Source organism: Pseudonaja textilis, chromosome 3 (assembly GCF_049901715.1).
Source record: "Pseudonaja textilis isolate UNSWEBS1 chromosome 3, rPseTex1.2, whole genome shotgun sequence".
Lineage (NCBI taxonomy): Eukaryota > Metazoa > Chordata > Lepidosauria > Squamata > Elapidae > Pseudonaja > Pseudonaja textilis.
The window spans coordinates 23,521,835-23,788,126 of NC_141992.1; the positions used below are offsets into that span (position 1 = coordinate 23,521,835).

The window sequence follows — 266,292 nt, forward strand, 5'->3', positions numbered from 1 at the left end:
TGGGAGCAAAAATAGCGTGGGGGGGGGGGTGTCCAGTGCCACACCCCATGCTTTTGCTCCTAGGAGGCTCCAGGGAGGCTTGCGAGGCTGAAAACGAGGTTTGGGAGTGTCCAGCGCCATTCCCCCCCTCCACGTTTTTGCTTTCAGGAGGCTCCAGGGAGGCTTGCTAGGCCAAAAATGCTGCTCCCCCTGCTTTTGCTCCTAGGAGGCTCCAGGGAGGCTTGCTAGGCTGAAAACGAGGTTTGGGGGTGTCCAGCGCCATTCCCCCCCTCCACGTTTTTGCTTTCAGGAGGCTCCAGGGAGGCTTGCTAGGCCAAAAATGCTGCTCCCCCTGCTTTTGCTCCTAGGAGGCTCCAGGGAGGCTTGCTAGGCCCCGTTTTGGGCCTAGGAGGCTTCCTGGCATCAGCCTGGGAGCATCCAGCCCTCCAGTATGCTTGGATTCAGTGTTTAGCCAAAGAACGTTTGGCGCTAGTACAGTATTGATTACTGCCTTGGGAATGTTCTAGGTAAACAAAACTATGCAGTCTCCTAAAACTGTTGGAGCCAATCTTTCTTTATTCCATATCCTCTTCAAAACTAGTAAGTTGCTCTGCTTTTTCATGCCAGGCTTAGTGTGGTAAGTTCAGAGTGAATTTTGTAGAGAACAGCTTACCTTTAGGTCGCGTTCATTTACTCAGTTTCTGAGCATACATTACACAATTTCCAAAGCATAATTCAGACTATTCAGGCATTTGCCTAGCTGTTCCTTCATTAATTCTATTGCTGTCACAACCTTTATGGAGTCCAATGGCCTTTTAAATTTGACAAGCAAAAAACACAGTAAATATTTCTCACAAATATTTTCCCGCTTCCATTTTGTGGTTCGATATTTAACATACAAAATTATGTGCTGTATTACTTACTATTCAGGCAGTTTGCTTGTGTTTTTTGTTGTTGGAAGACAACTCTTTAATTTGAAGATGGTGGTAAATTCTTGGTAATAAAAAGGCAAGTAAAAAGGCTCACTTCTACTTGCCATTTAGAAAGGGTTAGAAAGAATGAGAAGGTTAACCTTTGTTTCCAATCTCCTTTTCTTGACTTGGTCTTCATAAAAAGTAGCTTTGGAATTGAAGCCATATGTGTTAAAACAAACTTCTTTCTGTTTAAGTACAAGTATGCAAAAAGTTTCAAGATTAATCCAGGGTGTTTAATGGCTTTAAATATCTGGGTGGTGTACTAAGATTTAAGTCAGAGATCTTCAAACTTGGCAACTTTAAGACGTCCACAAGTCTTAAAGTTGCCAAGTTTGGAGACCCCTGGTTTAAATAGAAAGAGGTTTCATCTGAAAATATACCATGAATAGCATAAAGATGCATGGTAGCTCTTTATTTTTCTTTCTTTCTCTTAAAAGGAAGAAGAAAAGGAAAGAGAGAGGGATGGGAGAAAGAAAAAGGGAGGAAAGGGAGAAAGGGAAGGGAAAGGAATGTGAATGAGCTATGGATGGATGGATGAATGGACGGATGGATAGTGGGAGTGAAAGAAAAAGGAGAGGAAGGAAAGTCCACAAACCCTTGCACTAGACAGCTTCATAGGATGCTTTGAAACAGCACAGCAATCCAGGGCTGGAAGGCACCTCAGAGGTCATCTAGTCCAACCCCGCTCCAAGAGCATTATTAAAGTGAGTTTCTATATTTTGACCATCCAATCACATGACCAGCAAGCCACTCCAGCCAGCAAGCCATGCCCACCCAGTCACATGACCACCAAGCCACACCACAAATTACCACCACCACCACAGAACTGATAGTTAAGAAATTTGAATTCCACCCCAGTCATGTTCACCATGTATCATTCATGCAGTGTATATTCTGTGTGGTATTTTTACTTACAAAAACCAGCTGGAGGCAGTACATGACTAGTTTTATCCTATATTGGGACTCATCGAATATTTGCTTCCAGATCTTTACCATGAAATGTATTTGTGGACTCTGCAATTCCTAATTCTCCATACTCTTTAAAGTTGCCTAGTTACAACTGCAATTTTGATGGTCTAGAAGTCAGTTATATTAACGTCATGCTGAGCAACTTGGTTTTATATTTTCTGACCCCATGGCAAAAGCCCTTCCTGTATAATCCCATTAACACAGTGGCACCATTGGTGGAAATTAAATTACTCAATGTTATCAGTATGGAATAAATTTAGATCATGTTGTTTAGAATAATTGACATGGAAGGGAAAATAACCTAAAAGTTATCCAAGGGGAAAAATGAGACAATTTTAGTTTTTCGCTCTTGGTGAATTGATAGTACCTAGCTTCCAAGAAGGAAGAACAGCATGATTTTTGGAGGCTGCCAAGACCATATAGTAATGGTACTGTCACACAACCACAGATTTTCCAGAAGTTGCACGAGAAGGCCACGCTCTATCATGGTCTCTCGAGCCTCTGAAAATTGTATAAAAATATGTTCTTTCACCTGGTTTTTGGAGGCTGAAGATGTTTCAGAAGAGCATTCTTCAAAGCTGCTTCAAGGATGAAGGCTTGTGTGACCTAGAACAGCCTTGTGTAGGCCCCAGGTTGCTGTTAGCAGAAAAAAAAAAACGTCTCAAAGGTAAACAGCATGTGGCAGATCTTGGGCATCGCAAACATGATTGGACTATATTTTTTAAAGAAATAAATGAATATGAAAGAATTGTTTATCTTTTGTTTGTGGGGTACATGCGAGCAGAGACCAGTACGCATTGCCTTCTGTGTGTGCGCGTGCAAGCAGTTATTGGCACAGGAATCGAAAAAGGTTAGCCACCCCTGCTGGAGTCACTAGTGCAAAATGAACAAAGATATTGTAATGTAGACAAAGATGAAGAATCCTGCTGGCTCAGAATGATTGTTAGAATTTGCTGCCCTCATGTGTTCACATTTGGGAAGATTGGAAAATTAGCACTGAGGGCATGTGCAAGATGTGATCATCTGTATCAATGTTATCTAGTCTCTCCCAGAACACATCTGGCTAAATAGATCCCTCCATTTCAAAGTGAATTGTTCTCACTCTATGCAACTAACTTAACTGTATGATTTAACCATTTTCAAGACCACTGAAACTAGAGAGTCATGAACTGCTTTCTCCCAAATTATTCCAAAGTGGATTACCCAATTCTTAATATTGCTCAAGGCAGTTTTCCTCGGTTTGTGCTCTACAGGTGTGATAGGTAACCAGCTCCTTTTGTAATAGTAGCTGGGAATCCTCAGCATTGAAATCCTAAACATCTGAGCTAAGTTGCAGAAGGTAAAGAGACAGCAACAAAATCTCCAAGAGCTTTGGGAGCATGTGGGAGAGATCCAAGGCACTGGAGAAGAGAACTTGGTTTATACAATTGTACTACTTAAGTGTGTAAGTGTAGAATGACCATTATTTTCTTGGGAAAAAATAAAAAAGGACAAACTTGAAAAAGGTGCAAATCTGAAAGAGGTTCCTAAGGATAAAAAAAGTTTAGCTTTTGCTTTATAAAGGAAAATTTAAGAGTGAAAGCAAGAAAATAATAAATTAAATCTCAAGGACAGCTCTCTGAAATAAAGGACTGTTTTATATAGGACATATTGTCACTTTACTGTAATGGTATATGGGAATGACCTGAAGTAAGAACTGAGGTCTACACAATAGTCTGATAAACAAAATGTGAGTCTGCGGAGGGATGGAGATGGAGAAAACATCCCAGAAAGTATCTTCCCTAGTTTTCAGAAGGGTAAAGTAAGGGAAGAGAGTAAGGGAAGATTTGCAAGTTTCTGTTACAGTATTGTAATGTTCAATAAAGGTTCTATTAGGAATCCTGGTTAGTGTTTCTTGCCTAGGCTTTTTCAAGAGGCTGACATACTCTGAAACAAGCATAGTTTATATTTCTTCTAATGAGAATAAAAGTTTGCCTTAAAAAAATCTAAATAGCCAAGGTTTTTTTTTTTAATAGTGCCTCCCTCTCCCAGCTTTTTTCCCTTATAAATTGACTGCCACATTTTTCCTACTACATTAAATTTAAAGATTCTTAACTGAGACAGGGTCACATCCATACTTGCACAAGACATCTGCCTGATTTATGGATTTTGCCTGTATCATTTTTAGCAGAAAGGACAACTGCAGAGGGCACTCCCACGGAGCACAAGTACTTTGGGAAACAAGGGATAAAAGGGCTGGGGCAGCAAAGCACTAGAGGAGCAGAAGTGGGAAAGTGCAGAGAGTCCATTCCCTTGGAAACAGCTTGCCTTGCAGCATTGCAAGATGCATCTTGTCAAGAGCAATTTATTCCTTTATAATTATAGCTTTCTGATTGCAAGTCCCCTTGGCATCTGTGCTGCTAGGAAATGGGGAGAGAAGCAGATAGTCACACCCTTCCAGGAGATCAACATTCACATCTTTCGGCCACCAGCTGAATTACAGCTTTCAGGACAAAACACAAACAAACAAGCCTGGACTAGTTCTTATAATTTTCCCCACGAATCATGGTTTGGGAAATGTGATCACTGCATTTAAAAACAAAGAAAAACAATATTAGGTGCTGCATCATCCCTTAAGACTATCTGGAGAATTGGAATTGCTATCCAGGACAAAGTCACAACAAACCAACAAGAGTTAGTGCAATTTATTTCACTGCCCAGCTTTAATCCAACGGCATCAGTAATGCTTGATATAAGCTTGTTATATGTTTGTATAATATTTTCCCCCCTTCAATGCTACCTTTGTACGCATGACAAACACATATTTTGTGATAGAGCACAAGGCTTTTGGACTAGTTGACTTTATATTGAGGGGCATTGAATAGACCAGGTCTCCAAACTTGGCAACTTTAAGACTTGTGGACTTCAACTCTCAAGAGCTTCTCAGCCAGCATAGCTGGTTGAGGAATTCTGGGCGTTGAAGACCACAAGTCTTAAAGTGGCCAAGTTTGGGGTTCTCTGAATAGACAGAATTTCTCTTTTCTCCCCCGCTCCAATAACTTCTTATATAATTGTTTTAATGTAATGGCAGATAGAATTGATAAAAAATTAGTTCTTTTATCATTCGGCTACCAGGTGTTTTTCAGTTTGCTGCAATGACCCATTATTTCGGATAACTAGTATTTTTAACTTATTAATTGAACACAATGAATCAATAATCTCCCCCAAAGGCTGGCTTCAGTCTTCTATAAAACTATGGGACTAATCCTCAGTGGAAAGACCGAGCAACAAACAGCAGCAAAAAGCAGCCTAATAAAGACCAAGCAGAAGGTCCAGCTGATCTCTTGCCATCCTCTCATTCCTGCATGAATTCCGAACTTTTTCTGAAACCCAAGTTCTTATTTTAACTAATATGAAACTAGTAGAAGGAAGCTGTCTTTACTGATTTTAATTCAACTGTATGCAAGATAGGTAATTTGTCACATAATCTCAAACAATATCATGGGTTCCCCAGGAAGATCTTACAATTCTTAATCATAATACAAAATTCAGGATTTGAGTGAGAAACTGAAGCTCTGTAAATGTTACTAAATATCTGTCCCAAACATTCCTCATGATCAGCCAAGACTGCATAGGATTGGTGGGAACTGTGGCTGAGCATCTTAAAAGTAGGAAATTAAAGGCAGAGCATAACTATATCCTCAAATTATTAAAGATTTGAGTAATTTGAGTACTTCTATAAAACTGATAAGAATTGAAGAAAAGTCTTTGCATCTTAGCCCAGAATATTCTTTCTCATAGTGCTCAGGCACTGATTATGGAGTATTAACAAGCAGAGGATGGAGATGCAACTGTCTCCCATCATTGTTCCCATACAACTGATAGTTGGAAGATGGTTCTTCTCAAACTCCCACCTCCCCACCCTCACAACAACAAAAAAAGACCCAGGAGATATATGGCAAGAGCTATGATGGCACGGTGGTTAAAATGCAGTATTGTAGGCTAACTTACTGCTCACTGTCAGGACTTCAATTCTGACCAGCTCAAGATTGACTCAGCCTTCCATCCTTCCAAGGTTGGTAAAATGAAGACCCAAATTGTTGGGGACAATAGGCTGACTCTGTAAACCACTTAGAGAAGGCTGTAAAGCACTATAAGTAGTATATAAGTCTAAGTGCTATTGCTAATAGAACATGCATTTCTCCATTTATGACTTAGAAGTGTTGGGCTGAATCTAGGCTGATGCTTCATGGACTTCCATAAGATGCTGGTTATTTTAGTACAATTCCAAAACAGAAATGCATGCATGGTCTTCTGTCACAAAGAAGTGATGGTCTCTCAAAGCATGTCTTGCTTGCTTTCTCTTCTCTTGAAGAGAAACCTGATTGGTTAATGAAGAAATAACACTTGGTTAAATAGACTTTGTTTTAATATTTTAGGAAACTAGGTGATGTTCTAGCATTTATTTTCTATCTAATATATAGCTTCCTCTGTCTCCAAAATTTGCATACAAGGGAAATGCTGACACTTTTTTCAGTTATTGCTGTTGTGTAATGTAAAAACTTGCATTAGATCAGAGGTTCCCAACCCCTAGGCCATGAGCCATTCAGAACTGGGCTGCAGAAGCGGTAAGGTGTGCATGTGTGTACATTCCCACTTGTGCGAGCAGTAGGAGAGCATGCCCATGGCTTATGCAAATGGAGCTGTGTGGGCGCATGCACTTGCCGGCCGCTCAGGCAGAACCATCCCCTCTCCTCTCCTCCGCCTGTCTGCAAAACCAGAAAGGTTGGGGAATCTGCACTAGATGATTTTTAAAAAAATAGAATTCTTGAAAGTATGGGAGCCCTCTCAAGATCTAGATGCTAGAAATTCTAAAATCCAAGTAACTCCAGACAAGGTTTGGCTTTAAAAGTTACGTTATTGTTTAAACAATTATCAGAGAACTCCTGGCTGTATTTAAATAGACCTTTACAACAACTTCTCCAGAGAAAAAAACCCTAGAAAGTCAGTAAGTAATCTGTGTCAAAAACTCAACATTTAGCTCTATATTGTAAACATAGTTTTATTGCCATTCACTCACCACAAGGTAATTTCTCCTCTCAACCATGAGAAAATCAAGGTGGTAGCCTATGTAGGCATGTGTGAAGACTACATGCCACTGTTTTCTATAACTAGCTCTACATCTTAGACTGAGAGTCCCAAATGTGCTCATTTCAAATGGACACTGTTATGATTGTCCCCCAAACTTTACCCTGGAGAAAAAAGATATTAAATTAGAAAGGGCTGAGTCCATCCAACCCAGTCGATACAAACACAAGTACTGAGCTTAACATTGGAGTAATAGTATTAGTTCATAAATTAAAAATACAAAAAAACCCACATCTATTTCAATCTTTTTTTTCCCTCTTCAAAAACTGATTCAGATTGATAACAGTCCAGCCTATATGCGTCGAAACTCCATGTCATGTCTTCCCAACTTTTATCCATTTATTAAAGAAAGAAAAAACCACTATCAAATACACCCACACCTGGTCTTCTGCATGCCTGGAAGATATGTACAAGGCAAAAGTTCCATTCAGTTTAAGTATCCAGTTTTTAAGTAATTTCAATGCTTTTTCTCCATTTTTCAAAAAAGGAAATGAATATTCTGAGCTTCTGATACAAGTTCTTTCATTGGAAGGTTCTCCATTCAGGAAATGGAGAACATAAACTGTCAATAAAATCGATGTCCTCTTCAGGGATCAGAATGCTGCTGGAGACCCATCTGGATTTGCTACAAATATTCTAGCTCAAGCGCGTGCCGCAGAGCCTCGAGATCAGCATGGCAGGAGATCCTCCAGAAAGGCATGTTGTGCTAAAACGATGCATTTTAAAAAGAAAAAAAAAGTTCAGAAGATGTTTTTGAACTGGTAGTCAAATTGTTATAATCTTAGAAATACAATAATCAAACTTAAATCATATAGAATTGTAAGGCAATCTGAGAAATAGACAAAAAATAAGAATGTACAGTGGTGTGTGTGGAAGGAAACAAGACCAACGCTCACGACTACTTTAATGATCTATAAAAACATAACGAAACTATTTTCTCAGATCCCTTTCACACAGCATATCCCTGAATGATTTAAAAAATGTTTCCTCTATTGTGGAGCTCCATACGAAACAGGACACGTTGAAAAATGCATCAGGGCTGCATTTTGGTACCTAAGACAAAAAATTAAGAAAATTCTGATACCAAATTGCAAGTGGCTATCTTTTTGGGGAAAAGGTAATATATTGTGTTGTGGCTTTAATTTCTTTTTTTGTAGAGTTTTGAGAAGCGCAGAATGATCAGACTGTTTTTAACTTCAAAGAGAAAACTATCCTAAATCTGTACACCAACATTTAGCAATAGCAATAGCACTTAGACTTATATACCACTTTATAGTGCTTTACAGCCCTCTCTAAGTGGTTTACAGAGTCAGCATATTGCCCCCAACAACCTGGGTTCTCATTTTACTGATCTCGGAAGGATGGAAGGCTGAGTCAACCTTGAGCCTGGTGAGATTCAAACCGCCAAATTGCAGGCAGCAGGCAGACAGCAGAAGTAGCCTGCAGCACTCTAACCACAGCATTACCGTGGCTCTTTGTTCCAATCTACCTGGAAAACACTTGTCCCTCTTCTACTCAATTTGAAAGTAAGGTACAGGAGACCAACTGGAGCCTGTTATCAAAATAGAGAAGACTGGCAATCAACTCATCCATTTTTGTTTTCAACTTTCAGTTTTCCTAAACAAATAATGTACATTGTATTTTGTTTCACCTCTTCTGCTAGGTAGATAAATGACAAACCATTTAAACAAGATTGTATGTGTAAATCTAATTATATTTTAGCTTTGTCCTATTATATGCTTGTTGCATAGGGATAAACACCAGCCTTCCCTAACCTGATATCTTCCAGAGGCACCGGGTTTACAGCATCCAAGATTCCTAACTGAATTTTGGTAGTAACAATCTTAACACATGTGATCAACAGCAAATTGAAAAATACTGGCCTGCAATCTCCAAAGGTTGTTATTCTGCTTGAGATGATTTCTGGCACTTTATTATGCAAGTGTCCTTTGATGCAGACTTATAATTATCCACATTTTAAAAGATGAAGGAATTTATTATCTCAGGATAATTCAAAACTGAATTTTGTATCAATTTCAGCAATGGATGCATCATTTAAAACAAGTCTAAATCCAGCCTACTCATGATTGAATCACAGAATTTTGATGTTAATTAATCATTATTTTGTTCTTGTTCTTTCACCAGAGTTGCTACTGCATAACGACACATTAATTCATTAAAAGTGGGAAACTAATTAGCAAGACGGAAAGCAGAATGTTCAACTTAAACTGAGGAAAATCAAATTTCTGCTCAGGTATGTGGATCTCTGATGTAGGTGGTGGTGAAATGAAATCAAATAATCTGTTGGATGAAATTGATGGGTGATAGCACAAAATAAATTATTAGAAAACAGCTTTTACTTAAAGGACAAAGAGTCAATCTCACCTGTGTATTCATCTGCTGTTTCCATGTGGCTTTGTTTCCTTTTTAAAATATCTATTTTAATTTCTCTAAAAGAGGAGATGTTGGCAGTTCAGCCACACCTGCTACTTAGTTGCTATCAATTTATCATGTGGGCGACAGGTGAAGAGAAATGACTCTCTCAGGCTGAGATACCATCAGCGCTGCTGGGGAGGCAGTGAAAGGTGCCCCCCTTCCCATGGGTTTATAAAGCTCAGGTGTGTAGCCACCCGTGCTAATGATCACTATCAATCAAAAGCCCTGACAGATCCAGGGAAGAATGCTTTCCTGTTAATGGGAAGGAGGCTTAAAGCAGGCAGCACCAGCCAAGGGGCCTCTTGGAACAGACTTACAAAAGGTATTGCTTCACTCTTCTGTTAAGGCCTAGTGGCCTTTGATGCAATCATGTGCACTGACCCAGTAGTTTTTTGAAGTCCACAGAAGCCCAGTCTGAGGCCTCACTCTTATCATCCCTTCACTTTTTGTCTCTCTGTTGTAGACCTTCTTTAACTCTTGGTGAACCACCACATTTGCTTGAGAAATGCCCAGCTTATAAAATACTGTGGTGGAAAAGTGAAGTCTACACCTCTGGTTTTGAAAAAAACAACAACAAGAGAAATGGGAGAAAGGAGTCCCAAGAGATTGGTGCAGTGTTTTGAAGTGCTATCGAGCTGTGGATCATAAGACCATCAAGGCATGAGTTTTCCTCTTGAGCTCTTCGGGTCTCATAACAATATGGAGAAGTGTTGAAATTGGGGGAGGAGTAGGAAAAGTAATTGTTCTTCTCTTTTTCTCTATAACTTCCTTCTTCTATTTACTTCCACTTGAAGTGAACTGAGTGAACTGAAGTCCAACAGTTTCAATTTTCTTCTAGTTTTCTACCCAGTACTTTAGTAGTGATCCAAACTTTCCCTTCTGTACTGTTTGCCCTGTGAAAGTAATTTCACTTTCTAGCATTTAAAAAAGTTAGAAGAACAGATCTTGGACCTCCATCATGTCCTTCCCTGATACTCTGACTCTAACATTATCTGTTTTATTTTTGTGAAAATTGCTGCCAACTATGGTTGAATATTTACATTTTCATTATATAACTTTTTGTGCGTATGTATGTGTGTGTATTGTTACACAAATTCAGTCTCCATTTGTGTTATTTTTCAGTTACTGCATATGTTAAAAAAAAGAAAGAAAATAATACATGCTAGATAAAACTAATGTCTTATGAAATTACTTTGCTAGCTTCCATTTCATGGTGCTCTATTTAATCCTACTTCCCACTTGCTTTTAGAAGTGTAATCATGCAGTAGAAATGAGCAAGGACAGGTTATGATACAGATCTTGCTCCTTATTATGCATTCAACAATGGCGCTGTTAATCAAGAATAATATTGGTAACAAGTAAAAATTTGTTGGAAAGGCTTCAATAACTGCCAAAGGAAGTGAAAGCAGGCTATACAGTAAGAAATTGGTTAGAATGCTTTACTGGATTTTTAAACTTGAAAAATTGAATACTTCCAAATGCCTTAGAAAGGGTAGGGTTTTTTCTCTTATTTCAGTTAAATTATTCATTTTTTATTTAATTGGAATTCTAAATAGGAAACCATACCTTTTTGGCCCCCTGTTCCTCTTCAACACCATCTCCTATTACAATGTACACAGCTTTCCGCCCGAACCTCTGCATTATCCTTTCAAAACAGCTTTCTTTCCCTGTGTAGGAAAGGACCAGCATTAAATATCTTTGCAATAGAACTGTGAGCTAAAGCTAAGCCTTGATTTTATTTCTTTGACTGACTGACTGACTGACTGACTGACTCACTCACTCACTCACTCACTAATTAATTAATGAATTAATTAATTCATTCATTCATTCATTCTATATCTATATGACCAAAAGAGCCAGTTTTATCTAAGTGTTAAGGTACCAGGCTAGAAACCAAAAACCCATGATTCAGGTCCCTCCTAGCCATGAAAGCTAGCTAAGTAATTTTGGGCCAGTCAGTTTCTCTCAGCCCAACTTATTTCAAAATATTGCTGTTGTAGGGAAAGAAGAAGGACACAGGTGTGTTGGATATGTTGGCTGTCTTAAGTTATTTGTAAAAATAATAAAGGCGAGGTACAAATTAAATAAATAAATAAATTTCTAAGGCAGCTATTTGTTCTCTCCATTAGTTTTTAGGGATTGGTTCATCCATATATTTATTTTCATTGCCCCAAGGGATGGAATCCCATATATTTCCATAATAAAATACAAATGGAAATGATCTATCTATCATGTATCTATATGCATTTGAGTTATAGTTCTCCGAGTAGAAGAAAGCTAGAATCTGTCTGTCTGTCTGTCTGTCTGTCTGTCCGTCCATCCATCTACCCACCCACCCACCCATCTATCTGCTATGTTCTGGATCTTCTCCCAAGCCTTGAGTTAGATTGGTTGGACCTGTGATGGAAATTTGGGATTGTAGAGGCTATTAGCAGAATTCACTAGCCATTCTTGTTCTTTATTTCGTTTTATATTCTTCCGTTAACATACTCTTAATTTTTTATTTTATTTGCTTTTATTGTACAGCACCCAGAATCAGTTTGGACAGTGCCTAAATTGAATAAAATAAATTAAATCTTTCAACAATCAGCAGTACTCAAGGCTGAACATATCTAGCTCTCTCATAGATTTTCAGATCCCTAATCATTCTCATTGCCCTTCTTTGAACTTGTAATACCAGAACTGGATATAGTGCTTGATGTGGGATTTGAATTATGCAAAAGAGAATGGAAGTCATTGTTCTTATCATTTTAAAATCAAATTACTATTGACAGTCCAATGTTGAATATTAATAAAACAATCGTTACAAACCTGCAGTTTTTCCAGGCTGCTCTTACCTGTCTTGGTTGCACTATAAATATTTTCAATGGGGAAGACAACACCTAGTCCATACAACAGAACTTTTGCAAGTGCTGGGATAAGCTGAGTTGTAGTCACCAAAACATTTACACAATTAGGCCTACAAGACATAAAGCAAAGAATCAAAAAGTAAGTTATAGTGCGTCTTTTCCTTTCTGGAACAAGGATTTTTGTTTTTCTACCTTATATTAATCTGGAAACAGTATGTAAGTTTTGCCAACAAGTCCCATGAAATCAGTGATTAACACAGCTAGCAGTGACTAGACTTTTCAATGTTTTTCCCTCTGTGTAATTTGTTAGAACTAAAACTATTCTGAAAGAGAAATATGTCATAGTTAATTACACAATAGGGATATAAATGGTGTAAAACTTCAATAGCATTGACCCTGTGTTCCTGTTGGGGTAGCCAGTTTCTTTCATTTCTTTTCCTGCTTTCCATAGAAAAGAGCCAGGAACGGGACCTTTGGAACTCCACCCATGTCCATAAATTTGAATGAAGATGTCATTGAAATTAATATGCCTTTGGAGGACACAGGAGAAAAGTAAAACTTTTGCAGCCTGGAACAACTTGTTAAGCCACTCTTACCGGGAATGTATCAAATCCAATGCTTTCAAAGCATGTGTGAGCCAGAGATCAGTGAGTGCTTCCAGTTCTGCTCTTAACTGCAGCCAGCTTTCCCTCTTAGGAGCTCCTATTAAACCTACAAAGGAAGCAATATATGTAGTTAATTCCATGGGAAGACTCAGTACTTGGAGTCACTTCTACATGGTTTCTACAAAGCCTGGAATCACAAGTTGGAATGAACTGGAAAATTTGCGCTCAAAAGGAAAGGGCTCAGTCATCCAATGTTAATAATGTAAAAATTAAAACAGGCTAAAAATTTAAAAAAATATTTCAAGAGTAATACAGTAATAGAAATAAAAATTGATTAGAGGAAGTATATTCCTGCCTGCAGTCACTCCTTTGGAGGTGATTTGCTGAAGTCCCACCAAGGCACTGACAAAGAGAGGAAGCAAGGATTACATCTATATATGCATACTCATGCTTTGAAGTGACCTTAGTTCAGGATCCATTAGACTAGCTGACAGATGACCATGTAGGAGAGCATGACTCACAATTAAATGTGGCAGTCTGTTTCACTGGATTGCACCTTGTACAGTCAGGAGATTCTTCCTCATGTTTAGGCTGAATCTCCTTTTTTGTTGGTTTAACCCATTGGTTCTGGTCTGCTCTTTGGGGCAACAGATAATAAGACCCTTTCCTTTTCTATGTGACAGGTCTTAAGATATCTGGAGACTGCTATCATATTTTGTCTCAGTTGTCTTTTCTGTAGACTAAACATTACCCAGATGATTTAACCATCTCATAGCACTGGCTTTCCAGATCCTTCAGCCTCCTCTGAAGTTGTTCCACTTTGTAACTTCCCAAGGTGCCAGAACTGGATGCAGTATTGCAAGTGAGATCTCTCCAAGACAGAACAAAGTGGAACAATTACTTCCTGTGATATGCATTCTATGACATTGTTAATGTAACCCAAGATAGTGTTTGCCTAGAATCTGATTGGTGAGAATTATTGCCACCAGAAGTATTAGTATGAAATTTTTAATATAATGTTTAGTTTAATATGCAGGTGGATAACTAAAAAGAGAAAATTTTATTTAACTGTTGTTATAATATTTAACAATTTAATTTTAATATGATTTTATCTGTTCATTGCTCTTATTTTTTTGTGCATTCTTAAATCTTTTAAGATCATCGCAGTTTACATTTTTTACAATTAATATAAATGAAAATAAAAAGATCTTCAAGGTCCTACACAAAGAGCTTTATCCTTTTTTTAAAAAAAATGGGATTGTTAAGAAGTAGTTCACATATTGTATTTAACTACATTCAATGAATTTATCCACTATATTGTGTTAGCCCAAGCAGTTTGCTGGCCAGTCAAAACTTTATATTATTTCTCAAGACACAAAATAGCTCCATTTTCAAATTATAATAAAAGGCAGAATAGACCCAATATTCAAACCATAGAATTGATAAAAAGTCCATTGATTTTTAGATGAATCACAGGAAAAGTAGAAATTCATAAAACATTTTCTCTCCTTTGGTGTTCCCATCTCTCTCTAAATTGCATAGTGTTCTTTGATTTGCTCTAAAGAACAGAAAAGCAAGGTTCTTTGGGAGATGAGAAGCTGACTTCCCTGATGGGTTGGGAAGACACTTACCACCAACATTGTTTTTGTAGGTATTGTAGAGTTCTTTCACTCTCCGGTAGCGGAATGCTAATTTCCTCATCCAATCAACTCCCCCGTGAACTCCGGAGCCCAGACAAAGATTTGCTCCAGTATTTGAACTGTGAAAACCATCTGCTGAGAAATTATATGTGCTGTGGAAAAGGAAGGAAGAGAAGAAGAAGTGAAAAAAATAACCTAATTTTCCATTAGGATTGAGAAACTAGCAAATACAAATTAAGAGAAATTAAGACATGTGGCAGGCCTCTGGGCAAGTGAAAGACTGAGGGGGGAAAAATCTCATGCTGTTTTCCCCTTCCCATCTCTCTCCTAGCTGTTCTGTCTTTGCCAGTGATGTAGCTGTCATCTGATGTACCTTAATTCACTGTTGGTACAGGGAATCAAATCTTCAGTAAGCTTCCCAGACTTCCAGAGTTGACAAAAAGAAAGGTTAAGACCAAGATTCCAATTTATTAGAAAGTTGTTTTGTACTACTGAAATAAGTTGTTTTAAGGCTACTGAAATAAGAGTTTCAAAAACTAGCTCTTGAGTTTCTGAAAAATGAAAGGCTAATTGCACATCAGTCCCTATGCTGCTGACTCTTTGGTCTTATTTTTTTAAGAATACTCCCATTATATGAGTTGCACTGAAAACAAATAGTCATTGTACTCAAATATGATAAAATATAGTTTCCTTCAAGTCATGTTTGACTCCAGCTAATTTTACGGAGATGTTTGTTTACTTTACTGGGGAAACAATGTGTAAGTGGTTTGTCACTGCCTTCTTCCGGGATTCTTTTTTAAATTTTCCAGTCTAGTTTGTAGTGCTGGCATTTCCTGATGGCCTCCTTCCAGAACTAATCTGCTTAGCTTTTCAAAATCTAGAGGATTAATTGAAATATAAGAGATATATATATATAGTTCACTTCTGAAGAAATTCACTTTTGACAGCCACTGGAAAACAATACAACAGTTTTCCTATCACGATACAGAAATTCTAATATTCTAATATTCAAAAGCATAAAATATTTCCCAACATAGACATGAATTTATGCCATGGCTTTTTGTTCCTGATGGCAATATGTATTATTGAGTCTAGTTGTACTGGATTCTTCAAGACAGGGATGTCTTACCTTAAGTCTTGTCCATTGTCATCTGATGATACATCATCTATGTGTATCTGGTCACAATCCTGAAAATCATTTCAGAAACAGTCAGGAAACAAATACGCCATTGTGAAAAACAACTTTGCTGAGAGAAGATTCCACAACAATTTCTGCTCAATTACGGTAATCAGATTTCAAGCAGCAGTTCAGATTAAGCATTTCTGTAATGTTATATGGTTAAACTTGATAACACTCATAGACAATAAGTTCACTCATAGAACTGTTTATTCACCTAAGGTTCCCATGTTTTCTATTCATTCCAGGCAATAAAAATATATAAAGTAATTATAAATTATAGTTCTATATAAATCAGTTTTACAAGCCCAAGTGGGTGAGTTCACACAATATGCTAAAGAACTAGAATAGGAATAGAACAGAAGTTATGATGCCAGAATTCCAAATTACCACTGGCTTCTAACAAGTGGTTAATGGGGAAGTCTTCAAGAAATTGCAAGTCATGGTCAGGTGACATCAGACTTAATGACCCACTTAGCCTCAGCCAGAACTGATGAACTGACATTGTAACTCCCACACGATCTTATGATTTTCAGTTTATAATTGCATTGCTTAACAACAGAGTTGCCAGTTCTAATAGCGGTTGGTAAGTGAGGATTACTTATATATGCATATACACACAAATCAGGGGTAGGATTCTGCCGGATTGGACCGGTTCGAGCAAACCCCTAGCTCCAAAGATTAGCTGGGAGTGGTTAGCTCTGATAATCATGTGGGCCCCTGCGCTACACTGACCTTTATTGGCTCAGCTGATCAGTGCGGAAGAACGTATTGCTGCTCCTCAGCTGTGTTACTCCCCCGAAGTAACATAGCAGGTAAGGATTTTTGCATTGCTGTTCACATGCGGGGTCACTGAACTGGTTGTTATACCGGCAACATCCCACCCTTGATACAAATACAATTTCTGCTTCAGAAAAAACCTTGTACTTTTACAGGTGTGCCTTCTTAGACTTTCTTAGAAACATTTGAAAACTTAGATCAATCTCTGTTAAAAACTCAGCATTTACTTTAGCTCCATTGTAGACTTTAACAGATAAAAACATTTTTGCTATGGGCATAGCAATTCCATATTGATTGTTATATCTATAGTTCCTTCCTCCTCAATCTTTTTCAGGCTGCATATTAAGTCAGGACTGACTGTACAAACATGGCCTGACAAAATGGAATTAAAAGCACTTTTGAGACAATTAAAAGCACATTTCTATAATCGTGCTCCCAGGCTTTCCAAAACGATAAAACCATTCACAACCATGCATGTGAATTATGAAAACCACACTGGAACAATATTGTCGCAGTCCACTCAAGTTCAGTTGCTCTGAGCAGCACAGCTATGTCAGGAGAAAGGTATTTGAGGAAGATCTGCTTTTTTCATTTGTGAATGAACTGTTCTCTACGCTAAAGTTTGACAACAGTAGCGATCACATTTCTGACTCAATAAAGTACCATGACACTTGGTGAGACACTACCTCATAGTCCACTGCTGACTGATACTATCATGTTACTGGGCAAAATGCAGCAAAACTGGACAAGGCTAGAATATAGCTCATAGTATTATTCCATTACTATGTTACCAGACTAATTTTTCATTCTTGCAGGTTTTGCTTTTGAGACTTGTTGAGGAAAGCAGGAAGAAGTGGACATCTGGGTGATTGAATGTAAAGCTCAAGTTTTTCTCAAATATAGAGTGGTAATGAGTTATTTCTAAGTGCATGGTTCACATCTGTTAGCTTTAATTGATATGCTAAGATCTTATACTGTAGGGTTCTTTGATTAGTGGATCTCATGCTGGCCATATGGGCAGTTAAAATAAACATAGGTATGACTTGTGGTCTTCCAAAGCATGTGTTATAATGTCTTCATATTTAGAGCATTTCATTGGGTAATCAAATGTAAACTAATGAAAGTAATTCAACAAGAGACAGTATATACTCAGATTGAACCCTTGGATTTTATCAATAAGGAAAAATCAGAATAATAAAATTCAAACAATCAGGTCCAAACCAACATTTTGAAAAAAAATAAAACCATAAAATTGCAGATTCAACTAAGAAGCATCACAACGATATCGATGGTATCAATTATTGCAAATGGCAAAAAAAATTATTTGCTAGATAAATAATTTATTAGACTTGATAAAACATTACCCATACGTGCAGACATATACAGATATTCCATTTTATAATCTGATAAGATATCTCTACTTATATTTTATTGATTTTATTTACTTAGCATTATTTCTAGGCTATTCCAATCCCAAAGGATTTGAATTCAGGTAAGTTTATTGCAGTCATTAATCAGCAGAAATCCCAAAGTATTAAATTTGCAGAGGAAAAAAAGTAAAAAGCTAAAAACCACACCATCAAAACAGATCAATATGTTGCTGGATTTCTTTTGCAGAATTGTGTGGTACTGGGGGGGAGGCTACAAAGAATTAATGGGACAAGTCTCCAAACCTGATTTAAATTATTGTTTTTAACTAAAATACAGTTTATTCCAATGAGGCAAACTGAATTAATTAAGTTAATATGTCAACTGGGATTTAAAAACCAAGTTGAGACTACACTTGAAGGAACTTCCTATGCAACTGAAACAATAAAAGATTATGTTGCATCTGAGCTGAATTGAAAAAAAAACTAATGTGGTTCCTCATCCCTCATACAATAAAGAACTGTGCTTGTGGGATAAAATCAGTTGCACATCCCTTCCCAAACCACTTGATGGTGGTGTAGCATATTTCATGCTTAGTATTCTCTTCTTTCAAGAATCCTTCCTGTTTTAGGCCAGACTTGATGAGACCTTCTGAGCCTCTAATGCAGGGCTCTCCAACCCTGGCAACTTTAAGACAACTTTAAGCCAGCAAAACTGGCTGAGGAATTCTGGGAGTTGAAGTCCACAAGTCTTAAAGTTGCCAAGGTTGGAGACCCTTGCTCTAATGCACTGTTTTGTTTTTAGATTGTAGTGCAGACACCAGGTCTACCAATCTAACAAACTCTCACCATTTCCTCTGATCAAAAGTTCTGAGAAGCATTTCTTCCTGCAGGCCCTACATTTGTCCTAAAGGAGTAAAAGCAAGCTGATGGGGAAAGCACTTTTGCTCAGAAAAATGATCCCCCCCCCCAAAAAAAAAAAGTCAAGCATGTCCTCTAATACTCTGATCAAATGCTTTGCTCTCCTTCTGTTTTAATCAATGTATTTCTGTCTAGGCTGTCTCCTACATCACATCCAATTTGAACCCTGAGAGAGCCACTCTAGCCAGAATTTGGGCATCGGTTTCCATCAACTGTCACACGGTATTTCTTCCTGTAGAACCACCAAATAGATGAATTGAGACTGTTGACTACTTCCCTGACGAAAATTTGGGAAAGTTCAGTATGAATACAACAAATAGGTATCTGGAATGAAGAGGCCAGTGATAGTTTTAAGAGGTGAAAATTGAGACTTTTTGAGGGGGGAGGGAATTTTACGTTCTTTTGACACAGACAAGAAAAAAAAAATCAGATTCTGACACATTTAAACATATTTTTAATTAATGTTCATGTCTTTTTCTGATAAAACAACCCTACGAGGTGAGAGAGAGATTAGCCCAAAGTCACCCAGCTGGCTTTCATACCTACGGCAAGACTAGAATTCAGAGTCTCCTGGTTTCTAGTGCCTTAGGCCTGGTGCCTTAGTCACTAGATGAAACTGGCTCGTCGTTGAAATGGAAAAAAAGATTGATTTTTTAAAATCTTTTTTAAATTCTTTTGATATTTGCCATTAAAGAAAGCCCTTCATTGATCAAAAAAGTGTATTTGTCCCATTTCTATTGCCCCTGGTGTTTTAGTATCCTAAACCACAAGCTCTGAGTCAAATTATCTTTGATTTAAGCCTCTAATTAACAAAGAAATGAGGGCCAAATTGCATGATACATCTTTTATTAACTATAAATAGCAGTCACTAAGGGGGGCATAATTAGGAATGGAACTATAATTCAAAGAGAGGGGCTCAAATATTCTGTTCTCAATCTTGGCAGATTTAAGATGTATAGACTTCAACTCCCAGAATAACCCCTATATGATGGAAATCTTTCATTTCTTTCTCAGGGGCAGTAAAGTTACATCAGGACCAATTCCTTCCCATGATTTCTCTTATCTCTCTCTCTCTTATCTCTCTCCCTCCCTCTCCCTCTCTCGTTTAGCACAATCCCGATCAAGGGTCTCCATAGTTTCTATTTATAATTTTTAAAAATTAATTAATGAACAAACAACATGTTTTGGGGAAATCTGCACATTCATTTCCATCTTGAAATATCCCAATTCGACTGAATTCACTCTATTATTGTATTGTATATTATTATTATACTCTATTCACTGAAGTGAATACAAATAAAAATCACACACCGGGACTTTTACATGCATTTCACTTTGAAAATAGCCAGAATTTTGACTTAAAGTATTAGTAGGTGGAAATTACTATTAATAACTAGAATCTAATAATAATTATAGGTGCAATCTAAATATTTATGAAAATAAGTTGATGTTATAAAGTTGTTTATTTCCTTTGGTAACCTGTTGAAAGGAATGCTATGTTATCCATGGATATTTCAACCACAACACAACGCAAACTGCTCCATTCAGCTGGGTAAACTAAACTGAGTATAATTTTAGCTCTGTAACTTTATTTTGTGGTTGTGTATAGCACATTCATTTTAGTCAGAGGACCCAGTTTGTCACATGTGTCATTATACTGGAAATGCCCAGATTCTGAATACAAGCTCCCAGATGTTACATTTTGTGCTTAACTCATGAAACGTTAGCTAGTATTTAACCTAGTAAGGCAATATAACAGTCTAAAGTGTTTTAAAGCTGTCTTCAGATTTGTAAATTCCAGGTTGGTAAAAAGAGAAAGAAAAAGAGACCATTTTTAACTGACAATACCTAACCTTTTATCTCCATCCATGGCCTAGCAGGTAAACTGATGGAAGTTCTTACTTGGTGTCTGGTGGTTGTGATGGACTGCATGGGAAGTACTAAACTTAAATTTAATGCCAGAAAGATGGAGTGCTTACTAATCCAGAAACAATCTGAGTTCATGATGGCTGCCAATCCTGAAGGCCTTTTTTTAAGACCTTAAAGACCTGGTTCTGTGCCTGTACCATGAATGAACAGACCTGATGTCCGCTAAATAACCAGATCAACTAAAGTTTACATAAGGGATGCAATTTGCATAATTTACAGAGAAAGTATGCAATCTTGGATGATACCACAAGCCATAATTCTAAATTTCCTATTATGTGGAAATGAATTAAATAGAAGGGAGAAAGATAACCTTTTTCTTTCTAACTATATTAGAATTTGGGAATGTGATAATAATCTTGTTTGCATGGTTGTTACAGTATTCAAAGTAGATATATTATTCTACTAGAAGAGAATATATGTAGCTCAGGGTTGAACTGTGGAGTCCTTGATGCTCTCTGAGCTGGGTGGTTTGCTTGTAAATGTTTCTAGGTAACATCATGTCAGATTTTGCAGCAGAAATTCAAATCCAGAAAATACACAGATGACTGATTCAGCAGGATTCATTAACTTCTTTATATACATAATAATCTTTTGAAGTAAAGTTTACAATATCAGTAGTTTCTTCCAACGTGGAAAGGTTACAAGCAAAAACACAAACAGCAGCTTCGAGTAGAGATCAATTTCAGGTTCACTTTAGAGCTGAAGCACAGAGCTAAGCCCAGACTCCTCTTTAAGTTTCAGCCCCCAATGCAGCTCCCATTGGCTGACCTTGTTAACTATGTCTCTGCCAGTCCATGAATATTCTGACACATCATCAGTGCACTAAGCAATGAACTGATGATGTTATCTAGTTGGGTAATGAAACACCTACAAGAAAACAACCCAGCTCAGAGAGTAGAAAGGACTCCATAGATATGTTGTTCCTTAGATGGTTTTGGTGGTCCAAGATTTATTTAGAAACATCAAATGCCCAGATGTGAAGCAGTACATTTGTTAATATTGCAACGAAATGAAACAAGAAAGCAAACATGTTCAAATAAGAGGAAGCACATTCACTGTGTTCTTACTAAGTTGTGGTAACTATTTCCATTTGATTATTATTAACTAGCTTAGTGACTTCCAGACTTGAAACAGGAAAATTACTGAAGCAAACATCTATGCACATTTGCTTTAGTTTTCTTTTCCTAACTTTGATACATGGGACATGAATCAAGAATCATCTGCAACCTTCAAAGTAGTCCTTGGTGGAGAAGCCTCAGGCCATGAATAAGGTTCAGATTTTTTTGCTTTGCTTGATAAAAGGAAGAAGGGGAAAAGAAGCAAATGATGATTGTTTGAGCCAGCACCTCCAATCTCCAGTTTTCATAATTCCCAGCTAGACGATAGAAGAAATAAAATGAAACAAAATCAGTACCTACCTCCAGGTCATTAAAGAACAGATGTGTATCTGCAAGATTGAAAATCATTTCTTCCATCATAAGGCCTATCCGAACTGATGTAGTAGTGTCCTGTTGGGGAAAAATAAAAGCCATTTATCTTTCTGCCTACCTGTTTTGATTCTCAGAGTGAAAGTTCAGGAAAGTAAATATTATGGCCTTTAATTCTGAAAGGACATTTTCTGCTGTAGAAGTAGGAGGACTATTTTTATGAATAGGCTATAAGCAGGGGTGGGATTCTACCAGTTCGCACCTATTCACTAGAACCAGTTGTTAACATTCTAAGCAGTTTGGAGAACTGGCTGTTAGAAGAAATTACTGGCCTAATCCTGTAAGGAAGGCAGGAAGGAAACATTCTGGTGTTGCTTACAGAAACTGCCTCTCCATTAACCCTTATTACATTCTTGACAGGACTAGACTTCCTGTCTCAGGAACCTCTCTGGAGTTACAATGGCACTGAAAAGTGACTTATGACCATTTTTCACACTTAAAACTGTTGCAGCATCCCCACAGTCATGAGAGGCCAGGCGAAGAGATGCGTGTCTTGATGTGAGTGATATTGAGTTGGCCATGCCCAGCCAATAACATGACCACCAAGCCATGTCCACCCAGTCACGTGACCACCAAGCCCCAAACAACTACACCCACAGAACCGATTGTTAAAAAATTTGAATCCCACCCCTGGCTATAAGTGTAGATGTTCATTCTCATAGGAATCCTAATTCACATTCTTATTTTCCAAAGGAATAATTTTAATGATAGACATTAAAGGCAGAAGAACAGGTTCACAGCACGATAAAATTGAAAAATCACATCGTCTTGGATAGGATTCTGGCTTAACCTTGAAGGTTGTTGTGATATTAAAAATGTGATTTTGAATTTATTAGAGGGTCACCATACAGATGCAAATGAAATGCAATGGAATCCATGGGCAGCTCATGGTTTTTTATCTTAAAAATTTACACTAGCTTTAAAAAAAATGCAACATCCCCGTGAAAATCAAGTAGTACCAATGTCACACTTTGTGACTCAACACTGATCAGAATGGTGGTGGATAGGAGAGATTATTGCCAGAGATTTACACATATGGTCCCACTTAGTTTTACACTCCACAATCTGTGCTTTGCTCTGTAATAAATATTCCAAGTTAAATCTTTGAACTGAATAATCTGTTTGATGCCAGCTTGAATGGGAACATTTATTAAAGCTCCTCTTACTGCAAAAAAGAAAGAAAGAAAAATTGTTCAACTCATTGCAAGACCATTGCAAAGATGAAGGTGAATGTGAACTGAAGAATGTGAATGCATGAAAGGCCTGCTTGCAACACTCCGTTGGAGTTTCTCACTTGTGTTTATTAGCATGACTATGAAACTCATTGTCCCAAAATAAAATTTACTTCACGCTCTGAAACCCTGGCTCTTAGTTTTATTTTGAAAACAGACAACAAACAAACATTTGCTTAGACTTGTTCTAAAATGCATTTAGCAATTTCTCTCTCTACATTTTTTAAAATTGTCTGCCCCTATCTGTATCAATTTGGCTGGACTTTGACAATTTCTGCATTCAATTCTCCCCCAAGTTCCCTTCCTCCATCATCACCAGTACAACCCCTGCTGACATTGCAACAGGAAGTTGGAGGCAAATTTATCTTTGGCAATCTCTCAAACGCAAGTCACTCTTTGTCTTTTCAGTTTGTGCTTCCAAATAATTCTAAGTCAGGCTTAGGTTTTAAGTGGTAAACTGTTAAGACTTGTATGCTGCCGTTCGAGAATGGCCAGGGCTTGAGTGCTCTTCCATCTTACCCAGGTGTCAATTCACCTGATATTCCAAATGTTTGTGTCATGAACTTCTACATCTCTTTTGCTTTTCAAAAAAATAAAATAAAAAACAAGCAATATGCACAAAAAGCTCCAAGCACCAGCTACTCTTGTATTGAAACAATCAGACTTTTCTAGCTTCCTGGCAAGTACTTGCTGATGCCATGAACAAATAATGACTTTTCCACCAGGAAGAAAGCATTAATTAAGCATATTTGTCAGATTTCCATTCTACAAGGAGAAGGGGGGTTATCTCTTGGAGGTGTCAGCCAAAGGTGAAAGGCAGATTACTGCACAATGCAAGGCCTTCCAAGTTAAATCTCATCTTTGTGGTTAGCTTTTAATAATAAAGTTGTCACCAAAGAGTTTAATGGTTTTAATTTGGTTTAATTACTTGGAAATGGAACCAGTTTTGTTTGCTTGTATTAACTAGAAAGAAAGGAGATTGGGAGGGGGAGAAAAGAGAGCGTGCCACATGCCTGAGTGAGGATAGGCTAGCTTTATTCTTTAGTTGTCGAGTGTTATGCCTTGATGAGAATATAAGAAAGCAATTATACCACTTAGTATTTAAGTAACTTTGTTTGAGTTCCAGAACAAATTCTACTTCCCTCTGCCAATGCCGTTTGTTCCATTCTTCTCTAATTATTTATTTTAAAATGTTGCTTAGGGGAAAATGTATGTCAATAAAAGAGTCAGACTGGATCTCTTTTGACAACTGTTTTTTTATAAGCAGTCATGAATCTTTTCATAAAACATATTCATATAATGGCAAATTAACGGTTGCCAGGAGGCACAGGCACAAGCAGGATTAATATAAGAATCTTGTATACAGAAGAAGGGAAAATGCTTTCAAGTGCTTAAAAGAGATTCTTTTTAATCACATCAATCATTTTAGATAAATTATCAAAAATTGAGACAACCACATATATAACAGAATGGCTTAATGAGTCAAGCTATTGCTAGAAGGAATAGTAAAGTCTGTTTTCTGCCTTAAGAATATGTATGGTGTTTTTCTCCCAGTTAAGCCAAACACTATTATGCTTTCCTCTTCCAACCAGACTAAATGGAAGAAAATGCTGAATACAAGAGAATTTGTATCTTCTATTGCATAGAACCCCTTTAAATACCTTTTGTGGCCATAGACCATGGCCATGGACCACTAAGACTTAAGATTTACATCATAACATTTCCTCAAGATTTTGTGGAATCCCTGTGACAACATTGTGGACCACAGGGATCTGTGGACCGCAAGTTGAGAACCATTATTCTATTGTACATCCAGTGCCTTTCCACAGAGTGGATGCCCTTTAATTCCCCTCAATTAAATGTTTTGTGTATCTTTTCTGTAGCAGACCTTGCCCTCTGGGTATGTACGAATCCTGCCTCCCTCAAGATATCCCATTTACAGGCCTGTCCCTGCCGAGTCTGGTTTTGAATGCTGGGAATGCTATCTAGTCCTATCAAGATGTGTTAGTTCTGGTTTTAACTTATGCACTCTAAGCCACCCTGTGACTTTCTGGGGTCAGAAAGCTATTGCAAATGTAATCTAGGGCGTTTCTATTTTTGTAAGGCATTTACCACTCTTAATTTTGAGGTTATCTAATGATCCTTGAGTTGGCAGAAAATTTCCTTGTGACTCTTCTGCCTTACAGAGTAGATTTCCCCTGAGTTCTATGGAGTCCCAACCCTGTTGTGAACTTGCAAAGTCTTTTAACATGCCCTGGGACAGGTGGGTTTATTTATTTATAATTCATACTGTCTTAGTGGATTTCTGTCACGTGATCATGACTGGGCTTCATTTTGTTCTTTTCCTGAATGTCTCATTGGATATTGTTGTTCATGGGTTGCTCATTTAGACTATTCGTATTTCCTTATTTATTTTAGTTTTAATATGTAAATTTCCTAGTATCACCTCCATTTGTTTAAATAAATGTGAACCTAATAAAACTAATTCTGAGAAATGTGCTGTCCCTGTTGCTTATTCCGATTCTGCCTCTATAATGTTGTATTTGATCCATTGCAATCCCCTGGTGTCTTTCCCAGGTAACAGGTGACAAAGTCCAACAGATTTTATACAAGTTGAGGTTGCCCTTAGACAGTGGTAGAATAAAGGAGAAAATATATATATTAATTTTGATGTACAGTAGCTGAGAGTGACTTCAGACTGGTTTACTCAGAATCTGGAAGTGAGATGGAAGCATCTCTTCTTATGGAAACACAGCTGTGACTAAATATTAGCAGGGCATGTCTGTATCCTGGTTAGGTGCAAGGGAGGAAAGACTGTCAGATTTATATGAAGGTGTGTCCTCATTCTACCAGTCTTTTCACTTGTACATAGAGCTCCAAAGAGGAGAAAAAGTGGTCCTTGCGCATCTCTGCACACTGGCTGGAAAACTCATTTCAAAAGGTAATCCCCATGTTATGAATAAGTTTTAATCCATATATTGTTAAAGATAATTCCAATAACTACCCAGTGGATTTTACAACAGATTTTAAAATTAAACGTGGGCCTGGGAGATGGCAAGGAAGAAAAGACTAAGAAGGCAAAAGACTGATGGAGAGATGAGGATTTACAAATGATAAGCTGTGTTTTAATCACTAATGGAGAGAAACAGCAATCGCTCTCATGGTCATGCCTTGCCTTCTCTACTTTCATTTCAATCCATGAGAGTCAAATACAAGTAGTCCTCGACCTATAACAGTTCACTTAGTGACAGTTACAATGGCCCTGAAAAAAGTGACTTATGACTGTTTTTCACACTTATGACTGTTGCAGCATCCCCTTGGTCATATGATTTAAATTCAGCTGCTTAACAACTTGCATTTATGACAGTTGACGTGTCCTGGAGTTATGTGATCACCTTCTGCTACCTTTTGACAAGCAAAATCAACAGCAGAAACCAGATTCACTTAACAACCATGTTACTAATTTAACAACTGCAGTGATTCATTTAATAAATGTATCAAGAAAAGTTGTAAAATGGAGCAAAACTCACTTCATAAATTTCTCACTTAGCAACGTAAATTTTGGTTTCAGTTGTGGTTGTAAATTGAGGAGTAGCTTTTCCTGATTTTTGTATCTCTTGATTTGGAAAGCCAGATTTGAAAAACAAAATATAAATCAGGATGAACATATTTATAGTTTCTGTCAGAAACATAAAACAGTTGCAGCTTTTTCTGGGACCGTGCATTGGCCAAACAATGCTGGAGAGGCATTTGGATTAAAATGGTCATGTGAGATGCTGCATAAGTGGTCATGGACACACCAAATTGTCTTAGATTCCAGATTGCTTTACAGCAGGGGTATCAAACTCAAAGCCCGGATCCAGCCCATGGGGTGCTTAGATCTGGCCTGCAGGGCCGCCCTGGAAACCGCAAAGGACTGGCCCATGGTGCTTCTGCCGATGAAAACGGAGCTCACGAGGGCCCCTCCAAGGTCAAATGCAACCTTCACGCAGCCCTCAATGAAATCAAGTTTGACATTCCTGCTCTACAGTCATAGCACATTCTATTCCAGCTATCTTGTGCTAAATGCGCTACCCTGCCAGCAAATTCAAAACGTGTTGAAGCTGCCTGTATTCATTATATTCTTTTATTATTTAGCATTGAATACATGACTTAGCTTCCATCTGCTTAAAGCAAATATTTCCAACTTCCTACAAAAACTCTTTCCAAATTTTATTCATATTGAGTTAATCCAGCCATTTATGAATTAAAGCATATTTGTTTTTATAATCTATTTGATAGAATTCCAAAGAATTGTGTTTTTCTCCCTTCTAAGTTTCATTTTTCAAGAGGGGTGACTCTTAATAGGCTCCAGTGGCTTTTAATATTCCAAGGTACCCAGTGCACATGAGTAACAAAATGTAAATAAACACAGCTGAACCAGGAAGAAGAGTGAAGGTTTTCTCATTAAAGAAATAAAATAAACTGATGTTCTTAAGAACTTTGTCTTGTGTTTCTTGAAGGAATGGAGGACTCTTTAGATATCTGTACAGCCCTGATGGGGCCTATACTTATTAGGCCAATTCCCAAACAAAGCAAAGAATACACGCCATGCTGAATTGGCTAATAGAGGTCAAGGGAGAAGCAGATAGTTGATTGGAAGTCAAGCACTGAGAACCTTTACAAACCAAACAAGTGGATCTGACCCCCTACAATTAACTTTTTAACTGCCAGTTTTTACTTCTTCCTAGTACAAGAATAGTAAAAGTAAAGGCTTAGCTAATAAAATTTCAAACAACATTTCCAGTTTTTCAGATAAGGTACTAATTTTACGACAAAATTACTTTGGTAACTGCACATTAAATCTCAACTCTACTAATTTTTATGAGAAATTTTCATGAATGATCCAGTGACAAATTATACTCCATCCTGCTTTACATTTTGAGTTAAGTACATTATAGGGAAACAAGTATTTTAAAAGGGTGTTATGAAAGTGATTATTCAGAATATAATTCTATTCTTAACTCATACAGTTAACAAAAAGGCACTACTTTGTAAAATTCGAATACCTGCCTGGTAAGAATGTCATGAAAAAGACTATAAGGTATCTATCCACTATATAGATGGCAGACCTTCTCCGTTACAGCCCCTAGATTTTGGAACTTCTTGCCTGTCTTTCCAATCTACCCTGAAATTTTCTGCTGGGTATCCATCCGTTATTGGAAGCCCAAGATTGCTTAGGTGCAGACAAAGTAAACTAAGTGCTGCCATTGCTGAGGCACTTTCAGCATTTATAAAGAGGGTAGGTACTGGTAGAAAATGTCCATCCCTTCATCTTTCCTTTCCCTTTTTCTTCAAGGGCCCCTACTCTTTCAAATTTAAAAGGTGCTTGATTGTGCATCGTTGAGGGTGAAGACCAAAAAGAGGGAAGAGTTGGAAAAAAGCCAAGATAGAAGAAACTGAGAGCTAAAGTTTCAAAGAAGACAGCAAGGAATTAATAGGCAATTGAAGGGAATGTTGGTGGTAAAATGGAATGTTGGTGACAGTGATATCCAAAGTCAGTGATGGCTAATCTTTTCGGCACTGAGTGCCCAAAGTGCGTGCGCATGTGCACACCCCCAAAATGCAATATACGCGCGTCCCCTGGCCATGCATGTGCATCTCCCATGCCTGTGTGTGCATCTCCGGTGCATGCATATATGTCCCCCGCACATGCGCCCCACATCTCCTGTACATGCACCCCGCATCCCCCATGCATGCACATGCATCCCCTGCACATGTGCCCTACCCCCTATGCATACACCCTGCCCCCTGGCAGGAGGCATGTGCATGTGCGGCAGAGCTGAGCTGGAGTGATGGCTCACGTGCTCACAGAGAGGGCTCTGCATGCCACCTCTGGCACACATGCCATAGGTTCGCCATCATGGTCCTAAGCAAAGCCCAGAGCACTGGCATGGGTGATTCAAGGCCCAGCATGCCTTTCCCATGAAATAAGACAAAGAGTACTAGCAGCAAATGGGCTCAAAAGCTGGCTAATGAAACCAAATGCTGGCAGCACTATACTCTAAGGGTCCCATGGCACTGATGAGAATAGGAGCCCTCAAGCACTGTCAATCCCCTCAAAGGGGCCCAGAATGGCAGAACCAATGTTCAATGTGCATATATGCCATGCCTTAAAGAAACAAGCTAAAATCTATGCTTTGGGACATATCCCATGTATTGCAAGATTTTGGAAAACCCATATATTGCTCATTCTGATTGAAACCATACAATATGCCAGCAAACAATAATGGAGTTATGATTTTAAAACCACTTGTTTATTATCCTGCCTTCCTGCATTCTCGGCAAACCATTGACAAATGTGAAATTGGTGGCTCACCACACCTATGAAATACCTGCCAAATAACATCAGAACTTTCTAGAACTTTTATGTAAAGTAATTCTAGAACAAAAGAGCTCAGAATATGAACGAGAGATGAATTCCAGCAATTAAAATATTTTACGGGCATGAGAAGCTATTTTAAAAATGAGTAGGTGATTTTATTTTCCTCCCATGGAAAATCATTACTTCACTCCGATTGTGTTTCCTTTTCTGCGGCTTAGTACTAAAAAACATTAGCATAATGTACTTTCCCATTTCTAGCCCACCTGTTGAGATCCAAATGCCAGAAAAGAGAAAAGCCGACAACCTTAGAACAATGTCAAAACACACCAGGTGTTCATAAGTCTTGGGCTGACCTCAGTTGTCCAGAGATTTTGTTTTAATATATACTGGTTTTGCAACTGGGGAACTAATGCCTGTCATTGTGTAATTAATGATGGATTATATTGCAGGATTTGCATGGGAAACCTACTGAGTACAAAGAGTATGAGAACCAGCACAACTAATATAAATTCACCGTTGCCACAACTAGCAAAGGGAAGGTGAGTGCATGCAGTCATTTGTATGCGGGGGGGGGAAAAACCCTCTGCATAAGTTTTTCAGTCTTTCGTGTTTTTTTCTCTTTGATTACACTCCAAGATCGATAGCTAATTATCTTCTGCAGAACATAGTACTTGATACATTCATTTCTTATCTTTGTATACTTATTTCTGCCTGAACTCTGTTTTTTCTATCATTATGTAAGTCTTTTACCTTGACTTTATTTTTTATTGGTTTTGTACAGTAGCAACCTGTCTGAAGAAATACTGCTTTTCAACAGTGATTAAAATGGATTGCATAATCTTTACCAAGTAATTTTGTGTGAGAACCATTTCCTAGTACTTAATTGCCTAACAAGTTCTAATGGAAAAGCTGAGCTTGACATGAGATTTCCCTATTGGGTTCCAAAATGAGACTTTTCCTTAGCTCTTTAAAACATGTTACCTAGCAAAACATCCATGTGTCACTTCCATGAAATGAACTTAATGCTTTTATAACTTATAATACCTGTAAATAACTGCTTTGTGATTGTAGCACCAAGCAAATTGATCCAAATTAGGTTGATGCCATGTAAGTAAGTAAGTAAGTAAGTAAGGAGTGGGGTGCCACAAGGTTCCGTCTTAGGCCCAGTACTCTTCAATATCTTCATTAACGACTTAGATGAGGGAATAGAAGGGGAACTTACCAAATTTGCAGATGATACTAAGCTGGCAGGAATAGCTAACACCCAAGAAGATAGGCTCAAGATCCAGATGGATCTTGACAGACTAGTACACTGGGCCATATCTAACTAAATGAAATTCAATGTAGGAAAAGTACACTTAGGCAAGAAAAACCAAAAGTACACATATAGACTGGGTGAAACCAGGCTCAATAGCAGTAACTGTGAGAGGGATCTTGGAGTCTTAGTGGACAACCAGCTAAATATGAGCCAGCAGTGTGTAGCAGCAGCCAAAAAAGCTAATGCAATTCTAAATTGTATTAACAGAGGGATACAGTCAAGATCAAGGGAAGTACTAATACCACTCTATAAAGCTTTAGTAAGACCACACCTAGAGTACTGCATCCAGTTTTGTTCACCACAGATGTTGAGACTCTATAAAAAGTACAGAGAAGAGCAACCAGGATGATTAGGGGACTGGAGGCTAAAACATACAGCGAACGGTTGCAGGAACTGGGCTTGGCTAGTCTAGTAAAGAGAAGGACCAGGGGAGACATGATAGCAGTCTTCCAATATTTGAGGGGCTGCCACAGGGAGGAAGGGGTCAAGCTATTTTCTAAAGAGCCTGTAGGCCAGACAAGGAATAATGGATGGAAACTGAACAAGGAGAGATTTAACCTGGAAATAAGGAGAAACTTTCTGACAGTGAGAACAATCAACCAACGGAACAGCTCGCCCTTGGAAGTTGTGGGAGTGCCATCACTTGAGACTTTCAAGGAGAGATTGGAGTGCCATGTGTCAGAAATGGTGTAGGGTCTCCTGCTTGGGCGGTGGGTTGGACTAGATAACCTACAAGGTCCCTTCCAACTCTGATTATCTGTTATCTGAAATGACAAGGTGGCACTCTTCCTCTGAAGCCTCCTTTGTTTTTCACTAGTGCAATATGTATGGCCAATAGAGACCAAAAGAAGGACATTCCAGGCATGTGTTGTGGTAGCATAATATCCACAGGATTCAAAGCCTCTCTGGCAAGTCTATGAAGTCCCCGAACAATCCTATCCTACCTAAACTTCCTGGTCCTGGTGGGTTGGGTTGCAGGCCCAGGCATTCTGGGTTTAGTGAGGCAGGAATAGGCCTAGGCTGCAAAAGGTTTCCCCATGCCAGTTGGCCCTGTAGCCAGCTGAGGTCATGTGCACCACAGCAGGTTTATGCATGCCAGTGGGCCCAGTGGCTGGCCAAGGTCTTTCAGTATCCAGACTGGCACTGTAGCATGTGATGGGCTTCCAGGGTCTCCCCCACTCTCCTGAAGTATCAACATACTCCTTATCTCAAATTTCATCAGCCTAAAACCTACGAGATCATGTAACCATAGCCAGGTGCCAGGATTGCAGTTATTCAGAGAAGCGGTCATGTGACATCTTGCTTAATAACTGCTTCACTCAATAATTCAGATTTTTGATTGGGTTGCCTAGAATTGGTTAGAACAGTGTCCCCAACATTTCTGGCTTTCCAGAGGACCAGTTTGGTGGTGGTGGGGGGGAGGAACACCAGCTCCACTTGTGCAAGTGGCGGGCATGTGTGCCTGCCACTTGCACAGAGCTGTGCATGTGCATGCTTACTCACTCCTTGCACAAGTGAAGCTGAGCATGCACACAAGCATGCACACACTCACCCACTGCTTGTGCAAGTGGAGCTGCGTGCATGTGCTCACCCACCGCTTGTGTGGCCCGACATAAATGTTGTGTGGCAGCAACATAAATGTTTTAAATAAATAAATTCCAGTCTCAATTGTGGACATAGGTCAACGAGTACCTGTACGGTGTTATGTTAAGCACAATGCATAATATATTTCATTTGTAGCTGCTGCTGGAGCATTTAAGGTTGAAGCAACCAAACTTTTAAACAAATGTGCTCTCTTTTCCAGAGAAGACGGGTAGAGTCCGTAAAAAGTCTTCAGAAGGTTTCTGTATCATCAACATTTTGAATTTTTTTACATGTGTTCAAATTTTATAGGGGGCAATACATCTAAGCTTCGGTTTATTTATCCCAATTGTTGTAGGTATCATAAAGCTACAGCAGCTGGTAGAACCATAAAATGATGTCAAATCTTATTTCTGCAAACACTGCTGCAATAGGCAAGTCTATTTAAATAACTGCCAAGTTAGTAATACCATTCTAATAAATTCCAAACAATATTTTCCATACCAGATGAAAGAAGCAACATGATGTAATATCAAAAGAAAATGAACTATTGTTTATCGGTAAAGAGAAAAAGTCTTGACAAGTTAAGGCCTGATTACAGTTCTGCTACTTTTTCTAGATACTTTGTGAAGCTTGTAGATGTGTAAAAGCTGTGAATTACACACATTATAATATTTGCAGAGAAATCCTCTAGTCGAATGTTGCATGCTGGAAAACTGCAATTATTTTGTGGTGAAGCCAAGTTTGCATCTGATATCTGGGAGCAAAGAATATGCCTGAAGTTACACCATGTTGTCAACATTTGATTTCCAAAAGCAAAAAATTGCAAAACAGGTTTTAGACAGATTTGTAAATCTCTGCAGGAAGATTCTAATCACATCCTTTTGGTAAACAGTGACAAAAGGGTAATAATTTTAAACCTGAGTAATATTTTTAATATGCCCTCTCTGTAATGTTGGATGGGTCTGGAATGTTGTGAGTTTTTCTATAAAATTGACAGGAATCTTGTAGAAACATTTAGAAACATGTCCAACCTCCTTAGTATTACAAAGATCTGAGGCATTTCAGAAAAGCAATGCAGAAGTACATTGCATGCAGGAGTATCTGCAAGGAATGGTCAAATGAGTCAGGATGGCAGCTGTTGACTTCAAAGAAGAAGGAGGGGCTTTGGGAAAGATGGCAGAATCAAATAAAAATTTAACACACAAAATTTATAACCTCAACCTCCATATTAAAACTTGCTTCAAGGACAAGTCAACATAGAGGCAGCAAAGATGGAGCTGATTTGGTCAAATTCTATTGTCCACATGCTCCAATGATCAGCAAGTCCCGCCCCCCATTATTCAGTTGCAATCTGTCTTCTGGCCACTTAAATCTATCATTTTGTATATTTAGTCTAGTACAAGAGTACTCTGTAATCTTATTTTTTTTCTGTGTGACATATGTTTAGATATTTTGAATAGTACTGTCATATTCCTCCTGTGTCTTTTCTTCTGGTGGTTTAGTATTCCTAATTCCTTCAGGCTCTTCTTAAGCTCTTAAAGACCAAGGTAAGCTTATATGAGAGTAGGCTGGCTTTTAAACCAGCAGTGATTGGTGTCTAGCAATGAACTGAAAGACAATCAATGGTAATAATGTAGTTGCAAACCTCTCTAAAACAACTCCCATCAATAATCTGGCATAGTACTGCAATCCAACTTTTCTACAGCAGCCCTCATATTGTGTTAAAGAAGTCTAAACCATCGGTAAATTAATTAAGAAATGCAAACTTTAAACACACTGAAATTTTCTAAGCATGAGCCAGAGCCTCTTCTTGAGGGAAGAAGTGCGAACTATGAATAAATAAATTAATAATTGTTCTGAGCGTAAACTTTGAAACTCAGGCCCTTTGGGTATCTTTGGAATGGTCTCATCCCAATGTGATTAGCCTGTTCCACTCATTCCAGCAGTAAGGGCCTACTCTGGATCCTGTCTGCTGAAGAATTGTGGTTGGCAGAGTTCAGGAGAAGAGCCTTTTCTGCTGTAGCCCTGCTTCTGGAATGTTCTCCCATTGGCACTGAGGTTCGCCCCAACACTTTTGGAAGAGCCTGAAAGTTTGTCTCTTCTGCTTTGCCTGGGACCCCGACAGGGCTTGCTACATTGGGGGCGGCTGACTGGGTAGAAAAGATGCCCTTTCCCAGACTACCCATCATCTTGGGTTTTTTTTAAAAAATTAATCTCTCTATTTTAATTGTTAGACTTATTTTTACTTTTTATCATATTATTATCCGTCCAGAGTCACTGTATCAGTGAGATGGGGGAGGAGCATATAATTAAATAAATAATAAAACAAATGTTCCTGCTCATTGCTGAGAGCTAGCTGTCCTTGTTTAAAGGTGAATCCAGTACTAAGTTCAAAGTATGAACTTGACTTTTCAAATACAACTCTATCCAAGTGCGAGTACATTATTAAAGTAAACCCAGTTGCCATAACTCAACTTTCAGACAACCTGGATGACTGAGAATCTTCACTGATATATCAAATGAGTAACAGTGTTTAGGATTCTGATGCCTTTACCCTTACAGTTTTCATTGGAGAAACAATGTTAGAAAATAACACAAGTGAATTGAACAGTACCTTCCCGTATCTGGAGGCAAACGTTCCCGTGAGTAAGGAGTGAAAAATAATTATCGTCTCATCCAAGTCCCATACAAACACACGCTGTCATAGAAAACAGGGGGGTGGAAAAATAGAGAAAAATACACCAATTACTGGCAAAAATACACTAATTTTGGATTAAATAACTATGTAAAGAAAAGCCTCTTTGCTTCCTCTCCATGATCTTGCTTGTGTGGGGCATTACCTCAGCTATTTGAAGATTTCCTGTTCCTAAAATATCTCACCCTGTTCTTCTTACATCTTCCTCTTGCTGTCAGAGTTCCAGAAGAATGCTTCCTTGAGTTGTCTCCCTTATTTATTTTAAACTGCTCCAAAAGACTAAGCCCAAACAAACAAAAACACCCTTTTCTTTAAAGTAATTAAAACAATTTCCTAGTCCTGATCTACTATTATACAGCCGTGGTGGTGCAGTGGTTAGAATGCAGGAGTACTGCAGGGCTAACTCATTGCTCACTCCAAGAGTTCAATTCTGGCCAGCTCAAGGTTAACTCAGACTTCCATTCTTCCAAGGTCAGTAAAATGAGGGCCCAAATTGTTGGGGGTAGTATGCTGACTCTGTGAACTGCTTAGAGAAGGCTGTAAAAGCACTGTGAAGCAGTATATAAGTCTAAGTGCTATTGCTATTATAACTGCAATAATGCTTCTGAAATTTTCAATATTTTCCTTGCCTATATTTTTCCTTCACCTTCAAATAGTCACGTTTTTACTGTGACTATTTCAAAGCATTAGCCCCTTTGAATATTGAGTGTTACATCAATAAATAATGTAATGCTTTTTAAAAAAAATCACTTGAAGCTTAGATTAGATGCATTCCTTTCTCTTTCATTTAAAACAGAAAGGTGAAGACAAGGCTGCTATCAAATATGTTTGGGATCCCAGTGCAGCCTCCACCAAGTTAATAAGCATCTCATTTGATGTTTGCCTATACTTCCCATAAATTTTAATAAATTCCTTCTCAATTGCAATATTAGCATGATATAAAGCAAAGCATGGCTTTCTAGTGCCAAGTCATCCTTAGAAATAAAAATACTACATTGAGAAAAGCTGTCCAGAAAAAGAAAAATTGGCCTTTATTCTTATGAAGTTGTTCACATTTACTTGAGGTGTTTAAAGGCTGAAAATGTTATAGACATTTGGGCAATGCAGAATAATCTGCCTCTCCTTCTCCCTGACAGCCCTTCAGATATGTGAAGACAACTATCATGTGTCTTAGCGTCCTTTGAAGATGTCCAATTCAGTGTATTCAAAGGTTCCTTACAAACTAGGCATTCACTGTCCTGTTCTCAGCATACAACACTCACATTGCTATGTTTATTTCAGGCAAAATCCCCAACTTTTTAAGCTGGTGGGCAAATATAAATCTTAATAGTATGGTAGTGGGTGTTCTTCCAAAAGAGGAAAGGCCCATTCACAAAATAGCTGCCATAGGGATATAAGCAATTATGAAGCATTGCTTTCCCAAAATGCTACCTGTCCTACCTTTCCCACCCACTGCCCTCAAAGACAATTCTACCTCTGGTTCTCTCTAACATTTTTTTCCTGGGCAGTTCTAAAGAAAGCATTGGACTCTAGCATTGTTTAAGCATGGTCCCTCAGGCATTCTTGGAAGTGAAGCTGATGCTGGAGAAGGCCGCTTTGCTTTGCAATATACTGGTTTTTCATTTTTGGGGTTAAAGGAAGGTTTTAGAAAAATTAAAATTCAGGTGGGCTAGGGAACTAGTGGGCATAATGAAGAATTCTGACATTAGTGATGACATTAGTGCTTCATAATACCATCTTGAAGATGCCAGATTTAAGCACCAAAGAAAGGGGGTACGAACCCCTTATTACTCTTACCTCAATATCAGTGTCTCCTGCCGGGGATGGATCACTGCTTCTTTTTGATCGTCCTCGTAGTTTTCCATCAGTTCCCCTGTGCTGTCTGTCAGATTCTATGCCTTTAGGTGTTGTATATTCACCTATAACAGGAATCTGACTTAAAGTAACATCCTAAATTATTATTCTTAGGCTGTTTCAACAAAGTACCCAAAATATCAAAGCAACATTCATTCCAACAGAAATTACAGACATAAGTTCATAAAATATTTCTGATTTTTTTCTCTGTTAGAAAGGGATGAAAAAGTTTTATTTTTCTGCCAGTTCTTTAGCTTTTCTTATTATTTCTCAGTATATACAGTACATAGCATATTTTTCGCACTGTAAGACGCACCTGACCATAAGACACACCTAGGCTTAGGGGAAGAAAACAAGAAAAAATATCAGGCAGAGCCTGAGAGGGCCACAGATAGGTGTCCTCTCATTTGCCTGCTCTGCCTATTGACTCCTGCACTGCGGAAGAGACAGAAGAGGTGGGCAATGACAAAGACAAAGAGATGGGGTTCAGCACTCTAAAAGAACCCCACAGCGGTGGCCCAACTGCTATTCACCAAAGGACCAACACTGGTGCACAGACATTTCTACTCACATTTTTTTTTTTTTTTTTTGGGGGGGGGGGGTCTTATGGAGCGAAAAATACAGTGAATGACCAAGCCTTTGTTTATACTTTGTGATGTTATCTGGTATCATCATTACCATAATACTGAGGTTGTGTAGTCTTCAAATAATATCATTATATATTTATAGGTACAGAAATTGATTTTTAAAAGAAATGCAATAATTATTATTTTAGGGAAAATCACAAAGTAAACTAAATGTAAAATTTCTTCTGTTTTTTTTTTTTTAAATCACAGAAAACTGTTAGAAACAAAAATATTTTGCATATGCAGTAGTTATTCTTAATAGCAAAATTAAGTCCCACTTGGCACTAAAAATAGGATCTGCACCTAGTTCCTGATTTCAATTAAGGTTTAAGAGATTAATCTACAATATCAATAATGAAAAATACATCTCTAGTTCGAAGCCCTTACCAGGAAGTGATTCAGTGCTCTGACCGCTAACGTGTGATGACTCTTGGAGAGAATAAGGTGACGTTGGGATGGTTGATGGGCTAATGTTATTTGCAGACATATATGATGAATTGTAGGAGGAGTTGTAATACTGTGAATACTGGCTTTGTGTGAAGGTGGGATATGAAGAATACTCCTTCAAAAGAAGAGACATAATTCTAATTATTCTTTTCTATTATTTCTATATACATTTGCACTAGTCATTTTAAAACATTTTATTAGATTATAGAATAAAATACAAAATTACAAAAGCAAATAGGGAGACGTGGTGTGGTGGTGGGGAAAGGGGAAAGAGAAGTAAAGGGGGGAGGGAGAAAAAAACCTCTGACTTCCGACTCCCTCCGTTGCAGTAAAATAAAGCATTAATATCAAACCTCAACTTTTTACTTTTCCATAATAATATAAACTAGCCATTTCTATAAAAAAACAATTCAATCTAATCAATAAAACTCAAAATCAAAGTTTCATTTTTTTCCCCACCTCAAGCACAAAGCCCAGGAAGCAGTGTCCATTGTAGCAACTAAAATACTTATATTCTTTTCCTTTTAATTTCCTTATAATCCCTTCCTTTTCTGCTATGTCCTCCTCTTCCAATTCCCCACTTTCTTCCCTCCATCTGTCCTGGTCCGGGGATTCCTCTATCTCCCTCCATAAATGTTGGTACATAACAGAAGTATTTTCTATATGGCTGCATTACTAACAAATACCAGAAGAAAAACACAGAGAAACTTAAATGTGCAATATCACATGAGTATTTCCCCCCGCCCCCCCCAAGAAGTCTCTATGTTGTACTTGTTTATTCAGCAGCACAGCTGCCATTGTTTTAAAGAACAGGGAATTGAATATAATAAAAAATAAATAAAATGGGGGGGAGGGGAAAGTACTTATATTCTTTTTTTTGATCGAACTGTCAATTTAGCCATTTCTGCCAACTCCAAAAGCTTCTGTAATTCTAATTATTCCATGCAAGCAAAACATCCTGTATGCATCCAATATATAAAAGTTGTGCATTTATGGAATACATTTTCGGAATTTTTATTCTGGTCATCTGTCATAGTTGAACTACAAATTTACAGATCTGCAGGTACTCTGTGTGTGGGGTGTGTGCTCAAAAAATGTGTCTAGGGGGTTTTATTCAGCCCATGGGCTGATGATTCCTCATTCAGGTCTAGAGGCTGAGGCAGAGGTCTTCTTCTTGAAATCCTTTTTAATTAGTCTGCCATGGACTAAATCTCACCGCCCTCCATCCCAGAGGAAGCTGCTGTCAAGGCTTATGGAAAAAGAATTAAAGAGTGTAATTCTTAAACATTTTATGTCCCATAGAACTTGAATTTAGCCTTGAATACTCATTTCAACATTTGTGTGAAGAAAAAGAGAGAGGAGTGATTTCATACTTGGATTACATCAACTTAGCCAGCAGTCTTCCTTATACAGCCTTTCTAAATATAATGTATTTATACCATTTATTTATAGATATGATTTACACATACAAGAGTGAACATACACAAAACATAGTTTGTAAAAGGAAAACAAAATCAGGAAGGTCATCTTCCCTCCCCACTTCATACTCACAAAAGTTGCCATGTGATACATTAAAGCTTAAAAAAACAAAGCAAAACGAAGGAAACAACCAATGACTACCTAAAGCCAAGCATGGCAAAGAAACAACTTTACACAATGATAGAAACTGCTAGTTTTTCTTTTTTTTAAGCTGTTCATACAAGTACTGTATGAAATGCTTTCATATTGCAACTGAAGTGTTGACCAAGGACCAAGAGCAGGAAGACAAAGGTAAGGGAAAGATGGAGATGAAGGAAGGGGAAAGATAAGGAAATAATTTTGAGAGTAGTTGTTGCTAGGTTTCCTGTCAAGCTATTGAGCTCTGTCCATATTCATGCTTTGTTTTGGTCTCCAAATATCAAGATATGATAAATTACTATCTGAATAACAAAATCTTAAGGTTGTATGGTAATGTCAATTCCTGAACAATGAATTCTAGAAGGTGATGCTAGATGAGTTGTCCCAGTGTTTGATTTACAGAACTCTTAAGAGCTGTTTGTCACTCATATTATTTAACAACTATTACACAGAGCTAGTGGGAAGGAGAATAGAATCAGCAAGAGATTCTGATTATAGTTTAATTAACACATATATAAGCAACTACACATTTCTATCTTCTGTTCATAGGTCAAAACCCTTTGAATTGATATAATGTATGCATAAGGCTAGAAAAGAGATGTTTATTAAGTCAAACAGAATTACTATACTGTAGACCAGTGTCCCCCAACATTTTGGGCACCATGGGCTGGTTCTGTGGAGAGGTTTTTCTGCATACCAGAAGGGGCATGCTGCCTGCATCCCATGGATAGGGCTTCACTTGTGCCACCCAGTTTCTGGCATGCTGTGGCCCAGTGCCAGTCCATGGATTGAAGGTTGGGGACCCCTGCTATAGACTACTTCAGACAGAGATCTCTAATATCGTAATACTGTTAAATGTGCCTGCTAAAGTGCTAAGTGTACAGTTTGATCACTTAGATCTGATACTAATTTGAAACTGATACTGATCTGAAAATTCAGATAGAAATGATGATATTTGTTCTGGCTGATCTTTTGCTCCTACTCAGAGTAGAAGAAGCTTTATCTTAGTTACAACTGCTTTATTGATAGAAGGACAATTTATTACATTTTATCAGGGAGTTCAACTGGTGCAAACCAGAATATGATGGGAGTAAAGTGATCAGAAACTGCAATTGTTTTATTACATCAATTCTATTATTGCACAGATCGGTAGTGTGTTTCTAGGATCACATTCAAGTGCTGGTAAATTCTTATTGGCTTAGGACCAAGTTGTCATCTCTTTCAATCTGTCAGTCTCTTAAATGAAAGTCTGGAGCCTGTTGTTGAACCAACAATGTATATGTAAGTTTTAATGTGTTGCCTTTTTGTTTTTCTGCTGTTTTCACCATTTAATTTTGCTTGATTTTGCTTAGTTGAATACTCTGTTATCAATCTTGATTCTAAGATATTTTATCATTCATTTTCATAGTGACTAGTTGATGGCAACTGAAGAGGCTGGAAAGGAAAGGCAGTCCATAAATATTGTCAAGGTAAAAGAACAATCTTTTCATACTTTAAAAAACTGAATTTGTACCTGGTGCAACCCTGTGCTGAACCCTGCAGAACTCGTCAGGCCATTAGGTCCCTGGTAAATCCCTGAGGTACCTATGCCAAAAAGAGAGGACAAGAAAACAAAAGAGAAGATAAATGACAGGTTATTAGGCTCAATTTAAATAGATTTGATGGACCATCTGACAAACATAAAGGAAAATTTTAGATCAGGATTTGTGGCCAGGGGTTGAAGTTAAACCTGACATTGTAATGTCCATGTATCATCTATCTCAAAAGTATAAAAAACTGTACATATAATTTTTGCAATAGTGACCAGAAGGCAATTCCAATTTCCCAGAAAGGAGATTGAGAGATCCCTTTTAGTCCTAGGGTTATATGTCACTCACCTATTTCTGATTTTAAGAATCTGCTGCTATGAACCTCATCACAAAAACAGTAGATTGAGCCCAGGATTGTCCACTCTAGCTAGCATTATTTTAGAATACAGGTCTTTCCCACTATCTACTATCTTTAAAAAAACAAGTGGAGAAGCTAAGGTTTTCAGGATATAATAAACATTTATCTGTCTCTTAGCTATGGATAACTCAATTACCTGCAGATACAGTATGAGGCAAGGTGATCTCAAGACCCATCCAGAACTTCAGTCATTTGGATCTCAATTATTTGAAACTCATATGGGGATTTCCTGAATGTCTCCTAAATATCTTCAAAACTTTTAATGAAAACAGTCTGCTAATCCCAGAAATAGGCAATCATTTTTCAGAGGGTGGCAAATTTAAGGGGATATTCTCAGAGGCCCTGCCTCTGTTGCTACCTACAATATAAAGAATTTGATTTGATTTGTACATAAGTAATAAAGGGGATCCCTGTGGCAGGTTTATTTTTGTGCATGGGTGCCTCTTATTAAAATGTTATAGGAGTGTACAAAATTAGAACTCATAATTGTAACGTGTACAAGAAACACATTGGAAGTCTCTGATGACTTTTATACTTTAGACGTTATTACTAAGGCAAGGCTTCCTACTGTTCCTGAATTTTGTTCTGGATCCCTGGCTATGCGCTGAGCATGAATTAGCTTGTTTCTGTTTTTATTTTGGGCAACTAGAACTCAAACAATCAATCCCCTGATGCAGTTCTCTTTTAATTCCAGAGACAGCCAGCTCTTTTAACCATAGGATAGAATCAATGCATGGGACCAGTGAAATATTCTCTTAGCTAAAGTGCAGGAACAAATAGTCTCCATGCTGTGTCCTTTTTTTGAATATCCGTTTGTTTTGTTTTTAGTTTAAGATCCCAGATTAAGTAGAACAGACAGCTGAACAAACTACAGCTTGCCAAATACGGACAGTCACAAAAGCACATGCAGGGAGAAATAAATCTCAGCACCCCTCCCCCAAATCAAACCACTCAAGGAAGAGAATCTGCTTCCAGAACTAATTTGCCATCACATCTGGCTTTTAAAAACTTTTTTTTTTACAAGGAGTTGGGGTGGATTAAAAGCAGAGGCTGGGTCAAGAGCTAATATGGTTCAACAAGGAATCTGCCTTAGGGTGAAAGCCTAAGCCATTATCTCCTCCAAAACTTCTTGAAATTCTTATTGGACAATTCATGTCCTGGAGATAAATCATAGATTGTTATGTATCCTTGAACAACTTTGTGTTTCCAAACCCTTCTGAAAACAAATAAACAAGCAAACAAACAAATAAAATATTGTCTAAGCATGCTCAACGCCTGAAATAAAATTCTTGCATATTCAGAGAGTTGGACTAGAATGAACTGAAGACAACACAGTTGAAGCAAAATAGTACTTTATTTGGTTCCACCAGACTAAAAAAAATCAAGTAAAATTTTTCCTTAACAATGAAAAGGGAGATTTGTTTTTTTACAGCAGCTATCCTAGTTTTAGTTGAAGAACAAAGAACCCCTTTATCCAATGCAGAACTAAATAACTTACAACAGCAAGTTTAAGTATAGTGGGCAATGGTTTCCAATGGAATGGGAATGAAACAGGAGGTGAGGGCCTATGGTGGATTAAATGTCCCTGCAAGTGTCTCCATAAGAGGGGAAAGCACCACAGCAAGGATCAGTGACCTGGTGGCAGGTTCTTGCTAACAAAATTATTTCCAGAAAAGGAGAGTTAGGAAATTGCACACTTGTGCTTTGGATAGTTACTTCTTATGAGGAAACCACAAGAATTGATTTTTTGTCTCTAGTTGCTTGGGGCCAAGATTATATCACACTTAAAACCTCTGTCTAGCCTTATAGATATATAATAAATAAAAGCCTCACTTCCTTAGACACTTTTGGACACAATGAATTTACAAATTATGAGAGATCTTCCAAACAGCAGGAAAGAACAAAGACACTTGATGAGTGCCTCAAGAGAACTTGCATAATCATTGAACTATCAGGGCCAGAATTGAGGTGGCTCCTGAAATGCCTACAAAGCTTGCCTTGACTAAATAGACATCCCTTGGACTTAAACCAATGGTTTTCATACTAAAATACAGGAAATGTGCTAATACAAAGTCAGTACTGTCTGTATTCAAAATGTTTCCTCTGTCTTTTAAAACCTACACCAGGCTTTATTTCTTGTGGGAATTTTCCAAACTAATACAAATGATAAACAGGCAAAACAGACCAGCTGGAGAAAAGTAAAACTTATTGTTTTCTGTTGTTTTTATTATGGGTTGATCTAATATTGTTCTGATATTCTTATTTATCATATTACATCTATTCAGACCACCAGGGTGGAAAGGCAGAACATGTTATGGGTCCCATGGATTAGGGATTGTCATCTGGTGGAACCACAAAAAATGGCCACTTGGTAGTGGCCTCTCCATTATGGAACATGATTCCCCCCCTGAGGTCCCCCCTCCCCATCCCAGTGCGTGAAAAGCCCTAAAAATGTGGCTTTGTCAGCAGGCTTGGGGACCACAAATGGAAATGGGACTCAATCAAATGGCTAGTCTAATCTAATCTAAAATAGGATAACCTTTATTGTTACTTTCTTGTTACTTTTTTCTTTTAATATACTGTCACACATTAAAAAATGAAATTCTGATGCCTGATCTCAAAAATATATACATATACATACATCAGAGGTGGTATTCAGCAGGTTCTGACCAATTCTGGAGAACCAGTAGAAGAAATTTTGAATAGTTCGGAGAACCGGCCAATACCACCTCTGACTGGCCCTGCCCCCATCTCTTCTCTGCCTCCCGCATCCCAGCTGATCGGCTGGGTCTTCTTTGGTAGCCCTGTACAGCTGGAAAGCAGGTTAGTGGGGTGGAGAGGGAATGGGGATTTTACACTTTCCTTCCCTTGCCACGCCCACCAAGTCGCGCCCACAGAACCGGTAGTAAACGTTTTTTTGAATCCCACCACTGACATACATATTCTTTTGAGATTAGGCATCAGAATTTTGTGTGTTTTTGTACACAAATACACACTACCCATACATATACATATGATAGATAGATAGATAGATAGATAGATAGATAGATAGATAGATAGATAGATAGATAGATAGATAGATAGATAGATGATAGATAGATAGATAGATAGATAATTATATGATGAATTTTAAAACTTTTAAAATGTTGTAAGCTGCACAGAATCACTTGTCTGTGAGTTACACAGCTATATAAATTTGTTTAATGAATAAATAATGAATAAAGAGAATCACAGGAAGTAGTATTTCCATTCTCTTTTGCATTCATTAGACTGCATTTTCACCCTTGTGCCTATATTCAGGCAAATTGCAAAAGAAAGAACAATGATGGAAAACACAGGACAGGAAGAGAAATAGAGTAAACTGAGGATTTTCTTTATTTTCCATCAGCCCAGAATGCGGGAATCATGGACTTAAGTTACAGAAAGACATATTTTGTTGTCAGAATATTTAAAAGAAAACTTTCTAACCACAGCAGCATAGGAAATCATGTTTAAAACAATGTATAGCATGGTATCTAAATAATCTAAATGAAAATAGAAATATGTCTTTCCACTGCCAGTTTTTTTCTTTCCAGAAACTGCCCTTGATTGTTGCTTCTCCATCTTTTTGGCCTAGCTGTTCTTAATAATTACACAAACTTCAAAACATTTATATTTTTCAGAGTAGCTCCTGAAATTATTGGAGGAGTGCACATCCAGCTAAAGGAAGCTGATTTCCGGCTGGTGGCTCTTTTGGGAATGTCTGATGCAAAACCTGTACAGGGAAAAAAATGTACAAGTTGCTTGTGTAAGTCTGATGCAGATTGATGCCTGTGTGGTAGCTCTCCATAAACAGCATGCAGACAAAGCTGCTCAGACTCTTTGCTAATTTTTAGAGCTTCTGACCTTTGAAACAGGAAGGGCAGATGGGTAAATGATACATTTATTCACCTATTCTGATGGTGGGTCTGAGACATTCGGCTTCCATTCAATCATATGTATTCCTTTAAAATGAGAACCGCACGCCAAGATCTTTTCCTTCTGGATCTTCTCCACATGGAGCATAGTTCACATCTGTGTTCAATCAAATCAGCTGCTAAAATGTCACAATGCCCTCATTCACAGGTAACATAGAGAACATTTAGCTGGTAATAAAACAACTTAGATATTAGAAGAGAACAGCTCTTCGAATATTCAGTACTGGAAGGTACTCAGTAGGAACACTCAAAATTGAACTTGCTCTATGGACTTCCCTAATGATGGATTGTGAAATGGGACATCGAAATGTAAAAGAGCAACTTGCAAACTGAGACCATTAGTAAGTCTATGAATGAAATAATCTGCATCCTTTCATGAGAAACTGATTCCATTTGCAAATTCTTTCATGTTTTTAAAATGTGTGCTCATCCTTGAACCACAGATGTGGCCCTACCTCAAGCATAGCCTGAAGATCCTTGTGGCCACCCAATCTGTTAAAATACTGAAGAAAAAACTCTGCCAATCCAATAAAATTAAACTGCCAGATATAAAATGAGCCTTCAATGCTATGTAAATGTTTCGATGCTGGGAAAATTACGCCGTTTCTATACATATTATATTTAGCATATAAAAAGATGCCCTAAGCTAGAAAAGTTACTTTAAAAAAATCAGCTAATATACATTCTTATAATCAGTTAATGGGGTACTTTAATCAAGCTATAACATATCCTCATCAATAAGCAATTTAATAATTATATTTGAAGGTACAGTTAATCAGTGATCATCAAGTTCCAGCTGTACTCAATATTGTACTGTAGCTCTACTTAAATGAACAAATAATTTTAAAAGTGGAACCAGATGGACAGCTACTTATCGTACTTTGAATCAAGTCTTTTTCAAAAGATGCATCAATAGACATGCTATTTTATACTGCATAAAGTTGGAAAAGTCTTTTCTTCATTTGGGCTCTGATGTTACCATGTCTTTGATGTACTTGTGCCTGGCAGAAATCAGATGCCCTGACCAAGGATTCTACCTGTTTTCACTCATTCACTACGACTAACACTCTTTCTTCTGCTTCTTTAACCATTTTTTGTAAACAGAAATATTATAAAAAGTAGCAGCTCATTATTGGAGATCTGATTTGGGATGTTGTTTTGAAATTGTCCCTAAACCTTAGTTCTTTGTTCAGGTTCTACTGATGCAACTAGATCTTCTCTCCCATCTCATATAGATTTACAAGTTTGTAAGTAATTTCAACATAACTGCCCTACTATAAAAATCCTAAACCAAGTGTCAGCAACCTTTCGCCAGAAAGCAACTAACTGGTGACCCGACCCCCCCCCCCATCACACAAGAGAAAGGGAGAGAGCACTTGCTACCTGCTCAGACAGCCATCTTGGCACTGGCTTCATCAGTTACCTTGGTGTTGGGTAGAGCAACAAATTCTCTGAAATGACAGAGGCAGCAATGGCCTCTGGCACCTACAGAGAAGGTTGCTGACCTGTCCTTGATTTTGTCACCCACTATTGACATGTATGCAGTGACCTGAAAGAGAGGTAATTGAAGCAGCATATGGATGAACAGTGGGACCACTTAAGTACCTGCCGTTACAGCTTTCTGCCAACTCAAGTATAGGTGTAGGACACTTCATCACAGCAGTAGAGAAAGGCACTCAATCCAACATGAGAGAATTGAGTTTCGGAAAAGTAAGTATGCCTAAGCAAGTTTCAATTTTAAATAATCTGATATGCTTTAAAAATGTTACAGCCGAGTACTGTCTATGCATGCGTGCATGGGTACATGTCACTGAAATTTGAGCAATTGCCGTAGTCTAAAATGTTCCACTGGCCAATGCTGTTAATTTGCTAGTAGGAAAACAGCTATATTTACAATCTACAGAAGTTCCTCCAAAATCACTGCTTTTCTTTTCAGTATGAGTTATATATTGAAATAAGCAAGATGTTTATTTTTATAATAAACATCTAATGTTTATTTTATAATAAAAGCAAGACACCAAGATGTTTATTTTTATAATACAACTGATGCTTATTGTTCACTATAATCAGTATTTTAAAATAACAAATAATTGCTTTTTTAAAAAAAATCATGCAAAATTCTTGTTTTGTTGACTTTCTGTAGAAAACTACTAATCTACTAATTAAATTTTGGACTAGAGCTCATAAACATTCCAGCAAAAATGGCTAGGAGATTATAGAACTATAGTTCCAATTACCTGAAATTATAGTTTGATTTTTTCTTTTGCTATTATTCCACCCTAAGAATAATTTTAACTCCTAAAGTGAAATCCCTCTTCTATAATCATGGAGCCTACTGGGTCACCTTTGGCCAGTCACGTACTTATGCCATAATTCCATGGGCCAGTCATATATTGGTGGGGCTAAACACTACCCTATACTAAAAGTACAATATTATGACCAAGCATGATGTGTGAACCATTGTATTTAAGACTAGCCTGCTTTTGAGATTAACATGCTACAACAGGGAAAAATTAAAATTAAATATACTATCTCAAGTTGCTTGGAGGAATATATTAGCCAACTCCCTATATTAGTGTCACTGTGATGTAAATAGCAACAGAACTTATTATTACTTTAAACCATTAACATACACAATGGTTTTTACTACATCCAGGTTCTGCCAACTCAATCTTAGTTTACAATCTAAAAGGTAAAAATAAGCAGAGTAAAATTATGCATTTATTTTAAACAAATATAGTTGCTTTGAGAATGTCCAATTTTCTGATGGAAGTGTCTTCTTGGCTTGCTCCTAATACCAGATGGAATGATTTGTGCAGCCCTAACTAACTGGAGAGATAATGAAGAAAAAGCTATACATGATTTTGATACTAAAACATTTTTTTGCCATGCATTGTAAGTTTTTTCTTCTGCCAAATGATCTCCGACATTTACTCTTTTTCTCTGTATAATAGAACTCTGTATAATAGGTGCACTATTGTGGTTCCTATCAGAAGGAATAACTTCAGCTTCCAGAACTAGTTTGGCAATCTTTGTCTTCCAGGTTCAATTTTCATCCTTCATTTCAGGCAAGGAGAATGGAATAGCGTGGTCATCTCAGGCAATAGAAGTCTCTTTGCTATATATAAAGCATGATTAAATCAGAAAGCTACTAACCACACATGTTGGAAAGGATCTTGCTTGGGACTGCTGTGGAAGAAATGGTGAACTGAATACCTCACTCACTCTGAGTGGAGATGATGATTGTGATGGAATGAAAAACTGGCGAATATGCGGTCTTTGGGAGGAGAAGATTTGGAATCTCCCCCCAAATGTTCCAAACAGTTGCTCCTGATTAGGAAAGTGGTCTCCAGTAGATTTATTGCTCTGGGAAATGACAGAACACCATCTTCACTTACCCCTGGTGGATGCCTTTATTGATATACTATATGCTCATATACTTCCTTTTCTAATTATTACTGGAAATTTTCTATTAATTCCTTTTCTGCTGAAATTTTCTATTAATTCCTTTTCGGCTATTACAAACCTTTGGAATGAAAAGTGCCATATGAATCTCCTCCAATCTTTCTTGAAAAAAATTTAAAACACTGGTTTAAGAACATACATAAGTGTGTGTGTGTGACAACAAAAAGATGACAAGTATTTTGGGAAGTTACTGGACTAAGAACCCAGTTCAATTTAAAATAGGTTTTAGAAAGTTTTTTTTTTTTAAATAAATCTTCCTCTGGATCCTTGTTAAAGTTTTGAAGAGTTTTGTGAGAAGGGACAAAGAAAAATATGGAAGAAATCAAGTTCTAGAACATTATTTGGATTGTTAAAAGTGAATGGAAAAATATAAAATTGATTTATTTGATCAGTGTAAAAACAGATGTGCTGCTGCTATCTTTGGTAATCTTAATGGACTGTTGCTAACTAAGACTGAACAACCAAGTTTTAAGGATTTGGTTAGAGATAAAAAGTTGGGCTATAGGAACAAGGTATCACTTGTAGTATTTCAGAGGTTTTCTTGCTAAGGTTTTTCAGAAGTGGCATTGAAAGCATTCATGACATTGAAAGCAAGTGCCTGGCCTCATATGTCTTTGTGCCTAAAGAAGGATTAGAACTCATGGTCTTGTGGTTTCTAGCCTGATGCCTTACCATTACACCAAACTGGCTCTACTGGTCATGTAACACCTGCAACTGATGGTCAAGAACAGATGTAGCATGATCTAAATTCTTGTCTGGAATCTTCTCCAAATTCTGGGCTTCCCATATGCATGTGGTTGATCCTGTGGGCCATAATTTATAGTTTCATATTGCCCTATGATAGGTTTCCTAATTTAAAAACAGTTTGAAAAAAATATGGCAAAGGGAAAGCTCTAATACAAGTTTTGAGGTGTCTGTTTCCTGGTATATTTCGGGTTTTTATGATTCAGCTTATTGCAGTTGCAGGCTTGGAAGCCATCCTGGGCATTTCAATTCTGCTAATGGAAATTGGTTCCTATCCCATAATATATTGGTTCAGGGTTCTTGGTGTATCAAGAGAATAGATGAATTTAACATGTGACAAGTTTTACACATGTATCTTTCTTTTGGCTATCACTGCAGTACATTCTAGTAAAATATACGAACAATTGGCAGCTGGTCACTTTAGGCTTAATGCAGAATTCCCTTTTTCATAAGACCCAAGGACTTCAACTATTGCTTTGTGTTGTAGTCTGAATTTGATTTGAATTAGGAGTCTTAGAGATGCAGCAGAAATTAGATCTATTTTAAAGTCTTGATCACATATTCATGAATTCTTCTTGCTAAGGTTTAGCTCTCATTTATGCATGATATTTACCATTTACATATACACTATCCCAGGAAACCACATTAAACACCAATAAATATGTTTTCTAGATGGGATTTCAGGGTAAGATTTATTTAAGCCTTTACCTGAACTCAATAGAGCAGGAGTGGACAACTATGTTCCCTTCCTGACTTATGGACTTCAACTCCCAGAATTCCTTCCAGATGGAAGACTTCAGTGGGACTACTTAGAAAGGAAAGCAAAAGGATAAATGAACATGGGAATAAGAGTGGGACAAGATTACAAGTCAGTTATTGGTAGGTGTTAAATTCACATATAATTTTGGAAAAACAAAACAAGACAGCCCTTTCTTTTCCATATGTCCGTGGCATTTTGCTTAACAAATTCTATTTAATAACAAATTGTATCATCAAAATATTTACGCATAATGACATTCAACTACAGTTAGTCATTGCTCAACTATGGTAATTGGGACCAGAATTTCCATCACTGGCACAGCTGTCCCTGTGTTAACATCATGTAATTGTGATGTGGCTCTTCCTACTGCCACTGTTAAGTGAATCCACAATATCATATGGTCATTTTTTGTGACGTCCTTCTGATTTCCCCACTGATTTTGCCTGTGGAAAGCCATCAGAAATGGTAGCAAATTCTGATTATATCACCATGAACACCCTGTGCCCAAATCATGATCATGTGACTGGGGTGATGCTGCAATGGCCACAACTACATGGGCCGTTCATAAGTGCCATTTGTTCAGTGTTGTTCTAACTTCAGATGGTTGCTTATTGGTCATTAAATGAGGACCACTACTCATATTAGAGAACCTGTAATTTTAGTATTGATCAAATATTCCTTTGCAGTCAATGGTCAGGCCTACGTTCTTGGGTGGCAGCCATATGCAACGAGGACAGCATTGTCTCTAATAAATAATAGCTTACAAAACATTGTAAGCCACTCGACTCTCAACAACTCTGAGCATCTCACATCGATAAAAGAAGTTTCAATAAAGCATAAAGAAAAAAGATGGGAAGCATGATGCAGTGAGGGTCATCACCCTCACTTGCCAAGGCCTGGGTGCAAAGCTAGAATCTTTATGGTTCTTTTAAAAGAAAGCAGTGGAGGCCATCTGGATCTTGTTCCCAAGGGCAGGGGCTGCCACAGAAAAGGCAATGACAAACCTAGAGTGTCTAAAACAGGCTATTTCTCTAGACAGAACCACAGCATTCCTTTTCATTTCCTGGCCGGTGTATCTCCTATATTCTAACATATCACACTGGTTTTTAAATCATAGCACATTTAGCACAGGAAACCTCACGCGTGGTAACTCTTGAAAAAAGTAGCTGTCCTGAGCAGAGGCCTCTTTTGCATTCATGATGATGTGATGCATAACTCTGCCTCCACAGTCTTAGACTGCACCTAATACAAACCAGCTGTGAGAGAAGCTTGGGAGAAAAGGGACAACTACATTTTAAGTCTTAGGACGTTGAAGCACTGCAGTCATAGTTGCCAAACACCATCTCTATCTCCTATAGTTTCCATAGTACTAGACGTAGCTAAAGTTTATAAATGCAGTCATTTACATTTCTTGAGGAAGCACTGAAAATTTTACCACAAAAGCAAGTTGCAGAGGCTCCCTGAAGAAATATTGTAACAAATACCAAAGGCTGTGTCAGTGAGACATTTAAATCACCACCACTAATGTGTACAATAAATAATGTCATATGTACTTTAACATGTAAAAGAAGATTTATGCTGAGTATCCAGTTGAAGCAATCTGTATTCCACAAGCCACAGAAGCTCATCCATGTGGGTTTGTTTTTGTATTCTTGTGGGTACAGAAATCAACTGATAGCAATAGCACTTTTAATAGCAATTTTATTAAACATTACAATTAAAAAGATAAAAACTAATGCAAACAAGAAAAATAAAAGAATAACAGCAACAAAAATAAGTGCAAAAAATAAAAGAAAAAAAGAGAAAAGAAAGAAAATAAGGATACCACAGAAAAAGAACAGAGATATATAAAGAAATTACTTCTTTCTTCATCACAAGTATTAACAATTTTAGTAATTTATCTCCTTTTAGTATCTAATAGAATAAATGGGTCTTCTTCCTATAAATCCAATCTCTTATCTGCAAACAAATCCTTAAATCATTTTCATTTCAATCCTGATATTAGCAAAAGTCTGTTAAGGGTTATCATCAGAGATAACAATATATCTATTTTAAACACGATCATATAAACCAACATTATATTCCTTCATTTTACTGCTAAGTCTTAATTTTTTTATTCTTTTTAATAATGTCTTAGCACTTGAATTCTTTTCATGACAAGAAGTCCCATCTTCTCATGTTTTTTTGAAAATAATAATTAAAAATAGCACTTTTTCAGGGGAAGGTTCCTTATAATTAATTTCAAAATCTTATTTCAAATCCATCTGGACTCTTGATATCTTTGAAACTTTCTAAAATCAACATTTTAATAATCTTTTCCTGTTTATTCCAGATTTTTTTTAAAAAAAAATCTTTAAACTTATCTATAAAACATCTTTGGCTAAAGGAAACTTACCCAGTGTTATAAAACTTGTCATTCCAGAGATTCTTAATAGCAAAAAAAGCAGTTAACAAGGAGTTTTCAAAAGTGATTAGTAAAGTATCAGTAAGTATTTCAAACACGTGTCCATAAAGGTTCTTACCACAATTTGAGCCAAGACACAGTGTTTCCTTGTTTCCCAGAGTACTAAATCTATTATGAGTCGTGACTTCTGGAACACTTAAGGGTGATCCCAAGTCTCCTCCTTACCTGGAGAAGAATCCTGAAAAGCCAGTCCATTCACCAGCTTTTCATTCCTTTATTGTTGTCTGCTCTATTCTCAGTGGAACTGTCTTCAGTACTCTGTTTCTTGGAAGTAAAATCTTGACTGATCTTCTTTGACCTTCATCTTCTCCATGCCTCCCCCCGCAAATCTAGATCTGCCTTCCACAACATATTGCTTTCCAGATGTGTTAGACTGTAATTCCTCATTATCTCTCACCAGAAATAATGTTTCAAAGACACAAGGATGTGGAAAACTGATCTAGATGCTCAGAAACAATGGCATTCTGCCAGTATGCTCTTATCTTGGGCCCCTCCAGATGACTTAGTATCAATGCCACACCAATGCCACATTTTTGCAACCTTGTTTTCCTCGGGAAACTGAGCTGATTATCTTCTGGCTCATGAGCAAGTTGCACAGCAATTCAACTTGCAAAAGAGTTTGGGAGAATTCTTGTCTCCTCCCCATCTCCTTACTTGAACCTGGAAACCTCTAGATTTTATAAGCAATCTTATCAGCTAAGCTAATCTTAATCCTTTTAGTCATTCAGTTTCTGCATTCTGATATATATAGAACACAATAAAGAAGCCTGATGATGGCAAGTGAGATTCTCCGAAACGTTGCTACAACTTTAAAAGCACAACTACAATGACGTGGGAAAATACCCAAACAAAGCTGAATAACATACATGTAAGTACCCATGAAAACTTAAGAATGTATGTATGTATGTATGTATGTATGTATGTATGGTATTCAGCTTTGTTCTGGTATTTTCCCACGTCATTATAATTGTGCTTTTAAAGTTGTAGCAACGTTTCAGCAGAATCTCATCTGCCATCATCAGGTTTCTGTATTGTGTTCGTCTGTGAGTAAGACTTTTACAGTTGTTTCAGTTTTAAATTTGGGGCTAACCTACTGCTGTGCCAGAATGTTTTTTTCTTCATCCTGATTGGTTGGGAGTCTTGGCCTGTGTTTATTGGTCTTGGAGTTTGCTGTGTTCTGCTTGATTGGTGTTTCTAATATCTTCTGTCTGTTTTGTGGCTTTTTTTGTGTCTTGATTGGCTGGCAACATTGTATTCCTGTATTAGAGGCTTTTAGTGCAGCTTGGCTATGAGTAAATGGGCGGCTATCATTTGTTAGGAAGCTAGGTTTCATCTGGGTGCCTGGTTGGGGTGTGTTTGAGCTGGAGGTATCAGGGGGGATCTGTTTGTGCCCAGGTGTTGGCCTGGCTAGTGGTGTGGAGATTTTTTTGTTTGTGAGTGCAGGCTTCCAAATAGTTGACAGTCTGGTGGAATCATCTCTTCTATTCATGCTTTCAGGTCTTTTTTCAATCTCTATGGCCCAAATTTAAAACTGAAACAACTGTAAAAGTCTGACTCACAGACGAACACAATACAGAAGCCTGATGATGGCAGATGAGATTCTGCCGAAACGTTGCTACAACTTTAAAAGCACAACTATAATGACGTGGGAAAATACCAGAACAAAGCTGAATACCATACATGTAAGTACCTGCGAAAACTATATATATATATATATGCATATATATATATATATATATATATATATATATATATATATATATGGATCTTTGGTTGTTCGGGTTTTCTCCCGCGTAAGATTCAAGTATCTAGGCAACGTTTCGATGAAGTCTCATTCATCATCTTCAGGCTTCTGTCTCCGGCTCTGTGCTTTTCAGAGTAATGTGAGATTGCAGCTGCTTCCTCCTTTTAACTGCCAGTGGGGTGGGACTTGATTGGGTGGGGGCTTGGCTGTGTTCTGATTGGGTGGGGGGTGTGTTCTCATTGGTAGGGGGTTTGGTTGTGTTCTGATTGGTTGGAGGCGTGTTCTGTTCAGGTGGGGCTTGGCTGTGCTCCGGTTAGTCTTAGTTGCTGGGGGATTTGAGCTGGTGAGTTGTGATCTTGCTGTTTGGCTTCTAGTTCGTGGTCCTGTTGCATCTTCATAGTGGGTGTCGGTTTGCTTCATGTATGGCTCGAGGGGTTTGAAGTGGGTAGTGATGCAGCTGTAGTGCAGCTTCTGGTCCATGGTCGTGTCTCATCTTCTGAGTGGGTGAGAGTCTGTTTTCTACATGGAAGTGTGGTGGTGGCATCTTGTGTGGCTCTCATGGGTGTGGGTCTGGTGTCCTTCTTCATGTTAGGTACTCGTCTGTTCATGAGGGCGGGTTTCCAAATGGCTGGAAGGCGGGAAGTGTCATCTCGTTTGTTCATGCTGTGTGGGCGTTTTTCTATCTCTATGGCTTCTCTGATTATTCTGCTGTTGAAGTGTTCGGTTTTGGCGATAGTTCTGGTGTTTTTAAAATCAATTTCATGTCCTGTGGCTTTGAGGTGTTGGACCAGGGAAGAGGTCGTTTCTTCTTTTTGATTGAGTTCTTATGTTCTTCAATGCGTGCATTTATTCTTCTGTTAGTTTGTCCAATGTATGTGGTAGGGCAGGCAGTGCAGGGGATTTCGTATACTCCTTGGTTTTCTAATTCGATTTTGTCTTTGGGGTTTCTTAGGATGGTGGATATTTTTCTGTTTGTGCAGAATGCTGTTTTGATGTTGTGTTTTTGGAGGATCTTGCTGATTTTGTCTGTAGTGCCTTTTATATATGGGAGGAGGGCTTTGCCGTTTTCTTGTTCTCTGTCTTGGATTTTGGTTGGGGTTTCTTTTTGGATTAGGTGGGTAATCTTCTTTCTTTGGAATCCATTGGCTGTAAGTACGTTGGTGAGACTGTGTAGTTCGGTTTTTTGGTGTTGTTCATCGGCTAAGCATTTTGTTCTGGAGATGAGTGTCTTGGCTACGGAATTGATCTGTGCTGGGTGGTGGTGTGAGAGTGCATGTAGATAGCGGTTAGTGTGTGTTTTCTTCTGGTAGATGGTGTGTCCTAGGGAGCCATTGGATCTTTTGTATACCAAGACATCTAGGAAGGGAAGTTGGTTGTTGGCTTCTGTTTCCATGGTGAATTGTATTTTGGGGTGTAGGCTGTTGAGGTGTGTGAGGAAGTTGTTCAGTTTTTCTTTCCCATGTGGCCAGATTATGAAGGTGTCATCTACGTATCTGAGCCAGAGTTTGGGTTTGTGGTCGTATTTTTCTAGAGCTTGTGTTTCAAAGTGTTCCATGTAGAGGTTAGCGATGACAGGTGAGAGGGGTGATCCCATGGGTGCTCGTTCTATTTGTTTGTATTTTTGTCCATTGTAGGTGAAGTATGTATTGGATAGGCAGTGGTTGGTTAGATCTAGGATGTGTTTGGGGGGGTTGTATTTGTTTTGGATGGCTGTCAAGGCTTCTTTTATTGGCACTTGGGTGAAGAGGGATATGACATCGAAGCTTACTAGTAGGTCGCTAGGTTGTAAGTTTTGTTTCTTTATGATCTCGATGAACTGGAATGCCCCCACCTGAACAGAACACGCCTCCAACCAATCAGAACACAACCAAACCCCCTACCAATGAGAACACACCCCCACCCAATCAGAACACAGCCAAGCCCCCACCCAATCAAGTCCCACCCCCACTGGCAGTTAAAAGGAGGAAGCAGCTGCAATCTCACATTACTTGAAAGCACAGAGCCGGAGACAGAAGCCTGAAGATGATGAATGAGACTTCATCGAAACGTTGCCTAGATACTTCAATCTTACGCGGAGAAAACCCGAACAACCAAAGATCCACATATAAATACCCGCAGAACCTCAGAAAACAAATATATATATATATATATATATATATATATATGTATATGTATATGTATGTATATGTATATATATATATATATATATATATATATGTTTTCTGAGGTTCTCATGGTATTTGTATGTGGATCTTTGGTTGTTCGGTTTTCTCCCGCGTAAGATTCAAGTATCTAGGCAACGTTCGATGAAGTCTCATTCACCATCTTCAGGCTTCTGTCTTCGGCTCTGTGCTTCTCAGAGAAGACTCTGCCAATCTTACGCGGGAGAAAACCCGAATAACCAAAGATACATACATATACATACATGCTATATATATATGCATTTAATTCTTGAACTGCTTCCCAGCTTTTGAATTCAAACAAGCCATCACTTTCTTTTCCCCACCCAACACAACATACAGTTTTCACTGCAATCTACACAGTTGCAGCTGCTGAGAAAAATCACTGACTGCAAAACTTAGCGTTGTGCTATCATCTCAGCTTTTAATGGGATTTATATAATCGAGGAACATAAATCCTTTTTCATTGTACTCTGTTGACATGTTTTATAAACTGCCAAATATATATGACGCTGGGGGAGGGGGAGCTTGAGGGTAGAGGAGAGGCAAGCAATTTCTGCATAGAGTGAGAACATTTTTGTTCTCATTTTTGAAACTAATATGATTATTTTTGCAATCTCCCATTGACTAACTGCTCATTATCACCAACCTGAGATGAACAGGAATGAAAACAATGATCGTGCAATGTAGCAGTATTTCCCAACTATGGCAACTTCCATATGTCTGGACAGCAACTGCAACTTCAATGGGATTGGCTCACCCACCCACTCTGGCAGAAGGGGTATGCTGCAGATTCCACTGGCCAAGGAATTCCATTAGTCGTGCCAGCATTAGTTAAATCCTTTGAGATTTGCTTGCTTAGGACATGCAATGAGCACAGAGAGGTAGTTTGCTGATGCTGTATCGGTTTATCACTACATAATATCACAGTTACATACCATGCTGGCATGTTTCTGCACCAGGTACTGCTAACTGCCTCATGTGTGGAAAGGGCAAGATCTGGTTTTAACAGAATTCTTTTGCCCCCAGGAGTTATTAAAATATGTTTAGGAGAAAAGAAAGTGGACTACTCTAATAAAATGAAATCTTATGCTTATCTTCCTATTTACATGCAATTCTGTGCAGAAACCATAAAATGCACAAATAGCTCTTGCAGAAGATTCAGAGCAATTTCCCCTTCCATCGTGCCGGTTATGCTGTGTATCTTTTTTAAAAAAATGCTTTAATCAAAGTACATTCTAACTCATAGGAGGGTAGTTTTTAATCATACACAAGCAAACATTCTCTGAGAGGAGTGGAATGAAATACAAAGATGATTTCCTGTTTATGCAACTGTACCATAAGCATTAGTATGAAAACTGCCACGCTTTATTTTACCCTATGGAATCTTATAGAAAAGCACCAGTAGCTGTTGTCGTTCTGTATGACAATTTCTTATATACAACTCAAAGTCCGGTATGTAGTGTACAGTAAAAAGACATCCAATTTTACCTCACATAAGACAAAGGATTAACCACTTCTCAGCTCCAGTACAGATCACTGTAAATTTATAATTCATTATGCTTCAAGAATCTAAGGACTCTGATAAATCACAAGGCCAAAACTGTGTCTCCATGCACAATTTTACGTACCTCCATCATACTAACTTCCTTCTAAGTTAAATAACCTTGGATTCTATTACTGGGGATCCTCTATGTTCTAGGCCCTTATTAATTTGAGTGGCCCTTTCTGGCACAACTCTAACATTTAAAAGAATGCCAGTAGAACAAACATGTTCAGGCAACCAATGCAAGGAGACCAGGTTCCTCGCTATGAGGAATGTCAAAAGATCCAAGGGAATTCATTTCTTTCTTTGGTTGCAGGGTCAAGTGTAAGGAACACCTCAATTGGATTTGAAAGGCAGAGTGGGGGCAGGACTGCATTTGCAGCTGTTCTGGTGTGTCAGATCAAGGCACTCTGCTGTATAGCCAACAAGACCATTAATGTAAGGCAATGGGGCCTTACAAGATGCATCGGGGGCGGGGGGGGGGAAGTGCTTGTTTTCCTTTAAGAGGCTTGTGAAAGTTGGGAAATAGAGGGGAAGGGAATAGAAGGGCAGCGTGCCCTCCCAGGTGTATGCAGTGTGGGAAAGCTCTAAAAGCACATTCCTCAAAAGAAGGAAGGAAATGTTCTGAGCATCCCATGAAGAGCTTTCATCAGCACTTTGGAAAGGTAAATAATGTCCAGAGATAAAGAGCTTTTTAAAAGACATTAAAAAAAACATGGTTGGGTGGACTCTTTCTTCTTTTAAGCAGCTGAGATTAATTTGTTTTTGCAGGAAAAGAATTTGAGTCCCTTAAAACTGCTTTGAGAATGTATATGCTCACCATACACATAGTACCATCAGTGAAGAAACATTCAGTGACTTGGATCACCAAGTGCTTTTACTTTGAAAATTGCATTCACTAATCAAACCAGGATTAGCATGGAAACCAGAGCACCGCAGAGCAACTATTGAAAAACTTTTGAGTAAATAAGAGTCTACTTATACTGGTGGGAAGAATTTATATTCGAGACTAGAAGTTTAAACATTGTGAAAACAGATTCATGAGAAATTCAGAAAGTGAAAGCTCATGATATCCAAGATTTAAGGTGGGTTGATGAGAATTCAGCATAATTATATAAGAATGGTGCGGTACTTTCTTTTACTGCAGTCATTGTACTTTCACTTTTGTTTATTTTATTGCTTATTTTTTCTTTTTACTTCCAGGTCCAGTTTTTCTCAAAATCTATCCCTGACAATGCCCCAAACAATAGCCCATTCCGTTTAGAAACTCCCATTGCCCTTTTCTTGTCCCATCTTTGCATTGTCGTCTTCATACTGTGAAAAAATGGTTTTCCTAAACCCATAATGATATAGCAAAGGAAGACTCCAGCATGATGCTGGGGTCCAGGTAAGAATGCCCAAAACTCTCTCAGCCCAACCAGTGGTCAATTCAGTGACCAAACAGATTACAGATGTGACCATGTGACATGAACTACATCTCCCAAGAGGCATTAACTACATTTCCCATGAAGCATTCTCTTAAGGGGGCAGCTCTCATTCCCAAACTAATTCTATACTGTCTAACCAGCACACTATATACTGTCTAACCAGCACACTATATATTGTCTAACCAGCACACCGTTGTATTCTTAACTAATTCTGTCAGTCTTTCTTCATATACAATCAAATATCTTAAATTTATATTCTCATTGATTTAGCATGTATATGTATGAATAGACATATACTGAAATTCCACTTTCCCAAATATTTCTAAGCAGTTAACTATCAGTCACCATCCTCATGCATTCTTTTTCCATATTAACTCATCTCACCTTAACCATCAACTTCAAGTCCCCAGTTAGAATCCCTCCCCCCGATTTAATTCATTGCATAATTTCCCCCAAAACTCATCTCCTGGTCTTCTATTATCATCATTTATTGGAGACTAATATATTGCCAATTAATGGATTCCAATTTTCCTAGGCACCTATTCTAATATAGAAGGCGCCAATTCATATTTTCCTGATACACACTTTAGCCCTTTTACTCATAATTAAGTTTATTGGGATATATTTATTGATCAAATGCCACCGGATCAGACCACTTATTCAATTCTATTACAACTTAAATCAGGCACGTGACATATTTTTCTTTCATTAATTCATTTTCTTTATTTCTTTTTAACTGTAAGGTTAGGTAATTGTCAGTTTTGTTACATTTTGGTGAATATGCCACAAGCACAATCACAGTCCAGTTCCACCCCAAAACTGTTCATTTATAAGCTAGCTTCTCTAACCTTTCAACCCAACATACTGCTAACTGCATCCCATAAGTATAAGACATAAATATTGACAGTATACTGATATGTATTCAGGGTGCAAAATCATTTAATATTTATGAATAAAGAATTATGTAAAAATGGGGATTTAAATATAATCACATAAATGCAATCTGTATTCTAAAAATGTTAAGCAAAAATATGGAAAATAATGTAACAGAGGCAGCAGTTTATTCAGGAAACAACATGATATAAGATACGACTATATATCTGTTTAGCCACACAAAATAGCATATGTGTGCATGTGTGTGTGTGTGTGTGTGTGTGTGTGTGTGTGTGTGTGTGTGTGTATGTGTAAGAGAGAGAGATTTGAAATAACTAAAATCATTTGGGCCTTCAGGCAAGAACATAATGATTTTTTATAACATTTTACCCATTTTGCGAAATTTAGACCTTTTACTTTTTTGAGCAAATAATGCTTTAATTGAAGGTTTATTACTCCTGCAATACAGAGTAGGCAGTTTTGTACAGCACAAGGCTGCCTCAATGTCATTCTGAGTGCTGTCTGAGAAAACTGTTCCAATGGAACAAAGCAGAATGCTAAAGTAGACATATTGACACTCTCTGTTAAGTATTTTTGGTTGCAACAGATTTTGAATACTAACCATGCATTTGGTAAGCATAAGGTGTCTGGCCTGATGCTGCCGTGCTGAAGCTGGATCCATAGCTAAGAAACCCACTCTGACCAGGTGAATGGCTCAGGCTATCTTCTGTTTTGATGGCTTAGGAGACAAAGAAGAAGGCATATGTGTATGTATATATTACCTGGAACCTGATATGAAGCACAAACAAATATTTGATGCACTAAGGTTATTTTCATTAGTTTTTGTCCCTACTGTAGTGTTCTTTCCCCACTCCCAATTCATCCAGGAGAAGATGGAACTATCTCCAAAATAAAGGGAAAGCAATATGACATAGCATTTTCTGGTCAAGAAAGGGAAGGGAAACTGTACATGGAATTGTTCAAGGCAGGGAGGCAATTTGAATCCTAACTCTTATTCATATCTTAGAGAATAAGGAAGGTTCTATTAATGGTCTTTCAAGAGAATTAGAAGTACAGCATTTAGTTCTCACTCGACATTACTTGCAGGCGGATGTCACAGATGTATGTAGAACACCATATGAATCACATTTTACCTTTAAAATAGAAGAGATCCTACTGCAAGCTGCATGTCTGCCCAATAACTCTGATTTACTGTTGCCTCTTGCAGCCATTTTAAAAAATGGAGCAAATTTCCTCATGGGATAACAATGGCATACAACCTTGATATTCTTCAAAATCACTTCCTCATGAGAACATCTGTCTGTTGTACTAGGCCTGGGCATTCTCTGCATCATATCCCTTAAATGTAGCTACCTAGCAAGACCCTAGATAGCACACCTTCATGATACATGACTCTGCCCTTTGGAATACGCTCTAGATCTGGCACCCTGTCTCCTGGCCTTCAAAAAGCTGTGAAGGCATGGCTTTTCCCACAAAGCTTTTAGACAGTATGAATCTGGAGCCCAGGGAAGTTCTAAATATTATTCTGGATATGTTGCATTTGGGCCCCAGGAAGTTTTTCATTGGGTTTTATACTCTTTATTGTTTTTACTACTTGATTATTGTTTGTGAGTTGCCATAGGATCGACAGCTATAGAAATTTTGTAAACAAACCAACTTCCCATGCCAAAAACAGGCCAATTTGTTTGAGAAACCATGAGTGATTATAAGTTACTATTGCCGACTCCATAATTGTTGGTATCTGAATTGGACTTTTGTGGGTATACGGTAGGAAAAATTGTTTTTGGTTTCCCTGACATTTATATTCTGATTGCAATCGACAACTTGCATGCAGAACACTCAACACATTATAGGCTTGGCCACAATTAATCTTCATTGACAGATGCTTTCTGGAAGCCTGTTTCAGACAAAGAAATAACTTGGCACCAAATTAATTTCCACATAGTTCTCCGTTTTGTCTAGGAACTTGGGATAGTTTTACTTTTGAGCCAAAAAAACAATAGTACTTCATTGTTCTTGGTTGTCTGCCAGGTGGGATTTTTCAGAATGTACAGAATTGCATGGTGGGTGTAATGAAGAGGGATGGGAGAAAGAGGAGAGGTTATTGTTCAGAAGATGCAAACAGGTAATCTATAGGATGTGTAAGAATCACGCAGACCTAACAAATGCATCGACTACATATCTTTGTGGACCACTGCAAGTTCTTTGGAATTGGGGTGTTCTACAAATGCAATAAATAAATAGATGAATAAATAAATGTTTGAAAAATAATAGACCAAAGACACCAGTTAGTCACCAAAGGCCTAGTCTTCACCTGCTGTTAATAACAACTGTTCAGTGTTTTTCTTGGCTTTTATCCAGCTAATATAACCTTACATATAGCATATAAGTATAATTCCAGGAAAAAAATATTCTCAAGCTACCATGATTAAAATTAGAATCGTAAGGCCTGTCTTTCTACTGTAGAGACATGTTTATGAATTGATTTTAAATTCTCTTATTTAGTCGATCAGAAACTCACTTAAATTTTTAAACTTATGAATGCTTTAAAAGTCAGTGTCAATTTATTGTGTTTCAAAAATCATAATCCAGGATATATGATGAATCATGAAGAGTTCCTATAGAATATATGTCTACTCATATGTAAGCTCCATGAGAAGAGACTAAAGAATTTCAAGTGTAAGGGATTAAATCTCTCAAACGCTTGCATAAAAAAGCTTCTGCAGATTACAAAATATCTGATGTTTGAACCTCTCTCATGGACAAATATTACATTTTATTTCATGCTTGATTATAAAAAGAATACAATGTCTCATGTGTCATAATATACATTTAATAATTAACTTTCTCTTAGTGCTGTTCAGTTGTAATGCCAGTTCCTTATTTCTATTATTTTAAACTACGTATATATGAATACTGACCTAGAATGTTAAAGAACTGATTAAGGGCAACTGCTGTGAAAAATTAGAAAGTCTTTAAAGGATGACTAAAAAAAACCTAAATGCGTATCTAATATTATTAATTAAGAAGCAGTGCAGCGAGTTAGAACATGTAGTAATCCATTTTGAATTTCTGGAATCTGATATTGCTACCTATAAGTTACCACAAAACCTGTCATGCCAAAATAAACTGAAACTGAACTGGGCTGGCAATTTAAATTTAGATTCAGTATCAGGAAACTTTTTATGGTCTAGGTCTTGGAACTGTCGATAATATGAACATGCTGACTTATGCTGTGTGATTCATTCAGTCAGTATAAGCCTACAATCATTTTAGGTTTGTGAAGAAGAATAACATATGCAGAGTTACTTGCATATACATAGGAAATTGAGTGGATCAGTGTAGTTATTTGCACAGTCCAACCTTTGGGCCAGTTATTTTACTTTAAGTCACATATTGTGCTCTTTACATTCTCGAGAACTTTGCATGCCATGAACCAGAAGTTCTTGGAAAACTAATAAACAAACAGATCCTTCCAACTTGAAAATATTTCTTTCTTTATGACTGTTTAATAAAAAGAATCATGGCTAAACAGGGCAACTTGGAGCTGCTTAAAATACCTATCAATCAATCAACCAATCAACCAATCAATCAGAATAGAGCTGGAAGGGACCTTGAAGGCTCAAGCAGGAGACCTATACCATTTCAGATAAGTGGCTGTCCAGTCTTTTCTTAAAAACCTTCAGTGATGAAGCACCTACACCTTCTGAAGGCAAATTTAGGCAGAGACTCAAAAGCAAGTACCCATTCTCTGCAATTTTGCCACAAGGGAAATAGGCAAATATAAAATATAATAGACTTTGGGTCGAGCATCAAAGCTGTTCCCAATTTTCTACTGGATTGGTACTAGTACTGGCAACAATATTGCATAAATAATATTTTAAGACAGATAAAATATGACCCTGGTGTCATGAACTGATGAGCAGCTTAGCTGTTGAATCTTGCATCAACTAAAGCAGGATTTTTCAAACTGGGCTGTGTGCAATTCTAGGTTTCCATGAGAACTTAACGGAGATCCATACGAAACGAAGAGAAAAATCAAATAACTCCAATATATAAATTAGCATGCATAAATTACAACAATCACAAGTTTTGTTTTATTACCAGTTTTATATCAGTCAATTAATTGGTCTGAGAACATTGTATGAAAAATCCTGAATTAAACCATTCAGATACTCTTATGAGATAGCCTTTTCAATAGCATACTGCAATAATCTTTTGGTTTTCCAATTTAAGAGATATTGATGCAGTTAGACCAAGGGTCTTCAAACTTGGCAACTTAAGACTTGTGGACCTCAAACCCCAGAATTCCTGAGCTAACATGACTGGAGGAGGAATTCTGGGAGTTGAAGTCCACAAGTCTTAAAGTCTATTAAGTTTGAAGACCCCTGAGTTAGACTTACAGACTTATCCAGATAATCAAATTGAAATGCAAACAATTAAGAAAGCCAAGTTTTTCTTATTAACCAGTGCATTACTCACAATAGGAAGGAATTCCATATGGTTGTCCAGAGGGTGGATATCCAGTATAAGCAGCAGTTTGCTGGATGCCTGCACTGTACTGAGTTTGCCCATAAGTAGCCATTGTTGCAAAGGATGGAACTGTTACTATATGGGGATAATTTCTAATCAAGAAAGGAAGAAAAATATTTATATCAATTGATCACTTTCGGCAATGACTATGAAATGATTATGAATAACTAATGTGTTTATTGGAAAGGAAAAATAGCTTTTCCTCCCTCAAATAATTTATCTTTAAAGTGGAAGCATTTACTGTATATTCTCTGTAAAAATAGTCATGGAAAGTTAAAAGGTTTTTTTTTATTTTAATCTAATTTTCTGTTTGGGAAAGGCTATTATTTTAAATTCATGGTCACCTTTCCTCTGGGTAAACATTTTATATTTGGTATTATAGCAGTAATTCTATTACAATCCTGAAATTGTCAGATCCATATTTTGCACTATCATTTTGGGCCAATCTCAGAGGCAGCCCTATTGCAATCCATTGAAGTAATTCAGCTTTCCAATTTTAGAAAGTATTGTGACTGGCATATCAGTCAAAACTGTTCAAAAGGCACTTTATTCCAGAAGGCCATACTAGTGATGATTATAGATTACCACAAAGTATTAGCAATATTTTGGTTTTGATTGACAGTGCTTTGGTCTAATATTCATTACCACAGGTGAGTAGAATTCTATCAAAAACATATAAAGCTGTACATAGGAGAAAAAATACATGCCATAAGGAGGCTGATGGTAATGCCCATTATACTCTGAATGATTTCATGCAGCAACTTCTGATTTTAAACAGAAGATGGAATTTGTGTATGCTAAAGTCAAAGCACATGGAGGTGCCTTCTAAAAACATCCAATTCAGAATGGAACTCCTACAAAGCAATTGTGTCCTGGCTTATCCAAAAAAGACAGCTAGTTCAATTATATCAAAGCTACTGAGAGGTCAAAGAAAATCAGCAAGATAACATTCCTTTACTTCTCTCGCAGAGTAGTCAACTCTGCCACAACCAGCTCTGATCCTTGACCAAAATGAATTCAGAAAAATCAGTTTCTTTCAAAGAGCATGGATTTGGTCAGACATTAATACTCAAAATTTAGCACTAACTTAGGCTTGTAAACATAGATGGCCAAACCAATAGTGATAATACTAATGCCTCCTTTAAGAAAGTTTGGATCAACTCCTCTCATAAAAATGATTAGGAGAAACAACATTTGCGTGACTAATCTATGAAACCTTGAAATGAAACTTGGGTACATTTAATTCAATAATAAAATAAGTTTGCTAAATAATCTGAATTTGTTTAAACCCATGGTAGATGACATAATATTTTCTATTTATGCACTTGTCAACAAGTTGGTGCCTATTATATATGCCAGATTAGAAATTCCCCCTAATTTCCAGCATACATAATCAAACTATAATGAGACTAAAAATTCTGGGGACTTTTAGCCCAACATATTGAACAACCAGCAGATTCCCTGTCAATGAAGGCAACATGCTTATGTGATAACATTTGCTGTGATATGTGGACGTTATCAAAATAATAATTTGCTTTCATAAGATCTCTTTCTCTCTGTGTGTGCATGTGTATCTATTTATGCTCATACTGATTAGCATCAATTTATCATTTCTACTCAGAATTAATCTCAGAGAAATCACAGGAGAATATTTCTACAACTGGCTGACAATCCCTAAAAACAAATTCTGTCAGCAATCATTCAATATAACTCTCTTACTTGGTAGTGTAGAGATGAAAAGAATGTTGAGGTGCAGATTTCTGGTTGCCTGTAAAACAAAATTTGCACAGTTAACACCATCAACTGTATTAATGGCAATAAAATAATTTGTTCATTGCTTGCCAAGATCTTTGAATAACTGCAGTACAAGAATAATAATCACATTCATAATTGTTCTCAGGGTTATGGGTTGTATTAATATAATATATCTGGACCCAGCTAAAGAAAGTATCCATACTTAAATGAGAGACAAAGGTATGTCTGTTCTTTGAAGGGAACATATTAATGGTAAACATTTAAGCTACTTGATAAGTCATTTAGTAAAATGAAGAAACAAAGTCATCAGCATTCTCAAAGAGTTCTCAAACCATTAGAATTTACTTATCTCACAAGGGCTTGAAAGTATCCATCTACAGCCTACAAGAGTCTAGCAGGACAAAATTCAGAGCCATTAGCAAATACACTGAACGATTCTTAGGAAATTATTCAATATCTGTTTTTGGCATCTCTACCTTAACCATTCAGAAAACCAAACAATTTGGATATATTGTTGTAAGTTAAAATGGATAATAGGCGTTTACTTCTTTGTTTATAGTTATAGCTTTATTTAAAAAATTAGGTAGTTTGAATTCAATTTTTCAGTTCTAATTTGAAGAGACCTTATGGCCACCAATAAACAAAGCACTCATGTATTGTACCAACATATGGTCAAGACAGTATCAGTTGACCCTTTGCTTTAAACACCATATACTTTGTATTGATACATAAAGAAGATTCGTCATGCATAAATCTACATTCATTTTCTGGGTAACATAGAAGATATCACTCTTGTTGGAATGATCTAATTTTCAGCTCAGGCACAGATAGGATAGAACAGCATCATTGTCATCATACTGTAATCTGTATATATGGGTTATGGTTTTGTCATAAAGCAAGACGGGTCTCTCAGAAAGCTGTAAATAGTTGGGAACAGCTTCAGTATGTATTCACAATAGTGAAACACACTGTAACCAAATAGGGCTCATAGTTTTCAACCACTCTCAGAATAATCCCAAACATAAAAAACAGTAAAAAAAAAGTTGCCTTCTCCTCTCCTCTCCTCTCCTCTCTTGTGTTTCCCAAACAAAACAAACTCTCCAGTCATCATGAGTGAAAACATGTTTGAAAATGCATTGCTAACAATTTCTAAAATGGCACAAAACAATAAGACAACCATTTAAGCTTTTAAATTGTTGGAAGTAGGGCTTTAATATTCTCAGCCATCTCACATCTCTATCAAAAATTTTCTTTGCAAATAATTCCAGTAACTGTAAATCTTTATCTAAAAAAATACAAAAATTCTGCTTTTGATTAAGGATGATGATGATGATTCCTGCCTTTTTTTTTTTTTTTGCAAGGTCAACTCAAACTAGCAATTTAAATCTCAAGACTATTTTCACTGGCAAAGCACAATGTATAATTTCCATTTGCCAGTCTGATTGTGGATATTCGTTCTTGAAAAATCCCTCGTTGATCAATTATATGTGTTGCAATGTAAAATAATTATCTCTCAGAATATTATATCATTCTGAGTTTGTTTCACTTTTCTCATATCTTGCTACCTTTCTTTTGAAGGCAGAGGATAGATGAAATAAATTGGTGGCTACTTTGCAAAAGCAGCAACGAAAGCAAAACATAAAGAGTTGGATTCCTAGGCAACTTGTAACTCTACTACAGTAGACTCCTGTTCTCAACCGGATTTTTAAATTGTACTGTTAACTTTCTTCAAAATGCTAATTAATTTATAATGGATATTCCATTTACAGTAGCCTTCCCTTTACGAGCTGCCTTTGTTTTGCAAATGTTAAATTAATAAGAATGTGCTCAATATGGTAAATTAGCATTTTGACATATTTAATGCTGATATAAAGAATCTCATGGACGGTTTTCTACTTTCTCCAATATTTCCTTTTAATTATTCTACCATTTAATATTTGTTTCTAGATCTCTATTTTAACTATACCAATCTCTTTCTTTCTTTTAATTCAGGGACCACAATTTCAACCAACTATTTTTAAGGTTCCTTTTTGCTCTAAATTGCCCTCTCTGCCAACAAATATCTGATTTATAAGTACTGGGATGAAAGTTTGTATTCTCTCACTAGCTAAATTTGAACATATTGATGTTTCCTTTTTTAAAAAGGAAACAAAATAAAAATAACTGAAAAATTCTTTGGAATTTTAGATTTCTAAATATTATTTTAAATATTTTAGTTTTTTTTAAAGCCACTTGTAATAGATGCTAATTATGAAAGTTTAGCTTACTGTTTTTTCAGTTCAATATTATCTCACTGATTGTACAAACAATTTTCCTCTAAGCCACCTTCCTTTTTGATGCCATAACAAGGTAACTCCAGGGGTGGGTTTCTACCAGTTCTGTCCACCTCTGTAGAACCGGTAGCTCTGAAGAGCAGCCGACACAGAACCGGTTCTATGTCTGCTGATGTTTTTGCCCGGGTTCTTTCCTGACCTTTATTTCCTGCTTTTTCAACTTCAGCTGCCACACAAGGCACAGCTGCAGTTAAAAAAGCAGGAAAAAAGGGCTTTTTCAAAGCCTGCTTCTCTGCACGCAGCATGCCGATGACGATTTACAGGCACGCTCACGCTGCCTTTAGGGAAGCACATCGTAAATCACCGAACCTCATAAATCTCCGAACCGATAGTTAACCCTGTCAGATCCCACCCCTGGGTAACGCTAACTTCTACTGTACTTATAAGTCCAAGGTATTGAAATAGATTGAAAAATCAATCTGAAAACTAGATGACTAGTTCATCTGGAAATATTTACTTCCCATTAGATCCAGTGAGATTTACTCATGCAAAGCAGCAATCCATGCCATGTTGCCAGTATTAAAAGTATACCTATCTATGATCAGGATTTCCAATTAATGGCTGACTGGTGCACAATTATGGAAACTGAATAAGGGTACAATTGTAGTCTCATCAGGTAAAATAGCTTTGGACTTTCTTCGTGGGGAAAGAAAAGGACACATTACTGTAGAAGTCATGACAGCAATTTAGAAAACAATGTCTGCTCAAAATTATTAATATTTTCAAACCTACAAGGAAGATTGTGATCCTGGGTTTCTGTCAAATATATTATGGCTGCAAGGTTAGACATATTTGCACGCCAAGAGTTAATCATTCTACTTAATAAGCAAGGGGCTTCTGTCATCTCTCTTTCAATGGACATATAGTTGGACTTTTAATTCTAGCAAACAATAGCTAGAACTGTAGTAGCAAAAACTAGTCCAGCAACATCGTTTGCCAATAATTTAAAAAACAGATTTAACATTCCATCTTCTTTTCCTACCCCCATTATTTTTTCATACTGTCCAAGTGAAGAGAGAAAATGGGAACTGGGCTAAGTAAGGCAAATAAATTTCCATTGCCTAACCTCAAATGCCAAAAGAATGTGTCTTAATATCTGCCAAGCATGAAACTTCAGACCGCAGTTTGGAAGAAAGATTGTGTATATCTGTGTGTCTGTGTGTCTGTGTCTGTGAGTGTGAAAGCAAGAGAATGAAAAGTAATTAGAAGACTGTCAGGTTTGGATTCCTGATCTTTCAATATTTGTAAGAGCAGCATCAGCATATCCTACAATAGACAGGAATGATTCAAAATACCACTGTACCATCCTTTCCTCTGTCCACATTGCCTCTAAAATTATGCATGACCAAAATCAGTGATATTGTATAATGGGTCTATTTCCTAATGGGTTTCTATGAAGGTGATGGAAGAACTGAAATCCAAACACATTCAACGTTTTAGAATATTCACATTCATGCATATTGACATGCACTGAAACAAATGAAGGTGAAGTATATTTATAGATTTACCTGCAACTGTATAACAGTCAAAGTTGATTATGTATACTCATATGCTAAATGCAGAAACGTTCAGCAAGAGAACTGAAACTGGAGGAACTTGGCATAATGTTTAAGGCATCCTCTGAAGCTTCCCCAAATAAAAATTAGGGACAATATTTAAAGCAGGGAAGACTGGAAATTAAAGTCCCATTCTTTTTAGAGGCTGCTGGAGCATACAAAGCCCAAGGCCAAAATCAGAGAAACCAACAATAAAGGCATTCTTAAAATCTGCTACTTTTCTGACATCGGATAATAACTAAAATAACCTTTGAGCTAATGTTGACATTAGAAATGCAAAGCAATACTATGAGAGGCTTTCAATTACTCATAGAAGCCATATTAAATCTCATTATTTGCACATTTAAATAAAAATCTTTCCTCAGACATTTTTTATTTTGTCCTTTAACTAGCCTAAAATCAGCAAACAAACAAAAGCCATATTTGAACTCCTCTTTGATCTCAGCCTAATGCTACCAATTCTGACCAGCTATATCTTTGCTTTATCTAGAGCTTCTTACTCAATGGTCTATAAATTAGAAAAGCTGAAAGGAGGAGCTGGACTTAGAAGAATGAAGATCTTCCACGCAATCAAAAAGTAGAGCATATACCTCTTTCATCCAGAAGAGAACCACAACTAGGAACAATCCACAGAAATGGTAACTCTGGTTTTCTTCCCATTTCAAAGAAAAAATTGATACAAACCAAGGCCATTTGCTTGTTCATTCTGCCTTTTACAACTCTATCTATGCACTTACAGCTAGGCATCTGAAGTTGAAGCAGAATTGTCAACTTACCTTCTATGTCATCTGGAACCGTAGCATAAGTGTTAGAAAGGTTAAGCTTCAGAATGTCAAGATATTCTTTATTTACAGTCAAGCTGGGTGGTGTCACTAGATCTAGCATTTCCTTATACCTGGAGGAAAGCAAAGGGGGGGGGACCCAGATAATTTATTCATTAATTATGCACGCTTGCTAATGTCTCCACTTTTTTCCCTAGGAATACAAATATTAAAGCTGATTACTTAAACCCAGCCTTCATATAAATTCTACATAAATAACATTCACAAAAAAAAAGTTTTCGTCAAGGGGAAAATGCTGAATTAAAAATCAAGCACTGACTTTCCTTGGAGATTACAACTATATTTGATTAAATATTTTCCCGTACATCCTGGATTTTGCCATCAGATGATTACATTTATATATTGCTTAAATGCCACAAGGAGCAAGGCATGAATTCTAGTATTACCATTACTTTCCAATGAATATAATTTTATCTAGAGAAGACTGCAAGTCACCACACGGTTTTAAACAGGAAAGCTGTTAACGGCATTGCCTTTTAAAGAGAGGACACTATTAAATGGGAAAATCCAGGTTAACATGCTCAGTCAATTTATTTCAGAAATAAATATGATTTAAGCAGGATTCATTTTTGTAGAATTGGGCTTAAACAAATAGACCAGTGTTTGTCAACCATGGCAACTTTAAGATGGGTGGACTTTAGTACTCGCTGGGGAATTCTGGAAGTTGAAGTCCACTCAAAGTTCCCAAGGTGGAGAAATACTGTACTAGACTCTCCCTTAAAAAAATATTACTGTGATCAGGACATTTAATGTCAAGCCAATTAATTAGACATCATTTCTAATGTTACCTGGTTGGCTTTCATCATAGTTTCCTCCAAAATCAGCAAATACACAACATGCAGCATTTTCAGGGATGGATCTGGACAAATTCCCCTGCTAGCTAACACTGTAACTAACTATATTTTGAAATTTGGAGACTCTGCTGAAATATTCCTGGCTGATCTGAAAATAGGCCAAGCAGGTACAGAAGTCATTGAACTTCCTTGAAGGAGACACCAATGAATGGAAAGTTACAAAATCTCCCAGGAAGTAATATTAGAAACCACTTTTATAATTTTATCAAGAAAGGTACAAGGAAGCCATAGCCATGTAGTCACCAGTAGTCAAGCTTTTTACTCTTTATGAATCTACATTTGATACAATCATTTTAATTACTGAATTAATCTATTCATCTAGTGTTGCCTAGTAACTATCCAAACTACTCTAATTGCAGTCAGTATTAAAGAAAGAGAAGGGTCCTTTAAATTCAATTCATCAACTCTTCTCCCCCCTCTCAATCTTAACAAAGTATGCCTCCTTATAACATTCATAATTTTCTTACAAGGACAAGCAGATTTTAACTCCCTGCAGTTTTCTTAGCAAGGGTTTTTTTCAGAAGTGGTTTGCCATTGCCTCCTTCCTAGGACTGAGCGAAAGTGGCTGGCCCAAGATCATTTAGATGGCTTTGTGCCTAAGGTGGAACTAGAACTCACACCTCCAATTTTCTAGTCTGATGCTTTAACCACTAGACCAAACTGGTTCTCAGATCTTAAAAAATACATATTGATATTTACTGCTTGAGTTTTTCAAATATTATTTGCTGATTATTCAGTTTTTTAAAAAAACTCTGATAGTTCTAAAGGATACATAATTCCTCAGAAATCTGATTAACACCTCTGCAATTAAGTAAGAAACAAAGGAGTTAATGAGAACAACATGTTTCCTACAAAGTCATTTGTTCAAAGTCATTTGAGCACTGAATATACTTATACAGTTGTAGAAAACAAGAAGTTGGTTATATCATGTGATGGGGACAAATGTGATAATTTCTCCTCTCCTCTTGCACCATTATACTTCACACTGAAATTGCACTGGCCTTATCTAGTATGAGAGACAAATTAATTATTCCTTACTTATTCAGTTTTCTTCTCTTTATACTGCTGAGGTAAATTTATGATGAAAAGGAAAGAGGGCTATATATTCTACTCTTGTTCTTGCCAGATCCTCAAAAACATGTACTGTATCTTTTACCTATTCAATCACAATGAAAAGCACCACTCTGCATGTTCGAAGAGCTAGTTTGTGTTTTTAAAAAGAGATCCAAAATTTAACACAAGCTTACTTCAGATGAAGGAACTATCTATTTCTTAAATAGACTCCTGCAGCTATTCTGGCCGTCGCAAAATTAATGCATTTTTTACAGATCTCATTATTTTGCATTGCTGGTTTCATGAGTTTTCACTGCAGTCATACAGATACACCCAATTCGAGCAGTATAGGAAAGTATTCCCCCCTCCCCCACCGTATCCCATCCCATCTAATGTTCTGTTTTACAGCTGTACAGAGCAGATTGCACCATTTGTTAGACCTGTCGTCACTCTGGCTCCCCTGGGGCTGCAACATTAAGGCCAAAGCATGACTGTGCTTTTATAGAAGAGTACTCCCCAGCAGTGCAAAGGAGCAGAACTTAGGAGCTGACAGCTGGGAAGTGGGAAGGGGAGGAGAGCAACTTCAAAAGGTTCCTACTGCTGCTAATGGATTAAAAGCATATGGAAGGTTCCAAGTAGGGCTTGAACCAGCTCACCTTTTGATTTACCCTTGTGGGCCTTTGTTCAGCTACCTAAGCTGCAGATGACTACCTAGGCTCTGAGATAAAGATACAGCATTCAACAGTCGAAAGGTAACAGATGGCATGGCAATGACCATAGGGAATGACGAGGGGGAGAGCAAGTTACTGAGGTAAAAAGTCACTGACTTAAGGGATGCAGAATATGAGAGTGGCTCACCTAACCTATAGAAGGAAGCCTCTGCTTTCTAATATATGTAATAGGAGAAGTATAAGTTGTAGCATATGGCTTGATCTGTAATGGACACAGTGTGCCCTTTTGCCATTAAAGCAGGTTTAATATTCCTGCATCAATAGACACAGTCAGGAAACCAGCCTTGGAGAGACTGCCAGCATAGTTAATACTGAATTAGAAGGATTAATGATCTGGCTTGGTAAAGGCAACTCCCTAAACTGTGATAATGTTAATTATGTCAGCACTTGTGAAAGGCCACTATTAAGACATTTTCATTTAGTGCAAAACAGAGGCAATGTCTATGTCTATTCTTGCATCTCATGCTTATGACCGGTCAAGTGTCTGTTTACAAGAAGAGGAAAACTGGATTTTGGATTGCAGGATGAAAAGTGGTTCTTAATCTCACCCCTCCTTACCCTGCTGCCCTTCCCCTTCACGAAAGCTCCTGCTTAAGTTCAGCAATATAGATTTTAAAGGTAACAGCCATGCTTCCAAGTTTTCAAAGAAGAATTTAACATGATCAACAACATACCCTACAAAAAAATAATATCCAATGCATTCATCACTTGCAGCCTTATAATTGTTCAAAACCCCAAATGGATTACAGTTCTATCTGCATCCACTAAATCCACAGGCATATAATGTAATTAAAGTCACTAAGTAGCAATGTAATTCAAGAAAGGAGTATTAAAATGCCCCCAGAGTCTATCTCCAATTATGTTTTTTGATTGGTACTTAATCAGGCATGCTGTCATGTGTGTTGAGAGCACAATTGTCTATAAGCGCCCTGAAATGAGATTCTGATATAAAACTGATAGATCTGATATTACAATTTTCCCCAACCTTGCTGGGAATTATGGGGAAATACATCCAACATATATGCAAGGCACCAGAATAGAGGAAGTTGCATTAACAGAACCTTACACAATAATGGTAAACACTTTGATGGAGTAAAGTGACTCAAAATATGAACCTTCTTGATTTAAGTTACTGTGAAAATTAACAATGAACAGTTACATAAAATGTAAAGTGGTAGATATGAGTGTATCCCATTGCGAACAATTATGTTTGTAGTTAATTGAATTCAGATGCACTCTGCTCTCTAGTTTCATTTAGATTCATTAAGCTACATAATTTATATGCAAGTACAAAATCATTAGCCTTTGGCTCTAGAATACTGCCTAGAAATACCCTGTTCCCAGGTCACACAGAGTCAACAACGGAACTGGAAATTAAACTCCAAAGCTCCTAACTTTGTGTTTTCCCAAACATTATTTCTTTAAATGCTACAAAACTTTGTGAGATTAGTAAATATATTGTGATACCATTATTAAAGGTTTTTACCAAAAAAAGTAATGTCCGATAGATTAATATATATTTGAGGTGGGTAATATATAATTAAATTATTTTATATATTGCAATTCTGATATAGCCGACTGGGGGTAGAACTCCTCTTCTGGCTATTTCAATCATTTGAAGCTTTTTCAAGCTTCCCAATCATACATATTTTTTTAAAAAGATATTGTGTTTTCTTTCTAAACTACAGCAACCAAAGGATACAATTTGTTAAAAAAGTACAGAAACAGAATAGAAAAAATTTATACTCTATGTTAAAAATTGATCTCTGCTCAAAGATACTAATGAATGAACCAAAAGTTCATTCAAAATTCAGGGTTAAAGGGAAGTCAGTGATGTAATCATGATATCATGACACAAGCCCTGCCTCTTTTCTATGTGGGTTGTAACATTATACATATTTTTAAAAGGGAGGATTTGCACATGTGCTGATAAAAACAGTGAGAGCCGGTAGACTGTGCATAAATGAACTTTACAACACTATAAACAGCATCACAATTAAATATTCTAAAATTTTTGTACTACCTCCAGAGTTGGTGAAAGATACAAGTGAATCAGCTGTCTTTGATCTAATAGTAATCAATAGAGAAGATTTAGTGACTAAAATAAAAAGTACTGCAGCAAGAATTTTGGATGAAGTGATCTTATAATGTTAGAGTTCTTAAGGAAAGTAAAACAGAACATAATGGGGGGTGAAAACACAAATTCAAAGTATTGATGAGTAAGATCCCAGGGCAGGAGAAGTTAATATACAAAGTAGATCAAGATGGGCTCTCTTAAGGAAGAGATGTTAAACACACTATTGCAAATTGTGAGTATGAAAAATGAAGAACTATGTAAAAACCTGGAAGAAGATCTGGGAACAAAAAAGGATAGATGAAGGAAATGGGAAGAGGTCACAAAAGAAAAGTATAACTAGGTAACCCAGGAATGTTGAGATGATACTGAGAAAGCAAACTTAGTACAAGCTGAAGTTAAACAAATATGCTAAGAGTAACAAAAAGGACATCCTTAGATACTTTCAAAATGAAAGGAAAATGAAAGCAGCAAAATATTAATTAGGTAACAAAAGAGAAAGAATTTCTCAACTGCTACTTTTGGTCGGTCTTTTCTAGCAAAATATTTTGTGATCATATGGACTGTACCTTAAGGTACTGAAGAAATTAGTTGACCCTTTGGCTGTATTATTCTTGAGAAAAGATGTACTTGATTACTGAAGGACAGCTTGTCCACTATTTTAAAAAACAGGGGGCAAATTATAAACCATTTTGATATCAATATTCAGACAACATACAGAGGGATAAATATCTGGGACAATTCAAGGGAAAATCATAAAGATCTATAAGCACCTTAAAAATAGTACACTAAATACCAGGTTAGCAATGATTTCCAATAAGATTTACTTTGACAAAACATTTATCAAAGTAGCTCAAGGAATGCTTATTAGCAAATTAATTAAGTGTGGGCTTGATGGCATAACAATTAAACTGATATATTATAACTGACTTAAAAATCGTACCCAAAGAGGGCCATCTATGATTCCTCATCAAATTGCAAAGAAACCTCATTGATGTGCCACAATGATGAATCCTGAGTCTTCTATTAATGATTGGATGAAGAGGTGGAGAGAATGATTATCAAATTTGCAAATAGCATAATATTGCCATTTAGAGTAACACTCTAGAAGAACAAAAAATATCTTGGTACTGTGGTCAGAAGAATGAGCTGAAAATAACAAAAGGAAATTTAACTGATACAAGTCCCATATTCTTTATTTAAGAAACAAAAATCAAATGCTGAGATATGTGATGAGGAATGCTTGGCTGGGAAAGAGCCTTTGCAAAAAAATAATAATAATTCTTGGAATAGTAGTTGATTACAAACTGAATATGAGCCAGCAGGGAGATGTGGCTGCAAAAAAAACAAAAAACATATGAAGTTTTAGGCTGTATCAAAAGAAATGTAATTTCCAAAACATGAGAAATAAATTGGTTTGCGTGATTCTGCTTTGGTCCGATGCCACTTCAATTATTGTGTCCAATCCTGGGTATCCAATTTTGAAGTTTCAGATAAATAGGAAAAGGTTCAGGAAGGGCAACTGAGATCTATGAAAAGAAACTGAAGAACTGGGGCATGTCTGGTTTTGTGAAGCACAGACTAAGGTATTTGAATATGATAACACTCTTCAAATTCCTTAAAATGTTGCGTAGAAGAAAGGAGAAACCCAGAATAATATATTTATGTTATAGGGTGGCAATTTTTTATTAGATATCAAAAAAACTTCCTAACAGAGAGACCAGTTTGGTAGTAGAAACTATTTCCAGGGAAGCGATGCTCTCTTCTTTGGCTGAAGAAGCTGAAAGCCATTTCTCTTAAGATCCTTACATTGAGTTGAACTTGATGGCAATAAATCAGGGCCGTCAAACTACTGGCCCACAGGCTGGATGCGTCACGGGCTGCCCATGCCCAGATTAGCAAAGGGGGGGAAAGTCCCGATACATCATGTGATACTGTTGTGATGACGTGGGTTTGACATCCCTGACATAAATGGTCTCTTTCAACTCTGTTTCTGTTATTCTTAAGAATCTTCTGTTGAGTATCACACATTTTAATCATGGGAGGGGACAGTCATAGAAAAAGCCTAACCCAAGTTTGCCTTTAATTCAGAAAATTCACAGAAAATTCTCCTTCTATTCCCCCAAATCCCTCTGAAAGGTTCCAGCAAAAAGTACCTTCTTACTCCCTAATTATTTTTTCCATCATTACAAATGCTAAATCTGCTAGTTTGATAAAACTACAGCTTGGTTAACAGATTACAATAAATCATAATGTGGTTTCTTTAGTTCTGGTTAGCATATTATATGAATTAACCAACTGTGCTTGGTAAATCATGGTTTGTAGCTTAATGTGCTACATGATCCCTGATAATTGAAATTTATTCAGTAAATAATAGTTTATTAGTATTGATTAATTATGTGCTATCAGCATTGAATCTTAATATACAAAGTACAAATGGAACTACAGTATTCTACTTAATACCCTGTTTCTCCAACAATACGGCCTCCCCCAATAGGAAGTCCCAGCATGTTTTACAGGCATGAAATGAAATTAAGCCCCTCTCCCCAAATTAAGGCCTATATTAAAACATGCGAAATGAGGGGAAATGGGGGGGGCTTGCCGTTAGGAAGTACTTTTGTGGCACACCCAGATATGGTGCTACCTGTGTTGACCCCGATACAAAGTACCCCACCAATGCCGAGGTTAACATCCAAGCTGTTGCTGCCCACCGGCCCGAAGATGCAAGTGGGGGGAATTAAGTCACTCCTGAAAAGACGGCCTAGCCATTTTTTCGGGGCTCAAAAAAAATAAGACCCGGCCTTATTAGATGAGAAACACGGTAACATTAGGGAACATTTTTAACTAACTTATTATTAAAAAATCAAACTCTCATATACACTCTTTTCATTTAAGGCTCTCTATAACGGGCAAAGTAACTACTTTGAAATAATAGAAAATACTTGTACCTCGGATTTTAGATTTTGGCAGTGATTTGCTTTCCAAGCTTGTTTCAATTTAGTTTCTGAATGTTTTGTTATCAGACTAGGTAACATCGGTTACATCAGTTAACATCTTTTAGCTAAGTAGGAATAGCACAAGAAAAGAAAATGATTTCAAGAATATATAACTTTCTACTAGATTTTAAAATGGAAGAGGAGGTGGTCAAAGAGACGATGGTGGTATGAGCGAAAAATGTTGGCCACAATATAGACCTGGAAAATTGGGAGAGAATGTGGGGATCAAATTACAAACTAATTACATCCACAGCATACAAGAAAAATCAATACAAAATGTTCTACAGATGGCACCTTCCTCCGGCTAGATTGGCAAAAATGTTTAACTCAGACCCAAATTGTTGGAAATGTGGAAAAGAAAAAGGCACTTATTTTCATACCTGGTGGGCATGCCAGGAAGTGAAAAAATATTGGAATACAATTAGACAATGGATAGAAGAAATCAGAATCAGAAAATTGAATTTAATCCGGAAACTTTTTATTAGGTATAACAACACAAAAATGCAATAAAACATATATTATGTTACATATATTAACAGCTGCAAGGATTTTGTACGCACAACTCTGGAAGGAAAAATGGGTTCCACCAGAAGACATGGTTATTAAAAAAATAATAGATTGTATAGAGATGGACAGGCTAATGATGAAAATAAAAGACAGAGAAGATTCAATTTATTATAGGGCCTGGGATGAGTGGTTTAGAAATAAAAAGAAAATAAAATGGCAATTAGGGAAAGAATGAGGGAATATGTAAATATGTAAATATACCATGGAGAAGATTGAGATGTAAGGATAAAAGATATTGATTTATAGTAAGAGTAAGATGTAATGGTAAAGAAATAAGTAAATACATTTACTGAAAAATGTGAGGAGATGCAAAAGAAGTCTTGATGTTGGTAACAATGTATAAAGTTTTATTTTATGTTTTTAAAATTTGGAAACTTAATAAAAAGGGCATTGGTACTTACCTGATATGCCCTTTCTCTGTGAGCTGTGAAGAGCAACCAGAAGTAGGAGGTGCTTCAGTCTCTTCTGGAAAGGCTGGGCTTAAAACTCCGGGACGCTCCTCCTCCTCCACGGGACACCTCCTCAGTGTCCCCCAGTTTTGCGAAGGCTGAGTGCCAAAGTCTGGAACTCATCACCTAATCTAGATCCCTGACCGGAACAGAACCCCACCAGACAGAAAGAAATGGGTGGGGCTGGATGCTCTTCACAGCTCACAGAGAACGAGTGTATCAGGTAAGTACCAACGCCCTTTCTCCCATGAGCTGTTCAGAGCATCCAGAAGTGGGAAATACCAAAGCTTGGCCTGTCCTTACGGAGGGACTCCATCTGGATCGAAATCCACTCCTAAACTCTATAGACCCTCTACAGGACTCTTCTGCCAAATGAAGCATCCGCTCAGGCCTAGACATCAATTTTATAATTTCTGACAAAGGGCGATGGCAAAGCCCAAGTCACCGCTCTGCAGATTTCGTCTATGGAAACCTGTGTGGCCCATGCTGCTGATGTTGCCGCACTCCTTGTTGAGTGGGTTGTAATGCTCTTAGGAACTGAGATGGACTGGCATTCGTAACTTTTAGCTATGGTGGCTCTCAACCATCTACCAATGGTTGTCGGTCCTAAAGTGGATGGGTTGAAGGATAGGAATAGAGCCTCAGATTTTCGAAATGCCGCTGTGTGGTCTAGATAGATGCTTAACGCCCTTCGAACGTCAAGTCGATGCCATTGATGCTCCAGTCTATGAGATGGTTTCGGACAAAAATTTGGAAGCACCAACTCCTGCGCTCTGTGGAAGGCTGAATTTACTTTAGGGATGAATGATGGATCCAATCTGAGATCCACTCTGTCCGCATGAAACACGCACAGGTTCTTTCTCATCGACAATGCTGCCAACTCGGAAATCCTCCTTGCTGATGTGATCGCAATTAAGAAGACCACCTTATATGTCAGGAATTTGAGACTAGCGGTTCTTAAAGGCTAGAACGGGCCAGTTGTAAGTGCGGTTAACACCTTGTTGAGCTCCCAAGTGGGATAGCGGTGAATTATAGGAGGTTGTAAGTTTGCAGCACCCTTAAGAAAGCTGCGGACATGTGGATGGTGCGCTATGGAACAAAGGTCATCCCAGGATATCACCGAGGCTAAGGCCGCCACCTGTCTGCGTAAAGTATTTGGAGATAGGCCCTTGGTCAACCCCTCCTGTAAAAAGTCCAATAATTGTCCTATTGATGGGGTAGTTGGGTCGATCTTAGGCCCCCGGCATCAGCGACAGAAAGTGGACCATGTGGCCTCGTATATACGATTTGTAGAGGACCGTCTGGATGCTTGTATGGTGGCAACGGCATCCTCTGAAATCTGTTGGGTCCTTAAATGGTTCTGCTCAACCTCCATACGGCTAGTTTGAGCCATTGTGGGTCTGGGTGAAGTACCGGCCCTTGCAAGGGGGAAACCCTCGACGGTGGAATTTTCCAAGGTTGTTCTCTCGACAGGTCCTGTAAGTCCGCAAACCACATTTGCCTGGGCCAGTAAGGGGCAACCAATATCAGTTCCGCTTGTTCCTCCAATAACTTCTGGATCAACCTGGGTATTATAGGGAGTGGAGGAAATTCATATAGAAGTCCGGGAGGCCATTGACATCGCAGAGCGTTGACGGCCTCTGCTCCTGAGCTGGGTACCTTGAAATATACCGGGACAATTGGGCGTTGAGCAGAGAGGCAAATAGATCGATCACCGGTTGCCCAAAACTCTGCACTGCTTCCTGGAAGAGAGATGGGTGTAGGCACCACTCTGCCTGATCTACCAAGGCCCTGCTGAGCCAGTCTGCTTGTGTGTTTAAGGCCCCTGCTATGTGCTCTGCCTTGAGTGACAAGAGATTGGCCTTGGCCCACTTGAACAACCTGGCCGTCTCCAGCATCAGAAGTTTGGAGTAGGTACCCCCCCGGTCTGTTTAGGTGGGCCTTGGTTGTGATATTGTCTGTCAAGACCAGAACGTGGTGTGATTGGAAAAGGGGAAGAAAACTGCGTAACGCCAGATGAACTGCTCGCAGCTCCAACAGGTTGATGCTTTGTGATTGTTCGGAAATAGTCCAACTTCCCTGTGCAGTGTGGGATTGGAAGTGAGCTCCCTATCCTACCAGGCTGGCATCGGTTGTGATCGTTGCCCTGCAAGGTTCCTTGAAAGGACACCCCTTGTTTATCGTGTTTTCCGACCACCAACGGAGCGATCGGAGAGCATTGTGCGGTACCTTTATCCGGATGTTGGAAGTGGCTCTTCCGGATCGCTGGAAAGGTAGCAGGAACCATTGCAGATCTCTAGAATGGAATCGAGCCCAAGGCACAATGGAAATACAAGAAATCAGTTTCCCTAACAGTTGAGACAGAACTGCCAGGGAAACCCTCTTTAAGGCTCTGATCTCTCTGGCCAAGGACTGCATACTATTCAACCTGTCCTGAGAGAGAAAAACCTTGCCCTCCATGGTATCTATCACTGCCCCTAAATGAACTAACCTGGTTGAAGGGATCAAATGGCTTTTATCCCAATTTATAGAAAAGCCGTGACCCTGAAGGGTCTCCAGAGTAATCTTGGTATCCAAATTTGCTTGATGTCTGGAAGATGACAAAATTAAAATATCATCCAGATAACATTGTAAATGAATAGATTTGATCCTGAGGGAGGCAGCCAAAGCCGCTAGGACCTTGGTAAAAGCCCTAGGGGCCGAAGCCAGACCGAATGGTAGGGCAATATATTCGTAGTGCCAATCACAATAGCAAAATCTAAGGTATTTGTAATGAGCAGTTCTAATTGGTATATGTAGATAAGCCTCTGTTAGATCTATAGAGTTCAGGACATAGTTCTCTCTGATGCTGAGCAGAATGGACTGGAGAGTAGTCATTTTGAATTTTCGATAAACCAATGGTCTGTTCAGATGTTTGAGGTCCAGAATTGCCCTCCAGCTCCCCAAACTCTTTGGGACCACAAACAATAGAGACTAACAGCCTTGACCCCATTGTTCAGATGGGACCTAATGGCCCGAATATGCAGAAGATGATTGATAGCCTCCTGCATCAACGCTCTCTTAATGGGGTCCGTGGACCTAGTGCTCCTAATGAAAAAGTTTGGAGGGGAGGACTGAAACTCTAGCGCCAAACAAAACCTAACAGAGTCCCTGACCCACGCATCAGAGGTGGAGCTGTCCCATTGATCAGCAAACAATTTTAGCCGCTCTCCAACGGGAGCTGCTGTCAATGACTCACTTGGGAATAGTCTCAGGTAATCCCTCCTCCTGTCTTAAACCGGTGGCCATAGGGGTGAAGGTTGCCTCTGGGATTTGCCGGGCAGTGCTCATTGGAGGAGATATGCCTATGGGAGGCTGTCCAGAAATAGCCTGTCTGGGCTGGGTGGATAAGTTCAAGGGCCCCAACAATGTACTTGGGCCCTGATCCAATTGCTGCTTCCGCCTCCCTGGCCCATTTCTGCAACTGCCTTTCCAAGGCTTGGTGCTGTCTATGGGCATCCTTATCCACCGTCTTAGAGGCCTTTTTGGGGCCCACTGACTTATCTCAGGACTTATTTGTCTTGGAGCGGAAGACGTTGTCACCTTCCATTGTGGAGGACTGAATCTTGTGTCTCTAACTTTTTTATTATTATTATTATTATTATTATTATTATTATTATTATTATTATTATTATTTGTACTTAGGGGTGATGCCTACCCGTAGCTGAAAGAAGAACACTTCTCCAGGAGTGTAAGTCTATATATATATCTCTATATACAAACACACACACACACACGTATATATGTATACATATACCTATATCTATATGTAAGTCCTTATATATGGGAAACAGTATCTAAGGGTCCCCAGCAAGGAAACCCCCACCAAGCACTCCAAGCAAGAAATATTCAGGATCCCTGGTCCCCAACAAGGGAAACCAGCTATACAGGGCCTGGATGGATCCTTTCCTGTCAAAAACGTCCCGCTGTTTGAAATGGCACTTGAGGCTTCGCTCCAATGTAACGATCCAAAAGCAATTGCGAGAGGGAAAAAAATAATAATTCCTGTTTAAGGACTAGCCTGCTTATCCAACGCCAGCAGGCTAAGAGATAAATAATCCCAGGAAAGTGGAGTGGGAAAGTACTTGCCCCAGTCCCCAAGAAGAGAAACTAGCAGGGAATGGTGCCTGTAATATTTAGGCGCGAACTTGAAGCCAGCCATTTAAAATGGCAGGAAGGCAGAATCTCCGATGTTAAATGCCTGAGCAGTTTAACGAGTCGCTGCTGCTGACTCTCTAAAATGTCAGACAAATGCTCCTGTAAGGAGAAGTGAGCCGCGGCTGCGAGCGCTCCGCCAAGATCGCAAAGATAAAGATGATCGGGGAATTAGATAGGCTAATTGCCTGAAGCGGCCATCTCAGACTGCCTGCGAAGTGGCAGGCTCCGTCAGTCACAAAGAGCTGCTCTCAACTGATCGGGGGGGATAACCTAATAGAGCCACAAGCCTTGAAATCGCCAGATTAATAGGGGGAAAAATTTACAAGCCGAATTAACCCAAGAGCAAACCTGAATCTTGACTAGCTGAATCAGAAACCATTCCAGTCAGGGAGTGCACAACCTCTTACCACGAAGGCTGAGCTAAAACTGGGGGATGCTGAGGAGGTGTCCCATGGAGGAGGAGGAGTGTCCCAGAGTTTTAAGCCTAGCCTTTCCAGAAGAGACTGAAGCACCTCCCACTTCTGGATGCTCTTTTTTTTTTTTTAAAGGAATAGCACAAGAAAATCCTTCTGATGATGTTACCTAGTCTGGTAACGAAATCTTCAGAAATTAAATTGAAACAAGCTTGGAGAGCAAATCACTGGAAGAGTCACAGTAGCTACTGCTAGAATAAAAATATGGAATAGGTTCAATCTTGCTTTTTAGAGAAAAAGAGGCCAGATTCAACATTTTAGTAGCTTCTGATTCAGTTTTGGATATCAAATATCCTATGTACTATGTTTCTTTGCCAAAATAATTCAAGAGTTGTACTCCAAAATTCCAAGTCTTAAGATTTCAGTCCCAAAATAATGGCTTGCATATTATAATTGACTTTCTCGCAGCCTGTTGCACATCAGAAGGCCCAGAATGACCAAGAGTTTGAGGAAGCTGATGAAATAGATCAATCAATCCATCAATCAATCAGCAATTCCCACTGATTTCAGTAGGACCTACTTCATATATGAATGATTGGGCAGTAGGTTTTATCTAACTGGATGACGCACTAGTAATTTTGATTGGGTCAGTATTTTTGTTTTAAAAAATAACGGTCTTGCCCTGTAAGCCTAAATGTTTCTAATCACTGAGCTTATTGGTTACTCCCTATGTAATCCAAACAGGCTGAGTAGAAGAGAATTACATTGAGGATAACTATTGCTTTTTGCCAAAATAATGTGGGGTCTAAACAAAAATTTACCAGAACTAATTCAGATATATTTATTGGAAAATATCATTTTAAATAGGCCACTAAGCACTTTAAAAGGGGAAAGGGGATAATGATTTTTGAAGCTTAAAATATATTTCTTATGCATTCATCAAATTCTTTCACACATAAAAAATCCCAAAACAAAAATACAGTGGACAGAATAACTCTTACAAGTAAATAGCAACATACCACTACAAATTGAACATGAGTCAGCAGTAAAATACATCAGTTAAAAAGGTTTATACAATTTTAGGCTCCATCAATTCCTGGTCATATTCAGAAGCAGTGGTCGCCAACCGGTGGGCTGCGGCCCACCGGTGGGCCTTGAGAAAATTTTGGTGGGCTGCAGAGAAATCTTGCCCCCAGAGCACCCCCTCAAAGCAATTAATCCAGGCTGCGCAGAAACACAAGGCTGCGCCGCCCACATGGCCCACAGGAACCCTCCCTACCCACTCACTCCTTACCCGGTAAACTTGCCTGCTAAATTTCTTATTTTTCCTTTTTCCAACCATCATCCGTTCTGTTGTGCCGGGAGATTTAGATTAGCTAGGAAGCAGGAAATGGTTGGATTTCTTGCTTTCTAGCTAGTCTTTAGATCTTCAGCTCTGCTTCCCTTAGGACCGAAGGTTTGCTTGCAAACAAATTCAGTGCAGACTCACGGCAAGCAAATTTGAGAGACTGAGCTAGCCAATGGCAGATCGATCGATCATTGAATGATTCTGTGAGCAACTGCCTGCTTTGCCTGATTTTGGGTAAAAGTGGCTCTTTTTTTAAAATAAAAAATTCAATATTTACATACATGGTATGTTGTGAGTTAATTTTGTGAGTATGCTTGCTAGCAAATTTTATGAGTTTGTTTGCAAGCAAATTTTATCTGACAGGCTGAGCTAGCCAATGGCAAATAGATAGATCTCTGAATGAATCTGTGATTCTGTAAGCAACTCAATCTGCCTGCCTGCTTTGCCTGATTTTGGGTAAAAGTTGCTCTTTTTATAAAAAATTCAATATTTATATAAATATTTATAATATTTACATATAAGCCATGCCCAGCCAGTCACATAACCACCAAGCCACACCCCAAATTAGGCCATGCCCAATTTTAGATCCCTGGGATCTAAAATTATGAGTTTGGTGGTCCTTGAGGTCCAAAAGGTTAGCGACCCCTGTTCAGAAGTATTTCCATTCTAGCTTTAAAGGTTCTTATTGTGAGAATGAGAGGTAATCCCATATATGCTAGTTTAAATATATAATGGTACCAGCCTATTGTTTTAATTTTTTTACAAGTAGTTTGAGATAAAATATAAATAAAATATTTTTTCAAGCTCTAAAATCTCACAAAATTTCAGATGAGAAAAACTCAAGGGATTTTTCACCCTTGCAATAGTCTGGCTAATTAAAAACTAATTACATTAATTTTAATTTTTAAATTAAATGATTAAATTGTATTTTTAAAAAATAATTAATTAGTGGTCCTGAGTGGGAGCATTCATAATTGTATTTGATTTCTGAGTGGTATAATTATGTTTACTTTGCATATTGCTTATACATTGACTAAAATTCTCCAGAATAAGGATGTATTATGGAAAAACAAACTAAATAAATAAAGCCAACTTCAAATTCTAATTTCAGGCTTCAGTTTATTTAGGGACTAACGAAGTAGGAGCCTAAATTTTGAAGTTATCAAATGTTTCTTTGTAAACATTCAGGTAGATGGATGTATCTGGAACATAAGATGTCATGGTACGACTTTATTTGGCCCTGATGAAATCTTTAAAAAAACTGATTTGGTTATTCCAGGTTAAGAAAGGTAGAACTGAACTTGAATATATCCAAAGATCTGCAAGAAATATAACATGAAAATCCACAGAACAAGGTACACAAGAAAACTTAAAGAACTGAAAGAATCTAATCTGAAGAAGAGACAAGTGAGAAGCTATAAGTGCATACTTATTATAAACATCTCCAAATATCTGAATGTCTATCATAATCGATGGAGTAGATTTGTTCTCTCATTCCAAGGCTGGACCCAAACTAACAGGATCAAATTACCAAATAAATCTGACATTTGACAGTGATCACAAATTGTACTCTGAAAATAATACTCTCAGAGGTTTTAACCACTAACCACCTAACTGGGATGCGGAATTATAGAGTTCTTGCAATAGTACAGATTGGAGTGCTTACATTTTTAAGGCTTTAACTATCTTTATTATAGTATGAAAAGAAAATTATAATAGAAATGTAAATAGTCCAAGACGGATTCTTCAATGGAAAAGTTCTACAGGAAATATCCCTTCAATTTCTCACTTTAATGTAAGATCTTTTTTTTTCTGGAGAGATAGATGAGTGATACATATACTTTGAAGCAAAAGCGGTATTCAGCAGGTTCTGACCAGTTCGGAGAAACCGGTAGGGGAAATTTTGAGTAGTTTGGAGAACCAGCAAATACCATCTCTGACTCGCCCCGCCCCCATCTATTCATTGCCTCCCGAGTCCCAGCTGATCGGCTGGGTCTTCTTTTGTTGCCCTGCACAGAAGAACGGAGCTGGAAAGCCGGTTAGTGGGGTGGGGAGGGAATGGAGATTTTACAGTATCTTTCCCATGCCACGCCCACCAAGCCATGCCCACAAAACCGGTAGTAAACATTTTTTGAATCCCACCACTGCTTTGAAGCCAAGGAAGCAACATTATACCAGGATCATTGCATATAGAACATTTCCTTTATTTTAACCATCAGGCTTGCATAATTTTAATTTTTAATTATATTTATCATGGAAAGTCCAGTTTTAATCTCCTACTCAGCCATGAAGCATGTTGGTTGACATTTCTTCAGCTTCACCTAGCCTCATTAGGAGGATCAAATAATAGGGAAACATACAAACTATTCATTCTACATTGATTTCTTTGGATGAAAATAAAAATAAATTAAAAGCAAATAATTTTTAAACACATATACGAAGAAATTTTTATCATAGATGCCTATAGAAATGCACACAAAATCACTGAAATATTCAGTATGGCAAATAGTTTAAGGGCCAGGTCTGAATAGACCTTTGATGGGAGATTTCTAAAGAACAGCTGAGTTTTAGGCCACAGAACAAAGTTGAAAGAATGTTTTCCCCCAAAGGTAAACAACTCATAATGCTGCCAGGTAGACTACATGGATGTCCCATTAGCAGCTGAGCTTGATTTGAAGATTGAGTGGGGACAGTTAACCTCAGCTAACCCCCCCAAAAATCCTTTGCCCTAGATATACAAACAGAAGTAGCTGCAAATGAACAGTTTATGAATTAAGAAGTCCTTCTCATCCTAATTTGGAAACAGTTACTGAATCTGGGATCTTACACTGAGCAGTGGACTTGTCCCTATTTGTGTATTCTAGCTTCCATGTAAAAGTTGACCAGATACGTTTTACAGTGGTTTTTTTAAAAGCAAAACCAAGCCAAAATTTGAAATATGTTCTCTTTACAAGGATTAAATATATATCTAATTGCAAAATTATTTTTCTCACCAAGCCATTTCCCCTGAGACTATAAGAATTAACAGTTCATTATTTATATGACCAAATCAGTTTTTTTAACATTTGAGAACTCCATTGTTAATGCCATGTTCAGACCTTAGAGTAAGTAACAGGAAGGAGGAGGAAAAGGAGGGAAAAACAGGCTCAGCACTTTTTCAGAATTCCTCAAGAATACCGCAAGGGTTATCATCTCAATGAATTTCCCCACATTAAATTAATATGTACAAGAAATGAAAGGAAGGAAAGAACAAGACTGGAAAATAAAACCTTCACTTTATCCGTAGCAAGCACTAGTATAAAAATTCAAATAAATATTCCATGCAGGATATAACTAAGTACTTCATATATATTTTAACCATGGGATAGAATATGAAGCTGGCTGCAAACTTCAGGCATTATACGTTATGCATCATCTAAAAATAAAATTAATCAAGAAAATTATGTTTGGGGGGTAGAAAAGAAGGTATCTATTAAACAGAACCTAAATATGTGACAATCACATGGGGTGGGATGTGGACATGGAATATAGCTGCAAAGTCCATTTTTGGGGATGTCTCTGCTAACCCACCTCTAGGTCACTGTTTTTCAAAGGTCCCTCAAAACTCTCTCAGGGGTCTGCAATTTCAAAATTATTTGCCAGACCATAGTGAAAAATAATGCAAGATTAAAATATAATTAAACAATCATGAGAAGTGGCAGTGAATGCATTAAATTTTATTTTTTGATAGAGTAAATATAGATGAATAAAACCTACAGAACTAGAAGTCGCTTCGGTACTCCATAATTTTTAAAAGTGGGAAGGGGTCCTGAAAGAAAAAAAGTTTAAGAAACACTGCCCAGCCAGGAAATAGCTGTCACTATCACAAAATGATAATCAGAATATGTGTAATCAGAACACACTAATTAATCAGAAGACAATCTGATGCAAATGATTCTCACCATCACCATTGGCCTTTCAGGATGTTGCCTGGTTATACTTTTTTGTGTGATTGTTTTTCTGGACAGATATCTTGAAATAAAACACTTCCATAAGTAGGGGCTAGAGCAGGGGTGGGCTTCAGCCGGTTCTCACTGGTTCGGCTGAAATGGATGTTAATTTAACATCTAGTTTGGCAAACCGGTAGTTCCAATGAATGGCTGGCCCTGCCCGCCCCACCCTGCCCCTCCCAGGAGTCCCCACACGCCAGTTTTAGATCACAGATAAGTTCAGAGCCTATGCAGAGGCTTGGGGAGGGCAAAAATAGGCCTCCCAAAAGCTCCGAAATGGGCCCATTTCTGGCCTCCAGAGCCTGGGGAAGGTAAAAGAAGCCTCCTGGAGGCTCGAGTAAAGCCTTCGGAGCCCGAGGAGGGTGAAACCTCCCCCCCCGCAGCCCAATTTATCTCCCAGGGTGGTGCAGGAGGCCAACTAGGACATGCTCACCATGGCCACGGCCATCCAGCAACCAGGCAGAGAACCGGTTGTCAAATTATCTGAAGCCAATCCCTGGGCTAGAGTCATTTTTGAAAATAAAGCTGATGTGTTTTCCTTGCCTTTTGTACCACACCACCAAAGTTGGGCAAAGCAAGGTCCTGGCAACCATAACAGATGTTCACAGGTATTTTGCTGTATCTTGCTACCTGTACCCTCCCTCTTTATTACCACTTATCCTTACAAATGGGCAAAAGAGCTCAATGCCCATTTATTTCTGTGGGACAACAGGAAAGACACTTTTTTATAAAGTAGAATATAACACATTTTCAGTTGCTTTTCCGAATTCAGCCTCTTTCACTAACTTTCATGAGTTAACTGTGTATTTATTTTTATTTTATTTTATTTTATACAGTACATACATACATACATACATACATACATGGCTTTATTGCTTTTACTGTTGTAAGTCACCCTTGAAGTTGCCTTGAAGGCAGATGGATGGCAAACAAATTTAATCATATTAAATTCATTTCTTATAAGATAAATGATTAGCTCTTAATGACATCCAAAGATGTACATGTGGAACCTTCAGTCTTAAAGAAAGGAGATGATTATAATTATTATTGGTTCTCAAATTACAGAAAATGTCTTTTCTGATTCACGTGTTTTTTGGGAGGTGAATCACTCTTATTCTCACCCTTAAAATCTCCAAACACATTAAAAATGAGACAAAGAAGTCTGACCTCACACCTCCTACTGTTGTTACCACATCACTGAAAGGCCTCTGGCCAGCTGGTTGGGAAGAAACATTAAAGTGTCCAGGGAAAACAAATGTTGCCTACCCCTGGTTTTGGCTTATGTTCACACAACTTTTATTTTGTTAAAAAGTCTTTCCTTGCTCTGCCCTATATAATTAATTGGAACCAGTATACAATTAGTGGTTACAATCTAACTATCTAGTACTAATTTTAAGTATATTTCTAACCACCTGTGGTGTACATCATACCAAAATTTTATAAGGGGCTTTCCAAGATCCTTTGAAACTATTGTTAAAACCATAATCTTAGTTTAATTTACTGTTAAAAGCTGCAGATAGTTCTGAATGTATATATTCTTCCTTCCTCTTCCTCTTAGAAAGTGATCCCTGGAATTATTTTATTTATTTAGATAATTTTTTAGCCACCCAACTCTGGGATTCTGGGTGGTGTTCAAACCTAGAAAAAAGAAATAAAAACAGTTACAAGCATTAAATCATACAGAAAGCCCAGACTAAAATGATCCAATAAACAACAAAATCAACAAAATAAACAAAACAAAATAGAGGCCTTAGATAAATCATAAACATCAACGCCAGACCTGGGATCAAAGCCAGATTTTCAAAGCTTTCCAGAACCCTAGGAGAGAAAGCGCCATCCTTATCTCTGTGGTGAATGCTGCTCCAGGAACCTTGAAACTGGCTTTAGATTTGAGTATTACGTGCTTATTCTTAAATATGGGTAAATAGGAAAAGGGTAGCTTTGTTGATCACGTTTCAAATCATTTCTCCATAATTAAAACATTATTCACAGCTTGGCACCTAATGTTTCTTTGGTAGCCATGCCCAGTCCACAAAGAACAAGGGGAAGTGAGGATAGGAAGGTGACATAAAATGATGTTGTCCTAGTCAGTGGTATGGAGAATGTACCATGTATGCAGCACTAACTGCATCATCATTCATAAGAGGTGGTGACATCGTTGTTTGTCCACAGGATTCCCCCTGACTTCAGATTTCTCCTTCCCCAGGTTCTTACCAGTCTTGACAGTTCACTTTTATAACCCGACCATGGAAATAAGGTTTCTTTTATGTACACTGAGAATATCAGCACCAAGACAAATTCCTTGTGTGTGTCCAATCACACTTGGCCAATAAAGAATCCTATTCTATTTTATTCCTACTGCTTTCAAACACCTGCTCTCATTTCCACTCAGCCGATGCAACCAACAAACATCTAAAATGGCATGAATGCTTTGAGCAACAATAGAATTATTTCTCTTTTGGATAAGAAACAATGGTTAGGATAAAATAGAAGCAACCATTCAAGAGGAGGGAGGAAATGCAAGCACACCTATAATCCTCTAAGGCTCATTGTAAGAACACAGCACTATCATACTACATTATCTTCGAACCAATTAATTGGGCCATGAATGAAGCATAGTCCTTTAAGAATAATGATAAATACCACTCTCTTCCGGCTGTAAGGATTAAAAATTCAAATGCTTTAGAGATTATTAATCTGCTAAATTTCTGTGTTAGTCTCTCTGGGTTTTATCCAGATGAGGGAATACCAGTATATTTCAGCAAAACTACAAACTTTATTCCCTTTGAAAGTAATTTCTTCTGCTAGATAAGCAAGGTAAGAACATGTACCTGCAAATAATAATTGATAAATAATGCAAAGTGGTCAATATCCTCATTGGTCAGGCTTCAGACTGCATGTAAACCCACTGCTGAAGGAGCTGCCTTGTTACTGAAAGATTTTCATAGACAACTCAAAGTGCTACCACCTATAAACCTATACTGGACTTAGAACCAGGGTATCTTCAAAGTATTTTGTGCACAGATTCTGCATGCCAAAATCAAGAGCATACTTAATGCCTGCTGAAGAACCTCACCTACTGAAAGGGATAACATGGAGTGGGCCTTAAAGAGTTATGGAGCTCTAAAATACATTCATTACTATATTGTAATTAACTGCAATTACAGCCATAATTATATGCTATATTACATATTAATTATATATTATTGCACTATATTATATTATATGTATTATATATTATTATTTTATCATTGTGTAGCTTTGGCTGTTGCTGTGTCTACTATTTTCACGTAGGTAGTTTATATACTGATTAATAAAATGTAACAAAAAAAAACCCCACCCTTAAATCAACAAAAAGGATATAAAGTCTCCCTTTCCATCTTCCCCATATTCTCCTGAACCAGCAGTTTCTGTAATCAGAAAAACCTGGCGGATTGGGAGGGAGGGGTTTGGGAGAGAGGGAGGAATGTTGGCTTTGGAATTTGGTTTAGTACATTGTAGCTAATGTGTAAACAGGGTGGATAAAGTGAACATTAGAGTGAAATTGAATTTTAGAAGAAATCCTGCTGTGCTGTGGTACCAGTATGATGAATTAATTCCATGAAGAGTGCAAATAAAGATGAACAAAGTGCTTTGAAAAAAAATGACATAGCTGGATCTTACTTTGAAAGGACTATCATCCAGGAAGAAAGAAATTGCTGGATCTTTCAATAATGCCATAAATAAAATTATTTATTAAATATAATGAAGTTTTCAGGTTTAAGAAATATTTATCATGACTTAGGCAAGTTTAAGCTATAATTCAGAGATTATATTAGGAATGGTTGTGGGGGAGCTAATGAAAGCAGTCTAACAAACCACTCATGTTACGTTATAGAAGTAACTGAACTACTGCACAGCAAAATATTTTTTAAGTATTACGTGGAGTTGTTTGTGATCAATGTACAAAGTTCCTGCTATTCTTGAATAGAAAAACAATTTAATTGATACAGAGCATATCTTATATTCTGGATTTATTTTTATTAATGGATTACACTGTACTTTGAATTAATATGCAACTGAGGGAGAAAATAAAATCTTTTGAAAGTTTTAGAAGGCTGCAGGTGGCAGACACAAACAACCAGAACCATTTGTGAATAGTCTCAAGCAGAAACTTTACTGCTAGTTACCTATATTACAAGAATCTCACAAGACTGACTGCATTCCCTTGGGAATAGTCAGATAAGGCTTCAGGGATTCTGGGGAAGGTCAGGTCTATGCCGCTTTCTACAGTGCAAGGATTCTAAGCCTGGCTCCCTCTTAAAACCTCCCTCCTATCTAGCTGGAGGTTCCACCACCTCAGGAAATCTAATAAATATTTCTGGTAATAAATAAATGTACATGGAATTAGAATAAATTATACTGCACCCCTTCCCAATGTAATCTCTTTCCAGGTGAAGCATTTACTTCCAAAGTTAACTATCACGTTTAAATGTATTATTCTGTTGTGGGAACTGGAGAAGGCAAAAATGAGGGGAACCTTAAGAGTCTTCCATATAAGACTTTGTCCCTGTTCTTAGATCAGGGACAAAGCTGAATCTTTGGAGACTTTTTTCCCCTCCTGTCTCTCAAGAATATAGATCTAGAGACCATTGCTTATGGCAACCAGTTTTCTGAAATTGCCCAGCAAACACAACAAGAACAGAGTAAAATGAACAATTGTCAGAATGGTGATTGTTGTGGTTCCCTTTGAACCATGTCAAGGGAATGCTGCAATTCTTGGTATCTCAAGGACAGTTGTAGTGCTATCAGTTGTGAAGTATCATTAGAAGCAAAAGTGGAAAACAGTAAATATCTCAGTAGACTGGGCCATTTGTATGGGAGGAGAATTAAAAAGCAAAACACTGCTTTGGAAGATTTTCAGATTATTTATTTACTTATTGATTCTCCCAAGAGGAAGAAAGGTCTAGTTATGAGCAATGAGAACCAGTTCTTCAGATGACTCACTTCAAGTTGTTGTGGATTTGAATTTCAAGAGCTGAAGTTTAAAATCTGACCAGGAAAAGACTACTATAGTTAAACAGATGGTTGCAAGACCACTGAACCATAATTTGGGAACAGCGTCCTTTGTATAACGTAAGTTAACTGGAATTCCATTTCAGATATGTATGTCTTCAGGTGCCTTCTTGAACATTGTGGAGAACAAGTTTTTTTCTTGCAAAACATGTTCCCTAAAGGTGCTAGATACCTTCTAAGAACAGTTAAATCTTCTTAATTCTACTGCAAAAACTCATGAGAGTGGCTACAGTTTGATTGTTAACTTATTCTTCTTAAGGCAGCTGTTATAGTTATTTTCATTTAGTTGTTCTTGCATATGTCACTACTGGGCTTTGCTTTGCTATTAGATTGTCTGACAAAGCAACATAAAAATTTTGTAAAAACATAAAAAGAGTCTATATGTGTCTTGAAATGAATTATTCTGACCCTAACCCTAAGTTATTTACAGGAAGGAATACATTAGAAGCAAAAAAGCCAAATTTGGTTGTAGAAGACCCCAGTTTTCCTTATTGGGGCTGGGGAAAATTCTTATTTGAAACTCTGGAGATTTCACTGCCTCTTTGCATCAACCCACTTTCTCCATACTAATGTCTTTCAAATGTGTTAGAGGCCAGCATAGACAACACTAAGCTAGATGAGACAACAACATGACCCAATTGTGACATTCTTCCATGTTCTCAGGCTTTTCTCCTCTAAATAAGCAGTGCTGTATAGAGATCTCACAGGAGTATGTGGTTGGGCAAAAAAGCCTCGACAGACTGGAATTAATCCACAGACTTTATAACACTCACTGCTGATTTAATTCATACCCCAAATTGTAGGTCTGAAATTTTCATGTGAAAAAGTGAGGCACTTTTTCACATGAAAAAGTGAAAAAAAAAAAAGCCAACAAGAAGGGATTCTGGGAAGCCACAGTGGAAGAATAACCAAAATTGTATGTTCAAACAGTGAATGAGACCGTTTCACAATGGTAAACTCAAGTTAGATATCAATCATAAACACAAGCTGACCACAATTTCCTGAAATATGTATAGTAGACAGAGTTAGTATCCCTAATGTGTATTTACTTATTTATTTAAAACATTTATATAGCTGCCCATCTTATACCAGTACCACACTCTGGGTGTTTCCCAATCAAGAATTAAAACAGTATCTGTAATAAAACAACATAAAACCATATTAAATATACTAAAACTGTAAACGTTAAAAACAAGGAACAAAAACCTGGCACCAAGTTAAACTAGCAACATGGAATCATCTCATCCTATCCCATTGTTTGAGGGACAAGTTAAGTCTTCAATGCTTGTCGGAAGGCTAGGAGAGTTGAGGCCTACCAAACTTCTGGAGTAAGTGTTCCATAGGGCAGCGGCTGCCACAGAAATGTTCCTAGGTCCCATAAGGTAGAAATGTTTAAGGGAAATGACTAGGAGCAAGCCTATCTAATCAGATAGGACGGGAGATGTCTTTAGGAAAAGGCTGTCTGGCAGATAATCTGGCCTTGTGCCAGAGGATTAAGATTATTCAATTCAGCATCATGAATTGCACTTGGAAGGAAACTGAAAAAGTGCAGCATATGCCACAGAGGTGTTATATGAGTAAACCTAAGAGCATCCATCACAATGCATACTGCTGCCACATTTCAGACCCGCTGTAGCTTCTGAGCGGTCTTCAAAGGTGATCCCATGTAAAGTGCATTGTAGTAATCCAAACAAGAGAGGGCCAAGGCATGGCTGCTACCTGCTCCTTCAGCAGGAGCCATGAGTCAAGAAGGACCCCCAAACTGCATACCAATTCAGTCCAGACGAGGGCCCCGTCCATAATCAAAGATCAAATATCATCCAGACTGGGGGAGGGGCAAAAGTCACTTTGTCTTGCCAGGGTTGAGTCAAAACCAGTTTCTTCCCCATCCAGATCTTTCAACTCCAGGCACTCGGCCAGGCACTGCATCACTTAAAACCAAATATCAACCTTGTTGCAAATAAAATGATTTTCTGTGCCTTTAACACTTTTTTTAAAAGCATACATCTATATTCAGCTGTTCATTTGTCCTTTTATTCAACAGATAAACTTTAATTATTGCAAATTATCTGGGAAAGGGGAAAATGAGATACATGAGTTATGTACAGACAGATTTTCCTTTAAGAATTATGTAAGCAGTTCCATGCTTGACACTAAATCTGCAAATGAATATTTTTTTCTGAAATGAATTTGTAAATACTACCAATAGGTATCTTCTGATGTTTCCCCCATTATTATGTCAAGTTGCAATTTTAAAATTTCAGAAACCATAAAATATTAATAATTTGTACTGAGTAAGCACATTTTTGCAACTTGTTATTTATACTTTGGAGCACAATTTAGTAGAAGTGTTTTATATCAAGACTTTAGCAAAATGACTGCAAATTGTTTTTGCAGAGATTTTATTTCAGTGGAATGTGTACAGTAAAAATTCCTACTTGACTTTTGCATACTTGTTATCTATAACAATCTATCTCTATTAGGGACAGTACTGATGGAAATTTACTTTTCAGTAGTTAAAAGTTCTTAAATTAAAAAAAATGACACAAGGATTAAAAAGCAACCATAAAGCCAAATTCTCACAGAGAAGGGGAAAAATACCCCACGACTTTAAATAGAGCTGTGGGATGAGGACCCCATGTCCCTTTCTTGCTATCTAGTACTTGTCCTGATTTTTGTAGGCCCTGGTTAAGAATTTTGACAATGAAGACACTGAAGTTTATCCTAATTTGAATACATTATGTAAAAAAACAAATTCTGTTGAGAAAACTATAATGCTGGAAAAGATGAATGAAAGAATAAGAGGAAGACCAGAAGCAATGTGATGGGTTCAATTACAATGGTGATGGGTATATAACTGGAAGACATGAAGGATCAAGTTAGATCATCATGGAGAACATCCATCTATCTGGTTCTAAATAGTGAAACTGATTTGATGGCATATAATCTGCTTGTATATTATAAAAAGCACTGACTAATCAAATTTCCTTAAGCTGATCAAAACCAATTTAAATTTATTTTCATTGTAAACTGATTTCATAGGCCACAGGGCTCCACAATAGGAATAGTCAATGTTGAATCTGGATCTTTTCAAAACTGTTTGAGGGGAGGTTGGAGGGAAAGCAACTCAGAAATATTTGAATGTGGCATTGATAGAATGATGTCACTGGAGAAAATGAGACCACAATTTTCTCCTTTTTAAAAAATCATTTTCATAGATTATAAAATATAAAAAGTGTGTCAAGTTAATCAGGTTAACACATCTATTTTATTTGGGAGCTTTGCGTAAATGCAAGGACAATTAATGAAGTAAGGTTTACTGCAATAGGTAGCATCTGAATAAGCATGAAAAGATGCCTCTGGCTGTTAAGACATTATGCTCAAAGCCACTATCTTGTATTTATTCAGCTTGAGTGTCTGAACTATATGCAATCATCCATCAAACCTTAATGTGAAAAGCCTGTAGGAGTCCATTGCAGCAGGGACCGCAAACTCCTGTGTCTCCTGATTACTCATTGCCTTCTATTAATAGTTTTGTCCTTACAGGATTCTCTTTCTTTGGATTTCTTTTAAAGCTCTGCTAAACGGAACACTTAGTTGCTATGCTTGCTGTTAACTGCCAATTGAACATATTTATGGTTGCAATGGAATTTCAGGCTGTTTCCATTGCTTGAAGATAGCACCACATGAAGAGTGACAGATTCTCCTTTGGGGACAAGTCTGTTCCATGTTTGGAAATAATTCACTCCTACCTCTTTAGTCAAGTTTGAGTCAACTGCATGTCCTCCGTACTGGATTCTGTGAACCTTAAAATGCTTTTTTCATTTCCTGGCACAGAAAGATTTCTGAAAAGTAGGGCTTATTGTCCAGTTTAAAAAAACAACCTGAAGTCAATTTGTTATAACAAGTTTTAATTAACTATGTATGATGGCATAGAAGGAAATAAAAAGCTCTTTGTTTTTAAAGTACACCTGTACTTGTCATAGCTCCATTTTTATAAGGTATGTTCTCTTTTGCAAGACAACAAGAGATGTTGCTTCAAATGGATAAGAAAAGAAATGTCTCTTGGCTTGCTTTCTAAACAAATCTGAACTAGAAACGCAAGTATTTCACCAGGTACGAAGAAAAGATTCAGACATTTAATTTCAGAGCTAAAATGGAATCAGATAACTATAGCTATCAAAAATTCCTTGAGGTTAAGAGAATCACAGCTTATATTGCTTGTTTGCTGGCACAGGACTCCAGTGAGTCAATGACCCCTTTCAAGTGTTGGAAATGTTCTGCCACACATGTGGAACTCATTCATATATGGCGCAGCTTCCAATTAGGGTAGTATTATTGGACTCTGAAAAGGGTAAACTGTAATGTGAGTTTCACTCCCAGGATAGTGTTCATCCCATGTAATTGAAGATAATATTTCATTTTCATTAAAACATACTTTTAAAACTATTGCTAGTTGTTTGGGGTATTTGGGCCATGTTACTAGTTCATGCTACAGTATTCCCCATTTTTTTCCTTTCTCATACTGACGCAGCACACAGACTGGAATGATATTGTCAATCAATAGACTACATCATGACGATAAACCTGGATCTATGCCATGCCAAACTTGTCCAGTTTTTAATCCAAACTGGCCTGTATATCAAACTACTTTATTCTTGCCTTTGCTCCCTTTCTTTGAACAGTGGGCACATCTTCACACAACTTTTTGAGGACTGGGAAATGAGACTTTTTCTTTTTTACTTGTAAGCCATTCAGAGTCCCTTATATAGTGAGAAAAACAGTGTATAAATCTGATCAATCCATCAAACACTAGAGGCCATCTCACTACAAATAATGTAATGAAATAATGACAGAAATCGACAAAACATTAATCAATTTTATATCTTTTCCTTCTCTCTGGGCTACTGAGTTGGAACCACAAAACTATCAAGCAAGCATTATCCTATTTGCACCTGGATTTCAAGAACAGATAGATGAAAGAAGAGTTTCTCCATTAAGGAAATAGTCACATCCTCCCCTTTGCAACTAGCTTCAACAGTTTTAACAATACAGCAACAATACAGCAACTGAGTCAGATGTATACAGCATTCATGCACTGCTTATGTTGTAGGAACACAAAAATCAAGTGCTCCTTTCAAACTCTGCAGAAATTCTGCATTGAAATAGCTTCCTCCTCTTAAGATACAGTCTCTTAATGATGTTCTGAGAATAATTATGTTTAGATTCAAGATATATTCTGCAAATGAATTAACCTTGGTTCTGACCTGTTTTTGAGCATGCTGTAATCATAGCCCCTTCAGTATGTATTTAAAATGATAACACTGGTATATTTACCTTATGAATTAACACCTCTGTTTATACAAACACACAACACTGGTGTATTCAATTAACCAGTTTTGAGGGTACACCAACACAATGAAGGGTAACCACACAGTTGAGTCAACTCAACTTTCTAGGAAAAATACAATCAACTAGTTTTGATTTACTGGGATATCTCAAATCAGTCAATCTATCATCTTGTTTTTTTTTTTCCAATGCTTTATTTCTTCTTTACTTCCATTCTATGTCATTTAAAATGTACACAATAGTGCAGAATGTTTCCTGAGCCAAAAAGAAACAAGAGCCCTATTTTTGTTTAAATTAATATTATATATTATGAAGCATGACAAATCAGCTCTATCAAGGTCTGTTCCAGTGCTGGGTGAAACATTAGGTGTAGAATTCACTGGCACTAACTAGTATATAGCTGAGAGAGAAGATAAAGGGGCTGTATATTAAAAATGAAATGGTTGGCTCAGAGTTTGGTAGATTTATGCAGAAATTTATATAGAGTTATCCAACTTCTTCCAGAACATAAAATGAATGCCGGATGTCTTAAAGCTAGAGCAGCCTACAGCATCATCTGAAATACTCTGATTCTTTGTTTGTTCTGGCTGTCAAACAATAAAATTTAATTTTTGAAAGAAGTTCAAGGACTCCTATATCAAGCTCTCTATTACAGGTGAGAGGTATAGAATACAAGTGGCTAAGCTCATGAATGTAAACCCAGTTCAAAGATTGCCTCAGTTCATACACTTTCCAGGTGAGCTTGAATAAACTAACTTCATCCATCATAATCGTCCTAAAGTAATAACACTACCAATGAAATATATAGAGCTGCAGAAGGACTGTAGAGATAATACATTACAGTATGGAACATTTTTTTCTTCATTTAACCATTCTTATAACCTGTCCCAATCCTGGAGGACACTGGTAGAATACAACAACAACAACAACAAAAAGAACCTTCATCACAATGAAAACATCAAAAAGCAGAGACAATCAAACAGGTTATCTATAACTAATCAATTGGAGCCATTTTAATATTGGATAATATTTTTTTAAAAAAGACATTAAATTGATTATACTCTATCTATGGCCACTATACTTTCTTGTCTTAGAAATCAATGTATATTGAAGGATTTATGACAACATTGTTGAACTACCTATACCAAATAATCCTATATGTTTTCAGCAGAAAGGGTTATTAAATTCAGCAGGGTATATCTAGTAGCAGAGGTAGGCAACCTGATAACTTTCAGACATTTTGGACTTCAACTTCCATCAGCCTCAGTCAGAGGGCAAAGGAAGAAGATTATGGAAATTGTCCAAAACATCTGGAGAGTATCAGAACGGCTTCTTGGTACACATATTTTTCCTGTATAAAATGGGATTGATATTGGATTGTTATAAGACTTTCTATAATATGACTTAATTAATACAATTACACACAATTTTTATTTATGAATACTATTATTTGAATTATGAATCATTTTGAATTGAATGCTTTTATAGTATTGTTTGAATCATAATTCAAATATAAAAGCATTCATAAATCATTTTGTTTCTTTATTCTGTTTCAATAACACAGAATTGGACAATGAACTATTTGACTTCCCTGTTTCCATGAAGTCATCTGGAATCAATTCAAAAGAGATTTTGCAATTCATTCATTTTCAGTATCATTTATTTTCTCTCCTCCATTCTTATACTTGAAGTTTCCCTTTTCCACCTTTCCCTTTTTAACTTCATTCCTATTTTTTTCCTATAAAATTTTAATGAGTTTCACCTTCAAATGAGTTTTCTAAATACAGTTACTGGCAGTTGTCCAGTAGCTGAGCTTGCTGTATCACACAGCAGCATGCAGGAATCATCTGTACTTTACTGAAAATTGCTTTGTTTTAATTTTCACTGAATTTTAAGTTGTACTCAATATGACCGGCTCAAGGTTGATTCAGGCTTTTATCCTTCCGAGACTGGTGAAATGAGGACCTAGACTGTTGGGGGCAATATGCTAACTCTGTAAGTTACTTAGAGATTGCTGTAAAAGTACTATGAAGCAGTATATAAGTGCCAGTGCTATAAATTGGAGTAGAAACCTTTCTAAAATCTTCATCATCTTCATATAAACTCAAATCTTTGCTTAGCTTTCAGTTTTTCATTAGTTTTAAACAATTTGTATCTGCTTTGTAGAGTGGAAATTGTAGGCAAAGCCATTATAGTAGCCATGATTAGCCTTATACTAAAATGATCTAGAAATGATTTGTTTCAACAATAACAACTGAATAAAACTTCAATATTTTGGGTAGTCTTGCACAGTTGTCATTACAATCAAACTTTTATTTATGGACATCAGTTAAATAGACTTTAAGATACAGAAGTTTTTGTTCTGACTTCATCCACCAGGATTTCTCTGTCCAATGAACATTTTAGTGAAAATGATGCTTTTCACATCATTTTGATAATTATGCAAATGATACAAATGCACGAACATAAAGTAACATTTAACCCACTTTCAAACTTAACAAAAAACTGCTCTTTAGGTGGTCCAGTAAATAAGGCTTTTACTATTTAGTCAGGAGTGTACAATAAAAAGTTTTTCCACAATGTTATGATGTAGTAAGCTTCAGCTTAATACTGGATAATTTAAAAGCTGAGTTAATATTTGTTAACTATGCCATTTATGAATTCATAGTGGCCCTTCTTGTTGAACTGCATGAAATAAGCAATTTGTGATGCTTGTTATCCTGATTTGTGAAGACACCAATAGCCCTAGGATTCACCCCAAGAAATAACAGGCAATACCGCACTTTTTAAAAGGCTCCAGATTTAAGGGAAAGCAAGATGTTTCAAATGCCATGTACAAGAAGTATCAATTTATCTAGAAGTATAGAAGACTCAGTTCTTCAGTCAAACGTTAACTATGGGGTTTTGTTTTGGGACTTGAAGGAACCTGCCTACCTAATTCTCTCTTTAGGCTATATATTTAAAAGTCTAAATTCCAACTATGTTAAGAAAAAGCAAGCGTAAAAAGGAATGAGCAAAAAAATGAGACTGATGTACTTCTTGAACTGATCTATTTTTAACATATTTTCTTGGGGGGGGGAAATCTATACTTTAAAAAAGAGCTAATAAGAAGCCTAATCTTATGAATTTAAGCTTACCATTCCAATATAAGTTTATATTGGCTATAATGGAACAGGTCAGAGACCAGTCACTTCCAACTTGTACACTACAGTGCCTCTTGGGCATATCAAGTAGGATAATTTTATTTTCAGAAAAGCAGGACAACTCAAAATTCAATTATTTCTACTATTTCATCATGATATGTCAAACTTAAAGCCCAAGTCAGCAGTAAAACTCAAATCTCCAGACATTTCATTCTGTATTCAAGAATTGTTGTACCAGAAACTAAGTTTCCATAGCTGAGGGCAGACCTTAATGTGATACTTCTCTGTAATACTTCTTCTCTGCAATACTATGCTTCTCTGTAATAACCCTGTACTCCAACATCTTAATAATTAAATCACAGTGGCTCTCGGTAAAGATGCTTTATACCACCCAAGACAAGAGCCATAAATGAGCAGATCTGTCTAATGCAGAATACAGAAATAGTGCTTCCAATGAGTATTTTATGCTGGGTTGACCTTTCAAATAATTAAATATTTCAATCTGTCCATTTTGCACAGAGTCCAAAAGATGTTCCATCCTGAATTCTTCTATATGCTAAGGCAGTGTTTCTTAACCTGGACAACTTTACAATGTATGGGCTTCAATTCTCAGAATTCCTCAGGCAGCATGGGTGGCAGGAAAATTCTGGGAGCTGAAGTCTATATGTCTTAAGTTGCCACTCTTGACAAACACTATGTTAATGTATGGGGGAGGCGGTCAAGAGGAACTGGTGAAAATGCTGGTGTTTTCAATCTAAATGAAAGCTGTAGCAAGGGAGTCAGGTCTGTCTAATTACAGACAATGATTTAATTAACATGGCATTCAGCCTATCAGTTATGGAAAAGGGAAGAATCTGGTAGAAAAACAAATGTGGTCCAAACAAAAATGAGAAAATGATGACCAGAAGAGTGATTGTAGGAGGTTTTAGCATCCTACTAACCTTTGAAAAGATGCTAAGAAGCTTAGTTCCTAGACAATATGAAGGAGGTCAGGAAGGATTTGGTAGCAGGAGCAGGTGGTACCTGTAGGTGGTGTGAAATAGTGATATCTGAGTAGAAGCATAATAACTGAAATATTATAAGTGAATCCAACCACTGGTTAAAGATCAGGTCAATTTGTTTGTACTTTACATACCAATGAAGTTATTGCTCTACAGTAACATTTTTCCTCCTGTTTCCTCCATCTTTTTAGGTGGAGATTGGTTACAATAGGTGAAATAGAGCTTTCCAAAATATATGCCATGAATTTATGACACTGTCAGCAATTTTGTTTTCCACCAGCAATTTGGCCAGGTTGAGATATCTACTGCATTTTCAGCTTTGTCTGCTGACTATTGAACCATCAGATACCTACAAAATAGTTTGTACAGTGTTTCCTTCTCCAAAGACTCCTTCTAGCATGCTAATTTTTTGCTGTGATGGTCCTTCTAATTAAAAATGTTATCAGGATTGCAATACTGAAGTTATTGGGGAGGCGAGTTTTGTTTCCTTGTCACAAATGCAACCAATAGTTGTGGCAGAGGAAAACATCCTATATCTGGAATTCCAAAACTAAGTATTTACTATGTAAAATCTGGAAGTCAATTACCATATGGGTAGTCCTCGACTTACAACCATTCATTCAGTGACTATTTGAAGTCACAATGGCACTGAAAAGTGACTTATAATCATTTCTCACACTTATATGACCATTACAGCATCCCCATGGTCACCTGATTAAAATTTGAACACTTGGCAACTGGCGCATATTTATGACGGTTGCTGTGTCCAAGGGTCATCTGATTATCAGGGTCAACCAAATTCACTTAACTATATTAGTATCTTAACAACTGCAGTGATTTATTTAACAATTGTGACAAGAAAGATAATAAAATAGGGCAAAACTCAACGACTGGCTTGATTAGCAATGGAAATTTTGGGCTCAATTAAGTTGAGGGTTAAGGATGCTTGCCACCAATACGTGTTATGATAGTTTGTTCATCAGAATTCAGATTTACAAGCTATTTTATCACTTGCTCTCCTAAAATTGTTAGAAACAGCCATCTTCTGGTTATTACACTATTCTTGGTCAAGAAGAACAGAAAACAACCCCCCTATGCCAACATTTATACTATTGAAAGAATTTTATTTAAACACCCACAAACACATCCATATAGAAAGCTTCTGAATTTTCTATACTTACATTATCTAGTGAATATGGCTTGGAATACCTCTAAGGCTCTGCTTGGAATGCTACCCCCATAACATATTTTAAAGTGAGTGCAAGAGATATTTAACACCTTAAAATGAAAATAGTGAACAATGTAGTCTGTGTTTTCTTTCCAAACTCCATTCCTGCTCAGAGGGGTAAAGTCCAGCCTCTTTGAAATGAACTCAACTTGTCATTGTTCAAAACCATTTCTACAGTCTCAACAGCTACTAGCAGTACAGTACTTGACTTCATCCTGAGCAGGATTAACAATAACATTGCATTAATGCACGAGTGTCAACCTCGCGGTGTCACGTTGCTGTCATGTGATGTTTCATGACATTTTCCCCCATTCGCAGTGCTGGGGTGGGCATGGCCAGCGCATGACGCATCTGGCCTTTGGGCTGCCACTCTAACACCCCTGCGATGAGTGGAAATCAGTAGCTGAGCAGAAGTTAGTTCTTGCAGGGGATCACAATTTCACACTTTTTTTGAAGTTGGAAAGCTGTATTTTGTAATTCCTTCTTTAAAAAGTATACTGGAGACTTGTAGTATTTTCTATAATAGAACAATTAGGTAATGAGGAGTGGGGGGAAAGGTAAACATTAAACATTATGTACCAAGGAGGGGAAAAAAAGATAAACTTGTCTCCAGAAGTTGTGAATGCTCCGACAGGGGAAGTTTTTAAGAAGAAATTGGATAACCATTTGTCTGAAATGGTATAGGGTTTCCTGCCCAAGCAGGGGATTGGACTAGAAGACCTCCAAGGTCCCTCCCTATTCTGTTATTCTATTCTATTCTATTCTAACATTAACAAATAGCAATATTGATGAATGCTGATTCATCAAACAGGTTGGTTTCCTGAAATTTTGAAGCTGGTGGCAATGCACAGGTGCTATTTTGCAGAGAAAGTAGTTTGTTTAACATTCTTGTTGATATATTGATATAGCCAATTATTTTGAGACTTGAAGGCAAATCTGTCTCCTTTTGCACAGTACTAAGCAATATACCTACAGCATCAGCATCGGTCATTTATGGTTCGTTCATCACAGAGTGGACTGTTTTCGTTAGCTACAGGTAGTCCTCGTTCAGTGACTGCCTCATTTAGCAACTGCAGTTACAATGGTGATCAAATTTAAGCTTATGACAATCCTTTATGATCTGGCAGATCTGTAAAACAAAGGACAGCTGAAGATCATTAGCAGAGTTGTGGTTTCACTTAGCAACTGCTTTGCTTAATGACACTCCCAATTGTGGAGGCTAAATTAAAGTCTACCTGAATACACAGAACTGTTTTAAATAGCAATCTGAAAGCTTTAGTTCCAGAATATTTTGAAACTGTCTTTCCACAACTAAACAACCTCTATTCTAATGCCTTTGTTCCTCTTCTGAGGTGTCTATTTGGCCTCAAAGTGTTGTTTTTCAAGCTTTATTTTAAAACAAAGACAGCTGTATTACAGTGAGCTTGATTATGTGCCATCATGTCAATCTCAATTTCTAGGGACCACAAAAACAAATTTCCTTCATGAAAATCAATTCTTACTTTAGTCTTTCAGATCTTCCAACAATGTTTCCATTGCCGCTGTAAGTAGATGCATCCACTTTTCTGGTGTTCATTCTCTTCTCTTATGTCCTCCTTCCCCAACATTATATCTTTTTCCAGAAGGCATTAGGACTAGGTTTTCACATAATGGTTTGAAGTAGGATAATTGTAGCTCAATCGTACCTCTCCTGAGAGAGAATTGTGAGCTTGTACAATTTTAAACATTATTTTAAAGCACATGCCTTTTCATCACTTTTGTACTATGTAGAGTAGGGGTGTCAAATTTGAGGTGTCATGGTGGTGTCATGTGACATATCACAATTTTTCCCCCTCACTAAACCAGGCATGGGCGTGGCCAGAGCGTGATGTATCCGGCCTGAGGGCCGCAAGTTTGATAGCCTTTACCTAGAGATACTTCAAACATATATTTATATATTTTTTATTTTTCTTCTATCCTGATAGCAACATGCCTTATATACTGCTTAAAGATATGAAGAATACAAATGATAAATACAAAAACATATTCATACACATTCACTCACACCTGTACATATATCATACAACTCTCACATTTAATGTATTTCTTTAGACAAAAATATCTGCAACTATAATCAGCAATCAAATTATAATCAATGATTTGGAACTCCAAATTCCCCCTGTTTTCATGTTTCACCACCACTACTCTTTCTTGTTCCCACATGTTGATTTGTGACTTTGTTAAACAAAAGCAAGTTCTGAGGACTCTGGCCAGCACTGCTGTGTTTTGGGAAGGACTAAAATCTGAGCCAAGTTGAAAAGGTCAAATAAGGGCAGAGTCCAAAGCAATTTTAAGTGGTTGAGCTAAGTAGTAAGGAGACTAATGGAAATCATTTTAATTTATTACAGTCTTCCCCAGTGAATATAAAGACAACATTTTTCTTCAGCAGCTTGATTAAAAAGTCTGCAATTCCCATTGTGCATATAAAAAAGAAAACCACTGTGGATAGTGCAGATCAAGCCTTAGAAAAAAAGGGGGCTCTTTCTATGCTAACTGTGAATAAATATTATAGGACAGAGATTTATTTTTACTCATGCCTGTTCAATTCATTTTTCTCTGCAGGTTTCTAGCCAGATTATATTCTACTCAGACACATCCCCATACTTCTTCCAGAGAGAGTTTGAAGCTCACCTTTGATTAATTCCTCCATTTAAAGGCATACCCTTCTTCTCGGGATATTTTTGGCAAGATAAAAAAGGCTCAATTTTTCTTTTATAAATAAGTATATTTATAATAAGTAGATATAATATATATTGACTATTCCATTTTGTTATCCATGGAGATTTAGTCATACTCCTCTCAGCTGACAGAATGTATATGGAGGCCACAGACTTTATCATGAACGATTATGTAATGTGCTTAAAGGTAAATTCTTGCCACTGTGGCCTCCTTAAGAAGTTCAGAAGTTAACACTGATCCCATCATAAAGTCTTTTTATTTTGCTTTCTGTAAATCATATTGGCATCAATTCCTAACCCACATAACATATTGGGGTAGACAAACTGGTGCCATCTAGATATGTTGAACTTCAGCACCTATTACAGGGCAATGAGAAGAAATATGGAAGCCATCAACCAAAACTTTTAGAAGGTAACAGGTAACCCACTTGAGATGTAGAAGAAGCGAAGTTGGAAGTTTCCACTGGAATTCCACTGAAACCCAACATTCAGAATACACGTGTTCAATGACCTGAAAGAGATTTCAGAAAAGCACCATAACAGAATGCTGGTTCAAAATATCATTTCTAAATGTCTATTTTATCTGAATAGTCTATAGCATCTATAGCATGAGCAGTAAGGATCATGTTTATTAGCATCAAAGCCTTGGAACTCCATGAAGGCTTAAAGAGAGAACATACATACATCTCGAGTATGTATCAGAATGGTCAAACAAATGGCAACTTCAAATCTCAACAAACAAAGGCTCTGTCTTACATATTGGCAAAAAAAATCAGAAAATAAAATACAGGCTGAATAGTCAAGACCTTGTTGATGATCCAAATTCTGTCCAGGACCTTGGAGTACTCATCTGTAATGATCTAAATGCTAGAGCCCACTGTAACTACATAGCCAAAAAGTCATTAAGAGTTGTTAACCTAATCTTTTGTAGCTTTTTCTCTGGTAATATCACACTGCTAACTAAAATCATACAAAATTTTTGCCAGACCAATACTTGAATACAGCTCATCAGTCTGGAACCCGCATTACGTATCTGATATTAATATAGTGGAGAAAGTCCAGAAATATTTCACAAGAAGAGTTCTCCACTACTCTACTCATTGCAGAATACCTTACGCCACCAGACTTGAAATTCTAGACCTAGAAAACCTAGAACTATGCCACCTTCGGTCTGATCTAAGTATTATAGTACATAAAATTATACATTGCAATGTCCTACCTGTCAATGAATACTTCAGCTTCAACCATAACAACACAAGAGCACACAATAGATACAAACTCAAGGTAAACTACACCAAACTTGATTTCAGGAAATACGATTTCGGCAACAGAGTGGTCAATGTCTGGGATACTCTACCTGACTCTGTGGTTTCTTCCTAAAACCCCAAAAACTTTAACCTTAGACTGTCTATTATTGACCTCACCCCTTTCCTAAGAGGTATGTAGGGGGCGTGCATAAGCGCACCAACGTGTCTACTGTTCCTATCCTATTGTTTCTTTTTTTCTTATTTGTATCCATTTCATGTATTCATAAATATGTTTATACTTATACCTATTAAGTATACTTTATACTTAATCGCTTGACAAAATAAAATAAATAAAAATAAATAAAATTCCATTTCTCCAGAAAGCTATTCTGCATTCTGATGACTGACCACGTGCACAACAGTAACCATGTTGCAAGTAAACCAAGTCTCCATTTTGTGTATGATTACAACACATTACTCAAAATCCCAAATGTGTCCTCAGCTCTCCAAATTGCTGATCCATCAGTTAACATATACTCTTCCCCATGCTGCCTGTTCCTTACAGTGCTCCCTGCCCCAATAACATACATACATACACACACACACATACATAAATACATGCCTTCCAATGCTGCTCTATTTACAATAGAATCATAGCTATGTCTATTAAGAAATAATCTCCACTAAATTTGTCAGAGAAAAAGGGCGTTGGTACTTACCTGACATGCCCGTTCTCTTTGAGCTGTGAAGAGCATCCAGTAGTGGGATGTGCTTCAGTCTCTGCATGTCTAGACTGGGCTTAAATTGTGGAATGCTCCTCCTCCTCCACGGGACTCTTCCCCAGCGTTCCCCAGTTTTGGCAAAGATGAGAGAAATAAACGCCCTCGTCCTCAATGCCCTAACAAATTCGTTGGCTGAAACAGGATCCCACCAGACGGAAAAAGGGTGGGGTTGGATGCTCTTCACAGCTCAAAGAGAACGGGCGTGTCAGGTAAGAACCAATGCCCTTTCTCCCATGAGCTGTTCAGAGTATCCAGTAGTGGGACATACCAAAGCATGGCCTGTCCTACGGGAGGGACTCCGTCTGGCCTGGAAACCCCTCCTGGTCCCTGTGGACCCGTTGCACAACTCTTCTGCCAAAGGAGGCCGCAGCGGATGCAAGCACATCTATTTTATAATGCCTAATGAATGGTGATAGAGAGGCCCAGGTTGTGGCTCGACAAATTTCAGTTATTGGTGCCTTTGTGGCCCACGCTGCCAATGTTGAGGCGCTCCTTGTTGAATGAGCTGTTATGCCCCTGGGCACCAGCAGTGATTGAGTCTGATACGTTTTCACTATCGCGGCCCGTAGCCAATGGCCTATTGTAGAAGATGAGACCTTGCATCCCTGAGTGTTGGGCTGAAACGACACAAATAAGGCTTCTGTTTTTCTGAAAGTTGCTGTGCAGTTAATATATATTTGCAATGCTCACCTCACATCAAACCTATGCCATTGTAGTTCCAACCCTTGGGATGGTCTGGGACAAAAATTAGGAATTATCAGCTCTTATGCCCTATGAAAAATCGAGTTAATTTTGGGAATAAACATAGGATCAGGACGAAGGACCACCCAGTCAGAATGGAAAACACAAAGATCTTGTCTGATAGACAAAGCTGCAAGTTCCGAAATATGATGAGCAGAAGTGATTGCTACGAGGAAAACTACTTTATACGTCAGAAATTGGAGACTTGACGATTTCAAGGGTTCAAAAGGGCCCTTAGTGAGTGTGACGAGGACCCTGTTAAGGTCCCAGGTGGGATAACAGTGTACCGCTGGAGGGCGTAAATTTGTGGCTCCTCGAAGGAAACTCCATATGCGTGGATGATGGGAAAGAGATAGTAGACCTTCACAAGTGAGAACTGACGCCAAGGCCGCCACCTGTCTTTTCAACGTATTAGGTGATAATCCCTTGTCAAGTCCCCCTTGCAAGAACTCTAGGATTTGAGCCACAGATGGAGAGATGGGATCAATTCGAGACTTGGTACACCATTTGCAGAAACTGGACATTGTGGCATTGTAAATGCGAGTTGTTCAGGGACGTCTGGTGGCTTGGATGGTGGCGATAACTCTGTTGGACAACTTTTCGCTCTTCAGACGACTCCGCTCAACCTCCAGACGGTCAGGTGCAACCATTCTGGGTCCAGATGTTGAAGGGGTCCCTGGGGTAGCAAGACCCTGTCTGGCAGAATTCTCCATGGTGTTGATATGGATAGACTGCGGAGGTCTGCAAACCACGGCCCTCTGGGACAGTAAGGAGCTACTAGAAGCAACTCCGCCCTCTCGTCTAACAGTTTCTGGATGACCTTGGGAAGCAGTGGAAATGGCGGAAATGTATACAGAAGTCCCGGGGGCCAACGACAGCAGAGTGAATTGAACTTCTCCACTCCTTGCGAGGGGTACCTGGAAAAAAATCTTGGGAGCTGAGCATTGAGGGGGGAAGCGAACAGGTCCACCACCGGCTGTCTAAATGTCCTGACCACCTCTTGAAACAGGGTCGGATGGAGGCGCCACTCCGATTGATCGATCTTGGCCCTGCTTAGCCAGTCTGCCTGTGTATTCGACAAGCCCGAAATGTGCTTTGCTCTGATGGAAAGTAGGTTGCTCTCTGTCTTGTCAAAGACCGGCAGCCGTCGGAGTGAATGTAGCTTCAGGAGCCCTTCGCGTGGTCTGTGTTCCAGGTAACTGGGCCTGTTGACTCTGGGAAACCAAGCTGTGTCTGGATGAGAGGGAGAGATCTAGGGGAGGAGGAGGATGGGAAGAGGTAGACAGTACTGGACTGGGGGCGGAAGGTCCTGTGAGGCCCTGTGTGCCTCCCTTGCACACCTACCTATTTGCTTTTCTAATGCTTTATGGCGCCTGTTGGCATCCTTTTCTGAAGCTTTAGAATGACCTTTTGTCTGCTTGGATTTGTGCTGAGATTTAGCTTTGACCCTTGATGTTGAGGGTTGAGAGCTACTACCGCCTGCCATTTTGCATTGAAAGAGATGCAGTATGCTCGTTATTCAAAGCGATACTGTTGAGGTGGTTGGCATGCCCAGAGGCCTGATCCAAGACGGGACAAGTTGCCCTGATAATATCTTATCCCCTTGTTTTGGTTTGGTTTTTTCAATTAAGATATATGTGTATATAATATGAGTCATATTACAGTAATAATATCTTTCCTTATTAAGATATTAATACTGAATATTATATTATTATTATTATTATTATTATTATTATTATTATTATTATTATTATTATTGGAGTGAATTAAAGTCATATATATATATATAAATAAATTAATAGAGAAACAGCTTGATAGAGTGAATATCCAAACAGCCAAATTAAGAACGCCTGGAAGGCCAAGATAATAAAGAGAGGCCTTCAACAGCTTCCCTGCACAGGTGGACACGGGCCTGGGTGCTCGCTGTTGTGCCGCTGGGTAAGGCTGTGAGGGTTAAGCCAACAATAATACACGGATGACCTCGAATCTAATAAGAAAATGAGGTGTAATAATTCCTTAGGTTATCAGAAGGAAAAACCTCTGATCAGGAAGGAAAACTACATCACACAGCTCAAGTTACAAATAGCGCAGCCACGCAGTTTTTTTTTTTAAGTAAAGGCAAAAACAATGGACGTTATTTTTGGCTCACGCATGCTTCCCAGCAGCAAACTCCCGCCGCATGGGGAAATGCCTCCAACGGCTTCTCCTTGTGGCTAAAAGGAATGGTGGGGGAAGGGGTGGAAAAAATTCTTACTGTTTTCCACACCAAGACGATGTTCTGAGGGGAAAACTCAACAATACGACTCGGATGAGAGCAAAAATGCCCATGCCGCTATTGCCGATATAGAGAAAGGCAATGCGGAATCACAATGGTGGGGGTAGAACAAGCAGATGGGGTGGCTCGGAGCAATGCTGAAGCCACCCGCCGCTTGGGGGGAAAAACAGCGCTGCCTGAAAATGCAAATGATCTCCGATGATCAGATGGAGAGAGCTAACGTCGGGAGATCGTAAAGTGATTTGGAGGCTAAAAGCCTGAAAAAACGAACTGGACTATATCCAAACCTGCTGAGTAATACTCCTGTTTCGGCCAAGGAAGAACAAAAAGCACTGCCTATCCACAACAAGGCTGAGCAAAAACTGGGGAATGCTGGGGAGGAGTCCCATGGAGGAGGAGGAGCATTCCACAAATTAAGTCCAGCCTAGACATGCAGAGACTGAAGCACCTCCCCCTACTGGATGCTCTGAACAGCTCATGGGAGAATTCTAAGAGAGGTGGCTTTTGAATTTTGATCACATAATCATGGGGATGCTGCAAAGGCTGCAAGTGTGAAAAATGGTCATATGCCACATTTTTCAATGCTGTTGTGACTTTGAACAGTCACTAAATGAACTGTTCTAAGTCAAGGATTATCGATATAGGGTACAAGCGGATCAAATCATTCTCATTGATGACTACTTGGGAGCATGTTCATTGACTTTACTACAAGGAATTGTAAATTCTGTTGTCCAATTTAGAGATAACATCAAGTTAATATCTTATCAATGATAAAGTCAGAGGGTAGTTTTTAATTAGCTGCTACATTTAATATAAGCATGTAAGGGATATGGTAGCATATTCCTTCCTTAGACTTCCTTAGCAAAATACAATTTTTTAAATAGAATGAATTGCTTCTTTTATGATAAAGCCTTTTACAAGATATGATATATAATTTAACAATAAGTTTGAAAATGCATTTGTTCTCAGAATTAATTTATTATATATTTGTAATTATTTAAAATAGTTACATACAAACTTTATCCATGGAATTGGTAAGTTATGGATCCCAGAAGCAAATAATAAGAGTTATGTATACAGTATCAAAATTAAACAGTTTGATGCTTGCCAGTATTTTGGAGTGCAATTCGAATAACCTCTGATTGCTAGCCATTTTGATCATAGTTTATAAGTTTTGTAGCCCATGGTTGTTTATCACTGCTAGAATGCTAATTTAGAGGGATAAAAGAATACACTCAAGGGTGGGATTCTACCAGTTCGCACCTATTCGCTAGAACCGGTTGTTAACATTCTAAGCAGTTCGGAGAACTGGTTGTTAGAAGAAATTACTGGCCTAATCCTGTAAGGAAGGCAGAAAGGAAACATTGTGGCATTGCTTACAGAAACTGCCTCTCTGTTAACCCTTATTACATTCTTGGCACGACTAGACTTCCTGTCTCTGGAACTTCTCTGGAGTTTTTTTCCCCTCCTTTGCTGGTACTTTGCTTGTGTGGAGTAAACATTCAAAGTTACAATGGCACTGAAAAAAGTGACTTATGACTGTTTTTCACACTTATGACTGTTGCAGCATCCCCACAGTCATGAGAGGCCAGGCGAGGAGATGTGTGTCTCTATGTGAGTGATATTGAGTTGGCCACGCCCAGCCAATAACATGACCACCAAGCCATGCCCACAGAACCAGTTGTTAAAAAATTTGATTCCCACCCCTGAATACACTGTTTTCACTTCTTCATAACATGATATATCTTATATTTCTGCCAGATATGGCTACATGATGGTCATGTCATATAAAGCTATCTTTGAGCTTCTGCTCTCATTTTGAATAATAAATGTGGCTTTATTTTCCATGCACTCGCAAACTTTTATAAAAACACAAGTGAATGTTATTAATCCAGACCTCACCAGGAAGTAAAAAATGCTTATGCCAGGTAGCAGTATTTTAAAATAAACCATACAGATGACAACAGCCTCTGAACCTTGGTTAGAACAAGAATTTCCATCTTTCGTACCAAAAAAATTCATTTATTACAACTGTTCTATCTTTCTAAGGCAGGTGTTGACAGAAATTTGGAAAATTAAACTGGGAATATTATCAGAAGCCAAAATATAATATGATTTTCATTACAGTGAAAGAGTTTCTTGCAGTTAGGTAATCTGAGGTTCATAAATAAAGAATAGAATAGAGTAGAATAGAACTCTACCATATTATCTATACATTGCATGAATATGATCCCCATTTCTTAATGGTTGCTTGTACATAATCAAGGAAGCATCATATCATTCAATTATAAGAGATAGATTCAGACTATATGCATGAAATATGCAAGCATAATGAGCAATAAAAGATGAGGAAGAAGCATCAAGAACTGTAACTAAGCACGTTAGAGCAGGCACACCCTATTTAAGAAATCTACGGCCTATTAATCTCACTCCTCAACATTATCCATAACATTCCTCATTTTAGATTGGCACTTGACATGTAAATGAAGCCCACCCACGGGGGATGTATACAGTGACCTCACACTTAAAAGATTTTCTTGCTTTTACCCTACTGTTTCTCCAAGGAGTTGAGCAGATGGCATACATGAGTTGCCAGCCTTTGCAAATGTAATGCTTCTATAGCAAGTACCCACCATATTGGTTTGCAAATGTTGCTGTTGAAAAATTTGGCGTTCATTTAATCTGATCCTGGCTGTTTTTTATATACATCAAATTAAAATCAAGTTGCAAAGAGTCATACTTATTGCATTCTTACACTTGTTTTATTTATTTTATTAAGAAAATGTATATGATTTCCCATCACGCATGCTTGGTCTTGTAGAACAAAATGCTGAATTCCCAATTAATGAGGGATGCCACTGATCATGCCAGGGGACCTAAAATTATGTAAAAAATTAGAGGAGTATACAGCTATTAAGAGGCTAGTCTTCCATGAATGGAGACCCAACATCTCAGCCACAAAGGAAACCCACTTGTAGACTTTCAGACAATCATTCTCTCTCAATCTGTTGTAGGGGGCAAAACTGAAGGAAGGAATACGATATTCTGCCTTAAAAAGAAGTTTTATTCAATGTCAAAACTTAAAATAAAGAAACTAAACAGCAAAAGTTACAAGAAGAGGTAGCACCTGATCAAGCTATTCCTCAATTCTTAGCTTTTCTCAAAATGCAAACGGGAAGCCTTAGATAAATTAAATCTTTTGAGAATGGAAGGAGCTACAGTATTCAATCTTTCAATCTTTTAGAGTTGCATCAAAACTATTTTCTATTAAGCATATAATGCAAATTACACTCATGCTATAATTCCAGTTTCAATCTTTGAGTACTACGTGGTTCTAAGGAGAAATTCCAGTTGAAAGAATAACTAATGCCTTCCCTTAGCCAGACATTTTTAAATGTTGCACTCACTCTTATTTCTCTGACAGATGGAAAATTTCAGTTTAGAATAAAATGTGGTGATGTATTCTAACACTAGTTAAATAGGGTGAAACATAAATTTGATATTCTAATGAACAGAAGAGGTGGAAGGAAACTTGGGGGAACATCTAGTCCAACCTACTGCTAGTGCAGGAATTCAGTACTACAACATCCCTGAGAATTGGCCATCAAGCATCTGTTTGAGCACTGACTAGAACTCATCATTCCTTAGTGATCTCAAGGCAAATTGAATAATTCTGAATTATAAAATTATAACAAAAGCAAAATGTCATCTTCCTCTTTACAATCAGAAGAGAATGAGAGATAGGATCCCACAAGTTATTCCTGGGATGTTATATCACAGTTAATATTATATGGAGTTGTCCCATGGCTTTCTATCTACTTTTGTTGTCTGCATAAGAGATGGTCATATTTCCCACCAGCTGAATGCAATTCATACAGAGTTCCAGCAAGGGATAGCTGGTATTCCGAAACTGGGCTTTGGACCAATATTTGTAACTGGAGATACCAGGCAAAATAAAGAAGAACGCATTTCTGTCATGAAGAAGCAGGTGTAAGAAGTTAACTCAATGTGGGTGGAAGACCAATGAGGTGTGAATCTAATACAAGTTGAGACCGATCAGCTTATCACCAAATAGGGAATTGTTGCTGTTGTAAGGAAATCAGAGAAGCAATATAGGGAAGAACAATTTTGATTAAAAAAAATCAAGTAATTGATTTAATAGATCTGTGTTTATATGATTTTTTTAATCTTGCTCAGAGGCAGAGTCCATTTTTAGGCCGGATCATAGCTACAGTATCTACCACTACTGAGTTGTACCCTGTGACAGACGCATGTAGCTCACATGCTTGCAATTGAAATGGGAATGCTGTTTTAATGAACATGACAGATGTCAATATAAAACTGGAAGGCAAGATTACATGAGCATGCAATATCCTTCCTGATGAGGATGAAATAGCATTCTTTGTGTTTGAGAGATATTATTAGAAATAAAGAGAGGCAGTTGGATTCTGAGAAGAACAAGTGGGACTTTTACTTGGCCAAAGAGCCTTCCTTAGCTTCTCTTCCTACTATGGGTTTAGAAATAGGATTACAGTGATAGACTTAGGCTTAGGCTTAGAATAACTTTATTGTCACTTTGAATGTACACTAATTGGCATACATTAAAATGAAATGTCATTGCGTACAGCTCTCAAAAGGTGTCTACCTCCAATATATACTACATGAACATGACAAAATAAATAAATAAATACAAAATTATGCATATACCCACATATATTATACGACATGGAGGAACAACACAGTCTAGTTCGGACTAAGGAATAAGTCCATCTTTAGTTATGAAAGTTTAGCTGATGATTCTGGGCCACTTTCTTTCAGTTCAAATTACAGGGTGAGTCCTGGTAGCACAGTGGTTAAATGCAGTATTGCTGGTGGAGTCTGCCCTCAGCCTGAGTTCCATCCTGACAGGGCTCAGGGTTGATTCAGTCTTCTATCATTCTGAGATTAGTGAAATGAAGACCCAGATTGTTGGGGGCAATGTGCAAATAATGCTTCTACACTGTAAATTACCCAGAGAATGCTATAAAGTGCTATGGGGCAATATATGTCTAAATACTATTGCTGTTTTGGGAGAAAATTGGAAATGATACTGCTCCATATCACAGGGATCTGATACCTAAAAAAGGTCACAATGGCAGACACATAATAAAAGCTCCATCATCTTTCTTATATCTGTCATGCATGCTTTAATCACATAAAGCATGCATGACAGATATAAGTTGACTACCTTGATTTTTTGACTCACTCCCCCACCAAAACATGATCTTTGCTAGATATTTTGCCTTGACATCCTAAAATAAGCCAGACTATAACTCTAACAAACAAATCTATAAGATATGACTCTAGAATATAATTCTAACATAAAAACAAAATAAGCCAGAATATAACTCTAAGAAACAAACAACATCTCCCCCAAAGCTACTCCTGAAAGTTGGGACCTGCTAGGGCAGACTGTATGAAACACAAAATACTGGAAGAAAATGGAGATGGAGGTGCTTGCATTAGTTCTTATGTTTTCTATTCACACAAGAGACCTCCTTTTAACTTGCATCTCTTTCTCTATTTTTTAAAAAACTATTAAATACCTTGGATGGCAGAAAAGCACAATATAAATGGTAAAACATAGTTAGAAAGGTAGAATATAAATTGTAAACATAGCCAACAAAATTTTAAAAAGTAAATCAGGACCCCACCATATAGCTAAAATGCCTAGAAGATCATCTTTCTGCTATCTGTAGATTTATATAAGCAAGACTGGGATATCAACAATTCAGAAGTCAATTTAAACCAATTCTGAGACACTGCAAAGAAAGTTATATGGACAGGCCTACATGCAGTCACTGGGAAATGAGGCTCAGTCCAAAGAAATGTGAAAAAAGATACTGCTGATTTAAAGAATAACCTAGAGATACACTGGGCAAGGTTCACTGAAACACTTATTTGAATAATTTTCAAATCCATACAGCCCTGATATTTAACCTCTCCTTTGTGGACATTTTTTTTAATTTGGTCTAAGTCATCCTGGAATATAAGCCAAGTTATTGATTTTATTGTTTATTCTTTTTTTCTAAGCCACACAGAGTCACATCGTATATATTTTAAAATAAATAAATGAATGAAATAAATGTTTGTTTTGCAATGTATAGGAACTGACCCAATACACTGTATCTTAGCCAGTGAGCTCAATTGGTTCCTTGGATGAAAATAAGGTGAGCATTTTAACAAGGAACCCCCATCCAACCTGCCACATTTTTTCCCTGTCCTCAAGTTATGGAGGCCCTGAATGATTTTGGGAAAGTGATCTTCTCTCAGTCATTACAAAAGCAGCTAATAGCAAGAGAACTTTATTCATTGCTCTGAGTTTACCCTTGCCAGTATTTATCTTTTGCATTTCAAAATTAGTGATCCTTCCCTCTTTACCTGAAGCAATTCTGGGATTTTGAAGAACCACTTGCCAGGTACCATAATCAAATCATTGTCAAACTTTTCTCTCTCTCCCCCCCACCCCATTCTTGAAGAATGCTGGGCAGACCAACATGTTTTTCTTCTATAACCCATAAAATAATAACCAGAATCTTGCATTTCTAATGTAACAAATATTCTGTAAAACAGATACGAAATATGAACCTTACCCAAACCTCCTCAGCATTATTGATAAGGCATGTTTAAAAATATGGTTGATTTCCATTATCAGAAATGACAGATTGTTAGACCCACCAGACCATACCAAGAAGTCCACTCCAAATAAATTATTGAACCAACCATGAAAGATACAAAAAAACCCATCTCCAAGTTAAAAACTGATACTTGTGTGTGTGTGTGTGTGTGTGTGTGTGAGAGAGAGAGAGAGAGAGAGGTGGCATTCAGCAGGTGTTGTAATGACGAGGCAGTCGAGTTGTTTGATCATGAACAACTGAATCATGATGATCTTTATTGGAGTCTAGTCTTGCATTTATACACATTTTTAGTTATCCTCCATCACTGGTTAACTTTGGTTACTGCTTAACTTTCGTTACTGTTTAGCACAGTAATCCAAACGATTAATTATCTCTAGTTAAAGTCTAACATATGTTTACTTCCTCTCTCTAATCCTCCTTTAGATTAGTGACTTTGTTTACCTGAGCTGTATTTGCTTGGAAACATTCTTTATCTGAGGTTTGCCATCCGAGATTTGAACATTCCTGCAATTACAACTCTACATATCCTCATTTTTTATTTTAAATGGAGGATTCAAAGATTTATGAATGTATCGCAATTGTAGAGGATTAAGAGATGGGGAAGTGGGATGAAACAATGCGAATAAATTTGGAATACATTGAATAAAACAACAGGTTGCAATTAGTACAATAATAATAATTATAGCATAAAAGAAAAACTGTCTGAGCCAAGACCAATCAGGGAGCCAATTGGTTAGCCACTCAAAAGGTGAGTAATGAGCATGGATATTATTTTGAATGTATGATTGTAAATTGGCAAGCTCATCCTCAATAGTTTTATTCAAAGAATGAAAATGCACAGCACATCCACAATGTCCAACTAATGTACAGAACCCTCCCTGACGGGCTAAAAGATAGTCTATGGCAAAACACTGCTGTAAGACATCTTGATTTAAGTCTTCTATTTCATGCTGCAAATCACGAATAATAGCAGCGGTAGCATTGATGGATTTTTCAAGTCTGCAGGTGAGACCAAGAATAGATCGTCTGTTTTCTTGAGCAATTATGCCAGGATAAGAGCCTAGAGTAAGGACTCCTGTAACGGCCCCTGCCAATGCACGGCCAAATGTAGAACCAGAAGACAATTGTGTGTCAATAATGACTTCATCATTACATGTAGGCCCCAGAGAGGAACACCGCTGTCGAGTTGATGGGAGCGTACCTATTGAACAGGTAGAGTAAAATAACCTATAGTTGCACGTTGATAATTCTGAGGATGAACATTAGTAGCATATTTATCAAAAAAGAACCACATATTAGGATCCTTAAGCTGCCAACCAGCACATATCAATCCTGTATTAGATTGATCAGAGGCATTAAAAATAGGAAAATTGTCAGGATACATATCAGGAGCTATATTAATTCCATGCAAAGAAGAATTAAAGGTACCTGACAACCAATAGTAGTCAGAACAATAACTATAATTCCCTAGCTTTTTAAATATGTGCTGAGCATCATCATAATCAGACCAATTATGAAGCCAAGTTTGTTTAGCATGACAATAGAAACAAAGACCCCTTGTAAATTGACTAACTTTCAAGTAACGCCAACAGACAGAATTCAATTGCATAGGGGGTGTAGAAAATAGCCAGGAGTGTGAAATAGATTGTAGTTGTGAGACAATAAATGTAGAAGACATGATCAAGTTAGGGGTAAAAGAAATTTGACCAAATGCCATTAGGGGCTCATAGTATAAAGTAATATTTGTGCCATGGGTCATAAACATGTATTGGGCATGACGAACCCACAAATTAGGGTTAAGATGAACCACAGAAGTGTCATTTTGAGCAGAAACACCATTAACCATAAACAAGAAAATACAAAGTAAAATGGTAACAGAGTTAGCAGCAATAATAGCAAAAACAGCAGCAACAAGATTTTCAGGAGTCTGAGGTAATGAGGCCTGTTGCAGTTGTTGTTGAGCTTGATATGTAGTAGATTTAACCTGGCCCCAAGTGATGGGTTGCGGGCGCATCGACCTTGGAAGACGGACTTCCATGTTCAGATGAAGATTGAAATCTGGAATCGGGTTGTGAAGGCCCTGATGCCATGCCATGATATGGACGAACACAGCGTGCTGGAACCCACACTGCTTCTCGAGTAGAAGGATCTTCCATGGAGGCGTAACCGCGACCCCAGGTGATCAGCGGTGTAGGGCCTTTCCAGGTTGGATCTGGAGCTTGGTGATACTTTACCAAAGGCCTTGCTAAAGATTCAGTAGTTCGAAAATGCAAATTAACATGTGAGTCTCCAAGAGAATCTAAAAAGGTTAAATAATTCCAAGTATATAATGCTACAGCAATAAGATTTTGAATCTTTCACAGATAGTAAGGGCCAGACTCAGTTTGTAATTGTTTCTGAAGCAATGCCTTAAAAGTACGATGAGCTCGCTCAACTATAGCTTGACCCCGAGAGTTGTAAGGAATTCCGTGCACTAAAGTAATATTCCATTTCTGACAAAAGGTTTGAAATTCCTTACTAATATAAGTGGGGCCATTGTCAGTTTTAAACTGAGAGGGCCGACCCATTACAGCAAAAGAGGATAGGCAATGAGAAATAACATCTGAAGTATGTTTATGTTTTGAAGCAGTAACCCAAAGTAAGTGTGAATGAGTGTCAATAGATGTATGAAGATAACAGTATGGCTTAAAGGTTGAAAATTGAGTTACATCCATTTGCCAAATTTGATTAGCTTGGGTTCCTCGTGGGTTGACACCCACTGGAAAGGGAACTGCCAGTTGCTGACAAGCTGGACAAGTACGGACAATATCCTGGGCTTGAGATAATGAAGTTTTAAATTGCTTTGCAAGCGATTTGGCATTTTGATGAAAATAAGAATGACTAGCAACAGGATCAGCAAACAAAGACGCAACATCCTTTCGATTTCCTTCAGTCAAGGCATTAGTAAAGGGAGTATGACTTCGAATGTGTTCTACATACAAAGAATACAAGCGAGTTTCCAAACTATTCTTTAAAGCTAAAAACAAGGATAACAAATTCTTATCCAAAGAGAGAGCACAATAAGAAAAGGAAAGAGATTGCATAGCTAAATACACATATTGAGTATCAACGATCAAGTTAATAGGCTGGTCATTGAACAATCGTAAAGCCAAAATCACAGCAGCCAGCTCAGCATGTTGAGCTGAAGTCTGCGTGGCAGTAAAATTTAGAATACCATTGTTGTTGAATCTGCCAGACAACCACACCCCTTGTAGGTGATCCATCAGTAAAGACTGTAAGAGCTTTAGAAATAGGATTTCGCACAAAAATGGAAGGAAAGGCCGGATTTAAAGTAGTAGTAACCACTATTTTAGGATGCTTGGGTAAAGAATACAACAAGTTTCCCACATATTGAGAAAAGGCTATCTGATATGATTCTGAAATCATCATCAAATGCTCATGTTCAACTTTTGTACGAGTGAAAGCTATGCTAATGATATCCTGTCCTGTAAGATGTAAGGCTCGTTTATGATCTTTAATAATCAAATCATCTAATGCTGATTGATAAGAATAAATGTTTCCAGGCGGAGTAGCTGACAAATTAATCCACTCATGAATGTTGACTGCTTGCGGCCACGCATTAGAATAAAGACATCCCGTGGGTAAGGATATAGTGGGAAGAAGAGCTAAGCAAAGTCCTATTGTTAAGGATGTTATCCTGTTCACATATCGATGCTTAAACTTATTCAATATTTCTTGAAGGCATGTTCTTTGAGGATCAGTTAATACAACTAGATCTCCTGGTGATTGTGCTCCCTTCAAAGACTGAAATAAGGGCAACGTATCACCAGCTGTAATGTAGAAGAATGGGCATGCCCAATTAATAATGCCAAGTAATTTTTGCCATTGTACTAATGTATATGATTTCTGTACTTGTAATTCAGGAAGAATTGGAATGGAGGAATTGTGCAACATTCTATGTTTCCCATTTTTCTTTTTTATAACAAAAACAGGAGTATTCCAAGGACTAGTAGAAGGTTCTATATGACCAGCAGCCAATTGTTCTTGAACCAATTGTTGTAAAGTAGCAAGTTTTTCCCTTGATAATGGCCATTGTTCTACCCAAACCGGCGTAGAACAGAGCCATTTAAGAGGAAGAGCCATCATCAAGAATCAAATGGGCATTAAGAAGAGAAAGGATGTCATGGCCCCAAATATTAGTATGAACATCTAGAATGTATGGTTGTAGGAAAAAGGACTTACCAGCAGGTGTTGTAACATTAATTTCCTGAACACTCTGCCAAGCAGCTGTAGAACCTCCTATTCCCCACAATTAAGAAACTGTCATTTTTGGCCACTGTACTGGCCACTGTAAAGAGGAGATGACAATAACATCGGCTCTAGTATTCAATAACCCTTGAAATGGTTGTTTATTAAGGAAGAGCGTTAACAAAGGACAAGAGGAGTTCAGCTGATGAAAGTAAGCCTACAGATAAAGAAGTTGATCCAAATCCTGCATCCCCACAATTACCTATACCAGGAGATGGAATTTCATATGGAAGAAGAAGCAATTGAGCAACAGAAGAATTACAAGGAAGAACTTGAGGAAGATTCACCCAAAACTGAATCATGAGGATACCAGTGTAATCTGAATCTATTACCCTAGGCACAACAAAACAGCCCTTTTTGTGTGCAGAAGAACGTGGCAAAATTAAGCCAACTAATCCCGAAGGAAGAGGACCTTTAAATTGAGATGGAACTATTTTAACTTCCATGGGAAATTTAAACTCAATTTCCTCTTGAGTGACTAAATCGATCCCAGCACTACCGGCTGTGGCTGGGGAGGAGTGAGAGAGACTGCTGGAGGAGTCAGAGTGATGGGAAAGGCACGCTTTGGATTCTGGGTGGGTGCCACACCCATTGGCAAGTTTCCCGACTGAAACCGACATTAATTGGCCCAATGAAATCCGTTTGTGCAAATAGGGCACTAGAAGGACGATTCTGAGGCACAGAAGGTGTAGAACGACAGTCCTTCTGAAAGTGGCCAGGCTTCTTACACTTAAAACAGCTACCAATTGGTCACTGTCCTTTCTGAATAGCAACTGCTAACATATGCATTTTATAAGTTTGTGATCCAATATCCTGGCAGACTCGCAGAATATCTGCCAGAGTGTAATGAGCAGTAGCCTTTAACAGCTGTAAAGCTCTTTTACAATCTGCATTAGCATTTTCAATAGCTAACTGGCGAAGAAGTTCACCAGCAGCTTCCTGATGATCAAACTGCTGTCTAATTGCTTTGGACAGACGCTCAACAAAGTCAGCATAAGGCTCATTGGCATTCTGTCGAATGTTTGAAAAATTTGCTCTAGGTTCTCCAGCTTGGGATACCTTAAGAAAAGCACGAAAGGCACATTCAGAAACAATAGTTAACATAGCTGGAGGAAGAACAACTTGAGTAGGAATTGTACCAAACGGTCCAGAACCAAATAGCTGCTCAACTGTATATGCTCCTCCTCCTCCTAAAGAAATAGCTTGAGCATGTCTCATATATTCACTCTCCCAAACCACATATTTCATGGATGTTAAAATCATGAGAAATATTTGCTTCCAATCTTCAGGGATCATTGTATAACAATTTTTTATTCCTTCTACAAGTCCTCTTGTAAAATTACCACTAATCCCACAGTCTGTAACTGCCTTTTTTAACTCTCTTAAGATCTGATATGGCAGACCCTCCCATTCTGCTACTTGCAGTCCAAGCTGTGGCCCCTGACCAGGACGATATTGTACTGGACAAACAGACAGTAATTCTGCAAGTTCTGTTCCTGAGACAGAGGCATCCCTTTTACAAGCCTCAACCATTTTCTGAAAAGAAGACTGAACAATAAAGTCAGGAGGCTTTTGCCCTGTATCTGCAGGAGCTGAGGGAATTGAAGACATATATTCGGGTGAAGAAGGGGGATAAATGACAGCATTAGTATAATGTGAAGGTGGAGGTGTTAAAAGAGAAAGTTCATTGTGACCAAATTTTTCAATTGCATGCCTACATAAATGCTATTTTTGCTTGAGGTTCAGTATGCAATGTTTTCCCAATACGTTCCCAATCAGTTAATTTTAAAGACCCCTTTTCTGGGTACCATAGGCACTGAGCTGCAATCTCCTGGACCCAGCCTTAAGAGATTTCTCTGTGGTACCTCGGTATTATTTTTCTTCAACAAATAGCCTAATTCATCTACATGCTCCTTTGTTCCTCAGAAAGTGAAGACCCCATACTTACAGAAACCAAAAGGTTGAAGAAACCACAAAGGGTTGAAGGTGCACCAAATCCTTGCCGGACGAAGTAAGAGGGTCCCTGTTCATGCGCCACTTGTTATAATGACGAGGCAGTCGAGTTGTTTGATCATGAACAACTGAATCATGATGATCTTTATTGGAGTCTAGTCTTGCATTTATACACATTTTTAGTTATCCTCCATCATTGGTTAACTTTGGTTACTGCTTAACTTTCGTTACTGTTTAGTGCAGTAATCCATACAATTAATTATCTCTAGTTAAAGTCTAACATATGTTTACTTCCTCTCTCTAATCCTCCTTTAAATTAGTGACTTTGTTTACCTGAGTTGTATTTGCTTGGAAACATTCTTTATCTGAGGTTTGCCATCCGAGATTGGAACATTCCTGCAATTACAACTCTACAAGCAGGTTCTGACCTGTTCTGAAGAACCGGTAATGGAAATTTTGAGTAGTTTGGAGAACTGGCAAATACCACCTCTGACTGGCCCCACCCCCAACTATTCTCTGCCTCTCGAGTCCCAGGTAATTGGCTGGGTTTTCTTTTGTTGCCCTGCACAGGAGAACAGAGCTGGAAAGCAAGTTAGTGGGGTGGGGAGGGAATAGAGATTTTACAGTATCCTTCCCATGCCACACCCACCAATCCACGCCACCAAGACATGCCACACCAACCAAGACATGCCCACAGAATCAGTAGTAAAAACATAGTGTGTGTGTGTGTGTGTGTGTGTGTGTGTGTGTGTGTGTGAGAGAGAGAGAGAGAGAGAGAGAGAGAGATGTCTGTCTGTCTGTCTGTCTGTCTGTCTGTCTGTGTCTGTCTGTCTGTCTGTCTATCTATCTATCTATCTATCTATCTATCTATCTATCTATCATCTAAGATCTGCCCTATTTCACACACACCACCATTGTATCATCAAGCACAAAAAGTCTTTCCCTCCTACCCACTTACTAGTAAAAACCTTTACTTAAAACCCTAACCATTTACCAACCTGGCTCCCTTTGATGAAGCCCAGCTATCCCTCTGATCATACTTCCATTTATTTATTTATTTTGGATCCCACTAATATACAGAACAATCCTCATGCATTAGAATGGAAAAATCATTAGACTGCATTCATATCGAAGTAGGAGCTACTTTCACAGGACATAACCTGAGCTGCACTGTGAATGTAAACGAAGTCCCTAGGCAAGACATGGATGTTCTCATTAGGTCACAAAGGAAAGCAACCAACAAATGACAGGGACCCAGGTGCCTCGTTCTTCTCATGATGTGATTTGCCTTGATTTCCTGCCAATATATGAGACCACATCATGGGGAAACAGTTTCATCACCTCTGTCAACAAACTCAAAGGTGTTGCTTTGTGCAGGATTTTTGTTTTATCGTTTTATGATTGTTTTACAGTTAACGGTTTTATTGTTGTGAGCTACCCAGAGTTGCTTAAGATGGGCAATCATGTGAATCTAATAAACAAACAACAAACAAACAAATATGCTAATAAGTCAGGACTTAATGGAACAAACAATGCTATTTAATGCTAAGGAAAAAAACCAGATTCTTTTAATTGTGAAGAATTAAAGAAGATTTTATTGGATTATGACAAGCATAATTTCTATTATCATAGCTAGTTAAGCTGGCCATGATAATAAACTGCAATTCAACTATACCGGGAGAGCCATAAGCCCATCACCTTCACCCCTGTGTTTTTTATTTTACTTTTCTTTCCTTATTTATGATTTCTCTATCAGCCATCAGTTCATTTTGGTGTAACATCTGGAAACACGGAATAGAAATTAGGATAAAGAATGTCCATTTCACAAAAGCCAATGTAACTGTATACACAACCGAAGCCTGTTTTCTTCCCAACGTTTTTTCAAGCTCTCTTATGCATATCTAAGTGTTTAAATGATATCATCCCAAAGATTTTGCACAATTTAATAAACTTTCAGGCAGTCATTAAATATTTATTTCTAGAAAAGACACAAAGCTTCCCATTTCAAATGTAATTATTAACACTCTTTTATTCTAACCAAGGACACCAATTAACAAAAGACAAGACAATTTCATAGGGTAAAGGAGACTTTGACTTAAGGAAAGAAAGTACTTCACTTTTGAATTATATCAATTAATCCATGTTCTTTGTTTGACTGAGATGGTTTTAATTAGGATTAAGTTTCTTAGACAAATAAGCAGTTCCTCATGATATATTTTTTTAAAACATGGAAGCTCAGCAAAGGATTCTTTGTTTGGTATGTACAGAAGCAGCCTACTGCATATAATTATAGATAGACCAATCATATTATGTTTTATTAATTTTATTAACTAACTTTTTAAAGAGAAAGTGTTATCGTTCTTAAGAATGTTCAAAGATCATATAACAAACAGGGAAGTATTTAAAAGGAAACAATTCTAAAATTTAATGTAATTTTTTAAAAAAATTGTCTATAATGCTTGACATCCTGTACATTACATGAATAACTTGCTGTATTTGTTTGTTGTATACACCACCTCCAAAAATTTCAGCAACTTAGAAAAGAACGTCACAAACACATTGTAAAAGAACAGTTCACATTTCAATTTAGCTTCCTCTAAAAAAAGTATCTTACACTTTCATCCTTTGAAAACTGTAAAGTGACTTCCAGCACATTTCAGCATCATACATTTACACATTTATTCTGAAATAAGTATAAATCAAGCAACTGAGCCCACTTGCTAAATCTGATTCTACAAACATATTCTACAAAACATACTGTTACATTAATTTTAAGATTAAATTTCAAGACCATGTGATAGGATTAGTTATTGGGGAAAAAAATATGGATTTTAATCTATAGGAACTGGGTTGTATGTATTTTAATGAAGTGATACGCACTATCGTATAGCCTGTAGGAATGGTTAAAGAATGAAAACAGATAAAGTTACTTCCTATTGAAAGAGAAAAGAGAAAAAACATTAAATATATGTGAAACAAGACAGAGATTTAAAACTGATTTAAACAGTTGTATATATTTTTTTCTTTTGGGTTGACTTCGTTTTGAAACATTTATGAAATTTTAAAAAATCCTGCACCTCTGTATTTTCCTCTCAAATCCATGTGAAAAATTTAAAAAGATAAACATACAATTGTGGCAAGAAAGGTCGCAAAATGGGGCAAAACTCATTTAACAATTATCTCACTTAGCAATGGATATTTGGGGCTCAATTGTGGTCGTAAGCCAAGGACTACCTGCACTTTAAATGTTATGATAAAAAGAAAGACTTGTATTATCCCACAGTATTGATAATGAGCTTTGTATCTTTTCAAGAGAGCATAAAAAGTAGCATAAAAAGGATTCTGCATGCTCACAGTTCTCTTCAAGAGAACACCTCATTGCTGATTTTAGTAAGTATCATCCACTCTTATCGTCTTAACAAATCATTGTGTATCAGATTGAATGAATTATCTGTGGGATGTGAGTATAGTTATATTTACCTTAACGTGTCCAATGCCAAATGAAACTAAGAAGGCTTAGAGGCTATTCAGCAGCTTTGTAAGATTGTTCAAACCTCATTGGTCCAAATAATTATCAGCTATATTTGTATTTTTAACATATCTGATTTGTATTCTACTGGGTTTGGAAATTGCATTCTTGTTTACTGTTAAATGTATTCCCCACCTCACCTCAAGGAATACCTAATATTGCTAATATCAAAAGGAATTCTGATACAAATAAGATACTTTCTATAAAAATGGCGGGGGAACCTTATGTTTAGAGCAACATCTAAGGTATTTTGGATCCAAGTTGTAAAACCACAACTTAATATAGTATATTTCTGCTAGAAACTCTTTGTACAATTTTTTTCACTGAAATGAATAGATACATGTCAAGACCATAGTAAGCAATTTCTGGTATATTCATAGGGGCACGTGCAACAGCTGGTGAAATGTTTTTGCAGCATGCATGGATGAATAGAAAAGAAAACTGGCTTAGCTGTTTAGAACAACAAAGGTGTAAAGTTAATGGGCCAGCAGGGATAAGCAAAATATTTGTTTTAGCTTTATTTTATATACTCTGAAAGAATGGATTTTTCCTATTCATTAGGAAATGTACAAAATGAAACAGTAGCAACACCAATATTAATTAAATAGGCTTCAAGAATTATATATACTGGTGATGGTAATTTAATAAAAGGACCAGTCTTCATATTCTTTGCTTTGCAGAAAAATAAGATATTATTATTTTTTTGTATTAGTGTAGCTATTCTAGACTAAAAACTTTTAAAACTATGTAAAGGCTGGTACGTAAATTATAACTACTTTTTCTAGAGCAGATGAGAACCGGGCAAAATCTAGCAAACTATTGGGTACATTAAAATCAAATTAATACAATGGGATTCAGGTGCACATTGTTCTGCTATGGCTGTAATGTAATTTGTGTTTACAGTTGAAAGCTTTGCAAACATGCAGTGTACAGTACTGTTTATTTTTGTTAATTAACTGCCTGTTAATTCAGTTGTTATTATAAATCCATTACTTTCGCTGGATTGTATCCATTTTCAAAAACTAAAGCACAAAGATGGAAACAAAATAGCAACTTGCTGTATAGGTCTTTACTATAGTAGAAACTAAGCATTTAGAATCTATTTTATTCAAAACTTTTGATAATTTGACATTGAGAAAAACACTAATAAATCCATAACTTTAAAAATTATAGCATGAGTTGCTCTCTTTATATAAAACTGCTTCCTTCTCTTCTTGTACGCTGTTTATAAGGGGGATAATAAAGAAGATTAAAATGCTGTACAGTAAATAGTTGATCAACAGAAACAAATCAACACTGTATACACTCACTAAATGAATGGAGTGGAGATTGGATTACCCATTTTAAATACATTTAAAGTTTAAAATATGGCAACCAATAGAATTATGATAATTTCCAGTACAGGTTTTCCTCTGCCATCTTTTATTGTTAACAATCTATTGAAATTAGCATAGTTAGAAGTCTCCTTAGCATACGTTAATGGCACAATTATGGCAAAAGGTATATAATCAACAAAAGCTATAGAACTCATCTAATATATTCAAAGCAGAAGAAGCTAGTAGCAAATTTATTTGTAAATCTAGTTATAAATTCATCTATTCACCTTCTCCAATATTCTCCATCTGTCTCCATTAAATGTTACCAGACTATTATTTTTTAATTATGCTTTGAAGTTATCGAAGTTATAAGTGGCATCATTCACATCTACTGGTGAACATACAGCCTTTATTTACATCCATGCAATTGAGCTCAATTAGGTTCCCTTTTGCAGAGCCAGCCTTAACCTTTTAAACACATCTGATCTTAAGAAAGAAACTACTTCTCAAAAAGTTGTTTTTCTTCATTTCCTTGCAATAAGAATCCTTTCTGAAGCCTTTCCGCAACTGGTAACTGCTTTAAGCCTCCGAGGCACAGTCATCAAGGTGCTGTAGAGAGTCACTTAATTATGGGATTTATCCACACCTCACTAAAACAGGGTGTTTGTTAAAGATCATTAGAAGCATTAAGATCTATAAATAAAGATTATATATAGCAGCATCTTCACAGTGTGATTAATGGAACTTTGAATTAATAATTGTAAACAAGGATCAAGCAGGCCTGGGAAGACTTCGTTTCAGAAAGAAAAAGGAGGAAAGGAAGAAGATGAAAGAGAAAAGAGAAATTCTATTCTGTTAATTGCTTTGTTTTTGTTTAGTTCCAAATCTTATTCTTACTGAGTGGGCACTCTCTTTTCAACAAAAATAGATAAGGGAAAAAAGAAAAGAAATGATTATGAAATACAACAGAAACTATCTACACATTTTAAAGGATCACCCCTTGTTTGAATTTGTATTTATTTACAAGACACTTTCAGCTCTAAAATGAAAAGCAGCAGCAAAATCAGAAGTGAAATAAAAGGTGCTTGACGGGCACTTTATAGGGCAAAATATATTTATCATACCAATCAAGTAAAACAATAAAATACAGCACCCATATATTGGAAGATGAAATTTTGAATATTCCTTTACAAAACGCCAAATTAAATCAACAATAAATCACTGCTTATGTTTTGCCTCAAAATAAAACTGTTTTTTTTTAAAAATCTGCTTATATTTTATACTTGTGTTTTTAAAACAGACGGCATAAACTAACTGAATTTAATAGAAAAGAGTTAAATGTATCCTTAACTATTTTGTTGAATTAAATAGGACATAAAATATTATTTTGACTAAGTTTCACTTGTCACGTTAAGTTGAATAATCTTATTTATACTTATTTATGTGGCATATTATAGGGACAAAAATATATTTCTCATGGATGCAGTTACATTCTTTAATTTCCATATATCTTTGAAACACCATGTTCCTTCCGAAAAAAATTCTATCAGCAAATTTCTTATGAAGATGCTTGTGAATTTACTGCACAAGGAGATTATAGGAAAGATTAATCAACAATAATTTCAGGTTTCACCAGTAGAAGATATTGCACATCTCTTTAAAAAGCGTAGGAGAGGTTTTAATGGGAGTTATAATCAGATCACAAAGTAATTAATTTGTGATTGTAAGTAGAGAGGTCAGATCTCAGATACGAATGTCTACCGCTATAAACCTTAATGAATTTAAGGGAATGTTTCTTGGCACAAGTGAATGAATCTCTCTCTCAAATGTCTGAATGTCCATTAGTCCCAGTTACAGGGTTTTCCCCATTAACAATGGCCCTGCAGGGGGAATTTGGTGTGAAGAATGTAGTTACAGAAGTTAGAAGGAACACTTTCTTTTTTATAGGGTACCATTATCATACCTATAAGAGCCTAGATAAGAAAATGCTTTCTATTGAACCTAGTGAATATTTGGACTCTAAACAGTAAACTTTGTTTGCCTAAGCCTCGTTACATAAGCAACTGGTGATTTTTATCAAGGAAGAAGTGGCAGTGAAGAACAGAAGACAGACCGAGAAAAATCAGTGTGAGAAAAGATGAAGTTGACTGTTAAACAGTATAAGAGGTCTTTTTCAGATTTATCAATTCTGTGTTAGATTCCATTTCTGTTAAATGCATGTGGATATTAGGGATATGGAATGGATGCTCTTTCCTACTTGTATTGTTGCATCACCAAATCACTTTGTGGTTTGATATCCTTGGCTGTGTACAGATAATACACATGACCAGGTCAGTTAAAGATCTAATGATGCAATTTGCACAGTGTAGTTGACTTGATCAACATTAACTCTTCTAGAATATTTCTCAATTATCACACCTAAATATAAATTGGCCAGTGCAAATTTTAATTATATTTTATTCAGAGGGCTTATGCACAAACCTTTCAAGCAGTTTCTCTTTATATTTACTTCAGATTAAATCCCATAGGACTGCAATGTTAATAAAGATAACTAGACTAGAATGCTATCCTTCCACATATCAATTAATTTTAAGCATAAAAGTGATAATATGAATGTATATTACTTTTATTTGGCTAAAATGCTATTGGGACAATATAGTTATTATATTCATGTTCATTTGTGAATACAGAATCATTATAATGCAGTTTTGCAGAAGTATGTAGATAATGAGCATCTACATAAAGATACTTTTTTTTTTTTTCTCTACATCATTAAGAAAGCAATTCCAAGTTTGGCGGTATGCTAAATGAAATATTCCTTGAACTTTTGCGGATAAGCAATTTTGATATTCTGGTAGATTCCTGCAGTCAGCGTCATATTTTAGAAATTTAATAGTAATAAGGCAAATATGGTAAAACTGAACAAGAAACACAACACTTTGAAACATAGTTGTGCATAGCTGATTTATGACGCCTCTGAAGTTCAGTTGTGCAACCCATTAAGTGTTTACGGCACACATCCTGAACATATATTATTGCTTGTTAACAACTAAGGTCTCAAGGTAACTATAAATGGAACATATGACACCTAGATACAGAGATATTTAAGAAGAAGAAAAAACCCCAAATGTTTAACAATTTCAAAACAAAAATAAAAAGAATTATAGATTTAAAAACAAAAAGGCGAAGAAAATATGTGCCAGCGATATGGTATAAGTTGAAGAAAGTCAACCAACTAACTAAGCACACAAAGTAAAACTATCCAGAGAAATTAGATCTAGAACATACTATTTATTATTATGTTTAAACAAGAGCAGCATACAAAAGCATACTAAATCCAGACAAACCCATTGTATTGAAGAAAGAAATTCCTAGCAAAACATTAAATTCAATACAAAATTTTATGTCAAGAATCTGACCCAAATTGTTTAAGAGTGCTATAAAAGGCAGTACTTCAGATTCTTCCATATTAATTTTGAACCAAACAGGATATAAAATTCAAATTTATTACTCTAAAAATATTTGTTAGCTAGTACAACCTGTAGACCACTAATTTTTTACGGGAGGCTTTTTTGGGACACCGGTATTTAATATCACACAGAAAAATGTGTAACATTGTACTGATTTTTCTTCTGCAGAAAACAAATCAACTTCTGATCTCTAATGAAACTTCCTTTTAGGCAGGTTTTTGTCACATCTTCTAAACAAACCTGAATCCCAAATTGAATTTTATTTGGAATAGGATCCCACAAAACTCAATCTTCTTTTTATGCTTTGAGCAAAAATTATTTTAACACTAAAAACAGATTAAAATAACAGAACCCAAGGTAAAATTAAATTCATAGTCTATACCACAAAAGACATCCGTATTATGGGCAAGCTGCCATTCACTTCAATTTTACTTTCATATTTTAAAGTGAAGTGTTCTTCTCCTGAGGTTCTTTGAAGTAAATACTAGAGTTCATACATTAAAAACTTCAAGCAGATGCCCAAGGACACATTTATAGCTTTAATCATATTAATTCTTTAAAATTAAAGTGCTGTTAAAATTACAAGACGATTAACTGAACTTTCAATACTTTATGTACTCAAAATACTCCATCCAGAATATAAAAAGGGGAATATTATGAACATTGATCTGTCTAAAGATTGACAGAAAAGTAAAGTCAGTTATATGGAATATCTGTTTCATCGAAAGTATACATACATTTCCTTAAATTGGCAATTTTCTCACACAGACACACAAACAAACACCTAGCTTTTTATAAAGCACCATCCACAAGAAATCCCCACTACATTAGCACGAAAGAAATAAATCTTAACCAAGAGCCAATATTCACCTACTCAAGGTTGGTTTATTATATCTCTTCTGCAAACTCCTTCAAAATGCTGAGAAATCTTTCCACCGTGGAAAACAAACAAACAAAAATCTACCCAGGGGGGAAAACATTCACTTTTGATCCCCCCTCCCCCCAAAAAACATTTTGGAAAATATTGAAAACAGCGACAGAGTTAAGCCACTTTAGCATATCCCCACCATCAGAGAGATGACTAATAAAATTTATAAAACTTTTCTGAAAAGTATACAAGATTAGGGGAAGGAAGAGTGGTCATTCACACCACCATTTCGCCTTAAAAAATCTCCCACGCAACTTGGGACACACACTTGCTGAAGTTTGGATGGGCATTTCGGAGAAGGCGCAAGGCTGACCAAGGACAAGAAACGGCGGCACGAAGGAAAGAAGAGCCCCCCCCCGCTTCTTCTCAAAAGACGGGACGGGAACCACACCGGACCCAAATTAACAAGCCCCCGCCCCCGCCCAAGTCCATATGCACGCAAAATACTCCCTGAGGAAGATGGAGCGCGCATACCGTCACCTAGGGCAGAAGAAGGCCCGCAGACCCCGAGTCCTTCGGCCGGGAGCTGTTCCGCAGGCTTGGCCACCTTCGCCCTCACAGCCCTTTCGACAAGTGCGCTCGCCAAAGTGCCCCGTGCGCGCAAACTTCGCCGACGCGCTGCCCGGAGGCGCTTCGCAAAACCCAGGACCCGAAGAAGAAAAAGCGGCACCGGAGGGAAGGACGGGGATGGTTTGGAAGCGGGCGGGCGGGGGGGTGGGGAGCTCCCGAGTCCCGTTCCACTCACCGCGGTCTGCTGCTGAGCGTCTGGCGCCGCCGAGCGCCCCGACCCCGCCGGCGCTCGAGGAGGAGGAGAAGGAGGAGAGCGAAGGAGCCTGCCGGCGCTTTAAAAGGCAGCCGTCGCCGCTCGGGCTTGAAAGTCCGCAGCCGGCAAAGGCGCGATTCGCTTTCCCTTGGAGAGAAACGTGCCCTCCGAAGTCCTCATGAGGTCCCAGTGAGCATGTGCGCGCCAGCTCTGCACATGCCCATTTAGGACCGAGATGCTGCCGCCCTGCCCTTAGCTTGCCCTTCACCTAAAAAAAGACCGGCGACGGTTTTCGCGCGTACCCCGAAGGCAAGAGTCACCGGTCGCTTGGAAAGGGACCGTCGGGGCTTGGGGTGGGGGGGTCTTGAGCGCGCGCGCCGGTGTGGGAGGCATAAAAGTGGGGTGGTGGGAGGAAGGAGGAGGCAGAGGAAGGCAAAGGAGAGGAGACTCCGGTCAATGGGGAAAGACGCCTTGCAAGTAAGGATTTCGGGGCGGAGGTAACCTTAAGGGGATGAGGGGGGCACAAAGGCTCCCCTGGTGAGGTTGCTCACATGCGGATCATCTCCAGTTACCTTTCCTTGCGTTGTAACCCGAAGCGGCTTCTCTTGGTCGATTACATCGCGCAAGAAACACGAGAGTTTCGGAGGGCAGGACTGACGCTCCGCTGGACTCGCTCCGTGCGCGCCTCCAACTCTCAGATCCACCACTCCTTTCAGGATTACTTTGGGGAGGGAGCCCCACTCGTCGAGCGGGACCCAACCAAATTGTGGCCCGATATTTGAAAGCTTAGGGGAGTCAGTTTTTAAATGTGAACAGTCAAATATAGATACAGTTCTAATATAGATACTATGGGAATAAGCCCGGTTGAAATCAATGGGATTTATTTCTGTAACCTATGTTGTGTATAGGATACAGGCAATTATTTCCGTATGGGTTTGCTTCTACTTTTCCCTACATTAGGTCTTTCCATAATGTGTCCAAAGTATGATAATTGGAGCCTGGTCATCTATGCATCAAATAAAAAATCTGGGTTGATTAGTTCAATGATTTGATTTTTTGGCTGTCGTTAGTATTCTCAGGAGTCATCTCCAACCCCCAAGTTCAAAAGCATTAATATTATTTCTGTCCTGCTTCTTCAAAGTCCAGGAACTGAAGATATTTAACTTTTAAAAATTGTGGAAAGAAGGATTCAGGTTTTAATATATAAATATTTTAGATCTCTCAAAGTATTTAATGCTATTAAAGTGCTGAATACAGTAGAACCTCTGGTCATGAATGCTTCTGACCATGACCCAAACGGGTTCCGACCAAAAATTCCACATTTTTTGTGTGAGCAATTTCCCTTTCCACGCCATTTACAAATTTCCAATGTTAGGTTTGGGTCACGACCAAATCAGGTTGCGACCAGTTATGGAACGAATTATGGTCATAACCAGAGGTTCTACTGTATTCATTTTGGGGGAAAGCACCTCTCATGTTATAGTCACCCGTGTAGCATATTTTCATTGCAGCAGAGATAATTACACTATTAAGTTCCCAATTCCTGTGAAATACTGCAACCCCTTTATATCTTAAAAATGGCAGCAGTAGTTAATATTGTCTGGTTATGATATATAATTTATGTAGTGCACCTTTTTTTGCCAGTGTTTTTCAATCTCAGTAAGATTTCAATTCCCAGAATTCCCTAGCTAGCATAATAGCTGGGGAATTCTGGGAGTTGAAATCCATACATGTTGCTGAAATCTACATATGTTGCTGAGATTGAGAAACACTGCTTCATGCAACTGAAGCTGTCATTAAGAGAAATGGAGGTGTTATATGAGGTTACAGATTAAAAATAAGGAGAGTCGGACTTAGTTGATACTAAGAAAAACTGTGGGCTCTTACCTAGTCTGGGAAATTAAAGTACTCTAGAAGAAGTGGTAGCCAACCATGTCTGTATTGTTGCCAAGAAAAATAGATGAACATTTGGACTGAACCCCTTAAATATGATGTTTTGATTTGATTTTATTGTTTATTTCAACATGTTTATATTGCCTTCTCAGGATTCAAAGTAAGTTAATGTTTTTGAATCACTGAATTGGATACATGGTGATGCTTGGATAAGCATCATATTGCTTATTCAAGCTTCACATACCAATCATTTTTGTTTGTTTGTTTGTGTTTTTTGAGAACAATGTTCATCCTTGCTGTACACATTATTATTATGGATCGTAGCACAGTCAGCCAATGTTCAGATGGGGTTTGGCATTTTTATCCACATAACATATATTAAGATGTCTAGATCTGTTAGCGTTCTTGATGAACAGGCTCACAGAATATTAGGCTTTGTAAGAAATGATAATGGCAGTTCTTTAGTTGCAATCCTTTCTGCTTTGTGTATATCTTTCCATAAGTCATGATGCCTAAAAATATAAAGAAGTTATTGTTCCAAGAAGAAACAGCAGCAGCCGAACCGCTTCGCTCATAAAATATGGACAGCTCTTTTTAGAAAAACAAACTTAACTTAGCATCTGAATTCTAAACCTTAAAATCAACCCTCTTAAAGATTTCATTTCAGCCTCTGATAAAGCAATGCAAATTTAGTTTTAACCAGGCAGCTGGTTTTGCTATAATTTGTTACTCCACATTTGAATCCCAAATGTGTCCAAAAAATACACAAAGACCCTAGCATCATCCACTAAGAAGCTAGCCAGCATTTTGCCTTATGTTTTGGCATAATCCTCACTTCTTGGAAGTTTCTTTTGCAATAGTGACTGTTTAACACATTGTGCTAAGCTTGAATTTATTTTAACCATAATTTGTAGAGAACAAATAATAGTGGCCTGATTCATACATAATGCAAAACCATAAGCCAGAGGTGTCAAACTGGCAGCCATGCGCAGGCCATGCCTACCCCAGAGGCAAAACGTCGCGAAACATCACATGACAGCAATGTGACACCATAAGTTTGACACTCGTGCCATAAACTATGCTTTTCACATTACAATTGCTGGCTTCACAAAACACACTAAGGCAAAACCAATGCATATTATTACTATATTTGTGTCAGGAGCATTGAAGTGCTTCTGGGTTGAAAGGATTGAACATTGCCCAGGAGATGCCCAGTTGGGAGACTCCCTTCACGTCCCTGTTAAATTGCCCCAAAGAGGTACTTATGTATCTACTCCTAGTTGCCCACTTTCAAACTGTTGGGTCGGTAAAAGCTGGAACATGTGAAGGGAGCTTACTCCAGCCAGTAGCAGCACCAGGTCTTGAACACAAACCTGCAATTGTCAGTCCAGCATCCATGAACTATCGTGCTCCATCATAATGGCATATTGTGATCTGTGGACCCAACCACAGTGCATCAAGAATTCCACAATTAAGTCCAATGTTCAATTCTTCTTAGAAGTAGTGTTACTACTGCTTTTTATTACCAGAATTATATCTATGTTATGATCCCTGATCCATGAATCTGAATTCCAGTGGTAAAAGGGGACTGAGAATATATACCTGTCAATTGAGCATCTCCTTAAAACAGACAAATATTTTCTAGAAGAAGTTGCAACTTTTAAATTTAGTTTGTTGACAAGTGTAACATCCACACACATTTGAAAATATCCCTTTAGATCCAGATCATTGCACAATCCTACTCTATATCATATAATGACAAGATTTACTTTTTTCTTAAATCCTGGTTGTTTTTTAAATGTACTGTCAAAATGTGGGAATATGTATTGTTTGGAATTGCATTCTTAAGAATTCAACCTCCACCTGAAATTTGTTGAAAGTTTTTTAGTGCATGAGCCTATATGCGAATGGACTCTAATATAATCATATCAGATGGTTATATATGCCCTGTTAAAATACATAGAGTAGAAATACAGCTTAATTCACATAAAATTATGTTGGTGCAGCCTTTTGTGTCTGAAGTCTGAAAAAAGTGAGGTTACTTTAATTAAAAGCAGAAAGATGTTGTGCTAGAACAAAGCAAAACAAATCTAATGGTTTTCGATTCATGCATCATCTTAATAATTACTATAATGTAAAAGGAAAATAGGGCAAGTTTTATGTAGTGATTTAAGACATAGGTTAAAAACAGACAATTATGAGTTCTAGCACAAAGTAGGTGGGCCAATCACTTTCTCTCAGTCTTGGAAAGGATGCAATAAACCAGCGCTGAAAACTCTTGCCAACAAGTCTCCAGATATTTATTCAAGCAGTTACCAGAAGCCAAACAGACTTGAAGACACACACACACACACACGGAAAAGTGAAGATTGTGAGCAGGTTAGTTATGTATTTCATTCTGTTGAGATTGATGAACAACTTTGTGACCCTTTATTTTTCTTTCTTTTGAGTCTCCCAATTCAATTTTGATCAGACCGTCTTTCTAACAGAGTGGCCACTGTTAGGAGCTCAGGAGCCCACTGGAAAGTGGACTGCAACACTCAGTAACGTGACCATTATCAAAAATTGAAGTCCATTCATTCAAGGAATACCCAGATTAGGAAACACTGAAATAACAGAATAATAGAACAGGAAGGCACTTGGAGAACTTCTAGTCCAACTCTCTGTTCAGTCAAGAAATATCATTTCAGACAAATGGTTGTCCAATGTCTTCTTAAAAACTTCCAGTGTTGGAGACAAGTCCTTCCACTGATTAATTGTTCCAATTGTCAGGAAATTCCTTCTTAGTTCTAGGTTGGATCTCTCCCTGATTAGTTTCCATCCATTGCTTCTTGTCCTGCCTTCAGGTGCTTTGGAGAATAAGTTGACTGCCTCTTGTTTGTAGCGATCCTTTAAATATTGGAACACTGCTATCAGGTTACCCCTAGTCTTTCTTTTTATTAAACTAGACATGCCCAATTCCTACAATCTTCTCCATAGATTTAGACTCCAGTTCCCTAATCATCCTTGTTGCTCTTCTATGCAGAGTCTCAACATCTTTATATTGAATAAAGGATGCCTTTAAAAGAGGACTGTTCCCTAGCTAGTGAGATGCATTTCCATAACTTGATTCTACCAATAGTGTAGAATATTTTTCCCAGGTGCCCCTATTCTCACAATATAGGCATTCTGTGTTCCAGACAGAATGGAAGCATGTAAAATAGAATGTCTGGGATATGACAAATTGGTAGCTTTAACAAATTGCTTTTTGTATACAATTAATTTTCGGAGAGACAAATAGTATCATTTGCAGCTACTTTAGAAATTAGTCTAAAGGTCTTGTAAAACGGATTGTGTAATAACTCAGTAAGAATACCAGTTCTTTAACTTTCCTAAAAAGAACTTTCTGGAACAGTGAGTAATCTTTTCTTTGGATAAAATACATTAACCCTGCTCTGCTCCATAATCTTTTGCTAAAGAGGATCACACAATTCTAAACACAGAATTGCAAAGACAAGCCAGGAGCCCTCAGGTTGGGGGTGAGGTGGGGACCAAAATAATATTTTCTGTTACTGCATATGGGTCTCATCTCCATTTGTGTAGCAATGGGTCTTTCAATGGAATTTAGACTCTCCACTTGGAATTGAATTCATGGACCATTGTATGTGACTGTGCATGCTTGAGGAGTCCTGAACAGGTCAGAAGTGGTTTTGTGTGCCTGTGTGTGAATGAGTGAATGTGTTTGTGTGTTTTGTGGGTGTAAAATACCAAACAGAATATTTATCTTTGTAAAAATGGGAATTTTCCCCCTTCTGACTTATATAAGTGGGCACCAAAGTCTTATACTGTAAAACCTCTGGTATCTCTCTGGTCTGAGAGCTTAAGAGGAAGGTTTGTATATACCATTCTAAACATACACTCTAAATCTTCCCTCCTGTAACTTTGCTGAGCACCAGGGCCTGGATAACTCTTAAAGCTAACACAATATATATCATCCCTTAAAATGCAGTGGCTGATGAGTTCAATTCCTGGTACTGTAGTAGGTTTGAACTTAATATAATATGTAGAGATTTAAAGTCCAGAAAAGTTTTTGTTGTTTCTTTTTTTATATTTAGCACTAATCTACTCTGCCTTGAACTGACATCAGCTGGATTTTAGTCATCTGCTTCTACTTGCTCAATCCAGGTTTTCAAAAACTCAGCTTTACTTTTAGACAATAAACCATTTTATTCCTTCAATTGTTGGAAAGGAATTAACATTTGCAGATTATCAGCGACCAAAAGAAACATTGCAACTATTCAGAATCCTCATTTAGCATGTTGACAAATCTAGCTTGCTCACTAGGGAGTTCAGCCTTCACATACAGGCCATTGGGCAAAGGGTATTTAGCAAGATTTAAGTGAACTGGCATGGGCAGAGGGCAGCTGCCGAAGGAGAAGGTAAAATTCAGCCCAGGCTTTTGTTCACAATGTTGGCCCTATAGCTTTGGCAACAGGCTTGGCTTAGACTTTGCAAATGGTAGTCCAGATGAATATTCCTGAAGCACATTTTCATCATAGGACACCCGGTAATAAGGTAAGCATATCTATCTCTGGTATATTAGAATGCCAAAGATACATGTCAAAAATTCAGCCTTCCATTCTTCAAAGGTCAGTAAAATTGGGACCCAGATTGTTGGGGGCAATATGCTGACTCTGTAAACCATTTAGAGAGGGCTGTAAATCACTGTGAAGTGGTATATAAATCTAAGTGCTGCTATTGTTATGTAACAGCATATTTTCTGACACAACCTTTCTAAAATTCCTCCTTTCTCAAACTCTCAGTCTCTGGCCTCCATCATGTTTGTTCTTTCAGATATTTTACTTAATTTCCTCTAATTGATCAGTGGAATGGCTTGCTTCCAGAGATTGGAGGTTTTTAAGAATAGGTTGGTCAGCCATTTGCTTGGACTGGTGTAGGGTCTTCTGCTTGAAAAGGAGTTGGTCTAGATGATGTACAAGGTCCTTTCCAATTCTTATTCTGATATCTGTAATCATCTCATTAGCTAATACTCCTGCAATCTCACTGCCCTGAATTCTACCACTATGCTTACTGTATATATTCACCTTTTTCAACTTAACAGTCAGGGGTGGGATTCAAATTTTTTAACAATCGGTTCTGTGGGCATGGCTTAGTTGGTGGGCGTGGCTTGGTGGTCATGTTATTGGCTGGGCGTGACCAACTCAATATCACTCACATCGAGGCACGCATCTCCTCACCTGGCCTCTCATGACTATGGGGATGCTGCAACAGTCATAAGTGTGAAAAACAGTCATAAGTCACTTTTTTCAGTGCCATTGTAACTTTGAATGGTCACTCCACATGAGCAAAGTACCAGCAAAGGAGGAAAAAAACCTCCAGAGGAGTTCCTGAGACAGGAAGTCTAGTCCTGCCAAGAATGTAATAAGGGTTAACAGAGAGGCAGTTTCTGTAAGCAACTCCAGAATGGTTCCTTCCTGCCTTCCTTACAGGATTAGGCCAGTAATTTCTTCTAACAACTGGTTCTCCGAACTGCTTAGAATGTTAACAACTGTTTCTAGCGAATAGGTGTGAACTGGTAGAATCCCACCCCTGCTTATAGTACTTGACATTTTATTGTATGTAAATCTGAGTTTGAGCTCTCTATAGGAATAGAATAGTGTTGCCTATGGAAGTGTAGATAACATTCCTATGTTTGACTTTTTTTCCCCTAGATTAGGTTTCTAGGATATCAAATCAATACAAGAACCATGGTGACGCAGTGGTTAGAATGCAGTACTACAACACTGCAAGCTATTTCTGCTGACTGCCAGCTGCCAGTAATTTGCTTTTCACTGGCTCAAGATTGATTCAGCCTTCCATCCTTCTGAGGTTGGTAAAATGAGGAGCCAAATTGTGGAACAATACGCTGATTTTGTAAACTGCTTGAAGAGGGCTGTAAAGCACTATGACTTGGTATATAAGTCTAAGGGCTATTGCTAGTGCTACTAAAATGTTTGAAAAGTACATTCAGGGTAGGATCCAGCCATGCTTTTTTTCCCCTATATGGTATACTGATGATTCTGTTTTTATATAGTATTTATGATTTTCTCAGTATTTTTTTCTATAAGTACTGCACTTTAATTTAAAAAAATAAAGAAAAAAAAGTCCTTTGGAACCACGTGGCCCTCCAGTGACAGGCAGTGGAAAGTTGTACAGGAAAAGAGAAAATGCGATGTGTATGAAGGCTTCTTTCATCCAACAGGTTGCACTTTAAAGCACTGGATTAAAATAATTGTACAGTAATCCTTCATAACAGGCTGCTTATGTCTACAGTTGTTCACGCTGTAACTTTGCCTTTCTTCTTCAATTACATATCTGAAGTGGCAGCTCTTGGCAGGTATGTGCTGAGGATTTAAAAACAGGTTGGTACACCAATCCTTAACCACTTCGCAAAAAGGCTGCTAAGTGCAAGGAGAGGTAACTAATCCAGGCTCAGAGATCAGAAAGATATGGAAGGAGAGAGAGAGAACGCATGGCAGCTTCCAGTTTCATTAATCGGTGCTCACTATCTTCCCTTGAATGCCTTTGTGGGACTCTGGGAGACCTGTGTAGAACGGTGCTGTTGTGATTTGAAACAAAAAGCACACCAGAGTTTTCCCAAAGATTGTCAAGGAAATTCCATCTTTGTTCTTGGAAATTTCACCGTAAGAGTTGTTTATAAGGGTCCAAAGAAGCTGGTGGTGGAAACAGTGTTGTGTTTGTGTGTTACAAACATTGCCCTTTTTGCATGTGTATGGTGATATCACATATGCATGGGAAAAAGTTGGAACTTACATTGCAATGGTGTGATTTTATTTTGTTATTTGATGAAATTGCTGGATCCACTGGATATGATATGCCCTTACTCCATCTGTTAGTGAGAACCCTAAGTATATAAAAAAGTGAACAAGCATAGGCTTTAAATTCCAGTGTGCTCATTTTCATAAACACCCCCACTCCTGCCTCTCTTTAAATATCAGGTGCAACTTGTACAAGAGGTACACATGTGTGGAAATATTCAATACAGTCAAATATCTATTCATTCATATTACAATATCTGCCAATCTGGCTTGCTTTTTATTTTCTCCTGTAAGAAAACAAAAAACTAAACCCTGGTGGCTGTTCTTCTCAAAAGTAAACTCTGTCTAAAGGACATTCTAGATGCTGGGGAGAGAAATACATACAGTCAAGTGTCACACAGGAAAAGGATTAAGCTCACCAACTCCCAACATACTCATGAATTGGCCGGATGGTTCATGTATCATGTAGAAATACCATCATTCATCACACATTTTTATGGGTAATATTTGTGGTACAAATTAGGTACATGTGTGCATGCATGAGAGAAAAAGACAAAGAGATGTGGCTGGATTTTATTTTTTAAAGTTGTTAACAAAAATGTAAAACAATAGGGTTAGGATAAATTTTTATTGCTTTATTATAAGATGTATGGAAGTTTGGAAGAAATCATCTAGCAATCAATGCTAACTAGGTAGATATAGCTGCAAAAAGTATTGCTGTCATTTAAACAGAAACATGATATATTTCTTGCCAAAGGTAAAACTCACCAAATGTCCTGTTTTTCTGCTTAGTCTGAAGTCAAATTGCAGGTCATGAATGGGAAATCTCAAGGTCGAAGTTCTGTTGTGTTTTTGCTTTTACAATGGCTTGGATTAAATAATTTACATCTTCAGTTACAAAACCATCCTCTGTAGGCCCTCATGTCAGAAGCACCAAGGCACTTCCTGGTTGAAAGGATTAGCCAATGACATCACTGTTGTCCCTGGAGATGCCCAAGAGGGGGTTCCTTTCACATCCATGGTAGGACCTGGAGGGAAGGACGAGAGCTCAACCCTGCCCAACACAGCTCTCAGGTCTCAAATGCGGGCTTGCTAACCTCCTCCCCAGCATCCCAATCCCTCGAGCCACCTTGCTCCTCACCCAAGGAGGACACTATCATTACTTCAACATGTGCTGAACTCTTCCCTTTCATTTCCGAACTGATTCCCAGAATGAATTTGATAAGCTCCTCTCATGCATGCTTGATTCAGTATTATTACTTCTTACAAAATGGATCTAGTTATCACTATTATATAGCCTTCCTCAACTTGGTGCCTTTAAGATGTGTTGGGAATACAGTTACCAGAATTCCCTGCCATACTATCCCTTTCTGGTTTCCTATTTGAGTACAAATTGATCTGCCCTTGCTTAGCTTCTGATCCTCAAAACATTTAGCTAAGTACAGCCATTTGCAGGCCCAAAATATACAGAGATCACCACTTTGGAGAAGGTCGATTAAACATACATAAACATTGAGTTGAGTTCAGTGAGTCAGTGAAGAGAAATGACTAAGCACTGCATTAGTTTGCTTTTTACTGTCATCAAGTTCAGAACATTAGTAGCTCAAAAGCAAAATGCATGTTAGCTATTAAATCTCAGCATAAGGAGGGAGTAAAGAGTAATTTGAGAGGAAGATTCCATAGCTATTGGATAACATTGATGCTTTCCTTCAGACTTGGGAAAATCCCCCCACCCCCACCCCCGATTTTAACAGAACAACCAACAGACCCTTCTATTTTTTAAAATCACCAAGTGATGAATATGCTCTCTTTTCCTTCATACAGCTTACAAATAGGCTCATAAAGTTAAAATATTGTTCTTGAGCTGTCTTGAAAGAAAACCAATAGAGAGCTAATTTCAGAATATGTTTAAATATGCAGCTATCAGTGGGCAAATTGGTATTGTTGCTTTACAAAAGAGAACATTCTTTCTTTCTGTTTTTTTAAACAAACTTTATTGATTATAAAACTAAAATATCAAACAAACAGATACACAACACACAGAAGAAAAAAAAGATTAATGTTTGCCAAGAGTTTATAGAGAATACATATCATAAGCAAGCCCATACTGATTCCTTTGCAAGTTGATAGATAAGGAAATGCCTCTTCCAGCTTGATCTTAATGTCCCTCAGAGTCACTACTTTTAAGGAGTTTAGTTCCCAATGTTTTGCCTACAGGCACCTCTCTTTGGGCTCACCAGACTCCTCTCTGTTTTACCCGATTTTATTTTTTCTTAAGGAAGAAAAAAAAGGGAAACAATTATGTTGCAGCACAGTGATAGCATCGAGTGCAATCTTTGCTACCAAGAATTCTTCTGAGTCCTATCCTATGAGCCGCAGTGGCACAGTGGTTAGAGTGCAGTGCTGCAGGCTACTTCTGCTGCCTACCAGCTGCCTGCAATTTGGCAGTTCAAATCTCACCAGACTCAAGGTTAATTCAGTCTTCCATTCTTCCAAAATGGGTAAAATGAGGACCCAAAATTGTTGGGGGCAATATGCTGACTCTGTACACTGCTTAGAGAGGGCTGTAAAGCACCGTGAAGTGGTATATAAGTCTAAGTGCTATTGCTAACCTCCAGAAGCCAGTTCTGGATTTTATAGTTTATCAGGACTTGCCCAGTCTCCAAATTGTAAGGAACATTGTAGAGAAGATGGTGGGGTGTCAGCATCAGAGTGTTCTTGAGGGAACATATTATCTAGATCAGTAGTGGGATTCAATTTTTTTTACTACCAATGGGCATGGCTTGGTGGGCAGGGGAAGGATACTGTAAAATCTCCAGTCCAAAGTGGTATTTGCTGGTTCTCTGAAGTACTCAAAATTTCCGCTACTGGTTCTCCAGAACTGGTCAGAACCTGCTGAATACCACCTCTGATCTAGATCCATTCTTCTAGCTACTGCCAATCAATAGAGATTATGGTGTTTCCCAGTCTAGCTGGGGAATGAGGTCCCTATATCTGAAAATTGTCAAGGTTGGGAAACATTGATCTAGACTAACATTATCAAAAAACTGTTTCTGTAATTTTTGGCTGGGTATTCAAAGAACTGCAGTCCTAAAACAATTGAAGAGTATTAATCTGGGGAAGGTGAATGAATTACATTTTTAAATTTTGATGCGTGTTCCAAATAGTAAAATGGAAAGTCATATAAATGTGACCTTGGCATTCAATACCACTTTCAAACTTAAAGTTTAGTCTATAAACTAAATTACAATAAAGTACATATATATTATATCAATATATAAATTATAATTAAGTAATTTAAGTACAATTAAAGTATGTCTCTTCAGTAGCCATGCCTGATAGACTTATGGAAGAATAGCAGCATTTAGAAAGCTACAGATTCTCTATCACTGCTATCTTATGGAATTGAATTATTTAAATATAGTTCTATCCAATGCTCAGCCTCTATATTCAAAAATAAATTCAAGTATTACAAAATTTCATAAGCCTTTGAAAGAAGACTTCCTTTCAAAGCTGCACTCTTTTGAAAGAAGAGACTTTCTTTGAAAGAAAGCTGAAATGTGTGTCCTTGTTTCACTTAAAACCATTGAAAAAAATCAGATGAATGTTACAATACTGTTATGAAAAGAACTTAAGTTGACACACTCTGTTTGTTGAACTTCAGCAACGGGGCATGCAATACAAGGTATTTTTAAAACATGTTTGAAAATCTAGAGTGCAGCTTCTCAAAGAGGCCTGCAAAAGACATTACCAACTGTGCTTTTAAAAATAATTGCTTCAATTTAGCCATTAATTTCATTCTATTAGTTTTATAGTTGCCTTTTCCTCCCCCTTACCCAACAGGGCTACTTGCAGCGAGCCAGATTGTAAATATAATATAGGTCATGAAGTAGTGACTATATTACAAGTAGCAGGTTACACTTCAAAATGCTTGGTTCACAGAGCAGAAGGCTATTCATCATTTTTATTATTCTAAAGGACTGGAAACCCTTTAGAAACTTTGCCTAGGCAACAGTGTCGATTCTGAACAGCTGCACATAGTTTCTGCTTGCATTATCTTCGCTTTTAAAACAGAACGCCAAATTGCAGTAAATTGTCTGACTGTTGCAGAAGTTTGTTTTTTTTTAATGGGAAATCCATTTCTCACGAAACTTTTTTTTTATAAGAAAGACTTTGTAAATGATTCTTGGTGAACCCAACATGATTGATTGGCACAAAGGGAGCAGCCTGAGGATTTAGAAGTATGAAACTTCAGCTCTACAGGGCATCGGGGAGGGGTGGGATGTGCCCCCCAAAAGTCAAGAGAGCATCTCCATCCATGCAGTGAAAGTTCTGTAGTTCTCTAATCTCTTTTTCTACATTTCCTGGAACATACAACTACAATTGCAGAAAAATCATGATTTCCCACCATTTCAAAACTAGAAACATGGATTCTATAAATGCTAAAATAGGCTTAACATCTCTTGGCTCTGCCTATTTTATATTATTGTCTCATCCATTGCAGGACTAACATTCCCCAAATTTTTAAAATGATCCCTGATCTCCAAAAGGTTCTTCATCCTTGGCTTAAAATGTTGCCAACAGAGTTGTGGGTAAGTAATAATCACAAACTGAAAGACTGATTAATATGTGATGGAGTGGTTTTGTGACTGTCTTTGTTTGAGTTCTGATTCATTCCTGAAGTATGAGGTACCCCTCCTCTCAGCAACTGAGATAAGTTAAATTAATTGTGCTCTTGTTCAACATTTACAAAACATAATTGTGAGATGAATGTTGCCCCAGTTAATCTACATTCAAAACATGTGATTTGGTGGGGTGAATTAGCTCATACTCTGTCATACTTACAGAAGTTAATCTTTCTTTTTAGAAAGGTTGCTCAGATTACTGAAGCCATAGAAGAAAGTATAATAACTCTTCGTTTGTTTCAATCCATGTAAGACCCTTGGGATGGAAGTTCCCTATTCTTGCCTATTGATGTCTGCCTCTGCCATCCTCGTCCTTTCCTTTTAGGAAAATTAAGAGAGCAAAAACCTTGTAAGTGGTTGTCGGCATGAACAACTAGACGCATAGGTGCAGAGACCAAGGTAACTATTTTATTATGTTCTGCCTTTAATACAAGAATATCCCCAATATAGCAGCCTACTCTTGGGAACAGTTTGATAAGTCTACAAGGAATTTGGTGGGGAAAAGGTCAGTTCTAGTCCTTTTGGAATAGGCTAATTCTGTGCTTAATTCCTCCTCCCTGCCAACTTGCATAATATGGTCAAGCTGCCTGGAAGTTGTAGTCCCATCAAATGTAGAAGGTACTAGATTGGAAAGACTACTCTAGTAGTACCTGAGAGCACAATAATTCTTCCCTAGCTCTGCATAACCATCAATAGCTCATGCAAAGTGCTCTGGTGAATTGACCCAGAAGCTCTGAATGTAGAGTTTAGTTTGACCTTATCAATACTCCATTTACAACCCAACCCATGTTTTGTGTAAATAGTTGCATAACATAAATGTAAGAGGAGTTGTAATCTAGTTTTAGCCATTGCTACATTGTTTTCAAGGATCCATTCAAAATTAGACACGTGTTTCTAAGTAAAATATTGGTTTCAGCTATAAGAAAACCAGAGAACACTCCATTCTCATTATTTGATACAGATCTTGAAAAATCCCATTAAAAATCAAGGAATATAATTTGAGAAATGAGTCCAAACATGATAGGAGAAGGAACTGAGAAAACACTATCAAAGTACATGGTTTGGGATATGTAGAAAGTATGTACATAGATGACTGAGCTGTTTATAACATCAGGATAGGGGAGAAAGCATTTGATTTCCCCCCCCCCCTTCCTTTCAGGGTGTTCACTTTGGATACTTTTAATGAACTCTCCCCATCCTTCAAAATGCACCCATTCATTTTAATTCACACAATTCAGCCCACACTCAACTCAATGCAATTTACTGCTGAGTAAAAATCCATAGTAGCTGGGGGTACACTACTTACTGCAAAAGTCACCATGATTTGACCAGAAAGCTTTAAGCTCAAATTCTAAGATACCCACAAAGTTCACACGCAGGACAGAAACTGCCTTTTGGGACTGGGCTTACAATATGTTTTTGTTTGTTTTCTTGGAATCCAGAGTGTTTGTCAATGCAATGGGGGAAAAACCAGATTTTCTGCACAATCCTTTCCCCAAAGTCAACTACGTTCTTGATCATTTTCCACCAAGGTGATGCAATTTCCCAGTCTGCTGTCCTTATGTTGCTCCTAAGATGAACTTTACTCACATCTTGGTATTACTTGTTTTTGAAAAGCTTCCTCCAAGCCTACTAAAGAAAGTATTGTTTTTGTTCCCCTGTAGACTTATCCCTTGAAAGCACTGAAGCATGTTGAATACAGGCAAGTAATTTGTCTCCTCAGGCTGTCTATGTCATTATTAAAATTTACAAGTTTGGAATCCTTAGCTGAGAGAGCAAATATCTTTCAAATATGAAGTAGGAAGACAATGGATTGTAGCTAATCCCGTTCATTTGATGCTAATCATGGAGAATGTTTCTTGTTCTTTTCTTTCTCTTTCAGCCTCTTTGTCAGATTTCTGATTGTCAGTATAATTACATCTTCATCAAGAACTTGATATGTAATTTTATATCTCTTCTAGTAGGAGGAAAAAAGTACTTTATTTGCTTTCTTGTGAGAGATTTTAAGGCAGTATTTGTCACCAAGTGGACTGATCATGACTGGAATACTTTGAAAAGGCAGAAGGAGAAAACTGATGTTTTAAATACCTGCAGATTGCAATAATGCTGCCAGGATGAATGCCAATTCACCCTTTCTTCCTTCAACCATATTTATATATCAACTCAATGTACAGGTTTTTGATGGTGCTCAGTACAAAACAAAATGGGAACTAAGTTCCCTAATTCGTATTAAAATGCCAAAGTCATCACAGTACCTTGTTACCATTATGAATGGTCATAATATTGACAAAGAATGGTTCTAAAATTTCTTCTCAAACATCAGAACAGCAAGAGCCAAGTTTATGTAGAGACCCAAGATGATATCCTTAGAGAAATGACACAGAGACAAAGGTTGTTTAAACATGCCTTAATCCGAGGAAACAAAGAAAACAGAAGAAACCAAGACTGACGCCTCCCTAATTGATTACAATACAACGGGGGTGGAGAAGGAACTTAGTCAGTCTTTCAAGATTCTGTTGCTGGAGCCAACTAGGGGTTTCAGTCAGATGTGTGGAATCTGTTTTCTGCTGCAGCTACCTCAAAAGTTTGACAATATACTTCTGAAGGCAATGGATTCCATAACATAGAGGTAATTGTGGGAAAGGGCAGTCCAATATTTCTCTCACTTCTTGTTGAGTAGCATTTCTAGATGGTCCAGCATTGAATGTATACTGGTGGTCCCAGACTACAAAACTAGCAGTTGTAGCATTTGCAAATAGAAAGGAGAAATGATTCTTCACTAATGCAATGATGCACATGAACAAGCTCTTCCTTATAGAGTATTTGGCCCTTCTTTCCTGCAAGATGCTCATATTTTAGATCTATATAGATGGAAGAGTATGGTGTATACTAGAAACTGGGAAAACCCAAGTCCTAGATCTGCCAGCTGGGTGCCTTGGGCCAGTCACACTCTCTCAGTCCCACGAAGGAAGAAATGGCAAACCATTTCCAAAAATGTTGCCAAAAAACCTGCAGGGATTTGTCAAATTGATAGAAATCAACAATGACACAGAGGGGCCCTATAATCAAATAATTCTCAGTCCTCAGCAGGCAGTGAATTTGTTAATGGTTTGTTATTGGGCAACATTTCATTTTCAGCCTTTTAAAAAAAAATCACCTCCAACTCTTTTTCTTGGAATGCTACAGTAAAGAAAATGGATCAATTTTATGGGTGTTCTTACAATCCAACTGATTGAATGGAATTAGTTTAAAACTTTGTATGTGATTGGGAGTTTTTTGGGTTACTTTTAATCCCTTTGGGGTTAGCTGACTATGTCAATTGACTCCTTTTGAGTGTTCTCTTAATACATTAAACTCTTGCACTGTCTTAGTTAAGCACGTTGTATGAAAAAAACCCAAAGCATTAGATAGCTTGATTCATTAAGTAGCTGCTTCTTCACCTCTTTCCCACCTACTTCAAGTTATGTGTATCTCACCATCTTTTGTCAGGCAAGAGCCTTATTTTTGTTACTTTATTGTAACCTTATATCACTACAGCTCCTGTTTCTGTTTGGAAAGCATGGAGTTGCCAGTGATTCTCATGAAGCTGTATTGAACATTTCAGTAATAATAACGTGATATCTTGGAGATAGTGATTTCTGGAACAAAATAATGCAATCTGCTTGGAAAATGCAGAGTATCATGATTTATATTCCACAGAAAAAAAAACAGCTAATTACTAATGAAGAACTAGCCAAACCACATGAGATACCAGAAGATACAAGACACTGTCCCCTCTCCTGTTTGTTTTAGTTCTTGAAATATTGAATACAGACATAAGACAGGATGAGAGGATTGGGGACATAAAGATTAAAGTGATATAAGTTTAGAGCATTTGCAGATGACTTGGTGTTGACCCTTGAAGATCCCTGAAGATCCTTTAAAGGCAATTGATATTAATGGGTAAATTAAAAGAATTTGGTGCACTAGATGTAGGCTGAGCTGAGGGAGGGGTCAAACCTGTCATCAGTCATGAATCCCTATGCATCCACAAAAGATCTATATCTAGCCCACCTTGAATTCCTTCTTAACTCCAGCTTATTTCTTTTGACTGTTAGTAGGTCAGACTCTTATAGAGAGCTTAAGCTTGCAATAAAACTTTATACTCATTTGAACTGCCTGGATCTCCTGATTTCTCCAGTGCTTGACACTAGTAGCTTTTAAGATTAATAAACAGAAGGCTAATATGTTTAAAAAGTATTAAATTACAGGATCAAGCAGAATTGATGAATAAAACAGGTTTTAAAATTGAGAAGAAGGTCCTAGGTATCACATGACAAATTGGGATTGTGTTATTTCAAAACAATTATGTAAAAACATGAAATGAAGCTACAAGATGGGAGAAAGTACAATTGTGATTGTTGGGGAGAATTTCTGTGAATGTTTTACTTAGAATGTGATTTTTATTTCAAACAATATCTGTTTTGACAACTGGTGCACCATTTAACAATGGCAGAAGCATATATCTAAATTTATATGGCAAGGGAAAAGCCACAAGTTAAATATAAGGTATTGCAAGATGTAGTAATATTGCATTTCTGCACTGTATTTGGAGATAGTGCAAGTAATTAAAGGAAGGTATGCTGCAAGGGAGGAACTAATGCATCTGTGCAAAGAATTATAAGTGTAAACATATGCAGTGTGTGTTGACCATATTATGCCAACCTCCTGAGCAACATGTAAAATGTTAAATGTTCCTATGCGTAAACCTTTTATATCAGAGTATTGTATGTTAAATGTTGTGTAACGTTTAGTATTTCTGAACGTCCTACTAGGATATAAACGCTATGCTTCCAAGAAATGCTTCTAACAATATAGTTAATTCACTAAAGCCATCAGAGCATATACAATCTCTGAATGAAAAGAAATTTATTCTCACAGGTACACTTTGTTTAATTCATCTGAAAAACATTTTCAGCTTTTCTTCCCTACTGTGACCCATCATACCACTTGCAAGTTGGAGAGCTTTTTTTTTTTACAAGATGCATATAAAATCTACACCTCTAGTCATGCAAGAGAAATTGCTGAAAAGTGTTCGGCATTCTGGTTTTGACTTTCACTGTGGAAGGCCATCAAGAGTGTTTTTCAGAAATTTTGCACTGTGTTAATGTGTACTCCCCACAGAGAATCACAAGACCAGATAACACATTTATTGGCAATGGTGATTGCTTACCCTCATTATTTGCTCATCTCATAACAAAACAATAAATTTATATAATATCCAAGTTTTCAGTACCATAGAAACCTTGAAATAGATTCTCATTTCCTTCTATCTTTTAATTTCTAAACCTACATTGAAAGCAATAGAAAAACCAAAGACATAAAAGCATAAGAATATTAATTTGCTTTGTATGTATAGATTTTTGTTATACATCTTCCAGAATTAGTTTGTGAGATAAGGAGCCATATAAATGTGACAAATAAATAATTCTGATGAATAAATAAAAGATATATGCTCCTTACTCCAGGCTGCTTATAACTGTGATTACTGTGAACTATGTGGTTGATTGGCTATTCTATTATGAAATGAACGGAGTACTTTCAAAATGATTCTGGTACATACCATACTCAAGATGTGCTATGCACACAGGGGAATATGTTTTGGTAAATGAGCATGTGATTGTGTATTTTTAGCAACAACAACAACGACTGCTGAAAACATGGCAAAAGATAATGCAATATAATTCATTTCATTGTCTCAAGAGGAGAATACCGGATAGATTTGCAGGTTCAAAAAACAGGAACTTTTCTTGGTTGCTATGTTGAGGTCCTCTGGTAGGAATGTGTGCTTGTTGTTCCTGAGATGAGTGTCAACTCATAAAACATTCCTATGCTTGTTTTAGTAGTTGCCATAAAAAAGCGGGGGAGTGGAGGAAGGAAATCTGGAAGAGCGGTGCAGCAGTTTGAAATTGAAAGTACATTCCAACTCTTATCTTTAAAAGATTGTAACTAAAATACCAGAGCTTTTGCCCATGAATATATTTAATTGGAGAACGTGAATGATGATACCCAGCCTGTGAACGTGCTCAATTGGACAATCTGGTTTATGAAACACTTGGGGGGTGGGGAAACAGGATCACAGGTGACTGTAAACTATGTGTGCCAGAGTTGGCTTCATAGAGGGCAGTGCCGGTATGTCGCCTCTAATAAATCTTTTGAAGTTTTTTGAAATTTGGTTCAAGAATCATGTTTTAATTCGTGCAATTGCTGGAATCCTGACAGCTAGCAGAAATGACTTTCAATCAGGAGCATTCAGGGAAAGAGGGTCAAAAAAGTAAAAAAGGCCACCGCTACATAATCAAACTCCCACCTTTTTTGTATGTATAATGCAGGATACAGATAAAAAGAAGGCAAGGTTTCAATCACATGTCATAGTTGCCACCTTGAACTGTTCAGCTTGTCTGTGGATGCCCCTGCTCTGCTTTAACAGCAGTGTGGAGTCAGTAACAAGAAATCCAAATCTTAATTGGTGTATATTATACCAGCATGGCCTTTGTGTGAGATTCTGAATATTTGCCATTGCGATCACTTTCTCATATATGAGGCTGTTATGACAGAAAATTAAGACAGAAAGCCAATACAGAAGCTTAATGGTTCTCATTATGTCAAAGAAACCTAAAAACATACACAGTTTTCCTCTTTGTCGTGTCAATTAAAGCATCTGATAAAAATGGGAAAAGAATGGAGGAGGGATAGCTGAAGGAAAATCCAATCCTTGTTTAATCTTTCTTTTAATGATATTTTAAAGGAAAACTGCTAAGTCCTAAGAAGAAATTTGTGTAATTTAGTCAAGCTGAAACAAAAAAGCAAGATACGAGCAGATGTTTTCTTGGGGATTATTGTGCAAGATTTTTTTTGTCCTCCTTCCTTCCCATGATAACCAACTTATCCATAAACTCAGCCAAATTGCAGTCCATTGAAAACTCCAAAACAAATATCTATATTGAGGAGTCAGCATTACTTTCAAATGAACCACAAGCATCCCAGCAAATATCACAATGAGAAATCCTATGGTAGTTTTCTAATTCACCCCCAAGATACTAACACAATTAGATACATAAGCTTTGTCAAAATATATCTAATGTAGTATTTCTCAATCTTAGCAATTTGAAGCGATGTGGACTTAACCTCAATTCCCAGAATTCTGAGAGTTGAACACCATACCTCTTCAAGTTGCCAAGGCTGAGAAACACTGATCTAATGTGTAGTTATATAGCTATACTAAAAGTAGCATGTATTTAGCTCTCTGATCTAAATGTGTTCTTAAAGCTGGCTGTTTCAGAAGCTCTCGGTTTACCTTCCTTCCTACAGACTTAGCCAATGTCTGCTACAACTCTACCATGCTGTTACCATAATTTCAGTGAAGATTGGCATCGCTTATTTTTTGTGCAACATGCTGTGCTTTGGCTGTAATATCAGAGAACCATATACATGAAAGCTTGAAATGAAAACAACAGCTTTACAGAAAATCTGCTGTGCCTAACTGCATTAAAACTGTGATCCTTCACATTAAAATTATTACCACAAATAGGTACTAGATAAGCTGGCTTGGCCCAGCCAACTCACCACAGCCAACTTGCTTCTGCCAACTAGCCATGGTCAATTCACTGTGGCCAACTCACTGCAGGACAACTCACAACAGCCAACTTGCCATAGGACAACTCAACGCAACACAAGAATTACATTAATATTGAAGAAAGGTGGAATAGAATCATTAAAGAAAGATTGCAAAAGAAGGGACAAAATGAAATGAGATTGACGAAAATTAAAATATTTTTAAAATTATTTTAAATACTTATATTGAATTGTTGAATTGTCCTATAACAAGTTGTCCCCTGGAGAATTGGCCATAACAACTGTGGTGAATTGGCAATGCCAAGTTGACTGTGGCAAGTTGACTGTGATGAACTAGCCATATCAAGTTGTCCCATTCTGCTGATCATGTATCTAGTGCCTATGTTTTGACTTTCTATCAAAGAGTGGGATCTAGATTTTATTCATGCACTGTGTGTTAACCAAAATAACTTGCTAATCATTTAGAATATTCTCAGATGTTGTGAAATCATTAGCCAGTCCCCAGCCATTCATGTTGCACAGATGGATGGACTTGGGAAGAAAACAGGTTTTAGGCAGAAGTCTTAAGCCATTCTCTTTTCTGTTTTGCTATGGATAAATTTTAAAAGATGGCTAAGCCCTTTGGCTTTTGTTCTTAGAAAAGTATCAGTTCAACACACTGCTAACTCCACACTTTCACAGGCTTACTGAACTGGCTTGCTGAGTTATGGAATTTTTAAAAAGTTCAGAAGAAGACAGCTTTTCAACATAGTAGTAGGAAAAATGCATGGAGACTAGAGAAGGGTGTGTGCCTGTGCTAAGTCTGCACTTGTAAAGCAAGAAAACTCTTTCAAAACAAGGGACCTCATAAGCCTTTTTCAACATCTGGCACTTCTCCCAGCCCTTTCCAAATAGAAGGGAAAAAAGATTCAAAGTTGGCATTAATACTTGGAAACCAGAGTGTGGAGATGTGCCCACACTAATCTAATTTGGCCTAAAACTGCCAGGCTGATCCTGTTCTGTATGGGTCACCAGAGTGGACTGTCAATGGCATGAATAGCAATCAGATTTAAAATTGCTACTGATTGTTGACTTAAAGGAGAAGCAATCCTTTAACACCAGAAAAGCTAAGGGCGACTTAAATTTCATGCATGGGTTTTGGATGAGATAAAAGTGAGAGTCATACTATGCTTAGTTGCAAACGAGGAAGTCCTTATGAAAATCTTAAGTAAATTTCTAAATAGCAAAAAGAGTCTTCTTATTGCTGAGATCCATATATTTCATCAGGGAAAAATTTGCTAAATACATCTATATTTAGCAACCTATTATAGATACAATTTTTTTAATGATTTATTCAAGGGTTCTAAATTCCCAAGATCTTTCAAGGAGATCCCTCTTTATCAGGACATGATTATACATGATTTATTTTCTACAGGAAATGAATTTAAATATATATTCTAAACTTAGTGCGGGTGGTATACAGATGTTGCTGGATTCATAATCAAACTAAGAAACTGACGTTTCCTCAGTTTTGGCTTAGCTCAAGGTTGGATGATGTTCTGATAATTGGGTGTTCCAGTAAATATTTTTAGATGCCAGAGCCCACAGAGGTTGAAACAGTAATGCAATAATGTAGAGTGCATAGGATTATCACATATGATGTCATCAGAATCTGATTTTCTATTCTTCCCATAATTGGGAGGCTTAAGTGCTTTGTTTTACTTTTAAAGATTAAAATGAGTTTGAAAAATGTAACTTTCATGTCTACATTTTTTTGGAATGTTTGTTTGCCAGAAATTATGAAATCTTAGAGCTGCAAAAAATAATAATCTGCATTTCCTTGGAATCTCAAGTTGCCCATACTTTTCTTAAGATATGGGTATGGTGTTAATAGGGGTTTATATTGTAGGTTTTTAATTTTGTGATCCATCTGTAGTCACTGTGTGTGAGTTGGGTGGCCATATAAACTTGTTAAATAAATAAATAAATTCCAGTCACTGTGATTTGAGAAGCATGGTTTATGACTGATTGTGACAAGCAAACTAAGGCAATAGAGATTTATTCAACCAATCATGGGTTAGGACAATATATTAATTCAAACATCATTAATTGCTTGTTTTTTAAAAAAATCATGGCCCTGAGAATAATTTATCTTCTGTTTTAGTTGTGTGTGTATATCTGTGTCTATGCATATGTGCAAAAAATGTTAAGGATAATTGTGTGGTAGCAAAAAAAAGTTACACAATCTTATAGTGTTGTAGACCAAATCTAGAACTGACAAACTTAAGTTTCATCTGCTATCTACATCTCCATTTGATTTTTCAATTATCAACATGTCTTAGAAATACATTTCTTAGTCTTCCTGGATAAACTATGTGTCAGTCATCATCTCCCACCTACTCATCTCCCCCATTTCTAATCTTCTTCTTGTAGTACATACATATTTGTTATCCTAGAAAAGCTGTGTTGCTGCTGTGGTTAGAATGCAATATTTCAGGCTAACTCTGCCCACTGGCCAGGAGTTTGATCCTGATCAGCTCAAGGTAGACTTGGCTTTCCGTCCTTCCTAGATTGCTAAATGAGGATCCAGATTGTTGGGAGCAATATGCTGACTTTGTAAACCACTTGGAGAATTCTGTAAAGCACTGTGAAGTATTGTAAAAGTCTAGGTACTATTGCTATTGGTAGAAAGCAGACAGTTGCTTCCCTAAAACCAATCTAAGTTTCCACCACCAATTGCGGTATTGTCACCTTCATAGCTGCTGGTTGCTTTTACAACAAACACATAGAAAAGAAATAACATCATTTCTATAATTCATCTATTATTTCTATATTTTTTAGATACATTGAGAGCAGATGCACCAAAGACAGATTTCTTGTATGTCCAGTGACACTTGGCCAATAAAGAATTCTATTCTATTCTATTCTATTCTATTTAAAATGGAGAAGTACAAACATAGAATTCCAACATGAGAACCAGTGATGGGATTCAAATTTTTTCACTACCAGTTCTGTGGATGTGGCTTGGTGGGTGTGGTCAGAACCTGCTGAATACCACCTCTGATTAGAACATACTTTGGAGTATGCCAAAGACTTTCTATGTGCAATTCAAAGAAGGAAGAAATGACATAAATTATAAGTCTATTGAGATGGCTAATGTGAGTATAAATTAGGCCAAGTTCTCTATAACTCATGAAGAAGAACAGAATCTACAGATTGTGAGGGAACATAGCCACTGATAAAAGCAGAAGCAAAATCATCAAGCACTAAGTGAGGATTGAATGTTTTGCAACTATATGTTATAAAATGGCTGGATGGCTCTTCTACATTTGCTAACAATACTAAACTTTTGTGTATGTTCAAAGGTAAAAATATGCATGCAAACTTGATGGATGTGTTGAATAAAGCATAATGACCTGTTTCCAACTGCTGTTCTGGGATGGCAAAAGCCATTAGTATAGCTACTGGTTGGAGTGGGAAGGAAGGCTGAATTGCCAGTAGCAGACTACTATTGGGCTAATAGAAGAATCATGATTTCTAAAGCTGCAAGGCTTTGTGTTAGTCATTGCTGAGAAAATAAACTATGAAGGAGATACTGCAGAAAAGGCATAATTTTGCAAAAGCAATGGATAGTGAGAAGAAGGATGTTATAGCCAACATAATTTCCTCTTATTTTAATATACCTTTCCAGCTGACAGGCATCTGGTAGAAGCCATTGTGTACATCATGATTCACTATGCAAATAACATGTATTATGTACAACTTATCTCAGTCATTTCCCGATGCAAATAATTTACAGCTGTTAATTTGCATCATTTGGACATTGATGTATATGATGCCACTTTGGAAAGTATAATTTTCCAGTTGGAAACACTACCTTTTCAACAGATAGCTATGTACTTTATTAATATTCCTTGTTAAATTTCTACTACATTTCTGTAGCCATTTGTCTTTTAATCTTATTTATATAAACAAATATCTTGGGGAAGAAAGATCCAGTGCAACAAAATCTCTATCTCAATTAATTCCTTGATTTACATATGTTGGTCAAAAATAAAGCTTTGTTAGCTAATCAAACTTAGCAAGCCAGGAAACAATAGTTACTAGAAATCTTAGCTCCTAGTCTAATTCAATTATTCAATTAATTCAGTTATTGAACAGAATCTGGAAAACTTGTCACAGACCTTTTCTACTTCAACCTATACCTAACAACATCAAGATTGAATTGTTTTGAGGGTTTTTTCTTGACCTTTTTACTTTCCCATAACTTGGGTATCTCTACCCTAATGGCTTGGCATTCTCCTCCCCTTTTCTGAATTTCAACATTCCGTCATAAGCTTGGTTGAAAAATGACACTGTCACAGAGGATGACAGCTTAGGATAAAAGGGAATTGAGTAGAATATAGCCCAGCATTTGTTTTACATTGTGGGACATGTTTTAACACGCTGTTAAAGCAGACCATGTCAAACATGTTAAATCATATTATGTTTTAGTGGCTTGGGCATAGCATTTTATGTGAACAGAATCATCACATTTGGCAATCTGAGGTTAGTGTTTAGTATGCTGTTTGGATTCAATCACTGTGAATTTTTATTTCTCTTTTTTTTAGCATAGCAAGACTTCAGCTTTAGAGCATCCATGATTTCCTAATATTTTGTATACATTTTTCTTGCTATTTGATAGAGCCACAGTTCACAAAGTAGAAATCAACTATATAACCAAAGGAAGTTCTCATCACAGTAAAGCATTTAATGCAGATTTTTAGAACTCCATTATAATTCATTTCTCAGCTCTCCTAAAAAAAGTAATTTGAGAAAATATTTGTCAACACAATAAAATGCTATACTCCTTGCAATACTCTTCAATTTGGTAATTTGAAAATAACACTGACCTGAACATAACTTTTCTGAAAAGGTAACTTTTACAAAATAAAATACAATAGTTTGGAGTCTGGAATTTAGATATACAGTAAGAATTAGCAGATAATGCACTTAGGCACACTAACAATAAGGATCTAAACACATCTACAGTCCCAAACAATAAACTAGTTACTCAGCAAAGGTCTAAAGAGATTATATATTTATTTCATGGTTGATTGTCTGCAGTTGATTCTTGTTTTCCTTTGTAAAAAATTTTCCAACTGCATCTTTCTCTTTAGATAGAAACTTGGTGAGATAACTCTTCAGGAGATAATTGGACTCCTACTATGACACACGAGTTCCCTCTCAAGCAAGATCCCATGCTTGATTGTCACAGCCAAGGAGAAATAGGAGAATATAATAGGGCTTATACTGTATATTCCTGTAGTAAAGTTCTTCAGGCTGCTTTATTATTATTATTATTGCACGCTTCTCTCAGGGAGTTCAATCAGAGTCGCTTCCTAAAACAATGTCTCCAGATTGGAGTTGGATGGAGTTTGATAGAAGAATAGGGCAAGAATAGAGAGAAGAATAGCCTACTTGTGAGTATAGGGTGTCAACGTAAGCGCTGCTGTGGCTTTATGCAGACATTCCACAATACCTTCTCTGAAGGTATGTCCTACTCTCTCTTGAATATATCATATGCCCAACAAGTTCCTTTCCTAACAACCAAAGGCCTGAAACCAAAGTCATAATAGTGAGGGAAATAGGTTCAGGTCATTGTTAGTATTATTTTAAGGATTCTTAAAGCCTGGCTTGCATCCCTTGCATCTCATTTTGGCAACTGCTTAATTGCTTCCAAGAAAATGGAAGGCTTTCAGTCATTAGGAATCAAACTTAATTTGAAGTTATATTTACTTTTATTATAAAATCCAGTCCAGTGGTTCTATTTATATTAAGAAATTGATTCATACATATTTTTACTTCCTTTTATTTGTTACTTCTCTTTTACTTTTCTTTTACTTCTCTCATAACCTGATATTAGGACTCATTGTCATCAATGGTATGTTAACTGTAAAATATCTTGTTTGCCTTAAACAACCAGATTAAAACAAAAAGCAAACCACCATAATATTAAATTTTCCTGTTACCTAGTTTAATCTGCAGCCATCACAAACCAACACAACTCCTATATCTCTAATGAGAAAGAAGAGATGAGAAAATCAAGTTCTGAGAATAAATTCATTGTGAGGTATGTTAATATCCACTAGTTTAGTACTGAACTATATAAGCAATAAGAAAATAACAGATAACAGATTAACAGATAATGAGAGTTGGAAGGGACCTTGTAGGTTATCTAGTCCAACCCACTGCCCAAGCAGGAGACCCTACACCATTTCTGACAAATGGCAGTCCAATCTCTTCTTGAAAGTCTCAAGTGATGGCGCTCCCACAACTTCTGAGGACAAGCTGTTCCATTGGTTGATTGTTCTCACTGTCAGAAAGTTTCTCCTTATTTCCAGGTTAAATCTCTCCTTGTTCAGTTTCCATCCATTATTCCTTGTCTGGCCTACAGGCGCTTTAGAAAATAGCTTGATCCCTTCCTCCCTGTAGCAGCCCCTCAAATATTGGAAGACTGCTATCATGTCTCCCCTGGTCCTTCTCTTTACCAGACTAGCCAAAGCCAGTTCCTGCAACCATTCATTGTATGTTTTAGCCTCCAGTCCCCTAATCATCCTGGTTGCTCTTTTCTGTACTTTTTCTAGAGTCTCAACAACTTTTTTAATAATGTGGTGACCAAAACTGGATGCAGTACTCTAGGTGTGGTCTTACTAAGGCTTTATAGAGTGCTATTAGTACTTCCCTTGATCTTGATTGTATCCCTCTGTTAATACAATGTAGGATTGCATTAGCTTTTTTGGCTGCTGCTGCACACTGCTGGCTCATATTTAGCTGGTTGTCCACTAAGACTCCAAGATCCCTCTCACAGTTACTGCTATTGAGCCTGGTTTCACCCAGTCTATATATGTACCTCTGGTTTTTCTTGCCTAAGTGTAGGACTTTACTTTTCTCTACACTGAATTTAATTTTGTTAGATATGGCCCAGTGTTCTAGTCTGTCAAGATCCATCTGGATCTTGAGCCTATCTTCTTGGGTGTTAGCTATTCCTGCCAGCTTAGTATCATCTACAAATTTGATAAGTTCCCCTTCTATTCCCTCATCTAAGTTGTTAATGAAGATATTGAAGAGTACTGGGCCTAAGACGGAACCTTGTGGCACTCCACTGCTTACTTCCCTCCATGTAGACTTAGATGCATTAAGGACTACTCATTGAGTATGGTTTGCCAGCACTTGCGAGTCCATCTAGTGCTGGTGCTATCTATTCCACTTTTTTCTAGCTTACTAAGAAGTAGGTTATGATTGGATATGACTTTGTCGAATGCCTTGCTGAAGTCTAAATATATTATGTCCACAATATTTTGCTGGTCTACTAATTTAGACACTGTGTTGAAGAATAAAATGAGATTGGTTTGGCATTATCTGTTTTTAATAAACCCATGCTGACTGCTAGTTAAATCCAATAGACTTCTTCTCAAAATTTACTGTACATTAAGTTGTAGAAGAAAAATTGCATATGTGAATGTTTCCCCATATTATAAACAAGAAGAAATTATGATTAGGGTTGGGAATGGAAGTTTGAGTTTGCAAAACTGGCCTGGAAATATATCTTCCGGGTCATTAACTTGCATTGATTTAGAAGGAGTTACTTGGTAGGAGTTGCTCAATAACAGGACAAAAATCAATAAAGTATTAATTTGCTGATGATCAGCTAGGTCTGTAAACAGATTTTGGTTTGATATCACTAAGAACAAATTGGAGTTTTTCACTCTTATGTATCCTGGTGGAACAGATACTAACAGGAATGAAGTCTAATTGGTATTGTCTTCCCAAGGAAAATAATGCTACTAGTTTTGAAAATGTAAGAAGTTGCTTGCGTTGTTGGCATTTGTTCCACTTTTTAAAAATAGCAAATGGTTTAAATATGCCAGACATGTAACTACCAAAGAACAATTGCATGAGAATCAAATGTTAGCACAAATAATGCCTCAGCAACTAAAATCACTAGAGTGCAGACAACATAACTGAGTCTGAAGATAAAGAAATGTTATGGAGCATGAATGTTGCACAGCATGAAACTGAATGTGCCCCCATGTTTCTTCATGAACTTCAAAAATACTACGCTATAATATCTCTATTAAACGAAGTTACATAGGCAGTAAATTTATAGTGGAGTTAAATACAATCCCATTGCTCTTCAATGGGATTCAATCTTCAATGGGATTCTATCTTCAATCTTTGAAAAGCAGGCATTCTAACATAAAACAGATTTGTAAATCAAGAATTTGTAGCAACATGAGGTAACCCTTTTTTAAAAAAAAGTCTTTCCTAAGCTGGGAGGAGGCGAAACCATCCCTTACAAAAAGAGCAGTTCTGACTGAAAGAGGGGAAATTTTATAATTTGATTCAGTTATTTAAATGCAGATTCTATTACTCAAACTTTTTGGCAAAGGAAACTTTATGAAGATTAAAATCCAAGGAACAGGATTTGAACTATACCAAAAGGTATGGGATTTTGAGTAGTCAAAAATATAGCTTCAGTACATAGTTCATTCTTGTCTACTTCTTATTTTTTGAATTATTTCCACCTACATTTATTTGTAGTGGATAGTAGATCTCACAATGATTGCTTTATGTCACTGCAAAGCTACAACATATTTCACCCACCCACCCCAGTTTGGTTTTTGTGGCTTGGAGTTCAGAGTCATAAAAATCTCAGGTTGTAAAATTCATAATGTAACGTTAACAGCCACATCTGTTTTAAACATTTTGGCTGTAACAATCCAACATGCATTTAATGACACAGCTATAAAAGTAAAAGTTTAAGGAAATTATCACAGATTTGAAAAACTTTCAGAATGGACCCCATGTTTAAGTGAGAAATCATGTTACAAAAGAACAACCTGTTTGCATTTATAATGATAAACGTTTCTATTAAAACATTTAATTTTAATTTCTTATGGTCTCAATTTATAAATTATTTCACCGTGCCTGCAGTTTTACTTATTTGAAGTACATTGTTATAATTACATTTTTTTCTTTCCGTTCTCCAAAATAACTGAGCAAAAGGGATTTTGATACAGTGTTTAACTTTTGTATTTTATTGTATTTTAATTATATTTTTCTTAATATTATTAAAGTATTAGCCAGCATTTGTTAATTTCAGATAATTTCACATTGTACAAGATAGAAAGGGTTTTTGACACAAGAAAGCAAGATAGTCTGGAAAAATGATTTTGCATTGTGGATTTGAACCATCGCAACAGTTCAACTTTTGTTCTTTATATTTTAAATTATATTTTTCTTAATATTATTAAAATATCAACTTGTAGATATCATCAGATCATTTGCCATTCTACAAGATGGAAAGGATTTTTTTAAAGAAGAAACAATATAGACTGGAAGAACTATTTTGTACTGTGGATCTGAAACATGATAACCTTTAAAATTTAAAAATTAAATTTTAGAAATGTTATGCTTAATTATGAAAAAAATGTTAATGAAAATTGAGGCAACTTCCTTAACAGTCACACTTTGTCAGTGATAATGGGGCTGCCTTTAGTTTTATTTCTGAACACTTCTTTGAGCCTTTGATTATCCCAGGAACTCCCAGATTTATTGCCTTCTGTTTTAATACAATAAAAACTGAGACCAATTAAAATATTAAAGAGGTTTTTAAAAGAGTTTAGTATGCCTCAAAGCCAGTCAACTGACTTAGAACATATTCATGCAATTGAGCTGTCTATGCAGACACAAAAGCAAGTTAAAGACTGCAGGAGAGTAGACTGAGATACTAAATTTAATTCTGGAGGTTTTATATAGGTCAAAAAATAAGCCTATATCTTTGATCAGTATAAAGTAGTTTCTATGGCATACATCACTGAACCAAATTCTGTACAGTTCCTTACTTTGTGCAGAGCCATGCAAGAACATGCAGACTAAAACGTGACTTAATAATTCTCAAGATATTTCAGGGCTCCCTAGAAAGAAAAATACACACCCACAGTATATTTGGGGGGATATATACTTAGAATAGAATAACAGAGTTGGAAGGGACCTTGGAGGAATCTAGTCCAGGCCCCTGCCTAGGTAGAAAATCCTACACCATTTCAGACAAATGATTATCCAATCTCTTCTTAAAAACTTTCAATGTTGGAGCATTTACAACTTCTGGAGGCAAGTTGTTTCACTGATTAATTGTTCTAACTGTCAGGAAATTTCTCCTTAGTTCTAAGTTGCTTTTCTCCTTGATTAGTTTCTACCCATTGCTTCTCGTCCTACCCTTAGGTGCTTTGGGGAATAGCTTGACTCCTTTGTGGCAGCCCCTGAGATATTGGTACACTATCATGTCACCCCTCATCCAGTGGTGGGATTCAATTTTTTTTTTACTGTGGGCATGGCTTGGTGGGCGTGGCAGGGGAAGGATACTGTAAAATCTCCAGTCAGAGGTGGTATTTGTTGGTTCTCCAAACTACTCAACATTTCTGCTACCAGTTCTCTAGAACTGGTCAGAACCTGCTGAATACCACCTCTGCCCTAGTCCTTCTTATCATTAAGCCAGACGTACCTGATTCTTGCAATGGTGTCGTTTGAGTCTCCAGCCCCTTAATCCTCTTTTTTGCACTTCTGTGCACTCTTTCTAGAGTCTCAACATCCCTCAAATTAGCTCGGGTCTGGTCTTTCAACATGGATATGTTTATCTTCACTTCCACCCTTCTGTGAGTCACTGCCCTGCCACACATGAAAATGTCTCGGCCAGTAACCTGTTCCTGCCATTAAAATACAGGTTGTCCTTGAATTATGACCACAATTGAGCCCAAAATTTATTTTGCTAAGTGAAACATTTGTTCAGTGAGTTTGCCCCGTTTTACAACTTTTCTTGCTGCAGTTGTTAAGTGAATCATTGCACATATATTAAGTTAGTAATATAGTTAAGTGAATCTGGATTGGCTTGTCAGAAGGTTGCAAAAGCTGATCACGTGATCCCAGGGCACTACAACCGTCATAAACATGAACCACTTGCCAAGCATCTGAATTTTGATCATGTGACCATAGGGATCCTGCAATGATCGTAAGTGTGAAACATGGTCGTAAGTCATATTTGCAGTGCAGTTGTAACTTGGAACAGTCACTAAATGAATTGTCAGTGACTATCTGTATATAATAATTATGTGCAGCCAAGATGTTAATATTTAAGGGAAAGCTAGGCCTTTCTGATATGTTTAATTATAAAAGGGAAGTTGATTTTAATCAATAGTTAGTGGTATTAATGATGTCAATTTATTGCATTAAGACTTTGCTAAATTGTTGCAGCAGGACAGGGATAAAGTGAATCTTCTTAGTTGGGCTTGTTTTTTTTCCTGTGCTGTTTGCCAGCTGCGTCTTTACCTGAAGTCCTTCTTTTGCAGTTCTTGACACATGCAGGTTTTCTCCTGAACCAATCAGGGATCACATAGAGGGATGTGCTCATGCTGTCATGGAAACCAGTTTGGCTATCGAAGTGAGCACAGTGCTTATTGCCTTATTTCTCAGCAAGCAAATGTTTTCACTCAATTTGATAGCCTTCTGTAATTGCCAAACTGTGGTATGTTTTGAGAGTCTAGCATTATTATATAGTTTATATCAGTGTTGGCAAACCTTTTTGGCACCAAGTGCTGAAACGGGAGCTCCTGTCTGCACATGGGGGAATGCCAAAAACTGGAAGAGAAGCTCCCCGGCATGTGCACATAGGAGCACCAGAAACCGGAAGAGCAGCTCCCTGGCACGCACATGCGCACCAGCCACCTGATCTTCCAGTTTCTGGCATGCATGCGAGTGCGAAGACTAGCTGGCCGGTGCCAGAAACCAGGAGCTACTTTTCCACTTTTTAGTGCTCCCATGTGCACAAAAAACAACTGGCTGACATGCATGCGCACGCCGGAACCTGGAAAAGCAATGGGTGATGGCTGGCATGCCTGGAGAGATGGCTCTGTGTGCCATTTCTGGCATGCATGCCATAGGTTCACCATCACAGGTTTATACCAAAGTACGATTTACTCTGGTATCATATATACCAAAGAACAATATATTGCCCTGAGAATCATACACTTCTCATGCGGACAATGGTCATTCTCAAGAGCCAAAATTCAGGATGGATGCACATAGAGAGGTGAGGAAGAAATATTTGTCTAGCCAGCCAGTTCAATCCAATCAATCCTGGCAATCAGTGGGATGGCAGATGTCCCAATTAAATAGGGTATGGGTTTTACAGAAAGAAAGAAAAAATTTCCCTGGTTCCACTCCAATTTTCAATTGGGATACTAAGATAAAAATATTTTTTGGGATTGATGGTAGCATGATAGGAGCAGCTATCTGAGATCACACAATAAATATTGGTGAAAAAGATTTTGAAATAACAGTTGATTTCAAACTGAAAATGAACTGATTGAGTGGTGTGGCTGCCAAAAAGGGAAATATAACTTTAGGATACCTTAACAGAACCAATGTTGTGATCATTTGCTTATCATAGGAAGTAATTATTCACTTTGTTTTATACTGGTCCATCTGAAATACACTATTCTGTTTTACTCAGAGAAACTGGACTAGGTGAAGAGAAGGGTAGCAAGAAGTGTCATTAAGGAAGAAGTTGAGTCGTGTCAAAAGAAATGGCAGGAACTAGAAAGGTTTGGCCTTTAGAAGAGAAACTGAGAGGTTGTGTGATAAAATTTTAAAGAATATCACATATGAAGAAGATCAAGGCTTGGTCTCTGTCCTCCAGTGAAGAGGACAAGGAATAATGGTTTTAAGTTACAGGAAAGCACATTTCAGTTTAATGTCAAGAAATCTTACTAATAGCAAGAGCAGATGCTTTACTGGTGATTCAAATTCCAAATTAAAGCCTAAATGCCCATTTTCAGCTCTGATCATTAGACAGGAATTATGTAGGATTCTTTCCTTCTAAAAATTAAAAATAAAACAAATTAATTAATTTGCTAGAGGAGGCGGTGTGTGTGTGTGTGTTAATGATCATATATTCCTCCAAAAGATAAAACCACCATAGTTTGTAGACCTTAGCCCAATCCACATTTCATTAAACAGATCTGAAATACTGTCCCTTGAAGATTGGGAAGACTGATTAGATTTCCTCAGATTTCCATCAGAGATTTCGTGAGAGCTTACAGATATCATATGTGAATCCTTGATTAATCCCCAACATACAAAGAAAAATGATGGCAAAAAAGCCTACAAAACAAATACCAGGCACTAATTATTAATAATCTTCCTCCTCCTCCTCCTCCTCCTCCTCCTCCTCCTCCTCCTCCTCCTCCTCCTCCTCCTATTATTATTATTATTATTATTATTATTATTATTATTAATAATTTAAATTATTTTTTCTTCTTCTTTTTCTTCTTCCTGCATGTGCAGGGTCCACTTTTCAGATCATTGAATGCCACTTTGCAGCACATAAGCAGGCCCGCAGCTTGCATATCTTTGCTGATGGTGTCCTGACATCTCTGTTTTGGACACCTGAGAGGTCACTGGCCATTGACTTCTAGTTGGTAGGCCCTTGATGGTGAACCTATGGCACATGTGCTGGAAGTGGCACGCAGAGCCATCTCTGCCGGCATGTGAGCCATCGCCCTGGATCAAGTCCACTGCACATGCGCGCATCCCTCCTGCCAGCCAGTGATTTTCAGGCATCTGCTGTGCATGTGTGGGGGGGTGTGCATAAAAGATGTGTGCGCCTGCGCAGAGGTGCGGAGTGCATGCGGGGTTGCATGTGCATGCACAGAGATGCATGGCATTTGGGGTTGTGCATGCATGCATAGGGAGTGGGGGTCATGTGCACATTGCATTATGCATGCATGCACTTTTGGCATGCAACGACGAAAAGGTTAGCCATCACTGTGGTAGGCAATCTTAGCCACAGTGGAAGGTGCTACTCAATATTAATTATATATTAATATTAATCAAACACCTAAAAAACCAACATCTAAAAAACCCCTCTTAATTAGAGTTAGGTATTTGATTCCAGACATTCATAAAATTTGCTAATCTATCTTTTGGTACTTTCCAACCCTGAAAAAAGTAACAAATAAGCAAAGAAATCAGATGTTTTTCTATTACTTCAGTTGGCTTTCCGAAACATTCAAGCATGCTTGGTATATTTTATACCTTCCAGCTTTGACTATTCCTTTGACAAATAGAAATGCTAAAAAGCTGGCCTCCCTTCCATCCCCTGCCACGTATCTGGAAGCAAAGACCTCATTTTACCATCTGTACAGCACAGGTGTAGAGCTCTGAGTAAACGCCATACACAACCTGATCAACTTAGCATACTGCATGCATTGTCCTGCCCATGGGCCACTAATTTAGGAGACAGCTGTTTGGAGACAACCATCTGCATAGGCCTGGATAAAGAGGGAAAACTAAGGTCTCAAAGGGACAGACCCTTGAATGTGAGTAGCAGCTGACGTAAGCTAATTTATTTGACATAGATATTAGCAGGTGCTAACCTGTCTCAAACTAGAGCTAATGAGACATTCACTCTTGGGATTTAGTCCAAAAGGCCATTAAAAAGCTTAGCGTTATTCTATCTAGTTTGCTAGAAAACATTGTACTGCTCTAGTTAGTGGGCAGGTATAAACTCAGTTTAGGCTTCTTCTACTTTAAAAAATAGATTATATATCTTCTAGTCCTCCTAATTGGTTTTAATGTGGAATATACCCATATAAGAAAAATATTATGCCAAAAGTACAAGTATGCCAAACAACCATTTTTCTTAGGTTCCTAATTTATTGGGTGTGGAGAGAAAAGTTTGTATAGAACAGGGGTGTCAAACTCACTTCATCACAGTGGTCTCACGTAATGTATTGGGACTTTTTCCCCATTCCCTAAACCGGGTGTGGGTGTGGCCAGTATGTGATGCATTTGGACTCTGGGCTGGGAGTTTGATAGCCCTGGTATAGAAAGCAGTATAGAAGGCATGTGAGCTCTTGTTGGAAATCTTTTGAAATAGTGAATGGACTGTGGGCTAGTTCTGCAATTCATTACCAACATAGGATGAATCTACTGACACTTTAAATAGAATTCATTATGGATGAATTCCATAATTCCATAATTCCTTTTATATGTCACTGCAAACACCTAGATGCAGGCAATCTTTGGTTTATTTGCATTTGTTTAATAACTGTTCAAAGTTAGGATGGCACTGAAAAACAGTGACTTTTGACCAGTCCTCACACAACCATTGCAGTGTCCTCACAGTCATGTGTTCAAAGTTCAAGTGCATTTATTTACAATGGTTGTGTGGTCTGGTGTCATGACTTCAAGGGGATTCTGACCAGCAAAATCAATGAGGGAAAGCCATGTAACAAATGCAACAGAAAAAGGTTGCAAAATGAGGCACAACTCACTTAATGACCTCATTGCTCAGGGGTACATTTGGGTTGTGATTGTAAGACAAGGACTACCTACACCCAGATTGTAACTGTTGTTTGAAGAGCTGAGGTTTGTGATGAGGTTTATGCAGGGTGTCGTGATTCACACAACTCTCCAGTTTGAAGTGAAGGTATCAGAATACCGATGATGAACAATCCCTCAGTCCCCCCACCAGCCCTCAAGTTTCTTTACTCTTATTTGCTCTGAGACTTGTTTTTCAGGCTTTTTTTAAAGGACAAATCTAATCTCACTGATCTCTCACATTTCCAGCAGAGCTAATAACACAGTGGTGATGTTGACACATAATCCTACCAGAAAGCAAGTCTTTTGGCAACTGGCCAAGGGAGACAGAGAAAGGTAATTCAATTTCATTGCAACCATACCTACCTAAGACTAGTATCATCACTTCATAGTAGGGCTATCAGATCTGGGCTGCAAAATTCCAGAAAACTACTAAATGGCCTCAGACAAATATAGAAACGTCATATTCTTTGCTTTCATCAAGCAGTTATTTGTAGCTCAAAGTACCCATTGAGTGTTCTACATTGCAGCAAATTTTCCCTTTGTATCCCTTTAGAGAGATGAATATTAAAACTTCTTTAGTAAATTAAGAATGAAATATAATGGAGAGTCTAAGATAGAACACAATGGGCTTAGAAGTATGCATAAAAGACAATGTAGATCAGGGGTGTCAAACTCAAGGCCCATGGGTTGGATCCGGCCTGTGATGAGGCTGAATCCGGCCCATGTGGCAATCCTGGAAACTGTAAGGGTCCAGCCCACGTCACTTTGCCCCAGCCTACCCCATCCTGGTGGGCCAGGCACGCACACAGGCCCAGGTCTCTGTCACTGTGTGCAGAGCAACTAAAGTAGTCTGTGGGACTACAGTAAGAAAAATAGTTCAGACCTTCCAACTTTGTGAGATCTTTCTTTTCATGAGAAGTTGAAAGGTTTGAACTTTTTTTTTTTTTTTACTGTAGTCCCACAGACTACTTTAGTTGCTTAGCATATGAAGGCGATGAAAGGAGCTGGAAAGGTTAGTGAAGGGATGTGGTGGTGGGGGTGAGGGTTTGGCCTGGCTGGCCTGGCTGAAGGGGCGGGGCAGGGTGAATGGGGCAGCTCTGTACCCTCTGAATTGCTTTATCTTCCACTCACTCACCCTGCCTCACATCGTTCTTTGTTCTTAGCCACTTCTCTTTGCTCACTGCCGTAACCTAGCAGAAGGCTGAGCAACGCACTGGTGCAAAGGCCACAAAGCGAGGCAGTGGGGAGTGGAATGTGAAGCAAGGCAGAGGGCTGCAGAGATGCCCCCCATGCCAGCTTACCTGAGTGCCCCACCAGCCAGGCACTGAAGCGCCAGAGCAAGACAAAGAAAGAGAGAGAAAGAAGAGAGGGGCTCTCCAACTCTGTGTGTATGTGTGTGTGTATGAGAGAGAGAGCACACAATCCCTGCTTAAGTTGGGGCATTCAAGCTGCTAGCAGGGGGTGGGGAGGAGATACCTGAGCAGCCATTTTTCTCCTCATCCTCCCCATTCAAGCAGCAGTAGGCTCAGCAGGACAGCAGGGCCTCTCATTTCTCCCCCAGCGTGGCAAGTTCAAGCTGCTGGCAGCAGCATCCATCTAAGCAGCCATGATTGCCTCTGTCTTAATATTTTATTCAAGACAATTTAAATACAGGTAGTCTTCAGCTTATGACCACAGTTGGAACGGGAATTTCTACTGCTAAGCAGGATGTTTGTTAAATGAATTGTATCCAATTTTACAAACTTTATTGTAACAATTGTTAAGTGAATTATTGCAGTTGTTTCCACTACAGGGAAACTGGCTTCCCCTATTGACTTTGCTCGTTAGAAGTTGGCCATGAAAGTCACAAATGGAAATCACATGACCTCAGAACACTGCAGCCATCATAAATATATGTCGGTTGCCAAGTGCCCAAATTTTGATCATGTGACCATGAGGATGTTGTGATGGTTGTATTGGTGAGGACTGGTCATAAATAACCTTTTCAGTATCATTGTAACTTTGAATCAACACTAAACAAATGGCTGTAAGACAAGAGCTACCTGTACAGCATAAATACGGTAAAATACCTTTATGGAGATCTACCAAACTAGTGGCTGGCTTATATAAGTTTCTCAGCAGTAAATGTCCCACAATAAAGCAAAATTCCATACATAGTCTCTGTCAGACATGTTCTGCTAGGTTTTCTTAAAGGTAATTAAAATGGTTTAGTGTCAAATCCATCATGCCTTGAATGACTGATGTTGATTTCCAAGAAAGATCAGTTACAGTACAACAACTGTGTTTTTTTTTCTTTTCTTGATCCCCTTCTTATTTCCTGTAAAATATGGAAGATTTCTGCAAGTCAATTGGAAGAACTAGGAAAGAAAGGAAAGAACTAGTTCATTCAATAGTGACCAGGCAAAAAATAGGCTGGTCTCATAAACTACAAAATTATATTAACAGCATGGAAGCTATTATTTAAATATGATTTATAGAAAGAACAAACTCTCAACAATAGTTTCAAGAGTTGCATACTTTTGCAGCATAATTTTATAGCAAGGAATGGGACGTTAAATCAATGCACAGGATTACTAGTCCTGGGAACATGCTGAGAGGGATTGCCACTCTCTTAGAAGGCCACATTAAGTCCTAAAAAAGATTTCAAACAGCGAGATACAGTCTAGGGCCCAATGAGTAAACTAAGGAAGGCAGTTCTAATGATCTTCAGACAATGGAGATAACAATACCAACAACTGATCCCACTGACTTTCTCTCTTAAAAAGTATTGCACTCTTTGCAGGCTTGAAGGGAAAACCAGGCAAAACCTGCTCTTTGAAAGTGAATATGTACATTTAAATAGTTAGACATAAATTAAATGTGTCTGACAAGAAATACGAACAAAGAACTTCCATACAAATATATTTTAAGTGATTTCCCCACCAATATCTGGACATTTAACAACTTTGTGTTTATGATGGATGAGGAGAAACTATTCACACAAACGCAAAATATATCTTTGTATATGAGCGATGTTCTAAGATAAACCTCACATACTTTTAACTAGAAATAGAACTGTTAGAATTGGCCTCTTTCTCTCTCATCCTGTTTTGCACAAACGAATCCATAATCTCTTGGTAGGCCCTTGACATCATGCATCAATGATCTAACCTTGGGCAATCGGCAATAAAGCCCAAAGTTGCTTTTAATGAAGCAAATCATAAGTGGTAGGAAGAAAAAAAAGAGAGGAATTGATTGGAAGTGCCTGGTGTTGTACTGATACATAATTGATGAGACTCCTAGAATGGCTTCAATAGCTACTAAATTATTCAGAACAGGCTCATTAGGGAAAGATTTCATTATGGGATAATTTAATTAAATGCTGGACTAAAAGAAGTAGAAACCTTATGGTAGCAAACCCTTGCATTGACACTGATGATTTGAAAACTGAGTTAGAGAGAATCAAGTTTGAAAAGGAAGCCACTGTTCTTTGTAAAGATGGTGTAGGTTTTCAGACTGTTTTCATCGACTTGCAGCTTTGGTTCCATGGAAGCATTACAATTTTTCAGGCTTACATTAGTCAACATTTTATTCAGTCTTTGCTATTTTAAGGATAAAGACTCTAAAGGATACCTATCCGTAAAGAACCAGTTCAAGCCTTGATAAATTGCTTTACATGGCATTCACTCTACTTAGGAAGGGTGACATTAGGCGAATATCTGAATATAGTAAAATGTTAGATGAGAATCTTTCTGAGCACTGTTGGCAGTGTTTTCCCACCCCCCACTTCCTGCACACACTCTTTTCACTCCTATTAATGGCTTTTGCAAGGTAACAAGTGTATCAAACTCATATCTGAAATAATTCATGGATTTGAATGTCTGAGAAAGTCCAAAGCATTGATTATTTTAAAGATGAGTACCATGTACCTTCCTTAAGTGGATAATGACATTTTTCTTATTGTGCTTATGTATATATTTAGAACTAAAAGGATGGAAATAGAAATGGAAATAATGGCAATATTTTCTACTTGCATTCCATGTTGGGGAATATTTTTAGCTGGCACAAAGCAGTGACGCAATAGTAAAAAAATTAATGACGATGAAGCATTCTTTTTTTTTTTTTTGCCTACCTGATATAACGAATGAAAAATATAAATTCTTATCTGCTTTCATATCAAATATGAGAACGATTACGTTTTTCATTAAAAAGCACACTTGAGTGCTAAACAGAATTTGGCAATGTAATACTGTACTGTTAATTATAAGAATTTTATGCTATGTCATTGTTTTACAGAAGAAAATGGCAAAGGTTTTCATAATACCTCATAATCCTTTGGATAAACAAATGCATATCAACAATACTGTGCATTTTTCAAATTTAGTTAGTATTATGAACCTTTAAGCAGAAATGTTTGGTTAGTATTATGAACCTTTAAGCTGATGACCAGCTGTTTCCTCCCAGCAGATATTTTTTCAAGATAAAATAGACAAGGTCAGTACATGCAAATCAGTAAATATTTTTTTTAAAAGTGACAAACCGCATAAAATTAACATTTCTAGGAGGATTCATCAAATATGCTTAAATGTCTTTTAAACTTTTGTATTGAAAAAGCAAAGGTATGTTCAACATTTATGTATTATGTAAATCAAGCCTATTTCATGGGACTCTGTAGGATCACAAGATACTACTTGTGAAATTCCCTTCATATGATTTATGCTATGTTATTTGTATTCATGAATTCAGGTCTTCACAAGTAATAAAAACAAATCAACAAACCAAAACTGTGAAAAAAACAGGTTTAGTGACATAAATTTTACACAATAAAATTAGATGGATGGATTCCTACTCAGCTCACCATACTGAAAAGAATTAAGATGCTTTCAAATAGCTACTTCCGGGTTTGGATTGCACATATCAATGTGGTTCCTCTAAAGCAGGATTGTGTATGTGCTGTTTTTGCACATTGACATGACATAACCACATTCCACTATATAAACATTGTGAACAGTGTTTTAACTATGTTAAATTTAATGGGATTATTTTCAATGTATTACATTTTTTTCTTTCCCATTTGCTCATATTGAAAATGATAATTTGATTATAATTCTTGGAACAGGATTGAAGTTATTCATAGGATTTTGGAGGAAGAACTTGCACATTCCTTCTGGCCTCTGATGGAGCTCTCTTGTTCTTAACACAAACTGTTGGCTATGTATAATGTTTTGTTTTAAATCTACAGGCAGCTTAATTCCTCAAATTTCAGTAGGATTAATCCACAAATTGTTAATTGTCACCATAGCAATTTGGTTTCCAGACAGTGCTTTGAAGCAAATGCAAATCTAGAACCCAAATGCAACACTTGCTCCTGAGTGCATCCTGAGTGCATCAAACAACTTGAAGAGAGTGAAGCACTGGACAACTCTATTTAAATATACATACGTACGTACATACATTGCATGAAAAATGTTTCATCCAACATAACTGGTTCTTATAGAGGATTCTAATTGAGTTGTACTCTTTACAGTTGCTCAGTGATATATAGTGTTAAAAATCACCTATGTGTAAGTTAGACAGCTATATACATTTCTTAAATAAACATATAATAAAAGAAGTGCAGTTAGGATGCCAGTCTGAAGCAGATTTTAAACTAAACTAAACTAAACTAAACTAAACTAAACTAAACTAAACCAAACCAAACTAAACTAAACTAAACTGAGCCTAATCCTAATCCTAATCCTAACCCTAACTCTAACCCTAACCCTAAACCAAACTAAACCTGTTTCTGAAAAGCTAATGTGGGGACTTCTTGTTTAACCAAGGAAATAGACCTTGACATCTGGGAGGAAGGACAGATCTTGTACTATTTGCTTAGATCGCTTTCACTTGATAACATCCATCAATGACGTAGGTCAAGGGCATGAAACTGATCAAATACCAGGATGACTCAAATATTCCCCCATGTAATAGGCATTCTGACAGTTTTTAAACTCTTTTGTTTTGCTCAGCTACTGAATGCTTTTTTCTTTTCCCAATATTGTCTTTTTTGCATGCATATTTTATTTTTTTTCAATGAGAGCATATCCTATATGTTGGGATTTTTTTTAAAGAATGTCTTAAGAAATTTCTTCATTTTCATTCTTTGCTTCTAAAATTTAGTAAATGTCTTTTGGGTTTTCACTATAAGGTGTCCAAATCTGATGTAACAGAAGGCAGAGATTCAAAAGCAAAGAACTGCTTTATTTAAATAGACAACCAGGTTTAAAGAGCTGGAGTAAGGTAAGAAAATGAGGAGGTACTACCTTTACCAGATCTGAAATAAAAAAATTAGGTGCCACTACTTATCATTGGATCATACCCGGACTCCAAACATTTGCAATTTATCCAAAAAGACAGTTTTACTGTCTCTTTAAAAAAAACTTACTACCTTACTTATAAGAGCCAGACCAAAGACTTCTGTTAAAGTTTCATAATTAAAATTTGTGTTGTACAGAAAGATTCTCCTGCATTTTAAATTCACTTTTGGAATTTATTTCAAAGGAGACAGAATTGAATGTGAAATGGAATGTGATGGTTTTGCACTAATTGGCCAAGAGGTAGATGTCATTCATGATACCATCATCCTTGCACTAGCCTACAATCAGCTTGGCTTTTCATGCTTCAATAAAATCTGTAAGAATTTAATCATGAAGTGATTTTTCCCATGGGCTTTTTAAAGGAAAGTGTGAATAGCCAAGGAGACCCAAAGAACAAGGGAAAGCTGTATAACAGAAAACAAACAGCAGTAGTGCCTTCTGCCTTTTCCAACACTAATGAAATCTTATTATAATGAAATTACAAAAAGAAATTAGAAATTCCCCGAAGGAGAACAAAAGCCCATATGAGAAACTGCAAAGCAAATTTTCACACAGCATTAATTAAAATAGACAAACATTGACCTCCAAGATTTCTATTTGTACCTGGGGTGCCTAACTTCACATATTTTGGTGGTGCTTATATGATATTTTAAGCCAACTACATTTTAACCTTCCATTGTTGTTTGAATTTAAAACATGTCCTTAGTGTATTGTCCAATATATTCTGTGAATTTATAAAATCGGGTAGAGAAAATCATGATGCACTTAAGTAACAGACAAATCAATACTACTGACAACAAATTACTTGTATAATCAATGTTAAAAATTTGAAGACTCAATTTTTTAATGGTTCCTAAGAACTGTGAACTATGTCTTTGCTAAACATTGGAAATAAATGTTGAGACTACAATATTAAGTTGAGGCTGTAATGTTTTTATGTTATTCTACTGCGCTAAAAAGAGTTAGAAGTCAATGCTTTTCTTTTTCTCTTCTATTTTACCTGACACTTTCCTTCCTCCTTTTCTCTCCTCGACTTCCCATTACTTTCATTTTTATTTGTATTTTATGCTTTGATAAGTTTAATAAAACTATAATTTTAAACAAACTTGGGAAATAAATATTGTATATAGCCAGGGGTGGGATTCAAATTTTTTAACAACCGGTTCTGTGGGCGTGGCTTAGTTGGTGGACATAGCTTGGTGGTCATGTGACTGGATGGACATGGCTTGGTGGTCATGTTATTGGCTGGGCGTGGCCAACTCAACATCACTCACATCAAGGCATGCATTTCCTCACCTGGCCTCGTGACTGTTGGAATGCTGCAACAGTCGTAAGTGTGAAAAATGGTCATAAGTCACTTTTTTTAGTGCTATTGTAACTTTGAATGGTCACCCCACACAAGCAAAGTACCAGCAAAGGAGAAGAAAAAAACTCCAGAGAAGTTCCAGAGACAGGAAGTCTAGTCCTGCCAAGAATGTAAGAAGGGTTAACGGAGAAGCAGTTTCTGTAAGCAACACCAGAATGTTTCCTTCCTGCCTTCCTTACAGGATTAGGCCAGTAATTTCTTCTAACAACCAGTTCTCCAAACTGCTTAGAATGTTAACAACTGGTTCTAGTGAATAGGTGTGAACTGGTAGAATCCCACCCCTGTACATAGCACATTAGTAAAAACAAAGCAACTCCATTCAAAGCATTAAAGCAGCTGTGTCTTTTGCATAGTTTATGCAGTTCTTTCCAAAGCTGTTCTGTTTTCTCAGTGTGAAGTATTTGCTGAAATAATGCTTTATACAGGAGTATGAGTGAAGTACATACATAAACACAAGGAGCAAGTTTTCAAAGTAGCTATGGAAGCCTTGTAAATGATATGGCCACTTTAATGTTTTAAAAGGAGGTGCTTTGGTCAACCAATGTGCCTCCCTAAGCACATCTTTCAAACACTTTGCATGTACTGCAAACCATCATTTGTTTTATTTATGAAAAGGCTGTTGTCCCATCTTGTACTAAAGTTTTGTGGCTTAAAAAGTAGTGTAAAATCCAATATACAGTATATTTATAATGTTAAACAACAGTCAGAATAGATGCCAGAAATAGACCAAATTACAAAGGTAATCAAAAAGCAAATCCTTACCTGCATGACTGGAAGTAAGCCTCATTATAGTGAATGGAGCTTACTTTTGGGTAGATATATATAGAATTGCATTGTCTCCAAATGCTAGTGGAGAAGACAGTTTTTCCCCCCAGACCTAAGTACCTATGATAATGAAACATAAACTATGAAGTTGATTGCAAAATAAATTGCAAGTTCAATGCCCACCTGAGCAAAAGCTTATTTCAATTGTTTTAGAATAAAAGGCTTTTTGAAGCATCTGGTAAAATCAAGGTCTCTTGTTGGAAATCCTCTTTCTGTTTGGAACTACAATTGTACTTCCTAAGTGATAATATAAATTAGAGATGGAGAAAATGTATTGGCCTACTTAAGACATGGATATGTTCTCAGTTAGAATACTACAGGGAACCTGTGAAATTCTTATTGTTTTGTCTCAGTTGGTTTAGTTCCTTGTCTGCTATGTATGTTGCTTTTATATTGTTTTTAAATAGTGCTGATTCTTGCAAAATCACCAATAGTTTTGAGATTTGGGGCTTTATTAATATATTAATAATTGCAGCAAGTATTTTTAAGTTAATGCATGAAATAATTATTAATTGGGGTGGTGCATTGGCTCAGTGGTTAAATGCTGGGCTGGTCAGGTGGAAACCTGAGCATGTGACAGGATGAGCTCCCATCCTTACCCCAGCTCTTGCCATCCTAGCAGTTTGAAACCGTACAAATGAAAGTAGATAAATAGGTACCACTTTGGTGAGCAGGTAACAGCACTCTGTGATGGCCACATGACCATGGAAATGTCTTCGGACAGCCCTGGCTCAATGGCCTTGAAACAGAGATGAGCTGCAAAGACTAGCAGAGTAAAATCTGAAGGGACTCCTTTATCTTTTACCTTAATAATAAATTCCTCTTTAGTTTGGGGGGTCTGAAGGATACTATCTAGAATGTGATGGCACCATCATGTTATGTTACCTAAAACTCTTTGCATGTTGGTATTTTTGTCTGATACAAACTGCATCTGGGATACTGTATTCAGCCTCTTTCAAGATAGGCTTATGTGCAGTAACTATTAATCTACCAAGCCAAATGCAGGTCCTGTTCATGGACAACAGACCATAGTTTATTTCTTCTGCTCCCAGTACCTGGCAAGTATCTTGACAAGCTACAATTCAAGTCTGGTAGACTGCATTTAGCTTGTTGTTAGGTCGTAAATTGTGTGGGTCTTGCCTGAAGCTTTAAAGAGTAAGACGTAATTGGATATCACTTTGGGAAGTTGAAAGTTGACAATGCAAACAAGAAGATAGAACCAAGGAGTCAATAAACATATAATTTCTATTCTTCCTGCACATAAACTGAACTGGCAGGGGTGTGACATTCCTAGCATTTTAACCCAGGAAAAAGCCTAATCCCTGTTTAATGGTCTTTGAATGGAAGTGGTCAGCAGTTTGGTAAATGTTTAAGTGACAGATTGATAGACACCGAGCTAACACTTTAATCCTGCCTGCAGGCCATTGGACCAGCAAAGAGCTTCTCTTTTACACTCCAAAGTTTGGGGTGGAAGGCAGGGGGGATTTATTTCCAAATCAACCTAAAGTGAGAAGGGAAAGCCAAAAGAAGAACAAAATCAGCCGTGGATATTTACAGGCACAAACAAACAGACTTTTAAATATATTATCTGCTATATCTAGCTCCCCCCCCCCAAATTACCTTTTACAAAGGACCTTAATTCTTAATCCTTTTGACCCTATTTCACTTATCTATTTAAATAACTTTGTCTACCAATTTTATCTGTTACTGCAGTTGTCCTGATTGATTCTATACAATATTTCCATTTCTTTAATTAAATACATAACTAAATAACACCAGTCAACCAGTCACTGCAGCATTTGCTTCTTCTTTGAGCTAGAAATGTTGCAAAACATATCCATAGAATTTAATCTGTTAATGTTACCCTTTCAAATAAGTCCTGCTTCTTTATTTTAAAATAGAGGTGGAGAGGTTTTTGATAGCCAGGAACTGCAATCAGTTGGGATTTATGAATTGATAAGTGGGTGGAGCCCAATGTGCATTTGGGTGGGATTTGAAGGAAAATTATGGATTTGGACATATGGGTAGAGATAGGACCACTTATAGAATTTTGGATAGGTTCTATTGCCAGGGATCTATGGAGAGATGGTCCAATATTGTAAAACCTACTTTATATGTCAGTTGGCAAAGTCAAAAGGGGAACATAACAAAATTCCTTTGAAAAGAATACCTTTAATCTCTATCCCTTTTCTAAAGTATCTATGGATGTTGTAAGCCTGGTGTGTCAAACTGGATTTCTGTAGTTCTCCTCTGTGGGCTGGCAGGTGGGGGAGGAGACAGCAAGGATGCTCCTGCCAGCCAAAATGGGGCATGGGGGGCCTTGCACGGGGCCCTCCCGTGCCATATTATGGCTGAAGAGGCACTGCGGGCCAGTCATTTGCTATTTCCAGGCCGGCCCTGTGGGCCAGATTTAAGCACCCTGGGGTGGATCTGGCCCATGGGACTTGAGTTTGAACTCCTGCTGTAAGCCCTTTGCCACAATGTAGTAAAGGCAGAAAATATCTTCTGGTTAACATAATAACAGACTTGGAAGAGTCCAACCCTCTGCTCAAACAGGAGGCTCTGTATCATTTCAGATAAGTGGATGGCTGTGACTGTGTCATTCGGTATGTTGAAGCAGTTCCATTAAGGAATGTGACTACCAGTGGTGGGATTCAAATTTTTTTACTATGGGTTCTGTGGGTGTGGCTTGGTGGATGTGGCATGGCTTGGTGGGCGTGGCAGGGGAAGGATACTGCAAAATTTCCATTCCCACCCCACTCCTGGGGGGAGATTACTACAAAATCCCATTCCCTCTCCACCCCACTAACCTGCTTTCCAGCTCCATTCTCCTGTGCAGGGCAACAAAAGAAGACCCAGCCGATCAGCTGGGACTTGGGAGGCAAAGAATAGGTGGGGGCAGGGCCAGTCAGTGGTGATATTCTGAACTACTCAAAATTTCCACTACCGGTTCTCCGAACTACTCAAAATTTCTGCTACCGGTTCTCCAGAACTGGTCAGAACCTGCTGAATACCATCTCTGGTGACTACCCAAAGAATAGCAGAGGAGCTGATCAAAATTGGTTAATGATCTTATTTTATATATGTTTTGTATTTATATACACTTATTTTGTTCCACAGTAGGCAATGCAGGTCCCATGGATAACAAAGCATTAATATTTATAAATAGCATCAAAAGATATTCTAAATTAAATAAAAACTGCTGTAAACCACTTGTTGGAAAATAAGAGATATCCATAGTAACTAAAATTAATAAAGAAAAACATGAATGTTAGCAACAGAAAATACAAAATCCAGGGGGACAGGTAACTGCTATATAGGTGTGCTAATGGTAAGTCTTCTTGAATCAAGCTTACTTTTGGTTCATGTACTTTCCTTAACAATAGCAATAGAAGCTATGATTACAATAGTACAGACATACACTCTTGTTATAGTTGGAAAAAGGAAAAGAACTTAAGTAGACAATCTAAATTTTTGCACTAGCAAAAGAAGTATGATAGTTTTTTGAATATATGCATCAGATTTTGGTCATATTTCTCCCTGTTGAAACTGGAAAAAAATTTTGTCAGCATATTTCTGCTGGAAAATACGTGTGTATGTTTAAAATACCTTACTCATTGGGAAATATTTTTTTTAGAAAAGAGTTTCTGCTAATGATTGACAGCTGTACTCAAACCATGAGGATTATAAGGGATCAGAGGGGATTTTCTCATTTATTTTCATTAACCCTTAAGTTAACACTTCCCATTTACTTCTGAATTCTACTTTAGTCTTCCCAATGTCCTTTAAATTTGTTGTCACATTCAGATTTGTGTGTGAGAGAGAACAAAAGCGTGCATACAGTATATATATGTATGATTATTATTTTCTTTTAATCTACATAGAAAAAAATAAGTAGCAGTGCAACCCTATCCTTGAAATTTTTATTTACTTATTAATCAAATGTATATAGCTGCCCATTTTGTGATAAGTGGTTCTGGGCAGTGTGCAATATTGAATGAGGATAGGATATAAAAGTCCCCACCTGAATTTTCCAACATCTAAATAGGCCTCTGATGATTAACAGTCAAGGGATAAAATTAAAATATTATAAAATAAAAAGAATTACTCTCATTTGTACCGTCCATAGGGATGGTTCATTGTTGAATGTGCCATCTGGCAAATGTAATTTAAGTAAGAAAAAGATTTTCCAGATATGATACCATGCTCACATTGCCTTCCCTGCAATCAGCTCATGACTTTTAGAATGTAGTTAAATCTATCTAAAAGCCAGTAAGTCATGTTGATTTGTGGGAAACAGATGGCAGCACTGTAATCTTTCTTCTTCAGAAAAGACTTGCTCAAAATTAGACATTTCAAGATAGACAGTCAAGGAGATAAAATCACAAAATCTACTTTTCCAGAGGGCGTGTTGCTGTACAAAACAAAAACTGGGGGGGGGGGGCATATATATTTAAATAATAACTCTAAAAGCAGAGTATGCAAAGAAGCAGGAGAAACGGCCTACCATACAGTATACTCAGCTCATGCAAACATTTGCACAAACTGATTAAAAACAGCAACATAACATAGTCATCAAAATTATTCACTGGAACATCTGTAAATATTACCATGTGCCAATAATGAAAAATTGGGTGGGAACATCTACTTGGAAAAGTAGATGAGGATGAGCAGATTGCAATATAGCATTATTTCCAAATACAACTGATCAAGCCTTGGCTCATAACACACCAGATTTAACTGTGTTTGAAAAAGAAGAAAGTGTGGATAATTCCTGTAGCAATGCCAGGGGATAGTAAAATAGAAGAGAAAGAATTGGGGAAGATCACAAAGTAACAGTTGAAAGATTATGACATAAACTGGCTTTGGTGGTCCCAGTGGTTATTAGCATAGTGGTGCAGTATCAAAACAATCTTGGACAGCACTTAAAAAATCTACATGTTGATAAAATTTTCATTTGTTAATTACAAAAGGCCATGCTGCTTGGATCTGCAAATATACTATACTGATATGACATCCTTGGTTCTTGGGAAGAACTTGATGTGCATGAAGGCCAACACCAGCTAAAGAACCGGCAGTTGTGAGCTCACATCATTGTGTATGTAATACTTATTTCTTCAGCTCCACTTGCACCTGTGCCCACCTATCCTTGCCCAACCACTTACACTACCCCCACTTTAGCAATGGTGTCTACTCTCATAGATGAAGGTATTATTGATGAACACAGAGTGATGAATGAAAAAACTTTTGCACCTTGTCTTCCTGCAAATGGTGGCTTTAGACTGATGCCCATATCTCAAAGCTCTTCCTGCAAGATGCATCAGGGCTCCCCTCTAGGTCAGACTGTTCCTTATTTGGCAAGTCAACCAATTATGCGACACATTTCAGAGACATCTGGACTGCAGCATTAGTTGCTCTTTGGGATGTTTTGACTGGAGCTCTTCAGTAGGATTTATTGTACTTTATAGTTTTTTATTTGCCAATCAAACTCCACCTTTAACTCAGAATTGGTGCTTCAATCTCTTCCAAATAAAAGGAACACAAAAGAGACCTCCTCTGACCCCCGTCCATTACTCAAAGACTTAAAGCTCTGAAAGCCAAAGAAAAATTGCTTGTTCATAGGGAGAAGTCTTAGAGAAGGTTAAAATTAACAGAACCAGCTAATGTGAGATGGTCAAGAATGGGTAGATTTGGGGCCGATCAACCGAGTACTTGGTTTTCCAGAGCAGCGACTAAGGCATGGCTATGGAAGAGATGGTGCTGGCAGAATTTGTGAATAAAACAAGATGGCTGAAGAGACTGGAGATGAAAAGAAACTGGTTGCCAAGTTTGAGCTGGAGAGAAAGACTCAACTCCGCTTTGAAGTTGAGGCTTCACAAACTGTCCTGCTGGAACTTATGACAGGCATTGCTGAAATCTTTGGAACTGAGTTGACACGAAACAAGAAATTCGCCTTTGATGCTGGTGCTAAAGTTGCTGAATTTACCTGACATGGTTGTTCTGTGCAACTAACTGGCCGGAGTGAAGTAGCCTATGTCTTCAGAGATACACCCATTCTTCTCTACCTCAACACCCACACAACTCTGGAGCAGATGCGGTTGCAGGCTGAACATGAAGATGAGCGGGGACCTTGGGTAATGGTGGTGGGCCCCACAGATGTAGGCAAGTCAACGGTCTGCCACCTGCTGTTGAATTATGCTGTGCGTCTTGGATGCTGACCCACATTTGTGGAACTGGATGTAGGCCAGGGCTCAGTTTCAATCCCAGGGACTATGGGAGCACTCTATATTGAGTGACCTGCAGATGTTGAAGAGGGATTCTCTGTTCAAGCCCCATAGTTTACATTTTGGGTCCTCCACACCTGGCACAAACATCAAACTCTATAACAAAATCACCTCTCACTTGGCTGATGTGTGTAATCAATGTTGTGAAGTGAACTGTAGAGCTTCAATCAGTGGTTGTATCATCAATACTTGTGGCTAGGTGAAGGGATCTGGATATCAGGCACTTGTACATGTTGCTTCTGCTTTTGAAGTTGATGTTGCTGTAGTGTTGGATCAAGAACGCCTCTACAATGAGATCTGCCTCACTTTGTTCAAACTGTGCTACTTCCCAAATCAGATGGAGTAGTAGAGCACTCTAAAGATTTCTGGTGGGAGATTCATGATGACCGCATATGTGAATACTACTATGGCTTCTGAGGATGTTTCTATCTACATGCTTTTGATGTCAAGTTCTCTGATGTTAAGATATATAAAGTGGGAGCTCCCACTATCCCTGACTCATGTCTGCCTCTGGGCATCCCACAGGAAGACAATCAACAAGCTAGTCCTAGTTACACCTGGCCATGACATGGTTCATCATCTATTAAATGTTAGTACTGCTGATGGCACTGATGAGAGCATCTCTGAGACCACTATGGCTGGTTTCATTGTGGTAACTGGAACGCCAAGTGTTCACAGTGCTTTCACCAGCACCACGCCCATTGCCAAAGAATTTCCTGCTCATCATGGACATTTGTTTCATGGATCTCAAATAGTGTCCAGACTGGAAAAGCGCCACCAAGTTCCCAGTAGCTCTTTTACAAATAAAATTACAATTTTAAATTGAATAATTGCCCCCCAAAAGAGGCATAAGTAATGAGTACAGTAGAAGTTGAGTTATTTGAAAGGGGGAAAATCAGTTCTATATTTTTTTATCAGTCATTAGATAGAATTCTCAAACATGAATTTGAGAAGATTCATAGATTTTGGCTCATGAATAACTATAATAGAGTTGCGGACTAGCAAATTGTTTAGTTTGCCTTTTTCCTTGAGCCTCTTTTTCTGAAACTGGGATTCAACTGACTGAGCACCTAGAATGCCAAGTCCCCTATTTCTTTCCTGCCCAGACAACTAGACAGCCACTTGTCTGAAATGGTATTGGGTCTGCTGTAATGGAATGCATGGAAGAAAATGATTCATATTTATAAGGAAAAAAAACTGAACTTCACTGAGATTTTTGTAACCCTTCCCCCCAGAGTCTACTGGTGTTGGGTGGCCAATAAATATAAATAAACTAGTTCCTCAAAACTGTATCCAAGTCTCATTTGTTGTTTTTCAGGAGAAGACCTGAACCTACAATTTAGCATTCCAAATTCAGAGAATTATGATTAAAAGGATTGATCATCTAATATACTATGAATCAGAGGTGGTATTCAAGAGATTCTGACCAGTTCTGGAGAACTGGTAGCAGAAATTTTGAGTAGTTTGGAGAACCGGCAAATACCATCTCTGACTGGCTCCACCACCATTCTCTCCCTCCCGAGTTCCAGCTGATCGGCTGGGTCTTCTTTTGTTGCCCTGCACAGGAGAACGGAGCTGGAAATCAGATTAGTGGGGTAGAGAGGGAAGGGGGATTTTACAGTAACCTTCCCCCAAGAGTGGGGTAGGAATGGAGATTTTACAGTATCCTTCTCCTGCCACGCCCACCATGTCATGCCCACCAAGCCACGGCCACAGAACCGGTAGTAAAAAAATTTTAATCCCACCACTTCTTATGAATATATAAAGCAGATTAAAATATGTCTATGCCATTGCATTGTTAAAATTACTTCTGCCTTACTGCCTTTAAGGAAGTGAGGCTCATATGTCCCTGCCCAGAAGCCAAATATATGCTGAGGATACATATTATAGTTTCATCTTTGGTTTATTTGCCATATGATGTTTTTAGTTTTCAAAGATCTAGAATTGTAGAATGTCCGGGGTACCCAAATATGGACAGCCAGGAAATACTTTCATGGAATTGATAAATTGTATGTCAAAATCCAACACTTTCAAGGGACATCTGTAATAATTTGCAGTTTTACCTATATAGTAATATTATTCATAACTCCCTAATTTGTTTCTCATTTCTAATATTAGCTTACATTTGGAATGGGAAGTTCCTCTACCTTAAAAGAATTTAGAGTGATAAGTTCCAGATCTATTTTTTTATACTGTAAATAGATTATTATCCCCTGTATAAAATAATGTTATTTATTGAGCCTACTTTGGTTTTCGGTCCAGGAGTTCTCAAATGTCATCACTAGCACTGAGAACATCTGTTCACAATTGAACTAAATTTTTTTGGGGGGGAAGGCAGCCTAAACTTAAAAGGTCATGTCATATAATTTTATTTCAAATTTATTAAAATTTCAAATTTTAATAATTTGAATTGCACATTTGTTTAACGTATGGCACATTTAAGATAATTTTTGAGATCAACAAACATTTGTTCAGAGGCTTAATATGGGCAACAAGATTGGGACAATGGCATTTTCGAAGGATTAGCTTTGCAAAACACATATGGCAAACACTCTTGTTATATAAAATATAAATCAGCCCTAAGAGAATGCTTTAACTAAACTTGCTATCACTAAACACAGGCAACATTCTGATTGCTTTGTTGTTCCTTTGTGACATAACACCTGAAAGCACCTTCTAGCTTAGCAACCTTTTAAAGGGCGATGTTATGATGTAGGTTTTAATGCACTTTTGTTCTCTCTAATTATAAGGAAGAGTGGATGGGAAGGGCAGGTGCTAGGTAAGAACAAAGCTGTTTGCTTCAATAATCAAAGCTGAATACACCGGATATCAGGAGAGAAAAATAATTGTTCCAGTAAACCTGGAAATATGGTTTAATAAAAAAATATAGGGCAATTCTCTTACTCCAGACATCTGCCAAGATCAGCTAGTATAAAACAGTTTCCTGAATAGGATGGATCATCATTATTGAATTTAGCATTATCACAAATCTGATCATTGTTAGCTTGAGTTTCATATTTTTTTCTATTTTCCTTTCCTATTCCCTTCTTAGCTTTCCCCAAGAGATCTTTGTCTAGACAGTGACCTAGGAATGGGGGTGGGAGTGGTGTAGGTGGTGGATGGGCATATGGGGAGAGAAGAATGAGAAAAGATGACATGACAGGGGGAAGGGAAATTCTCTACATTTGCTTTTATCTATAAAAGCAAGATCCAGAAATCTGTTTTTCTTAAGTTCTTGCTTTTTTCTTGAAAGTGAAATTGGACAGAGACGAAGGCTCATTTATCTGTGCAGAAAGACATTTAAGAGAAATTAATTCTAGACTCACAGAGTTGGATTCATGGCCAAAGCTTGCCCATTGACATCAATGGGACACATTAATCTTCATCCCACTCTGAGTCTGACTGTGTCTGGGTTCAAGGCATAGAATTCAAGGACTCAGAATTACAAGCACAGTTACAAGTATGGCAACTACAGAAGCCACTCATCCACAGTGCTTTGTCCTGGCTTCAGTGAAGAGAGAAATGGAGAAGCAGTAGTAGATTGACAGCAGCTATATATGCCTGATGCAGGCCTGATTGGATTCTATACAGGTAGTTCCTGAATTATGATCACTATTGAACTCATAATTTCTGTTGCTAAGTGAGACATTGTTAAGTGAGTTTTGCTCCATTTTATGACCTTTCCTGCCACATTTATTAAGTGAATCACTGCAGTTGTTAAATAAGTAACATGGTTGTTAAGTGAATCTGGCTTCCCCATTGACTTCGCTCATCAGAAGGTTGCAAAAAGTGATCACATGGCCCCTGGACCCAGAAACCATAATAAATCTCAATTTTGATCACATGACTATGGGGATACTGCAATGCTCTTAAGTGTGAACATTGGTCATAAATCACTTTTTTGTAACTTCAAATGATCACTAATGAATTGTTGTAAGTTGAGGACTACCTGTATTCCTCTATGTATGTCTGCAAGTTTTTTATTCCTGCTATGAATATTAGATAATGTGGTAAAAGACTTAGGAAAAATAAATTGAACTTCCTATAATGACCTAAGAATAAGCCTCAGGGTATTTTCCTACCTGAGTTATTGACTAGAGAAATGTTTTCTTTTTACATTAATGCTTCATTTCTTATTAATAAATACCTTTTAAATGATAAGCATAGGAATGTGAGATATAAGTCCAGAGATTGGTCATATCTTAAAATATTTTAAGCAGGCTTCAAAGAAATTCATTTAGTTTGTAGATTGCATCTGATTTTTAACTAATCAGAGAAATTGAAATTCAGTGATAGAAATTGAAATAATAGAATTCTTTATTGACCAAGTGTGATTGAATACACAAGGAATTTGTCTTGGTGCAAATGCTCTCAGTATACATAAAAGATACATTCGTTAAGAGTCAAGAATTATCAGGTACAACACTTAATGATAGTCATAGGGTACAATAAGCAGTCAAATCATTTGCAAGTCATCTGTTTATGGATTTTACACTGCATTTTCCTAAGTATTATGTTGAAAATTTCTACAACATTTTGTTATAAAAAGCAACATGCAAAATATATTAGGAAAAACTGTTTGCAAAAATTGTGTAGATTCAATTTTTTTAACCAACTGTAATGTATATGTCTAGAGCATAATGTACCAAAAGTCTGACATATTTTAATGTAAACTTTAAAACTTACTGTCACCTTATCTTCTTCCAGACTGGGGCGTTTCATTCTGAAAAATCCTGTATGTTTCATCCTTTAATTTTAGCATCTTTTAGGAGATAATACTGACCTGTACCATTGGCTTCCATCACCAAAAATATGTCTACATCAGAAGTTCCATTCAGGAGTGTCAGCCAAAAACTACTGAGCACTGAAAATTGAGGCTATTGATGTTTTCTATAAATATATATGAACTTATTTCCTCCCTAGTGATGTCTAAAATAAATATGGTACATAAAATAAATGTTCTGTGTCTGCCTAAGAAAGTACCACAGTAGCTGCATATCTCATAAGAAATTCTGTAGATTAGAGGCAAAATTAAAAGTAGTTAAACCCCAATTATCAAGTAAGTTTGATTCATCAGAGGACAAAAAGAAAGGCTATGCTGTGGCAATTATTCTAACAGAGGGAAAGGAATGTTAGTAGTTATATAATTTAAAACTACACAGTTATTTAAGAAAGGGAAAACTCCATTTGTTTAGAATCAGGGGTAAATTATAAGCCTATAAAAGTTAAGCTTCTGAATGAAATTCTCTATATGGCTTAGCATTTCCACACAGGAGAAATCTTATTTTGGTATAAATGGTAGCATTGCAAGAATAGATGTTGCAATTAGAATAGAAATGGGAAAGTTAATTTCTTACAGTTTAATGAAAACTTTTCATTTACTTATTTCAGTATGTATGTATGTATGTATGTATGTATGTATGTATGTATGTATGTATGCATGTATGTATGTATGTACGTATTTAAGTTTGAAGTATAAACTAAATGAAGCTTCAAATTAAATGTTTCCCAATGTCACATATAGAGTATAAATTATCTCTCAAGCTATTCTTTTCACTGGAAGCAGAATTTCATGTCAATAAAAGCTGCTGCCCTGATTCATTTGGTGATAATTTCATCACAATGAATGTTTGCATGAAAAGCAGAGAGGGTTTTCAGTTCCTAGATTACTTGAATTGTCTCATTGGATCAACACTAAGATATTAAGCCAATTTCAGTTCGTATCTGGAGACAGAAACTTCTGAGTACGTAATAAAATAAAAGAACGTTCGAGAAGACCCATCATTATTTTTCTCAGTGGTTTAGCAAGTATTGTGAACAAGCCAATTTTGTATTTTTTTTATCATAAGTCATTTGGTTCAGAGACATGACGTGATGATAGCATTTAATACTTCTGAATAGGTCAAGCAAAAGTAATCTAAGAGTATTTATTTCAAATATGTTAAGTGTACTTATAGAAGCAAGACATTTATGATACCATAATGTATCATAAATGAGAGTTGAAGCTGACAAAGCAAAGGGCATTTTGCATTAGCTGAGCTCAAGAAATAGAACAAGAAAGATACTATTTTAAAAAGTAAGAATTATTTCCTTCACATTTAGCTCATGACTTTATGGACACAAGCCACGTAATTCTTTTGGCAACAATGGTTTTCTACTGCAGGATACCAAATTCTTCCAGAATGACTTTTAGCTTCCTAGGTTGGCCTGCAGCTTTGGGTTTCCCTAGTAGCATTCAATCTAACTAGCCTGTTCCACCGTATTTGGCACTCATAACCAAAATTGTTAGCCAGGTACTTCAACCTGCCGAGATGAGGAGTAACAAAATAGAAATTAAATATTATGTTCAACCACCTGATCAATCCCATACAAAATAAACCTTGCAGGACCACACAGGACCCATAGCAAGATCAACTAAGAAAACAAAGCAGCACTTTAAGGCACAAGACTCTGGATTTAAAAATAAAACAAACCCTTAATTTTTCAATTGTTGCTATTTTTTTTAGGAAAAAGAACGAAACCTTGTCATTAGAACACATGAGACCTTCATTTTTAATTTTAGTTCATTATCTTTCCTCCTTATTAAGAAAGGTAAATCTGTTTTGCGTTTTCATTATTTCATTAGCTCAAACAACCTCATCAGCAGCACTAAAAAGCTGCCAACCTAAATAGGCAATTTTCATATCCAAGATAGTCTAATTTACTTAACCATCTATTCAGAAGAGGCTGGTGCTAACAATTAGAGAAAGCTGTGTGATCTGAAAATAAGTTAGAATTGATTGCATTTCAGTGGAAATGAAGTTTGCAATGTCTAATTGGATTTGGTCCAAGCATCTGAGCCACAATAAGTTGATGGGAGATTTCAAGAATAAAGAATCTTCCTCTGAAATCTAAATATATAAAGTAGTTTAATGTAATTTTTCCAATGTAATTAAAGCTGTATGCTAATGATGAAATGGCTTGTTATCACTCAACAAAAAGCAACAACTTCTCTGATGCCTTTAAGCATTTATTTTGGATTTCCAAGGCATTTCAGAGCAAACTATACCAACAGTTGTCAAATGAACGCATAAACCAGATTCCTGACCATGAACAACCATCCTGTGGCTATTGTGGCCATGATCAGAAGTCCCATTAGAAGGATTTGGCATAAATGGTAGCATTGCAAGAATAGAAAAAGTACAGAGAAGAGCAACCAGGATGATTAGGGGACTGGAGGCTAAAAAATGAACAGTTGCAGGAACTGGGCTTGGCTGGTCTAGTAAAGAGAAGGACGAGGGGAGACATGATAGCAGCCTTCCAATATTTGAGGGGCTGCCACAGGGAAGAAGGGGTCAAGCTATTTTCTAAAGTCCCTGAAGGCCAGACAAGGAATAATGGATGGAAACTGAACAAGGAGAGATTTAACCTGGAAATAAGGAGAAATTTTCTGACAGTGAGAACAGTCAATCAGTGGAACAGCTTGCCCTCGGAAGTTGTGGGAGCGCCATCACTTGAGACTTTCAAGGAGAGATTGGACTGCCATTTGTCAGAAATGGCGTAGGGTCTCCCGCTTGGGTGGGGGGTTGGACTAGATGACCTACAAAGTCCCTTCCAACTCTGATTATCTGTATCTGTATCTGGATTATTTCTGAGAGTGGTTTGTAAATCTGCTGAGATTTTTACCCTGCTCCTGTTGAACATCCTTTTCTCTCAACTACTGTACTCCTTTTCGATTCTGTTGGAAATCATGAAAACTCTATATGTAAGGAAGAGGAGCAAGACTAAGGAAACGGTTGTAGCTTATATAAAGTTCAAGAATCCTTGGGGGAATACAGGGATAAACAGAGGAAGGAAAAAAGGGTAATTATTTGTAATGCTTGCATAAAGGAAATAAGTCTAATGAGAGACCTGCAACTTAAATGAATCAAGCCATCTAGCGTTGACTTGCTCTCTATAAATTCTCAGTTGACAGCTACTTTATTGTAAGGTTATATTAATAGAATCTTACAAGCATTTACAATTCAAGAACTGGAGAGGGTTCCTTCTGAGATGTTTGTCACACTCACATTCCTTGGTGGCGCAGTGGTTAGGATGCAGCATTGCATACTAAGTCTGCCCAAAGCCAGGAGTTCGATCCTGACCAGCTAAAGGTTGACTCAGCCTTCCATCCTTTCAAGGTGGGTAAAATGAGGATGAAAACGCATATACCGTATTTCCCCATGTATAAGCACCCCCTTTGTATAAGCCACCCCCCCAATTTTTGGACTGTGAAGTTTTGAAAAAAATATTTTATTAGAGAAACAAGTTATGAAGAAAGAAAATTTACAAAGAAACAAAATTTGACGTCTAGATCTACAACTTCGGTCATGACGCCGAAAGCGGTGCGGGCGACGCTAGCAATCTACGCATCGGAACGAGAGTTGCCTAGCGTATGCATTTCTATCGCGTACTCGCACTCGTAATCGTATCATCACGTACAATTTTTACAAAAAAGTATAGCATACTGCTGGAAAACCAGTTTATTCCTACTTTATTATTTTATGCATTTTTCACGTATAAAAAGTGTACCTGCTTTGTATATGCCACCCCCCTACTTTTTGGGCTTGAAAATTTTGGAAAAAAGGGGTGGCTTATACATGGGGAAATACGGTAATACTATGATGCACGTATGATGGAAATATGTAGTCAATTTTGTAAGATATGAGGAATTCAAGAAGTTATATGTAAATTATACCTTTTGAAATACGTTAATTCATGAGAATGGAATAAATAGTCTATATATTAATATTTAAGCCATTTAATATACAGCCATGGAGGCGCAGTGGTTTGAATGCAATATTGCAGGCTAATTCTGCTGACTATCAGGAGTTTGATTCTGACTGGCTCAAGGTTGACTCAGACTTCCATCTTCTGAGATGGGTAAAATGAGGACCCAGATTGTTGGGGGCAATATGCTGATTCTGTAAACTGCTTCAAGAGGGCTGTAAAGCATAATGAAGCTGTATATAACTCTAAGTGCTATTCCTGCTGAAGGCCAAGCAGCCTCTTATCTATTTCTCTGACTATGGCTTTTCTGTCTTATCTCCCAAGGTCATTCCTTTTTTTCAATACATTATTTTTATTTTTATTTCTTTAAATACATCATTAAATACTATGAGATTAGAGAGGGATGTCATTTTTAAAAATTGTGGCAAAATTAATATTAAAAAGGGGATAAATATTGGATAATATAAATTAAGGTGAATTTATGAATGATTAATAGCATGATATAATCTGATAAAGTTTGCAAATATGACAAACACAAGAATATGTATTTAAAAAAAAAGAATGATATAAGAATGTAGAGATTGATACAAAATAACATATGGGAATATATGAAATGAGATAAGAAAGTCAATAGTAGGAATATGTAATTATGGTCATGTTTGCTTTAAAAAGTTAAAAGACCTGGAACCACACTATTCACCCAAGGTCACTCCTAATATCACTACAGTTTCTTTCTTTGTCTGATCTATCCACAGACTGGACAATCTAGATTTACATTATTTATTTCTTCATTCTAGCAGTCCACTTTAATCCAGCTTTTTCAAGTCTATGATAAATAAATCATAGATGTTTCTATCATGTGGATCTATGGTATAGATTAGTGGTTCCCAAACTTTTTCAGTCCACCGCCCCCTTGGTTCTACAAACTCATCCTCAGTGTCCCCCCACCCAGGGGTGGGATTCAAATTTCTTAACAACTGGTTCTGTGGGCGTGGCATAATTTGTGTGTGTGGCTTGGTGGTCATGTGACTGAGTGGTCATGGTTTGTTGGCTGGGCATGGCTTGGTGATCATGTGACCGGATGGGCATGGTTTGGTGGTCATGTGACTGGGTGCGCATGGCCAGGTGGCCAGGTGACTGGGCAAACCAAATATAAGTGGTCCTTGGTTAATGGCTGGTTGTTTAGCAAGTGTTCTAATTTATGACTGACCTCCCCAGAGCTACTTGACCTGTTTTTGGAATTTTGACAGTTATGTGTGTGCGTGCACCAAAAAAAAACATGTGGTGTCTGGATGCTTTTTGTAGCGAAAATTACTGACCTCTGGCTTTGTTTGCTCTGCTTCTCCAATGCACCGCTGTGGCCATCAGCGATTGTTGCATATACACATGTTGTTGTGCATGTGCAATAAGGACTGACTAGGCAGGGAATGGAGGAGCAGGCGGAGAGGACCAGGGCCAGCCAGGGGCCCATTTTACCAGTTCTCCAAACTACCGGGAATGGTAATAAACCAGTAGAATCCCACCCCTGAATTGCACCCTGTGAGGGGTCCACCTCCAGCACTCCTCTGCCATCCCCTTGCCTCTTAGCACCCCACTAGGACATTCCACTGCTCCCCAGGAGGCGGTAGCACTCACTTTGCAAACCACTGGTATAGATCATAGGTGTTTATATGTTTCTGTGGTGAGATTTGAAAAGCATTTGTTGATTCTATATTTGTCATGCCCCTGTTGGAATCTGATTCCAAGGGGGAGGTCGAGCAACTGACAGGGAATGGGAGTATGGCTCTGGTGGCTGTGGAAGAAACTGGGGAAGGGCACAATCCGGCTGGGCATTCAGAGGAAGACCCAGGGCCACACCCACTCTTCATCCTAGGGCACACAGGGAGGAATGGAGAAGGGAGCAATGTGGGTTACAGGGGAGAAAAGGTCCCTGATTCCCTTCATTAACTGCATCTGGGAAAACAGGATTTAAAAAGGGCATTTTTGGACAATACCTTGCTGGAAGCAAAGCGTGAATTATTTTGATGTGTCAAGTCTTACCTGGGTTCTGGTGTCCTCTCAACTGTGTGTGTTTCACTATCTTTTGAAGTCTGCAATTCCTTATCCTGCCCTGTCTCATTAATTGCTGCAGTGTGATTTGTGTTGGTTTTTATTTATAATTTATATGAACTTTGGGTTCAGACTGAATTTTTTCCCTTTAAAAACTGTTCTTGGGAGAGTTTTTTCTGCAGCCAGTGATAACTGGACATTGGGGCCCAAGTTGGAGGTATTAAAGGGGCTTTACCTACTTTTGTGACTTTGTTGCTTTGTGCCACGCCCTGGGTCATCACAATATTATTGCTAGCACATGCTCTTGAAAATAAAGATTTGTTAGGAAAATATTGCAATTGAAAAAACAGTCTTTTTGATAGTGGAAAAAGTAATTTCATATATATGTAAGCCTGTATGTATTTTGCTGTAGTTGCAAATGCTAATTAAGTTAAACAATTGGTGTGTCCTCTTCCCCACCTCTCCATTGTCTATGTGCAATTGTCCATGTCCTTCTTTGCCTATTTAGATATCTATAGCCCTTCAAATGCTATCATGTAGATTTCTTAATAATCAGAAACCTACCTTCTTCTGGGATTTTTTAATTTAGCAATTTAATTATTCATCTTGGTGCCAGAGAAAGAAAGTTTTAACAGTCAAATTAGTATGGTTTTCAACAGGTAGTCTACATCTTGATTGGAGAGATGGGAAGTTGAAGTCTCTATAGATAAATTATTTATCTGTAGTACCATATGTGTTGCATTTCATTCTGAAAAATGAACAGTTAAAGAGAATCCAGAATCAACCAATTCTGTTTTCATTAAGTGTTATACTAGGCATGGAAGCCTGTGGGAATTTAAGGTTTGTTTGTTCTGGTCCTGCTTTTTATTCCTTTCTGCTTCATGATTGAGGATTCATTCAGCTTTACAGCCAATTTTTTCTTCTTCTTTAAAGTTATGTTTCAATCGTACACAAGATTTCTTGTGTTAGGTCAGTTCCAGATTGGAAAGATGTTATAGGTTTGAGGAATGGAGAGGGAAGAAACTTTCTTGAGACCCTTATTTAATTTTTAAAAGTAGAACTATAAATAAATTGTTTATACAACAATAAACATACAGAATGTAACTTTTCTCATTGTAAAGTATATATGTGATTTAAAATGCTGGTTTGAAATATGAAAGTATGTGGGCTTTCAAAATCTAGGCTGATATATATGTACAATGAATTAACTCATAGTAAATTATACACTATTAATATATTTTATTATTTATAGATAGATAGATAGATAGATAGATAGATAGATAGATATAGATAGATATAGATAGTGTGTGTGTATAATATTACATATGTATTATATGTGATATTCTATTAAATGTAATAGAATTAGATATATTATATGATTGCAGATTAATATATAATGGTAATATATTATTTAATATAGCATTTTAATATTTTGCTTTGTTTTATAGTTTTGTTTTTGTAGTTTTTGATGTGTTTTAATAATTAAAAGATTTTAGGCATTTATTAATTATTTTAACTTTGTTGTATGTCGCCCTGGATTGCTTGATTTGTGATAAAGTAAATTGGACAAAATAAATAAATATTTGGGAATTTTGAAAACTGAAAACCACAGGCACCAGTGGTAATATAATGAGACAGATTAAAGGCCATTCCAATATTTTATTTCTTATTAAGATTACTTTGGGGAAGGGGTGAAATGGAAACTATCAAATGTAGAGCATAATGCTCCTGACCTCAATGCCTTCTCTAGGCTCCCAAATATTGGGTCAGTTCCATTCTTCATGATTTTCTGAATATTGTAGACATTGTGTATGTGAGAATGGATACTTTGGTTCAGCCCTAATTTATTCCTTTCTGTCATAGCTACAGTCCAAAAATCTGTTCTCCAAAGCCACTCTTTACATTTCACAAAGCTCCTGCTGATAGTGTTCCCATCTGTAATCCAGTTTCTGCTGATGTAGAAAATTCACTAATTCATTGATTCATTGTTCACTCGCATCTTAACCATCAATATCTAGATTAAAAACTTTGAAGAAGAAGAGTTGACCTCATTTAACAGAAAAGAAGTTCTGAATGATTTTCAGATAGTTTGAGTTCTTTCATCCTTTCACTAGAGTAAAAGGAACAAATTTGCTTAGTCATCTATGGTTATCATATCACGTCTAAACAATCTTTGCTTCAGTTAAACATTCCCAATTTCTTCATTTTTACCCCATGAAAAACAGTATTTTGGCCTCCCTCTGGATATGTTCCAAACAATGTAAAAAGTTTACCCAAGCAAAAACAACATGATAGTCAAAAATTGGGAAAAATGCATTGATTATTGGCTGAAAGAGCACCAAAACTACTCCTTGCTTAGAATAGTATTTGTTCTATTGCAAACTAAATCTACTTTTATACCACTGGTAGCAAGGATAAGAAAATATTCAGTGTTACACCATGAAAATTAGGAAGTAGGGAGAAAGCTTTCAGCAGCAATCCTGTACATATTGGCATATATTTAAAAAACTTCCCTGTATTGTGTGTAAGCCAAGGAACATGTAATGGGAAGTCTTGCTGTCATTCACATCTGTTAAATAAATGAATTAAAAAGAAATCATTGTGTTCTAAAGTGAAAATAAGAAACTTTGGGGAACTGAATGAAACTGCCAGAATTTTATCCCTAATTTATAATTATAAGAATTCCTTGTTCATGAGAACAACTCTGTAAAACCTGGGAGCTATATGTACTTAGGAGAAAAACCACCTAATAATCCAAAGACCACCCACAATTCATTATTTTCAACACTTTGTACGTGAATGTGGTCACAGAGATGTATATCTTTGTGTGTGTATATATACATTTACACATTTCCAATACTATGCAACATCAGAAATTATGTTTTTGGCAAATATTTTAAATATATAAAAGGAAAGAAAAAACAAAATAAAATAAAAAAAACCCCAAACCCTAGTTTGGCTTAGCATTTTACAAACTCCTGAAGTCTTAAAAATCCTAAAGATATATTTTTTTAATGAAAACTTCTATATTCATTTGGAATATTTCAGAGGGAGAGAGAGTGGGGTGGTAGAAGACTTTTTATGAAGTGTTTCTACTAATGCTAATAAAAATGACATGATTCAATCAAGACTTAAGCCTTTTAGACTTCAGTCATGTATCTTAGCACAAGAGATCCATTATAAAAACAGCCAGAGGGGTGGAAACGTTCGTTTTTGAAACAAAATAATATCAGTAGACTGATTCGAGGGTATTTTATATGACATAGCTCTGCCCCAGCTTTCTTAGGTAGCTTGATTTCATCACACAAGGTTTTTTAAAACATCTTTTTAGAGTTCTGTAAAATCCATTTTCATCAAAGCTAGAGAGCTCTTTAGAATGCTCGTTATTCCATAACATTCATCTTAGAGAGTAGTTAGCTCATCATTGATTAAATATAAAGATTCTGGATTGGATTTAAAGTGTCAATACAGGTGTGTGATTCCATAACAAATGAGACCTTTTTCAATTACTGGTAACTTGAAACAAAATAGTGGAAACAGGAAAGACGTTTTTTTTTTAAGCAATTGGAAGACCATCTCCAAACGGCACTGTGCATTAAGAAAATAGTGAAGGTTGTACCTGTGTTTTTTAAAAATGAACTCTTCCCCCATGTCTATAATAGCATAAAATAAAAAGATTTTAGATAAGATTCCGTTCAGTGAATCAATTGCAAAGCCATGCAGTGCCTTAACAAGCATTCTATCCTCAGTTTAATGGAAATTTTTACGAGGATGTCAATGTTAAGTTGATTCCTACAGCAAAAAGCACATACAAAAGATCCAATTACAGCTGGAAACCTAAAAGACAGTATTAACCCCCAAGTCTCCAAATGTGCAGAGATTAGAAGAAAAGGCCATTGCTGCTGTTCTACTGAATCGCCTTTCTCCTTAGGCCTTTACATTTTGTTTTTAATTCTTTGGATCTGAGGTTCAAATGACCCCATGGCTTGCGATTTCATTTGCTGTAAAGTGAAAGAGAAAGTAAGCAAGATTTCCCCCCCTGCAATAATCTTATTTTATACTATCTACAAATTCCATTTTGGGATCCATTATTCCTTGCTTTCTAAATGTGTTTAAGCAAAGGATTGCCCCCAATTCTGCAGAACAAATGGCTTTTTGTTTATGTTTTGAAATATTGGTTTAGGCCCATGCATTTTTAGGTAAACTCAGCTGAGGAATTAAGGCCGAATAAAAGTGCATGCGTTTTTTTCCCCATCTAAGATTAGAGGAAAATTTTGGAAAGGGAACAAGTAGTGACTAACATTCAAGCACTCGTGGTGGTGTAGTGGTTAGAATGCAATATTGCAGGCTAATTCTGCCCACAGCCTGGAGTTTGATCCTGGCCAGCTCAGGGTTGACTCAGTCTTCTGAGGTTGGTAAAATGAGCGGGCAATATGCTGACTTTATAAATGACTTAGAGAAGGCTGTAAAGCACTACGAAGCAGTATATAAGTCTGAGTGCTATTGCTAAGTGCTAAATTCTACCCTCTCCTACACCATCAGCATTGTTCTTCTCCACCACTGCAATTCTAGCATAAATATTGAATCACTGACTTCATGAATCAGTTCCTTGTTCTCTGCAAATGAGATATATTTTGTGCTAGCTTTTGTCTTAAGCTTTCATTTCATTACGGCAACATGATTTTGTTCATAAAACTGAAAGATGTCTAGCAAAATCAGGAATAAATTATAGCAGGCAATATAATATGAGTCTGGATTCAAATTTTGATTTTTGTCGTTTATAAACCTTCCGTCACAATGTTCTAAATCTAATTTAGGGGTGTTGGCCTGCAGATTCTCAAATTAGGAGCCACTGTAAACAGGTAGATAAACTATTACTGATTGCATTAACACAACAAAACCAACAACTGGAACTCTCACTGCTGGAGACTCAAGTAGAAAAGATGATTGCAGTCAATTTTTTAAAGAGGCAGTGGGTTGCATCACACTTCCTAAGAAAGACGGACTTAAGCACAGATGTTAATGAAAGGTTGAAATTTGTTTTAGAAATGCAGTGAAATCAAGAAATTCACTTGGATCCCTCCAATTATACTGAGCACATAAGAAGAAAACACAGCATCCTTTAAACTTCCTGACGAGACTTTTTTCTTGGTGTTTTTTTTTCATCGGATATGAACTGACTACTTCCTGTGCCCCAAGTAAATTTGGCTAGCATCCAAAGAGAGGTAACCCCACCCCACTCACCCCCACCCCAAAAAAGGCACAAAGCCAGAATTCTTAGTGGTGGTTTCTTGGTTCTTTGTTTTGAACAAAGACAAGTAGAATGCAGGCTTTGGGATCTTTTAATCTCCACTGATTCTGTTTATGCTTAAGTTGTGGACATTTGAGACATGTGGGAATGTAAAAAATGTCTTGCAGAAGCCAAACTTTCTCACTTAGCCATGCAGTGTTTTGCAGATTTTTATCTAGATTTCCAGAAAGAGAGAGAGGAGGGAAAAAAAATCCTCTAGCCTTGTTCTCATTTCAGAAGAGAAACTGAACTAGTTGCTGCTTGTTCAAGTAGGCTAGTCTCATAAATCGTTTCTATTGGCAAAATGCTGAGGGACAGGTCCAAACAAAGATTATGGACTGCGTGTTGCATTAGATGTGTGTTGAATGGTACTCCCTCCCTTCAGCACCTAACTCACAATCTTTCAGCTGTCTTCTTGTGAATGAGCCAGACCAGGGAGGTTCTAGATATTCTGCCCTATCTCAGAAAAGATATCTGCACATATTTTCAAGGCTATTTGTATCCCGTTTTTCCTCCAAAGCTAGGAGGAAGATATTATTTTATTCTCACTTGAGGTATGCTGGCTGTATTTACATGTATGCAAAACAGCGTATTTTACCTCATAAACTAGTTGCTTCTGGTTCTCGCCTACTTTTCCACAGGTGGATAAACAAAGCCGAAAGGTATCATTTATCACAATGTCAAGGCTTGGTTTGGGTTTTCCCCCCTATCCTTCCCGCCACCCAAAAAAACCCCAATTCTGAATATGTAAAAAATTGTAACCTTTGCTAGTTTGGGAATGATCTTAGGTCCAACCAGCATATTAATCTACCTAATATTTCCTGATTTATGTATAGGTTTGGTAAGGGATGAATGTGAATAAAAAGGCTGAATCAAAAGTCAGAATATGGGACTTGTTATGTATACTGGCTCAAATTAGAAATGTGAGTATTATGGTGTGTGCTTTGTTATAGATCAAGTGTTGAAAATTATTGTTTATTTTACTATATTGTGCTGCTTTTTTTGTTTTAGGGGGTTTTACTTTTAAATTAAATTGTTTAGTAGCTGAATGGTATAAAGGTAAAGATTTCCCCTGTCTAGTCATATCCAATTCTAGGGGGCAGAGGGAGCCAGCATTTTCCAAATAGTTTTTCCGTGATCATGCGGCCAGCATGGCTATACACCAAAGGCTGTTACCTTCCTACCAAAGTGGTATCTATTTATCTACACAGATTTGCATGCTTTCTAATTGCTAGATGTGTAAGAATAACAGGAACTCACCCTTTTGTGCAGCATTCAGATCTTCAACCAGGATGTCAGTTTTTTGGTTGACAAGCTCAGTGTCATTAACCACCGAGCATCCATTAATTGAGTACTTTAGAAGCATAACAAAGTGGAAAAAGAGTCCCTCTTTGAGGAACATGGGTGGTTCAGAAATGTGATGTGTGTGTGAGAGAGAGAGAGGGAGGGAGGGAGGGGGAGAGAGAGAGAGAGAGAGAGAGAGAAAAGAAGAAGAAAGAAAGAAAGAAAGAAAGAAAGAAAGAAAGAAAGAAAGAAAGAAAGAAAGAAAGAAAGAAAGAAAGAAAGAAAGAAAGAAAGAGGCTTAAGTCATCAGCACAAAGCTTCAAACATGGTAACTGCTTTGAATTGTTCCTAATGTAGCTCCATTATACCAGGGGTCAGTTCAGACCGGTTGTTATGATTCTGCACAATTCAGTGAAATGGCAAATCGTGCCCCTGCCTGGCCCCTCCCCTAGCTGCCTGCCGCTCCCCTCCCCTCCCCGCCCAGTCAGTCCTTATCAGGCATGTGCAACATTGCACACATGCCTGACATCAATGACTGCATTCTCCCCTGCCCAGTCACACCTTAAGGTATTTCTTTCCCACCCCCGACGATCAGCTGTTCTGATGATCAGCTGTGCTGGGATTCCCTTTACTTCTTACTGCTTCAGAGGTTTCTCTGAGGCCCAGGAGGCAAAAAGGGGCACAGAGGGGGGGCACAGCCCCCCACTCTTTTTTTGCCTTTCTGGGGCCCAGGGAAGCTTCCTGAAAGCAAAAATGCTCCCTAGGAGGCTGAAACCCAGGAGGCCCAAAAATGGAGCTTGGCGGGGTACTGCGTGTCCCCCCAGGCTCCATTTTTTGCCTTCCTGGGCCCCAGGGAAGCTTTCTGGAAGCAAAAATGCTCCCCAGGAGGCTTCCCTGAGGCCCAGGAGGCAAAAAAAAAAAAAAAAAGGGGGTGGTACTGCCAAAAAGAAAAGAAAGAAGCCATGCCCACCTAGTCACATGGCCATGCCCACCTAGCCACACCCACCTAGCCATGCCAATAGATTTTAATTTTTAATTGCTTTGACTGTGCTGCTATTAAGTAATATCTATATCCTATCATTATATGCGTTATAAACTCTAAGATTATATTCATAATGAGCAAACACTAACTGAACCAACACTAATCCTGTACATTGTAAATATGAGACCATCTCTAAAATACCATTAAATCTAACTTGTATTTTGTTATTATGCTGGTTCATTGTTTGCTTTAAGCTACATACTGTAACTTTAAATGTTCCATCAATTGCTAAATTTAGAAAGAGTAAGGAGGGCTGTGTTGGTCAGTAGGGAATGTTGACATTGAATAGTAACTGATATCCCTGAAGCACAGGTCAATAACCTGACCTTTTTGCCTACCACTAAAACAGCTGAGCTTTTTGTTATTTTTGAAGACAATTGAACCAACAGATGGTTGTTCAGAAGCTGTGCGATGGTCAACTGCACAATGATTTTAGTAGATCAAGTTCTCAGAAAAACTCAATGCATCTTTTAAATGATTCTGAAAGAGCTTGATGTTACTTCAAGGTACTGCCATTTATTGCAAATAGGCATGTTTATTTATTTATTTGTCAAGCAAGTATTAGATAGCACGTATAAGTATAAACATGGTTATGAATACATGAAATGGATATGAATAAAAAAAGAAACAATAGGATAGGGATCGTAGGCATGTTGGTGTGCTTATACATGCCCCCTACAGACCTCTTAGGAAAAAGGTGAGGTCAATAGCAGACAGTCTAAGGTTAAAGTTTTGAGGGTTTGGGGAAGAAACCAGAGTCAGGTAGAGTATTCCAGACACTGACCACTCTGTTGCTGAAGTCATATTTCTTGCAACCAAGTTTGGTGCGGTTTACCTTGAGTTTGTATCTATTGTGTGCTCTTGTATTGTTGTGGTTGAAGCTGAAGTATTCATTGACAGGTAGGACATTGCAATGTATAGTTTTATATACTACACTTAGATCGGACCGAAGGTGGCGTAGTTCTAGATTTTCTAGGTCTAGAATTTCAAGTCTGGTTGCATAAGGTATTCTGCAATGAGTAGAGGAATGGAGAACACTTCTTGTGAAATATCTCTGGGCTTTCTCAACTGTGTTAATATCAGATACGTAATGTGGGTTCCAGACTGATGAACTATATTCAAGTATTAGTCTAGCAAATGTTTTGTATGCTCTAGTTAGTAGTGTGATATTACCAGAGAAAAAGCTACACTTTTTCTCTTGTATATTCCAGCAGGTGATTTGAAGATCTCTTCTATTCTACCTCCTCCATCTTTTCTTATACACACAAAGACACCAAAACAGAAGTACAGACACCACTTACATTGGACAATTGAACAATTCAATTAAGCACAAACTGCACACTGTGCAGACATTTCTGAATAAGAGGTTATTTTTGTACTTATTAAATGTGGCAATGATTATCAATAGTAGAAACACAGTTACACTATTATGATTATAATTATAATTAACACATGAAATTAATCAATTAAGATGTTATCTTTTCAATAAGAAAATAATATTAGCATTTATCAGATTCAAAACTACTATGGTTACATGTTAACATAACCTTATGTGAGTAAAATATTTTCACTATCCAACAACAAAATAATATAAATAGAATTATTATGCCTGGAAGTTTTACAGTCTATGATTGAGAAAACACTGAGAGGTCTTACACAAGTCCTGAGAGGTCCTATACAAAGCAGAGTTAATATTTAATATTTAATATATATAAACTTGCTACTTGTTGCAGTCAATCCAATGCAAGGAACTACTGTCAAGAAAAAAGGACAATTTCAATAACAATTTCTGTAAAAATAGGGCTGTATAACAGTTGTCCCCAATTTTTCCAGCTTGACGGACTGGCAGGGGAGAGGGGATGGTTTTGTGTGAGTGGTGGTGCGCGCATGCATGCACACATGCAAATTCATTTGCATGAGCTGTGGGTGTGCTTGACCATGCTTATGCAAATGGAGCTGTGCATGCATGTGCATCCGCCACTCACACAAGTAGAGCTTCGTGCACTCACATGCTTGTCTACCACCCATGTGGCCAGTTCCAAATGGGCTGTGTCCCAGGGGTTGGAGACCACTACTCTAAAACTTCTCTATAGACTGAAGAACATTTTTGGAAGTAAACTTTGATCCAAATTTGCTGCTGGGCCTTAGGTGGCCTAGGTGGGCATGATGCATAGCACAGTTTATTTATTTGTTAGATGGGAGTTCTAAGCTACCTACAGTGGAACCTCAGGTGACAACCATAATCCGTTCTGAGAATTAGGTCATCACCCGATTTTGACATCCCCAGAAGTGCATGCGCGGGGAAAAAAATGGTGCAGTGCAGAAGGGGAAATCGGCGTGGAACAGCAAATCGGCGTGCCTGTGTTGGGTCACCATCCAAGCATCCGTTCGCAACCAGAGGAAAAACTTTTGGGCATGACCAAAATTGGTCACGAATGGAAGCGTTCATGATCAGAGGCTCTACCTGTACATGGAACCTGATCTCCATCTTATTTTCACAGCAATAACCTTGTGAAATGATGGGATTGCTTCACTTTTAAACAATCAAATCACTCTGAAGATACAACACAATAACACATATATTGGGCTTCCAACAATACATTGGTACTTTGCTGAGCAGCCCTGAGCAAGGGCAGAACCACAGCTCAATGTATATACTTTTGGCCTACTACATTGCAAAGGCAGGACAAAGAAATAGGCAGACATGTATTACAATGTCACTTTGGAATATTTTTTTTTAAATAAACCCATCAGTGTGACCTTCTTATTATTTATACCTTTCTATTAGGTTAACATGCTTGCCATGCTATGAATGAGATTTGGTTAGTGAATTGAAACAATTTGGTTCACTGGCCACAGGTTTTTCCACTGAGGGGGAATATAGCCTGCTATGAATGTTCTCTTTGTTTTCTTACAAGGGTACTTGAAGCTGTTAGGGGAGTGTGTGTGTGTATCTTACACTGATAGTGAATGCAGCTTACCCGTGAAAGGAAAGAGAATGAATGGCCTGTAATCGCCTGCCACATTTCTGGTTGGCTGAGAATGGAGATCATTGAATTCTTCCTGTCCTAGTCCAGAACTGATTCTTTCAGGTGGTATAGCAGCAACAACCATTTCAGGATAAAGATAGTTTAGGCACGTTGACTAAACTGGTAATCTCAAGGTTGGATCACTGTAATGTACTGGTAGTTTTATATGGACTGTCATTGAACTTGATCTAGAAATTACAATTAGATCACAAAGCTACTAGTGGGATACTAATAAGGACAATTGTCAGGAGCCATGTAAGACTGGTCCTGTAAAAGCTGCATGGTTTGCCTATTTCTAGCATAAATTCCAGATTCTTGGTGGGAAATATTTCAGCACCATTTTTTATAGCTGTGTTACAGTTTTTGAATGCCTATTCCCAAAAGATATGCAAGCATCAACTTCTCTGATATTATATAATATGTGGTGAAGATTGTCTATTATTGTAAACAATATAATTGGACCTATTGTTAAAAGTTTTAATTTTTTTACTGACTTTAATATGAAACTTCATTAGCAACAGAAGAATATGTGGCTATACTCTTCAGTAGTCCTGATTTCTAGTACTATATATACATACAACATCAAAAATATTCCTCCAAAACCTACATTTGGCAATGTTTTTTTTAAAAAAAGTTATTTATAAAATATCCTAATGCTAATATATGCCCATTTTAAACCATATGCTTTCTGTTTACTTGAAAGTTAGTCACAGGCAACCCTTGCCAGGATATCTTTAAAGAATATTCATACAGCCAAATATACAAAAAAAAAGGTAGACATAAGTATAACATTCATGGATTAAAATTTGCACAGACATATGTTCTTTCTGGTTCCTTTTATAAATATAAATAAATTAGGCTAAAAGGCTTAAGTAGAAGTCTTTCAGCTTGTCTAATTGCTTACATGTAATAGTCTGCATTTAAGTAGTTTTTCAGCCACAACTTTCAATCTTACTTCCTTTTCAAGGTATATTCTGATGCCCACAGTTGACACTGATCTTTCTACACTAGAGATGCTTGGGTAATTTGATCTTTCTGAATTCAGAAACAAACTGGCCTGATCTGTACTTCCCAGGCTAATGGGAGGATTGAAATATAATTATCCTTTGGATTTTGCTCTTTGCAGAGAACTTTGTAGCTGAAAACAACCTACTGTATCAAAATGTTATTTAAAAAGTATATTTAAATAAGATATTTAGAAGTGCATACATTTTGGTAGCGTATCTTTATAAATATACTTGAATGAGAGCAGACCTTAAAGTGTTGTAATCTTCTGCTCTGGAGTTTCAACAGGCTGTGAAATTAAGGAATAGCTGTAGTTTAGAAACCGCTGATGAATGATTTATATATTTTTGTTTTTAGTTTTCTCAACTTCCTTCCTTCCTTCCTTCCTTCCTCATTGATCTTCATTCGAATTTTTCATAAGCCCGTGGAGGGGGGAAAGGAGGAAGAAGAAGCTACTGTAGGACTACAGGTAACAAAAGAAAGAATTTTGCCTAAGGATAGCTACTGCTAAAGTTCTCACTGTATGTTGGAGCCAAGATGGCTACATAGGTGAAACATGTGGAGCCACTGAAGTGATGGACCCAATTTAAATCATGAAGATCACTGGATATGTGGGTAATTTGGGATCAGTAACTCTTTACATTTCTGAGAGGCATGTAAATGAGGATTGGGACTAAATACCTAGATAAATAATTAGGGTAAAGTTCAATATGTCTTTTTCTAGTAGCTATTGTTAAGAGAAATTAACAATCATGAATGACAATTCCCAACTGAAAATTGTATGATTTTCTGCTCTATAAACAAGGCCATACCTGACTTTCTGCTTCTCTCACATTTTTTTCTTGCACTGTTTCTTCCCTAATACTGTTTTCTACTTCCTCAATCCTCATAAGAAGAGGATGAAGATGAAGAAGAAGAAGAAGAAAAAATAACATGATCTTTAAAAACAATACATGTTAAACAAGTAAATATATACAAATCAATATATTTTTACTATGGTTATTCAATCACAGAATGAGGCTTTCTTAACCCTGAATTTTGAGACTCCAATACAATTTCCCTGTCAATTCTGTAAAAATGATCAGAATTAAAGCCAGAGTAAAATTTATTTATTTTTAATTAAAAATAATGGGGAGATTTCAAAAGGCTTATCTTGAAAATCTTAACATTCACTCCATTTAAAGCATCTGTATTTTTAAGTTTCTTTTTATTAAGAATTCATTTAATATATAAACAGTCCTGTTAATTAGATTACATGGTTGGGGCAAAACTGTATTTTTGTTGCAGGGTTATTGACCATGGAAATGCATATTCATCATTCCTTTCTGTAATCCCTATTAAATCCATTCCAATTCTGTCAATCAAGAGAATACAATCAGGATATTTACAAATGCATGGAATGGAAGATTAAGGAAGAATTTAGCGACTTTGCAATACTGATGTGAACAAGATGGAGGGAATAAAAAAAACATCCACTTGTAAAATGAGCTATTGTCAGGAAAAAAAACCCATAGATATTGATTTACCCTTTATTTTCTGGTGAAGATTCACTCATAAGTTAGTGAACAATGGGCAATCCAATTCCAGGCTAACTAACAGTGGGACTTTTTGTTCAAACTATAACACACTCATTTTGCTTGGTCCATCTATTTTTCTTAAATAGTAGTTTAAACTAAAGTATTAACTGCAACCTCTTGCAGTTAATACTGTTCTCTGCAATTACCTATTGGTGCCTGGAATAGTGCCTAAAATATCTGTGTCACTGTTGTTTTCATTTCCTTTCATTAAATGTGGCTTCCCAGAGCTATTAATTGACAATTGAGATGTTATAGGACAGTGGTGGCTAACTTTTTGGGCTCCTGTGCCAAAAATTGTGCGTGTGCTTGCATGCTCGCACTCGTGTGCCAGCACCCAGAAGGCAATGCACTCCCCATCCCCACCCCCATGCATGATCGTAATCCCCACCCACCCACCTCCGCTGCCTCCTTACCTGCACTGCACCTCACAGCTGATTTTCAGCCATTTTGAAGCCTGCTGGGGAAAAACAGGAAGTAATGAAACAGGGCTAATTTTTGGCCTGTAAAGCCTGCAGAAGCCTTCCTCAAGCCTATGGGAGGACGAAAAAGGCTTCAAACCAGCTGAAAATCAGCTATGAGGCTCGCACATGCCCAGTGAGGTAAGTTTGCCTGCAGCTTGCATGCCACCTGTGAAAAGCGTGCCATAGTTTTGCCATCACGGTTATAGGAAGATAGCTATCTAACTTTTTTTATTCAGTTGATTTTGGTTTTTTTTAATATAAATTTTATTTAAGTTTTCACAAAAACATAATACAAATAAAAATCTTTTTTTGAGAATAGCATGATCCCGGGTTATCACTTCTTCATACAGACACAAACTCAATTTCTTATTCATTCTATTCCATATCTTATTACTATTTTAACATTTTCTCCATAATTTTAACCCTCCCTTGGTTTTTTCAACTTTATTTTTAATTATCTCATATCTAAATTCAATTATATATCTTTTTGTAAGTTTCAATGTCTTTCCAATCATTATATTTATACTTTCATCTGCCCTGTTTCAATTTCATATTATCTTTTCTCATTAAACAAATTTTCCCCTGTACTTACTAATTGGAGTATGACACCTTTATATATTTTAATTTTATCCACTCAACTCTTATTTAAACTTCAATTTATGCCTTTAAAATTATAACTTTCAATATAGTACATAACTTCCAATCAAATTCTGCTTGGTACATTCCTAAAATACATGCTATGTTCATATATATATATATGTTTTCTGAGGTTCTCGCGGGTATACGTCTCCCTGTATGCGCTCATTCTCCTAACAGGGAATTACCTCAACAGAAGTCATCTTTAATGATCAAGTAATTTTATGTGGGGGAAAAAAGGAAAGGGGGGAAAGAGAGTGAAAAGTTTTCATTGGTAGGGGGTTTGGCTGTGTTCTGATTGGAAGCCCCCACCTGAACAGAACACGCCTCCAACCAATCAGAACACGGCTAACCCCCCAACCAATCAGAACACAGCCAAACCCCCTACCAATGAGAACACACCCCCACCCAATCAGAACACAGCCAAGCCCCCACCCAATCAAGTCCCACCCCCACTGGGAGTTAAAAGGAGGAAGCAGCTGCAATCTCCATTACTCTGAGAAGCACAGAGCCGGAGACAGAAGCCTGAAGATGATGAATGAGACTTCATCGAAACGTTGCCTAGATACTTCGAATCTTACGCGGAGAAAACCCGAACAACCAAAGATCCACATACAAATACCGAGAACCTCAGAAAACAAATATTGCACCTCTACGGGAGGAAACCCACCATCTGACCAGGACTTATGAAAAACTTGAAGTCCAAAGAGCCTCCATTTTATGTGACCTTGCATTCCTATGCAACTGCCGAGATCAAAATTTAATTCCCACAAGCTTCCAATTGAAATTCCACACCAACACAGCAGCCACCAAACGCATCCTAAAAAGAACAGAACTGGCCCTAATTAGAAATGAACTTCACACAAAAAGGTTTCTCCTAGACCAAATCAACAAAGATCTCCTCACACTCCACCTCAGACTCAGCAACAAGATTCACCCCCTACTTTGGGACAAATCCAAACAACTCGCTGTCTGGAGAGCCGAAACACAGACCACCCTCAAGACAGACACACACACCAACAAACTCAGGAAACTACAACAACGCCAGAAACCAACTCCTCCCCCCACAGCCACACATGAAACAAACAGTGCACAACATCTCAGACAAGATCCTCACTGAAGCTGAAACCAAGGTCCTTTCAAAAGGATTCAACTTTGCTGTCGCTCCCAAACACATCCCCACAGAAACCATCATATGCGGAGTTGAAACCAGCCTGACCAGAACCAACCCTGATGATGCTAACAAAATCAGACTTGAAATCACCAACATCCTCTGCACTAGCAAACCACCCAAAAGCAACTTATCCAAAGAAGAACAAACTGCACTACTTAACCTGAAAGAAGACACCAGCATAATAATCCTACCAGCAGACAAGGGCAATGCGACAGTGGTTATGAACACATCTGACTACCAAACCAAGTTAACCAACCTACTCCAAGACCCGCATACAAACCCCTAAAGACAGACCCCACCACCTACCTAGAAAAAACTACCAAATCCAAAATAAAAGCCTCCCCATCAGTGAAGAAATCCAGCAACGAATCATACCCAGAGAGAAATCATCCAGATGTCCCAAGCTTTATGGTCTCCCCAAGATACACAAAGAAGGAACCCCACTCAGACCAATAGTCAGCTCCATAGGCTCACCTCTACAAAACCTGGCCAAATTTCTTGCCAAACAACTACAACCCTATGCAGAATCCATCAACTCACATGTAAGAAACTCATTCCAGTTCATCGAGATCATAAAGAAACAAAACTTACAACCTAACGACCTACTAGTAAGCTTCGATGTCATATCCTCTTCACCCAAGTACCAATAAAAGAAGCCTTGACAGCCATCCGAAACAAATACAACCCCCAAGCACATCCTAGATCTGACCAACCACTGCCTATCCAATACATACTTCACCTACAATGAACAAAAATACAAACAAATAGAAGGAGCACCCATGGGATCACCCCTCTCACCTGTCATCGCAAACCTCTACATGGAACACTTTGAAACACAAGCTCTAGAAAAATATGACCACAAACCCAAACTCTGGCTCAGATACGTAGATGACACCTTCATAATCTGGCCACACGGGAAAGAAAAACTGAACAACTTCCTCACACACCTCAACAGCCTACACCCCAAAATACAATTCACCATGGAAACAGAAGCCAACAATCAACTTCCTTTCCTAGATGTCTTGGTATACAAAAGATCCAATGGCTCCCTAGGACACACCATCTACCAGAAGAAAACACATACAAACCGCTATCTACATGCACTCTCACACCACCACCCAGCACAGATCAATTCCGTAGCCAAGACACTCATCTCCAGAACAAAATCCTTAGCCGATGAACAACACCAAAAACCGAACTACACACTCTCACCAACGTACTTTACAGCCAATGGATTCCAAAGAAAGAAGATTACCCACCTAATCCAAAAAGAAACCCCAACCAAAATCCAAGACAGAGAACAAGAAAACGGCAAAGCCCTCCTCCCATATATAAAAGGCACTACAGACAAAATTAGCAAGATCCTCCAAAAACACAACATCAAAACAGCATTCTGCACAAACAGAAAAATATCCACCATCCTAAGAAACCCCAAAGACAAAATCGAATTAGAAAACCAAGGAGTATACGAAATCCCCTGCACTGCCTGCCCTACCACATACATTGGACAAACTAACAGAAGAATAAGTGCACGCATTGAAGAACATAAGAACTCAATCAAAAAAGAAGAAACGACCTCTTCCCTGGTCCAACACCTCAAAGCCACAGGACATGAAATTGATTTTAAAAATACCAGAACCATCGCCAAAACCGAACACTTCAACAGCAGAATAATCAGAGAAGCCATAGAGACAGAAAAACGCCCACACAGCATGAACAAACGAGATGACACCTCCCGCCTCCCAGCCATTTGGAAACCCGCCCTCATGAACAGACGAGTACCTAACATGAAGAAGGACACCAGACCCACACCCATGAGAGCCACACAAGATGCCACCACCACACTTCCATGTAGAAAACAGACTCACACCCACTCAGAAGATGAGACACAACCATGGACCAGAAGCTGCACTGCAGCTGCATCACTACCCACTTCAAACCCCTCCGAGCCATACATGAAGCAAACCAACACCCACTATGAAGATGCAGCATGACCATGAACTCGAAGCCAAACAGCAAGATCACAGCTCACAAGCTCAAATCCCCCAGCAACTAAGACTAACCTGAGCACAACCAAGCCCCCACCTGAACAGAACACGCCTCCAACCAATCAGAACACGGCTAACCCCCAACCAATCAGAACACAGCCAAACCCCTACCAATGAGAACACACCTCCACCCAATCAGAACACAGCCAAGCCCCCACCCAATCAAGTCCCACTCCCACTGGGAGTTAAAAGGAGGAAGCAGCTGCAATCTCCATTACTCTGAGAAGCACAGAGCCGGAGACAGAAGCCTGAAGATGATGAATGAGACTTCATCGAAACATTGCCTAGATACTTCGAATCTACGCAGGAGAAACCCGAACAACCAAAGATCCACATACAAATACCATGAGAACCTCAAAAAACACACACACACACACACACACACACACACACACACACACACACACACATATATATATATATATATATATATATATATATATATATATATATATATATATATATATGTAACAATAGTAAATATTAGTCAGAATCTTAACATCTTTAACATTTCTTTTCAACTGAATATCATGCTTCCTTGTGAACAGTTATAAACTTTCCATAATTAATTCTTTTTTCTCATATTTCTCTTCACTTAAATTTTAATAAATCATTAATAATAAAAATGTTCCCATCCTTTCCTAATTTTATTCTCTCATTCACTTTATTTCATTTATTTATTAACAAACATTCCACTGCATTACAATAAGTATTTTATCAATCATTTTAATCATACATTTTCATATTTTCTAAAATTATTTCTATTTCTAATATAACAATGTTATCTTACCTTTGCAGAATCCCCTTTTCAATTAATTTTTCACCCATTATCTCTAAATAGGCTTATACTTTCAATCCTTATACATTTCCCCTGTTTCTCTATATCTTGTTATATATCTTTTATAACTTCTTTTCTTTTCCTTCTTCCCCCTCTTCTTCTCCCTCCCCCTTTTGCCCCCTTGTCTCTCTACTTCTAATTCTCTCTTCTGTGATCCTCTCTTCTGTTGCTTCCTAATATTGTAATTTTTTTCAAACTATTCTTTTTTTGTTGTTGTTTTTTCAAATCTTAAACTTTTCACTCTCTTTCCCCCCTTTCCTTTTTTCCCCCACATAAAATTACTTGATCATTAAAGATGACTTCTGTTGAGGTAATTCCCCGTTAGGAGAATGAGCGCATACAGGGAGACGTATTTGAAAGTAGTGTTTGAATAATACACATACAGCACACAGATACACTGTACAGTAAATGTAGGTCTTTACTTCCAAAAACGTTAAGCAAAGTCCAAAATAAGCAGTCCAAAGTCATTCACAGATAAGATCATTCAGTTTTCAATCCAGGGATAATTCAGCAACAAATTCCAGTGTCAAAAACAGTTCAGTATGAGACTTACATCAAATCCAGTAATATAAGTCAATTAGAAGAAATGGAGCAACCGCAATACTTTCCAACAGAAGGAAACAGAGATACACTTACACTCTCTTCTGAGACTAAATAACCCAGGTTTCTGGCTCCATCTTATGGCCGTTTGAGAAACCACACCTAATTACAGTTTTGCATTTTCTTAAAGATACAGGTTTAAAATGTTTATCCTGGTTTATATATTTCTAACCCAAATACCTATTAGGTGACTTATATTCCTAACAACTTCTTCTTTGTCCCAACCTTCTTGTTCTACAAACGTTTCTTATTGTTTCTCATAGTTCCAGATCTCCATTTCTTAAAATTGAAATATGAAGCCAAAAGAACCTCTTCCTTCTTGTGCATCTTCTTTCTGTTTTTTAAGTTCCATTTTCAGTTCTTCTAAGAGTGATGCCATTTTAAACACTTTTAAACAACCACTCAATTGATTTTAGTCATTTAAACCCAATTGCCAAAAATCCAAAAATCTCCAAGTAATCCAAATAATCCAAAACTGTTTCTTCTTGCTTCTTTTTTCCACTTTCTCTTCCTGGGGTTCTATTATTTTGTTACAAAATTTCAGTTAGAATGTATCTTTTAGGAATCTTGTTAAAGTTTCACTGTAAGTTCCTTTTACTTCCAGGTAGTCTCCTCCATTTTTCCAGATCCCGCCCTTTTATTCTTTCCTTTTCTCTCCTTTCCTGCTTTTAAAGGTTTTTGAGTATCCAAGAGTCTTTAATATCCCTTTGACATTTTATTTTCAGCTTAAATGCCTATTGATGTCAAAGTGGATTTTTGTCAATTTCTTACTTAAATCTCTTAGCTGTCAGTATAAGGAAGGGAAAAAAAAAACCCAAATCCTTTTCCTTCCCTCTCTCCTTTGCTGCTTCAAAGTCTTCTTTGGTAACAATATTATTTTTTTATAGCTCAAATTACAGGGTACCTTTTTCAGTTTAACCTGGTCAACCAAAACTTTCACTTCTTATCTTCCTCCTGCACATTCTTTTCCGGTCGAGTTCTTCTTTGAGGTGGCCATTTCTGACCACCGCTGCAACTGCCTTCGGGAAAGGGAGTAATGGCCAGCTGAAGAGGAGAGATGCGGCTCTCCTTGACCCTGCTGGCAGTCTCCCCCCTCTTCACCACCTCTACGGGATGGCTTAGCCCCAAATCTACCCTGCTCGGGGCGCTCTGGCAGCGAGCATGGATCGAAACCATGCATGATGCCAGATTTCGGTCCATCGCCGAAGAAGTTCAAACCGGAAGCCCAGTTGATTTTGTTTTGAATCTCAACATCTGCCTAAAAAGAAATTGGGAGTTTTGAAAACTACTGGTAGTTGTATCTTCGAGTTTACACTGCTGTCACCACCTCCTTCTTTTGTGTGTGTGAGACTATTACTTTAAATATAGCATATCAATATCAAATTCTGTATTCAATATCTGAATCTTATTGAAAAACAAGAAGAAAGAAACTGTAATTAAATTAAGTGCACTGAAGGCACAAATAAGCTTGAATTTTCTGACTCTCCAAAAAGATGGGGAAAATTACAAAAAAGTATTTTTTGTATAGCTTTCTTTTTACAAAAAGTGTTCATTACTACATTATTGTATTTAGTACAATAATGCAAATGAAAATGCATATGTACCAAAGGAAGGAATGTGCACCAAAGTAATACAAATTTTATTGTGATTTAAAAACAAGAAATTGTACAATTATGTAATGAAATTGACATATTCATTGATTAGAGATGAAATTGATAGATTCACCATTATTGTATCTAGCATATAGTGATTTATTATATCATTCTAAGATTATATATTTTTAGCTCCACTAGAAGAAATTGAACCAAAGTTTATGGTTAACTTCTCAAATGTGGATCTTCCCTATACTCCCCTCCTCTCCTCCCCTCTCCTCCCCTCCTCTCCTCTCCCCCCTCTTCTCCCACCTTAGAACACTAACATTTGTACAGTACATATAGTGTCACTTTTATGAAATATTACAATTGACACAAAAGTCATTCTGGTTAAATGATTTGTACACCTCTAAATACACTGCTCAAAAAATAAATAAAGGGAACACTTAAACAACACAATGTAACTCCAAGTCAATCACACTTCTGTGAAATCAGACTGTCTACTTAGGTAGCAACACTGATTGACAATCAGTTTCACATGCTGCTGTGCAAATGGAATAGACAACAGGTGGAAAGCATAGGCAGTTAGCAAGACATCCCCAATAAAGGAGTGGTTCTGCAGGTGGTGACCACAGACCACTTCTCAGTTCCTATGCTTTCTGGCTGATGGTTTGGTCACTTTTGAATGCTGGCGGTACTTTCACTCTAGTGGTAGCATGAGATGGAGTCTACAACCCACACAAGGGGCTCAGGTAGTGCAGCTCATCCAGGATGGCACATCAATGCGAGCTGTGGCAAGAAGGTTTGCTGTGTCTGTCAGCATAGTGTCCAGAGCATGGAGGCGCTACCAGGAGACAGGCCAGTACATCAGGAGATGTGGAGGAGGCCATAGGAGGGCAACAACCCAGCATCAGGACTGCTACCTCCGCCTTTGTGCAAGGAGGGACAGGAGGAGCACTGCCAGAGCCCTGCAAAATGACCTCCAGTGGGCCACAAATGTGCATGTGGCTGCTCAAATGGTTAGAAACAGACTCCATGTGGGTAGTAAGAGGGCCCGACGTCCACAGGTAGGGGTTGTGCTTACAGCCCAACACAGTGCAGGACGTTTGGCATTTGCCGAGAACACCAAGATTGGCAAATTCGCCACTGGCACCCTGTGCTCTTCACAAATGAAAGCAGATTCACACTGAGCACATGTGACAGATGTGACAGGGTCTGGAGATGCCATGGAGAATGTTCTGCTGCCTGCAACATCCTCCAGCATGACCGGTTTGGTAGTGCGTCAGTAATGGTATGGGGTGGCATTTCTTTAGGGGGCTGGACAGCCCTCCATGTACTCGCCAGAGGTAGCCTGACTGCCATTAGGTACCGAGATGAGATCCTCAGACCCCTTGTGAGACCATATGCTGGTACAGTTGGCCCTGGGTTCCTCCTAATGCACGACAATGCTAGACTTCATGTGGCTGGAGGGTGTCAGCAGTTCCTGAAAGACGAAGGCATTGATGCTATGGACTGGCCCGCCCGTTCCCCAGACCTGAATCCAATTGAGCACATCTGGGACATCATGTCTCGCTCCATCCATCAATGCCACATTGAACAACAGACTGTCCAGGAGTTGGGGGATGCTTTAGTCCGGGTGTGCGAGGAGATTCCTCAGGGGCTCATCCACCACCTCATCAGGAGCATGCCCAGGCATTGTAGGGAGGTCATACGCGCATGTGGAGGCCACACACACACTACTGAGCCTCATTTTGACTTGTTTAAAGGACATTACATCAAAGTTGGATCAGCCTGTAGTGTTTTTTTCCACTTTAATTTTGAGTGTAACTCCAAATCCAGACCTCCATGGGTTGCTAAATTGGATTTCCATTGATCATTTTTGTGTGATTTTGTTGGCAGCACATTCAACTATGTAATGAACAAAGTATTTAATAAGAATATTTCATTTGTTCAGATCTACGATGTCTTATTTTTGTGTTCCCTTTACTTTTTTGAGCAGTGTATAATAACACCAAATTCAGCAGCATGAATGTCATTATCCCTCATTCATTATAAATAATAGGGAGCAGACATTGTTCAAGCCCGTTGTCTAATCAGATAACTACAAAAGTCTTGGAATGAGAAAATGATGGCCTACTATTTGCAGAATAAATTTTCTGACTGTTTTCTTAGTGGTGAAATCTATTATCTTGCTAGCAATGTTTTGATGTTTTGTCTTCAGCTCCAACTTCATGCAACTGTCAGTTGACCCTATGAAGCTTTATTTGATTCCTTAGTTTTATTATGAAACATCATATTTTTAGTTTTCAGTTATGTGAATACAATTATCATGGCATTATAATTCAGTCAAGGTTTGCATTCCTTTCCCACCCACTCACCCACATAGATTTTTCTAGTTGATGCCTAGATTTCAAAATTGTTTTGGCCTCATATTATGGTGCAATCCTTCCCCAGATAGATGCTCTCCAGAAATTCACAGTTTATTCCACCAGTGATGCAATTCATATTTGTGCTTTCTCCAAATATCCCTGCTTTATTTATTCAATGCCTCTCTTGAAAACACTGAATAATGGCATAAATTAAGTGCAATCAGAGAGCTTCATGGAAAGCAGATGTGAGTGGAAGGCGAGACTTCTTGCAAAACTTTACAAGACTTCAAAGCCTAGAAGGAGTCGAACAAAATAGTCATCTTTGCCAACTTTTCACTGGTCTTCATAAAGGACCATAACCAAAGAGGGAAAGGGGGAGAAAGGAAGAATTTTGGCTCCTTGTTTCAATCTTTCCTGGCCTAAGGCAAGATTTTTGGAAGGAATAAACTGAAAGCAAACATGAAAATGAAAAAGTTGAGTGACAGGCAGAGACCAGTTGGGCTGGCAGTGAATAAAAGAAATGCTGTCCAGCTCCTGTTTAAGTGAATCTTCAGGTTGTCTGGTTTTTAAGAGGCCTGTTCCTTGTCTGTGTCGTTTTCATAAACAGCCCTGATGTGTTTTATTCTTTTTGGAGCATTTTCAGCTGCATGTCTATAGTATTCTGACTCCTTCCCTTCAAAACACAAGAGTAGTGCTTGTAAACTAGCCTTGCCCAAATCTACACTTCTATTCACACATGCAAAAATTTATACTTGTTCATGTGAAGAATGTGGAATGAGAGAATGTTAATAATGAGGTCCAGTGAAACAATAATGTGGATGCCAAAAAAGGCCCCCATTGTAGGAAATATTATTTAAAAAAGCAATCTCCAGCCTATTGCATTCCAGTTTAGAATAGTATTTAATTTTATGTCATGGAAGGATTAAAATGCTGTTAGTACTGATTTTTTTTAAGGGGGGATGGGCAAGCATGGAGATGGGATCTGGGTAGAGTGCAAAAGATTGTTTTTATGCTTGCACAGACTGCTGCAGAAATAATAGATCACAAAGAGAAAGAAACCATTCATGCACAAGTCAGTGAATATTGAATGAGGATAAAATGGATACACGGGGGATTATGGTGGGATGTCATGACTGCCTGAAGAATGGTACTCATAGCATGTAGGATCAAGGAGAACAGTGCCCTTTGTTTGCACCTTGCTGAAAGCAAAATGAAGTTCCTCTTTCCTTGATGCTGTGGATGTTATCTTTTCCTATACTTTCAGGTAAAAATATATATAGGTCAGTCTTAAATACATCATTAGGATGGTAGGTTGGACAGATAGATAGATAGATAGATAGATAGATAGATAGATAGATAGATAGATAGATAGATAGATAGATAGATAGATAGATAGATAGATAAATAGACAGATGGACAGACAGGTACAGTCAGGTACAGACAGTTACAAACAGATTTCAGAGCTTTCAGATATGCAATTCTGACCATTTTACTTGCCCAAGTGGATCGCCTTACTGGAAATAGGATGGGAAGAATATGATATTACTAGTTATTTTAACAGATAACAGATAATCAGAGTTGGAAGGGACCTTGTAGGTCATCTAGTCCAACCTCCCGCCCAAGAAGGAGACCCTACACCATTTCTGACACATGGCAGTCCAATCTTTCCTTGAAAGTCTCAAGTGATGGTGCTCCCACAACTTCCAAGGGCAAGCTGTTCCATTGGTTGATTGTTCTCACTGTCAGAAAGTTTCTCCTTATTTCCAGGTTAAATCTCTCCTTGTTCAGTTTCCATCCATTATTCCTTGTCTGGCCTACAGGTGCTTTAGAAAATAGCTTGACCCCTTCGTCTTTGTGGCAGCCCCTCAAATATTGGAAGACTGCTATCATGTTTCCCCTGGTCCATCTCTTTACCAGACTAGCCAAGCCCAGTTCCTGCAACCTTTCATTGTATGTTTTAGCCTCCAGTCCCCTAATCATCCTGGTTGCTCTTCTCTGTACTTTTTCTAGAGTCTCAACATCTTTTTATAATGTGGTGAACAAAACTGGATGCAGTATTCTAGGTGTGGTCTTACTAAGCTTTATAGAGTGGTATTAGTACTTCCCTTGATCTTGATTGTATGCTCTGTTAATACAATTTAGGATTGCATTAGCTTTTTTGGCTGCTGCTACACACTGCTGGCTCATATTTAGCTGGTTGTCCACTAAGACTCCAAGATCCCTCTCACAGTTACTCTTATTGAGCCTGGTTGATTTTGGTTGATTTTGGTTGATTTTGTTTCTATGAATCTGGGAAAGGGCTTCTGAGACTTTAGTGTTCAGCTATGGGGATTAAAGTCAGCTCCAATGTATTGATCCTTGTTATATTTTTCAATTTTAGAATTGACAATGAAGATATCAAAGTGGTGGATAGCTTCTACTATTGATCAACCATCAATAGTAAAGGAAATACACTGAAGCTAGTACTTGGTAGACCAACCATGAATACCTTGGAAAAGATATTCAAATGACATGATGTGTTTATACCCAAAGAGATAAAAATTGTGCAAGCCATAGTTTTCTGTTTGACACTTTAGGGAAGCAAAAGTTGGACTTTAAAGTATTTAAAGTATTGATGACTTTGAACTTTAGTCTTGGAGAAAATTACCCGAGATTACCATGGACAGCCAAACAATAGCTTCATATAATGTACCCAAAGTACAATATTTTGAGTCTGGTTACTTGTGCTTCAAAGGAGCACAAATTTTCTCCATGAATTTCTATTCCTAAACTGTTCATTCAAGTTTCACAAAAGTGAACTTATTACTAGTATAACTGAGTCCATCTGTCTTGCTGCTGGTTGTCTTCTTGTTCTCTTTCCTCCTGTCTTTCCTAGTATTACAGCCTTTTCCAAAGAGTTGGGTCTTTGGAAAATTACCTGATAGCCAAACAAACAAACAAATAAACAAAAAAGCCCAAATCAATTTAGAGTTCTCCCTTGTGAAACTTGAAAGAACAGATAAGGAATAGAAAATCATGGAGAAAATTGGTCTATGTGGTTGATAGGCATCAAAAATAATTTGATAGAACATAATATAATTGCTAGAAACTTCTGATTGGTACCTAGATTTGTTAATGGACTTAATGGACAAGATGAAATTAAATCTGGAAGATGGGGTAACTATTGATAAGGAGAAAACTATATTCAAGGGCTTGTGGTCTAGATGGATTACAGTTTTCACCCCCTTGAAAAAGTGAGGAAAATAATTTTATTTGTAAATGTATTTTTTAAAATACATTTCCCTGGCAGAATTTACAAGATGTTTTGCTTATTTCTTAAATGTGTACTGTGACAATAATTTCTGCATGTGCATTTACACCTGCTGTATAAATTAATCTATGGAATTTTTAGGCATTTCTTTTCTGTACACTTTTTATTTTATGAAAAACAAAGTTAGTTGTTTGTAGATGTATATGGCTGCCTAAGGGACACTGGGCAGCTGACATATTAAAAATATCAATACACTAATAGAATAAACTACATGAAACAGTAAAATAAAATATACCCAAATGTATTCCCTAACTAGAACTTGCCTTTACAGTACATTAGATCAAGGAGAACAAGGAATACATATACATATTATATATGGATTTAAGAGTTTTGTGATGATAGCAAGTTGTTTAAGTTGCATTACTCTCCTGTGTATGATTATGTGGGTATATATCAACCTAACGCAAGCAGGTAGTTCCAGATATAATGAAGATAATTGCATGAAAATGAATGAAATTTCTCTTCTACGTCTGTCAGATCTTTGCTTCACTTGCCATAAAATGCAAGGGAGGGGGGAGGAATTTGGGGTAATAATATGTGGGCCTGGGAATGAGAAGACAAACAGCAGGAGGCAAGACTCATTGACAAGAACCAGAGGTGCCAAACCAGAATAAACAAGCTGCCAAGCGCACCTGGCTTGGGAACTGAATGCAAAATTTTAGTGAGAGGTGCCAAACATCAAAGCTATTAGCAAAAAACCAAAAAGGCATACTATTGGACCCTGATGGACTGGTCAAGGGGGGAGGGCCAAGGAATATTCAGATCTAACTTTACTTTCGCTGTAACCACTTAACTTTAGTAAAAGATCCTATCACTTCAATCATATGGAGTCAAGGGTCTTTCTTTCCTAAATGTCTATGTTGGGGCAAGTCTGACAATGTCAGATTTATCCCTCAATCCTCATAAGGATTGATATATTTGAATTGTAGGTGAATTAAAAGGTAGATTCAGTTTTTCCTGTTTTGATATGAAATCTGCTAGCTCATATTGGTTCCCTGATTATAATTGGGCCTTAATGATGTATTTGATTTCTTAAATTAAGAAATTGGTTAATTAAAAGCAAATTAATTCATATTTCTGGCATACTTGTTGCAATTTTCCAATTCAAATATTGTAAAATAGAAAAACCAATCCCAGGATTATGGCATTGTATTATATTTTCCAGTCTAGTGGAGTATCATTGTTCTGCCTCTTGGCTTTTGTGATTAGGAGCATCAAGGTGTTTTGGAGGCAAGTTTTCATATTTCTGAAACAAGGTCCTCTTCACATTTTGAGTGCTACTGCCCAAAGCAATTCTAAAGGGAGGCACAGTGATAAATCATGGCTGACAGCTTCATTTTTGTAGGCAAACTAAGTGATAGTAGGGCATCTTTCAAAACATGAGAGTTGCCCAGCCAAATCAGTAATGCAAGAAAGTCAAATGCTGGCAAGCAGTTATAATAAGCCTGGATCTAGAGATGCAGAACAATTGCTGCAATAATTTCCTTGTAAGGAAAGGTGCACAATTCATACACATTTCCTCTGTTTGTCTGTCTTGGCAAGTCCTAACTCAAGCTATTTATGTGTCATCATCTCCCTAATCAAGCTTGAGACTATGATTCCTGAGGGACCTGTTGCTGCCCCTTGCTTCTCTGTGTTAGGTTTCAATTGCCTGCCATACAGGATCTATTAGGAAAGTGGTGAAATGTAAATGGCTCTTGAGCTGAAGGATGGAGGAACTGGAAATAGCTCAAAAATGGACATGGCTCTGACCAGTCATTAAGTGACTTATATTCATGGCTGCATTTCCTGGAAAGTACTCAGAAAGATAATAGCTTTAAGATGCACATATATTTCTTCCAACTACTATCTGTGTGGCCTACTATTTAGCAAACAGGTATGATACAATAATGTGGTGATTCCTCACATTTATGAGCTGGCTATATACCTACTATCACCCTGCTTCTTCCCCTAAAGATTGCAAATAAATTGAAGACCTAAATATAAGAAACAGGATACACAAAGTCTGGATGCTGGTAAACAAAGTAAAACTAAATCAAGATAACTTTTTGATCAGTGGAAAATCTGGTTGCAGAGAAAAATGTTCTGGAAGATTTTTTTTTTCTCCCTCTAAAATATCAGGTTTAAATTTTGATGGTGCTGCATCAGTGGTGGGATTCAATTTTTTTTTACTACCGGTTCTGTGGGCATGGCTTGGTGAGCGTGGCAGGGGAAGGATACTGTAAAATCTCCAATCAGAGGTGGTATTTGCTGGTTTTCTGAACTACTCACAATTTCCACTACCAGTTCTCCTGAACTGTCAGAACCTGCTGAATACCACCTCTGTGCTGCATGATAATTGGCTTACAAAAGAATAACAATAAAAAGCAAACCAACATATCGTTAAAAAATAGAGCAGCATACCCAAAAACTCCCCACAAGATTGTAGCATCGTAACTAAATTTGAAAGACTACTAAATAGAAAAACTTCATCTTAATTTGCTTTCAGAACCAGACAAACAAAGCTTCCAGGGGAAAGCTGTTTCATAGTAGGTGTTGTGGCCCACAAGCAGCCAGTGTAGCTGGTGGCAGACTTGGACAGTGAGGAGGATGGGGAGGAACGTGGGCCAGTCGTGGAGTCTGGGGAAGGCTCTGACGAGTGCTCTGCAATGGAGGCAGAGACTGGGCCAGGGGCGTCAGCTGCCTTCAGAGTTGGAGATCAGTGGGGCAGAAAAACAGCTGGAGCCTGTTCCCAGTGTGCGCATGTGTAGAGTTGCCCGGAGAAGGGAATAGTTAAGGAACAAGGCCGACTTGGGAGTAAGGGCACAGTTGGACGGTGAATGGCCCCTCCCAAAGGGAATAAAGAAGAACGAAAAGGGAGTAGTGTTTGTAGGAGACAATTAGTTCAATTCATTAGGGTGAAGATCTGTTCTCAACTTCTTGCCAAGTAATTTCTGCTACAGCTTGACATTTGGAAGATATTGGCCTGGCAACTCTCCAAGCCTGATAAAGGTCTGTAGTTGTGAAATCTTATGAAAGATTGTTTGCCGGGACTTTGCTGGAGAGGAATTCACTTTAACCGAAATAAAAGGTGTTTTATCGAGATGAGGAATCTGCTTCATGATCTTGGGAAGCCTAGGTCAGAGCACTAGGGAGGCCAGGAAACAGAAGCATTCTCATCTCATCTCTCCATTTAAGGAATCCCAAGCAATGTCTGTGTATCAGATGAGTTCATTCTACCTGGAAATGGCAGTCCTGAAATTACTTCAGCACTTTCATTGGTCAAAGCCAGCATTTTACTTTGCAGCCACAAACCTATTGCTAAGCAGTGCTTACGAGTAGGTTTGCAGTATAATGCATTCCTGTCATGTAATGTCTTTTTAAGAGACAGGGCTCTGAATTTTGTATCAACTACAGTTTTCCAGTGATTTCTAGAGGTAAACACTAAGAGGTCTTTAAAGGAAAGCTGAATAGTGTTAGTTCATTGAGTAGCGTGAGAACACGAGTTACTGTTGTGAGGTACTTCCACTCCAGGTAGGACCATAACTGGCATACCATTTGAAACTGGGCAACAACCTTCCTGGCCATAGCCTTCACCAACCTATGTGGAGGTCTCTTAAGTTCTGCTCCTGCTCCCTGGGCAGCAGTATTTTCAAAAGGCATCACCAGAATTCATAAACAACCTCAATGGACAAAATGGAAACTTAGCCTTGCTTGGTTTCCTGTATTTTATCATGGAGGCTTTTACAACTTCCAAGCAATTCCAGTTTTTAAAACTGCCTCTTAACATGAAATGGAATGGAAAAGTATTGTTTTGCACCTCCTCCCTTATAATAATGTAACTGAGCTCAGTTGTGTTTTTTGTTTAGCAAATACTGTAACTGCTGGTTGCCTGATGCTATCTGGCTGCGTTACCTGTTAAATATATACAGATTTCTATATAAACATAGTTGATAAAATCAGACTGTACAGAGTCATTATATTTTTGTCTTTCCAGATCCGTAAGTGAAAATGATGCATTATAAACATTTTGCTTGTTCTTTATATAAAGGGTAGATGGATTATCATTTGCTAATTCTTACTTTGAAATAATGTTTAAGGTTAATAAGATAATTTTAGTACATAATTTTCAAAAGGAAATTGGTTAAATCACCAAAAGAACTAAACTAAGCGTATGTTGGCAATATTTTAGTTTTTGTGATCTGAATAAATTGACAGTTAAATGCTTTTTCTGATACTCCAATAATCATAAAAAGTTTGCACAATGAGCTTTTCAACAGTTAGCTTTGGTTTTTCTTGCTTTTGAAAGTATCTATCATAGGATCAATTAATACAATACAAAACCTTGTAATAAATTGTAATACTTTAATAACTCTAGTATCATCTTTAACATCACTGCAGAAACATCCAAGAAAATCTGTCTACCCTCCCCCTTTTTTAGCTTTTTCTTCTTCTTTTGTTAAGCAAAAGATAGATCTGAATCTTGCCTCATGCTGCTCACTGTTCCATAAATGTTTAATTATTGTAATATGTTAAGATTGTGCTTTTGCTTGAAAGATCACATCAAAAAAGGTAAGGAAACATGAACTTTTGGGGACAAGAACAATTCAAAACACCTGCATTGATTAAGTTTTCAAGGTCATTTCTTTTTTTTTCCTGTCTGTTTTGAACCATTGCTTCAGCTGCCAGTTTTAAACAGACAGTTTTAAATAAACATGATCGCTGTTCCCCTGAAAAGATCCAAGAAATATTTGTGGAGAAAAGAAGTGTTTGCAGCTCAGGACTCCTTTTAAGGAGCAGTTTTCTTCTAACTTTGATGTTAAATTAAAACTTGTAGGGAATTATTACAATTCTATTTTGGCACAATTTTTGTGCTCTCATTGCTTATTTAGTGCATGCCACCAAATGTCCCTGGCAAAAACTCATTTGCTATAACATCAAGGTAACTTGTCAAACGTCTTAGTTCTTTGGATTTCAACTCTACCTTTGCAGAAAATGGATGCTTGCCTATGGCTGTTTATCGCTTAGCTGTTTTGGCAGATACTGGCCTTTCCCCAGAAGCCATCTGTCACCAAACGCCACCACTTGGCAAGGACACAATGCAGTCAAGTGTGGGAGAGTGGTGTCTTCACAAACACAAACAGGAAGGCCAGGCCAGCTCACTGACAGATTTCTAATGCTGTCTGCAGGGCAGCATTTCTGTTTATCTAGCTTCTGTTTAATTCTGCTACCAGGGTCTGATCACTCTATCATTATGGTGTTACTCTGTGGCCTTTCCCAGCTCTGTACTTTTTAAAGTTCAATCAAGAAATGGAGTAAACAGAAACTCAATGCTTTGCTGTCTCTCTCTCTCTCTCTCTTTCCTTCCCCCAGTCTCTCCTCCCCTCTCCATCTCACCGCAGCCCATCCACAACCATGACAAGGTGGATGGGAAGACTGCACAAAGTTCTTGGCTTAGATAAATGGAAAGCTTAAAGAAAGAAACAAATATTCTGCCAGAAGATGCTCTGATGTGATATTTCATGCTGCTAAGTTGAATTCATTCCCTTTCTTTTCTCAGTGATGGAGCTACTGGTATTTTAGTCTCAGAAAGAAGATAACTGTCTTGATGCTTTCCAGAGGCAAGGAGGCATGCAAAAGACTTTCATAAGGTCATGGTCTGCTTGTTCACTAATAGCCATAGCACTGCAGCTTGCAATTGATTTGCTGCACTATGCGCTCTCCTGCAGTATCCCATATCATGCTGTCATGGGCCAGGAAAAAAAAGAAGGGTAGGTGACCGTAAAGAATAATATTAAATCTTGACTTTCTCTGGCACCCTTTCTAATTCAGAGGGAACATTATCGTTTTTCAAAGCAAAGTGCAAATTGTGCACTATCAAGGTGCTCTAAAAGATCACATTATTCTCTTTGATTAGTTCATCACCTGCTGATTGTGCAGATTAGAAGTGGGGAATTGATTATATATAAGTGGTGAGAAGAGGAGATACAGATATAAATTGTTTATTTATTGTGGCTGCTGTTCCACAGATCTCTTACTGATAGGGCATATTCTTTCCTGTAGAAGTACCCCATCCTGGCATCTCCAGACAATTACAAGGATCTAAGGTTGCAGGGTCTGAAAAGCATACAGTGGGAGACCTTGAGAAAGTTCTTGAGAAGCTAAACAAATACCAAAATAGTTGGAACAATGACCTCACCCACTATAAGATGGCACTTATATTCACAAGATTCCATGTGTGCAAGAGCAGAAGTCTTCTTCTCAGTGAGCCCTTTCTTATAATGAGTTTTCATGAAAAAAAAACTTTTTCTATTTATTAGTCTGCAAAGTACTTAATAACCAAATTATGCAGGATTTCCTGAGAAACAATTTGAGGTAACGGTTTACTTGTTTCACTCAGATTAGAAAGATTCAGGTTCTAGTCTAACCTCAACATAAACATCCCTGGGTGATTTGGGGCTACTCATTTTCTTTTAGCCAAGCATCCTTCACAGGGTTTTATGTGGAAATAAAATAGAAATCTTCCTGGATAAGCCACCTTGGCTCTTGAAAAAAGGGGAGATATTAATTAATATTATATTTTAAAATTTAAAATATGTTCTTCAGAGGATGCTTATACTAACTAGATAAGATATGTTCGATTGCTATGTGGTCTTCTGGAATGCCAGAAAATAAGCTGGATGGACAGGATCAAGGAAATAACTCAAATATCTTTAGTCACCAGAGGCAGATTAAGATGTTAGGCAGGAGGAGATATTAAACAATACTTTGGTTTAATGCATCAGGTGATATCACTAACCAAATTGATTTAAATCAATTGTGTATGAATGAAAATATTTCAATACTTGACCTTCCAGATGTAGTAGGAAAATAAACTCAATATGTTTGATGTAATGTACTGTGTTTTTTAGAGTTCTGGAACTCACTGATATAATATTTTTCAGCACAATCAAGATACAGAAAATACAGAATTTTTTGCTAAAGGAATTACTATTTTTGCTAAAGTAAATATTCTACTATTCTCCCATCAGCTTGGGCGCCCAGCTCATCTTTGTGACATTGCAGTGAGCCATGTAATCCCCATTTGTGTCCTTTCCCACAAACAAAATCAAGGGAAGTTGGCAGGGAAAGACTTCCTGTTGTGTTCTCCATGATAATCGAAAGCAATTCTTAGACCAAGGAAATATTAAATATTTCAGTTTCACATGATGATAAATGTTAGAATATGGGAAGAATTTACATTTTTTTCAGGGATAGTATCTGATATAGATAGATACATAGATTATAAATGATGCATTGTTCCTTAAACCCTAAGACCATTTTACATTTATGTAAGTGAACATCCAATGACTTGCATCTATTTTTAGTATACTTGAGCAACACTATTAAAAACAATAGGGAAGAAGTTCCATTAAGTCATGGATACAATCTTGTTTGAATTTAGGTTGGATCCAACCCATTTTAACTATATCATAAAAATGCCACATTTGTTGCCAACAGTTGAAAATGAAGTTTTCTTATATTATTTGAGCTCATGAAACAGATTTAATAAATAGTTTGGCTCAGGGGCGGGATTCAAATTTCTTAACAACTGGTTCTGTGGGTGTGGCCTAATTTTTGGGTGTGACTTGGTGGCTGGGCATGGTTTGCTGACTGGGCATGGCTTGGTGGTCATGTGACTGGCTGGGCATGGCTTATATGTAAATATTATAGATACTTACGTAAATATTGATTTTTTAAATAAAAAAGAGCAACTTTTACCCAAAATCAAGCAAAGCAGGCAGACAGATTGAGTTGTTCACAGAATCACAGATTCATTCAGAGATCTATCTTTCTGCAATTGGCTACCTGAGTCTGTCACATAAAATTTGCTTGCAAGCAAACTCACAAAATTAACTCGCAACACACTGTGTATGTAAATATTGAATTTTTTATTAAAAAAACAGCAATTTTTACCCCAAATCAGGCAAAGCAGGCAGGCAGATTGAGTTGCTCACAGAATCACAGATTCATTCAGAGATCTGTGATCTGCCATCTGCTACCTGAATAATAGAAGCTTCAGGCTCAGCTCTGCTTTTAGATTAGCTAGAAAGCTGACGATTTCCTGCTTTCTAGCTAATCTAAATCTCCTAGCACAGCAGAACAGCTGATAGTCAGGGGAAAACAAAGGAAAAATAGCAACTTAGCAGGCAAGTTCAATGGCGCGCATGCCAGGTAGGGAGTGAGTGGGTGGGTGGGGGTGCGGGGCCAGCCAGTGGCATGATTTGCCGGTTCTCTGGCAGGTAGAACCTGATGAGAGTGCGTTCTGCACACATATGTAGACCATTTCCAAAACACCTCAGCTGTGCCACCCGGACAGCTGATAAGCGTTGTGTGCAGGTGCACAGTGTTTGAAAATCCTCTTCTTTCCTGCTTTTTCAACCTCAGCTATGCCGTGCAAAACAGCTGAGGTTGAAAAAGCAGGAAATAAAGGACAGCCAAGAGCCCAGGTGGGCGGCTGGGCCAAACACAGCAGCAGACACTGAACCGGTTCAGTTCTGCTTCTCTGCAGAGCTACTGGTTCTATAGAACTGGTCTGAACCAGTAGCATCTCACCCCTGATTTGGCTGCATTTTATGCCTAATGCTCCAAGAAGCAGAGTGATGGCAATGATCCCAACTGACACCTGCTCAGGCAGAATAAACACCTCAGGGAACCTCACAATCCCTTTGAAAATGCTTCATAGAGTATTTCATGCTTTGCAATTACAGTTCTATTAGACAAAACTGTAATTGAGATGAAAATTTGGAAAGAGGAAGCTTGGATGTTTTCAGGCACTGAATTCTAATTGTATTAAAATGATTTTTTTTCCATAGAGCAAACATTTTAATTTGATCCTCTTTCACTATTTGCAAAAAGACACAGATATGACATTTAAAAGCATCTACTGGGTTATGCTCCATAATTTTGCTATTTGAACAATAGTGCTTCCTTAAGGCATCTGATAAATTGATCCCATAGTGTTAGGCTTCAACAGATTTCAATTTGTTTTGCTTGATTACAAAACCCCATCTATACAATATAAATTCAGAACTGATGAAAAGAAGCATTGTAATGATTTATAATTCCGTCATGAGTCATTAGGAAAATGGTTCAGTTTCTGATACTTTTTTATTTACTGGCTAAAGCCAGAACATCATACATCAAATGGCTTCCTTGACTGCACAAAGCAACTGTCTTCCCAAATAACATAACTTTTTCTTATCTTTTTTTCAGAAACATCCCTAGGATCAGAGGCTTTGTCAAAATGACAGAAAAGTGTCATGTCATCATAAAAACAGTACTAACCTTTTCAAGCATGCATGTAATGTCATGGCACGTGTACAAAAGGGACAGAGTTTGTACAACAGCACAACATTGCCTTCATCATTTGCCTTCTCTTGCCAGTGCCACCTCTCGTGATTCTGGGACCCCCATATTGTATAAAATTGAGAGTAAAATTGAGGTAAAAGATTAGAAAGAGACAAAGGAAAGAATAGAAAAGCCTTCTACAAACATCCAAAGAGGAAATCCAGACGAATTCCCATCACTAATTCTGCCTGAAATATCCTATGAACATGTGCTACAGCTACAGTACAATCCAATTTCACAGGCAAGCAGATAGTAAGTACCTATTTTGGTTGGCCTAATTATTTTATCAGTAATGTTATCGATAGTAGTTGCTTTCTCTTGCTTCATCTATGTCTGTTTTCCCAATAATATCTATCTCCCTCCCTCCCCCTCTCTCTCCACTAACTTACTAACTAACTAACTAACTTTCATACTTCTTAACACTCATCTCCCTCAGATGGAAGGAGACATTTATATAAATAGATTATATCTTTTTTTATTTTAGAAAAGAATGACTCATGAGAAACTTCTGAACACACTACACTTTCTGGTTACACAGTTAAATCTTCTGTTTTATAACTGGAACATTTTTTTAAGGGCAAGAGTGAGGAGGAAGATCAAAACTATGCTCACAAAATTAGGATTTTTTATAGACCTGGGTGAAAGAGAAATCCTTGGTAAAAGGGCTAAAACTCCCCAGATGGATAGATTAGGGAGAAACAAAGCTTTATATCATTCTGTCATGCTTTCCAAAGAGCTGTCTACAAAACCGAAGTAATTCTTTTGTCTGCGTTTTCCATTAAGTTGTCCCAGCTTCTGAAAAAGAAGTGGATGCCTAAACTTCTTTTCCCTTCTTGAACTGACAGAAAGTGGAGAATAATAGATTGGTCCTTCCCTACTTATGAATATCAAATGTGTTGTAAGTCCTATTATGTCCGACAAGGAAGCCCATCATGCCTGCTGGTAGAGATGATTAGAATCAGAATCCAAAACACATGGAATTAAGTGTTAATTAGGAAAGATTGCCATAAATTATATCAAAGTTGGAGTGGAGATAGAAAAAAAATCTGAATTCCCAAAGGACTAGATTCATCAGAAGAGTATCGGTTTATAAAGCCCACTAATTAACATGGATTGTTCAGCACAAAAGTGTACATTATTTTCTTTGAGCAAAGAGCTACACTTGGTCTTTGCTTTCCAGGTGTAGAAAGTTAGCACCCACTTCTCTCCTAGAAGAATGAAATATTTTGAGAAATATTAAAAAGGCAGAATATTATATTTCCCTGGATGAGAAATGGAGAAACATGCTCTTGGAAATCAGCCCCCACTTTTCTTAATAGCCCTCAGCAGATGTCAGCACTCAAGAGATAAAGAGACAGCTAGCTCTATCCATAAGCAAATACCTTCACCCAAGATCCAACAAAGTTAGGATTAGTCCTCAGCCACAATAGGAATTGCCCAAAGCCCCTTCATTACATCATTTCAGTTGCACCACCCCCAGCAAACTTCAAACAAACTTAGCTCATATAAACTCCTAGGATTTGTACATGGTCCCATGGGAGTCTGACAGCAGCCAATAGAATACATGTTCTTGCACAGGAACAGGAAGTTCAAGTGCAAAACCCAGGAGAAGATATAAACATGCACCACTCTCAACTCCAGGTGATCAGCTACCCAGAACCTATGTGGTTCTGCTTCATCATTAAACCATCTTTCCAATCAGCCTCCATGTTTCCAGTGTCTTTCTTCCGGCTTGGAACTGAACCAGATGGATATTTCTTCTGACACATGCCAGAATAGTAGTCTCAAAAGATGCTGGGGGCAGATCAAACAAATAGTAAGTCCACAATGAAAGCTAAGACAAAGTTAATGCAATTACTTCCTGTGAACAGCTATAATTATTGTGGTTGGTTGCATAGTTAGCCTGTTGTTTAGACTGTATTTGGCATTTCATCTTCAATAGTACCTTCAACCATCGGGGATGGACACAAGAGCCAAATCTGGGAAAAACCAACTATTCCAGAGGCTTTAAGCTTTAAAAATATACAGTAACTGTACTGATTCCTGGATGCATTTTTCTACTAGTAGCTTCTGCAGTGGCAAACTTCCCTTCTCATGGCGTCTTCTAATCTAGTCACATATAAAGTTTCTTTTCTTTCACCCACTTGACATATGCTGTGGTCCTCTCTCACCGCATGGTTAGGTGGCTTCTTTTTCCAACTCCCAGCTCCCCAAAAAACATTTTCCCCCAGCAGAGAAGATTAGAAAGGATAGGAAGTGCCTGTGTGAAAAGACATCCCGAGCCAAGATAAACACAGGTCAGAAGATTAAGCTTCATCAGAACTTTAAAGCTGAACCAAGTTAAACAAATGAGCTGTCATGAGTGTTTTTTTTTTTTAAAGTGCAGTTGGAGTGTTCAGTATTGGCGCATTGTCAAGAAAACAGGGGAAATAAGCCAATGGCTCCTGCAGTGCAAAAGTTTGAAAGATTTTGTTGTTTTAATGCTGCATTTCTCAAAGGCAATGTTCATATCTAACTTCAAATGTCATGATTTCTCCCCTCTCCCATTTCTCCCCCCAGTATTTTCAATTCACACTCCTTCAGTTCAAAGCCAGATTATGAAGAGATTGCCCCACGTTGGAATTTGCCTGTGATGTTTGAAAACAAAAGCAGGATCTTAAGGAGCACACTGTTTGAGGTCAGATCAGTGAATTCGTCAATGTTTATTCATGCAGAAGAAATAGGAATGATCAATTATAGGTCTAGATTTGAAACCTAGGTAGTCCTTCTTTGCAGAAAAATCATGTGCATGTGTGCATCACCTGAAGTCTACTGGGCCTCTTTAACTATCCCTGGCCTTGATTTGTAGAATACATCAAGAGCCTCTTAATGAAATCAACTAAATCCCCCAATTTTACATTATTACCTATTTATTATTTGAATATATAAAGATAAAGGATTTCCTTGCAAGTCATGCCTGACTCTGTGGGCTGGCATTCATCTCCAGTGCATAACTGAAGAGGCAGCATTGACCTAAGAGGCATGACTATATTGTGAAGATGCACAGAACCTTCCTACTGAAGATACCAATTTATCTACTTGCATTTACATACAAAAAGCTAGGTTGGCAGGAACTGGGGCAAGTAATGGAAGCTCACTCCATCATGTGGTCCCTGGTCTCAAACTGCTAACTTTCTGGTTGACAAGCACAGCATCTTAACCACTTGGCCACCATGTCCCTATTTTAATATATACTTGTCTCTTTTTGTCCATAGGACACTCATATTAAATCTCCTCTTGAGCCATCATAAAAACTAAAAGGATCTCTCACCCCTGTAACTTAAACATTCTTTTACAGAAACCATTTGGGATGGTAGCAGAGGCTCCAGAGCAACAGTGAGTGCTTGTAATTAGCTACAGTGGATGGAGCAATGATGCATAAAGGTGGAGCTAAAAATTTTATTGAGTTTTGAGAGAGAGGTTTATGTAAAAAAATATTTACGTAATTTAAAATCTGTTTTACTATCTAGGGTTACCATGTTTTCCATAAAATAGCAGGAAATCATGCACTCATGTTTGGCAAGGATGATCAGAGAGGTTTAGAGAGCGTAGGAAAAGCATTTGAGGTTCACCGCATTCAAGTTGTCCACCCTTCTTTTCCAGGGACTGTGACTCAAAATAATGCAAATGTAGAAACTGAAAGCCTCAGCAATTGGCAATACCAAGTTGATTTTGGCTAATCTCAGAACCTAACCAAGTTTGGCCCTGGCTGATACAGGCATAGGGGTCTAGTTATGAATTCATGGACTCTTCCTGGGGTAGAAATTGGAAGTTTTTTTGAAGAAGACAATATCAAAATATTTCTGTAGCACTCCCAGAATATTACCCAGATCATTAATCAAACTGAGGTTTATATTAATATATCTTTACCTGATGCCTTCAAAAACTGAAGCATAATAAATTGTCTGACCAGATGCCCATTTATTCCAAATATATGCACTACTATTTTGGAAAACCTAATGTCTACTCAGGTAAAGATAGCATTTTATTACAGATTTGCTCAAATTATTCAAACCTTTACACATTCATACTGAGAGGCATAACCATACAGAAAATAATTTCTAACTGGCAGTAATTGATACATTTGGATCTATAGATTTGTCTTATCGTAACATCAAGAGATTTGGATAAATTTAACAATATCCAGGTTTCTGAATGGGACAGGACTCTAATATAATTCTGCTACCATTTTTTTAAATGACTATATTTATATGGGATAAGGATACAGTTTGAGCAAACAATTTAACTTTAAAATAGAACAGGGAATTTTTTTTACACAGGACTGAACTAGCCATTATTTTGGTGCCAAGTGAATTTCTTTTAGAGGGTATTGTACAAATGGGGAACATGTCTGAAAAGACTCTTTCTTTTGTGGCCACATGGTTTAATGGTTTTAATGGTTATCTGAGGGACTATTTTTCTTCCACGTCTTTCCATCTCCATATGAGCCAACAAAATGGGCATATTCCAGATCTCTTCTGTCAAGCAATGTCACCTAATGGGACCTAGCAACCATATCTTCTTTATCACAGCAGCTTTGTAGTAGAAATGGTCTAAGTGCTAGAGCCCACTGTAACTACGTAGCCAAAAAGGCATTAAGAGTTGTTAACCTAATCCTACGTAGCTTTTTCTCTGGTAATATCACACTACTAACTAGAGCATACAAGACATTTGCTAGACCAATACTCAAATACAGCTCATCAGTCTGGAACCCACATTACGTATCTGATATTAGCACAGTTGAGAAAGCCCAGAAATATTTCACAAGAAGTGTTCTCCACTCCTCTACTCATTGTAGAATACCTTATGCCACCAGACTTGAAATTCTAGACCTAGAAAACCTTGAATTATTCTGTCTTTGGTCCAATCTAAGTATGGTATATAAAATCATACATTGCAATGACTTACCTGTCAATGAATACTTCAGCTCCAACCATAACAATACAAGAGCAAACAATAGATACAAATTCAAAGTTAATCGCACCAAACTTGATTGCAGGAAATACGACTTCAGCAACAGAGTGATCAAGGTCTGGAATACTCTACCTGACTCTGTGGTTTCTTCCCCAAACCCCAAAAACTTTCACCTTAGAATGTCTACTATTAACCTCACCCCTCTCCTAAGAGGTCTGTAGGGGGCGTGCATAAGCGCAGCAATGTGCCTACCATCCCTGTCCTATTGTTTCTTCTATTTTTCTTATATGTACCCATTTCATGTATTCATAACTGTGTATATACTTGTACCTATTATCTTGTAAGCGATTGACAAATCAAAATAAATAAAATACATAAAATAAAATAAAATAATTCTAATAGATTCACTCTAGGCCTTAACATTGTTCCACACAACATACTAATCTCTTTGAACCTTCATTTCTTCCAAGAATCTGGTTCTTAATTCACTACGGAACTGCCCATTGGCACAAGTGTCAAATGAACATGAGAATTCCTTTAAATATATTCCAGCATAGAAAGGATGACAGTAAACCTTCATTGAGCATTCTTTGAGGACTCTGATAAATCCAAAAAAGTACTGTACTTTTGCTGCATTAAATATGGTTTTTTAACTTTATGAAATATACTTACAGTTTTAAACAGTCTGGAATGTATCAATGTATGAAAAACTTTGGATAAATCATGGCTGTGCTACAGCAAAGAAGGTGGCAGTGCAGTCCTAAAAATATTTTGTGTATCTGACTATAAATTTTGGTTCAGTGAAGTTCATCAACTTGCAGTCTTTAAATGAGCTTTGTTTTAACAGATAGGACTGATTGAACAGAAAGCATGATTATATTTCTGGCTAGTGTCAGTTTAACTCAGTACTTCAAATTTGAGTTGTAATTATTTGTATCAATACATAATTTAGATTTTTATATTAAAGAAAAGTGACAATTTTTTAAAAAATGATTGTTTTTTGTTATAATTCTTGTTTTGTTCATTTCATGTTTATCATTTTCTTTTCTTTTTCCTATTTCTCCTCTTTTGTTAGTTTTGCTTAGGTTTCTTCATTTTTATATTAGAAGACCCTTCTTATTGTAACCATAACATAGAGCCATGCAAGAATCTAAACAAAAGTATGTGAGAAATGAGTAACTGAACAAAATATTTCTCTTTCCAAAAGACTGTGTCAACTAATGCAGCTACACTTACACTAGGACCCTTGTAACTGAGTATTAGAAATATTTTTTGACATACCCTTTCTCTTCTGACACTAAGTTCTTATAGATCTTCTGTGACTCTCTGCAGTTCTACATGCATGCCAAACATGGGGACAGGAATTTGAGCTGACGGGGTCATGGATAGTTGGGGGCTGTTTATTACTCAGAGTTACTCAAGAGGTCTTCTGTCAATGGGGCATTTTATGGCTTATTAGTGCTCAGGGGAGACATAAATTACCATTTCAGTTCATTGTCAGCTACCATTACAATTCATTACCAGCTTGGCCCAATCTGGTTTGAAAGCACCTATCCTTGCATGATCCTTGCATGATATTTCCCAAATAATTCATAAGAGCAAAGTTTGTGATTAATGGAGAACAACAGGTTATTTAGCGACACATTTGAATTCCTTGCTTAAAAGTGGTAAGAGCATTGTAGATTACACAGAGCATGTTATATAACTAGGGACTTTGGCAGTAGGATTTTTTGTTTATATAGCTCAGTTATGCTACGCAAGGTTAAAAACTGTACATAATGTTTTGTGTTCATTATAACATTAAAAGTAATTGTCTGCAGTAGTTTGTCACTTCTTCATTCATATACCTTAATTATGAGCACAAAGCATAGTGCTTGATCTATCTCTTTGGGTTGTTTCAGGTTATCCTTTAGGCTTGTGTTCTCAATAGCTTCAGTCTTCTTCAGGTATTTTAAAAGGTTGTAATTTATATATGCAAGGGAGATATAAACCAGTGGAACAACTTGCCTCCAGAAGTTGTGAATTCTTCAACACTGGAAGTTTTTAAGAAGAGATTGGACAACCATTTGTCTGAAGTGGTGTAGGGTTTCCTGCCTAGGCAGGGGGTTGGACTAGAAGACCTCCAAGGTCCCTTTCCAATTCTGCTATTCTATTCTATTCTATTCTATTCTGGGTGGGGAATAAGCACATAACCATCCTATGTGCTGTCTTCTGGGTATGGAAGGTGGCTCTTTAAATTGAAGAAAATTTCCCCAAATCCATGGAGAATCTCCATGAAGTTCAGAACGTTGGCAAATCTGATTCTCAAACTCTTTGACAGAGGTCTTCAAACTTGGCAAGTTTAAGATTTGTGGACTTCAACTCCCTGAATTCCTCCCCCAGTCATGTTAGCTCAGGAATTCTGGGAGTTGTAGTCCACAAGTTTTAAACTTGCCAGGTTTGAAGACCCTTGAACTATGGGATCCACAGATAGCATATGGTTGCCTTCCTTCTATTCAGCATCTTTCAGGTATCTATGTATCATATCCTAAAAGACCTGAAGGATGCCAGGCTGAAGAATGGCAGAATAGGTTCTTTCTGCAGATAAACAGGTGAAATAGGAGAAGGGAAGAACAGTTTAATATATTTCTCCCAACTTTCTTTTTAAGAAGTATAATTCATACTGTTCTGAATGCTTGAAAAGAATGTCAACTAGCTTCATGCTGGAACTCATAGGGCTGGTGTACATTGGTCCAAACTAGAGCAATTTGAAGGAGTTTTATCAATAATGGTAACCTCAGTAAAAAATGCTGATAAAGTGATAGGAAAGCCTCTACCAGTCCTTTTTTATATCTCTATCCACAGTAATCATGCTCAGAAGGGATTGCAAAAGGATTATAGGACTAATGGATTGGAAGGCATTATTGCGGTAAACAGTTTTCCTGATCTCAAACTGCTGAAGTATAAAGTAGCCAATTAGGAGCTATGTGCGGTCCTTGGTGCTCTCTGAGCTTGCTTGTTTTTTTTGCAGATGTTTCATTACCCTAATTAGGTAACATGCTTTATTGGTAGGAGCTATATTTCACAACCCAAGACTCAATTGCCAGTTGGACAAAGTCTTCTCATTGCTGAATTATCTATAGCCATAGGGCCATATGCAGTCCCCCAAAACCGTATTTTCAAATCCTGGCTAGAGCTTCTTCCAGCTGCACCATCTGATTTCAGTTTACTTGCATTTTGATAAAGGAAACACAAAAACCTTAACATATGTCAAAAGTTAGTAAACATAGTTTTTGGGTATAAATGTGTTCTTGCTTGAATTACTGTACATTGCCTGCCTGAATAAGTTCAATGAGTAACTGGAGCAGGTTTCCATAACTGATCCTCTAAAAATGTGAAATACTTCCTTGCATCTAAAGAAGACATACAGGAATGAGGAAAGAAAGCACAATAAGTTGGTCTATGGATAAATTTGTGTTGAACTAATATGGAAGGTGTTCTAGTTAAACACTTTCTAGAAGAGGTTAATAAACCATTGGCTTTTAATTCTTTTTCCAGACTGGCAGGCTTGTGGTTACAATATATTGGCATGATTAGCCTCTTTTGAGAATGATTTTGAGAATTATCAAAATGTTTTAAAGTCTGAGAAATGTATATATGTTATCATGCCTGCATATCAAATTACCTACAATGTAAGTAAGTGATATATATTAATAAATGCAATCATTTATTAGCAAGCATACTATTTCAATTGCACTAACATGATGATGACAGAAACATCAGGTCAGACACAGACAAGCCACCACCCCAAAAGCAGAGAACTATTTTTTGCAGGCAAGAGGGGACAATGAAAGGGGGACCGAAGGTGTAGTCCTAGGTTTTCTAGGTCTAGAATTTCAAGTCTGGTGGCATAAGGTATTCTACAACGAGTAGAGGAGTGGAGAACTCTTTTTGTGAAATATTTCTGGACTTTCTCAACTGTGTTAATACATAATGTGGGTTCCACACTGATGAGTTGTATTTGAGTATTGGTCTAGCAAAAGTTTTGTATGCACTAGTTAGTAGTGTAATATTACCAGAGAAAAACTACGTAAGATTAGGTCAACAACTCTTAATGCCTTTTTGGCTATGTATTTACAGTGGGCTCTAGCACTTAAATCATTAGAGATGAGTACTCCAAGGTCCTGGACAGAGTTTGGATCGTCAACAAGGTCTTGACTATTCAGCTTGTATTTTATTTTCTGATTTTTTTTGCCAATATGTAAGACAGAGCATATGTTTGTTGAGATTTGAAGTTGCCATTTGTTTGACCATTCTGATACATAGTTGAGGTCTTTTTGAAGGGTAGCAGTCTTGTCTGTGATGTTTAATAGCTTTACATCATCAGCGAAGAGGACACAGTTGCTCTTAATATGATCACAGAGGTCATTATTGTAGAGTATGAAGAGAGTTGGTCCTAGAACACTGCCTTGGGGGACACCACTGTTGACAGGTACAGAATTTGATAGGATGTTCCCAATTTTGACCATTTGTTATCTGTTTGACAGGAATGCCTCCATCCAGTTATGCAGGTGTCCGGGGATACCATAAGATTTCAGTTTTAGGAGTAGTTTGTCGAGTACCACTGAATCAAAGGCTTTACAGAAGTCTATGTAGATTGCGTCTATTGCTTTGCCCTGATTGAGTTGTGTAGTCCATATGTTTTTGCAGTTGCAGATTACAGGATAGTTTTTTTCTGAAACCAAATTGTTTATTAGAGAGTAGGTTGTTTGTCTCTAAGTGGAGGATAATGGATTGGTTAATAATTGATTCCATGACTTTAGAGGTGATGCAGCCTAAAGAGATTGGTCTGTAATTTTCAACTAGGCTGGGGTCTCCCTTTTTGAAGATGTGGAGGACCATAGGTTTGGCAAGGAGCTGATCCTGAAAGGTTTTTCAAAGATTATGCTTCGCGGTTCGGCTATGACAGTGGATAGCTTTTTTAAGAAGTAGGCACATATTCCGTCTGGTCCAATGGATAGAGATGGTTTTAGATTGCATAGTGCTTTTTCAACATTGTCTGCTGTAAAATCGATATGTATTAGATCATTGTAGCTGTTTGTGGTTCAACTAGGAAATACTGGACTTGATCCATTGCTGTTTACAAATACTGAGCCAAAGAATGTGTTAAAGAGGTTGGCTTTAATGGTGTCATCATTGCAGTCTTTACCATTAGGTCCTTTCAGGGGTGGGATGCACCTTGAGTCTTTTAGTCTTTTTGTTGTTTACAAAATTGTAGAAAGTGTGGGTGGAATTGGTGCATAGAAGGTTTTCCTCTTGTTTAATGTGATAATTAGTGCATTCAGTCTTTATCTAGTGGCATAAATTTTTGTATCGGCTTTTGAAGTTGGCAGCATGACCAGATTTGTTTTTCCACTAAAGTGATCTCTTTTTGGATTGAAGCTTCCTTATTGTTATGGGTAATCTGGTTTTTCTGGTTTTTGGAGTTGTTATTGGTACATATAGTTTGATGACTCTTTTGACTTCAAGTCAAAATATGTTGTAATGGTCTTCTACAGTATTGCATCCAGTGAGTAGAAATTGCCAATCAAGGGATGAGAGGTTGTTGTCTATAAGATCATAGTTGCTTTTTTTGAAGTTATACTTGGGGATCACATCGTTGTGTTGATTTTTGTGTGGATGTATGTTGAGACAAAAGTCAATCATGCTGTGGTCACAGTTGGGAAAGGGTTCTTTAATTTGTAGTCCGTAAATTGAATTCAAACTATTGCAGAAGATGAGATCGAGGCAGTTGTTAAATCTAGTATTGTTGGTTATTAGTTGTTCCAGTCCCAGGTTTGTTACAGCATTGTAGAAGGTTGCATGTATGGGTTCAGTTTTACATTTGTTTAGGGCCCAGTTAATGTGAGGTAGATTGAAGTCACCAAGAAAGATAAAAGTGTGTGGGCAGGATGTTGCCCATGCTAGTAATGAATTTAGCTTGTTTACATGTTTGATGTCACAATCAGGGGCTCTGTAACATCGTAATAATCAAAATGTGATATTTAAGGACTGTTCACAGACGATGGTCTCAGGAAGAGCAAGCTCTTGGGTAACTTGGATATTTTTAGATGTAATGACTTTTTACAGAAGATAGCAACACCACCTCCTCTACGGATTTCACGATCTGATCGGTAAACATGATAGTCTCTTACTGTGGTAATGGAGTCAAGGAGAGATGCTTTGAGCCATGTTTCACAGACAAATATGATGTTGAATTTAGCTATATTTAGTAAGAGGAGAAATTCCGGTATTTTATTCACAAGGCCTCTTGCACTGAGTAGCTTGCATTTAAGGCCAGTTGTAGTTGGAATTGAGGTAGTTAGGGGCGTGCGTGCCTAGTTTTGAGTGATACTAACAAAAGCCATGCTATATGTCAGAAAAATACACTGGGAATTAAAGATATGGTTTCAGGAACAACAAAGAATCACATAAAGAAAAACTAAGCAAATATAAACAAGCAAGATAACAACTTTCTCCTTCCAAGGTTACTTAGAAGTGGGGAACACAAATAGCAAAATAATATTCTCAGTTTTTCTCCTTTTGCTGAGATGATATCATGCATGAACTGGCCACTCATGTCAATATCAAAGAATCCATCAAACAATTCAACCACTTGCAAAGTTTGGTTGATATGTAGATGGAAAGCTGTTACCTTTGAGATTATGCAGAGGAAAGAAGCACCAGAAACTCCATCAAACCTCTGAAGCATTATTAGATTTCTCTGAAGTGATTCAAAGGCAACCTGATTCAATTCCATGGCTCAGATCCATTGGAAGAGTTGGTTGAAAAAGGTTGTCTCATCTGGACATGCCTTTTCAAAGTTTGCACAATCCAAATATGGCACTCTGAATTATAATTTTATATTCCATAGACTCAGCTGTATTGAGTCTGTCACATGCCAGAAATCTGAAGCTTTCCTGACAACTCAGTTGAAATTAGAAGCTATAGTAAACCCTGTAAAGTAAGTGGGAAAAAATCCTATCTTTTAAAAGTTTTTTTCTCTTTGTAATTTTTTTTTCTTTGTGCCAAATACTTTTCACTTTTTTTCCTATTTGCCTAAATTATTCCCAGGCTCATGAGAGGAAAAAAGAATCAGATGTTATGTTTGAGTTCAGATTTTTTTTCTTTCATTCTGGCAGCTAGCCAGAAGATCCCAACTTTCTTGGAATAGTCTTAATATTATTAGTTTCTATCCAGATTCAGTCAGAAGGAACCACATTAGAAATAATAATGTTTGATTTGGAAAATAAAATATGCCAAGCTGAAAAGCTATAGAAACCATTCCTGCCCCACTGGTGGAGACAAGTATTTCAAAACTTAAAAAGAAGAATGGAAAAAGAAGAATGTGAAAATCTAAGTAGCATTGATGGAAGCAATTATTTACTTTTTCCAATATCTTCATTGGTTCTTTATGGCTAGTCATTTGAAAAGGGATCTGTGTCTTCTTCACCATTGCACAAAGAAACACAAAGAGATGCAGTAGAGCTGGGGTGTCAAACTGGATTTCTTTGAGGGCCAGATCAGTACTGTAGTCTTCTCCACAGGCTGTGGGGAGACGGGACAGATGCTCCTGCAGCACTTTACTGGCCTATAGAGTTGTAATTGCAGGAATATTCCAATCTCGGATGGCAAACCTCAGATAAAGAATGTTTCCAAGCAAATACAACTCAGGCAAACAAAGTCACTAATCTATGGATAAAGGAGGATTAGAGAGGGGAAGTAGACATATGTTAGACTTTAACTAGAGATAATTAATTGTATGGATTACTGTAAACAGTAACGAAAGTTAAGCAGTAACCAAAGTTAACCAATGATGGAGGATAACTAAAAATGTATATAAATGCAAGACTATACTCCAATAAAGATCATCATAATTCAGTTGTTCATGATCAAACAACTCGACTGCCTCATCATTATAACACTGGCCGAAATGGGGCACAGGGATCTGTGCATGGCCCCTCACTGCCTGTTTTCAACCTGGATGGCCTCCTGCAACATTTTGCTGTCCAAAATGGGATGCGACCTACTTTGGCTGGTAGAGTGTTGCAGGAGGCCATCCAGGCTGAAAATGGCCCATGTTTGGCTGCCAGAGGCACCGCAGGGCCAGTACTTTGCTATTTCCAGGCTGACCCCATGAGCCAGATTTAAGCACCTTTGCTGTAGAGGAGCAGCCTTTTCTTTAGATCCAGAGAATCAAAGAGGGCAAAACCATGTGGCCATTGAAGGCTACAGACAGAAATATGGTTAGAATTAGGATTAGGGTTAGGATAGATGCATCTTCTCAGTGGCAGTCCTTATGGAATACCACAAGAATGCAGGAAGTCCCCATCTTCATTTCTTGAAGTATGTCAAACTACCTTATTCTGACTGGGTTTAAGCCTTAATTTAAGGCCTTAAATCCAGGAACCCCAAACTGATACTTGCACAGCAGCTGCTCTATGCTAACTTTGATGTAAAATCCCAGTGGAAAGTAAACTGAAAGAATAAGTGGATCAACAACTGATGACCTCCTTTTACCGGTCCACAATAGAAAGCATCTTCACATATTGCATTATGGCGTGGTACGCTGGCTTGACAGCTGCTGATAGAAAGACTTTCAGAGGGTGATGTGCACAGCACAAAACATCATGGGCTGTTCCATGATACCACTAGATGAAATCGCTAGGGCTTGCTGCCTTAGAAGAGTGAGGAAAATTTTTAAGGGATAACTCACACCCCAGTCAGCACTTCTTCACTCTCCTACCATTGGGTAGGAGATATAGAAGCATAGCCAGCCACACCAACAGGTTGAAGAACAGTTTCTAGCCATGGGCTGTCAGACTTCTGAATGGAAAATAACTTCATGTCTACATAGTATGACAGACTTGCGGGGCTGGTGCGTTGTGCAACCGGCTCACATAGTGTAATAAGATTGGGACTGGGTTAGGGACTTCTGTCTTCACTGTGAGTTGTGTGTGTGGGCGAGTGCATGAAGGGAGCTCAGCCAATCTCATTGTACACATGTTGTACTCTGACAATAAAGATGATGATGATGATGATGATGATGATGATGATGATGATGATGATAAGAATTATAATAATTATAATAATAATAATAATATGGTTAAGGAAAATAGCTGGTTATGGCTGACGAACAGAACACTGAAGAAACAGAAGGCCTAATTCTTGCAGCCCAAGAACAAGCCATCAGAACAAATGCAATCAAAGTCAGAACAGAAAAATCTGCTGATGACCCTAAATGCAGACTCTGCAAAGAAGCAGATGAAACCATCAATCACATACTGAGCTGTTGTAAGACAATTGCTCAAACTGACTACAAACAACATCACAACACAGCCGCTCAGATGGTCCACTGGAATTTGTGTCACAATTGCCATCTGCCTGTAACAAAGAACTGGTGGGATCATAAGCTTGAAAAAGTGGTTGAAAATAAGCATGCAAAACTACTGTGGGACTTCCGAATACAAACTGATAAAGTTTTGGAACACAACACCCCGGTTATCATGATTGTGGAGAAGAAAAAAGTGTGGATCGTCAACATTGCCATACTGGTGACAGCAGAATCGATGAGAAACAACTTGAAAAAGTCACCAGATATCAGGACTTGAGAATCGAACAGCAGAGACTGTGCAGGTGCTTCCAGTGGTATTTGGCACACTGGACAGGTGCTTCTAGTGGTACTCAGCACATTGGGTGCTGTGCCTAAAGACCTAGGCAAGCACTTAAAAACAATTGGCACTGACAAGATCACCATTGCAGCTGCAGAAGGCCACCTTACTGGGATCTGCTCGCATTAATCCACTGATACATCACATAGTCCTAAACACTTGGGAAGTTAATAATAATAATAATAATAATAATAATAATAATAATAATAATAATAATAACAACAACAACAACAACAACAACAACAACAACAACAACAACAACTGGATTATTGAAGGTCCAGATTCCTGAAGAATTAAAACTGACCCAATACAAAAACTAGCAAGTTTCAATATCACATGTCAGCACTGGAAATAGGATTAGCACCTTGCATGGCATCTGCCAAGACTCTCTGTTTTAATGGGGCAGCGTATCCTGTCCTGAATGTGAGTGTGGTGCTCCTCTCAGACACTGGATCATACAGCGACTAGCTGCCATTTGAGAGCTTACAGCGGGAAAGGCAAATTTTCTCCAACAAATAGCAATAGCACTTTATACACTGCTTTACAGTGCTTTACAGCCCTCTCTAAGCAGTTTTACAGAGTCAGCATATTGCCCCAAACAATCTGGGTCCTCATTTTACCCATCTCAGAAGATGAAAGTCTGAATTAACCTTGAGCCGGTCAGAATCAAACTCCTGGTAGTCAGCAGAATTAGCCTGCAATACTGCATTCAAACCACTGCGCCACCATGGCTGTATATTAAATGGCCTAAATATTAATATATAGAATATTTATTCCATTCTCATGAGTTAACATATTTCAAAAGATATAACTTACATATAACTTCTTGAATTCCTCATATCTTACAAAATTGACTACATATTTTCTTCATACATGCATCATAGTATTATATGCATTTTTATATATTTTTACTACTGTTATCCATGTACTCTAATGTCATATACTAAATGCATACATTATTTTCATGGGGTTTTGGCATGGATAGTGGACCTTAGTGAGCTTTATAGTTTGATTTCTGTGGCTTCGGGTTATGGAGATTATTTTCACTGTACTAGTTTTAGTTTATTGAGGGACATTGTAAACCTTCCTGAGATTTTTTTTTTAACTAGGACCATATATAAATATTTGTATGTATGCATGTATAAATCAGTACTCTTTACTATATAGAAAGAGTCCTACTAAAATGAACCAAACCTCCAGCATCTTGTTCCTACAGTAGACATTCAGCTATTATTGAAAAGTCAAGAAGAACCAAACTCTTGAGGAGGTGGCTCTTCTGGGCTGCAGCTGTCCATGGGTTGGAATTTAGAAACAAATATGATTATAGAGCTTCCTTATAACCATTGTTACTAAATGCAGTAGAGAATTCTTTCTCAAATGAAGCAGGATGATAAACATATGACCTTCTTATGAGCATTTTGGCCAAGGTGTTAAATCAGCTTTAGGACTTAGTTCTTTTGTCTGAATTCAGTTTCAATCAACTGCCTCTTGAGATTGACTGCTTCTGTCTCCATTTTAAAATAGCTATAGGTCATGAGCCAATGCCTTCATCAATTGCACAAAGCAAAAGTATAGGTGTAGAAATTCACATTATCTATGCTTCTAATTATAGATTATACAGAAATGTTAGCAGAAACAGAAAGGGCACATATTCTGTTTAAAAGAGCAGAGCTGCCAACATCACTTTGGCAATTGAAATCAAAGTTTCCATTGTTGATTCTTGAGGGCACAAGAATATTATAGAAAGTAACATGGGAATCATTGCCAACTGAATAAACTATTTAATCTGTGTTGAAATAGTGATGGCACAGGATCATATTAAGATTAATTTTTGTTAGTGGTCTGAAATATACTGATAGGGCCACTCAAGGAACATTGTGTGCATAAATGTTCCCTAACAACCAGGTGGAGCCAAGGAAGTGTACTTTTCGTTGTGACTATTTTGTATCGCTGTCTAGTATTGTTATAGCTTGTTATTGTATGTTATTCTCTAGCTTACCCTGTTTGGCAACAGTCCTATCTCAAAAACTGTTTTTTTTCAGCTGTATAAAGCTTGTAAATTTCTCAAATCACAGGATGCTTATTCAGACACTTTGCTGGTGCTCCAGATATTTTTTGCAAAGGGAATTGTTTATTTATTTATTTATACTTTCACAAATTCTTCATTAAAACAAACTCACAAAGTTGTAAAAGAAACACAAAGATTTGTTTTGTTTTAAGGTAGAGGAATATGCGTACATATTTTATACTAGCTCCATCTCTTTCTCTCCCATTGGCCTTAGAAACACCAAATTTCACTTCCCCACCCTTCCTGGAAACTTAGAAATGTGTGATTCCTTGCAATTTTTGAGCCTTGCCTACCTTTTCATCCCTACCAAGTGAGCCTGGTGTGGAATGCATTGTGGCTTTCACATGCATCTGGACCACAACTTCAGCTTGCCACTTCCACTTTTTATTCTCTATATGTCCCCTAATTTCTCCATGTCTCTCATCTTCATTCTTTCCTGTGTAAAATATGCCATCCTTATTTCCTAAATTTTCTGGTTCCACCTTTAACCTTGTCATATGTTAGTACTTAATTCCAAACGACTTCTTGATCTGGATTCTTGCCAAAGACTTTCTTCCTTCAATGGTGTCTCTGGAGACCGCTTCCTGGATCACTCACAATCGAGTCCTACCACCATACAAATAGCAGCTGTCTTCAGTAAATCCAAATTAAAAGGTGATCCTCATCATCTGCTTCTTTTGTTACACAATTCATTGCACTGGTGCACCAATTGTTGCATCTGTCTTATTATTCTGAAGGGAGTGAGATACTTACCACTGTCACAATCTTCAGTATTCAGCTTATATAAATAGAAGGAATATTTGCTTATCTTTGTTATAGAAAATGGGCATGATAAGCTACTTTTCAAGGAGGAAATGCTGGAAACATGCGACACCGACCAAAATGGTATAGTCTGTGAAGAGCTTTCACACTTAAATTTGATGATTTTATCCAACCAATACTAAGAATTATGTAGTCAGTAAGAACCATATTCTCTTGCTTATCTGAAAGCAGCAAGGAAATATATTTAGATTTTCAGCTACATAGGCATAAGAGTAAACAGATGGAGAATATCATAAATATCTGAACAAGAAATCTTGCATTTGAGAAAGTCCACAGTAATTGATGATACTGTGTTTTATTATTTTTACTTTGTCTTGGTGTCTGAAGATGTTAGGGCTCCCCCTAATGATATTAAAGAAAATTCGCAAGCTGTAAAATGTTTTGTGGAATATAAACAACTAAATAGGAAATATCCATTATGTATGTTTTCTTCTCCATTTATATAGTCTTAATTTTCTCTCTAGTTTTTCATTTCATGTACACTTGCACATAACATTTTTTTTTGAAAGTGCGTCAGCTTAAGGTAGCTGGGCTATATCAGTTACTTAATACCTATTTTTCACTCTTTCTAGTCCTAATAAAATATTTTAAATATCTTATGAGATGATTAATCCCTATAAATCACCTCTTCAAAAGAAAAAAAAAAAAGCAAATGATTAGTGTGACGAATGTCTATGATCAAATTGGAAGCATGAGCCAATGAAATTGTCTTTCAATGATTTCTCAGCAATACTTGCAAAAATCTTGACATACAATTTATTTGAATTCCCTTTGCCCTCCCTCATTTTTGCATTTCAGCTTTCAAGTCTTTGAGGGATATCATTAGGTTGTCAAACATGATTGGCTATGCAAAAGGATTTTACATCAATCATTCCTTGTAATGGTCTATTAATTCTTTGCTACAATCTCCCATGCCCATAATTAATCTTGGAAACATTAACTTTATACTCGACTGACTTTCTTGGTCCTGAGAAGCATACTTCTTTACAACACTAGAGCTGGCCAAACAGGGCTACATTTTCTTTGCCACATCACAGATTTGATAAACTTTTCAGATACAAGCATTATTTATGGGGGGAGGGGAGGAGGAAATGAAGCTCGCAAGTGCAAAGAACACCCTGCTGCTAAGCTATAGCCAAAGCAATAGCACTCACACTTATACACTGCTTCACAGAGCTTTACAGCTCTCTCTAAGCAGTTTACAGAGTCAGCATATTGCTCCCAACAATCTGGGCCCTCATTTTACCAGCTTTGGAAGAATGGAAAGTGGAGTCAACTTGGTCAGAATTGAACTCCTGGCAGTGAGCAGTGAGTTAGCCTGCATTACTATGTTTTCATCACTGTGGCACCACAGCTCTTGACCTCAAAGAGAAGGCTTGGAGGTAAGACAGGTTTAAAGTGGAAACCTCATCTTACCCTGAAGTATCCCCAAAGCCTCTAACATAGGGGTGTCAAATTCACATCGTCACAGTGGCATCACATGATGTATCAAAACTTTCCCCCTCTTTGCTAAACCAGGCATGGGTGTGGCTGGTGCATGATGCATCCAGCCCATGGGCTGGGAGTTTGACAGCCCTGCTCTAACATGAGTTACTTTTTCCATATTTTGGGGGAGTAAGAGGAAAAAAGAATACCCTTATGCCCTCATGAGCCTTCCCATTAAATTTGGGACAAAAAATGGCAAGGAACACTTGTGGATGATATTACCACATCCTCAGTCATTCTTCCTACACACTATTATTGTGTGCTGCCAGAACTCCGAAAAGATTTCTGTAATATTGCAAAGGTTTCTCAGGTGTTCCTCCATTTCATTTTATGTCAAACAGCTGCTGGTTGAGAAGCGGAGCATCGCATGAAACCCCTTTTCTTGCTACTGAGTTGAGATCACTGCTCATTACATGATGGGAGAATTTTCAGGTTATTAATTCAGGGGCAGCTTTGGCAAAACTTCACTTTCCATCAAATACCCTAACAATTAGGGTTCCACCTCCCTACAGATGAGTGAGCTCCTTCCTTCCATATATGGATAGAGAAATGGAGACAATTCGCAAGCATAAAACAACCAGAAAAGAGCTGTTAACAAGGCCCTGCCCTCTCTCCCTCCTGTGAAAGATGCGTTAAAAAGGATTTCCCCAATAGTTAATTTAAGATTTAATTTTTAAAAGCTTGCTAGACTGAATAACATCACCTGTGAATGATTATTTGGTAGGGATAGTTAGCCTGCAACGCAATCTTATGCAGCCATTTATAGTAAAATCTGGAGTCGTTTGCATCTCTATATCTGGATGTGCACCAAGATTGTGTCAACAGTTTTAGACCCTGCGCATGTCTGGAATTACATACCTCACCGTAATGCATGTAATAAAACTTCCCAAGGCCTGGTCTTCATGGGCTGATGTATGTTATACCTTGTCTCCATAATGTGCAAAATAGCAGAGTTGGAGGCAGTGAGTGAAAATTTGGAGGGGAAAGGAAGGGGAGGAAAGTCTGTTTGAAGTTAAGGGTGAGAAGAGGGCTAATGCTTCATATATTGTTCCCTGGTGAGGTTTTGGATTTAACATCAAACCCTAGTTACTATAGACTTCTGATATGGACAGATGTTGAACTCCAGCTCAAAAGATGTTAAAAATCCTTCCCTAGGAAGTATTTGACTGGGAAACCAAAGAAAATACTGTACAAAAAAAGATTTTTTTAAAAAAAATCAGCTGAAGATTTATTTATAACAGAAAATCTTTATGCAGTTCATCTTCCAACATCCTTCCCCAATTGTTCAAAGGTTTCTACCTTATCAGGGAGAAAAAGGATCAGTTCACATACATGTTTTGATTGCTAATACATTTCAAGTGTGAGGAAAGGTGTCAGGTTGTGGTTTGCAGTGGCCACAACTACATGTGACCTTTCCTGGAAGGAAGGGTATCTGTTCTCACAAAAAAACCCTCTTCTATATATTCTCTTAGAAGGGAACCACATTATTTAAGCCATTTTCAAAACACTCTGCCAGAAGATATTATTTCCTTCATAATATCTGCCTGAAGACCTTGCAAATGACATGTGTTAGTAATCCCTTAGTAGGACAAAGATATAATCCTGTACATACGGGTACTACACAGGAGACAGACAGAAGGAGAGAAGCATTTACCAAGTGCAATATCTTCCTTCTTGGTGTAACTAGGTTCCTCTAAGTATAATTCACTCATACAGCAGTGAGGGATTTGATTGAAATTTAATGATTTAGAACTTTAAATTAGTATGCAGTATCAAAGCTTACTAAGCACTATTTTGTGTATCATTTCAATTTTTTATTTCCTTTTTCCTAAGAGTTCACTAAAGAAAACATTCTTTCTCCTCTCAAATGGACTTTTGTTTCATGATGTTTCCTCAATATACACATGAATTATTTTAAATAGTGAAACAAGGAGCAACAAAACTCATTGGACCCTATAGTAAGCTTCTTAAATGAGATACAGTTGGTCCCAATTTAATGACCACAATTGGGATCTGCAACTCAGTCATCAGTCACCAAATGAAACTATGTCTGTGTTTATGATCTTACTTCTTTGTTCCTTTGCTTTACAGACCTGCAAAGATCATAAATATGAGGATTGGTTACTTTTAAATCACTGTCATAGCCATGAACAGATGTTAAACAAGACCCGTACTTCCTTTGCTGTGCGCACAAGTGGACAGCAATAGCACTAGCAATAGCGCTAAGACTTAGATACTGCTTTACAGCCCTCTCTAAGCGATTTACAGAGTCAGCCTATTGCCCCCCAACAGTCTGGATCCTCATTTTACCCAACTTGGAAGGATGGAAGGCTGAGTCAATCTTGAGCCTGGTGAGATTCGAACTGCCAAATTGCAGGCAGCCAGCAGTCAGCAGAAGTAACCTGCAGCCCCAATGTTGGAAACAGCCATATACACCTGTAGAGGAACTGGTTATACAAAAAGTTATGAATTGTGCTGAAATGGATAAATTAACGCTGAGTTTAAAAGATAAGGAAGCTTCAATATTTTATAAGGTATGGGAACAATGGCATAGCTGGATAGATCGGAGGCAGATTAAGGATAGGTAATTATTAAATATAGAATATAGATAGAATAAGAATATAATTATGCACAAATTAATATCTGTAAATATTGCACAAATGATTGTTATATGATAAGCACCACAAATAGCTGTTATTGAGTGATATATTTTTTTGTGTTTTTAATGTAGTAAAAATTCAATAAAGTTTATTTAAAAAAAAGAGAAGTAACCTGCAGTACAGCACTCTACCACTGCGCCACCACAGCACCACTGCTTACCACAACAGCATCTGTAACTCACAGTTAAGATGGTAAGAAGATCTTAGCATTCACTGAACTTGGTTTCTCTTCTTGCAAATGTTTGATTATCAAACTAGATATCACAATCAGCACTTTGACACCAGGGAGTGAGGTTTGCTAGCTGGTCCAGATGCCACATATAAAAATCAATTTTATTAAATTCAGCTTGGCCCTGGCTTGCCTTCTTCTCTCTTGTGGCCCTTGGGTATAATTTGAGGATAGAGAAGAGTCATCTTGCAGTGGGTAGATACAAACATCAAGATGGTAGTTATCTGCTACAAAATGGAAGCCCTGCCCATCTCTCTCTCTCTCTCTCTCTCTCTCTCTCTCTCTTTCTTTGTTTTCTTAAGTTTTTGCTGGTATTTTTATGTATGGTATTCAGCACTGTTCAGGTATTTTCCCACATCATTATAGTTGTGCTTTTAAAGTTGTAGCAACGTTTCGGCAGAATCTCATCTGCCATCATCAGGCTTCTGTATGGTGTTCGTCTGTGAGTCAGACTTTCACAGCCATTTCTGTTTTAAATTTGGTGCTAGCCTCGTGCTTTGTTAGAATGGTTTTTTCTTCATCCTGATTGGTTGGCAGCCTTGGTCTGTGTTTATTGGTCATGGAGTTTGCTGTGTTCTGCTTGATTGGTGTTTCTAATATCTTCTGTCTGTTTTGTAGCTTTTTTTGTCTTGATTAGCTGGCAACATTGTATTTCATGTATTGGGGACTTTTAGCGCGGCTTGGCTTCGGGTGAATGGCCGGCTATCGTTTATTAGGAAGCTAGGTTTCATCTGGCTGGCTGGCTGGGGTGTGTTTGGGCTGGAGATATTGGGGGGGGGGGGGTCTGTTCTGCTGACGTGGAAAAATACCCGAACAAAGCTGAATACCATACGTGTGTGTGGGTGTGTGTGGGTGTGTGTGTGTGTGTGTGAGAGAGAGAGAGAGAGAGAGAGAGAGAGTTGTTAATGACTGTACAAAAGAGACAGGGTTTTGAACATGCAACTGAAGCCAACATCTTTACTTTTCTGATCCCCCTCAGATACTCCTATGTACTTGCCTTTAAGCTTAAATGGGATTATATGTCACTTATTCTGCTACAGTTCCTGTTGTATAAAGGAAAGCAGGCACATTTTTCATCAAATATTCTTCAAAATGAGATCTACATCACATTTTTAAAATAACCCAACAGATTTGCTCAACCTCTGTCTTCTCTAATTTAATGCCCTCCATATGTGTGGGGATTACAACTCCCCAAATTCACAAACAGCCAACTTTGGAGTTGCAATCTCATTATATCTGAAGGACCCCAGACTACAAAAGACGGCTCTTCACTAAGCAACCAGTTCAGGATTTGGATATATCAGAAGGAATGTTGCTTGGTTCCCTTTCTTAAGCAAACAGATGTCTGGTGAGAATTGATCTTTTCTCGCATAACAGTTTCCGGCTTTTCTGCCCCAAAGGGCTCTCTCTGGACCCCATTTTGAAAACTACTTTTGGAGCGGAAACCAAACTAAAATTATTACTTACCTCTGCCTATTATTAAATTACCATTTTGATTACTACTGTCTGTTACAAAATTGTTGGCTGAAACCCAAACAACTGTGTAATGAGTCTAAGGGTCTTCCCCTCCCCAAGATATATCTGGCAGGGAAAAAAAATGAGTTTGTCATATGCTAAAAAATTCAGCCTTTAGAAAATATAAAAAATTCTGACTGATTTCTGTCCAACCTTTGATAAACTTTTAATTAGTTCAACTTGTTCCTTTTTATCCTCTCCTCTGTTTTATATTGTTGTACAGTTGTCTCATTAGCTGACTGGCTGACAACTGAGAAAGTTCAAATACAATATAGAATCTAGGTAAGCAGAAAAAAATAGCTATTAATATCTTTTGTAAGATATAAGGTTAAGAGATCACCGTGACTATGTTCCCACATATGGTGGCTTACTTATGGTAACAAGCAGGGGTGGGTTGTTGAGGGTTTGCAGGGGTTCAGGGGAGCCCCTAGCTAAGATTCTGTGCAGTTCAGAGAACCCCCAAATCCCACTCCTGGCTGGCCCCACCCTCCCCTCCCCTCCCAGAAGTCCCCATGTGCCCCATTTGGATGCAGGTAAGTGCAGGGTACATGCAGAGGCTCAGGGAGGGCAAAAAAAGGGCCTCCCAGAAGTTCGGGAAGGCCAGAAATGGGCCTGTTTCTGGCTTCCAGAGAGCCTCTGGAGCCCAGGGTGGACATTTTAGAACTTCAAATCTGGGTTGTGAGTCCCTTTTATTGGATTGACTGACTGATTGAACAGTTACTAAGATACTGGTCATAAGTTGAGAACTACCTTTAATTGTTAAATGCTTCTATTATAAGATTGACCTGCAAAGGAAAACTTTGCATCGGAGGGTTGAGATTGCAACTCCAGGAGTGCCAGACTGGAAAATGCCTATGTTATTTCAGGCAACATCATGGGAAGGAAAGTCTAGGACAGGGCTTCACTCCCCTGCTTCAAAATTGACATCCTTCCAAGCTTTCTCAACCTGGCAACTTAAAAATCTGTGCAATTCCCAGAATTCCCCAGCCAGCATGCTGAGTTGAAAAAACTGGATTAGATGCAGGGCTGTCTTAACAGCATTATGGGCCCTGGGCAAAGCAATGTATTGGGGCCCCTATGACAACTACTCACAGAATAAAAATATAATTGATAAAATTAAACACATGTAGTAAATATGTTGCTGTATTTATATGATACAAGGTGCATTGAAGGGTTAACATACGCAGATTAGTATGGGGCCCCTATGCTCGTGGGGCCCAAGGACAAGTGCCCATCAGGCTTATGCATTAAGACAGCCCTGATTAGATACTTCTTGCTTCTGGTTTCCAAAATTCAAATCTATTCACCAATTTCTTACACTTGTTCCTATCTTCTACTTTTTTCATTTGCAACTTTGAGACTTGCTGTTGAAAAAGTAGAGCAATAACTGCTATGTTCTGAAGTTCCCCCTCTGGTCTGGTTTCCAGTAGGGGGTGCCCAGCTGCAACCTGATTAGCTGGTAGTTTGACAGCTGACCATATAAGGAGCTGTCAAACAGGCCAACAGCTGTTGCCTCATGGCTGAGTGGTTCATTCGCTGTTAGTGCGCGAATTCAATAAAGCCTGAGCAACCAATTTAGCCGCCTTGCCTCATTCTGTGGCGCATTCGTTCCCAGTACGAAGTACTGGTGACGAAGGTGGGATGAGATTTCCACCCTCGAGACATTAGGTGAGCTTGAAGTCCTCCTGTGGGGCAACCAAAAGAGCTGATCACTGTGGCAGAGAGAGCCAAACAAGCCAGAAGGGCATACAAAAAGAGCAAAGTCACGCTGAGGGAACTCGATAAAACCCACCAGCCACCTGCCTAAGTATCAAGGGTTCTGTAAAGCTGTTCAGAATGGCAGCGTTAAATTCATTCGTGCCATTTGACGCATCCACAGAGACTTGGGAGTCATATATTGAGCATTTTGACTGTTTCCTAGAGGCAAATGATCTGGTGGATTTGACAGGCAGCCGGCGAAGGGTGCTGTTTCTAAATTTCTGTGGCAAACAAATGTTTGACACAGCCAGAGCTCTGTTAGCACCTCAGCCCCTGATTTCTGTCACCTGGGAGGCGTTAATGGCAAAGCTTAAGAACCATTACACTCCCACTCCCTCATGAATTGCCTGAAGGCACGCATTCCACGGGCGCGAGCAAGCTGAGGGGGAAACTGTTAATCAATTTATGGCAGGTCTCCAAACAGATGTTTTCCATTGCGAGTTTAAAGAGCTGGATGATGCCTTGCTGGATCGATTAGTCTGTGGGTTAAAAGACCTCCGAATCCAGCGCAGACTACTAGCAAAGCCTGATCTGACACTACAATTAGCACTGGATGAAGCCTGCGCTGCGGAGCTATCCAACAAGTCGACGGTAGAGATTCATGGCGTGAGCAGCCCAGCTTCGGGGAGAAAAACCTTAGCTGTCCACCAAGAAGAGGCTACAGAGGAAGACCTTGATGTACCAGGGGATGACAACACCCAACGGCTGAAGACTGCATCAGGTAATAATTGGCAATCCACAAAAACAGCCCAGGCACAATCCTGCATAGTGTGCAGCCTGCAGATTTCGAACTGCAAGCTGTCAGCACTGCAGAAAGAGAGGCCATTTAGCTAGGAAGTGCAGAGGGCAAAACAAGGGCAAATGACCCCTAGAAAAGTTTCTAGGTTAGGGGAAGAGTGTTTCACCATCCAAAGGGATAATTGCCACATCAACCCCAGGGTAGGGCAAACAAACTTATCACTAAAGATTTTTTTTTTTCTTTCAGTGAAAATTGAGGGACAGGATTGTCAAATGGAGGCTGTCACAGGATCTTCTTTGTCACTGGTTAGTTGGAGCACAATCAAAAGGTTGGTGCCCAAAATGGCAAAGAAAAGATTAAGACCCTGTTCCCTCACATTAAGAGACTATCAAGGGAATACAATTCCCATTTTGGGTCTCACTAAAGTGACAGTAGTTTTCAAACAATTCAAAGGCCGTCTCCCACTAATAGTTGTGGAAAAGGCATTGCCAAGTTTACTGGGCCTTGACTGGTTCGAATCCCTAGGTCTGGCCATAAGTGGAGTGCATGCCACAAATGGACAAAGCACTGAGACCATAGATGCACTGGCAAAGGAATTTGCTAGTGTTTTTGACAATGACCTAGGTAAATATACAGGGAAGCCTATTTCGCTGAATTTAGACCCTACACTTATGCCTAGGAGATTGAAGGCCAGGCGAGTGCCCCTGGCACTCTGCCCAAAAATCAATGCTGAATTCGATAAGCTTATATCACAAGGGGTATTAGAGCCAATAGATCACGCTCCCTGGGAGATCCCAATTGTCACGCCAGTCAAGGCTGATGGATCGATCAGGGTGTGCGCTGACTATAAGGCAACCCTTAATTTGGTATTACAGCAAAGCACGTACCCAGTGCCTGTTGCATTCATGGGTAACGGAAATTTTTTTGCAAAGCTTGACATGGCTCAAGCGTATCAACAGCTGCCAGTGGACTCAGCCACTGCAGAAGCCCAAACCATAGTAACACATAGAGGTGCATTTAGATGCAATAGGCTACAATTTGGCATTAGTGCTGCCCCTGGGATATTCCAGTCCCTAATGGAATGACTCTTACAAGGCATCCCTGGAGTTGTTCCATACTTTGACAACATTATTGTTTCAGCTAGAGATGAAAAGGTACTTTTAGACAGCCTAAGGGAAGTTTTTAAGAGATTCCAGGCAACAGGTTTGAAACTAAAAAAGAGTAAGTGCCATTTGGGCATACCTAAGGTGGAGTTCCTGATCGATGCTGCTGGAAATTATCCCAAGCCATAAAAAATGCTCCCACTCCAAACAACAAAACTGAACTGCAGGCTTTCCTTGGCCTCCTGAATTTCTACGCCATTTTCATTACTCACAAGTAGCTGAACCCCTACATAGACTTTTAGATAAAAAATCTCCTTTGGTTTGGGGCAAGAAAGAGGCTAGCTCTTTTAAGGCTGTGAAGGGCTTGTTAACTTCAGACTCTGTTCTCATACAGTTCAATGAATGCTTACCATTAATGTTAGCATGTGATGCTTCTTCATATGGAGTAGGGGTGGTTTTGAGTCACAGACTGCCTAATGGCTCTGAGGCCCCTATAGCATTTTTCTCTAGGACCCTATCGCCGGTGGAACGCAATTACAGCCAAATAGATAGTGAGGCCTTTGCTGCCATTACTGGCATTACACGTTTCCACAAGTATTTTTTTGGACATAAGTTTGAACTTATCACGGATCATAAGCCCTTATTAGGCTTATTCTCTGGGGATAAACAGTTTCCTCAAATACTCTCCCCTCGAATGACAAGGTGGGGGTTTTTGGGGCAGCATACTCATACACACTGACATATCGGCCGGGCAAACATCTCAGCCATGCTGGTACCCGATTCCAGCTGCAGCTGAGGACCAGGAGGCTGTGGAATCCATCCTCCTCATTGACCATCAACAGGACTTCCTACTGACTGCTGCAGACATTGCTGCCCATTCAGCTAAAGACAGACTCTTAAGGCAAATTCTGGACTGGGTGAAAAGGGGATGGACACAAGGGTCTGTGCCTGCTGACTGTTGTCCCTTCAAAATAAGGCAACAAGAAAAACATCTGTTATAGCTTCATGATTCTTGGTCTTAATTTAGAAAGACCTTTTTGGGAAAATCAACACTTAATGAAATACTGTTTTAAGCCTTGTTATTATAAACACAGCAAATTGTGCCAGGGCAAAAACTCACTTCCTACTAGAAGATATTGTGTTGGCTTCTTTTGAACAGACAAAAGGAAACCAGCCTTTTAAAGAGGATTGAAAAGGATGTGATTGTTTAATCTCGAAGAGCCACCTAGTGGAAGCCGTTAAATAATGCACCTTGCTTGTTTCAATAAACAGCCTGCTTAAGTGATGTCCTCACATAGAGTCAAGAGGTATGGTTTGGTTAAAGCATGCTGTTGCTGCTATCAGCTCTTTAGTCCTTGAGAGAGAAAAGTTTATTATACTTTCTAGTTGTTTACTAGAAGCAAACCAGCGATCTGAAGAATGGAGTTGAAATCTTTGTCTTGAATTAACTCACTATGCAATTAGGCTATTTTACCAATATTTTGCCTGAGCAATGTTAGATAGAGTGCTAAATGCAACAAACCAGTAAAAGCTGTATGTTTTTAATTAAGGCAATTTCAAATTAATGTGTTTGGAAGAGTAATAGATATATTCTTCCTTGAAAGTAATGGTTGAGATGTATAGCAATCTGTTTGGAATGTAGATGCCTTTGGATGACATAATACTCGGCTAATAAAAAGCATTTCAGCAGTAACAAAGGAGGCATGTTCAGCTGTCTGTCTCTCTCTTGGGGGCTGGTGTTGTATCCAATAATCATGTGCAAGATCTGCTAAAGAGATTTTCCCAATTTTCTTGGCTCCTTAATTATATTGGGATCTTGCACATGATTGGTAGCTACAGAGCTTCACATTTGCTTCCAGTTCACAGAGAATGGGATAGAGGGCACCTTAAATCAGGGGTGTCAAACTCATGTTGTCATGGCAGTGTCACATGATGTATTGTACTTTCCCCCCCTTTGTTAAACCGGGAGTGGGCATGGCCAGGGCGTGACGCATCCGGCCTGCAAGCTGCGAGTTTGACAACCCTGCCTTAAATCATTAGTATGATGTGAGGAGTCTATAAATTAACTTACATAAATAAATATTTATCAATACCTAAAGGAGCATACTAAACATTGCTCCTCTTTATCTTAATTCTACTTCTGTTCTTGTGAATAAAGTATTGCAGAAAGACCATATATTTCAGAGATTACTCATTTAAAAGGAATCCAAATTCAAATAGTATTTCTCTTACAACTTTTCACTAATTGGGAAATAAGAACCGCATAACATTCTGGTTTCCCACTGCATCTGATATATTTAAAGTAGAGATGAGAAACATGGTCTTTCAGATATTCCCAGAAGCCTAGCCAGCATGGTCAGTAATGGGAGATGCTCAGAACTGCTCAGGACATCTAGAAGGCTTAGGTTCCCTACCCTGCATGAAATAAAAAAGTTGCATAATAAATTATACAAGCATACAGGTAAGTATGTCCTATGTTTTAAACATGGGATATGAAAGGATGGAAGATTAGTATTCCATGTGTCACAAGCCAAAAAAGCGAAGAGTTGCCTTGTAAAGTCACTATCACTTTTCAATTTCTGCAGAATCACATAAAAGAGGCTTTGAATATAGAAAGCAGCATTTTTTCTCAAATTATTCCTTCTGTCACTTTTACTCAGAAATATAGTAAAACTTTGAACAAGGAGTTTACATTACATCACATTTCCCTTAGCAACCAAAGTTAAGCTTTGTGGCAGAGATTATAAAATAGGAAGTAGAATGAAAAGAGGCACCTGAACCCTATCTGAGAAATCTGCACACAGCAGATCTGAAAAATAAATTCTATAACACAATTCCCAACCAAGGCTGATATTAATCCCCAGGGAAATCTTCCAGTTGCTTTTGCTTTTTTATTCAAGTACTGGATACAAGATGGCTGCCATTTCCTCTGAGATCCCTTTTGTTTGTTTGTGTGTGTGTGTGTGTGTATATTCATAGTTATTTTTTGAAGTTTGTGACAAAAGTGCTTCACTAAACATCTGTAACAAAAAGGATACTTCACCTCCCATATATGCTTAAATGACAAAAGAATGTCCTGCTTTCTTAAAGTTTAAATTGTAGCCGCACGCCAAAGGCTTCTTTCTGATATTATCATCAGTTATGTTGCCTGTATGATAAAGGCTACTTAGTTGATTGCAGTTTTAACGGAGAATGTATTTGAACCAAATTATCTTGTTAAAAGTGGCTTAAATTGGTCATTCTGAGGGATGGATGAAATGGCAACAACTTCAACTTCTCCATTGATTGCTGTTCTTTCTCTAGGGCTATATCATCCAGGTCATCATGTCTTCTTTAGCTTCTGTTCTAGCTGGATAATCCATTTTTAATGAAGGTATTACTTTTCTGTCCTCTTCTGAAGCAAAGAAAATCTGTTCATTCACTATTCCCCGAAGTAATTTTGGGCTAGTTTTTCACCTTTAATTTGCATCTCATTGCTAGTCAATAGATAACAGAAGAATGAGGTTTTTTAAAAAAATATTGTCTCAATTTCTCTGCAAAATATGCCAAGAAGCATAGAATTTAAACACCAAAATAGGCTTTCACCTCTCCTTTTCTTTATTCATAGAGTTTGTAGAAGTGCAGGCTACTTCACTGCTTGAGAATCAGAGGCAATACAATGTACTTTTACTGTTATCCCATAAACACAATAAACGTAGCCACGGTGTTTCTGTACATTTTAGTCATGTAGGAGAAGCAATCCCTTAAAGATGCAAAGAAATCCTAATCAACCCTCTTCACTTGAATTACAAATAAAAGTTTACTGGAAATAGAAAGCATAAAATATTAAAATCCTATACGAGGACTGCCAGATTTCTATATTAAAATAAATTATTCTACTTCAACAGATATAGTGGGTTCCTGAATCAGTAGCATCTCACACATTGGAGTTACCTGGTCCAATGAATTGAATAGTGATTCCAAGAATAGATAAGACAGCAAGAGACAAGAAGATGACTTTGCTAAGTTCCATGCTGCATGTTAGTTGTTATAAACCATAATTTGAGTTGTACCATTTAATCCTGATTGCATAACTATCTAAGCCACTCCTTCACTCACAAAATAGAACCGTGAAATACATTTGGCAGGTTGAATAATGTTTTACACAAATCAGAAATGAATTTAAAAAGTACAGGAACTCTTTTTTCTATATTTAGGTGGTAACAATCATTCATTTTGAGATGGAGTACAGAGCAAAATGAAGTTAGTGCTTACTTTTGATTCTATGGAAATTCAAAATATAATCACAGTGTTGATCAGATGTAGCCTATGCAAGCAATGAGATGATTCTATAAATTTTTGCGTGTTTTTTT

General features: G+C 37.7%; 1 protein-coding gene and 1 pseudogene across 3 annotated transcripts; one reads left to right on the plus strand and one right to left on the minus strand.

Annotated features, from left to right (window-relative positions):
* Window positions 1-6,949: 6,949 nt before the first annotated feature.
* On the minus strand, window positions 6,950-137,970 carry EYA2 (EYA transcriptional coactivator and phosphatase 2). Of its 3 annotated transcripts, none has more exons than XM_087929044.1 (16): window positions 137,849-137,970; window positions 72,058-72,176; window positions 67,357-67,405; window positions 65,587-65,729; window positions 61,706-61,822; window positions 41,491-41,561; window positions 38,301-38,475; window positions 37,231-37,352; window positions 35,353-35,436; window positions 22,172-22,261; window positions 15,709-15,767; window positions 14,571-14,731; window positions 12,931-13,045; window positions 12,323-12,444; window positions 11,052-11,152; window positions 6,950-7,755 (listed from the first exon to the last, which is right to left on the minus strand). In XM_087929044.1, the coding sequence occupies exons 2-16, from the start codon at window positions 72,164-72,166 to the stop codon at window positions 7,675-7,677; spliced, it is 1,599 nt and encodes a 532-aa protein (XP_087785170.1). In that variant the 5' UTR covers window positions 72,167-72,176; window positions 137,849-137,970; the 3' UTR covers window positions 6,950-7,674. The 3 variants fall into 3 exon arrangements, with proteins under 3 accessions (XP_087785170.1, XP_026553316.1, XP_087785169.1); XM_026697531.2 differs by lacking the exon at window positions 137,849-137,970 and adding an exon at window positions 137,259-137,467; XM_087929043.1 differs by lacking the exon at window positions 137,849-137,970 and adding an exon at window positions 136,988-137,148.
* Window positions 137,971-187,939: 49,969 nt separating this feature from the next.
* Window positions 187,940-189,545, plus strand: LOC113434238 (polyribonucleotide 5'-hydroxyl-kinase Clp1-like; annotated as a pseudogene).
* The last annotated feature ends 76,747 nt before the right edge of the window (window positions 189,546-266,292 follow it).

Bases quoted from the DNA above. Each gene is read 5' to 3' on its own strand.
- EYA2 (XM_087929044.1), bottom strand. From the start codon at position 72,166: ATGCTAGATCTAGTGACACCACCCAGCTTGACTGTAAATAAAGAATAT. The intron at 67,406-72,057 runs GTAAGTTGACAA...TTTGTTTTACAG, and splicing joins GGTTCCAGATGACATAGAAG to GCAACCAGAAATCTGCACCT. The intron at 13,046-14,570 runs GTAAGTGTCTTC...CTTCCTTTGTAG, and splicing joins CTACAAAAACAATGTTGGTG to GTTTAATAGGAGCTCCTAAG.